This window comes from Hemicordylus capensis, chromosome 1 (assembly GCF_027244095.1).
Source record: "Hemicordylus capensis ecotype Gifberg chromosome 1, rHemCap1.1.pri, whole genome shotgun sequence".
NCBI lineage: Eukaryota > Metazoa > Chordata > Lepidosauria > Squamata > Cordylidae > Hemicordylus > Hemicordylus capensis.
The window spans coordinates 313505567-313793924 of NC_069657.1; the positions used below are offsets into that span (position 1 = coordinate 313505567).

A 288358-nucleotide genomic window follows, 5' to 3' on the forward strand; every position below is an offset into this window, starting at 1 on the left:
CACAAAGTCTCCAAACCCGACCTGCAGTTTGTGGTACAATCCACTTACCTCGTTCTGAATAACGAGCCGAAAGGCTCTCAACGGTCAGCTCAAACGACCTTTGGGAGCGCCACGCCAGAAACCTCCCCTTGACTTCCCTGCAGCGGCGCCAGCATGCCACGAACGAGACCACGGTGTCACGTGACAGAACCAGCCTCTTCTCCCGCACGCGACAGGAGGGAGGCGCTCGAGCTTCTTCTTAATCTTCATTGAGACGGCTGGCGGAGGAGGAGGAGCCTTGCCTGCTACTGCGGCAGCGTCTTATGAATGAAAGCGGCTTGCTCAGCTGCCTGGAGCGGAGACGCCGGTGGGTGCGCGCCTGGCAAGTAGACTGGGAGGCGGGAGACCGGGCAGGTAAGTGCAAAGGCAGGTGAGCGAGCCAGGGTGTCTCTCTCTTTCTTTCTTTCCTCGTCTAAACACCAGGGAGTTTGGGTCATGTGATGCGGTGGCCAGAGCTCTGAGCAGGAGTCGAGATGCGCGTACTTGTTTCTGTTTACTCTTGACCGCGTCCTGGTTGTCGTATAACGCGGGTGTCTCCTTCCTACAGCCCTATTTGTAAACAGCCACGTTTTTGTTCGGTAGTCAGTCCAGTTGATTAATTGACTTCCGAATATGTATGCCTAAGACTGCCGCCTTAGAAGTGACAGGCGTGGGGAGGCTTGGAAACCACCACCTCTTCCAAAAACGCACCGTGTAGATTGACAGATGAAGCGCTCCATAAACACCACGGGGGCGTCGATGAGTGGGGCAGGGGCAAAGACGTTGTCTGGAGAGTGCTCGCTGTCGCGCGCTTCCTTGTCTGCTACTCGAACGGGGGAGTCAGTCTTTGTGATGCAAATAACTCGCGTTGAAAACAGGACGCGGTTGTTGGGACTCAGAATGCGGAGGTGTCAGGAGGGAAGGGGGAAGAGAACATATCCTTCTCCCTTCAGTCTGATTGCATCCTCTTGCTCGCGGGCGCAGAAGAGACCAGTTAGTTGACTTTTGCAGCCTCGGCCCTATGCTGCGACTTGGTGTATAGCACCCGCAGTTATCTCGATAACGTGCCGATTCGGGACAGTTGGAGAGTTTTGAAAATTATTTCCAGATATTTAGTATACCGCTTTTTGATCCCAAAAGTGACTGGCAGAACATTACTGTTCCAAAAAAAGGAAAACAAACAAACAAAATTAAACCATGCAGCAGCTATTTCTGAATTGCACGGGGTTAAAAATCATGGGTTACAGATCTCAGAAGCTGGCAAATAAAAACTTAAAAAGGGCTTCAGCTGGTATTGGAAAGACAACAGAGAGAGCATCTTAAAGGGTGCCACAACAGAAAAGGCCCTGTCACCCTGCCTTACCTCTGAAGGCAGGAGAATTCAGAGAATGGTTGGTCTCTATGGGAGAGCTTAATAGTATGAGGACAGTTTCATGTGAAATAAGATGGTGGTCTTCCAGGTCCCAAGCCATTTAGATTACAACTGGTACAGTGAAGTGTGCTTGGAAATGGATGGTGAGTCAGTGCAGTTTTAAGACTGCCATGATATGTTCCATATGCCTCGTCTCAGTAACCTAGCTACTATATATCACACCAACAGGGAGGCGCTCTTACCCCTTGACTCCTGGGTCAAAGTCCAGGGCCTCCACACTCCCTGGAGGATCCCCGAATCCTCTTTAGTTTGTCCTGGGTGGTGTGGTCACCGCGCCACAATTGTGACCTGTGCTGGGTGACTGAGTATGACCTCTGCTTTAGACAGTTAATGCATATTTTGGCTAATGCATATTTGCATAAATATACTGTTTTATATTCTTACATTCTTGTGAGTTCAGTTGCTGTTTGTGCCCTCAAGAACCCATGTGTTAAAAATACTTCATGCCATGGTATGTGTGTATGTGTAGGGGGATTGTGTTTAACTTGTGGGGGGTGGGAGTGGGGGGAGCTCAGGTTCTTAAGTCCAGGCTCCAAAATGACATAGGTGCACTTCTGCACCAACATAAGTTTTTGAAGAGTAATCAAGGGCAGTGTTGTATTCTGTGTGATAAACTTTCATGTTTTGTTGTTTAGAAATTTGTCCCAGTGGGGATCCTGGGGTGGAGGGTAGAGTCAGAAAGAAAAGGAAGAGAAAGGGGAACGAGAAAATGGAGTTCTGATTAAAATTCTAGTTAAATCTACCTAAGATTACTTTGTGTTTGAGGGAAGCAGGTATAAAACATTTGGGGATGAGATTGACAAGTGACAGCTATGCATGTGAGCCTGCAAAACTTGTGAATGTTCCTGCATCTTCATTTCATCTCCTGACTGAGCCTACATTCCTTCACTGCTGCTTTCTACTATTGCTGCTGCTGATTGTTTTTCCAGCTTCCTGTCCTGCACAACCCCTGGAGATACTTTTTTCTTATGAAAATGCTCTTTACTATGCCAAATTGCTTCCTTTGGTACCCCAGAGCCAACCTCCTGAAATCCTGACATTTCAGTCTAAATCCTTCCAGTCTCAAACTTCTCATATGGCACTACCTGAGACAGTGGCAGCACAATAAAGGAAGAGCTACTAATGCCACAGATGTAGAGACTCTGCCCACAAAGCCAGTTTTGTTCACTGTCCTGCACGGAAGATCACTTGCAACGGGTGCAAAAAAAGTGGACGCTTTGCTAAGGTTTGCAGGTCTGCTGTCACTCCACTACTGATTCACTGTATGATGATGAGGCAGATGAACCACTTCCTGACAGTGTTTTAAGTGTGACGGAGTCAGAGCCTGCTTCTCCACATTGTCAAGTTAAATGTAATGAAGTGCGGATGATGGCTGATTCTGGTTCTCCATACATTATCATTTCCCATCTCTTTTACAAGAAGCTCATTACTACATCAGATCTGCACTTGCAGCCTTCAGTCATCCACCCATGGAGATATAGAGGTTCTCCTGTTGCCATAAATGGATACTTCATGCTGTCTTGGAATACAAAGGATGCACTGCAGAAGGGAAAATGTACATGTCACAAAAAGGAGTCTCAATATTGGGCTAGAAACATCAGAAAGATCTACAGATAGTGTTAGACCCAAAGAGCATGGAACCCATATTACAGATGATGGAGAATTCATAGATTGCTATGGCTGCTGCTTTCTCAGATGTTTTTGCTGATTCTCCTGGCACTGCCATACATTTCAAACATAAAATTTAGATCAAGGCAAATGCAAAAGCTGTACAACACAAGGTAAGGAACACACCCATAGTGTTGCGGCAATTACTTAAAGAGGAACTTTTAAGACTACAACATGCTGACATCAAAACGCCTGTTGGTTCATCAGAATGGGTCTCTCTCATTTTTCTTGTATGGAAATGAAATGGTACACTTTGAATATGTGTAGATTTAAGAGACATGAACTCCAACATGGTAGTGGATCGTCCACCCACTACCCAATATCAAGAAAATGCTGCTTACTCTGAAAGAGACCTCAATGTTCACAACTTTGGACTTGTCTTTATCCTATCATCAAATTCCTCTGCTCGAACGTTCTCAACAATACACAGCCTTCATTACCCCAGAGAGTCAGTATAAAAGACTGCCCTTTGGATTAGCCTTTGCAGCTTTGGTATTTCAAAGGATGATGCATGCAGTTTTTGTGACTACAAATGGCGTCATTTACTTTCAGGTTGACATTTTAGTGTATGGCAAAACCTTTGAGAACATGATGCTAAACTGACAGAAGTCTTAAGAAAATTCCAACTACGCGGATTTACTATCTCTGCAGAGAAATATCAGTTTTGCACACGCTCGGTGATGTACTTGAGACACACAATGAGGCTGTTCACACGAGCAGCCTAGGAAACATAGGAAACTGCCATATACTGAGTCAGACCCTTGGTCTATCTAGCTCAGTATTGTCTTCACAGACTGGCAGCGGCTTCTCCAAGGTTGCAGACAGGAATCTCTCTCAGCCCTATCTTGGAGATGCCAGGGAGGGAACTTGAAACCTTCTGCTCTTCCCAGAGTGGCTTCATCCTCTGAGGGGAATATCTTGCTGTGCTCACACATCAAGTCTCCCATTCATAAGCAACCAGGGCAGACCCTGCTTAGCTATGGGGACAAGTCATGCTTGCCAACACAAGACCATCTCTCCTCTCCTAGCCTTTCCTCCCAGCCTGACCTGGGTAGGGCTACATTTATTTATTTATTGTTTAACACACTTCTATGCCACCCAAAACTCATGTCTCTGGGTGGTTTAAAACAATGTGTGAGGTGCTGGGATCATGCCTGATCCTGGCACTGCCTCTTTGGGTAGCCCAGAGTTTTTACCCCGGCTTTTACCCGATAGAAGGGCACGTGCACCCTTCCCCCACCAGGTCCCTGTTTGTGTTTCTGCTCAGGCTGTCTGCAGCCTGAGTAGACACAGAGCTGGGCGCCTAGAGTGCCCAGCTGATGAAGATGTTTTCTCAGCATCCAGATGGCTGCGTGGCTCCCAGGAGGGCCGCTTGTGTGGGCTCATGAACCACGTGGCCAGAAGATGACTGGAGATCATCTGAGAGGGAGGGAAGTCATCTGGAGGCAGCAGTGGGCTGGATGAAGGTTGAGACTCAGGAAATGGTTTAGCTCTGCCAGTTTTGGATGGGGTTGCACTCCTCCGGAAAGAGCAGGAACATAGTCTGGGAGTACTTCTGGACCCAAACCTCTCCTGGATTTCTCAGTGGCTGGGAGTTCTCTTTATCAGCTTTGGCTTATTCACTAGCTATGTCTATTTCTAGAGATAAACAACCTTAAAACAGTGCTGCATATGCTGGTAACATCCAGACTTGACTGCTGCAATGTGCTCTACTTTGGGATGCCTTTGTACATTGTTAGGACATAATGCAGCAGCCAGGCTGGTCTCAGGGGTTGCCTGAAGAGATCATATTACACCCATTTTAAAAGAACTACACTGGCTGCCAGTAAGTTTCCAGGCGAAATACGAAGTGCTAGTTATTACCTATAAAGCCCTGAACAGCTTGAGTCCAAGGTATTTAAGAGAATGCCTTCTTCATCGACCCCGCTGCCTGTTAAAATAATCTGAGGAGGTCCAGTTCCATTTGCCACTGACTCGGTTGGTGGTGACTCGAAACCGCGGTCCTTTTCTAGAGTTTACCTGGGACTCAGGAACAAGCCTCCTGATGAAATTAGAGTTTCCCCTTCGCAGAATGTTTTTAAGAAGGACCTGAAAACATACCTGTTGTTCACCCAGGCTTCTAGTTTATAGTTTTAAAATTTTGGGTTTTAGGGTTTTCATTTGTATTTTTAAAAATTGTTTTAATTGTGTCTGTGTTTTATGGTTTTTAGATTGTGAACTGCCCAGGGACCTTTTCGTGTGGGGCGGTATAACAATGTAAGAAATGAATAGGTGCTATCCTGCAACCCTCCCTGCCTGGCTAGTTTTCTGTGACTGAGCTGTCCTTTCTCAATGAGCTGGTGATGAGGTCTGATCATTTGGTGGTGCCAACCTCCTTAGAGGCAAAAGTGATCCAAATTGCCCACATAAGTCACCTGTGCATGAGCTTGACTAAAAGGCAAATCAAAGAAAGTTTTGGGGGGCCAGGTATGGACAAACACATTGAAGATGTAATTGGGCACTGTATGGCTTTTGCTGTATGTGACAAATCTCAGAAGACTTTTACCACCCCCTTGACTCCAATAGAATAACCCAATGGTCCCTGGGAAACCTTCTTTGGATATAATGGGGCCTTTTGATAACCAACTCATAAAGATTTCTTATAGTGATGGTGAATTACAGTTGCCCAGAAGTTCATTTGCTGATAACATTACTACAAACAAGGTGATCCAGTTCATGGCTGCAGTTTTTGCGAGAGGTCTTCCTGAAGAACCCATGACTGCCAATAGGACGCAGCTTACCTCATTTGAAATGGAGCAACATTTGCATAACCATGGGATAAAACACAAGACTCTCTTTCTTTGTACCATCCTGAAGGGAATGGCTTAGTGGAAAGAATGAACAGGTTAGTGAAGGAAAGTTTACAATTGGCTACTACGCAACAGTCACCTTAAGTGGTGCAGCAAGGAAATGCTTGACCTAACAAGCAGAAGGTTGCCAGTTCGAATCCCCGGTGGTACTATATCGGGCAACAGCAATATAGGAAGAGGCTGAAAGGCATCATCTCATACTGCACAGGAGCAGGCAATGGTAAACCCCTCCTGTATTCTACCAAAGGAAACCACAGAGCTCTGTGGGCGCCAGGAGTTGAAATTGACTTGATGGCACACTTTACTTTACTGTGCAACATCAACTCTGGAATAGAGATGTGCACAAACCAAGATTAATACACTGGTTTGGCGCCATGGGTAGGATAGCAGCAAACAGGATCTTTAAAAAACCCACGGGTGCCATTTATGTGGTTAGCAACACTATGCTGACCATGCAAATGGTGCATGTGTGGACTCCACATGCATGCTGGTGCTGTGCACGGGTCTTGGGATGAGCACTGTCACAGCAGGAAGCTGCATGGAGTGGCGGAGAGCAGGTAAGGACCTGCTCTCCTCTTTTCTTTTTAAAAAAAGATCCTGTTCGCCACTCACCTCCATGTGGCACCGAACTGGAGCACGAACCTCAGTTCATGCACATCCCTACTTTGGAAAGAGGCAACCCATGAAAAACTATATGCTTATCGAACTATTCCTCATTCCACTACTTGAAAATTACCATTTGAACTGCTGAAAAGACACAAAGCTACCACCAAACTTACCCAATGGCAACAACAGATAGGGCTTTCCATCCTATCTCATCCTGAGGATGCAAAGATTCACGATTGAGTGAGGGAGAAGTAACAAAAATACAAATTGTATGTGGATCTGAAAAATGATGCAAAACAGTGAACATTTCAGTTGGGAGACTGTTAGAGTATGGTTTCCCTATAAAGTGAGAAAGGGATGTTCCCGATACAAATATTCAGAATCCAAGGAGATTATCTCATATTGGATAATGGAAAGAGATGGAACAGTTTGAGACTTTCCAGCATTCATACTGTGAGACAAGAGGAAAGGGAGTCGGATCTCAAGAAAGGAACTGGAGAGGAATTTGATCTTGCCTTCAATTTTGACCTCACAGCAGAGGCTGATGAAAGTGACAGACAATCTCAATACCATTAGAAAAATCACAAACAGCTCCTGTGCCACAGAACCCAAGAACTGGGAGAAGTGTGCGTGACCAGAGACCAGCTAAAAGATTTCAAGACTTTGTCACTGAATTTTAAATCAACTCAACCGCCCTGAGCCATTTTGGAAGGGTGGTATAGAAATTGAATGAATGAATGATAATTCTGCATTTATAAAGAGGAGGGATGTTTTGTATTCTGTCTAATAATCTTTTATGTTTTGTCATTGAGAAGTTTGGCCCTGTGGGGATCCTGAAGAGAGCGTGGGGGTGGGGTGGGAGTCAGAAAGAAAAAGGGAGGGAAAGGAGAAACTGGAGGAGTTCTGAATAAAATCTGAGTCAAGTCATACTAAGATTCCTTTTGTGTTTATGAGGGAAGCAGTAATAAAACAGGCAGCCCCACAAATAATGCACTGCATTAGTCCCAAAGGGATGTTACTGGAGCATGGATAGCTGTTGCCAGGCTATCTCTGTCCAGCAGAAGCTGCAGCCTGTGCACTGGCTTCAGCGGATAGGAACTCTGTGCAGCTGAAGCCACATGAGCCTCCAGTGACAAAGCAGAATTTCTGAATACCCGTAGGCTCAAACCCTGATCACTTAGGGCAGGGGTTCCCAACCTGGGGTACCCAGATGTTGTACTACAACTCCCATCATCCCAAGCTGCAATGGCTGGGAATGAGAGGAGCTGTTCTACAACAACATTTGGGGACCCCTTCTAAGGAGAGAATTGAGAAAAGGCTGAATACTACTTACCAACAGTGCTTCCATCTTATCAGTACTGTCTTTCAGTTTGTTGTTCCAGTCCACTACTGATTCCAGAATCTGATGCAAATATGTATGCAGATCTTTGCTTGTGCATGTGTATTCCATTCTTTGGTTTTTTTGGAGTCTAGCAAAGCACTAAGAACAGTGTTTAGCTTTATTAGTACCGATTGCGCTACGAAAAGGAAAAGCAATCTTCAAATAAATGTCAGAAATATGAAATGTTCTGCAAAAGCAAGAGGAAATTGCCTTAAGCTATTGGAAAAGGCTTGCTGTACATTTAGAGAATGACCCAGTCAGTTAGAGTTTTACAGCTCTTTTTTTCAACTGTATTTTCCTTTTGCAGCTCTCCCAAGAGTGCAGATCCTCTCCCCCGCCCTTTTCTGAGAGAAAGAGTTGTAAAAGGAAAATAGCTTTTAAAACTGCTGAATGCTCAAAATGCTTCCAGCTGGTTTTTTAAAACAATGCAACCAGTCTTCTCTAGCATAATCTTTGAAGATTTTCCTCTGATTTCTGCTGTGGATTGGTGTGGTTCCATTTCAATGGTGTGGTTCCATTTCATGGAAGCTGAAAATATTCTGCAGAGAACAAGATCCCAACAAAAAGTTAAAGTGGATGGTGAGATAGGGAAACGTTGATGGTATTTTCAAGATGTGCTAATTGTTTTCAATGACAATGTGTAGGAGTTCTGTGAAGGAGTTCCAGGTATAAGAGGTTCACGTGGAGAATGAGTGGAGTTGTTTAAGAGAACAAGAGGGTTTTGCAGGGGAGCTGAGAATGGTAAAGTTGGAGGAGTAAAGCTCATTAATAGGGACATAAAGTATTGGGAAATAGAGTTAGAAAGTTAGGGTGAGGTAAGACTGGAAAAGGCATTTGTTAATAAGAATTTCATATTAACAAAGAAACAAGGCATTATTATTTTCTTATCTTACCTTTCCATCCATACAAATCTCCATGACAACAAGTAATGCAAATATAACTTTACCTTTACTTTACCTTTACTTTAGCACAATGCTAAGACAAAAGTCCTATTAAGTTCAGTAAGAGTCATGTGCCATATGTTCACATAGGTCTCTGGAGTGTTTATCCCTTTGATGGATGGAAACACACATTTGTCACATACACATGTTATAGTTTTATAGATACTGTAAAATGTTGCACGTACCTGTAAAAATTCTCTATGTAGCTCTAAGGTTCTAGCTAGTTATCTGTGGAATTCATTTGCTAGCACACTGTCTTACAAATTTGGGCAAGGACAAATCCTTCATTACTGACAGGTTTTCACCAAGAACTCTGCAAATGGATTTTTCATCAGTGAGTGCACGAAAGCTTTCTCTTTTTCTCCCTCTGGCAGTACTAGAGAGAGGATTCAAACATAATATTTTGTAGAATTGCTTTTGTTGAATTGCTTTATGTTTCCGTACTAAACAGTAGTATGGAAACACAAACTGATCTGCTTCTAAGAAGATAGAAGCCTATTCATAAAAATGTGGAAACAATGTATGATGGAGCATAACACTAGAATCTCAATATCTGTAGTTGCCAGCACAGCTGTCGATATGTAGAGATGAAATTTAAGCCTTGTTTGGATGTTGTTCAATCTGGGTGCTGGATATCCAAATCCAGGGTGAACAAGAATGGGCCAGCCAGTCCCTCACCACTGGCATGCTCCTTCGCCATGCCCACTGGATCACGCAAGGACAGCATTTGTATGCAGAAGCAAATGCCAGGGAGAATTTCTCCCATGATCTGGAACCCTGGCTTGAATTTGGAGGGCAGTTTGAATAATAACTGTACAAAGCTAGAGTTTTAGCTAATTCTGATTTGACCCATGGCTAGGTCATTTGTTTAGTAATTTGTTTAATAATTACATCTGTTGCCAGGTTGTGATGAAAATGAACAACATAACAATGAATGATTAATCCATCCCATGTAAGTATTTTACCCCAAAGAGTCTGACATTATTATTTTGGTTATTTGAGGGCATGTTGGGCAGTGTGGTTGAGTATAAACACAAAAAATAAAACCTATCCTTGGACAACAATTTCTGTCTACAGACACAAGTAATTGTTGGGTTTTTCAGCTACATTCTCTTGTTGATTCAGAGGCCACTTGTCTCTATGGGACTGTGAAATCCACATAGTGCATACTAGAGATAATAACCCTGGTATAGGTTGTATTATCCTTATTCCTGCTGAAATGTAGGGATATTAAGAGACTGCAGACTGTGCTTCAACTTACTCATACCTCTGATTCGCCCTTGAACACATAACCTGGAAGCAGAAGTTGGCCAGGAGTCAAAATCCTGCAAATCAACAATATAAGAGGCTTATGCTATTTCTCCAAAAAGAAAACAAGTTCTTTCCCCAAACTGGAGCAACTATGCTTTGGGTTCCTAATGGTATATCCTAACTGGCTGGCAGCAGTTGTTCTGGACTTGACAGCTTCAGTCTTTCTTTCAAATGGACTTTCTTTCAAATTCTTTCATTTCTGTACTGCATCTAGGATTTCATATTTTGCCCTGGCTAGATTTCTCATTCTTTTCACGCGTGCACACACACTCACACTCCCTCTTCCTCCAGATTCTAATCCACATGAATAGACAGAGGTGATAGTGAGGACAAAGATAATTAAAACAGCCATAGATAGCAGAAGCTCACGACTGGATTCCCGAACATTCTGCAGTAAGTTGGGTAAGGAGTTGTTATTACTGATCATCATATTGGTACTTCCTTTATCCAGTGTGTTCGGGGCCGATATCCAAAGGACTATACTAATACATAGGAAGCTGCCATATACTAAGTCAGACCATAGGTCCATCTCGCTCAGTATTGTCTACACAGACTGGCATCGGCTTCTCCAAGTTTGCAGGCAGGAATCTCTCTCAGCCCTATCTTGTAGAAGCCAGGGAAGGAACTTGGAGCCTAGATACTCTTCCCAGAGTGGTTCCATCCCCTAAGGGGAATATCTTACAGTGCTCACACTTCTAGTCTCCCTTTCATATGCAACCAGGGTGGATCCTGCTTAGCTTAAGGGGACAAGTCATGCTTGCTACCACAAGACCAGCTTTCTTCATCTTACTTACAACTCCAAGTGGTAAGTTAGGCTGAGAATCTGATTTAATAAAGGCCCCCCAGTGAGTGAGTTTGGGCTTTAAGTTCAGGTCCCCAGTCTAGCAGTTAAGCTGAAGACATATGATAAACATATTAAGCTGTCTTCTGTCATAGAATTACACCATTGGGATAGTCCATTAGCCCATCATTATCTTCTTTGAATGGCAGTAGCTCTCCATGGTACCAGGGAAATACTTTCCCCAGAACTTGCCATTTGATCTTTAAAGCTGAAGATACCAGGGGTTTGTTGGTTTGCTTGTTTGTTTATCAAATTTGTACACTGCCCCAAACTTTCATCTCTGGGCAGTTAACAATAGTATAAAACCAGTTAAAAACATATACAAAAAACATAAAAGAATTTAACAATTTAAAAATAAACCAAATATTAACACCCCCCTCCCCCCAAAAAAATTAGGAAGCTGAGAAAGCTTGGGCAAAAAAATGGGTTGAACTTGAGGCTTTTTGCATGCAGTGTGTTATATCAATGAACTCATTTGAGGCTACTGCACCCAATTGGCTTTTGTTTCAGAACTGGGGGTGGGGTGGGGAGGCGAGATAGGTACTTGGCAAAATAAATAAGGTTGTAAGGAGGGAAAGAGTTGATAACATCTTCTTCAGTGTTGCCCAAGAGCCCAGTATAAACACCAGGGCCAGAAGCCAATGGCCATGTCTCCCAGCTCTCTGCATCGATTTACACTGCAATATTAGGCACCACTCCATCACTATTCCTGCACATAGTTCCTCAGAAGCTGTTCTGCTGGTTGCATCAGGCAAATATGATTCATTGTTTCCCTCTAGCAGATCATGTTATGCCTCGAAGTATGAGGTTTTTGATTGAGTCATCTCTAGTGAAGTGTTTGATAAAAGGTAGATGGGTATGAGATTCCCTGCAGTAGGTTAAAAAATGCAAGCTTACAGGCAAAGTTTATTACTGTTTGCTGTGTCGCATGTGCCGTGGATGGTGTTTACATGCTTAACCAGCGATGAAGGTTTTCTAGAAAATTTTGAACTGGGAAATTTCCTTGAAACATTTTCCATGCAAAATTCTCCTTCATTTGCATACAACTTGCATTATTTTTTTCTTGGAAAAAACTCACTATACCAATTTTCCTGATACCCTAAACAGATTATGATCTGATTTAGCATGTCATGTGACTTATTTATACAGGTTTAAAACAACAAAAACAAACAAATCCCTCCCTTCACTCTAACACAAAAGTTGTTAGAGTAGCCAAGTAGAAATTTTAGAAAAAGAACATTTTCTGCAGAAAAATGTGTGGGAAACTTGTCCTGAAAATTTTCAAGCACACATTTCTGTGCTTAACAAATAATAAAGATTACTAAATGCTATGTTAAAGATATGTAGCCAAAGGCTCTCATAATTGGCTTCAGGTGATGAAGCAGGTCACTCTGCACTTGCTTATTTTGACCTTGAGAGCCTTTAGAATCAATAACTGAGTGAGAAAGGAAACACTCTCAAGATACACGCCTGCTTTCACAACTAGTGTGATATGGTGCGTTAGTATGGCTGTTAGAAGCACTGTAAAAAAATGCGAGTTGCAGGAGAGGGGAAAAGGGATTTAGAAGCCCGTTGAGCAATTATGTGCTGAAAAATCTGAGGTGTGTTAAACACTCAATATATTGTCTATAGAACCATGTATATTATAGTGAACATAAAATGAGGAATGATTTTACATTTGCTTAAGAAAAAGAAAAGATACGGGGCAAGTGAAGAATTGTGGTAGATGCGTGTTCTACTGAGAAGTTTTATCATTTCTCTCAAAATTACATCACTCATACTTCCAGATAGTTGTGGGAAGAGAAGGAAGCAGAGGTGCACCTAGGTAATTTTGGAGCCTGGACCTAAAGGCCTTTGGAGGACCCTCCACTGCAATTTAAGCATAATGTTTTAACATGTAAGTTCTTGAGGGCACAAACCACATCACCAGGACAGACTACAGATTATTTGGCGGCCCCCCAAGGGGGTGTGGAAATCCTGGACTTTGGCCCCAAAGTCCAGGGGTATGAGCACCTCTGGAAGGAAGGACAGTGTTCTTCTCTTCCTCTGTCATACCCATTGGGAAGTATAAAGATGAGGAAGCCAAATGATCAGGTAGGTCAGGTCCAGTGTTTTCTCTAAGGTATGTGCACATCCCTGTGCTCACAAGTTTTTTGATGTCCACTCAGTTAATTTTAGATCTCGCTCAGGTTGAATCAAGAAAGCCCTATTCTGAATGCACATGTGTGTGCACACTGCCTTGATACTGCTGCCCAGAACAAAACTCATTCTGTGCACAGATGGAAAAAAACTAGAGAGAACACGGGTCAGGTCCGGCACAGACCTGAGATAAAGTTGCCCATCCTCCAAGACTGAACTGGAGTCTCCAGGAATTGGGATCAGTCACCAAGTCGCTGTTGAAAGCAATCCTGGACATTGTAATGGCTTAACAATGTGAAAAAAATTGGGCGGGAAGGAGGGAAGGTCTCCCGCAATAGCTTCAGCCAGAGTTTGTAACCCCAGCTTGAGGGCCCACATCCACCCACCTGGCCAAGCCCTTTGTGGTGGCGATGGTGGTGCAAGTTGGTCAACAGACTTGTGCCACTGAAATGGGTGTTCCCATTGGCCAGTGGGGAGCATGAGAGGAGAAACTGCTCTGCAAGTTTCTTGGAGATGCAGGGGCCAGGGGGAGGGGGAGGAGTTGCCACCCAAGAACTTGGTGGCAGCAGTGGAAGCTCCTCTTCTTCCCACTGTGGGAAGACTGTGGGAGCTGCCACTGCTAAGTTCTTTGGTGGAGAATCCTCTCCCTCTCACCCTTTGAAGGTGAGAGGGGGAGGAACTGCTTCCACCCATCTGCCAGTGTCGCTTGGTAAGCTAGGGTAGGGCTGGAAAGCTAAGTGGTGTGTGTGGGTGTGTCTACATTAATATCCCAGACTTCCTCCAAGGAACCCAGAACAGTATACACAGTAATGGTGATCGTTGCAAAAATCCTTTGAGGTAAGTTAGGGTGAGAGATGAGTGACTGGCCTAGTGTCACCAAGTGACTTTCATGGCTGAAGGAGGATTTGGATTTGGGTCTCCCCAGTCCTAGTTGGACACTCTAAGCACTGCATCACACTGGCTCTCATATGTGCGTGAAGGGCGCCCTATGAGCTAGGAGACTGCAAACTGCATGTGTGTGGGGGCAGCAGGACAGCTCCATGTCCCAGTGCCCAGCACCACCTGATGCTGGCCTGCAAAGGATAGGAACATAGGAAGCTGCCTAATGCTGAGTCAGACCACTGGTCCATCTAGGTCAGTATTGTCTATACAGACTGGCAGCGGCTTCTCCAGGGTTGCAGGCAGGAGTCTCAGCCTTGTCTGGAGATGCCAGGGAGGGAACTTGGAACCTTCAGCATGCCATGCAAGCAGGCAGATGCTCTTCCCAGAAGAGCCCCATCCCCTAAGGGGAATATCTTATAGAGCTCACACATGTTGTCTCCCATTCAGATGCAAACCAGGGCAGCCCTTGCTTAGCAATGGGGACAACTAATGCTTGCTACCACAAGACCAGCCCTCCTCCCTTCTCCTCTGGATGGACCACAGCAAAAGATTATTCCCTATTTAGAGGCAAATTTGCTCCTCTTCTCTTTGGGGAAGCACTTATCAGTCATTGCTACACATGGTTTCTACACATGAGAAAAGTCATATTTCTCTGTTGTTGGGCAATGTGAGTAAATTCTAAGGAAAGTGAACGTTTGAAATAATTACTCACTCAGCTAGAAGGCTTGAGCAATAGAAAGCAAGAGTGGGCAAAAGCCATCAAAGAAGATGAATTAAACACCTTCGTGGATCTGTACATCATATGTTTCTAATAAAATTTGGTGAAAGGTGTCTGTGAGGGAAGGGCAGATCATTGGGATAGGAAGCAAAATCATTGAGGATTGCAACTGCTCTAATAATAGAATTCTGGGGCTCATGTGTGGTTTCTGTCAGCACAAGTCTTTTTGCACTGTAACCTGAAGAGGTATAATTTGACCCGAGTACAGTCTAGGATTTTTTTTTTAAAGCATTTTTTTTAAGAGGGGAAAGAGTTGCAGGTCAAAGCTGAAGCTTAATAGCATGCTGGATGCATGGAATTGTAGCCTAGCATTTCTCTGATATAGAGGAAAGGGCCAAGATAGCTAAATTATAGTTCTTCGTCCACCTATTAGTAGAAAAAAAATGAGAAAAGATGACAGTGACATTGCTGAAATGTTTCTCATGTAATGTATACCTTTTTTAAAAAAATCTGTAGCTGTTTCTTCTCTTTTATTGCATGTCATTTTTCTCACGTATCATTGACCAGCCCTGATTACAGAGCATAACTGTGTAGAGCTTTTTATGGGGGAAGTAAAACATGGCTGCTTTTCTTTGTCATAGTGGTTGTGTATGGATGCCCTATATTTTGAGTACAGACAATAGGCTGCTTCAACACCTGTCTCACCTCCCAATTATGCCATGAAAAAATGACTGTTCAATTTTTGCAGCTGCCTGTGTATTTTGCAAGAGGCTGCTAATGGGAAAGCTGGAAGCAGACAGGCGGGGAGGCATATAATAGGCCCTTCTTTTATCACAGGAGGCTTAAAGTGTCTCTTGCTTCAATTAGGTTTGTAATAAGAATGTAAAACTTGCATTGGCCAAAATGCTCATTTGTATTACAAATGCTCCTCATTTACATTTTCTGCCACACCAAGAGCCCATTTAGATGGTGTGTCAAATATTTACTTGTCTCTTCTGTGTTTTTCCGCTCTTCAGAAATAGTCATTGCATCATTCTGAAGCTTTATGTTGAAGCCATCTCTCCTAGGTATGAAGTTAGTGAGGGACACTAAAGGAAAAATATTAAATGACTGGAGGATATATTTGAATGACTTAGTCTGAGAAGAATCGGACTAATCAGGGGGCAGAGGAGATCTAGAGGTTAAACCACTTTCACAAAGGAAGCAAGTGGGAAGCATTAATCTTATCTTATTTAAGCTTCACTTTTGACAAGATTCTCTGTTTCTGTGTTGTTGGAGAGAGGCACAAAAATTGGGGCCCTGCAGAAAGGCATCTGTGCATTGTGTGTTGGACTTGTAAAGGTACTAGTGCAGCCTATAGACCACTGGGGGCTATACTAGAAGTACACTGGAAATGCCTCTTCAGTAAACAGCCACTTAGGGGCTCTGAAAGGGGAACTTTCAATGGAAAAACAAAATAGCGTGATGAGAGAGGGTTAGCTTCCCTGTACATCTAGTCCCAGTGGGAATCTCACCCTGCCTGCTGCTGCTTTTTGTGTGTGTGTGTGTGGGGGGGCACTTCTTATTAGTGCAAGTTGGCGCACATCCAGTTGCCCCCAATAAGTTCCAGTTGCAATCTTGTCTCTCCCACAAACTCAATAGCTAGCCTGAAGCAAGCCACAGTTGCTCAACCTCAGCTGCCCAGCTGCAGCTATATAGGGGCATAAAACAGGCTGTTGTGAGGATGCCTGAGATAAAGCCCGTGAAGTTTGAGATGTGCCCTATAAATGCTAGCGATTATGATCCAATGCTTCTAATTCCATGATAGGCACTGAAGCAACGACCCAAGGTGGGATTACGCGGGGTTTTCCCCAAACCACCATTCATCAGGTTTGTAGCAGTGTAGGCCTCCCCTTTCTTGGATGCACTTGAATCCTGACAAGGTGCTGCCAACACTGCCGTGCAGCCACCATGACAGTGGTGAGTGGCTTTTTTTGTTCCCTAGGGATAGAGGGGTTGCTGGACTAACTCCCCAGCCAGTTCAGTGGTGATGCTAGCATCTGGGAAGGCCTGAACACACATATGAGCTCTGTGAAAACAAAGCACTTTCCCAGCTTGCTAGAACTATCTTATATCCAGAGGTATAAGCTACCCTGTGTAGACCCTAGCTTTTGATAAATTTACATATCTGTTCATGTGAACACATTCCCCCCCAGCTTTTTGGAGTGGAATTTGGACCAGTGTAAGAGAGCAAAACGCTCGTCAGCCATTTAATGGCTGATAGTTGCCAAGAGAATAATGGTGGTAAGATCTTATTGCAAGATATAGGCTATGGCTTCAGTTCAAATTTTGGGTAATTGATCTGGGAGGTCATTTTTGTTTCTATTTTGACTCTGTTTAGTGTTGCAATAATTGCTGCCCTTGAACAACTTGATTATTTCTCCTTGTAAGAAGAACATGTTAGACACTCATTATGTGTCTGTTTTATGTTTGAAAGCACTAGGGCTTAATCAACCTTGTAAATTTAATCTAGTTGCACAAAGCAAACATAACAGCATATGGAGAAATGGGCAATTTGTTCACCCTGAGGAGAATGTGGCTAAATTGTATACCTTATTGGATCTTAATAAGCCTCACACAATACTGTGTTCAGACGTTATAAAACATAGGGGCTGAATACTCTTACGGTGGTGAAAGGGAGTTAGAAGTTCTGCCCTGGCGTGTCACTCACCCCCATCCCCACCATGCTGATCAGGGTTATGGTGGCATTCGTATGCAAAGGAATTGCCCTAGGCTGCCAATCGCAGAAGCACTCACCATTACAGTTATGGCGTTTCCCTCTTCAGATGAATGCCGCTGCACGGTGGGTGAGGGTGGCATGACCAATCTACTCTTGGCACTGTAAGCATATTCAGCGCCTTTGTCTTATAACCTCTGAATGGTGCAAACTTAATGGTGGAACCAGGCCACCTATGTAGGTCATCGTATTGTACCACTATTCTGAAGAAGTGAAGGAACTTTAATGGTGTTAATTTCAAAGATTCAAACATGTGAAATAGCCTTTTAAAACTGTGGGGTGTTCTTGTACGTTGTAACATCTGTAAAGAATTCCAGTGCCAGAGGAAAGATGGGTAAATCATTTCACCAAAATCTATGCTGCCCCACAAGCACACTTAACCTTTCCATCTCGGCCCAGCATCCCCCCGGAGGAATTGCCTATATGGCCTCCAGTTACCACTGAAGAAGTGGAGAACCTGATTGGACAGCTAAAGAGAGGCAAATCTCCAGGTAAAGATTACATTCCCCCCGATTTCTTAAGGGCCAATGTTAGCTGGTGGTCTCCGCTCTTAGCCTCCATATTCACTCATATAGACCGAACAACAAATATGCCCAATGGCTGGGGACAGGCAATTGTCGTTCCAATTCATAAAAAAGGCCCGTCTGATGATCCGTCGAATTATAGACCCATAAGTCTATTAAGCGTAATTGGTAAGCTATACGCTAAACATCTAAACTCAAAATTGTTGGACTGGATGGAGAAAGAAAACATCCTAGAACAAGAACAAGCGGGGTTCAGAAAAGGAAGATCTGTGATGCTTGGTCCTCCAGAGCTTAATAGAGAAATACGTTGAGGGCAGAAAGGCGCCGTTATATGTCGCCTTTATAGACTTTAAGAGTGCCTTTGACTCAATATCCAGGGATGCTCTGTGGGAGAAATTTGCAAACTCTTCTATCGACAAGAGATTGCTATCTCTAATATATAAACTCTATGAGAACACGAGTCTGAGAGTAAAATGTGACCACAATGGCCAATTATCCAGAGAGATCCCTGTAGAAAGGGGGGTCCGGCAGGGATGCATACTAGCCCCAGCTCTTTTCAATTTCTATGTAAATGGTCTAATCACCCGTCTACGGCAAGTTGAAACTCACGCGCCAAAGATAGGGGACAGGTGTTTACCTATCCTGATGTATGCAGATGACACAGCCTTATTGTCACAGACCAGAGTTGGTCTAAAAAGAGCGTTAGAATGCTTGAGTTTGTTCTGCAATGAGGAATTTCTGGAAATTAACTACACCAAAACTAAAATAGTGAGATTTGCAAAGAAGCAACGGGTTTTTAGATGGTCCATAGCTGGTGCCAGAGTGGAGCAGGTGAAGTCTTACAGATACCTGGGGGTGGTGTTCCAGTTTAATGGTGGTACCTCTACGCACACCAGTGCCGCTAAATTGAATGCCACATGATCTTCCATGGCAATCAGGAAATTTTTCTGGGCACAAGGTGGTGGCTATATTCCGGCAGCTAATAAAGCCTTTCAGGCTAAAGTGATACCTCAGCTGCTATATGGGATTCAGGTTAGACCACCAAAAGACTTACAAGCTTTAGAAAAAGTACAATCGGGCTTTCTGAGATCACTATTGGGGTACCAAAATGTGTCCCGAGCTCCTTAATACGGCTGGAGATTGGGCTATGGAAATTGGAGACCAGGGCCTGGCTGCTCATAATCCTGTATTGGATTAAGACTTATCTTTACCCGGCAGGACTTATACCTCATCTCCTAGCCGCTACCCCACAACCCCGTTGGTGTATGATGGTTGAGGAAAGACTCCGGAAGATGGGCTTCTGCCCAGTACAATTGTTAGAACAGGGCGAGTCAACAGCAAGATCCCTAGTCAAACAAAGGCTTAGGGACATAAATTTCCAGGAGGAAAGGGCCTCCGTAAATAGGCCGCTACAATTCCTAAGCACTAAGAAAGACTGGGTCACAGCCTCTTATTTCTATACAATCTATTCACCAAAGCTGCGCTGGGCGTTTACAAGAGCTCGCTTGAATGCTTTACCCTCAGCGATGCTAGTAGGGAAATTTGAGAGAAAACCCTATGAGGAGAGACTATGCCTTTGCGGAGCTGCTCCTGAAACACTGACACATTTACTGTTACACTGCCCACTTTATACAGATGAAAGAGATTTATTTTTATCTCAGTATCTGAAAGATCTCCAAAGCCACTCAGTGGAGACAATTCTTATATGCTTATTAGAAGACAGGGACCCAACAATATCCCTGGCGGTTGCTAAATTCTGTTACACATTGACCAAACTAAGAGAAGCTAGAGCACAGCAATTGGTTACTGTCAAAGATTCCTGATTTTATATATTTGATGACATTTTAGACTTTGTCTCCATTATTTTCTTTTTACTGTGTATATTCTGTGTATATTGATGTTTGATCTAAGATCGTAAATAAACAACTAACTCTGTAAAGAACACAGTTATTCCATTCCTTGGCCTTATCCTCCACCTCCGACCTTGTTTTGAATGTGGTTGCCCTCAGTTCTCTGTAATCCTTAATTCCATTTGCCATATCATTGGCTTCAGCTGCAAATCCATTGAGGATCATGCCTGACAGACTGCACAACGTCCCATCTACCTTTTAATGGAATGTGTGTGAAGTTGCACAAGAGTGCTCTTTCACACACAACTGCATTTGCGCAATTTCCCTCATTTGTGAAAGAGCGCTCTTGCACAACTGTGCACACATTCTGTTACAAGGCAGACAGAATGTCAGCCATTGATGCTTTCCTGCTGATTTTGGTGAAATTGTTTTGTGCCCACAGGAGAGGGTAGGCTATACTGTACATACAACTAAATTGTATGTTTAAATATTTTTGTACTGTGAATACTATTGCCACTGAGGATAGGAGGAACAGCTCATGTTAATAATTTCTTGCTCCTTGGCATTTAATGCTAATGGTCTGCCTTAACTCTGCATTTAGCAGATTTTTTCACACTGAATTCCTCTTAGGTTTTTGGTCAGATTCTAAAGACGCAAGTGCACACCATACTTAAATAATTTGATGTGATGTTTCCTTCTAAATGAAAAGTATTGTGCTGTAATGGAACACTCCGTCAACTGAAACATCCCTTTTTCTTTTCTATTCTCTTCCCATGAGAATTTTCTCTTCCTCTCCTTCCACATTTCCCTCTCCCTCCACCACCTCTCCAATTTCTTTTTCATTGTCTAATGGAGTCTTCGGCATGTTCCTGTCAGGCAGATGTATGGCTTAACCTTCCATCTGTCTTTGATGCTCTTGGCTTTAAGGAAGGCAAAGGCAAAGATCTGCCTGTGGTCTCCGCATTATGGTGGCATGGCAATTGCTACTGCTCTTTGGGGTCCTGGGGCCAATGCCATTATGGACATCTGGTCCTTGTGCTCAGTTTCTCCCATGCAAGAAGGGAGGAACTGGCACAGGAATTGATAATTGTCACGGTTCCCCTTGGACCGAAGAGCCACCTGGGTCTAAGAGAAGCTGTGGAAGTGACAGATGACTGGGAAGACATAGAAAGAGATGGAGAAATAGAGGACCGGGGACCACCCCTTCTGTAACGAGTTGCATCGCAGTGCTGTATAAAGACCCTGTCCCCCCTTCTCCTCCTCCTCCTCCTCCTCCTCCTTTTTAAAATGTTGACTGCCACTGTATTTGCAGCTCTTATAGCAAGCAACTAGTTTTGAGTGGGTGTGAAAGCTATGTTGCTTTCTGGGATGGGCAGTATTAGCTGCCTTGGTGCCCATTATTGATAATGAGTAATATCAGTGTTTCCCCCGAAAGCTTATTACTTTAGGAACATAGGAAGCTGCCATATACTGAGTCAGACCATAGGTCCATCTCACTCAGTATTGTCTACACAGACTGGCAGTGGCTTCTCCAGGTTGCAGGCGGGAATCTCTCTCAGCACTGTCTGGAGATGCCAGGGAGGGGACTTGAAACCTTCTGATGCTCTTCCCAGAGTGGCTCCATCCCCTGAGGGGAAGATCTTGCAGTGCTCACACATCAAGTCTCCCATTCAGATGCAACCAGGGCAGACCCTGCTTAGCTAAGGGGACAAGTCACGCTTGCTACCAGAAGACCAGCACTCCTCTCTTTGCATCTGGTTATGCTACATTTTATCTGCCTGATAGCTCAGTCATTTAGCAAAACCACACAAGATGGCTTCATGGACACATCTCCCACTCAGCCTGACTAACTTCTTTCTTGCCTCTGGTGGCACAGTGGCCCTATCCACCCTATCTGGCCCTATCCACCCCTAGCACAGCATCCCTCTGGTGACTTTTGCTGGTGTCTGTCTTATGTTTCTTTTTAAACTGTGAGCGCTTTGGGGACAGGGAGCCATCTCTATCTATCTATCTATCTATCTATCTATCTATCTATCTATCTATCTGTCTATCATTTCTCTATGTAAACTGCTTTGGAAACATTTGTTGAAAAGTGATATATAAATATTTCTTGTTGCTACATTTTAAATCATAGGAACACTGCATACGGAGTGTGTGTGTGTGTGTGTGTGTGCGCGCACGCGCATGCACAAGTACAGGCAGAGGCAAGGCCTTAGGGAGTGGATTTTCTTTGCCATCTAACCACCCTAGCCATGGGGCACAGTCCATCAGAAAGTTAGTTTACTTAACAATTTTAGTTTATCAACTTTTTCCCCAAGGGCCAAACTAGATAGTGCACCTCTCATGGTGATTTAGGACCTGCATTTGATTTTTCAGATGTGAATAGCATCAGTGTAAGGATGGATTTTAACCCTTTCCCTTTCCTTTAATGAATTAACCTTGGTGACCAGGGTGAAGTGGAAGCCTCTAAGGCTCTACCAGAGAGTCCACCAGCAGCACTTCCCTTTGTGAGCACAGCCTGGCTGTTCTTCAAGACCTTCTTTGCATCTCTCCTGCCAGAGGGGCCTCCAGCTTTTGCCTTTCTCATTTGGATCAGTCACACACTGACCCTCCTGTTTGCCGTGTGTGTGTGTGTGTGTGTGTTTCTTTTCCCTGTCAAGAGAACTTCCTAATGGATTGTGTCACAGGTTGCTTAATAGACAGTCTAGTAGTATATGCTGTTTGGAGTGTCTGCTTGGGGCCCAAAACCATACATCTTAAGCCCAAGGCTGCCCTCCTCCTTCTGAGTTAGGAGAGTGTGCATTTTGGCATACACTAAGATGTGGAGACACTGCCTGTTATGTGCTTCCATGGATTAGACAGTGCAAATGACTGCCTTATTTAATTTTTGAATACTTGCAGCATGTGATATTTCTAGTAGAACTGGGAAATCACACCACCTACCATTATTCTGGTGATGATGAAGAATGCAGCAAAGGTTGTGTAGGCCCAATAGACATGTAAAGTTACGTTTTTTGCCACACTCTGGAGCAGGGATTCTCAACGTTGGGTTCCCAGATGTTATTGGACTCCAACTCCCATAATCTCCAGCCCCAGTGGCCTTTGGTTGGGGATTCTGGGAGCTGAAGTCCAATAACATCTGGGGACCCAACGTTGAGAATCCCTGCTCTGGAGGAAATCTTTTCAAGCTGAAGATTTTCAGGCTTTACGCTTATATTTTTAAAATGTGAAAATTGTCTTCTAAATATTCCAGACTGAGTTCTAGACAACTCGGTCTGGAATTGTACCTTGAATGTCTTAAGAAGTCCATTTTACTGCTAAATTGACTTAAGGGGTAAGGAATAAGGCTAGGCTTGTATCAATGTACCAAATCCGCAAATCTGTACTTGAAACCTTTTACTACCTGCACTTCACCTGCTAGCGTTATCAACAAATGCCATTTCCCAACAGCTTTCACAGTCTGCTGACTGACTGAACTGTTGCCTGGAGCTTTAATTTAAATTGATGTCTTGCAGAAGCTCACTATGGTGAAAAACAGACATGGTGGTGATATGTTGTTGCCTTGAAACAGCAGGCTGGTGTATTGCCTTTTTTGCTGTTTGTTCAAATATCGTTTGTTGCTGCATTTACAATCTTTTCTTTTTAAATGAAAGATAAAACCATGAATCATATTGTTTTGCCGAAGAGGGCAATAATTAAAAGGGTGGAGTCTGCCCCTACAAATGGAGTAGTTGAATTTTCAAGCCGATTTGGGGGTAGTGTTTTTTTTGACGGGGTAGCAAGTAAAATTTTCCTATGATCAGCTATTGGCCTTTCCCAAAGAGTCTTTTAGTGTGCAGAGAATGTTTATCTCACTACTGTTGAGAAGTCTACACATCTGTACTCCCCAGGTGGTGCATCCATTCTCTTTGTACTGTGCTGTGTGTGTACAAATAGCTTTTTGCTATTTGATTTGACCTCAGATTGAATAGCAAGAATTGTCGGCAGGTTTGACAAACAGAACCAGAAAATCATGATTCGCCCATAGGGAACAGTGAGGAACTCAAATCACCCATTGTATCCCATGGGTAGGTCCTAGGGCAGGGCTGCTCAGCTTTGGCCCTCCTGCAGATGTTGGCCTACAATTCCCATCAACCCTGGCTATTGGCCACTGTGGCTGGGGATTATGGGAGTTGTAGTTCAAAAACAGCTGGGGGGCCTAAGTTGAGCAGGCCTGTCCTAGGGATACCAAAGTGGGTTGGGTGGTGGGGCATGATGGGTGCTACCTACCACCCAGCCCACAATAGAAATGGGCAAGTGGGTGATTAAAAAAACACTTTCCAAACCCCCCATAGGATCCTATGGGGGCACCAGAACAAGAGAAAAGAGGAGTTCTACCAGGTCAGAACATCCTGAGGGATCATGTGTTCAGGCAGGCCCAGCTCAAGCTGCCACTGCCTCGGCATACGCCTATCCTTATCGCTCTGGTGGAAGTAAAGCTGTTATCTTGCGGCACTTCTCCACAAGAGCAGCAGTGGCGGCAGCAGGATGGTGCATAGTGCCTGCAGTGGAGATGTCTCACCTGGCCACGGCCCCCAAAGGGCCAAGCACATCTCACGTGACCAGGTTCAGAGTGTGCAACGCACAACGGATGGAAACAAATGGACTCTGCTTGGCTGCCCTTGTGATGTTGGCAGCATTATTGGTGACCATGAATGAAGGTGTGGCTGCCTGGACAGCCATTCTCCCATCTGGCAATTCATGGCTGCCGACAGCTCACCTGTGGTGTGGTCAGTGTCCAGCACCTCCACATGCAGCACAACCATCTGTGCTTCACTGCATGGGAGAGGCTGGCCACGCCACCAGCAGCAGATATCCCCTCACTCTCCTGCCCCCGCCAGTGCCCCATGAGGGACAAGAAAGCAGCCTGCCTCCCACTGGAACTGCTTCACAGATGTGTAGTGACGTGCACACTGATGTCAGGTGCAGCAACATGGCCGCCCTACATGCCCAGTACAGGGAGGACACCATATTCCTGCTAAAGGTGGAACGTGAGGGGATTTGGTAGTTAAAGGCAAGTAGTTGGAGAACTTGGCAGAAGCCAACATTCTCCACCATCTGGAATGGCGGTTCATCCAAAGTGATTATCTCCCCAAGGGCCCAGGTGATGAGATGAGGCTCTGGGGGACCAGATGGTTTGTCCACCCACTGCACCCACCATGCAGAAAATTTCCTCCTTGGGATCGGGATCAGGAGCCTTGCCACTACCGGAGGACACACCACGCCTTTTGCTGCAAGCAGGAGCAGAGACCCCTGGGTGATGCTGTCACAAGTGTTGCAGCATCGCCGTTGTCCCAGGATGCTTGGGGTCCTTACCCCTGCTGACCTGATGCAGACAGCATGGTGTGGGTCACCATGCTACTTTTGGTTTGTGACCATTTTGGTGGTGGTGGTACTTGCTATTGGTTCCTTCTGGGGCTCACCACCGCCCTCCGTCCAGGGCTGAGAAGTAACCAGAAAGACTTCTGCTCCTCCTCCTCAGTCTCAGATGGGAGGAGGTCGCACTGCCAACAGGGATTGGGGAGGATGGAGAGAGCAATTTGGCTGGCCTAGCAGCTGATGACAGCTCTTCCAGTTCTGCCACTGGAAGAGGAGCTTCCTCTCTGATGTGGGAGGACCTCCCCACTACTTCTACTGCTTTGGGGCCAGGCTCCTCCAGATAGGAGAGCCTGCATACAACCACATCAGCAGTGGGGATGACTTGGGGAGTAGGCTCCTCTCGCTGTCACCTACCATGTGCAGCATCACCCCTCCCTCTGCCTGGCTCTGCTTTGCACCCTCCCAAACACCTTGGGTTTTAAAAAAATGTAATCCCCAATCCCGGGGGTGGGGAGAGAAAAGAAGCGCCTTTCAGGGAGTATTGGCCCGAGGGTGTTCTGTTTATGCTCTGTGTGACACATACAGTGCTATCTATAGCACTGTGGTGCACACAGAGAAGCTAAAAAAAATACCCCAAATAAAGAAGCAGGCTTTGGGGGTGGGGGGCTGCTTTTGCAGGGGACTGAGCAACAATAGGGCAATTCAAAGGGAAGGGAATGCAAAGAAAGGCAGGGGGGATTACTGCCCTTCTCTCTGGCCCACCCTTCCTGCCCTACACTCCTGCCAGCTAATGCCTCCCTTCTCCAAACTAGGCCATATTTAAAGAAGAGTTGAATTTCTGTCGTTCTCACTTCATTGCTTTTGGAACTGAAAAAATGCAAATCCATGGCATCCTACTGAGAAAAGAGATTTTGTTCAATCATCCCTTCATGCTCTTTCCTGGTGTGAATATAACTATTAATTGGACTGGCTACTTTGATACAACACACCCATAACCATTTCTGGTTTTAACTGGTAGTATGGAGGGAGATGGTTTAATTATCCAAAACACTAGTTAATGGGTATAAATACTGTATGATATGGGAACACATTCTTAAAAATCTGTTGTATCTGTAGGCTCAGTCAACAGTTTAACACACACATAAACTGTATGCATACATATATGCATATTGTGTGTGTGTATGTGTGTCTATATATGCAGGAATCTCCAAATTTAGGCTTAGCTTACTAAGCAGCCATTATTTATGCTTGCCACCAATCCCCTTGCTTCTCTCTGATCCTTTTCTGGCACACAAGCAGATATCGTAAGAGAGAAGTGGGTCTTCTGTCATTTTGCACTGAGATATGGAGATGGCTACTACTCAGAAAAGATTCCTACTGTTTCTTACCTTCTCAAAATGGCAGTGGAAAGAAGAGCTCTGGTGAGGAGATCTGTGGTGTCATTTTTCCTGCTTGCCAGAGGGCTGGGGTCACTTGTCAGTGGCAAGTGGATTTGGAGACACCAGTATGTATGTATGCATGCATACATACATACATACCTGCCAACATGTCCCTATTTTATTTCCCCATTCAGGTGAATGGGAAAATAGGAACATATTGGCAGTTGTGTGTGTGTGTTGTCATAATTGCCAAGCAGTCCTTTCTACTGTGTTTTTGTCTAATCATCATCATCAAAATTCCATTAGCACATTGACAGAAAATATTTTGTGTTTCATGAGTCACTCTCCCCAGTTTGCTCTCACATGGGAACATAAACGGAGAGAGGGGGGGAGAGAGAGCTGCTGCAGCCAGTTCTGCCTCTGCCTCTGCTTCTCCAGGCTCACTGTCTGCTTCTGTGTGAAATTTGTGAAGAACTTATTGCAAGCTGTTTATCAAAATAAAAATCCAGTTCTTTTTAGAACAGCACTGAGCCTGCATACTGTTTTTCCCTGTGAGAACTGTGCTTGTGACGAGAATACAAAATTGCCTCTAGGGAATTATTTAGGCACGCTAGTGCCTGTATAGTTAAGATAATGAACAAAAACCGTTCTACCATTATAAGCCGTGAACATTCTATCAAAACAATCTGTCCAATGCACTTGAAATATGACAGAGAGTAATTTACTCTGTGCGAATTTACTAGATTTGGTACAGGTCTGTTGAAAAATAACTGTTATAAAGTAGTTTGAAGAGTGACCCACAAGAAGTTAAACAAATGCTTTTTAAAATTTAAAGTATTTGTGCAATCTTGGTACACTCTATTGTTCTCACACTAATGCAATATAAATGCAAACTGAATGTATTGTTGTTGCACAAATAATTTGTATTTAAAAACAGTAGTTGACATCCCAGGCAGAGTAATGTGAATGCTAATACCTAAAATTGCACCGATGCAGTTGCATGAGGCTACATCCATTAGAAACGAGGCATTTTTAAATGCTGCTTGGGGTTTTCAAACGGTTACATGTCTGTCATTTCTCATTGGTTCTGGACCAAATGTGAGGAAGTGGTGGCACTTGTCCCTCTGTGCCAGATTTCAGGCAGTTGGACAAATGGTTTGGATTTTAGGATCAATAGAAGGCCCTGATCATTCTGTTCTTCCCAGGGGCAGATTAAGCATTTTGCCATCCGTGGGCAGCTAAGGATTTTCAGCCCCTCTCTGGGGATGGTGGTGGCCGCAGTGGCTGTGGGGAGGGTGAGAGGAAAGTCCCCCCCTTTATCTTCTTAAAAATGCCACAGAGTGGCGGGATGGGGGCGGCAGAGGCTGCAGTGGTGGCTGCTGGGAGAGTGGGGAGGGGGCGAGGGGAAAGTTCTCCTATTCACCTTCTAAAACAATGCAGCTGCGTGGTGGGATGGGGAGACGGGGCCAGGGACAGTGGGAGAGCTCCTTCCCAGTTGACTGAATGGCCCCATCTGCAGGCAGTCCGTTTGGGGCCTTTTCCCCACACATGCAGAGAAAGGACCATAACGGGCTGCCTCCAGACGGGGCCATTCAGTCATTTTGGAAGGAGCTGCCTCTCACCCCTTTTCTCCATCCCGCCACACAGCAGTGTTGTTTTAGAAAGAAGGGAGCTGGAAGGAGCCCTCTCTTGCCGCCCCTGTCACCCCATCCTGCTGCACAGGCAGCGGCGTTGTGTTAGAAGGTAAACGGGGGGACCTTCCCCTTGCCCCCCCCCGCACGCTCCCAGCTGCCACTGCTGCGGCCTCTGCCGCCTCTATCCCTCTACTCAGTGGCATTTTTTAAAAGGTGAAAGGGGGGACTTTCCCCTTGCCCCCCACCTTCCCCACAGCCGCAGCTGCCCCCAGAGAAGTGCGGCAAAAGTTGAGGTGTGGCAAAATTTGCTGCTTCTCAAACGTTTCCACTGTAGGCCAATGCCGATTCCGTCTCTCTGTTACTCTTCCACTGGATCTGGATGGCTTTTTCTAACACTTTTGTCATCTTCACTTTTCTACATCTGTGTAGGTTGGAAATGGCAGGACCGAGATTTATTTCCAATAGAACATCTCAACATGCTCTGTCTAATTCTGATTACACTTGGGAGTATGAATATTATGAATATGGACCAGTTTCATTTGAAGGCCTCAAGGCTCATAAATGTAAGTCTTATCTCTATTTCAGTTATTTGAATTGTAAAAGCTTTTCATTTTCAGCAAATGCAAGAAAATGCCTTTGGGAATTACTCTTCTCTTTCTTGCTTACACAGGCATGCATAGTCTTTACTGTATTGTTATCTTACAAAATGTAATATTCTCCAAATTTCCTCATTATTTTTATTCTAACTAGAGATAATAGATTCTGATCTACTAAAATATCTCCAGATTTAGCACGGAAATTCAAGTTGTTCTACTAGTTCTCTAAACCCAGCTGGGAGAAAAACCATCGGGAAGTGGCTGCGGGGTGTGTGTGTGTTGGAGTGGAGGGAGGGAGGGTTTATTGGGGAAAGCAGTGACCGGGAGAAGTGTTAAGCATTGCCCCTCAAATGCCTCTTCATTCCCACATTAAGCTTAGCTGGCAACAGTATAGGGGGTTTGGTGTTTGCTGGGCATTTCCTTCTGCTGTAGAGTTTCTCTTCAACATCATGGTGCTGGACTCTTCCATTGATAAACTGGATGGAGAAATGGGAACACCATATATTCCTGTATGAATGCAGGAAGGGACAGATGGACTTAACTGTGAGATAATGTTTTCCCAAGGTGGCTGGGCAAGATTCCCCAAGCATTAGTAACCAATTGATGAGGATATGAACACGTCAGCAATGTGTCTGTGAGGTAGTAATGATTCTCAGAAAGGACATGGACAGGAATTCTATTCCCTGGCTAATCTTGGTTCAAAATCTTGTGAACCTTTCTGTGGGTAAAGACCAAGAATCAGCAAATTTTGGCTAGTCTTTGTAGCCAACACAAATTGTATGGTCACCAGGACTCTTCCCTCCTTTAAGGGCTGGGATATTGCCCTTGACCTCACGTGGCATTCAGACTCTTCGTGTTGGCAGAGTCTGATATGGCACATGGCATATCAGATTCTTATTCTTAGGTCAGGAATAGCGCCTTTCTCTTCTCCTTTTCTCCAAGCTTGGCACTAGGGAGGTTGATGCAGAATGCACTTGGGGCACCTTGGAAGCATAGCCCTCTTCTCCAAACTGGAATTGGGGGGAACTGAAACACCCCCAAAGTGCTCATCCTTTGGAATTGAAACGCACCCAAAGTGCTCATCCCTTGTACAAGATCACCTTGTAGCAGGGCCAGAAAGATACCAGGAGAGAACTGGGGAAAAATAGGCAACATAGCTTCTATGTTGTTTCTGAGATTCTCCCCACCCCCATCTTGTACCAGCAGTTTAACTTCCCTTATTCTTCCTTTCTCTAACAGATTCCATTGTTATTGGTTTTTGGGTTGGCCTCGCTGTGTTTGTAATCTTTATGTTCTTTGTTCTGACCTTGTTGACAAAGACAGGAGCACCACACCAAGAGTAAGTACTATATATCCACATAGTAGTTCTATATCTATATCTCTATATATGACTTCTGTCCATCCATCCATCCCCCCCACTTCTTCCAAGGAGCCCAGAGCAGTGAACATGGTTGTTTGTCCTCACAACAACCCTGTGAGGTAGGTTAGGCTGAGAGATAGGTGACTGGCCCAGAGTCACCCAGTGAGTTTCATGGCTGAATGGGGATTTGAACTCAGGTCTCCCTTGTCCTAGTCCAACACTCGAACCACTGCATCACACTGGCTCTAGGCACTGAAACATCAGGGCTTCTGCAGTGCATCTTGAAATTCATGTCTTGCCCAAGGGGATATTGCAGGGCTCAGTGTAGCCTACTATAAAATCTAGGCTTCCAATCTTTTCTGAAAGGACACCAACTCCAAATCTTTGATAGAATAGCACAGGGTGCCGATTGGTGGGGGAGACAACTGCCTAGGCTAAGGAGTGGGGAGAGAAATTGACAGGAAGGGGCCCTATAAGCCTTGCTATTATTTTTGCATAGAATAAGCTATATGGAGAGAAGTCTGGCACTACTTCTGTTTCATTGCATGGTTGAGAGCTGCGTTTCCCAACATTTTTGTGTCTGAGGCAGACAAGTGCTTTGTTCTTTGCTTTCCAGGAATACAGATCCTTCTGAGAAAACATTCTGCATGAACAACTTTGTGGCTGACTTTGGAAGGCCACTGGATTCTGAAAGGATCTTTTCTCAACAAACTGCCGAAGAGTCTAGGTTGCTCTTCCACTGCTACATCAATGAGATTGAGAATATGGACAGGGCAAAACAGTGCCACAAACCATCAGTTCTGGACAGTAACCTCCACTTCCAGGAAGTAGTTCGGAGTAGTGAGAGGCTGGAAGAGGAACTGACTTGCCACTCAAAATTCAACATCCCTAACTTTGTGAACACTGATCAGAACTCTTCCCTGGGTGAAGATGACCTGCTGATTTCAGAGCCACCTGTCATTTTGGAGAGCAAGCCAGTTAGTCAAGCCTTTCACCAGATTCTTGACTGAAGATGCCCAGGTAAAATATTTATGTAGTTTAGCAGGGATTGTTCCTGTGATAATGTCGCACCTTTTAGTCCATATTAAAACAGAATACCTGCATCTCATCTGATCTTTCACCTTTCGGTACAGCATTACAGGCAATTGAATGTCCTTTCATACACAACATGGGGCATTTTATGTCAGTGTTCATTTCAAGGCCGAAGAGCCAGTGGCAACTCCCATTGACTATAAGTGCAGCTCCCTGACTATTGGTCTGGAAGGCCTGTGTGAAGCTGAAGCCGAATATGTCATAGTGTCTCCCTGGCACTGCACAGAAGCAACAAAAAGGATCTCTAAGATCAAGCCAACAAGAAACAATAAGATCTCCACTAAACTATACACTAACCATGCAGTAAAAAGAAAGCAACAACTTGATCCAATGTAGTTCTATAATTGAAGATATTTACAATCTAAAATAAGACAAAAAATGAATGATTGGATATTGTATCAATGAAACTAAATATGTAGCATAGGGAGAGTGTGAAATCCATCGTGTGGAGAATTATGTAATCCAAAATAAACAAGTCCACACATCCACAACAGTGACACGGTGACCTCCATTTCAATGTAGGTCTTTCTCAAGTAGAGAATGGTTTTCAAAAAGTAACACTGATCCACATGCTCCAAAGTTCAATCTTCTGAGATATCAAACTCAATTGTTATCTTAGTTTTAATCATATCTTGTTCTTGTAAGGTACAAAGCTTTACGAGTAGCTTTGGATCATGTCATACACAGTTTGCAGTTCTGCTCATGTAACACTGTTTAACCGGGAAGTGATCTACAGGTGAAACTCGGAAAATTAGAATATCGTGCAAAAGTCCATTAATTTCAGTAATGCAAATTAAAAGGTGAAACTGATATATGAGACAGACGCATTACATGCAAAGCGAGATAAGTCAAGCCTTAATTTGTTATAATTGTGATGATAAGAGCCCCTGGTGGTGCAGAGGTAAAACTGCCGCCCTGTAACCAGAAGGTTACAAGTTCGATCCTGACCAGGGGCTCAAGGTTGACTCAGCCTTCCATCCTTCCGAGGCCGGTAAAATGAGTACCCAGAATGTTGGGGGCAATATGCTAAATCATTGTAAACCGCTTAGAGAGCTTCCAGCTATAGAGCGGTATATAAATGTAAGTGCTATTGCTATTGCTATGATCATGGCGTACAGCTCATGAAAACCCCAAATCCACAATCCCAGAAAATTAGAATATTACATGGAACCAAGAAGACAAGGATTGTAGAATAGAACAATATCGGACCTCTGAAAAGTATACAGTGTACTGTGCTTGATTGGCCAGCAAACTCGCCTGACCTGACCCCATAGAGAATCTATGGGGCATTGCCAAGAGAAGGAAGAGAGACATGAGACCAAACAATGCAGAAGAGCTGAAGGCCGCTAATGAAGCATCCTGGTCTTCCATAACACCTCATCAGTGCCACAGGCTGATAGCATCCATGCCACGCCGCATTGAGGCAGTAATTGCTGCAAAAGGGGCCCAAACCAAGTACTGAATACATATGCATGCTTATACTTTTCAGAGGTCCGATATTGTTCTATTCTACAATCCTTGTCTTCTTGGTTCCATGTAATATTCTAATTTTCTGGGATTGTGGATTTGGGGTTTTCATGAGCTGTACACCATGATCATCATAATTATAACAAATTAAGGCTTGACTTCTCTCGCTTTGCATGTAATGTGTCTGTCTCATATATCAGTTTCACCTTTTAATTTGCATTACTGAAATTAATGGACTTTTGCACGATATTCTAATTTTCCGAGTTTCACCTGTAGATTAGAACATGTTGGAGTGGGGTGGATGTGAGTAGTCTTGTATAAGTGAATGTTCCCTGTGAAAGACAAGAGTGTGCTTGAAGTCCACAAATCTTTTAAGCAAGTGCACAGATACTTAAACAGGCTAGCAACATAATCCAAAACATGTTGGCCTAGAAAATCTAGAAGAAGAGGCACTGCTGAAGTAATGCCACAACCACTTTAAGCTGTTGAAAGCAATGGGTCTGAGGTGTGAAAAGCTCTCTCTGCATTGGGCCCATGGCTGTGTAGCGAGACTCAGTTATGTTACTACATCAATCTCAAGCAGTTAGGTGGTCTTGTGATACAGTATCATGGTGATAGTGAATTGCCACTTCTTCTTTTCCAGATTCAGGCCCACTTTCTGAATAAGCAGAACTGCATACTGTGTGACTGACTAGTCATCCCCATGATGTTTGATCATGTGTACGCTGTATGTACGGACTTCAGGGGACTATTTTGGTTCCCCTCAGTATACATGTGTAACATGGCTCTCGCATATTATAGGAAACTCTGTGGGTACACAGTGTATTCAGCAATATATCCACTGTTCCCATAATATGTGAAGTGTCTCTTAATGGTCCTACAGACCAAGAGTCTTTGAACGAGTAAGATGAATTCAGTGTAGACCACATGCTTTTTTTACACTCTTGGTTCCATCTTGTAACTTGAAAAGTAGTGGATTCATGTTGATTTTTTAAAAAATAAAGTCTCTGAATGCTCTTATGAACTATTTGTACTTCAATATTTTATTCAGACAAGTAACACTGAAGCTAAAGTGAGCTTTTGAATTGCACTGCTTTAAGGCTCAGTGTTTAGGGGACTGTTTAGACACTGGTCTACATTAAAAGATATGATATTTTGAAAGGGACATGGTGCCAAGCAGCTTTATTACCAAGGCCCTGAACAAATTTAGATGATGGGACTCAATGAGAGGAGACACCACCAAATATGTCTCTCTCCTTGTTAAAATTTAGTCCCACTGCTGTGGTAAACTGGAGCTCAGAAAGTGAAACAAAGTATCAGGCTCCTGCCACCAACCCCACTCCCCTAATTCCTCAACTTGTAAAAAAATGTTTATTCTCAGGCTGCCAAGGAAAACTTAGTGAGTGTGGATTCCCTACAGTGCATCTGAACTCATCACCCATCTTGGCTGGAAGTCCTTCCATACATTTAACACTGAACCAAGACTGCTTGAGAAACAGGTTGTGAAAACCTGATTACCAGTCTCTAAGGCAGGGATAGGCAACCTTTGGCACTCCAGCTATTGTTGAAATACAAATCCCATCTTCCCAGCCAAGTTTATTGTGGTTGGAGATGATGGGAGTTGTAGTTCAACAAAAGCTGGAGTGCCAAAGGTTGCCTACCACTGCTGCACAATGGAAATGGCTTGATTTCAGTCAGCAGGAAAAGAGAGGGGCAGAAGGACCTGTCCCTTTCTACTCCTACAACGTCTGCCTCTTTTCAAGTTTTAATGAAGAAATTGCAAGTTGTGTGATGGAGAGGGTTGTGCTTTGCTTTTTAAAAAGGGCAGCTTGATGCAATGTTTAATCCTAGCCCTTTAAGGGATTTTAAAACAGGAATTGATAGAGCAAGATGGATGGATTCTTGGAGGCAATGCAAAAGTAGGGGGAAATGAAGTGGAGAGGCTGCAGATGACAGACAATTCAGGTGCTAATTGCTGGTGGACAAAGTTGCATGGGGAGTGGAATAATGAAAAATGAGAAAAGAAAGTAGAATTGAAATACCTGAAGCTTACCCTGGAAGCAAAACAAATGGGTAGCTGGATGTGATCAAAATAGCTCCACGGACAGGCAATTCTGCCACCAGAAGGCAAGGAGACAAAGTAGAAAATAACCGTGGTACAGATCAAGGTCTGAAAGGAATGTAGTTTATTTAGTTCAGACCAGTGTGGTGTAGTGGTTAGAGTGCTGGACTAGGACCGGGGAGACCCAAGTTCAAATCCCCATTCAGCCATGAAACTAGCTGGGTGACTCTGGGCCAGTCACTTCTCTCTCAGCCTAACCTACTTCACAGGGTTGTTGTGAAAGAGAAACTCAAGTATGTAGTACACCGCTCTGGGCTCCTTGGAGGAAGAGCGGGATATAAATGTAATAGTAATAATAATAATAAATAATAATTAGCTAGAAGTAATACTGGCTGACATTCTCCGCAGGGCTACAGAAATGGAAGTAGCCCTGTGGAGAGCTGACAGATGTGCTTCTGTCTATCCCTGTCGTCATGCTCTCCTCCCTCCAGAAAGAGTATTTCCTTCCAGGAGGACTCTTTTCCTTAGGGCTGCACAACCCTCAGGCAAAGAATCCTGGAAGGAAAAACTCTTGCGGACATACAGAGCAAGGATACAAGGATACATAATGAGCCCCTGGTGGCGCAGTGGTAAAACTGCCGCCCTGTAACCAGGTTACAAGTTCAATCCAGACCAAGGGCTCAAGGTTGACTCAGCCTTCCATCCTTCCGAGGTCGGTAAAATGAGTACCCAGAATGTTGGGGGCAATATGCTAAATCATTGTAAACCGCTTAGAGAGCTTCCAGCTATAGAGCGGTATATAAATGTAAGTGCTATTGCTATACACCAGTACAGTGAGAGAGCAGCCTAACAGAACTTTACAAATAATTATACACAGTGGGGAAGTGGCAATTTTTGATGCTCTCCCTTTCCCAGGAAGCCCTCTGTTCCATCTGAAAAGTGAGGATCGCATGGCCCTTGGGGACATGCTTTTGGGTGGGCCACAGGGCTTGCCACTTCCCCATAGAATCGGTGCAGTTGGGAAGCGCTGTTAGGCTGCTCTCTCCCTCTACTGGTGCATCCTTGCTCTGTAGGTCAGCCTCTAACACCAGGGAGGGTGCAGCAAAAAACACGTCCTGCCCACCGCCTGCTGGTGCTGGTGGGCAAGACTGGATTGCAATTCAGCTCCAGTCTGCCTGTGACTTTGTAGGGCTACTTCCATTTCAGTACCCCTGCCAAGAATGTCACCTACTGTGTTTTCATGGAAGTAGTGAGAGATTGTAAATCATGGAGGTATGTAAAACCAGGATTCCAACTTGGTTATGGGCAGTGTTCCCTCTAAGGCATGCTTTTGTACACATGCTCACACGATGTTTATGGCCACTCAGTTTTTGATCCCGCTCAGGTTTAATCAGGAAGGTCCCACTCTGAATGCATGTGTGCTCACACTGTCTTGACTGATACTGCTGCCCAGAACAAAACTCATTCTGCACACAGATGAAAAGAACTAGAGAACACTGGTTATGGGCCCCTTATTTTAGAAGAAGACACAATTTAATCTGCCTTCATTTCCTTCTCCCACTCACTGCCTGGTCGAACAAATAAGACTTCCTTATGTCCTACTTAGAACTATGCTAAACCAACATAGCTTTCATGTCTGGCATTTACTACTACAACAAATATTTATATACTGCCCTTCAACCAAAGTTCTCAAAGCGGTTTACATAGAAAAATAAGATGGTCCCCGACCCCAAAGGGCTCACTTTGCCTCTCACTGCCATGCACGTGGCCTCTGCACATGCTTTGTGGGCAGCTGTGGGAGTGTGCTGCCTTCACCCAATGAGAGCTGGGGGAAGTGCTGCCAATACAGGAAGTGGCGGCGAGCAGCGAAGGAGCAGGTATGCATCTCCTCTCCTCCACTTTAAAAGGTGATGGAGATGTGCTGCAAATTGCACTTTGAATCATGATTTGTGCACAGCCCTAAGTCGATAGTAAGACAGGACCTCACTAGCCCACAGGACTGAGTGGTATTGCTTCACGGAAAGGCTTTGTACTTGAAACAGATGTATGGCTTGCTGCTTTATTTGTGAGGATTCAGGAAAGGAATAATGAGAGTTTTAGCAACCTAAAGAACAAAGAAAACAGAAGTGATTACAGTGCTCTGTTCCTATGGATTACAGCTGCCTGATCATCAATTCCTGAGTAGAGTAGGTCACATCAACAAAGCTTCTCTCAGCAGCTTAGGAGAGAAATCCAGCAATGAATTCACTATGACAAACTAAAGAGCAAGGCATGTTCTTAATTTGGGGAAAAACCTGACACTCTTAATTTGGGTTCAGTATTTAATATAGAAAGACCCATCAATAAAACAACTAGCATAAACAATAAAAGTTATTTGCAAAAGTTTGGATAAATTTACACAGGAGAAATCTGGACACAATACTATGAAATAACTGATAACTTTTGCTAAATACTTTCTGCTTATGTCCACCTTTATTACAACATGGTTTCTCTTGTTAACTGGTATGCCTCAAATCTTCCAATAACTTTCTGGCATGCTTGAACCACTGGCTGGAATAACAACACCCTGTTTTTGCAGCTGCCGTAAAACATCCAACATTGAATCCAGTTCTATGCGAAATTTCTCCATCTCCTGATTCTTCAGCAGTGCAAGCTTCCTCCATTTTTCAGTTTCCTGGAATTGTTCCACCTCTGAAAGATGCTGTGTTTGCTGTATTACCTGTGCAGTAGAAGATTATACTGATTTCTAGACAGAAGTTAACTGATGAGAAGAGAGCACACGATAGTTTATAAGTTGAGCATTAGCAGAATATTTATGAAATATTTTTCATGCTTACTTAAAAAATTAGGGTTTTTTTGGGGGGGGGATGCGTGCGGCGGGATAAAGCCTTTACAGGCGCGCACACACACACACACACACACACACACACACACACACACACAATGAATTAATGACGTGAGAATGGAGTGTCAAAGTTTTCATGGGGTGTAGTACTTGTACTACACATTCCATATTAGGAGAATGCATTAAATCTACATGTAGATTGTGCCATGCAGGAGTCAACCATAGCTGCTGAGTAGTTGTATACAGTACATGTTTTGACAGGCATTTATATGAAGTTATAGACAAAGGATGGTCAACTGACACTGGAAATGTGGAGACCCAATTTTGCTGTAATGAATCAAGTGGCCCAGGGAAACAGCACTGCTATTGTTTCCTTCCCATCTCAGATTATGAGAAGTGCTATGTGAACCTATTTGTCTTAATCTGCTGTCACCCCTGCTAACTGGGTGAAGAGGCAACTTTTTAACGTGGTGATTCTCTTTATTTAGCAGGGGGAGAGTAACTAGCCCTATCCACCTTCCAGTGTCTGTTGCTGGTGTCTGTCTTATGTTTCTTTTAAGATTGTGAGCCCTTTGGGGACAGGGAGCCATCTTATTTATTTATTATTTCTCCACGTCAGGACAGGTAAGGAGACTGAAGTGCAGCGGGGGGGCCGGAACACCAACAGTATCCCTACCTATCTCGGAGGCCCACCCTCAAGGATAAACACTAGAAATCTGGCTATTTCCTAACCAGCCACCTAGAAAGGGGAAAGTCCTCATGACAGATGACTGCAATGCCCCCTGCCCAACTCTGCCTTGTGTTAGGCACAACTGATGCAGTACTTGAGCACAAGTATGTGAGCATTTAATCAGAGTTAGAAGGGATCAGAAAGCCATCCGTGTCCAAACCTCTGCTAGGAAGCTTGCATTATCCAGCCATACGCTCCACTGTACATCTCAATTGGCACAAACTAATTAATACATTAGGAACCACAGGGATGGCAGGCTGCCTGTGAGAGAAACACAGAAGTAACACATACGCCTATTAATGTCATGTTTTAAAATTGTGCCTTCCTTTTTTGGTTCCACAAATTTAGTATTACTACCAGTAATTATGTTGATGCCTTGTCCTCTAGAACTCATTAAGGCTGCTCTCATGAACAGCCTAGCCCAGGCTAGGGCAGCCCAGCCTGGGTTAGGTGGCTCATGTGCAGCACACCCTTAACCCTGGCACTGGGATTGTGCGTGTTCTTGGGCTGCTTGCAGAGACAGGCACTTAGAGTGCCCATCTATACACAAAGATGGGAGCCTAGAGCGCTTCTCACGCTTGTAGCACAGTGCACTGTGGGATAGCTGGAGGCTGGGACACACTGTCCTGGCCTCTGGAGGGGAAGGTTAAGTTGGACTCTGCCTTCCCCTGCACTGCCTGCCTGGTCATATGTATGGGCTTAAATGTATACATAAGCTCAATGATACATGTTATGTTAGGACTACTTTCATAATAGCTTATACGTTCTGAAGACAGAGGGTGCTTAACATAATCGTGCTGAAAAAGATTATGTCAAAATGATAAAAAATTAGTTTCTAAAATGTATAAACTGTTGCTTCTGGAGGAGACAAGAGAGGAAGCGGTTAAAACGACTATGATAAAGTGGGCTCAAGATGTGGGGCGTAATATAGAAATGGCAGCCTGGGAAAAGTTATGGAAAAATGATTTAAAATTCACTGCATGTTATGCTATAAAAGAAAACTATTACAAAATGATGTATAGATGGTATCTGACACCAAAAAAATTGGCATTAATGTATAAAAATGTTTCAAACAAATGTTGGAAGTGTGGACATTCTGAAGGCACCTTTTTTCACATGTGGTGGACCTGTGGGAAGGCTAAAGCCTATTGGGATATGATATATAATGAATTAAAGAAAATATTTAAAATGACATTTCCTAAGAAGCCAGAATCCTTCCTGCTGGGAATAACACAAGGAGTATTTTCTGCAACTGATTTAACATTTTTTATGTACGCTTCTACGGCTGCCAGGATAATATATGCACAGAAATGGAAGAGTAATGAACTGCCTTCAAAAGAAGACTGGCTGATAAAAATTTTGGAATATGTGGAGATGGCAAAACTTACAGCACTAATAAGAGACCAAAACTTGGAATGTTTTAAAGAAGATTGGAAACCATTCTTCTTGTATTTAAAGAATTACTTTCCTACTATGGACTTTACAGCAGGGTTTGAAATTTAGTAAAAAACTGCAGGTTGGGTAGACTAGTTATGTTTGTAAGGGTTTGAATTTATGTTTTGAATTATTATTATAGCAAGGGTAAATTTTATAGTTGATGATTCACGAAGAGATGTGTGCGGGAAGTCCACCTTTTTGTGTGTATTTGCAATGAATGATAATATTACTACTGTTAAAATTAATAAAAATTGAATTTGAAAAAAAAAAGAAGAAGAAAAAGGTTCTAGTTTCTTAAACAGTAAGGTAATTGAAGAGGTTAGCGTGAAAAAACAACAACAAAGGCCCAGAATGTTGACTTTTTCAGACGAGAATTCACACTTACCGTATATACTCGAGTATAAGCCAAATTTTTCAGCACCCAAAATGTGCTGAAAAGATCAGCCTCGGCTTATACTCGAGTCATCTATCTGCCCGTGCTAAAATGTTCCCCTGTAATAAAGTACATACTGGTCACAATGGGCTCCATTCGTCCCGCTGCTCCGGTTCTGTGTCCCCTGCTTTCCCGCAGCCGAAAGAAGCCGCACACGTGGTTTCTACCCTGCACTGTGCAGTGCTGGCTCTGTCCTGCTCAGCCACAGAAGAATCTGTTCTCTCGCAGATGCCGGTTCCTGCCGCTACCCCCAAACAGATGTCGGTTCCCAGGGCAGACTTTCCCACCCTAGGCTTATACTCGAGTCAATCAGTTCTTTGGTTTCTAAGGTAAAATTAGGTACCTTGGCTTATATTCGGATTGGCTTATACTCGAGTATATACGGTATTTACCTGCTGAAGCTCTTGTTCTCTTTGCTCATATCTGGCTTCCAACTGCTTGATCTTTCTTTCTAGGCACACAAAGTGCTTCATCTCAGGGTTCTGGCTCTTTTTAGCCTCTCCAAGTTCTTCTAGCAGCTTTGCCATCTAAAATGTGAGGGTTTAGAATTTACCTAATATGTACTTCATTTTGAAAGGCTCTTCTATGCATGCCCAAATCACATTAGCAACAATGGGTGGAACTGCACCCACTCTAGACACACTTAAAACAAACCCATTTATGAGGAAAAGAAAGCCAGCTCTGTGCAAATTCTACGCCAACCAATATGATCTTGTGTTTGGTGCACTCACTGCTCACTGCTTTCCATTGAAATGTTCACCTGTACAGCACTTTATGCAACAGTTACTTTACTACAATTTAAGAGTCGATCTACGATGCTTATGGGACAGAGCTCCTGGGACTATACGATTTAGACTGTCAGGAGGGGAAGACTGCATGTTTAGAGGTCCATGCCAAAAACTCATCACACACACAAGATCAGCACATTGGGCAAAGGGTTAAGTTGAGCCTTTTCCTCAATGAACTTGTTTGTTTGCACAGAAGCTGTGAGATGGGGAAGCATTCAAACAGGCAATTCCCCACCTGCATCCGAAATACTACCTTCTTAGGAATGAGATCTACACATGTTGGTCAACTTCAGGTCTAATCTCTGTGGATCTCTTAACAAGACAGTGCACTATTTTTTCTTAATACAGAGTTGTTCAGACAAAAATGCAGTTGAGCAAGATCAGCTGCCACAGAAGCAGCAACTTTTCCGGGAAGTTCTTGTCTCACCTCAAGCAATATTGATATTAAAAACTTGATTTTTACATGTTGCTTCATCTTATGTTACACACATAATGTTGTATACAATGCTATTAGTGCTATTAAGTTTTCCCTTGGAATCACATTACTATAATACTTTCAAATACTCTGAATTGCCATTTACCTCTTTTTGAAGAATTTCTTCTCTTATCTGTGAAAATGCAAGGGCTTCTTGATCTCTCTGAAACTCATGAACTTGCTGCTGGAGATGTTTTATAAGGATCTATGGACAAATTTAAACATTCTCAATTATACAAATTATTCAAAATGTTCAATAGAAAACATTTATTCAATTTTACTAAGATATACCGTAGTACGTCACACACAAACAAGTCCTATATTAAGAAGAATATACTTCCATTTGCAAAGCTCTCTGTTTTAACAGCCTGGGCTTTGTTTTCATAAATCAGTGGGAATTTGGGGAAACAGATAGGGTCAGGCTGTCAAAGCCCAATGAACACTAGAATGAACGTACAGGCACAGTGCTTGGTGGTGTAAACCTAAAGAGGTCTACAGTTAAAAGCATACCAGGTTCTACTTGCTGCTATCCAGAACTGGATCTATATCCTGTTCTCAAGTACTGGATACTTCTAAGACACATCTAGTCACAGCCCAAGACAGCCATAAATATTTAGGGCTGAGACCTAAACCAAGGAACTAAATGGTGCTACTTTCGCCATACAGCAGTGTATTTTAAATATATATCTTTCTTGTTACATTTGTATTCCAAGCTTTGTACTCCAAGCATTTCAGAGCAGCACTTCAACATCACCATATATCATAGCTCCTACCAGAGCCAAAAAGAGGAGGGGAGAGTTCACTGGGGTGAATCCTTGACTGCAAGAGATTCACAGTAGGCTGCCACCATCCACTTTATTTTAATGGCAGACAAACCTCTCTCTCCATATAAGATTCCGGGGGGTTAAAGTGGCAAAACCCTCCATAGAAAGGGCAGAGCATTCCTAGGCCTCCAGAGGCGTGTGACTAAGGCAGACCCAAAATGAAGAGTAGCAACTTCACCAACAAGGGTTTATTATTAATTAAAAGAAAAGCAAGAGTATGCAATAAGAACAATTGTCTCTTCATAAGGCAGATTGTAAGAGAGAGAGGTTTTCATTAACCAGGCAACTCAGATTCAAGCAATACAATAAAGGAAAATAACTTCCCTCACACATCTAACTGAACTGGTCCATATCTTATTACTCATAAGCAGAGATCTTCCTGCTGTCTCCAGCCTGTGGCTGCCTCATTTCCCCAGCAGCTTCTAAGCCAGCTGCTTTCTCAGGGAGATCTTAAGAACGAACAAACAAAAGCTTTCTCTTCTTCTGTAGGTGGCTGTGAGTGGCTGATCTGCCCAGTCCTCTGGATCAGTCCTCCTGTTTTGATTTTCCTGGGCTTTCCCCCTCATTAGGAAAGGCCCAGCCTCCCAGCAGTTGCTCTAAGTGAGGCCTAGTCCTCCCTCAAATCCTTCCCACTATACCATTCTGAAGCAGGAGAACTGAAAAACAGTGTCTTGCCCAAAGCTTCTGGTAAGCATTGTAGCAGAAGGAAGGGCTATACATCCTGCCTCAGACTCATGGGTTGCATCCTAAGTAGTGTGAGCATAATGGCTCTTGTGCAATCCCCCCCCCTCCTCTCTATTGCAGCTGCTTGAGCCCCCTAAAAAGCCAGCCCCGAGGTCCAGAGAATGCAGCATTGGGAGAGAGGGAATTAACTACTGTGAGGGCAATTCTGTTCTCCACAGTTTCTAGTATTTCTGCTTTCTGCTACAGCCCCACATGCCACATCCTATGCCATTCCCAATGGTCTCACAAGCTGGGTATTTTTTTTGCTGCGATGGGGTTAGGGAGCTTAGAAAGCTGCAACAGGGAGAAGGAAAGTTCACTCGTACAAGAGTCATCGTGTACACACTACTTAGGATTCAACCCCACATCTTTAAAGCTGGGTCACCATTTCTTCTATGCAAATCAGAGCCTGATGTGACTGGCAGGAAACAGTTGGGTAGGGAGAGGGTGCTCTAACATTAACACTCCACTACCAGGCTTCTCTCCACAACTCCCTCTTACCAGCTACCTTCTTCGTAGCCTAGAACTGGAGTTGAGGGGAAAGCAGCTGGTAAAGCAAATTAGGAACATAGGGATGAGGGAAGAGTTAAGCACCAAGACAGTTGTAACATCTGAACCAACTGATCTTGATTTATGCTAACCAACTTCCTTGAAATAAACCAAGATCCAAGCCCAAGGTTAGTGGGTTTCAGATCTCCATTTATTTCAAGGAAGTTGGTTAGAATAAACCAAGATTGATTGATTCAGACATCTTGGTACGTTTTTAACTTCAATTAGAAATTTTAAAAAAAACGAGTCTTGCCTCACAGGGGACAGGAGAGTGTGTTCTCATTGTGTGGAACCAACATAGCCACAGTTCCATGTAATGTCTGAGCTGGTCCACTACAGCCATTTAATGTTAGAATGGCCCAGCTAGACTATTTGGCCATAACAACATCTTGCAACAACCCACCCCAGAGACCAAACTGGTGTGGTGGAAGAACAGGAAACTGTTATTAACTTAAGTTTATTAACATAATGTATCACAATGTGTCTCCTCAATTGCTTTCTTTCTAAACTGAAGGCAAACACCATCACACACACACCCCGTAGACAAGAGGGGATGGCATTATGCATGGCAGTTTGGGTTCATTTTTAAAAGAGCAAGAGATTATTTCAAGTTTATTACAGAGTGATTACTATGTGGGAAGATATAAGGACTCTGTGCAGTGAAGGTGATTATGCTTTGATGAGAACACCAGAAAACCTGTTTTACAAGCTAGAAGGAACTTGATAAAAATGGAGAAGTTTGTGTCAATAAAAGTAGTTCACCCAGGCAGCAACACAGGAGGGTTTGTGGTGTTCTGAAGGGGCCCTTCAAAATAGATACCAGCGTGGTGTAGTGGTTAGAGTGCTAGACTAGGACCGGGAAGACCCGAGTTCAAATCCACATTCAGCCATGATACTAGCTGGGTGACTCTGGGCCAGTCACTTCTCTCTCAGCCTAACCTACTTCACAGGGTTGTTGTGAAAGAGAAACTCAAGTATGTAGTACACCGCTCTGGGCTCCTTGGAGGAAGAGCGGGATATAAAATGTAAAATAATAATAAATAATACCTGATATTGTCAGTCCACCTTTTTTTAAAAAAAACTGTCTTCTCTGACTTTACTGTTTTCTCTCCACCAGTGAGAGACCTTCAAGGCCAAGTTGAAGACAGATCATCCTGGAGAGAATCTATCTATGTGGCTGCTAAGAGTCAACACCGACTTGATGGCACTTAATCATCTATCTCTGACTTGCAGCAGTTCTCCATTCTCAGGCAAATGTCTTTACCAGCCCTCAGCATTTTTAAACTAGAGATGCATGGGATTGAATATGGGAACTTCACTTACAAAGCATGTGCCCTGTCTCTAAGTAATGGGCTACCACTTTATTTATGACCATAATCCAACACAGAGATGAGCATGTTATGGAGAATGTGCTGAATGTCAGAGAGGGAGGCTGCATTAAAGACAGGATCCCAGCAGGAGATGCAAACTACAATATCAGTTCTTTTTATCAACTTGCCAGTCTCAACATCTTATCTTTTTATTGATTCAAAGAGCTAAAAAATGGTCTTCAAGACCACATTTGAGTCTCCAAAGAAGGGAAAAGGCAAGTTAAGACTGCCAGTGAACAGAGGAAAGTAGCCACTCTAATGGCAAGACAGAGATTATGTATTTACAGTGCTTCAAGTTGCAGGTGGTTTAGTATTTTCACACATTACATCACCCCTTCAAATGTGCAGGGCTCTCTTGGGTCCTTCACAAGTTTTACTCGGTATTAGACTACATTTGAGAGGCAAGACACATATCTGGCAACACACACACCCCTTACAGTATAACATGTTTAAAACTAGAAAAGTTGCCATTCCGTTTTCTGCAGTACTAAAGTAACAACTGGTCTATTTCACCTCCTGTGTTGAAATCTTGCTATTTAACTCAGCTACTTTGGAAGAAGAATGCTCCATTGCATGCTGACAAAGAATCTTCTCTAGCTCTTTCTGATGCGATGCTTTAAGGGCTGCAATGTATTCCTCCGAGTCTTCCTTTGTCCTGTAAATGTCATAAATAAGAAAGGTACTTCACTGTGAAAGTTTCTGAAAGGAGGGTATCCATTTCCTCTCACCCACTCTCAAGAAGGGTCGCCATATTCTGGCTTTCCAAATCCACGTGCCTAATTTGCATATTATGTAAATTGGTCTGAAAATAATTTTTGAGCAGAATAGTAACTGCACATTTTGCTCCATAACTCTGCTTCTTCAAGGGCTAGAACTTAGCTTCTCCCCACTCCTTTTTTTAAAATGAAAGCTGAAATCCAGGCAAATATGGGTGGGCTAAGCAATCTGGGTGAGATGCTTAAAATCTGGGTGAAACCTGAAATTCCGCGGGGCATGGCAACTCTACAAGGCAAGGCTTATGATAATCAGCAAAATTTTAAGAGTCCATTGCCCGCAAGCTGCTGTTTGCCCAACAGGTGGGAAATATCTGTACTTGTGTGAAGTCACAGAATACACACAACCCTTATCATGGTATGGTACACAAAGTATGACAGAGGTTGGCAAGAAAGGGGTTATCTTTGAAATTCTGTGTTTACCTGCCTTTCTAAAAAACATCTTGATGTGAGCCTGGCCTTGCTAAGAACCTGGCCACAGCCCTGTACATGGTGTCACTCCACAAAAACCTATTTAGATCTGGGGTGTAAATCTGATTAAATCAAAATACCCTGGATTAACAGTTTAAAAAAAAAGTTTACAGTGCTCATAGACGTTGTATCCAAAAAACCTGGATCTGAAGGTCAAGGATACTTGCTCTATTCCATGAGGAGCTTTTAACTTTTGTAAACTGCCTTGAGATGCATTATGACAGGCAGTATAAAAATTGGTCAATCAATTAATCAATCAAATAAATGAAGCACACAGAGATCTGGAGCAAGGAAGGACTTCCCCCATTCATACCACCGTGTTAGCTGTTCCTGACTATGTCGTCAATCAGAAAGTGCAGGGAACCCTTGCAAGTGCTTCAGAGTCCTAAGGAGTGGCTCTGGATTATGGCATTTTAAAATAAGCTGCTCAACACTAAACATATTAAGGCTGTTCTCACAAGCAGCCTAGACCATGCGGTCCTGGCACTCCCACCCAGCCAAACCCAACTTCTAAGCCTGGCCTTTAGCTGAGGTTAAGGGCACAAGTGTGCCCTTAATCTTGCTGCTGGGATCATGTGCAAGCTCACTTGCAGTCTGCTTGCAGCCCAAGCACACACAGCTGGGCAGCTAGTGCACCTGTCTCATGGGGGTATCCCCCAATGTACCGCCCTCACAGCGTGGTGCATTGTGGGATACTAAGAGGCCAGGACTCTGTCTGAGTTCCTGTCTCACGAGATCCACACTGCCTGAAGCATGCCCGAACAGGAGGCACACTGTCATCTGGGGAGGGGAAGGTGAGTTGGCCCCTGCCTACCACCCACATGAATATCTTTATTACCTTCTTATAAGACTTTCAGAATTTGCCAGTGCTGCTTGAGACGTTACTCTTTGTTGGCTTAGTCCAAGGGTTAGCTTTTCTAACTCATCTTTCAGCCGGGCATTTTCCTGCAGGATTTCTGAACTATGAGAATCCGCAAAGGCGTTGGGCTGGTATATTTTATTGTCAAGTGTGCCAGGGAAGAACTCTTCATTTCCAGTGTTTCTTTGACTAGAGCGGAAAATGTTCTTTTCTGAGGTTTTTGAAGGCTTTGTTTTGCTTTCCATTTTGCCAGCTGAATCCTTATCAGAGAGCATAACCCTTCTCTCTTTCTGAAGTCTCTCTACAGTTCTGGTGAGGTCTTGTATCTCTCTGTTTTTGGCAACCATTTCCTGATTCAGTCTCACCAGCTTGGCTTTGGTATGCGCCTGCTCCACCTGGTATTCCAGTGACTGGAAGTCTGCATCATCTGCAGCAGTTTTCTGGTGCTCCAGCTGTGCTACCTGGTTTCTAAGGGAATCAATTTCAGTTTGAAGATTCTTGACTGTGACCTGGTGGGCTTCATTTGCACTACTAAGTTCTTGCTCAAGCGCCACAAGGTTGGCTGCCTTGTCTTGAAGCTTCTGCGGCTCATTCAGCAACTTATATGCCAGGAGCTGTTCAAGCTCGCCAACCCTTTTCTCATACTGGAGCTGAAAAGACAGGCCACAGAAAGGGAAGGTTTCATAGGGACATTCCATTCCATTTTCAACACGCCATATACATATCTTACAGTATTAGAAGCAATTCCAAATTGAGCAGTGAACCACATGGTTCAAGAGGCCCCATTTTAGAATATAGCTGCAATGATTATCTCTATTTCTTTGGTCTTTTAATCTTCAATGAAACATTTGCATTCATTCATTTTTTAATTTATATACCGCCTTTCCTTAAAAACAATTCTCAAGGAGGTTTACAAAAGTTAAAACACATACAATAAAATGACAATAAGAATATTAAGCTAAAAATATAAAAACAAACCAAATTTAAAATCTATAAAAATACAAGCATAAAAACTATAAACGGGTAAAAACACATAGAAGCAGCAATAAAAACAATCATGTAAAAGCCTGGATAAAAAGCCAAGATTAACAAGCTTTCTAAAAATGTGATGGAGTCTGAGGAGCGAATGGCCACTGGGAGAGCATTCCAAAGTCTGGGTGCAGCAACAGAGAAGGCCCTGTCCCGAGTGCACGACAGCCGAGCCTCCCTCATTGTCGGCACCCGGAGCAGAGCCCCCTCAGATGATCTCGTCAAGCGGGCAGTAACCCTTGGGAGCAGGCAGTCCCTCAGGTATCCTGGGCCCAAACAAGGGCTTTAAAACACCTTGAAGTGGACCCGGAAACAAACTGGCAGCCAATGCAACTCTTTCAGAATGGGTGTGATGTGCTCCCATCGGGCAGCTCCAGATAAAACTCTAGCTGCCGCGTTTTGCACTAGCTGCAGTTTCCAGATATTCTTCAAAGGCAGCCCCACGTAGGGCGCGTTACAGTAATCAAGCTGTGATGTGACTAAGGCATGGGTAACCATGGGCAGATCTGCCTTCTCGAGCTGCGTCCATTCCTTGAGGAGGATGACCTCAAAACAGTGGTGCACCAGCTGGTAACCTCCCGGCTTGACTATTGCAATGCGCTCTACGTGGGGCTGCCTTTGTACGTTGTTCGGAAACTTCAGTTAGTTCAGAATGCGGCAGCCAGATTGGTCTCTGGGGTAACCCGGAGAGACCATATTACGCCTATTTTGAAACAATTACACTGGCTGCCAATATGTTTCCGGGCAAAATACAAAGTGCTGGTGATTACCTTTAAGGCTCTGAACGGCTTAGGTCCAAGTTACCTTGGAGAGCGCCTTCTTCTGCACGATTCCCACCGCACATTAAGGTCATCTGGGGAGGTTCGTCTCCAGTTGCCACCGGCTCGTCTGGTGGCGACTCGGAGGCGGGCCTTCTCTGTGGCTGCTCCGGAGCTGTGGAATGCGCTCCCTGCGGAAATCCGTAATTCGAATTCTCTGTTGGCCTTCAGGAGGGCCCTTAAAACATATTTGTTTGGCCTGGCCTTTCAGGGCTTTTAAAATGTGTATATGTGTATATGTATATATGTGTGTATGTATGTATATGTATATGTATATGTGTATATATATATATATATATATATATATATATATATATATATATGTGTGTGTGTGTGTGTGTGTGTGTGTGTGTGTGTGTGTGTGTTTGTGTATGTGTATATGTATATATATATATTTTTTTTAATCTTTTAATTTTTTAATTTTTAACTTGATTTAGTGTTTTTAATGACTTAATACCCCCCCCCCCGCCTTGTGCAGATGGGAGGGAGTTTGTCACAGCCTGTCCTGCGCGAAGCCCAGGAAGGGTTCCGTTTGACCTCTTTGGTCAAGGGGCGGGGTTTCTGCCAGGATTGACCGATCCCAGCCCCATCCTCCATTTTCCATTCTCTCTTCAGTTGGGGTCAGGCAATCACAGGAGAAGGGGCTTTCCCCTCCCTCCCTCCCCGGTGCAGAGCGGGTCTAGCGACTGGCCGCCTGAGGGGACCGAGTAGGAATTTTTTGCTCCCAACGCATTGGCCACTGTTGGGGTTTTTTTCGCCTACTCCGTTCTGTGTCCTGGGTGCGTATTTAGAGTTAGGTCAACCACAATGGCAGGAACAGTGCGGGCGGGGTGGCAATTTGAGGGTTAGAACATCGTTGAGCACCCTTGGATATGTAAAAGGGGTGATTGGTTAATCGCTCCTTTGTAGCCTGTGCGGCACGGGGAGAATGATTGCCATGAACCCTGCTTCAGGACTTCTCTAACCTTTGGGCTGTGCGGTCCGGGGTGGACGAATGCCTAGAAGTATCCAGACCCTCTCTTACAGAAGGGGGGGTTGGCTTTGAAGGAATTGGGTGGGATGTACCTGCCCGTTCCCGAGCCAGGGTGTGTCCCCCCAGTAGGGTGCTGGGTAGGATTTCAGAGTTCTGACCTGCTTCTATTGGCCCGCACTGTTCTTTAAGGGTGATTAATCACCTGGTGTTCCAGTCTGCCATGCTGTGTGTAATAGTTAACAAAGTTGTGGCCCTTTTCCTCTATACTGAGTCTACGTTTTCTTGAGCTGGGGTCTGGGGATAATGTTTTATTTTTGTTTTAAAATGTTTTAAATTGTTAGTTGTTGTTTTATTGTTTTAATTTGTTTTAGCTTTTTACTGTTTTATAAGTTGTTTTAATTGTGAACCGCCCTGAGCCATTTTGGAAGGGCGGTATATAAATCAAATAAATAAAAATAAATAAATAAATAAGGGACGCAACTGGAGCACTAGCCGAAGCCGTGCAAAGTCGCCCCTGGCCACTGCCTCCACCTGAGCTTCCAAAAGCAGAGCCGGGTCCAGTAGTACCCCCAAGCTGCGTACTTACTCCTTCAAGGGAGTGCAACCCCATCCAGAACTGGTAAAATCTCCTCATCCTGATTGGCTCTCCTACTGACCAACATTACCTCCGTCTTGTCCGGATTCAATTTCAGTTTATTAGCCCACATCCAACCCATCACGGCCTCCAGCCCCCGATTCAGGACATCCACCGCCTCCCTAGGAACAGATTACAAGGAGAGATAGAGCTGAGTGTCATCTGCATATGGCTGACAACTCAGTCCAAGTCCCCGGATGACCTCTCCCAATGGTTTCATGTAGATGTTAAACAGCATGGGGGACAAGACCGAACCCAGCGGGATCCCACAGGTCAATGGCCACGGAGCCAAGCAGTGGTCCACCAGCACCACCTTCTAGACCCTCCCCTCAAGAATGGACCGGAACCACTGCAACGCAGTACCTCCAACTCCCATACTCGAGATGCGGCCCAGAAGGATACCATGGTCGATGGTATCGAATGCCGCCGAGAGGTCCAGCAGAACCAACAGGGACGCACTCCCCCTGTCTAGTTCCCAGCGTAGGTCATCCACTAGAGCGACCAAGGCAGTCTCAGTCCCATACCAGGGGCGGAAGCTAGATTGAAAATGATCCAGATAATCTTCATTAGGCTGAAGGGTCTGAAGAATCACACTGAACTCGTTTCACATCTTTCTGTCCATCTTGAAAATGGATAGTGGAAGCAGAACTAGAATGCACAAATTACGTCACAAATGTGCACACTGAGATGTGTCCCTGTATCTTAATTTTTTTAGGTCAACCTAAGCAAATAACACCACTCGTATAAGCGGTGTGTAATCAGAGCTGCAAACTCCTACCAAGATTATAGCTCCACTTCTGTGAACACTTTATGTATTTAGAACATGTCCCTCCAGACAGAAGATGGTTCCCTGTCCCCAAAGGGTTCACAATCTAAAAGGAAATATAAAGTACAGAAGTTTGGGGCAGTGTACAAATCTGACAAATAAAAAATAATAATAATAAATAAAGTAAGTAGCTATCCGCAACAACCACTGAAGGGATATTGTGGGTAGGGCCAGTTGCTCTCCCTCTGCTTAATATGAGAGAAGTGCCACTTAAAAAGGTGCCTCTTTGCTCAGTTACCAGGGCTTAGCAATGTAGCAACTTTGCTGAAGCTAAGTAGATCTGAGCCAGTGCCTGGACAGGAGGCATCCTGGGAACCCTGAGGATGCCCCCTTGAGTTCCATCAGAGAAGAAGAAGGTTCATTACAATTATGTTCAGTCTAACTGACATGCAACTGGATGTACCTCTTCACTGTGATGCCCATCCAAGCCTAGTGAACAGGCTGAATGAGTCACTTGGAATGAATAAGGATATGAATTCTTACCTAAGCCAGCAGTTGCTATTTGTGACTGCCTGCTAAATCAGAGCACTAATCTATGATAGAACAGCTTTGAAATTCTGATGCTAGAGCATCTTTAACGTAGATTTTATTTTAATTCAAACAGTGTCTCACTCCTTAATCCTTACTGTAAGATTCAGCCATCATCTGGGAATGCCTAAAAGCATCCTAACAGACTTGTTGGCTGGGGGTCGGGGAGAGAGAATAAACCCTGCTGCTTAAAAGCACAGTGGAACACGTGAAAGAGTCTCAGTCACCTTTATTTTTTGAAATTGCTGTTCCATAGCACGGAGACTTTTTTTAGCTTCATCATCTTTACCCTCAAGTTCTGCTTCCAGCTTCTTAACTCTTTTTTCAAGAAAATCAAGTGTGTTACTTTTTGTGGAAGCATCACCATCTCCTTGGGAAGCTGCTGTAGCAGCAGCATATATCAAAGCTGGCAAAGAATTTGGATATCTTCTTTTCAGAATCCCTTCCATTTCCTTAACCTTTCAAAAGAAAGGGCAACACAAACAAACTTGAGTTATGGCTAGTTAGTATAATTGTACTATTTCGATGACAGAATACATTTATTAGTAATTAAGGCTACACTTTTCAGAAACAGCCTTTTAAATTGGAAAGCATTACTGCCAACTTTAGGTGAGCTCAAGGACGGACATATCCATTTTTATTTTTCATTTCCACCCCACCCACCAAACTTTAGACTCAGTGCATTACAATGCTTTTGGAAGTCCCCCCCCCCCAGTTTCAAAAATTGCTTGTTACAAGGTGGGGAGTTGGGTACTGTACTGGTGATTGTCCAGAGTTCTCTTGGATATGCAGAACTAGTTATTTATTTTATTTGGTGATGTGGTTCTTGGGATTCTGGCCTATACAGATATATTAAAGGAAAAATAGGCTATAGAAAAAATATAATTAAAAAGGCACAGATGAATCACACATATATGATTTACAAAAGCACAGTTTGTTTAGTAAATGTTTTTGCTTTCTGATAGCATTTTTGAAGTTTTAATTATAGCCCCTCTTCCAACACTTAAATGCCTCTCCTAAAGGTTGACATCCCATATTTTGATACTGTGCTCTGCAGTAGACAGAACGTAGACAGGAATCTACCAGTAAGTAACTGGATAATTTGCAGTTTGGCATGATGTACTACTATTATTGTACACCATTGTATTATGATTATTGTACACTATTATTATTGTTTAACAACAGCAAAAAATCCCCCCCCGCCCAATTTGGCTGCTAAAATCCCTAAAGAGTTGAATTTGTATATGCGGAGCATCACAGTGTGGCTAACAGGGTGTAGCAGGCACTTGGTGTCATCCTGTGAAACACCATTTTGCACGGGGCTCCACACATCTCCAGCCACCATTTTCCTCCTGGAGGTCCTGACGAATCTATTAAAAGAAAAAGTCGATGCTGCAAGGCAGAATCTGCCCATGCCTACTCTAGAGAACAGTGACTATTTTTGAAAGATATGAGAATTAGCTTTTCAGTATATTGATGGTTTGGATTTATTCCCCCCACCCCCCAGCACTTCTATTTACCCAACTCCAACACAGCTGTGCAGTTGTCATGAAGCCTACTGGACATGATCATAAACTATACAACAAGGAGGGAATAAATGACTATAGCACATGCCTGTCGCTCAAGGTCCTGAATGCGTTTAGCATCTGCTGCCCTGTCCTTTAGCCGTTTCTTCTGCTGCACAGATTGATTCCCAGCTTCACTTCTAAGCTTGTCAACCTAAGCAACACATGCAGAAAAATGTTGAAGAGGAGCATAAGCAATCCATTAATGTTCTCATTAGCTTGACATAAAAATACTTGCATGCCTTTATCTTACAATGAAAGACATTTCTGAATACAAACAGGAGCAATCAGCACAGAAGCTGCTAAGCACAATGAACATGAAACAATACCTTCCATTCTAGTGATATAACTAGTTATTTAAACAGCAGGGGGGGAAATCAACATCCAGCATGGGAAATAAGGGGTAGTTCATTTCAATTTAGCTAGTGCTGTTTTCTATGCACAGAATGTTGTGAGAACATATGTTGGAGTGGAAATGGTTCTACTGAATTAAGGTCTGGATGCTGATGTTATGGCTGACATTGTCACAAACTATGTGTATGAGGTGTCTCTATATGTCCCCTACAACTGTACCAGATTTGGTCCAAATCGATTCCCTCTTGCACCTGAAACATTCACGTGTCCGCCATCTTGAATCAGAGTGGATGGCATTACAAACTATGCCCATGAGCTGTCCCTATGTGTCCCTACAACTGTAGCAAATTTGGTTCACATCGTTTAGGTGGTTCACAAGTTAGCCCAACTGTGTCTCAAATGTTCATGTGTCTGCCAAGTTGAATTGGAGTGGATGACTGTGATGAGACGTATATAGCAACTGGTGAGTGAGTGGAGTGAGTGAGTGAGTGAGTGTGTGTGTGTGTGTGTGTGTGTGTGTGTGTGTGTGTGTGTGACCCTAGTAACCAGGCACAGAAGGTTCAGAGGGGGAGGGATTTACGAAAGGCAGTGGAGAGAGAGGGAGAGTTGGATTTAGTTGCGTGGGAGTAGAATGTGTTTTTGAGCTGGGGGTTGAGAGTTTGGGGTGTGTGTTCTGAACAGGAGAGAGTGTTCAGGGGGGTTATGTGGAACGAAGGGTGAATGTGTGGAGGCTGGAGAACCAGCAGGGTTCTGGACAGCTCCTAGTAACAGGAAAGACGGTCTGGAGGAATTCACTAAGTTTACAAATCCAAGTTTAATTACCTATATTCCAGTTATCTCACCTCCCTATCTGTTACATTTTATCCAGAACAGCTGATGTACCTAGTAACTTGGCAGAGAATAACAGGTTGCTTATCTGTAACAGATGATCTGGTAGTGGTTCCATACATTCATAACTGATGGGTTCTGCGCCTGCACAGATCAGCTTCGGTTGGAATCATGCCGGCAACCGCCAGATGCATGTGACCATAGTACCCCCTTGTGGCGGTTGGGCATCCTTACAATCAGTTTCTTGATGGCCGACCATGGCACTTGACTGATTAGAATGGCATAACTTCGTGACATAGACGATGATACAGGTGATGCAGTAGCAAGCCACACTCCTTGCGGGGATGGACGGGCGGGTTTTATGAATGTATGGAACCACTACCAGATCATCTGTTACAGGTAAGCAACCTGTTTATCTGGATAGTGGTTCCAGACATTGATAACTGATGGGTGAATCACGAGCTGTTCGTCCAAATTCTGCTGCAGCCGCCGCACGAAGGTCATAGGAACATAGGAAACTACCATATACTGAGTCAGACCATTGGTCTATCTAGCTCAGTATTGTCTTCACAGACTGGCAGCAGCTTCTCCAAGGTTGCAGGCAGGAATCTCTCTCAGCCCTATCTTGGAGAAGCCAGGGAGGGAACTTGAAACCTTCTGCTCTTCCCAGAGCGGCTTCATCCCCTGAGGGGAATATCTTGCAGTGCTCACACATCAAGTCTCCCATTCATATGCAACCAGGGCAGACCCTGCTTAGCTATGGGGACAAGTCATGCTTGCTACCACAAGACCAGCTCTCCTCTCCAAGGCATAATGTTTCACAAAGGTTTGTTGAGACGCCCAGGTGGCTGCAGTACAGATGTCATTAAACCTGATACCCGCCAGATGTGCAGCCGAGGTGGCATAGGCCCTAGTGGAGTGTGTGTGTGTGTATCAAGGCCGGCGGATCGACACCCTGCTGGCTATAGGCCAGCCTAATAAGCTCCACTAACCAAAGTGGGAGCCTCTGACGGGAGGGTGAACAATCTCAGGACACAGGGCCTGTTGGTATACCCGTATTTGGACAACTGGCTCCTGACCACCAAGACACGTCAACACTTGCTGGCCCACATAGACTTTGTGACAACGCTGCTACGGGACCTCGGGGTCCTGATCAATTGGAAGAAATCATTCTTAGAACCAGCAAGGCGGCTGCAGTATATTGGGGCACAGCTGGATATTTATTTATTTTATTGTTAAATTTATATACTGCCTTTCATTAAAACAATCCCAAGGCGGTTTACAGCAAAAATTTAAACACAAGATGGTGAAAAAGACACAATTAAAATATTAAGTGAAAAATATTAAACAAATCTGATTAAAAATTTAAAACAAAAGCATAAAAGCAATACAGAGTATAAAGAGCAGCAGAGAATCAAATAAATGCCTGTGCAAAAAGCCAAGATTTTACACTCTTTCTGAAAGCTGTGATGGAGACCGAGGAGCAAATAGCCACCGGGACAGCATTCCAGAGTCTGGGGGCAGCAACAGAGAAGGCCCTGTCCTACGTACACGACAACCGAGCCTTCCTCATTGTCGGCACTGGAGCAGAGCCCCCTCAGATGACCTCGTCAAGTGGGCAGTAACCATTGGGAGCAGGCGGTTCCCTCAGGTATCCCGGGCCCAAACCATTAAGGGCTTTACAGTTCAAAACCAGCACCTTGAATTGGACCCGGAAACAAACTGGTAGCCAGTGCAGCTCTTTCAAAATGGGTGCGATGGGTGTGAGCTCCTACCAGGCAGCTCCAGATAAAACCCTCGCTGCCGCATTTTGCACTAGCTGCAGTTTCCGGATATTCTTCAAGGGCAGCCCCACGTAGGGCGCATTACAGTAATCCAGCCGTGACGTGACTAAGGCATGGGTAACCATGGCCAGATCTGCCTTCTTGAGAAAGGGATGCAACTGGCGCACTAGCCGAAGCCGTGCAAAGGTACCCCTGGCCACCGCCTCCACCTGAGCTTCCAAAAGCAGAGCTGGATCCAGTAATACCCCCAAGCTGCGTACTTGCTCCTTCAAGGGGAGTGCAACCCCATCCAGAACCGGTAAAATCTCCTCATCCTGATTGGCTCTCCTACTGACCAATAGTACCTCCCTCTTGTCCGGATTCAATTTCAGTTTATTAGCCCACATCCAACCCACCATGGCCTCCGACCCCGATTCAGGACATCCACCACCTCCCTAGGCTCATATTACAAGGAGAGATAGAGCTGAGTGTCATCCGCATATTGTTGACAACTCAGTACAGACGCCTTGTAGTTGCGTCCAAGTCCCCGGATGACCACTCCCAGCGGTTAACTTCCAGCGGATATGACGAAGCAGATGGCCTTTCTACCCAATGACCACTTCGAACGCATAAAACACTCGTCCAGACAATCCAGGCCCGTCCACAGCAGAGAGTAAAGATTATGCAAACTCTGCTGAGCCTGATGCACCACGACTGTACCATTTGCACGATTACACATGCGCAGGCTGCAGATGTGGTTTCTGCGTGCCTTCCATCCGCAAAGCGAATCACAGTCCAAACAGGTTGTAGTTCCGGACAGGGTGTTGCTCACCCTACACTGGTGGACAAAGGAAGCAAACCTGCTCAAAGGCGTGCCCTTCCTTGTTCCGGTACCCACCTTGACAGTAACATCAGATGCCTCAATGATGGGCTGGGGAGCACATCTGGCAAACTACAGAGTCCAAGGCAGCGGACTCCACGAGAGGCGCAGCTGCACATCAACTACCTGGAACTTTTGATGGCATACAAGGCCCTTTTGGCCTTCGAGAACCAGGTGGCCATCCAGGTCGTCCAGCTGCAAATGGACAACACAACGGCTATTGCCTATGTGAACAAGCAGAGCGGGACCGTATCCAGGTCCCTCTGCAACCTCAGTCTACAACTTTGGCACTGGTGTATTCCACATCAAATCTATCCGATAGCCATCCATATCAAGGGCGTTCAAAACTGCCTAGCAGATTCCCTAAGCAGGGACCAGGTTCTCCTACAGCACAAATAGGAGCCGAACCAGGACATCCTGACACAGCTCTTCAGTTGGTGGGGTCAACCGAAGGTGGATCTGTTTGCAACAGAGGGGAACAGGAAATGCTTCCTCTATTGCTCCAGGATGGGTCTGGGTGATCACTCCAAGGGGGATGCTTTTCAGTAACAATGGAGCCAGGGCACATTCTACGCCTATCCACTGACCCCGTTACTGTCCAGGGTGGTGGCCAAGTTACTGCAAGATGGAACAAAGGCAATTTTAATTGCGCCATGGTGGCCAAGGCAACCTTGGTTCACGTAACTACTCAAACTGTCCAAGGCGAGTACAGGAGACTCCCTCACAGGGCAGATCTGATAACTCAAGACCATGGCCAGATACTTCACCCAAACCTAATGGTGATCAATCTGAAGGCGTGGAAGGTAGGCTTCTAAGACGGATCCTTCTTAATACACGCAAGTCATCTACTAGACGCAACTACAGGGCCAAATGGCACAGGTATCGTGCAAATGGTACAGTTGTGGTGCATGAGGCCATGAGGCCCAGCAGTTTGTATAATCTTTACTCAATGCAGTGGATGGGCCTGGATTGTCTGGATGAGTGTTTTTATGTGTTCGAAGCAGTCCTTGGGTAGAAAGGCCATCTGCTTCGTCATATCCAACTGTGCTCCAATATACTGTAGCCGACTTGCTGGTTCTAAGAATGACTTCTTCCAATTGATCCGGACCCTGAGGTCCCGTAGCAGCGTTGTCACACTGTCTATGTGGGCCAGCAACTGTTGACATGTCTTGGGCCAGCAACTATGTGGGCCAGCAACTGTTGACGTGTCTCTGTGAACTCCAGCACATAGCCCGTTATTATGCGGAGGACCCACTGGTCTGATGTTATATGGTGCCATGCTTGGGCATAATTTGCCAGTTTGATGGTCGTTCTGGCTGGCGTCAAGGTGATGGTATTCCTTGTGCTGAGGTTTAGTTGTGGTGAGCTGTTGATGTTGGTGGCAAGCGTGTTGCAGTGCGTTAGTGGGCTCAGACTCAGATCAAAGTTGTTGTTTGGATTGCTGGGCTGGCTTATTACAGCCAGCCTGCTTCTAACCGCTTGGAGGTAGGCGAGGAGGTCTGAATTACCTCCCACAACGATTTCGCAGCACGAGAAATATGTGGTAGCGCAGGAATATAGACAGGTTGCAATACTCATCATATTGTATACAGGGTCATCTAACTGTCGTCTTCTGTTTCAGGTTCAGACCCAATACATGATCCATGTCTGCCACCTGGAGGTGATAACCTTTCATCTCTTCCGTGGTGGAGTTTGAAGGGATGGGTGCCACATCAGGAATGGGATTTGGAAGTACAGGTTACTCTCCATCTGGTTCAGTAGGCACATAGGAACATAGGAAACTGCCATATACTGAGTCAGACCATTGGTCTAGCTCAGTATTGTCTTCACAGACTGGCAGCGGCTTCTCCAAGGTTGCAGGCAGGAATCTCTCTCAGCCCTATATTGGAGAAGCCAGGGAGGGAACTTGAAACCTTCTGCTCTTCCCAGAGCGGCTTCATCCCCCTGAGGGGAATATCTTGCAGTGCTCACACATCAAGTCTAGAATCAGATTCATAACTGTCTTCCCCATCATCAGAAGAGGACGCAACTGGGGAAGCTGGGGACGTCGCCAGTGGCGGCTGAAGGTAAGTAGTGGTTGCAGTTTGAGTGCCAGCCTGACACAATCTGTGTAGTGGTGGCGGCGGTTGAAGGTAAGTTGTAGCTGCAGTCTGAGTACCAGTGTGCAGTGGTGGTACGGGCAATTGAGTCTTAGGTAGGATGTCTGCCTGTAAAGAAACAGATCTTTGACCTGTGTGTATCAGGGTGGTCTGGATGGCGCACTCTATTCTACGTCCTGCCAAAGGAGCCGTGCTTTCCCTTTACCACTGAATGTAAAGAGCGTATTCCTCTGGGGAGATGGTATGGTATTCTTCTGTGGATAGGCTGGCTTCCCAACCTCCATGGGGCAAGATACCCCTTAGGGAAGGTGCCCCTTCCTCAAAGGATAGTGTTCTTGGGATCACTGACATCTGCGTCTCCATCTCTACGAGATGGGTGCGGAATCCAGTGAAGGTACCCATAGAAGGGGTGCTCTCTTCCAAACGCAGCAGCTGGAAAAGCTTTGTAGAGGTTCCTTGTCCACTGACTCCTTCAAGTTGTTCCCCCTCCTCAATGTCATCAGCATAAAGGTCTTGCCCGAGGTCAAGTTCGGTGTCGAGCTCAGCGTCTAGCTCAGTGTCACATATCACTGCCAGTGGAGTCCCATCCTGCCTCGATGCTGAAGTCGACGTCCAAGGGAAGTGTTGTGGGTTTGACATCGGCATCGATGTGGTAGTCGGCTTCGATGTCGTACTGGATTGCTTCGATGTCGAAGAGGTGTGCTTTTGCAATGTTCTCGACGTCGATGGAAAAACTTGCCTAGCCGGAGCCGTAAGTGTGGGCAAAGATTGCCAAGGTGTCGGCACCGGGGACAGAGAAACCGCTCGATGCCGTGGGCTTTGAACGGATTGCAGACCAGAAGAGGAGGGGGTGGCAGCCACCGCACCATCGCGGCCCTGCACATGGTGACACTTCTGTTTCTTCGGCTTAGGCGCTTCCGCCATCCCCCTGCCCTTTCTCTTCGGGCTGCCTGGTTTCTTTGCCAGAGCCTTGCCCTTTGGTGCTGAAGCGGCCGGTGCTGGAACGGCCGATGCCGAGGCTTGAGTTGGCATGTTCAAGACTTTAGACTGCATAGACTGAGCAGGTCTCTGCGCCTCAGTAGAAGATTTCTGCCTCGGAAGTAAAGCGTCCTCCATTAAGGCTACCTTGAGCCTTGCAGCACGGTTTTTTAATGTCTGCTTAGTGAAAGTAGAGCAGCAAGAACATCTGGCTGTATTGTGGGCTTCTCCAAGGCAGAACAAACAGAGTTTGTGCCCATCAGTGGAGGGGAGCTTTCTGCGACAGTCATGGCACCTCTTGAAAGTGGTTTTCTCTCTTACCCTGTCCTTACTCATGAGAGGGTTGTTTGTTTGTTTTTTAAACACAGTTCTGAGTCCGTTCCGTAGTCTTGCTAAGGTCCGAGACAATTTCCTTATCCGTAGGGGCTTTCTGAAGAATGTCCGTTTCCGTCGCCAAAAGTATTTTCCAACTTAAAAAGCTAAAGAAATTATGTTCTCTGAGGAGCAACTGTTCCGAGGACTGATCGCTATGGCGGTCAGCAAGAAACTGATTGTAAGGATGCCCAACTGCCACAAGGGGGTACTACGGTCACGTGCATCTGGTGGTTTCCGGCATCGTGAGGAGCTAACAGATTCCAACCGAAGCTGATCTGCGCTAGTGCAGAACCCATCAGTTATGAATGTCTGGAACCACTATCCAGATGCTTGTGTGCCCCGCTTTGCAGAGGTCTTTATTCTAATCAGTAAATAATAAACTTATTCTTGTTTTCATTTTATACCTCAAGTTTTGTTTCTTTTAATATCCTGAACATATGCGCCTATCCTGCACTCGCGAGGCTACGCAGCCAAAGGTGTTGAGTACTGAGAGCAGGGTAACAAGAATTTATGTGGTGGCAGCGAGGGAAAGTAAAAGCTGAATGAATTTCCAGAACCTGGAGACTAAACTGTCATAGAATAATAAAAACATATCAACTCCCTAGAATTGAGAGGGGCATCAGGGTGGTACCCTGACAATAACATTATTACAAACTACACCTTGGAGGTGTCCCTATGTGTCACTCACTACAACTGTACCAAATTTGGTTCAAATCTGTTAGACAGTCCACAAGTTAGCCCACTTGCGCCTCAAATATATATGTGTACGCCATCTTGGATCAAGGTGGATGACATCATCACAAACTACACCGCTGAGGTGTCTCTATGTGTCCCTACAAATGAATCCAGTTTGGTTCATATTAGTCCAGGCATTACGAAGTTGATGGGGCGGCGGGGGGGGAGACACACACACAAACATGGACATAGACACGGCTGGATGATCTCATAAGCCTACTGGAAAGTAGGCTAAAAATGCAGCCCACAGATTGGGTTGCTCTAGCTGCCTAGGACTGAACACAATGTTTCGGGCTATTTCTTGACAGAAACATCTAAAACCCTAAAATGCGAACACAACAACTGTGCTGACACACTCATGCCCATAGTAGGTATTAAACTGGAGGATGTTAGGCAAGGATTCAACCTGAATGCTGGCACTCAACTCTGACTACAAAGGAGTGGGCTACACCAGCTGAAGAAGGTTCCTCACACCAACAGGCTTCAGGAGATCAGGTAAAACTCCCCAATTCCCAGAAAAGCTCCCAGATCAGTCCTGGCTGAATAACCAAGAAGACCCATAATCCAAATATAGTCCTTATGGCACTTCCAGTACTAAATTGAACTGCAATGCTAATTGCCAATCTCAGGAAGATCGGGCTTTCAACATAAAGCCTGTTTTTGTGATGGGTACACATATTGCAAGGAAATGGACTTGATTATCAAGCCAGAGGTTGCTGGTTCGAATCCCCGCTGGTATGTTCCCCAGACTATGGGAAACACCTATATCAGGCAGTAGCAATATAGGAAGATAATGAAAAGCATCGTCTCATACTGCACGGGGGAAGGCAATGGTAAATTCCTCCTGTATTCTACTAAAGACAACCACAGGGCTCTGTGGTTGCCTGGAGTCGAAAATGACTCAACCGCACACTTTACCTTAACACATATTCTATGGTGCACATTTTCAAATTTAATGTGATTTTAAATTTTTATCTGTGATTTTGTTTTATTAGTTTTGTGAATTTTAACTTGTTTTAAACTGCTTTAATATTTGTTGTATTTTTTAATTTGTACATCACCTAGAGATGTTTGTACCAAGCAGTATAGATAAATAAGAAAGAAAGAAAGAAAGAAAGAAGAGCGACACCCCCTTCTTCCAGAGAATCACAGCCAATGATGACTTAATTTAATACAGGATGCTCAGGTTGTGTGTCACTTCAGTTGTCTCTGTGATCAACGAGGACATCTGTCCTTTCTGGCTGGCTATGGACAGTGTTTGCTTTGCTCCCTGCTCTGCCTTTGACTGGAGTGAAGCTTTGAATTACCTCTAGCTTCAGTTTATCAATTTCTTCCTTTGCTCCTCTAAGACGAGCTGCATCTTTATCCAAGAGCTCCTGATTTTCTGCATACCATTGGAGTCTTTTCTGTAAACGACCAATTTCTTCTTTGTAGGATTCTTCCATAATCTTCATCTCATATAATTTTTCATCTAGGAGGTAAGCGTACCATTACGAAATTTGTGACAATGCATATTTAACTAATGTCTAGACATGTTATGGGCATCCCTCACCCACGCTCCATCCCTACTAAGCATTAATTAGTGCTGTTTTTAAAATCAACCACCAAGTACAAACGCAAAACAAAATCACAGGCAAAGTTCTTTAGATTTTTTTCTTTTTGCCAAGAAAACGCTTGGTTTTTTAAAATCAACATTTTAAAATGATTAGCAAAATTAATTGTGGTGGTGGTCATTAGCTCTTTGGCGCTCTTAGTTTTTCCCATCCCAAGTAAACAGAAGCGCATTTCATATAACTAGGTCTAGCCACTATTACAATACAAAGAACCAGTGGTCTACAACTTGGTTGGCAATTCCAATGTATGATGGGAGGATCGATCCCCCATCTAAGTCCTAGATGCATGCCACCTCTCTCTCCTGCCCCACTTTGTCACCCATCTCTGTCCTGCTGAGTGAAGAGGCACCTTTTAAAAGGTACATTGGTACTCACCGTGAAGGTGTCTTCTGGCTGGTGTAGAAGAGGTCACCCAAGCTTGGGATTACATCCCCCCACATGCTCCAAAAGGCAGGAAGTAGTCATAATTGAAGATCCTTAACCCAGTGCATGTGGGCGGATCTCCTCAGTGCTTAAAACAGCTCAAGCTACAGAATGAAAACCACAGAACATAACAGAGAATATACCACAATATACGAACAATAATGAAGAAAAAGACAGAAAAACTCTCCCCCTACAACCAGATCATCAGCTCCAGCCTAACACAACCCGGGCGGGCCTTGGGTGACCTCTTCTACACCAGCCAGAAGATACCTTCACGGTGAGTACCAATGTACCTTTCTCGGCTGGTGTAGGAGGTCACCCAAGCTTGGGACATACCACAGCACCAACCACGGGAGGGAAAATACCCAAGCTGGAGCTACTGACCCGGAAGGATCCGATGCAGGACCCTCTGACCAAATGCCACTCTGGCAGCTTCATGTTCATCCAACTCGTTATGCCTTGAAAATGTAAAAGGCGACGACCAAGTAGCTGCCTTGCAAATCTCTTCAAGAGACACCAGTGAAGATAACACAGCGGAAGTGGCTGCCGATGTAGTTGAGTGTGCCGTAATCTGGCCAGGCACCGGAAATTTCTGGGCTTCATACTACACCGTAGTGCATGAACGGACCCATCGAGCGATAATGGCTGTAGAGACCTTGTATCCCATCTTAGAAGCCTTAAAGGCCACAAAAAGAGCATCTGACTTACGAAAAACCTGTGCCCTGTCAATATATATCTTCAACGCCTGCCTGACATCCAGATGGTGCCACTCCTTCTCTGCAGGGTGACGAGCATCCAGACAAAAAGAAGGCAATTAAATGTCCGCCTCACGATTAAACTGAGACTTTACCTTAGGGATAAACGAAGGATCCGGGATAAGTCTCACAGAGTCCTTAGAGAAAATACACAAATTACTCTTAACTGACAGAGCCTGCAGTTCAGAAAACCCTCCTGGCCGACGTTACAGCTACTAAAAAGGCCACCTTCCAGGACAAAATCTGCAATGATACAGATCAAAGTGGTTCAAAAGGCAGAAACTGCCGACCCCACAACACAATATGCAAATCCCATGACGGAAAACGATGGCAGACCGGTGGAGACAACAAAGCTGCCCCCCTGAAGAACTTGCGTAGAAGAGGGTGCCATGCCTGAACGAACGCTGATGAGGAAACAACATCTGGATCAAGCACGCCGCCCGGCGTTTAAGCATGTTGGGTTTCAGACCAAGTGCAAGGCCATCCTGAAGAAAACCTAGTAATTCCCTCGACCTGCGCTTGTCTAGCTGCAGGGAGCGCTTTGCTGTCCAACACAGAAAACTACGCCAAGTCGATCGGTAAATCTTGTTGGCTGAACACTTTCTAGACGCAAGGATGGTAAATCGGACCTTGACACAGCAGATCTTTGATGGTCTGGCAATCTGAGTAGATGACCTATGGTCAAGTCGACGATCTCGGAAAATCAAGGCCCTCTGGGCCAAAAAGGCGCAATCAATATCAGGGATGCCCGTGACCCCCGCAGCTTTCTGAGGCAATGGGAGAGCAGCGGCAATGGAGGAAATGCATACAGCAGACACAGAGGCCATGGCACCGATAGCGCATCCTTCTCTTCTGCCCCCGTCAGGAAACGTGAGTAAAACCTCTGAATCTTGGCATTCTGAGAATATGCAAACAAGTCTATCTGGGGCAACTCCAGCCGCTCTGTCAGCCACCAAAATACTTGAGGGTGCAGGCCCCATTCTGCCGGCTGGATCTCCTGCCGTCTTAGCCAATCTGCCCGAACATTGGAAATTCCGTTTACATGATGGCCCAGAATGGATATTAAGTTGTTCTCCACCCAATCCAACAACTCCACAGACTGAAGGAAAGGAGATCTTGACCTTGTCCCCCCTTGCCTGTTTATGTGTGCCTTGGTTGAGATGTTGTCTGTACACACTAAGATGTTCCTTCCCTTCATCAAGGGCGTGAAGGCTCTTAGGGCTAGAAAGAGAGCCCACAGCTCAAGCCAGTTTATGCTATGGAGCGACGCCTCCACCGTCCAAAGCCCCTGGGCAGAACTGTTCCAACAGTGAGCCCCCTAGCCCGATAGGCTGGCATCCGTTGTGACCATCACTCTCTCGGGTTCTATGAACAGCTTGCCCTTGTCTAGGTTCCCCGGGCCGTCCAACGAATCGACTCGCGAAGAGACACCTAGAGAGGAATGTTCTTATCACGCTTGAGAGCAATCCTGTGCTGGTAAGGGAGGAAAGCCCACTGTAACTGGCGTAGATGAAAACCTCGCCAAGGCACCGAGTCCATAGCCGCCACCATGAGACCCAACAAACTTGCTAGATTGAGAAGGCTGGCCCACAGTCTCGAAGCAATCACTTGAGCCGGTGACGATAAGACCTCCATCCGATCCTGTGGTCGAAACAGTTTGCCTACTGAGGTGTCCATTACCATGCCCAGATGATGAAGGCTCTGTGTGGGCGTCAGGTGACTCTTGCCCACATTTATCAAAAACCCATGGGCACATAACGCAGACATTGTTCTGGACAGAGCCAACTGAATTGCCCCTTCTTGAGCAAGTTGTCGAGGAAACAATACAGGTGGACCCCCTCGGTGCATAAAGTGGCCACTAGCGGACTAGAACCTAAGTAAAAACTTGGGGGGCTGATGAGAGACCAAAAGGAAGGGCTCTGTACTGATAATGCCTCCCCATGTAGCAGACGCGGAGTATATGTTGACTGAGTGGATGAATGGGGATGTGTAAATAGGCCTCTAGATCTATTGAAGCCTTGTAGTCCCCCATCTGCAATGCCTCTGAGATGGTACAAAGGGTTTCCATCCTGAACCTCCTTTTTATCACAAAGCGCTTGACTGGGCATAGGTTGAGAACTGCCCTGGCCGATCCGTCCTTTTTTGGCACCGTAAAAATCACAGCAATAGATGCCCTTGCCTCTCTGAAGAGGTGGGACCCCCTCTATGGCCCCTATAGCCACCAGATACTGAATGGCCATGGACAACCCCTTGTGCTTTTCCGGTTTCCCAGATCTAGGGGTAAGGAGGAATCTGTTTCCTGGGGGGGCTGGCCAGCTCCACTTTGAACCCATGTAGGATAATGGAAAGAACCCACCTGTCGTTGATGGATTCTTTCCAAACGGGCCAAATGGCGGGCCCCCACTTTGCCTGAGTGGGAGTCAGGACTGCTGCTTGGGGCCCCGCTGCTGGCTTCCGAAAGACTGACAGTTCTGCTGATTGAACCCTTGCCTGCCTTGGCCTCTGGATCTGTTCCACTGCGACCAAAAAGGCCTAAAAGGCTCCCTCTGACAAAACTGAGGTCTAAACGCCCTGAAGGTTTGCGTCGGCCTACAATTAAAACTCTTGTCCTCCTTCCTAGGGGCTGATGGCAGAGCCCTGCGCTTATCCTTAGTTCCAATGAGGACCTCTTTCAGGGCCTCATCCCCAATTAGCTTCCCCCCAGCATAGGTAACAGCAGCTAAATTAGCCCTAGACGTATTATCAACTTTCCAATATTTCAGCCATATGTTGCGTCTTGCCAGGACACCTGCACTGACCGTGCATGCCGAGAACGGAACACTGTCCAGAGTAGCATCCGCTGAAAAGGCAGCCATCCTCTGCAGATGAAGTAGCTTACGCCGCATTTTAGATTGATCAGCGGGAGGGTCATTGGGTAACTTGTCGATCCACAAGACCGATACTCTAGACACCAATGACGCAGTGGTGTCAGCTCTGATGACCACTGCTGAAGCCTCGTGGGCCCTGCGCAGTGCAGATTCTGCTTTTCTGTCTCCTGGCTCCTTAAAGAGGAGTCCCCATCCTTGGGTACCACTATGCTACTAAGTAGGGTCCCGAAGTGCGCATCCGTAAGTGGCACCTTCAGCAAGTTCAGAGTCTCCTCCTCAAAGTTGTACAATTTGCTAGCCAATGCCAACATACGCTTTGGGAGTCACAATAGCCGCCCATTCCTCCTTGATGGCATAAGTAAAGCCCTCAGGTATCACTGATTTAATCTGCGATACCTTAGCCTTAGGCAGCACCAAGGAGCCCTTGGACACAGGAGAGACCAGTTCCTCTGTAACTGGCTTCAGATCAAGCGCAGCAATAGCCTGGTTAATCAGTGGCTGAAAATCCACCATAAGAGAGAGCCTCTGACTATGTAGGTTTGCTGCAGAGTCCTCAATAATCTCCTCCTCTTCCGAGGAGGAGGGCCCCTTGTCTGGGTTGCCCAGCAATGTCTCTGACCCACTGCCCCTGGGTCACAATAAATCTGGGGAGTCCTCTCCTGACTCGTCTGAAGACTTCCCCCTACCCTTGGGCAAAGAGTCCTGGCGTATAGCCACCCTGGGCTGCTTAGCGGGCACCGTCTCCTCCTGAGAGTCTGAGGACGATACATGGATCACAGCCTGCCTTGCAGGCTTCCGCGCTTTAAGCGCCGCTGCCAGTGAGACCTGAACGGCCTCCTGAATCCAGCCCTTTACAGTGGCAGCATCAGGGGGAACCCCACATTCCCTGTAGGAGTAGGCCGGGGGAGGCACATAGGGGGCATCTGCACCCACCTCCTCCCCCCCTGAGCAAGTCCCGATCTCACTGGAGGGAGATGTTCATGGCGTTCTGGATGCTCCGATGCCCTGTCCACGGGCTCAGCACCACCTGCCTCATCAGCCTGCACATCCTCCCCGTCTGATTCCGACGGGCTCTGGGGCGGCCACTCCTGCTGATGTTCCTTTCGGCGCGGCCCCAGTACTTGCTGAGGCAGTCCTCCTCCTGCACGCCCAACTGCTAGGGAAAGGGGGGGGGGGGCGCGAGGCCAAATCTCGCAGGTTTACCTTGCCTGCGCTGCCGGGCGAAAGCTCTCTCACCAACGGGGCCTCCTTGTAGCCTCCGATTCTGGTGCCGCCACTTGTGTCCTGCTTCGGTGGGTTGCTGGTGGCATGAATTGCGCCCAGTCTGCTCACCGGTATCTGGCGACAGAGAGGACCGCTGTGGCCTACTGGCGCCAGCAAGGTCATCTGATACATCCGCCATTTTCCTTACAGGATCTGCGCAGTCCCGAGTTTTTGGTGGGAACAGGCGCTGATGGGCGGATCTCTCCCTAACGGCCAGGAGTCCGAAGGTCTTCTTAGCGGACATCGGCCAAAAGGTCGGCAAGAGGTAAGAAGAGGTAACGAATAACAGAACGGACAGTAGAAGAACAGATATGAAATAATTTTTATTTATTTTTTAAATTTAAAATTATTATTATTATCATTTTCTTTAGTAACTAGAGAAAAACTAATAGTAGTTGAATACCAGGTGAAGACTAGATTGGAAATAGTCAAAAATAATAGGAATATAAGCAGAAGAAAAGAAGAGGCCTAGTTAACAAGGCCAAAGCCAGCGAGCTGTAATGTGAGCCTTCTGGAGCAAAGGCAGGAAGTAGAACTGAGGAGATCCACCCACATGCACTGGGTTAAGGATCTTCGTATGACTACTTCCTGCCTTTTGGAGCATGTGGGGGGATGTAATCCCAAGCTTGGGTGACCTCCTACACCAGCCAAGAAGTGGTGATTCTCTTATATTTAGTAGCGAGAGAGCAACTGGCCATTTCTAATCCCAGCACAGCATCCCTCCAAGTGGCTGCTGTTGGTGTCTACCTTATGTTTCTTTTTAGACTGTGAGTCCTTTGGGAACAGGGAACCATCTTTTTTTACTTACTATTTATTTTTCTATGTAAACCACTTTGGAAACCTTCGGTGAAAAGCAGTATCTAAATAGTACTAGTAGCACATTGAAAAAGCAGTAGTAGTGTCCTGCTTTATGTTGCAGCCCCCATGCAGAGAGGAGTGAGTGGACACTCCCCACTCCACCACATACCTGAAAGAACATAAGAGCCAGCTGACAATGACAAGCTGGGCAGAGGTCTTACCTGTGGGGAATGGAGGACAGCTGCCAAGGTCTGAAACCCATCCTTCCCATCTCTCGAGATGCCCTCGCTCATCCCCAACATCTACACTGTTCATGAAAGGTCTGCATGGTCATAAGCCCACACAATAGAAGATTAATGGGAACACAGATTCAGTATGTTCTGTTTCTTTCGTGAAATACAGGTTAAGAGCACTCTTCTTTAACTGACCAATGGGATCTTCTCATTCAGTGAGTTACCTGAAGTGGCAGCAATCTGGGCTCTTGCCAAATCTCGCTCCTTCTTTACTTGCCCCAAATCAACTTCAAGGGCTTGTTTATCTTGCTTCAGTCGCTTTCGCTCTTCAAGCAAATTGAATTCTACAGTCTTCATTTTTGCCCAAGAGAACAAAAGGGTACAGAACACAAGCCATGAGAACACAACCTGTTCTAAACCACTGAACAACACAGATGTTTGAGAGCGAGAAAGAGGAAGCATCCAGCTGGTGAAGAAAGCACTTCACCAGCTGAAGGGGTGAGGGGCCACTATGCATTCATTCCCAGCACTGGCTGCATCCCGTGTCAGTGTGCTGACATGGAAGTATGCTCAGCCTTGGCGGGGTGTGTGTGTGGACAGTGGGCACCTTGGCAGCTCCCCCGGGCTCTGGGACATTTGTCCTCTCCCCCCACTGCATTGTTCCTATGTGCCAGTCAGGATGCAAATGTGATGAACTGTACACTAGCACAGAGAGAAGCGGCATGGTGAGGCTGGCGGTGTCTAAGTTGACCACCGCCATGTTTGCCATTCCCCTGCACTCACTCACACGCTGCTGGGTCTGCCTTGGACCCCCTGGCGCTCCCGCTGGCCTCCGTGGCCCTGTCCAAAGTGCAGTACAATGATGTCACGGCACAGCCAGGCTATGACATCATTGTGATGCACCATGGCCAGTTCGTGTCGGACAAGCCCGCAGAGGCCAGTGGGAGGGAGGGCTGGGTGGGGGAGGCCTGAGGCATCAGGTCAGCAAGTGCTGGGGGAGTGGTGAGCATGGTGATGGTCAACTTGGACATGGGCTGCCATGCAAGCCCCTTTACCTGCAGGGCCCCCAGGTGTTCTTGGAACATGGTTCTTGGTGTTCTTCAATAAGTTTCAAGGTGTTCTTGGAACCGTGTTCTTGGAACACGGTTGCTCGGTTATAGATCTACTCCTGACAGAGAGTGAAGCCCATCAGAGTGCTGGCTAGTTGCTGGGGCAGCAGCATCTGTTTTCCCTTGTCTGACATGTGATTGGGGTGCGGGGGGGGGCACATTAAAAAGCCCCTTATAGTGCTCATCTGCAAGTTGTAGGGTGAATGAGAACACAATAACCACATTTGGGGAGGGATCAGGGTTGTGAAAGGTTTCTGCTCTCCATCCTTGACTGATCTAGGAGAATAATGGATGCAGTTCTGGTGTGCAACCTTCTGCTCAACTCAGGACTGGCACAGAGTCTGGTGGTGGTACTGTGCTGTCACCTTCATAAACTAAATCCCATTTGTCAGTGGCTGTATTGCAATGAATGCCATCCACATATCAAATTCGTGGGATTCAATCAATTTCTCTGGATTGTCCCCAAATAGAGCCCAAAGCTATGCACACAAAAGGTCTCACAAACGTACACTGCTTGTGCAACATGAGCATTTCCTATTGTGTCTACACTAGAGATGGTACTGCTTATAAAAGGAGGTATGGGTCAATACAGTGTTCTACATGCATTTCGGATCTTCTGGATCACAATAATATCTTTTACTGCTCCAAGTCTAGTCATTCCTTGAAAGCTTAACTGAAGAGCTTAAATATCACAGTAGTAGCAATTGAATGTACAAACATAGTGAGGTCAGAATCTCACTGGCAATATGTTAGTGTTTAAATGGCAAATACTTTAACAAGGTTTTGTTTTTTTAAAGGAATAGCAAAATTATTTACCTTGGCTGCTCGAAGTTCAGAAATCAAGTCTGTGAAACTCTGATTCCCAGCTGGTTCAGTATTCTGCACTCCACATGATAAAAGGTTATTTTTATCCATTTGTTCTCTAATTTAATTTTGAAAAAACAGGGGATTAGTGATTTTGCATAGCTTTGTGCTTCACTACAGATACATGCAACACAACTGAATCCAAGTAAATATATCTATGCTCCATGATGCACAGTAATTTCTCATCAGCCACTGAAATTAATGGAACTTCATCATGCTCAACTTTTGGCTTCAAATCCAAGTTTCAATAAGTGCAAGGCTGAATGAATTGCTTCCCATTTGTTTTTGATTTTCGCTTTCTTTGTTACACTCTAGTCAAAATCACTATGGTAAGTTTAAACTCACTTTAAGGATGCTAATTCAGTCATCAAACGCTGATTTTCTTTAAACATATTTTCCTCATTTTTCTTGTTATTCATCTGTAGTTCTTTCACTTGCTTATACAATCTTTCATTTTCCTTAATCAAAAGATCAAGAGTTACTTCACTAAATGACTAAAGTTACTTCATGCGGAAAACACATATAAATCTGTTCTTTTCAAATTCCAGAGGGGTAGCTGTGTTAGTCTGTTGGACCAAAAACAAGAGTCTTAGGCATATGATGAAGTGGGCCCTGGCCTCCATGAAAATGCATGCGGCATGTCTGGACATACCAACAGCACTTAGGTTTTCTCCTAAATTGGTCATGCACTTTTGAAATTTCTACCTTGTATAAGTTGACCTTTTTACAACAGCAAAACTTCTCTACCTGCTGATATCCTTGAAGAAGAGTCTCCTGATTTTGCACTTCTTTTTGGATTTCTTTCAACATTTCTCCATCATCAGGAATTCTCTCCCAAATGTTTGTCCACTTTGTCCCTTTGTTCAGTTCCTCTCTGTTATTTAGCTGAGAAAACATGCATAGTATATATGGAGTGCAGCTCAGATATAAAATTGTTAGGCAGGAAGAGGTCTTATGAGAAAGTTCCCTAATATAGATGGGATATTTTATATTTACTAATGAACATTAATATCCTGATCTTCCTCCAAAGAGCTTAGAATGTCACATGTGGATTCCTCCCATTTACAAAAACAGTACATGAGGGGAAAAAGACTACTAGCATTCCTTTTAAGTACTAAGAGTTACTGCAGAGGTTTTATCTCTGGCTAATATTATATTTTCTTACATGCAATGTAAGAAACTGACAGTAGTTGAAAAAACCTGATGTTCTGCTACCAGATGAATGATTCTTCTTCTAAAAGCAAAGGGTAACTACAGCAATTTATATACCATGTACAATACTTTATTATAATTTGATTTTATCAGGATGAAAAAAAAGACAGAACTAATAAGACCAGAGTTCAAATCCCTCTTCAGCCATTGAAACTCACTGAGTGACTCTGGGCCAGTCACTTATCTCTCAGTCTAGCCTACCTCACAGCATAGCTGAGGAATAAACATAACCATGTGCACTGCTCTGGGCTTTTTGGAGGAAGAGTGGGATATAAATGTGAAAGTAAGTAAATAAATAGCAGCTGACTTCCCGACTAAAATACTCGGTGGAAGTCCACTGAAGTTAAGAGGAAAAGTCATGACGAACTTGATCTATTAATTTCAGTGGGACTTCCATTGAGCAATTTAATCAGGATGTACACTGATATTTTTAATAAGCAGTATAAAACAGTGGCCAGCATCCAGACTCTGTGGATATGCTGGTTATTTTCTCTGCGCAAGGAGGGAAAGGATTATTTTTGGCAGTCTCCCCTTCTGCTGCTTGTGCCTCCTGGAACTCTCTGTTCCTGAATATTGGGGGGCACTCAGGTTGATAATTTCAGAAGCCACAGGTGGCTGCAAGGAGAAGGGCAGATGCTAATAGTCTCCCCTCCCCCTCATGCAACAGAAAAACCTAGTGCATCCACAAAAGCTTAGTCTGGATATCAGCCAGTGACTACTTTACTGAATAAGAAAAATATTGTAATTAGATATGGTACCTGTGTTTGAAGAACATAATTTTCTTGGTTCAGCTGAAACAGGTTTTTATCTTGTTGCATTTTCATTTCCAAAAAATGTGTCTCCATTTCTTTCTCCTTTTGCAAACGTGTGGCTTCTAGACGCTGAATCAAATCATTGGCTGCAGCCAATTTTTCCTCTGCTTCCTGAACCCTTCTTAGTAAATAAAGCTCCCTCCCGCTGCTCTGTGGAGGAGAACAGGAGGAAATCTGATTTTTTAAAAAAACACACACAACTAGTCAGATGGCTCATCAAATAACCAAGATTAATTGATCATTTTTCTTTCCATTCAATGGTACCAACTGAACATTTTATCTTTTAAAAATCTTAATTTATAGGTGGAGACTCAGTGGCTGACATCGTGAATCAGCTAGCATCAGTGCACCTGGAGCACGTGCCCACGTTGCAGGTTTCCAGAGTACCACAATGTGATGGTCTATTTTAGTGTCTCTGCTTCCTTTGAAGTATTCTGTGTCATCTGGAGATATGGTGTGACCCCCTCAGGGACATTTTTTGGGTGGCACAAGGCATTTCTGGAGGATGGAGAGATTGATAGCAGTCTCCCCTTCACCCACACACTATGCTGTAGAGCTAAGAAAACTCTCTGCAACACAACCACATCTTTCTAGCATGTTGATGTTTGCTGAGTCAGGATGTCAGTCAGTATTTTAAAATCTAAAACAGAAGCTAAACATTCATAAGATGAATTTTTCCAAGTAAGAGCATATCAAGTTAGTCCATTTCAAATGTGTAGTGGCATCTGCAGCACAGAGAAAATGTCAGGTAGGTGCATTAAAATGCACTAAAAAGGCAGGGGCTCAGCAAATGCTATGGGAGCGCTCAAATGTTGTAGTGTTGTTGAAGCTTAGCTAGACCAGACTACTGCCTGGATGGGAAACCATCAATATAAGTCATTCTAAGTTTTCCAATGGAAGAGAAGGATGTAAATTGCAATGAATAATGCTTCTAAATCATTTTAAACTAAAAGCACTTTTGGTCTCCTACAGAAGATGCCATGCTTTAGACTGAAAGGGCAGGTACCCCGAGCTGTAATCTCTGGAATCCAAACAAGATCTCTAATTCATGCACCATTTTTGCAATGGTCTGAAGTTACATTATGGGAGCTCAATATACCTCTGCCCACTGATTAAACCAGATGAAGGTACATTGACTTGGGTGTATGTTCTCCTTCCTTATCTCTGTGGATAGGCTTGGTGAACACTGGAACAGGAGAGCCTTTTATTTTTCTGCCCGTGCATCTGTTGGCTGCTGTGCTGCTATCCCCTGCCATCCTCTCCTTAAGCAATGCCAGTCTGGAAGCACTGACTCGGTGGCTTACATTGTGCACCTGTAGGCAAGAGTCCTTCTCTTTAGCTTGCTGTTGAAGATTACTTCCAGGTAAGTGCCCAGAGGTAGCAAGGCAATTTCTCTTTGTTGACACTGGATCAGCTGCTGTCTGTATTATCTTGGTTCCAGAAAATATTTCTTTGATAGGGGAAAAACAACAATTAATGGGCATTCTATTTAAAAAGCACTAGTGTATACAGTATGTAAAGCATACAAAAATTAATACAGTGGTCCCTCGACTTACGAACTACTCGACATAAGTATTTTTCGAGTTACAAACGGCAGTTTTAGATCTGGTTTTAGATGCGTTTTTTTCGACTTACAAATTTTTAGATGGGGTTTCCTCGACTTACGAATTTTACATGCGGTTTCCTTGACTTGCCTGCCTGTTTACTGCCTGTTTATTCTTGAAAAGAAATGTTCCTGTGCAGTTTGCAAGCCTTACTGGGGGTCTGGGTCTTTTTTCTAGCCTCCGGAACGCATTAATCCGTTCCCAATGCATTCCTATGGGAAACCGCTTTTCAACTTACAAATGTGCATTCAGAACAGATTAATTTCGTAAGTAGAGGGACCACTGTATAGTGTAAACAAAAAGGAGTCATTGCTGCAAGCAACAACTACTGACCGACAACCCTACTAATGGTACAGGGGTATGATGTGCAAGGCACCTCAGCAGCGTTTAGTAATTGAGATCATGAGATCATCAGGAGAGGTCCGTCTGCATTTGCCACCGGCTTGTCTGGTGGCTACTCAGGGACGGGCCTTCTCCGTTGCTGCCCCGAGGCTTTGGAATGTGCTCCATTCCAAAGAGCCTCCCCATCTCTGACAATTTAAAAAAAGTCTTTAAAGACACATCTGTTCACCCAGGCTTTTAACTGATACTGTTTTGTTTTTAATGTTGTTTTAGAGCATTGTTTTAAAATTTTTAAATTGTTGTTTTTTAAATTTCTTGTTTGTGTTTTTAACTAATTTTTAAATGTTTTATATTGTTGTAAACCACCCAGACACATAAGCTTTGGGCGGTATAAAAATATGTTAAATAAATAAAAATAAATAGTAATCCAGAATCCGGCTGTGCCCATGGGTGGGGTGGGGTGGATTTAGAGGTGTTAAACATATTTAGGGGTGTTATAGTGCTCTTTAACATCCCTAAATATGTCCCTGAGGGTTGTGCAACCCACAGGAACATATTTAGGGTTGTTAAAGAGCGCTTCCAGGGGAAGGGAAGACTGGCAAAAAGGCATTTGTGGAAGCAACGGGACTTAATGTTGCAGAGGTGCTTTGCTAGCAGCGTCTCCACACTTTCAGTGGGGAAGTCAACCACCATCTTTACCATCCTGAAGTCAACTGGATTCAGGCTAATAGAATATTTCTGCTATAAACAATCTTTTCTTCTCATAGCTCACTGTTCTTTTCTCTATATATTGTAACCTCCCTATGTAGTTAAAACGGCAAGTAACTCTGTCTTTAAGTTCTCTAGAGCAGATTCATTTTAAACAAAGATTAGTTTTGTAAGGAGCACGCATGCTAAAATGATGCACTGACATCTGTGTCAGTCCTTGTACAACCTTGCCTCCTGCCCTGTTCAATATACTGTTGCCTGTGATCTTCAGTTCTCCAACTCTACTAATCTTACCAGCCCAAAGATTTCATGTTCTCCTAAATAGTTCCATCATCCCTTGCTACCCTTCCCAGAACACCTCTGAGGTGCCACCTTCTTTCAAATCCTTCCTCAAACCAGCTCTCGAAACCCTGAAACCCCTCTCTTTTGGCTGAACTCCATGCAGCTTAGACTTATGCATGTCTATTCAGACTTACATCCCACTGTTTGCAGCTGCTTTAATCCCAGGTAAGTTTGCACAGGATTGCAATTGTCATATTCATCCCCCATTAGCCTTGCCTCACCTCCTTCCTTTGCTAGTTCCTCCCAAAAGTCTATATTTTAACTGTAAGCCCTCTGGGATAGTGACCTGTCTTTTATTTAAGTTATTCTGTAAAGTACCAGGAACACTGAGGGAAATACTAATAAGCAAGAGGTCTTTCATTCTTAGTTAAATAATATCATCAAACTGCTTTTAAAACTAAGGTCAAGGGCAATGCACAATAACTCTTTACAGGGGAAGTGCTTACAGACAGGCACTGAGGGAATTTCCCCTTTGAGTGTGCTGTAGGATGAAGTCCTTCACACATGTAAATCCAGATCTCTTGGATCCAAGTCCAAATCTCCAGTCACTGCTCTATCCCGTGCCCTGCACCCACATCACAGCTGCTTTACCCTTGGGACTTGAGAGATTGCTCTAGAATCTTGAATAGTTTGCTGAATAAATATGGAAACATGTGGAGTGCTATACAACATTCACAATTACCTAGTTAAGTATCAAGTTTCCTTTTAAACGTTTGAAATTCCTCATATAAATAACAATTCTATGATGGCTGCTATTGAATATTGACTTTTAAGTAATAAACATGCTTCTGCATTGCAGAATTTCGAAGTTACACAGACTTTGCCATTCTTCTATACTGTTATTCTCTTGAAAGAAGCAACATGTCATAATGGAATATTCTTGAGGAATCCTGCCTTTACAGTATTCCTCTGTTATAACAAATGTGAACAAATTACCTCTTTGTCTTGGAGGAGATTTGACTTTTAAAGCTGGCTTTTTGATGCCTTCCTTTGGTGCCTTCTTCTCAGAAACTGTGGAGAAGTGCTTTAGTGGCGAACTGGATTTGCCATATCCAGAACTCCTAACAGAGCTATGAGGTCCACTTAGAGATTTCTTCCTAGTATGCAGAGCAACTGTGCTTTTGGCATTCTTGTAAGTTACTTGTTTATTCATCAGTGAATTTAAACCCTCTTTATTCCAAGTGCTGGGCTGATATACCTGTGGATTAGATAGCATTTTTATCAATCAGCCTGGTTTGGCAATGGAAGGTAAAGGAAAGCCTTTTTATTTATTTATTTATTTTATTTTTACATTTATATTCCGCTCTTCCTCGAAGGAGCCCAGAGCGGTGTACTACATACTTGAATTTCTCCTCACAACAACCCTGTGAAGTAGGTTAGGCTGAGAGAGAAGTGACTGGCCCAGAGTCACCCAGCTAGTATCATGGCTGAATGGGGATTTGAACTCGGGTCTCCCCGGTCCTAGTCCAGCACTCTAACCACTACACCATCCTGACCAACCTAGCTTGTGTGCTTTGAGCCTCTGGGTTCTTGTTTTGTTGAGCTCTTGTACAACTCCCCCAGTCCTCTTATGCTGCTGTGCAAGAGCCCAAATACTTCCGAGTACTGCCTGTGCTCTGAAAGCACTCTGTAAGATCAGAAACATGTGGCTGAGGTTCAGCGATGTGTTTCCACCACTGTTCCCTCTAAGACGGATTCCCAGATGTTGTTGACTACAACTCCTAGAATCCCCAGCTGCAGTGGCTTTTGCTTGGGGATTATGGGAGTTGTAGTCAACAACATCTGGGAATCCCTCTTACAGGGAACACTGGTTTCCACTATTCCAGAGTGCTTCCAGAGTGTGGGCAGCGCTCTTGTGCAACAGTGTGTATGCCAGAGGACATGGAGACTTGCATGAGGGCTCCCGCTGTGTGCCTGCAGAGGTTTGTAGCTTCATTAGAATGTCAGCCAGTGAGTTTAATATAACTGAAGTTTTATTTTTATATGTTTAGAAAATAAACTACTAATAATTCGAGATCTGCCAAATAATTACATACATAAGTAATGACGTGGTTTGGTCTGATTCTATCAAAATGAGATGACTCATCTCACAGGAACTAAATTTGTGGTCGCTTGAAAGCTTGTGGATTAGGTAAGTAGATTAGTGATGTTAAGACTCAGTAATACTGAGGTCATAATGCAAAATATACTAGATTATGTTTCAATGAACTGTACCTATGTAAGTTTCCATTCAGTTCAAACAGAATCCTTTTCACCAATCAAGCCTCAGTAGTTCCTAAAATCTAGAAAAAAGGTGGGGTTGGGGGAGGATGACAATCATCCTATCTATTATATTAATTCTCGTAGACGTGCCTCTGTGGGGATGCGTCCCGGCAACCCAGTGGATTGGCTGGACGGTGGAGATGCTGGATTGGCTGAGCAGCAGTTGGCCGCGTAGGGAAGTGGCCGCTTGGGGAGGGAAAGAAAGGAAGGAAAGCGGGCAAGTGGAGAGGAGAACTGAATGGACTGGGGCAGAAGGGAGTGGGGAAGCTGAGGGGAGAGAAAGCGGTGGAGCCTGGCTGGGCAGAGACAAATGGCTGGCCGCTTTGGAAGATGCTCTCTAGAGGGAGGGCCGTGCAGGAAGGAGCTGGCTGAATGCTTGGCCGCCCCAGGGACTGGAGGAAGGAGGCGGCGACAATGGCCAGCAGGGAAAACACAAGCACGCTAAAAAGTGGAGGCGGGGGGGGGAGCACGAATGAGAGAGAGAAAAAGAGGGGGGGGAAACGGAGGAGGGAGCAAGCTGGGGCAGAAGGCTTGAAGGGGAGGGGACTGGCACAGAGGGCTTGGGGGAGGGGAGTAGGGCAGAAGGTGGGGGGAGTGTACTGCCGCACAGATGATCTGTGCGGGATCAGTTAGTTATTTTTAATACTTGAAGGCACACAAGTTAAGGTGCCCATGAGGGCGCTGGCAAGGACAAAGAGGTCTAATTTTACGGAAGTTTCTCACTGATGTTGATATCGAAATTCTAAGCACTACTAAGACTAAGCACTCAGTCAGAAAGGCCAAGATACTTTTGCCTGCAAGTCCCATTATGGAATCAGAACAGATTATCAAACAGCATCAAGAGAGGTAAAGAAGGCAGAAATTAAGGAGAAAACTGAAAGCGTAACAGAGGATGAGGAAGGGAGAGCAGGATCAGAGGTTCAGCAATCATCACTGCCTGATGTATCGACGAGCCCAGAACGTGTGCATACTGGTCTACTTGCTGTGCAATCCAGTGCCAGCATTTCTGACCCACCGGGGCCAATGTGCACATGAAAGGCAGCTCCAGTAGTGCTGCAGAGGCAGGCAGTTGCACAACAACCTAGAACAGCACATGGGCATTTGTATTGCACTACTTCCATTGTTTTCAATGGACGGAGCACTGCAGAAGTGCCAGCACACTGTTTTAGGTTGTTCAACTACCTGCCTCCGCAGCACCATTAAAGGTGCAGTGTTGCGGGCGGGGGGGGGGATCATATTGCCTTAAGAGAAGATTGCAGATCAGTCCTACTGGTGTACCAAGAATAGCACTTAGGGCTGGGTTCAGATCCCAAATCAAGCTGAACAAAAAATCTTCCATAAACCAGACATATACCCATACATTCTCTAAGAAACCTGGCAGTGATTAAGTTGGAGTTCAAGGAATTTAACACATATTCTTTAGGTGCCATACAATCTGCTGTGTGCAAAAAGAGGTCTTTGCTGCCTTATTCTCACTAAATTAAAAGTTAGCATTAGACTTTGACTGCATGTCCACCTGTTGCAATGGCCATATTAGTAATTTAGAACTAATGAGCCTCCTGTTGCAAAATGTTTACATAGACCCTGCTCAAAAGAAATAGCAGAGTAAAATTCAGTGGGCAGCGTTAGAAACGTATATAACAAAATTAGTAGCTTTGTACCTGACAGTTTACATTTGTCTAACTTCTCGATTCAACTCATCAGTGCTCTCTTCTCAGTAGCAAACGTCACAGTACAATACTGCCTTTAGCCAGTCTAATAAAGCCCCTTAAGTGTTCCTTTGTGACAGTGCGATTCAAGGGAAACTGAATCAACTGGCTATGTTCTACTTCTTTGCACATTTTATAAGAGGGCTAAGGGAACATTTTCCTTCCCCACTTAATGTGAGCTCGAGGACAAATATATTAATATCACTTCCAAGTTAGCAAGATTTATTGCAACTGCAATAAAACCCAAGGATAACCATGATAATTAATTATTGCTAATAGTCACCCTATTAGTTTTTAGTTATGTCTTTTAATGATATGAATATTGTAAATTTTTTTTTCACTAGGAACAGACTGAATTATTATGTTAATATTACAGAGACTGTGAAGGTCTGCCACCATAAAATAATGACTTGATGCACAATTCACTTTGTGTAGTAATACTGGCTGGCAGCCAGACTAAGTCAGCTCTGGTGCTTCATGGTAAGCAGTAGCACTGCAGCCAGGTTTCCAACCTGTGTAGCACCTGTGCTCAAGTGTGTGTCGGTGGATTTTGATGACCTCTCCTTCCCCTGGAAACATTCAGTGCGACAGGAAGATATGGTCAAGGGCTGCATGACGTGTGTGTGTGTGTGTGTGTGTGTGTGTGTGGCATAGAGCTCTTTTAAGGGAAAGGGAGGTTGTCAAAACCCATACCACCTCCCCATGATCACCACTGCCAACTTAGTCCAAGCTACTGGGAGCATCAACACTTCTCATGTAGCACCAGTGCTTCCTTAGTTTGTATGCCAGCCACTGTACTCAGGTGGCTAATGGAACACAGAAAGCTGCCTTCTAGCTCAGACCATTGGTCCATCTAATTCAGCATTGTCTACACTGACTGGCAGCGGCTCTCCAAGGTTTCAGGGCAGGAGTCTCTCTCAGCCCTACCTGGAGAGACCAGAGATAGTATCTGGTACCTTCTATATTGTATTTATTTATTTAATTAATGTATATGCCACCTGACTCCAAAGGCTCTAGGCAGTGTACGTACACACACACACACACACACACACACACACACACACACACACAGAGCTGTTAACATAACTTAAAACATTCAAAGATCACTAAAGGCCTGGCTAAAATTGTGTCTTAATGGTTCTTTTAAAGGTGGGTAAAGATGTTAATCTACGAATGTCTATAGGGAGTGCATTCCACAGCCCAGGAGTGAGAACAGACAAGGCCTGATCCAGAATCACCGCCAGACGAGTCAGAGGCTTATGGAGACAGACTTCTCTCGATTACCTTAATGTGTGGTGGGGATCATGCAGAAGAAGGCACTCTCCCACTTTGTATTTTCCCCAGAAACCAATTGGCAGCCAATGCAATTGTTTTAACACAGGCATAATATAATATATTATCCGAGAAGCGCCAGAGACCAATCTAGCCACTGCATTTTGGACAGACTGAAGCTTCTGGTCTACAGACAAAGGTGGCCCCACATAGAGCGCATTGCAGTAGTCAAGCCCAGAGGTTACCAGAGAGTGCACCACAGTTCTGAGGTCATTAACTTCAAGGAATGGACACAGCTGTCATATCAATCAGTTGATAGAAAGCGCTCCTGGCCATAGCCTCAACCTGAGAAACCAGAGTGAGGCCTGGGTCCAGAAGCACTCCCAAGCCACATACAAGATAGTGGGAGAGCAAACCCATCCAGAACAGGAAGATCTATCACATCCCTCAAAGTATGACCCCTTGCCATGAATAACTCCATCTTACTTGGATTCAGCTTCAATTTATTATTCCTCATACAGTCCATTACTGCCCGTAGGCAGTGTATATACAGTGCCAGTATATGCAAGCATGCAGATGTTCTTCCACTGAGCTATGTCCTCAACCCCTAAGGGGAATATCTTACAGAGCTCACATGTGTCACCCATCCAAATGCAAACCAAGGTAGACCTTGCTTAGCTAAGGGGACAATCATGCTCATTACCACAAGACCAGCTTTCCTTCTAGTGTTGGAGGGCAGGGACAGTACATGCATTCCATCATGCATGGAATTTGCAACAACAAACAAACAAACAGACAAAAGTGGTAAAAGTCGCTTGCATGGTAACAATGCTACATATAAACTAGAGCAGATGGCTGCAAATTATACATAACATGTTAAAACTTTCTTGGAAAGTTATCACCCTACCTAGCCGGTTTTAATCAGTTTTTAGGGTTTTGCTAGTTTTGATTGTATGGTGATAGCCGCTGCTTTCAAAATTCAATGAAGTGTTACTGGATAGCGTTGACCTCATTGCATTGTTTTTATTCCTTAACTGCTCACAACTCTTGAAATGTATGCTTCTTAAGGCCTTAGCCTTCTATTGCAAGGAAGAGCAACTGGATATTAATGATCAGAAAACTAAAATCTTGGCCTTCTCCAATAGGAGGAAAAAATATAAACGGAGGATTGACAATCACAATATAGAGCAGGTTAAATGTTTTAGGTATTTGGGGATCGTATTTCAGGAATCTAAGAAGACCACCGCCCAAATCAGTTATGCTGTTGCTCAGGCACAGAGAAGTGCGTCAGCAATTCTCAACTTCCACAGGCGGCAAGGAGGGATGTTCATTCCGGCTGCCATCAACTTATTCAAGGCAAAGTCGATGGCTCAAATGTTATATGGGGCCCAGCTGGGACCCTATGCTAACTATTCCCTTCTGGAGTGGGTCCAAGCCAGGTTCTTAAGAACACTATTTCTGACTCCCAAATGTATTTCTAACACCACTCTGAGATTGGAATTGGGTATTATCTCGATAGAGGCCAGCGCTTGGTATCTAATACTAATAAACTGGGCAATAATCAACTTGTTGCCCTCTGGTCTCCTTCCCTTATTATTGGATAGGCACTGCTCAAGCTGGTGGGAGAACTTTGTCAGGAAACTCCGTACCTATGCTCTTTCACCTCAATCCTCTCTGTGGGGTTGGTCAGGGCCAAAGAACTTATTAAACAAAGGATCTGGGATACTGAGTTTCAGAAAGACCTTTCGAGGACATCTAGGTCATTCCACCTGCTCAGTGGTGGGATGAGAACTTGCCCAGCAGATTATCTATTCCTCCTTACTTTCCCTAAACATCGATGGGCCTTCTCGAGGGCCAGTGTGAATAGCCTCCCTTTGGACCTTTTGGCTGGTAGATACAGTAGAATTCCAATTGAGCAGAGATATTGCCTCTGTAACGCTGATGAGATTGAGTCAGTTGCACAAGTGCTCCTGTGGTATGTCTTTTATATAGATCTTGGGCAAAGGTTAATTGACCCTCTTTTACAGAATCTGCCAGGTCGATTGGACAAATTCTACATCAAATATTCGTGAATAGTTGTGAATTCATCTATCACACACAGTTGCAAAATTCTGTTCTGCAATACGAGTTTATCGCACTCTGCTCACTAATGGTTAGATCGAATGTACAGTTGTGTTATTAATATGACTATGTTTAAATTTTTATATTGTTTTAGATGTTGTGATAGTGGTCAAAGAACGTAATAAAGACTGACTAACAGAAATTCATGCTGAGGAGCAGCTACAAACATATCAAATAAACAAAGTAATTCAACTTCTACGGCTCATTTCTCATATCCTAGCAATCTGCAGATAATCTCTTGTGTATATGAAGTTAAGCTCTAACATATTGAAATAATTAAAAAAAGGGATCCAGATACTTCTTACCTGATTGGTTTTGTTGTCTTGACGAAATATGGAAGAATTTTGGAGAACATTTTGTTTCAAAGGGTCACGTTTAATTTTATCCACCTGATTGTCTTTGCCAGTCCGATGAAGACAACTATCGTCACCATCTCCCTTCACAGCTGTCTGAACAGAAATACTCTCTTGTTCGCTCTGCTGGCTCAACAGATAGCCAACGTTTTGCTTTTCCAGTGCAATATCATTCTGGGGCTCTCTAAGTGGGAAATGGCTTGCTAAGTCATCCATGCAGTTGTGTGCCACTTCCACAGAACTATAGAAAGAAGGGGGGTGGGGGAAGGCATGTATGAGACCTCTTCTTTCTTTACTTTCTAGCACTGATGATAGCATATCAAAAGACTAGGAGTATCTGTTACTGTTCAGACATGAATGTAACTTAAAAAAAAAAAAATCAGAGTACATTAAACTTACAGCCTGATCCTGCATGACAGGGTTTAAGTAGTCATAGCGGAAACAGCAGTTTGTGCCATGGCAGCTGAAAGCATCATCCTGTACTTGCCAAGTGGGACAGAGAAAGTCTGCTCTTCCCTATTTTCCCTAGAGCCCCTTGACTACAGCCAGCCAGCCAACTATACTGCTTTATAGTAAAAGAGGAACAGCAATGGCTGGTGCTTCACCATCACAGACTAAGGTTGAATCCCACTACTAGGACAAGGAGATGACCTGTCCCCTCATGCTGGAAATTGTGCCCAATCTTAGCTGTTCTCTCGGTACAATTGCCTGGAGGACTGAACTATAGATTCAATTCTGAGTGCATGCAAGGTACAAGCCTATAGCCAATAACTCTATTAAGTGGGTGCAGGCAGGGAGGCCTAATTTTAGGACGAGATGATAAGAAATGATGCCCAGTTGGCAAAAGCACACACTGTAGATTGACTCCCACATCCTTTGGGCGGGGGTGGAGGGAAGTTGATCAGACACAAAATGGCACAAGATTAATCATGGGCTAAAACATGCTTTTTCCAAAATGAATACCTTGCAGGTTCCAGGTAATGACCCCTGGCAAAAGATGACTCTGCCCTGAGAGGTTTCATCAGTTCTTCTATGGTGGGCAAATCTAAGCAGATGAAATTACAACATTCTAGATTAATGCACAATGGTTAAATACTTTCAAATAAGATTCATCCATTGATTTAAATCTTTGTTTTGGTCCAGTACTCCCTACAACTGTTATAAGGAGCCTGGTCTCACTGATCCAATGCATAACAAGTGTAAAGCAGGGCATTCCTTGGTGAGCTAATTCATAACCTTCCAGGACTACTGCCGAACCCATTAATTCTCACTTTTTAAACATTTTTATCTATATATATATATTTATTTCTCCTAGGCATACCTGTCACTAATCTCATGTGTGGCAGCTCTTGTGAGAGTTTGTGAGCAGCTGCCGGATAAGATTAGTGACGGGGATTGGGAGTGGGGAGAAATAGAGATGCTGGCCGGGTTGGCTGGCCGGCACAGAAGGCACTGGCGGGATGGCCCGACCTGCAGGATCAGGAGGCCGGTGGCCCGGCTGCCGGGAGGAGAAGGCGGTGGTGGGCCGGCCTGACCTGCAGGAAGAGAAGGCGGTGGCAGCCCAGCCCAGCGGGAGTTAGTGGCCACTACCGGGAGTGGGCAGGCAGGAGGTGGCGGCGGGCTGGCTTCTTGGCTGGCCTGCCAACCAGAAACTGTGGATTGGGGGCAAGAAGCAGGCGGGGGAGAGGAAGCTGGCCAGCCCGACAGAAAGCGTGTGTGTGTGGGTGGGGGGAGAAGCAGCTAGCTGGCTGGCCAGAAAGCTGGTCGTGCCGGGGCGGGGCGGGGGGAGAGGAAAAAGTGGTGGTGGGTGGACCGGCCGGAGGCGCAGAAGCTCTGTGCCTGGCCCAGTTAGTTTTATTTTAATTATCCTGTACAATACAATTCTCTTTATTTTGCTATCTCACATTCCGAACAATTCTCCAATATATGTCATCTTTCTAGTGAGCACTCACCTTTTGTCAATCTGTTTGTTTTTCAAATTACTAGAAGTAGATACTGAGAAGGATATCAGATTGAGATCATACCAGTCTGCAACCCTAGTTTTTCTAACCTAATCACAGTCTCTTAATAATGAAGTACAACCATGTGCCTATTTTTCTATAATGTTTGTACCGTGGAGAATCACTAGCCCAGTTATCAAGAGACACAGCCCAGTGTCAGAGACACAGTGGAGAAATGGTTTCACCAATCTGATTGGCTTCAGCTGCCACAACAGCTGAACTAGTGAGGGGCAAAGTTGCTAACAGAGGAACTTTACAAGTTACTTATGGAAAGGCGGTGGGTGGGGGGAAGATCAGAACCAACGGTAGACAGATTGACTGAACTGAAGGAGAACCTGTTAGGCATCTCTTCAGAAACTAAAGCAACATTCTCAGAGCTAGGGGGAACCTCATCACCATCAAGTAGAAGAGTCAGGCTGTGTGTTGCAGTGCCCCACACAGCAGGAGAAACTATTACGGTCCAAACAGTAGCTTTAGCAGAAAGGTTGGTATCTTCAACCTGCCCTAGATAGTGGACCACAGGATGCGCAAGGCAATGCCAGTGTTGTCAGTTGGCCAGCGCTGCTGCGCATGTAGAAGCCAGCCCAATGGTGTTGCGCAGAAGTATAATTGCACAATTACTTAAAACAGTGCACCCAAAATTCAGAAGTTCAGATGCACTATTTTAAATAGTTGTGCAACTGTGCTCTTGCACAACACTGCCAACATGGCTCAGCATGCTGATCAGCAATGCCGGAGTTGCCCTGTGCATCATGTGGGCCAATAATTACAAAGTTAATTGTAACTTTGTAAAGAAGAACAATGAAACACTTCTCCCATTCATATGCACCCACAGTGACATAGAGGCTGTTTCCCCATAATTTTATTCCGTATCGCTGCAGTCAGTGCATGAGTAATGAAACGAAAGGAGAAGTGCCAGTGGCATACTTGGATGGTTTTTCCCATCCAATTGTTGATTGCCCATTTCCAGCTGGATGATGATCAGGTGGAAAAGATTCATGTAGCAAAGTTCTCCAAAGCAGAACAGAGATGTATAATTGCTGTACAATATTTTTTTCAAATAGTAATTTAACACCCCCATTTAATAAGATCTTCCCACATTTACAACAACAGAGAGAAAATATTAAATATAGTGTGCAATGTCCAGTTTGCAATAAAGAGATGAGACCTGATGATTACCGATATCTACAGTAGTGATAGACTTTTTTTTTGCCAGTTACTGTGAGAGCCATTGGAGAAGACTGGTAAGGTTGAAATGCATCTGGCCAACCGTCTGCTACTGCAAATAGTCTATCTGTGGTTTGGCAAAGAACTTGGACAAGTTTGCCAGTAGGAGACTGCTGACCAGATGTGTTTCAACCTTACCCAGTCTTCAACAGTGGCCCTCCTAGTATCTGGCATCAAAATCTCAAACAAACCAAAAACCAAAAAACACCATCAGGTTCTCCCCACTAAAACGGCTTCTTTCCTTCAAGTGACAGTTTGTGAAAACCTAAAGCAGAAGAGGTGCATAGATCTGTGCACTTCAATTCAATTTACTGATTGGGCCACTGATAAAGGAGTTATCAGTGAGATTTTAACAACTGTTTAGGGGATTTTTAAATTATTATTTGAATAAATATTATTGTATGGCAATTACAACCTTTGCCCTGGTTTGCAGATCTTTGGTTACTGTGCTGGGCCAGGTTTCTATTGTTTTTGGTTCTGAGGAAGATCCATGAGATTGGCCTCATCCATATAATTCTGTCCATACACATACCACAACAGTATGGGATCACACTACAGGCAAGTGGTGCATGTGAAAGGGGCCATGACTGATATAGTGATAGAAACAACAGCAGTGGAAATTTTAGTATTTATCCATGGATGGGCAAATAATTGTTTTCTAATGTGCTTTTATACAGATGTTAGAATGTATCTTCTGTGTAAATATGTTGTATCAATTAAGTACTGGAAAGTTTCAGTAATTACCAGAATCAGTAGCGGAGGTGTTTTGGGGAAAATCTTCTTTATTCTGTGAAGCATCTTTGACAGAGTTTTCTGCAGTTTCTATTTTATCAGCATTAATCCTTGTCTCATTTGTATCTCCTAAAGACTGCTCAATATGGCAGTAGGCCTGATGCAAGGCTTCAATATCACTGTTAGTTTGTCCACAAGAAATACCTGATGGAGGGAAAGGGAAAAGAAGTCAGTAAAGATGAAAGGAACTGTGGGGGGGGATCTATTTAAGAGGGGCCAGTTGGTAAGTTAATAACAATATTAGTAATGATGTAAGATACTAAAGGTGTAGTTCACAACCATTACAATTGTGTGATGCTCATCAAATACAGACTGCATCCTTAGCTAGTAACTAATATTCAGTAGGGATGTGCACGAACCAGTTCAGAGGCCCTTTTGCAACATGTACAAGCGCACCAGGCACTTCTGGCCACTTCCAGTCCAAGGATGGCAAGGAAGTATGCTGCCGCCCCACCAGACTGGTTTAAAAGACATCACCATTGGGGGAAACATGGTGGGAGGGATAAGAGATCCTCCCCCGTCCTTAAAGATATCCCTCCCCCCCACTTTTGAACCGGCAGGTGCTGGATGCATGCACACCACTAATATTCAGTGTCTGACATCCATACTAATGTCAGCAAATAACTGGTGAGAAAACAAAATTAAAACAGTGAAATCCTAAATTCTTACTTTTCTTTTCCTTCCCCAACTCAGAACTAGAATTTCAGAACTTAGGGCTTCTCTACATAATAACTTGACTTGGGAAAATATTCCCAATCCAACCACAAATAACCACTTACCGTGTATACTTGAGTATAAGCCGATCCAAATATAAGCCGAGGTACCTAATTTTACCTAAGAAACCAAAAAACTGTTTGACTCGAGTATAAGCCTAGGGTGGGAAATGCAGCAGCTACTGGCGAGTTTCAATAATCAAAATAAATGCCAATAAAATTACATTAATTGAGACATCAGTGGGGTATATTGTGACCAGTATGTACGGTACTTTATTACAGGGGGACATTTTAGTACGGGCAGATAGATGACTCGAGTATAAGCCGAGGCTGATTTTTTCAGCACATTTTGGGTGCTGAAAAATTCGGCTTATACTCGAGTATATACGGTAAGTGTTTTCAAATACTTGATTCTGACCTGCTGAAATCAATGGGACCTCAAAGTGTTTAACTTTGGTTGGACCATGCTCTAAATGTTTATATGGTTATTTCTGAAGGGAACAAAGCTAGAACTATTGAGGACCCTTACTTCACATTTTTAGTACAGTTTTTCCCTAAGTATAAAGCAGGTTTACCTGTCTCATTCATTTTATCTGCAATGACTTCTTGAGGTGGGTGATGTTCTATAACAGCTGAATCCTTTTGTTCAATGACATTTTGAGTCTCCATAGTTGAGTCTTGGGAATCAATAAGGACAACTAAAAAGAAAATTAGAGAATACTGTCACTTAGCAGGATTGTACTTTCTCTACAGTAGCCTATGGGAAAACTACACAATTCCAATCCTCTGCTCTTCCACTAGTCACAACATTAATTTTAAAAGTATCCATCCAAGCAATCCCAGCTAAAGTTTAGGATGTGATATATATTTCTTGAAAAAAGTCACAGATAAGTAATTTTAGAGTGACAAACAAGGCTCAGGCTATGGTCTATAAGATGTTTCAAAGGTTAAAAAGGCATTAACACCACACACAGAAGAAAAGGGAAATTGTTAGTAATGCTTTTATAATAAACAATTCATCATAGAATATTTTAAGTTCAAACTACTATATTCCAAGAATATGGTATATATATTCAAACTACTATAGTCCAAGTTCAAACTACTACATTCCAAGCAGTATATATATTCAAACTACTATATTCCAAGTTCAAACTACGACTCTTAATTATTAGCTATTTGCTTCTAGCTCTATATAGATTTGACTAGTTTCCCCAAAAGCATGGTCTAATTTTAAAGGATAAAGACAAGGCCATAGATCCTCATTTTAAGAGTAAACTACGCTAAACATGCCTGGGCTTCACATTTCTCATAGCAAGCCAGGCAGGATGGAGGGCAGTAGAAATTAAATGGCATGTGTGTACAGATTAAGATTAGACTGTAATGCAGTGCCGGTCAAAGTCTCTAGCTAATACATATTCATTATTTTACTAAGGTTACTTGAACTTCTTAATTCTTTTTAACAGCAAATACTTATATAACTTCTTAGATTCTGCTCAGGCTCATTTACAAGTTTGTTCTATAATCTCAAAATGATTTTCTAGGTAGATTCAGCCCAAGAGCAAAAGTACGGTACTGGTCTCTGTTATAGTAAACATGGCTACTAATGACAGATTTAATGCCAAATCTTGCTAAACTCTTTTCATACAAAAATGAGGAACAACAACAACAACAAGACACACTTGGGTCATAAGACAGTGATTTTCACACACACAATTTTTTTGGGGGGGGGGGCGCAGCCACTGAGAGGGCTCCTTCCGCAATTGGCAGGGGGAGCGAAAGAAGGCAGGCAATGGCTGAGGTAGCAGTTTCAGGACAGAGAGAGAGAGACTGGTCCTCAGGGACCAGAGCGGGGCGGGGAGGGGAGGAAGGGAGAAAGCCAATGTGAGTGCCATGGCTGCTAAGGCAGGGCAGGAGATAGAGCATGAATGCAGGCAGGCAAGGGGAGCGAGAATGTTGGGGACGCCCCCACAACATATTAGACCCAGAGGTACCAACTCAGAAGTATATAGAATTCAGGCCTGTGTCTGATTTCATTTTTATATTAAGAAATGAATTAATGCCTGGACTCAGGGTGAATTGACACCCCAGATCTCAACTGGTCTGTGAGGGAAGAGGCGATCCAGCATTGTATTGTGAAATGGGTACTCAAGGAAGCACAAAAGCCAGGCCAGAACAATCCAAATGCTAAAATGTCACTAAATATCTCACTATCAGATAATGTCTGTGGAAGAGGCCAGAGGCTGATCTCCCCTTTCCTGCTGCAAGAAGTCTATGTTAATCTTTGTCAATGATTAACTCAATTGCTCTCTACAGAAATTCAACATAGGTAAATGCACACAAAGAAAACACCTATAGACTTTAATTCTTACTTTACTAACACTTTAACACCTTTTGGGATCAGGCTAGCAAATCTGGGACAAGAGAAGATGCCCATTTGCAGCTCAGAGATGCAGCTTTGCCTTGGGCAATGTCCCCTCCTCAAGAGAGCAGCTAACAGAAGATGAGATTCAGACCTCTCTGGACTGGCCAATATCCTGAATAATTAAAAGACATTATCCAGAAGGTAACAGCATTGTCACCCTTTTGGGGACCCAGGAAAAGATGAGGAGATTTGAATAGACTCTATGAGAGATCAAAGGAAAATACAGCTATAAAGAACAGGCTTACTGGACAGAGAACTAGCAATCTTGTGCCTACAAGCAAGATCTGCTCACGAGCAATCCCAGAGTTTGCTGCTAAGCCGCAGGGCAACAAGCAGGAACTCTGTCCATGGACAGGAACTGTCTGTGACTTCCACTGTGCAGTGAGAAGTTAAGACTTCCCCAGCCATGGTGCTCTGACTCTCAGCCGTGCTCTGAGCAAACTGCACGCTTGATCCAAAAGCTCCTGTCTCCAGCCAAAAGCTTCTCTCCTTCAGCTGAAAGCTACACCGTTCTCAAGCCTCTGATCTGGGTAATATGCCACCCTACAAGCCTTGGATCCCTCCATCCTTTCCCCTTCTTCTCCTTTCCCCTCGTCCCTCTACTAATTCCTGATCTCCTCAAACCATGCCAGCCCTCAGCCTTCCTTACCTCCCCACCGCTTTTCTGTCTGTATGAATTGTATTAGGCTCTAGGAAGATTTAATACACACATATGTGAGATAGGAACACTGGGTGAATATTGGTGCTGGCTAGGGTTGAAATACTGTTAGTAATATTGATAGAGTGTTCTGCTTTCTGCTCAGCTAGATTGATGTTGTTATTCTTTTATACTCAATAAAGCCCATTGAATCATTTAGGATTGGTTTGATCTCCTTTCTTCCTTGAGCCCAGATCCTACATGGTCACTATATAAAAGAACTTGGTCACTTGGTGACACTATGAGACAGGCCTAATTTTGTATGCTAGCTAATGAGCATATTTAGTATACAAATCAGGCCTGGAACACAACAGAGAGTGAGGGAGAGAACACCCATGCAAATGTGGTGGCAGCAGAGCAGAAGCAAAAGAGTGAGAAAGTGTCCATAGAGGTCAGAAGAGCAGGAGGAGGGGAGTGAAAGAGCCTGTGCGAGTGCAGTGGCTGTAGCGATGGGAGTGAAAGAAAGAGGGCAAGCGTGAAGAGGCTGAAGTAGAAAGAAAGCTGGGGTGGGGGGGAGAGAGCAAGAGTGCGGTGGCTGAGGAAGAGGGGGAAGAGTCAAGCCAGGGACCACCATTGGGGTCTGCGTGGGCTGCCACTGGCCCACAGTCTGTGCAATGAAGAACAATGCCATAAAGATATGCCTTATCAGAAGCATGATACATGGAATAAAGAGTTGGGTTCCAAAACATGGATTCTACAGATATCCACAAAGTGTCTGAAAAGCAAAGTTTTTCAGCACGTTCAGAGCTTCAGCAGAGTGGCCCACATGTTGTGCAGCAGTCAACAGAAGGAGGCAGAAGGAGAACTGCACACTTAGGAACATAGGGAGCTGCCATATACTCTAGGGATGTGCAAAAAATTTTGGGCACAGAACGATCTGTGCCCGAAATGAACAATTTCGGGTGATTCGGGGCCGAACCGAATCACCCCCGATGTCCCCCGATATTTTTCGGGCACGAGCCGAATCACCTGAATTTCGGGCACGAAAAATTCGGGTGATTCGGTTCACGGTTGATTTTTGGCGATTTTTTAAAGTTTTAGTGACTTTGGGGCAGTTCGGAGGCATAGCATGGGATCTGGGCAAAAGTAGTGGGGTGGGGTGGTAGTGCCTAATGGGTGGAGGCTACCACCCCAATTTCAGGGGGTTTGGACAAAGGGCTGATTTTTTGAGAATTTTTGAAATTTTAGTGACTTTGGGGCAGTTTGGGGGCAGAAAGTGGATCTGCCCCAAAATAGTGGGGTGGGGTGGTAGTGCCTAATGGGTGGAGGCTACCACCCCAATTTCAGGGGGATTGGGCAGAGGGCTGATTTTTTGAGAATTTTTGAAGTTTGGGTGTCTTTGGGGCAGATTGGGGGCAGAAAGTGGATCTCAGAAGGTGTGAATTCTCATTCTATCATAGCAAATGAGATATTTCTCAATTAAAGAACTCTCATGACCCCACTTTCACTTTTCCACACTTTCCTTTACTATGAATAATATGAGGAAGTAATCAATTTAGCACACTTCACCTTATGAAGACAAACCTCATACAAATAAATTCACCATAATTCACCCCTCTGCCCAGTCACTCTTAAATTGGGGATGGGTGGTAGCCTCCACCCATTAGGCACTATCTACCAGCCCACCCCACTCCTTTGGGGCAGATCCACTTTCTGCCCCCAAACTGCCCCAAAGTCACTAAAACCTCAAAAATTCTCAAAAAATCAGCCCTCTGCCCAATCCCCCTGAAATTGGGGTGGTAGCCTCCACCCATTAGGCACTACCACCCCACCCCACTATTCTGCCCCAGGCCCCACTTTCTGCCCCAATATGCCCCAAAGACATGAAATTTTCAGAAATTTACCAAAAATCAGCCCTTTGCCCAATCCCCCTGAAATTGGGGTGGTAGCCTGCACCCATTAGGTACTACCACGCCACCCCACTCCTTTTGCCCAGATCCCATGCTATGCCCCCGAACTGCCCCAAAGTCACTAAAACTTTAAAAATTCACCAAAAATCAGGATTTTGCCCAATCCCCCTGAAATTGGGGTGGTAGACTCTACCCATTGGGCACTACCACCCCACCCCAAAATTTTGCCCCTGGGCCCCTTTTTACCCCCCGAATCGATTCGGATTCGGATTAAATCCGAATCCGAACCGAATCAAGGGTGATTCGGGTGACCCAGATTCGGGCACAAAACAGAACAGGGGTGATTCGGTTCGGGTCCGAGCCGAATCACCCGAAATTCCAAATTGCACACCCCTAATATACTCAGTCAGACCACAGGTCCATCTAGCTCAGTATTGTCTTCACAGACTGGCAGAGTCTTCTCCAAGGTTTCAGGCAGGAATCTCTCTCAGCCCTATTTTGGAGATGCTGCCAGGGAGGGAACCTGGAACCTAGATGCTCTTCCCAGAGCGGCTCCATCCCCTGAGGAGAATATCTTGCAGTGCTCACACATCAAGTCTCCCATTCATATGCAACCAGGGTGGACCCTGCTTAGCTAAGGGGACAAGTCATGCTTGCTACCACAAGACCAGCTCTCCTGTCCTCTCGCAGGGAGGCCTTAGCACACCTGTTGCGAGGGCTTCTCTCACAGCTGAGCAAGTGTGGAGGGGAGTGGGAAGAGGTTCTCTGCATGACTCTTGGGGATATATTCCTGCAAGTGGGAAAACATTTTTCAGCAAGAGGAGAGAAACATTTTCTGCTCTCCCTCCCCTTCAGTGTGCACTCAGGCTCCCTGCAAGTGTGTAGCCCTTCTTCCACCCACCTACTGCTGTGCAGCATGTGAGCCACTCTGTTGAAAAATTCAAGCCTATAGATTATTTCTATTTTATACCAGCTATTAGCAAAAGCAAGTCAAGGAGCAAAAAATCAAGTCACATGCTATATTTATACAGCGGATTTTAATATATGTTGTATTACGTACCTTTAGCCAGCATGCCAGTCTTTTCCTCCTAAAAAGTGAGAGAAGTATGAATATGCATGGACCTAACACATTTATATCTTAATAGTTAAAAGGGAAATATTTTTGAATAATTTATATTTGTGACAGTATTGCTTTTTAAGCTTGGCATATTACAGAGCTACAATAATTTTAGTTCCTTAAAGTCTGAGAACTACTAGATCAAGAGATTTATGTGACTGAAAATTACTATTGCACTTTTGAGCATCAAAACATGTTAAAAGCCCAAGTATTGCTTACAAATGAAAAGCAAAGGATCTAAATACACAATGCAAAACTTTTAACACATTATCTAATTCTTAAAAGAAAATACAATTTAGAGCAGATATGTTTGTCAGTAGATATGACAGCATTAGACACATACACACATGCGCGCACAAACTGGCCCAGTCCAATGAAAATGATTTGGCAGCCTGTTGTGGACATAGAATCACCAACATACACAGCGTTCCCATTTCTGTTTACTTCAAAAGAAGAGAGCTGATGTGTGTGCACAATGCTTTGAATATGCAAACTGGTTCCCTTCATTGAAAAGAACCAAGTTTTCCATGTTTGCAGGAGGTCCATGTGCACCTCAAAATGCATTTGGAAATCTGGGTCAGAGAAAATGGCTGTGTGAAGAATTCCTAACGTGTCCTAGTATGATTTTTAGAGCAATAAACATTGAGTTATTTGAAGTGCAATAATTTGTACTATGGAACATTTCTCTCTCTCTCTCTCTCTGGTACCACAATAATTGCCATTGCAATTTGCTGCGAAGAATATGGAAACATCACTGCCACCTACTGGACAGTGTTTGTTATACAACAAGCAACCCAAATGCATGCTCCAGCTGGTCACTTTGGAAACTTTAATGAACTATTTTTAATGCTTAAGAGACTGAGTATTTCTGCTACACCATTCCAATTCAGGCACACTCATCTAGCTTTAATTGAAACAGAGGCTAAATCCAGACCGAGAATCTAGAGATCCAGACCAAGAACTGCATGAGGGGAATGCTTCTCCTCGTGAACAGAGGGAAGAGGGGTTCTTTGGCGATCCCCCCCTCTCCTCTGCAGCAATCTGTGCCCCCTGAAACTATGTCTCTGAGAGTTGGGAGACTCCATTTTTGGGGGAGGCACAGGCAGTTACAGAGGTAAGAGAAGACTGCCAAAAATCGTGTGTGTGTGTGTGTGTGTGTGTGTGTGTGTGTGTGTGTGTGAGAGAGAGTGTGTGTGTGTGTGTGTGTGTGTGAGGGAGAGAGCGCACACGCACATGCGCGAGCATTCCCAAGTACTCTGGATGCTAACCTTTATGTGCAGATTATCTTCTCATCTCCCATTTCAAGATGCATGAACCTTTTATATGGAGGGTATAAAAGCAATATACCTAATATACATAAGTCACTATTTGAATCAGGCAAAGGGATGCGTACTGAGCATGCATTATCTAAATTTCCAAGCTGGATTAAAATCACAGAATTTACTTACTAATAATATCTAATATACTTCACTTAAATAGTTGTATGTGTCCGAAATGCTTACATTAGCTTCTGACACAAAAGCTTGCTCAGCTTTAAAATCTTCATTCAATTCCGATTCTTCTTCAAAATCTTCACTATAATCAGCTAGAGTGTTTGAAACAATGCATAAAAAGATTAATCATTTGGAGGGAAAAGACAGGAACAACACTGGCTAACATACTGAGCAAAATTATGCATGCATTGCAACGTAATATTGCACATAATTTCCAGTTACCATACTGATGCACAACTCTGTGTGATTTCTGTGCTTGTGCAAGAGCGCTCCTGCCCGATGGGAACATTATGCTGCAATGCGCATGGTATGTTGCGCAGGATGTCAGCTAGTATTTCCCACAACCAATAGAAAAAAGCTTTTTAAAAACCTAGAGATAGCAAAAACCCGTAAAAATAGACAAGAAAAGTGAGTAATAGAAAATAATTGAGGTAAATAGACTAAGAGGTTTAAGTAGAAGCAGAATCTTTTGCATCAGAGAGAGAGAGAGAGAGAGAGAGAGAGAGAGAGAGAGAGAGAGAGAGAGAGAGATCTGTAGGGTTCTGCCTAAGCATGCAGTAGGACTAAGAGAAATGGGTGGGGTTATCCTGCCCGGGCTCTTAAGGCTTGTAACAATTTTCAATTAGTCCTACCTGGGAGCATGTGAGAAGGATAACCCACTCAGAGATGTCCTCGGCTCCAGGCAGCAGAGAAGTACAGTATTCATCCCTTCCTTTGAGCCGATCAACTGGATATGAAGAGCCTCATTTTAAGTCTCAAACTAGAGACCTATCATCAGCAGATCTTCTCATGAATAAGCACCTCTGCCTACCAGTTCACGTGCATGAACTGAACACTTGCAATGAGAAGCAGAATCATGTTCCAGTAGGAGGAGAGTCACTTGCCCCTGCTTCTCACAGAAAGGAGCTAGATGGTATGAACAAACCCTAACTGCTGCACCTCTGAAATCTTAGCTAACCACTGCAATAAAGACAGATCTAGATACTGAAAAATTATGGAGTAACCAAAATGGATAAGGCTCGCCATAACTATGATGAACAGAATTATCAAAAAGGAAACACGAGCAAGAAGTTATATTAGAATATAAAAAGGTAAGGTGTTGAAGGAGAAATGAGGCAAAAAGACAAGCAAAAGAATATCTCGCAAAATTGAGAAGTTACATGAATGGGGTGTAACGTGTATAGTTAAAGCAAAACTTTAAAAATAAATCCTGCTCTAGCCCTACTAAAAATGATTTAAAAGATCCTCTACAGAAAGTATATCCACTGTGGAAACTGTGTGCAGGCAAAGAGAAGCAGTAGAGCTATCCAAAGGATAAACAGGGCTGCTAAATGGACTCTTGATATGTAATTGCAAGTCAAGTATCAGAAAATGAATTGAAATGGAGTCTTCTTCCGATGCTATGAGCATCACAGGCGCTCACGCTTACAGTGGCAGAAGAGGGGAAGAAGTCCCACGCGGCCACTATCACTCATTCTTCCTGCCTGACCAACATGCTTACAGCACCATTTGTCTCCCCCTAACTCATGAGTAGAGGAAGACGTGAGAAGGGGAAAGGTACATTGGTACTCACCGTGAAGGTGTCTTCTGGCTGGTGTAGAAGAGGTCACCCAACATGGGATTACATCCCTCCACGTGCTCCAGAAGGCAGGAAGTAGTCATACTTAGAAGATCCTTAAACCCTCTGCATGTGGGCGGATCCTCTCAGTACCTAGAACAGCTCAAGCTTCAGAGACACCCATACAGAAAAAACACCAAGAGAAACAACACACACAACAGAACTACGAGCCCGCAAAGGACCCAACAAACAAAACAAAAAACTCAGACTCAGAAGAACTACCCGGGTGGGCCTTGGGTGACCTCTTCTACACCAGCCAGAAGACACCTTCACGGTGAGTACCAATGTACCTTTCTCGGCTGGTGTAGGAGGTCACCCAACATGGGAGATGCCAAAGCACCCACCACGGGCGGGACAGAAAAAAGGCAGAAGAAATCACTGGGTAGGAAGGACCCTCTGGAGAACCCTCCGACCAAAAGCAGCCCTGGAAGCCTCATGGTCATCCAGCTTATAGTGCCTTGAAAACGTGAATGGTGAAGACCACGTTGCCGCCTTGCAAATCTCATCCAGGGAGGCCGCTGACAACAGTGCGGCCGACGTAGCTGCCGATCTGGTAGAGTGAGCCATGACATGGCCTGGCGGCGGTAGATTCTGTGCCTTGTATGACTCCAGGATACATGACCGTACCCATCTAGCAATGATGGAGGAAGACACCTTGGACCCACGTTTCGCCTCCTTAAACGCCACGAATAGCGCATCAGACTTTCGGAAGGCTTGCGTCCTGTCTAGGTAAATCTGTAACGCCCGGCGGACATCCAGGCGGTGCCACTCCTTCTCCGCCCGATGCTTTGGGTCCGGGCAAAAAGATGGAAGATAAATGTCGGCGGACCTGTGAAATGACGAGTTCACCTTAGGAATGAACGACGGGTCCGGGATCAATCTCACAGAGTCCTTGGAGAAAATGCAGAGGTTGCTCTTGACCGACAGAGCTTGAAGTTCCGACACCCTCCTAGCTGACGTGATGGCAATAAGGAAGGCCACCTTCCAGGAGAGCAATTGTAAAGACACCAAACGGAGAGGCTCAAAAGGTGGGAACTGCATACCCCTCAGAACTATGTGGAGATCCCAAGATGGAAAACGATGACACACTGGAGGGAACAGGTGGGTTGCACCCCTCAGAAACTTTCACAGTAGGGGGTGCCTGGCTTGGAAGGAGTTGCGTTGGGGAAATAGCATCTGCACCAGACAAGCCGCCTGTCTCTTCAAAGTGTTAGGCTTTAGACCCAGCGTCAGGCCATCCTGGAGGAAATCCAGAAGATCTCGAAGCTTGCATTCCCTGATCTGCAAGGAGCGCCTGGCAGCCCAGCGCAGGAAAGACCGCCAGGTGGATTGATAGATCTTATTGGTAGAGGGCTTACGAGAGGCTAGGATGGTCTGGATGACACTGTCTGACAGACGTTCTTTCTTTAACAACGACCTTTCAACTTCCAAGCGGTCAGTTGTAACCAATCCGGGTCCGGGTGGAACACTGGACTCTGCTGCAACAGATCTGAGCGCGACGGTAGCCTGAAGGACCCTTCTACCGCTAGGTCTACTATCTCGGAGAACCACGGTCTTCTGGGCCAGTACAGTGCTATGAGGATGAGTGTGGCCCCCGACATTCGCAGCTTCCTCAGGCAATGGGAGAGAAGGGGAAACGGGGGGAAAGCGTACAGTAGAGACCGTGGTCACTGCACCGAAAGTGCGTCTGACGCCTCCGCTCCCCAAGTCGGAAAACGAGAGAAGAATCTGGGCAGCTTGGAATTCTGAGGGGTAGCAAACACGTCTACTAGTGGGGAGCCCAGGATCCGGGTCACCCAGTGAAAGACTGACGGATGAAGACTCCACTCGGCCGGGTGTATCTGCTGCCTGCTCAGCCAGTCGGCTTGAACGTTGGACTTTCCGCTGACATGATGAGCCAGAATGGAAAGGAGATTCATCTCCGCCCAAGAAAGGAGTTCCACCGCCTGAAGGTGAAGGGACCTTGACCTCGTCCCCCCTTGCCTGTTGATGTGTGCCTTTGTAGACACATTGTCCGTGCGGATCAACACATGCTGGCCCGCCACCACTGGGAGAAAAGCCTGTAGGGCTAGGAAGACCGCCCGCAGCTCGAGCCAGTTTATGCTGTGGCGAGCCTCCTCGCTGGACCAGAGACCTTGCGCTGTTTTGTTGAGGAAGTGAGCCCCCCAGCCGGAGAGGCTGGCGTCCGTTGTCACCAGTACCCGGGCTGGCTCTAGGAAAGGTTTCCCTCGCAGAAGGTTCTCTTGCCGGGTCCACCAAACTAGAGACTGCCGCAGACGGAGCTCTGGCTAAATCCACCTGTCCCGCTTGGCAGCAATCCTGTGTTGAAAGGGGAGCAATGCCCATTGGAGTTGGCGTAGGTGGAAACTTGCCCAAGGGACCGAGTCCATTGCCGCCACCATGAGGCCCAGGAGACGCGCCAGTTTCAGGATGCTGGAGGAAGGACGACGAAGGACCTCCCGCACCAGAGAGATGAGGACCTTCCTCCTGTCCTGGGGAAGGAAAAGCCTGCAGGCAGAAGTGTCTATGACCACTCCCAGGTGATGGAGACGCGTGGCTGGGACGAGGTGGCTCTTGCCCTTGTTGATCAGAAAACCGTGGGCCCACAGGAGACACTGTCCTGGTTAGAGCTAACTCCACCTCCGCCGCTGATCTTGCCCTGATCATCAGATCGTCCAAATAGCAATAAAGGTGGACTCCCTCCGTACGTAGGGTGGCCACCAGGGGGCTCAGTACCTTGGTAAAAACGTGAGGCGCCGAGGACAGGCTGAAGGGTAAGGCACGATACTGGTAATGACGCCCCTTGTAACAGAATCTCAGAAGTGGACGGCTGCGGGGGTGGATAGGGACATGCAGATATGCGTCCTGGAGATCTATGAACGCTAGGAAGTCCCCGGCTTGAAGGGCTTCTGCAATGGTGGTTAGGGTCTCCATACGGAAGCGCTTCTTCACCACATACTTGTTGACCGGGCGAAGGTTTAGAACCGCCCTGGCCGAGCCGTCCTTTTTTGGAACGGTGAAAATGATAGAGTAAATCCCCGCTCCCCTCTGGGACCAGGGCACTAGTTCCACCGCCCCTATGTCCAGGATGTGTTGAATGGTCTGCACAAGGCCCCTGTGCTTGACGGGGTTCTTTGATGTAGGAGTGATTAGGAACCTGTCTCTTGGAGTCCTTGTGAGTTCTATTTCATAGCCCCGGGCGATGATGGAGAGGACCCACCGATCTGAGATGGAGTCTTTCCAGGCGGGCAAGAATTCCAAGAGGTGGGCCCCCACCCTGATGCCCTGATTGTCAGGAGTGCTGCTTGGCGCCCCTACCCTGGGGAGGGAAGGGCTGGCGGCCCTGGTAGGAGAAACCCTGTCTACCCTGGGCCCGGGTCCTACCCCACTGGGACCTATAGGGGCGAAAGGAGTCCCTTTGTTTGAACTGAGGTCTGAAACCCCTATTCGCCTGGGGAGACCTACGAGAGGAGCCCTTATCCTCCTTACGGGGCGCCGCGGGGAGCGCCTTCTTTTTGTCTTTGGTCTCAACTAATACCTCTTTTAGGGCTTCATCGCCAAAGAGCTTGCCTCCTGTATAAGGGACCGCTGCGAGGTTGGACTTGGACGTATTGTCCACCTTCCAATATTTCAGCCATATATTACGCCTGGCTGAAATACAGGCACCTATGGCTCTAGCGGAAAAACACACACTGTCGAACGTGGCATCAGCGGCTAAGGCGGCGGCCTTCTGAAGGCGTAGCAGCTTCTTGAGCATCTTAGCCTGATCCGCCGGGGGGTCATTAAGGAGTTCATCCAGCCACAGGACCGAAGCCCTAGACACGAGGGATGCCGTGGTGTTGGCCTGGATGGCCATGGCTGCAGATTCGTGCGCCCTACGAAGGGCAGCCTCCACCTTTTTATCGGCAGGGTCCTTAAATGTAGAATCCCCGTCCTTAGGGACCACCATCCCACTAAGAAGAGCCCCAAAGGGAGCATCAGTGAGGGGGGGCTTTAAGAGCTGATTGGTGTCATCCTCAAAATTATAGAGCCTAGCAGCCGAGGCTGTGGCACGCTTGGAGGATGACAGGGCCTCCCATTCCTCCTTGATGGAGGCAGTAAAACCCTCAGGCATAATAGCCCTGTGTTGGGGGACTTTTGACTGAGGAAGGACAAGCGAACCCTTAGAAAGAGCGTCCAGCTCCTGGGGAGATACAGGCTTAAGGCCCAGGGCCAGAAGGGACTGGTTGATGACGGGTTGTGCCTCTTCCAATAGGGACAGCCTCTGATAGTTGGATCCTTGCTCCCTTCCCTGGGGGAGCTCCCCCTCCTCGCATGAGGACAAGGGAGACACCTCGTCGCCCTCAAGGCCAGAGACTGGAGGATGGTCAGGTCGGTACACATCAGGGGACTCCTCCCCCGAAACAGCGGAGGAATGGCGGTCCCATGGGCCAGAATAGGGCTTGGTTCTCAAGGCGCGCCGAAGGCGCTTACGGGTGGGGGACCCATCACCCGAAGAGGAGGAGGAGGAGGAGGTGGTGGTGGAGGAGGAGGGGAACCTAGCCCTCCGTCTCCTAGAGGACTTAGAAGGGGGCCGCTTCCGAAGAGCAGCAATAACTGTCTTTAACACTGCCTCCTCAATAAGGCCCTTCAACGCTGCAGAGCTAAGTTCCACATTGGCCCCAGTCAGCTGTTCGCCCAGCCGGGGGGAGCCCTGCCGATCCTGGGGAGGGGGGTGACTAAGCTCTTCCCCGCTCCCCCTCGAAGGTCCCGCTCTCACCACCTCCAGTCCGGACTGCAGTTCCTCCTGGCTGCCGGATGTCGGCCCAAGAGTCGCCCCTGCTGCCGCTCGTGCAGCCTGCGTTTCAGCGCTGCTATCGTCCCCGAGTGGAGGAGGGGATCCAAGGCGCTCGAAACTGGGCTCGCCCTCGACTTGCTGAGCCGAACGGGCAGCCGCCGGCGAGAGGTGGGGCGGAGAAGTAGCAGCCGCCTCCTGAACAGGTCTCGCGGCCGCGGGAGGCTGCGAAGCCCGCTGGCGCCTAACGGAGGTTGAGGAACGCTCCCTGTGGGATCGCCGCCTCTTCTTCTTTCTGGCCGAGAGCGGGGTGCGGGGATCGTCGTGCCCAGCCTGAGCTCGAGCATCCAGATCCCGGCCGCCATGATGGTGAGGGGAATGCTGCGGTTCAGATATTGCGGAGCGGCTCCCCCTGGCGGCCGACATGCCAATCTCCTCTGCTACAACGGCCCGTTTGGGCGGGAAAGAACACTGGCGTGCTGCGAACTCCCTCCTCGCAAGGAGACCCACTCCCTTTCTGGAAGCTATTCGATAGAGGCGCTCGCCCAAGAAGCAGGGAGGGGAGAGGTAGGGAGGGAGAGGCAGGGAGAAAAAGATTGAAAGCTCTTTTTTTTTTTGAAGGCGAGAGGAGGAAGAAAACTAGAAGGACAAGAAAGAGCCGAGAGGAACAAGGCTGACGGTAGGAATAAGAAGGAAGCTATAGATCAAGGAGAAGCGAGCTGAGAGCGAGTGCTACCTCTGGAGCGAAGGCAGGAAGTAGAACTGAGAGGATCCGCCCACATGCAGAGGGTTTAAGGATCTTCTAAGTATGACTACTTCCTGCCTTCTGGAGCACGTGGAGGGATGTAATCCCATGTTGGGTGACCTCCTACACCAGCCGAGAATGCTCCATAAGCTGCTTCACCAGCGATTCTGTGAGCACAAACCTGGCTTGATCCAGGTTGCAGCTGACGGAATTACCAGTGGACACACAGCGCATCCCACTTCAGACAAACAATGCCATAAGCACGTCTGTCAGATGGGGGTGGGTGGGTGATAACGGCAGGGCGGGACTTCGTCCCCACTTTTGCCGTTGTCAACATGAGGGCCTGTGGCACTCATAAGGTCTGAAGAGGACTAAGCTGTACTGCAAAAGCTGGTGACTACGGTAAAAACTGCAAGATGTTGTTCAACATTCACCATTTCTGCCACGCTTTCGACATGTTCGCTTAGAACACTGTTCTTCATTGCTTGGTCTGTGGGCCACTGGCAGGCCCCCTTGCCTCTCTCTCACTCCCCTCCCCCCTTGCCGATAGGGTGCGCTTCCTCCTCCGCAGGCCTGTGCTTGGCTCAGCAGCCCTCCCCCCCGCCTGGTGTGTGCCTTCCTCCCGTGCTACCAGAACGCACCTCAACAGGCAACTTCCCATCTTCTTTACCCGGCAGCAGCAGCCACTACTCCTGCAGGCTGCCGCCATTCACAACTGAGATCCGCTGGTACTGAGAAGCAGGGAGGTCGTTTCTCCCTGCTTCTCAACACCCTCAGATATCAGCCTGCAGGAGCAGCGGCTGCCATCACCACTGCCCAGTAAGGAAGACAGGTAGGGGGGTGCACTGGGTCAAGCACAGGCCTGTGGTAGGAGTGGGGGAAGGGCACGTGCCCCTGCAGTGGCGGGGGGGGGGGAAGGGCGCATGCCCTAATGGCTCCGACTACAAAATTAGAGAAGATCACTGACTTAGAACATAAGAACAGTGTTCCTAGGTCAGAAGAAAAGCATATCTGTTCCAGCACTCTGTCTCCAACAGCAGGAAGCAATATACTCCTATTCGTTCCTGGTACATAAGCTCTGAATATTGAGGCTCCACTTGAAGCTTTCATAGACAGTACTCACTGAATATCTTTAGGGAAATGGGCATCCCAGAACATCTCATTGTTCTCATGAGAAACCTATATACAGGAAAGGAAGCCACAGTCCAGATGGAACATGGTGAAACAGACTGGTTCCAGATCGGCAAAAGGAGTAAGACAAGGCTGTATACTTCTTCCTTTATTCAATTTATATGCTGAACATATACTGAGAGAAGCTGGATTGGAAGAAGATGAGTTTGCTTTTAAAGTTGAAGGAAGAAACATCAATAACCTGCGCTACGCTGATGACACCACTCTGATAGCTGAGAATGTGGATGATCTGCAAGTTCTAGTAATGAAAGTCAAGGAGCACAGTGAAAAAATCGGACTATGACTAAATGTAAAGAAGACTAAACTAATGACAACAGGTACAGCAACCAGTCTCAGAACTGACAATGAAAACATTGAAGTGGTGGATAGCTTCTGCCTTTTAGGATCAACTGTCAACAGTAAAGGATCCCGCAGTCAAGAAATACGCCACAGACTAGCACATGGTAGGGTTGCAATGAAGGAAAGGATATTTAGATGCCGTGACGTGTCTACACCTACAAAGATTAGAATAATTCAGACAATGGTTTTCCCTGTGACACTCTATGGATGTGAAAGCTGGACTTTGAAGAAGCAAGATAAAAAAGCATTGACGCTTTTGAACTTTGGTGCTGGAGAAGACTTGAGGATACCATGGACAGCCAGGAAAACAAACAAATGGATCACAGAACAAGTCAATCCAGAATTTTCACTTGAGGCACAAATGACCAGGCTCAAACTATCATACTTTGGACACATTATGCGAAAACCCAGCTCCCTTGAGAAGCCTATAATGCTGGGGAAAGTTGAAGGAAAGAGAAGAAAAGGACGACCAGCAGCAAGGTGGATGGACTCGATTACAACAGCAGTGAATGCACCACTAGGAGATCTTAAAGACCAAGTTAAAGACAGATCATCCTGGAGAGAATCTATCTATGTGGTCACTAAGAGTTGACACTGACTTGATGGCACTTAATCAATCACTCACTCACTGAACACCCATCATGAAGTTATTTATAACAGCTATCTATGCTACTAGCTGTTACAACATCCTACAGTAACAGATTCCATAAATTATGCATTGTTCATAAACAGTTGGCTAAAAAACAAATTAAGCATTGAACAAATTATTTGAGAATCACTGAAGTACTCTTACCAGATTTTTCACAATTCTTGGGTTCTTCTTCATTTGCCTCCTCTACCTGTTTCACATCTGGGTGATTTCTACAAAAAATTACAGCATTATTTATAACAAAATACCTTTCATTAAGCATGAGACTGAAGGGATTCTTTCTAATATTTGTAATTTAGATGGCTCCTTTTTCTGGCAACTACTGTAACAGCCAGAATTAGATTAACTGGGGCTTAATCTAATAGTTAAATCCAGCTGATGCACAGATAAATTTTCTCCCTTGGCTCTTAACAGCACTGTAAGAGTGCCTTACAGGACTTCCACAACAGACTTTAATATTCTAATCAGATGTCATATAAGAGCACCATATTTCTGATCCATAAAACACTTGAAGATGTGGTTCAGGTATTAAAATTTGGAGGATCAACTGAACTTCCATGCCACCAAAACCAATCCAATCCTTTATTAAAGTCACAGACCAGTACAATAATAGTACATACACACAGAAAGCCCAACAGAGTAAACCATAAAAGTTGTAATATTATATATACACGTTAAACCTCAAAACAGAAAAGCTAAGTTAAATTTATAATGAGCTCCTGGTGAATCTTGCTGGCTACCAAACAAAACTTAGCCACATTAGGAGATATTAAATCATTCTGGTCAGCTAGAAGATAATCAAGATTTATGCCACCATAAATCTTCAAAATCTTAACACCAGCCACTGATAACTGCATCTTTCACTTACTGAATCAAGATCAAAAATTCCAACATTTGGAAAAGCTAACACACCCATTATGTATAGCTATGATATATGACTGAACTTGCTCAGTTTGGTTAGATCAAAGTAGAGCTTGTGAATGGTGGATTTTGTTTGGGCATACACAGATCAGGTTCCTGCTGCAATAGTTGCCCAGGATATCTAGCTGTTTTTGCAGTCCAACATGCATTTGAAAAAGATGCACAATAGTATCAGTGTACAGCAGGAGAGATACTTGCACTGTAATATACCCTGGGTAACCTTTCTGTTTTTAAGGCTCATGGCTGAAACAAGTAAAAGCAAAATACATTTTTAAAAAATTCTTCAAGACATGCATTGTACATCGCTTGATGGTTGGTATTCTGTGTATATCCATGCATGTTCTATTATGTCGGCATCTGACAAATCATTCAACAAAGATTATTTTGGAACCCCTAAACTTTTAATGAAAGTTTACAAGCCGCAACTTTGTCGTCTCCATGGCCAGAGACGAAAGCTTAAGATTGCCTGGAGCATCTGTTAATGCATAAGTTATAGAAATGCCTTGCTGAATCAGTCCAAAGTTCTGTCTAGTTCTCACAATAGCCAGCCAGATGTTCCTGGGAAATGCACTCCCAGACAGGCATAAAGGAGACTGCTAAGCCTGTTGCCTATCCACCAGGTATAAGAAGTTATCGACCCTGGAATGAGGGTGAGTTTCTAATAGTCTGGAGGCAACACTTCCCTTCCATACCTCCTACTCATTCTTCTCTCACATCTACTGTGCTTATCCCTCTCCACACCATGTCTCACTCTACAGCCTGTCCTTGGTTTTGAATGCTGCAAAACTTAACACATTTGCAACCACAATAATGCACATCATGCTTTGGCAAAGCATGACTATTTCATTTGCATAACCTCTTCTGAGCACATATTTGGAGTTTTGTTTTTTTCACCCATAGTGTCCTGTTTAAGATACTCATAGAGAAATTACCAGGAGCAGGCCCCAAACCTTTCAAGTTCTGAATATTACAAATTTAAGTTGCACTTATTTATTTTACCGTAGAAATGCTTGTAACACTTCAGAATTGTTAGAGTCCAGCTCCTTATTTAATCTCGAATAGTCAATGGTAGATGATGCCCCTTTCTCAAGGTTAGCAAAGAACCTCTCCTTTTCCTCTTGTTCTTCCAAAGTATCCAGTCCAACTCCCTCCAAATTCTCAAGAGGCCCTGAAGCCACAACTGAATCTAAATTTGAAAAGCATTTTTATATCAGTAACATAAAACATATACATCAAAGCTGTAGATTAACATACACCAATTTTCATACATGGCTTACAGTGGCAGACTACTTAATGTGGCCCATACACTGCTGTAAACAAGAATACAAACTAGTGTTCAGATCTATAATGCCACCATATAAAAACAGGTTGTTTACCTGTAACAGGTGATCTGGTAGTAAGGCCTCGACATTCATAAAAATGTGTTCTGCGCCTGCGCAGGACAACTTCGGGTTATATTGATTAGCTCCTCGCGATGCCTTTTAACTGCCTCTGCACGAGCCGTGCAGTACCTATACTGGCAGTTAGGCGTCAGTTGCTCAATTTCTGAATGGCCGCCTGGCAGTTTAAAGAGTCAATGTCATCCACAGGAACCTTAAGCTGGCGATGATAATTAGCATCACATTCACTTGTATTCCGAAGGAATGCAACGTTTCAATCGCTTGCACTCTGCAGCGGGGCCGGCTGGGAGGGTTTTATGAATGTCGAGGCCTCACTACCAGATCACCTGTTACAGGTAAGCAACCTGTTTATCTGGATAGTGAGGCCTCGACAAACATAAAAATGGGTGAATCACGAGCTGCCCAAATGGTGGTGGGCAATGCAAGCTATTGAAGCACCCTATGCAGAACGGCCCTGCCAAATTGTGCCGCCTCTACAGAGCGAAGGTTCAGTGCATAATACTTCACAAAGGTCTGGTCCGAGGACCAGGTGGCCGCCATACATATATCCTTGAATCTTATTCCTGAAAGATGAGCTGCTGAGGCAACGTGAGCCCTTGTTGAATGGGCTCTAATAGTGGATGGCGGAGTGACTCCCTGTATATCATAGGCCATCTTAATGAGTTCCACTAACCAGAAGGACAGCTTCTGGCGGGAGGGCTGAAGGCCCCGGTTCTTTCCATTCAAGGCAATGAAAAGATTCTTTGTCTTTCTCATCTCTCTTGTTCTTTGCAGGTAGAAAAGGATGGTCCTCCGCATGTCCAGCATGTGCAAAGAAGCTTCCAGCGGTGTGGATGTATTCCTGTAAAAGGTAGGTAAAACCACGTCTGCATTTAAGTGAAAATCAGTTACTATTTTCGGGTGGAATTCCGAGTCCAAACACATAACTACCATGTCTGGAAAGAATTGAGTATATGGTTCATCTATTCGAAGAGCAAGTAATTCGCTCACGCGTTTAGCAGATGTGATTGCCACCAGGAATAAAGCCTTTAATGTTACTAACTTTAAAGAAGCAGTGGCCATAGGTTCAAACGGTCTCTCCATCAAAGCTGAGAGCACCAAGGAGAGGCTCCACTTGTCGGATGGTCTTTTTATTGGGGGGTATAGATTACTCAACCCCTTCAAAAACTCCTTGCAGTTAGGATGAGTAAACAACGTCTTTTGATTCCAGCCACCGTGATGAGCAGAAATGGCTGCTAAATGAACTTTTATAGACGCATTGGCCAATCCATTGGATTCCAAGGAGGTTACGTATAGCAATACCTCCCTCACAGAGGCCTCCTTTGGTTCGAACTGGTGCTCTGTGGCATACAGCGAGAATCTTCCCCATTTGCAGAGATAATTCCTCCTAGTCGACTTCCTCTTGCTGTTCTTTAATATCTTCTTCAGCAACCCACTTTCCATGCTGTCAGATTGAGGACTGACAGGTTGGGGTGGAGTATTTGTCCTTCTTGTTGATATATCTGGTCCCTCTGCTGTGGCAACCTCTTGAACGTATGGTTCGATAGTCGTAAGAGTTGCGGGAACCACGGCTGTCTGGGCCACCAAGGTGCTACAACAATCGCCCTGGTGTTGTCCTGTAAAAGCTTGGCTACAACCCTGTTCAACAGGGGATATGGAGGGTATAAATAAAACATACTTTGCGTCCATCGGTACTGGAAGGCATCTCCCTTCGACAGGAGGCCCTCCCCCATTCTGGAACAGTATTGGCTGCATTTCTTGTTTCCTGCTGTCGCAAACTGGTCGACAGTTGGGGTCCCCCAGGCGAGGAATATCTCCAACAACGGTGGGTTGAGCTCCCACTCATGTTGCTGAAGGACAGGAGATCTGCTCAAGGTGTCCGCTAGGACATTGTCCTGCCCCCTTATGTGTATAGCCACCAGGTGTATGTGATGTGCAATGCACCAGTTCCATATCTGGAGCCCTAGATGGCACAATGGCTTTGACACCGTTCCTCCTTGATTGTTTACGTAGGCGACTGAGGTGGTATTGTCCATCTGAAGTTGCAGTACCCCCTCCTGAATGACATCCTGAAAGGCTTGCAGCGCCTTGTAGGCTGCCAGAAGCTTCAGGAAATTGATGTGATACTCCTTCTCTCGGTGATTCCACCGGCCTTGTGCTCTGTGGACTCCCAAATGAGCTCCCCATCCGAGCATGGAGGCGTCTGTGGTCAGTGTACAAGTGGGTATCGGGGTCCGAAACGGCATCCCTTCCTGCATATTCGCATCCTTTGTCCACCACCGCAATGAGTCTAGGACTGCATGCGGAATTTGAAGGGGCAGATCCTGGGGATCCACATTGGGGCGAAAAACATCCAGGTACCACATCTGTAGTTTCCTCGTGCGAAGCTTTGTATAGCGAACAGTAGTGGTACAAGAGGCCATCAGGCCCAATAGGACCTGGATTGATCTGGCCTGTTGATGTGGAGTGGCACGAAAGTGTAACACCATCTCCTTTATTCGATGGAATCAGTCCTGCGGGAGGAACGCCCTCTGGCAGTCCATGTCTAGCTCTGCACCGATATACCTTAGGCGCTTCGAGGGAGTAAGGTGAGACTTCTCCCAGTTGATTCGTATGCCCAGGTCGCTCAATAGTGCAGTCACTGTTTGTATGTGGCCATCCAATTGAGTATTGGACCTTGCTGTAATAAGCCAGTCGTCGAGATACGAAAATATCAAAATTCCTTGTGTTCGCAGGTAGGCAATGATCACAGCCATGCACTTTGTGAACACTCGTGGGGCAGTCACCAGGCCAAAGGGCAGGACATTGTACTGGAAGATCCGACTGCCCAGCATGAAATGTAAATATCTCCTGTGGGACTCCTGAATTCCGATGTGAAAGTAGGCATCTTTCAAATCCAACGTTGCAATCCATTGCTCTTGGTGAAGAAGAGGCAGGATTGCTTGAAGCGTTATCATTCGAAATTTCCTCAAGTCGACATAAAGGTTCAGCCACCTGAGATCCATGATTGGGCAAATGCCCCCGTCCCTCTTGGGTATTTGGAAGTACTTTGAATAGAAGCCTGTCAGAGCATGAGCCCACGGAACCGGTGAAATCGCTTCCTTGTCCAACAGAACCTTGACTTCCTCCTCTAGTGTTTCCGTTTCTGGGGTATATTTTATCCCATTGAATTGAGGAAGAGTCTTGAATTCGATAGCATAACCTGTCCTGATTATACGCAGGACCCAGCAATCTGATGTTATATGTTGCCATGCTTGGATATGGCTTGCCAGTTTGATGGTGTATCTGGTTTGCAACAAGGTGATGTTGTTCCTTGTGGTTCTGTTGGATAAGCTTCGCTGTTTCGGTTGCTTCAGTCCCAGTAATTGTGGGCTCTGGGAGCAATCAAAGATGTTGTTTCAGCTGCTGTGCCGGCTTATTACGGCCCTGCTGTTCTGGCTTGTTTCTTTGTGTGTAATTTCTCTGATTGTATCGATTAAAGGGTCTCTTATACTCTTTGCGCTCATTCCTTCTGTAAGAGTTCTGTCTCCGTTGATACGGTTGAAACCGATTACTTGTAAAGCGCTGTGCTGCGAATGTCTTTGCTGTAAACTTAGACTTCAAGTGTTCCATAGTATCATCTGTTTGCTCTGCAAACAGGCCTTTCCCATCAAATTGTAACGACTCTATGCGGTCACGCATATCCTGCATCAAAGTGGTCGACCGTAGCCATGCATGGCGTCGCAAAATCACAGTAGTTGTTAGAGAGTGCAATTCTGACTCTGCCAAGTGTTTAGCATTCGCCAATTGTTGGCGTGTAGCTGTCATGGTTTTCACAAAAACAGTATCAAAACACCTTTGAAATTCCTCTGATGTCAAAAAGGATCTCTGTGCATGGAGATTTCCCCACAAAGTGTAAGTATATTTTGCCAGACAAGCTATGTAGACAAGATTTTAATGGATAGGCAGGCTGTAGAGTAAGCCTTTCTAGCAAGCACATAAAACTTCCTGCCCTCCTTGTCTGCTGGTGTGGTATGCCTCCTCCCTGATTTCGCCAAAGAGGCACAGTCAATAACCAGCGAATTAGGTACTGGGTGTGTAATTAGATGTTCATTATCTTTTCCTCTTATTCTGTATATAGATTCCAGATGCCTTGAAGTAGCTGTGGAAGACTGCAAGACCTCCCATGCTGATTTAGCCGCCTTTGTGATCACTGGGAGTATTGGTAGGTAAACTGGTTGCGAGCCAGACAACTTTTAAAAGAAATTATAAACGGGGTCATCCAAATCTGTTGTCTTTTGAGTGAAATCGAGACCCAGAACTTCTGCCATTTCAGCTACTTGCTGATTGTAAGACCTCATCTCCTCCGTAGGTGAATCAGCAGGAAGAGGCACGACATTTGGACTGGGGTCATTTGGAAGCTCATCTTCTGAATCGTCATTGGGGCTATCCTTCGAGGAGTTTGAAGAGAATTCCTCTTCATCCTCAGCAGAGGAGGAAGGCACGGCATCAGGTACGTCAGTCGACTCTGAGGGTACAGTCTCCCTATGACCAGCACGTAACATCTGGTTGCCTTGTGTCAACAGTGGAGGCAATGAGGTCTGAATCGAAACCGTTCTGATAGGGCAAGACAGTGAGATGGCAGCCTGAACTGAAGAATCCTGAACCTGAGGTTTGCATAGACATGGTTCTAAGGTCTGTACTGCATTACTTATGCCCATGGGTCCCTTCTTTAAAGGAGTATTAGTCTGAACAGAAATTGAAGTGCAAGGTGGAACACTAGGTGTTGTCTGAGTCGTGGCAGCCACAGAGCGTTCTGGAAATTGGGGTCTGTTTAGCTTTTCTAACTGCCATTCTCTAAACAACATATACTCTTTAGCAGACAAAGTGATGTTAGCATCACCCCACCCCCTCAATGGACACAAACCAATAGGTGTTCTCAGAGCAGGAGTGAGTGAAAGTGTCTTAGGAGGAGGAAGCCTAATATTATCTTCATCCACATCCAGACCTTGGGAAATAAACCCCTGGAAAGTAGAGGCGGAAGGGGTTGTGTTCCCAGACTGAAGGAGTTGTAGGAGGTCAGGGTCTATCTCTACGCTCCCCTCCCCTGGTGTAACTTCAACATGCATGCCATCATCCAAGCATGCCCGTTCAGCTTGAGAAGGCACTATGTATTCCCCGTTTGCAGGGGATGTATCAACATCAGCGCTCGGAGCGATTCTTGACGTCGAAGGAGAGGCTGCTGCTGATATTGTGGGTGGTTCTGGAGCCCTAGACAGCGGAGTCAGTGTTTTCGATGTCGAAGGAATGCCTCTCCGCTTCAACTTAGTTGCAGCGCGATCTTTGATCTTGGCGGCATTGCCGCAGTGCCGCTTGTGAGTTCGATGTCAAGGCGGTGTTACCGCGCTCGACATCGAGGCTGGAGTTGAAGGCAAATGCCGAGGGGTTGGTGCAGGCGACAGGGACCCTACTCTGTTTCTCAGCAGCTCAGCTTGTAACTTTGAGGGAGATGGAGTGGTATGCCGTGAGGCTGAAGCCGGAGTTGCCTTCCTCCTCTTCGTAGTATGAGGCGGCGGTGAAGAGCACAGGCACTTTAGGCTGCTGCTGCTGGCTACTGAGGGCTCTTTGAATAAGCTCAGTTTTGTAGCCTTAATAGAGGTCCCCATGGCATTGGGAGCTGTGCTCGAGGGTTTAGACTGCGTATGAGCAGCCCTCGGCAGGGAGGAAGAGGCTGTCGGGCGGAGCGTGTCCTCCATTAACAAAACCTTTAGCCGCCCCGCCCTATTCTTCAGAGTTTGCCTCGAGAATGATTTACAAATAGGGCAAGCAGTCGTGGAGTGCTCTTCTCCCAGGCAGAGGAGACAAAGTTGATGACCGTCTGTTGACGGAAGCTTAGCCCTGCAGCAAATGCACCGCTTAAAGGTGGTCTTCTTGCTCACAGATGTACTCATGGGCACAGGAGTTTGCCGCCGTCATGTTTATCTCTTTAATATTTTAATAACCTTTGCCATAGTTGTGACAGGGGGAAGTAGGGACACAGTTCAAGGTTTAGTGACAAATGAAGGACAGAGATCCAAACGTTAAACGTTGCCGTTTGGTGTTGCCAATCCGAGATAAAAAAACAGGACAGAGTTTTAATCGTTAGGTTTTGCCATTCGTCGTTGCCGATCCGAGTCAATCTGTGTGTTTGCTAAAGCTTATAGCTTATGTTTAGGTGGTAAGCAAAAAATGTCGTTTTCTGAGTAAAATTACAAATTCACTATACGAGGAGCAACAAAGTTTCCAAGGTCCGAACGCAGCAGCGGTCAGAAAGAAACTGAGCAACTACGCCTAACTGCCAGTATAGGTGCTGCACGGCTCGTGCAGAGGCAGTTAAAAGGCGTTGCGAGGAGCTAATCAATATAACCCGAAGTTGTCCTGAGCAGGCGCAGAACCCATTTTTATGTCTGTCGAGGCCTCACTATCCAGATCATGACTTTATCCTAAACATTTGCTCCATCCAGATTCATAGGTACTCAGATGTACACACCCCTCTATTGAATTCCATTTCAACAGCCAAAGTCAATCTATGACTACAGAAGAATGTGTGTGCAGACTGGTTCTCTTAACTGAAGCCAACAGGAAGAAATTCATAATAGGAGAGCTCTGTGAGATCCAGAAAAGGGAGTTCTGTGTGCTTTTTAGTTTGTGAGCTCTTTGGGAACAGGGAACCATCTTCTTCATTTTTTATTTATGTACACCACTTTAAGAGCATTTGATGAAAAACAGTATATAAATATTCATAGTAATAGTATGTGCATCAGAGCTCCCATGCTAGGAACAGATGACTGTACTGTGGCAATTTATGCAGTGGGTGCACTTCAAAGAAACCCAAAGCCCTGTTAATTAATGTGGGACTTAAGAGCATCACACTGAGTTGAGCCAGTGCTTAACAGCCTAACAGCTCTCGCACAACTCCCCCAGCCCTAATACTTCTGAGCACTGCCCATACTTCGGAAGTGCTCTGTAAGAGTTGAAACACATTACTGAGGGTCAGCGATGTGTTTCTAACAGAGCAGTTCTAAAGCAGTGCTCACAAGTATTAGCCCTTTTGCACCAAAGTGCATGCGCAAGACTAGAACAGATGTGCAAGGGCTCCTGGCATGTCCCTGCAGGCCCTCCTAACACACATGTTTTGTTTGTCAGGATGTCAGCCACTGTGTTTTAAATCAGAGATTCTCAACGTTGGGTCCCCAGGTGTTATTTGACTTCAATTCCCATAATCCCCAACCAAAGGGGATTTTGGTTGGGGAGTCTGGAAGTTGAAGTCCAATAACATCTGGGGACCCAACGTTGAGAATCCCCGTTTTAAATTATGGTGCCACCATAAAAACAGATATATCACCGCTCTTAACCAATTGATAATATATCTCTGTGTAAAATTCCGTAATACTATATAAGCGATATGTTGCTAACCAGATAAAAGTCTAGTGGAGTGAGGAGAAAAATCCAAGAGTCTCACACATTATTACCATTAGTTTCCAGACTATCTCTGCTTAAGGAGACAGAAACACCACCAGTTTGTTGGAGCTGAGCAACTTCGACATGATCTTCATCCACTTCTTGAATAGAATGGGAAAGCCTCTGTGACTTCAGAAAGCTACCGCCTGATCCATGCACCCCTTAAAACAAAGAAAAATGAAGATCATGGATCTTGATACCAATACCTATACTGGCATACATGAATACTTTGAATGATAAAGTGTACTTTATTATTAAGATCTCATTGCTGTTTACACATCAGCTGGAATCTAAGAAGCCAAACAAAGTGTTTTGCCCTCCTCCAGAAGCCCCTCCTGGAGGGTGGAGTCCCCTCCGCAGCAGCAATGAGGTGTGAGGCTACAGCTGAACGAGAACATCAATATGCTCAACCCTATCCCAATTCATGCACAGAAAAACACTATGCTTGTGTAGGAACTGCTCGGATCCCAGCTAGCACTTTTTATTTCCAACTTTTTCTACCCAGACCCTATTGTACAATAACTTAATAGTCTAGCAACATCACTCTCCAGGTTATTGGTAAAAAGAATTTACATTCAATTCCTAGTAGCTCCCACACTGCCAGCCTCTGGCTCATATCTAATAACTAGGAATCCCTATGGGTTGAATGTTCTGTTCATAAATGGCTGAAATTAGGATAGCAAATGGGGATTAGCAAAAACAAAAAAACCCTTCTTACATATTAAAAACATTCCGAGGATGAAAATAGATAAATTTGTATCAAGATGGATACTGTTTAACCAATATTGAAATGAGAAAGTGCAAGATTTTATACACCCATATGAAGTGTTTTCAATGCTATATGTGAACTGAATGCTTTTGATATTTCAAATTTTAATAAGACACGTTTTTTTAAAAAAAACACACATAGGTTATAAAGTTTTCTTAACTAAGCCCATCAGATGGTATATTGATTCTAAATCTTGGCTGAAAACACAAAAAAACACAACAGCTTCATTCAAATGAGAGAATTTTTATAAACATACCCAGTGACTGATCATTTTTAATTTAAAAAAATGAAAATTAAAATTTACACTGAAAAGCCAAAGTAGGTCTGTTACCCTCAGTATGGTTGTCACTAGCAGAGATTTCTTCTTTGTTTAAATGCATACTTTTCTTTGCCTCAAGGGATTTCTCCAGGGCTTTGTATTTAGCCAGTGCCTTGCTGCGAGATGCGCTTGAAAAAGATTTAGGACTAACTACTTTGACTACACACAAAACATTCACAAGTATTTAGGAATAATGGGTTTGGGACCAAAGAGAAGGATAAATCATGTTATCAAGCTGAAGTAGTTACTCAATAGCCTAGTTCAGACAATTCAACGAACCATCCTTTGTGGATCGTGAAGAAACCAAACAGCTTATGCACCCTTCTTCCTTCCTTAAGTGCCTAGCTGAATCAAACATTTTCACCGTTTCCTGTGGCATTTGATTCAGGGAAGGGCTATTTGAACTATTAAAACAAACCTAGCAATCAGCTCATGGTGGTTTTATATTCTAGCTTATTAGAATTGCTAAAACCACAGTTCCTCTGAGTGAATTTACAGGAAACCATGGTTTAATAAACCAGGAAGTATTCAATCTAGCAGGGTATGTGAGAGGATAAGGAAAGGGGAAGAGGGCATGCACAGGCTTGCCAGCTCGTTCATAATCCAACAAAATTTAGTTTGCTGTCCAAACTAAACCGGCCCAATATCTAATTACTTTCACACCAAAAATTAAACTGTATCACACATCATTGACACCACCTAGAGATGCACATATCAAGCGGTATATAAATATGACATTCAAGGTGCTGGTTTTGACCTTTAAAGCCCTTAACGGTTTGGGCCCGGGGTATTTGAGGGACCGCCTGCTCCCAAGGGTTGCTGCCCGCTTGACTAGGACATCTGTGGGGGCCCTGCTCCGGGTTCCGACAATGAGAGAGGCCCGGCTTTCGTGCACTCGGGACAGGGCCTTCTCTGTTGCTGCTCCTAGACTCTGGAATGCTCTCCCAGTGGCCATTCGTTCCTCGGACTCCATCACGGCTTTTAGAAAGCTTGTAAAGACTTGGCTTTTTACCCAGGCTTTTACATAATCGTTTTTACTGCTGCTTCTGTGTGTTTTTACCTGTTGTATTGTTTTTATGCCTGTTTTTATATGTTTTTATATTTTTTTAGCTTGATGTTTTTACTGCCTTTTTATTGTATGTTTTAACTTTTGTAAACCGCCTTGGGGTTGTCTTTTAACGAAAGGCGGTATATAAATGCAAAAATAAATAAATAAATAATAGATAAAATAACTTGTCTAAAAATAGTACAATTTTGGTTTAAAGTGTGTACACCATGCTACCTATTCAACTTAAAGGTATTATATATGTCCATATGGCTTAGAAAGGGGTCAGACAGACCTGCATATAAATACATCTTGAGCTGTTCAAATACAGTTGCAGCGAAACCTAACTTTAAAAAATGCTGAGTGGTAATCCTCTATAATAAAATGGTTAGGTGTAATCCCGTGTCTGCCCATGTCTTTCTCGGCCGTTCTGGGCATGCACGGAGCCCATGGGGGAAGGAGAAGCGGGAAGTGGGGAGGGCAGAGGCGGGAACGGCCCTGCCGCTGAACTGAGAAGGAGAAGCGGGGACATGGAGCGGGGAGGAGGTGGCTGTTGGCTGGGAAGCTAGCACTGGGATCGAGCTGGATCCTGGCGCTGTACACGAGCAAGCCAACCCAGGCTAGGCTGCTCATGTGAATAGGCTTATAGATTACTTTGATTTTTTTATTGAGTACCTTTCTGGTTTTGGAAGGTATTAAAAGTAGTTTAATTAAGGAAAGGAGGCCATTATGTAATAGTCCCCACAATCACCAATGATTGTAGCAGAGTTTTGTAACTCTAAAAAACCTCATGCTTTCAAAAGAAAAGAAAAAAGCTACAACACCATGGCACTCTGCAGATGTTCAATCTCAGTCACAATGAGGGAATCAGGACTGCACAAACTCCTCGCCCATCTCTATCACACCCTTCCTGCCATATCTGACACACTGGATGTTATATTAACATAGAAGTCTACTTAAGTACAATCAAATCTATACATTCTGATTTTGGGGTGGCCAGGTTGCACAATACAGATACCTACAGAACAGGCCTCTATCCAAACATATCAATATTAGAGGATCCTATGCCCAAGCATAAAGTAAGCTGGCCCAATTTCAATCCTTCATTGAGTACTGAATTGAACATCATTACAGGGGTCATGATATAACAGAGAAAAATGGCAGAATTATTCAATAGCAGGTATAAATATTCAGTGTTCTCTCTAATGTTTTTCATCTGTGAGAGGGATGAGTTTTGTTCTGGGCAGCAGTATCAAGGCAGTGTGTGTGCACATGCATTCAGAATGGGGCCTTCCTGATTCAACCTGAGTGGGATCTAAAATGAACTGAGCAGACATAAAAAAAAGTGTGAGCGCACACACGTGCCTATGCCTTAGAGGGGACACTGTAAGTATTACTTCTAAGTTTACCCAAAGAACCATCAGTCTTTGCCCAACTCACTTCTCCAAGATTGTGTGTAAATCTATATTATTCTCCAGTCATTTTTGGCAATAGCACACATTGTTAAAGCCATCTTTGCTTTATCAGAAAACGTACTATCTAACAAAAGAAAAGCATTATTGGAAGGGATTGATTTTTGTTTTTGAAAGACACAACACCAACTACAAACAGGAAATTTAATCTTGTACCAGACTGGTTATTTGAAAGTGGTATCTTCTTTTCACCATCTTCAACCATTTCATCTTTTCCCCCAATTATTCTCTTCTCATCCCCTTGTTTGATAAACTTTGTCTTAGGATCTTGGGAAACAAGACAAACAACATAGATAGAAAACCAACAAAAACACAAAGTAGACAGAAGTTTGCACTGGTAACTAAAAAAAAAGCCAACGAACCTCTGAAAATGTAAATATTAAAATCAAAACGGAAGAACAAAATACTGTCCAGGTAGATCCAACTTCTTAACATGCCAAGTGTGAATGTCAGTGAGTCACCACTGACCTTGGCAACCTCTACCAGAGAGCAAAGGATTAAAATATAATCACAACAAGCTATATACTTTCCTACTACCAAAGGATACCACCTCTCCTACAATCTGAGAACTCTTTAAGTGATTCAGGGGGAACTAGTACACCCCTCCATTCTTCCAAGAGTGGCTTGTTCCATTTTCAGATGTACATTCCCAGGTATCACTGCAAGTCCACTCTCCCCTAATTTAAAGTGCCTGAAGGGGTAATTCACACATCACTGTATTCAACTCAACACTCTCTACTGGAGTCAGAGACCTGGGTTTTCCAGAAATAAACTGCATTGGAAATTTTTCCAGAAGTCATCCCAGGAAAATAGTCCCCTCATTTGAATAAAAGTTGCATTGGTTTCTCTCTCTCAAAAAAACCCACCTTATACAAATTTTCCTGATGCCATAAAAAGGTTGTGATCCTATTTGACATATTATCTGACCTATTTATACAGCTTAAAAAAACCCAAACCACTCCCCCATATTAATTTCCTACATTATATCTCAAAAGTTTTTCAAGAGTCAAGTAGTTGAAGTAAAATATTTGATGATGGAGTATTAATTAAGGACACTTAATGCACTTTAATTGGTTCGTTCATTCATTCCATTCACCACCCTTCCTAAAGTGACTCAGGGCGGTTTTCATTAAAACAACACACACATAATAAAACATTTAAAATAAAATAAACCACATTTGAACCAGACGGAGGTGCTCATTGTTGAATATTGTAATCTGCAAGATTGGATAGAACCTCCTGTTCTGTACAAGGTTACACTCCCCCAGAAAGAACAGGTTCATTGCTTGCGAGTGCTCTTGGACCTGGGTCTCACCCTGGTGCCTCAGACTGAGGCTGTAGCCAGGAGTGCTTTTTACCAGCTGTGATTGATTCAACAACTCCACCCATTCCTTGAGTAGAGATGTGCACGGAACTGCACCTCTGTGGTCCAGCACTGGGGAGGGAGACTCTTTAAAAGCGGGGGAGGGTGTATTCACCCCTCCCGCTGCTTTTCCCCCACCGGCGCACCTGTTTTGTAAAGCATTTAGGGTGGCTCGGTACCTCCCTGCCAGCCCTTCCCGTTCCTCGCCAAAAAGCTTCAGAAAGCCCGACTGCACGTGCGTACTGTTTATGAAAACAATACTGAACATCCAGAGTAGGATTGCATACACACAGCAGTGAGTTCCAGACTATTGCTGCACGGTTGCTTGGGTGTGTGTGTGTGTATTGGGGCGATTTTTGCCAATCTTCCCTTCTCTCTGTGAATATGTCCTCAATGACATATTTTGGTGACACACAGTGGGTTTCGGAGCAAAGAGAAGATTGGCGAAAATCACCGCCCCCCGCCCCTCTCCGTTCAAGCTAAGCACAGCAATAGCCTGCAACTTCTACATCTGCACATGTGCAATGCTAGTCTGGATGTCAGCTAATTAAGTTTTAGAAATGGACATTCTCCCGCAGTGAAATAAAGCATGGGATCCCCCCCCCCCCCCGGAAACTTACCACCCCACATCTCCGATTGGAATGCTGGCACTGAGATTAGAGTACTTGTATTAGGCCTGCCCGGGAACATGGAGAGAGTGGCGCTCAGCAAACTGAAAAGCACAAAGGGCTGGGGGTGGTAGTGCTGGGGAGGGCAAAACTACCGTCAGCCCTGTACGCAGCCTCTGGCAGCTGCACACACTTCCCAGGCTGCCATGCGCCACTCTCCCCCGAGGACCCATACTTCACTCACTGTGCCACTCAGCCACCCCCATACCAGTGCTGGGTGGCTTTTAAAGAGGCTCCACCACCTCGCTCCTACCCTGGGGCACTTGCCCTGTGAGGCACTGCCTCCTGGTGGTGGGGGTTGGAAATTCCAACATGGAATTCTAAACCGTTCCGACATGCACAGGCCTAACTTCTATCGGGCACTTCAACCTTTACACAGAAAAAAGACTCATCTTTACAAATAATCAAGGTGTCTTGGATCATAAGTGAACCATATTAGCACTTACATTTATATACCGCTCTATAGCCAAAGCTCTCTAAGCGGTTTACAATGATTTAGCATATTGCCCCCAACATTCTGGGTACTCATTTTACCGACCTCGGAAGGATGGAAGGCTGAGTCAACCTTGAGCCCCTGGTCAGGATCGAACTTGTAACCTTCTGGTTACAGGGCGGCAGTTTTACCACTGCGCCTCCAGGGGCTCATGTTTCAACTTAAATATGAGCCATCTTATTTATTTATTATTTCTCTGTGTAAACCGCCGAGCCATTTTTGGAAGGGCGGTATAGAAACTGAAATAAACAACAACAACAACAACAACCACCCATCTGTTGGGGAAGTGCCCCAATAATGCTGATGCCTCCATCAGTCAAACAATCAGTGAAAGGATGATGATGATGAAGCTGATGATGAAGAAGGCCCTTTTGCTCATGAACAAAGTGCAAAGTAGTCAGGTTGCTTACCTGTAACTGAAGTTCTTCTGGTGGTCATCTGTCCATTCACACAATTAGGCGTCACATTCCAGTGAAGACAGGATCAAGCTGTCTTCCAAGCTCTCTTATCCCTCATAATTCCTGCCCCCTCCTGTCTAATGCCACATGCACAACCTTCACCTCCTTAGTTTAGGAGTGTGTCACAGCCAATCGCTCTGCAGCAGGGAGGCTGAGTGGGCATCTGAATGGACAGAGGAAACAGGATTATGATGTTGTTGCCAACATTATTATGTTGTTGCTAGTGAGCCACGACATCAACTAAATGTACTGTACTCTAAATGGCAGCCATGCAAAGCCCTGATTTTTTATAGTCCAGTAAGTAAGACAGTATAAATGGCAGAGGAGCCGTGGCGAGATCCCCTTTGTGAAGTTTCTCAACCTAAGAATGGAAACTCTTCCATTTCGCCCAGTAAAATACGAAAGTGGAGGGTTTCCTCACAGCAGATAAGACTGTCAGGATCTCTGACAGTCAGGTGGGTGAATTTTCCATGCAGCTGTGAGATATCTGGGTGAAGTGACTTGCCCTGTTGTTGCAACTGGAGTGCTGGCTGGTAGGGGAGACAGACAAAAGTCCTGTGTGAGAGATGCAAGACACTTGGGAACCAAGGGCCCTGCAGCCACCAGGGCGCCATTATAATACAGTATGCTCTGCCTTATTCTATTTTCTGCAGGATTTGAGGAAGGAGTGGAATTGGTGGAAACATTTAAGTATACCCACGCTCCAATTCATCATGAAAACATCTCCCAAGGATCCCGGACCCAGTCCCACCTGAGTACAGAACTGTGGGCACTGATAGTTCTCCAGACTTGCAAAAAGAAAGATAAAAATCTATCCTGGGTTGGTGCCACAGGCAGAAGGGTGTGGGGTTTATGAGGGATAAGAAAGCTTGGAAGAGTTCCCGATCCTGCCTTCACTGGAACACAAAACCCAATCGTGTGAAGGACAGAGACCACCCAGAAGAACTTGTACTTTCCACCATTGATATAAAAACTGCATTGTTTAGATTTTTGTGGCCAGTCTATGTGCTCCAGAGTAATTTGATGGCTGTAGTTTAAGCAAAGCTATGCTGAGCACTGCAATCAAAGTAGTCCAAGATCTAGGGCTATTTAAACTGAAGGAAAATAAAACCACACAGACAGGTAACTTACTAGCAGCTTAGTTCTAAACATCTTTACTTGTTCTATTGACTCTGACATTTATTGATTTAAATAGAATATTTAGTATATACCAAATATACCATGTTTCTTTAAGAACCCAACAGTTTGATTTACCTATAATGTAACTCCCTCTGTGTTTAATGGGGCTTACCTCAGGTAAGTGAACATAGGATAGTAGTCTAACAGCTGAAAATATATGAAAGGCCCTGTCTTTATATTGAGAGCACCTAAAACATTACAAATCTTGTGCAGAAGTAATTCTGCAGAAGGCGAACTCCATAGCATTATGTGTCCCCCCTGCCCCACTGAAGAACCACAGACTGAAGCTCGGAGTACACAAAGATTTGCGGGTTTCATGGGAAATCAGTGTTCAGGAACCACATTAAGTTTCATTCCATTGTTGTAGCCTTTTCAGCAATATCATTTTATTTCCAGCAATCTTAAAAGTTACTTTGTTCTTCACGCCTCTTGTGCCTAGTGTAGAACCAGATTTCACCAGCATGCGGGCTAAGAAACTAGGTCATTTGTCATATAACTTATGCCAACAGGAATTTAGAATGGCATTACTACACAGACACAGCATGAAGATGGATTATATAGAGAAAAGGATTATAGCTGCAATATACAGATGGATATGCAAAGTGCAGCATATCTTCACTTTGCACAGGAGGTAAGGAGTTGTTTTTCAAAGGATTACAAAGGATTGCTGGAATCTAACATCTTATGCCAAGTCAGCTCCCAATGAATATTATGAATCGACTCAACGAGTGATCCTGTACCTACTCTGAAATAAGTTTAATTGAATTTAATGAGACTTCTTAGTAAGTGTCCCGAGGATTATAGCTGCAAACTGTAAGTTCTATTAGCCTGTAGTAGCCTAAACATGAAAGGAAGTAGTACTCATGTACTGGCAAATTCATTCAGAAGAAAATGGAGGAATTAACTTCTTTATATGCTCACCAGATCTCCTTACTGCTTTTGTGAACTGCATTTGCAAAACTAAAAAGGAAAAGCTACGGGCTGTAGCCTAACCCTATAATGTGTGAGAGTGCGCACATGAACTCCTCCACCTCCTCCTCCCTATAGCAGAAAATCCATTCCTAAGAGTGAGAGGATCCTTTGGAACAAGATGGGAGGTGGCATGGAATGCTGCCAAGAGGGTGGAGAGTCAATGAACACTGCCTCTCCCTCCCTACAACCCTGTGACTAGAATACAGCTTAGAATAAAAACAGAACTTGGTATCAGGTTAGCTTATACATCAAATATATATTAAGGCTTCCAATTATGCTGCTTGTTCTAAAATATAATCCACCAACAGTAATCCAGAGAACCTCTGAAGAAACAGGCTTCTACATGCAAAGCAACTATTTTCTTCAAGCCAACACCTGATGCAACAAGTCTGCAAAAGTACAATCAAGCTACATTCACAAGCATCCGTTCTGCATGCAGAATTTCATGTCGTTAGATGACACATAATTCCTGAACAAGGCTCAATATTTTGTATTTTAAGGACAAAATTTCCAAAACAAACTTACTTTGTAAGATACAGGAGCCACAGTCATTCTCTTAGTTATGTCGATTACAATAAGAATTAGGAAGCAATTGGGGAACTGATGTTAATGGATGGCTGTTGTAGAGGTACCTTGGGCTACTGATGTTACTGTATACCTGCAATGTTATTGTTTCTAATGTACTTATGGTTCACTGTTCATATTCTGTTTTGGTCTACTGATGGCCAAAAAACTACAAGGACTCAAAATAAATCTACAAGGACTCAAAAGGGCTTGACTGACACCTTGTGGCTACAAATAGCAAAGATGTTATACAGGACAGGACAGAATTCCTTACCATCATCTGAATCATCCTCAGATATCCACCATGGCACAGACTGCTTCTTCAGTTCTTTTTTCTTGGTCTGCCCAGTGGTCTCAAGAATACTGGATTTTTTCTTTGGTTCATTTCCAAATGAATCATCTGAAAGAGACTGAACCAGTAGTAGGCTAGTTACAAATGCCCTATCACTTCTATTATTCAAGTTTATTTTTATTGGCTGCCCATAAAATACAACAAGATGTAGCCAAAGCAAGGTACTTTCAAGTTCCATTGATTTCAAGAAGAATTAAACTCAATGGAATCTAAAAGTACTTTGCTTTGGCTGGATCATGCCCATGATTTGTTTGGAGATCAGAGTAGTAATATTCTGTGATGCTACATATTTCTAAACTTGTTTTTTTTTTTTGTCTTTTAACTACAGATTGGTCTCTGACAATTCTTCTCTCTTCTAGCATGGCTGAATATATCACTTCACAATATTTTTGTATATAAAAAACAAGAACCTAACTGCAGTTTGTCAGTCTTATCCTTTAGGGGCTCTTGTCATTTTAACTTAAGAAAACTTTAAGTTTTACACAGGAAAAGCATCGTAATACATACAATTGTTCTACTACTGATATTTAATTGCATCTCATAGGAGTTGTAAAAAAATTAGAAGCATTTATGTTCCATGAAGTCATGCCATCACAGTTTAATGAGGTTTTTATCTTATTTTTTATATACAAGAAGCTCAGTATAGCAAGTGGTCCAAGTTAAAAAACATGTTTGGATGAAAAATCCCACACTGACCTCTTTCAGCATACAAATGTCAAGGGTTTTCCTACAATGATGCTATGAAGGCCACAAGTGTTCTGCTTTTTAAAGTGATCAGGATAAACAAACGCTTGTCAATACATGTGGTAGTTGTCCCAACTACCATGGTTTGACGTCCCCGTGGTCAGGCAATGGAGACCTGATCTTGGTATATGCAGTAAAAAGGGTTAGAAATTGTGTGTCTGTGGCTCCTAGGTGGCCAGAAATGACCTCTACAGTAATTTCCGGCCACCATTTCGCTTAGCGAGCCATTTTGCGGCTTGGGGGAAAATTTTCTGTTATTTTTCATGGGAAAATCGTGGAATTGGGGCTTTGTGGGGGGCACTGCAGGACAGCTGCAGACCCACAGAGCACAGTATGGTACTTGGTGTCTCTAATTAAATTTTTAGCTATTTTAGCAAAAAAAAAAAAAAGGCCTCCTCCCTGCCGCGGTTCCCATTGCCTCAATGCCTCATTATGCACACTTGTAGCCAAGAATGCAACTCCCATGGATAATGATATCCACCTGTATGTGCAACAATGCCTATATGCAGTCTTGGGCCAACTGACACAATCTGCTCAGAACCCATTAATGTGGCAATAACTTTTTCACATCCAAATCCTGCAAATTCACATTCAATGAAGAGGCCATAACCAGGGAGCAGCATTCCTTTTAAAACAATGGGTCTTTGCATGCCAGTTACCATTATCACCTTAGTAACACAGTAATGTGCTAACCCTTAGGCTGAAAAGCTAAGTGTCTATCAGGGATCGTAAACATCCTCAAAAATATGACTACCTTGCCTAAGAAGGCTAGTCAAACATTCCTTCGGATAGTAGCTTTCTTGGATCCATTTGCAAGGTTGCTCTAATTGCTATAGCATGCAGTACTAAGCGATTTCATACACTTAGGGACAATTCACGTTGCAGTTTTCATACAATGAAACCACTTTCATATTAAAAAGTGCACATAGAATAGATCATCACATGTATTATGTGTGCCTGTGGAAAGTTGCAAGTGGCTAAATACATTGGTGTGCAATTGTCACACAAGGATCTACACACAGGTCATAGATTGTCACTAGACAGAAGAACATTCTGTGTGGTAAATACATATGAAACAGCCTGTGGTGAGTTGTAAAGTCAAAATAGTACCTATTTTTGCTTTCCCAATCTATTGAACAAACCAGAAAAAAACAAATTTACTTTTAAAATCTATATCCTATAAATAACAGTCAAAGTTAAGTTCTGTGTTTTAAAGCCCAGCACAAATATTAATGCAACACCAGTGCCCCAAAACAACTGAGTTGGGAGCTACTGACAGGTGTTTGATGCAAGTTCTGTTATCACTTGCTGTTTCTTTTCTGACTAACTGCATCCTCTGTCCAGCAAGTGGGACTTGGATGCTGCTGATACTCCTCAGAGTATCGTAACTGGAGAAACTGAAACCTCCCCAGATGTTGCGACTGAGATCTGGAAACTTTCTATGTCCAGCCATCTTGTCAACTTCAAACAGAAGAGTAACAGCTGGGAAAGAAAACACCTACAGAAAAACTGCCATTACAGGTCCCTGATATCAATTGCCTGATCACTACCATTTACAGAAATACCAAAAAAGGAAAAAGTCCCTTGGTCTTTAACTATACCTTCCCAATGGCAGTTTGACAAACTACTGTGTGAAGAAAACCTTTTACAGCCATGGGAACACACGATGTACAGTGCAATCATCTGTATGACTTGGATCTAATCAACAAAGATTCTTATTGATTAGTTAATACAGAGCATGACAGTGAGTAACCCCTAAAAGTAAACATATTGCATTAAATAAATCAGACTGCCTCATTCATGAAATGCAGCAATAACCATTTCCCACAAGTTCACAACCTGGAATGTCCAGACACTGTGTTTAGAAGGCGATAGAAAGCCATCATCACCATCCCACATGAACAGCATGCAAGAATAAGATCCAGACTGCCACAGTTGTTCCTCCCCCCCCCCCCAACACATATGCCTCTTTCTCCTCCTTGTTCCTACTAGGCATATGCCAACTGTATTAATATCCCTGATGTACATTAAACTTATTTATTTATTTATTTATTACAAGATTTAAAATACCGCCCAATCCACAGACTCAGGGTGGTGTAAAAAGCAAGAACCGCATCAGAGATTTATTTTTAACTAAAATTAAAGGGCAAGTGCCTGGCAGAAAAGAAATGTCTTCAATAAAGATTGAAAGGCTGAAAGAGAGACACACTAATATCCAAGGGAAAAAACATCAAAAAGAGCTCCCGCTCCCACATCATGGGGGCCGAGAGCGCATGGAAACAAAATGAGCGTTTGGCCCCTGCTTCAGATACATATCTGTTCCATCCTTCATCAAGGAGACATATGAATAGGAGAGTGGGGAAATGGCTTCCTTCTCAATTGCTGGTAATGGTGATATGGGGAAGAAAAACTCTAGGACCTAGTCTCCCACCTGTACTGTGATAAGTACATGCCCAAACACACAGAAAAGGCTATGGTTTCAGTTTACACAGACTGACCTTCCCTTTCCCTAACAGGATCCTTGCTTCAGCTGCAAGGCACTTGCACCAGCCTTCACATCCTCTCACCCAACAAAGAATGATAACTTAAGAAGAAATGGACTCATGGTCTACTGCCATGGATCTCACAGCAACCAGTTCCAGATGCTTTAGTTTAGAGGAAGTACAAAACAGCACACGGCACTAATAAAGAACACCGCCTCCTGTTGTTCATATTAAGCTCCATAAAGATTAGGAACAAAGATGCATATTTTGTCCTCTCTCACAAACAGCTACTGAAAACTCTTCTTTCCATGAATCTGCTTCATTGAAGTGAATTCATATGTTGCAAGTTAGTCTTAGAAGATCCAAATGGGGTCAATTTTGTCATATGTGAAAGAGCTCTTTGATATGGAATATTAAGAACATACCATTTTATTCCAGATTACTACTTCCTAAAAAACGGCAGTACTTAGTTCTATACTAACCAGAGATGTGGGTTTTCTGGAAATGTTTCCAATTCAAAATGTCCCTTATTTGCATAAAATTTACATTAATTTTCCCTCCAGAAATTTTTACTATGCTAATTTTCCTGATGCCCTAAATAGACTGTGATCTGTTTGGTGTGTTATTTGACCCATTTAGGTAGTAAAAAACCCCTAACCATATTAATTTCACATGTCGTATCTCAAATGTTTTTCAAGCAGCCAAGCAGTTGAACTGAAGTATTTTATAGGGGGTAGGAAATCAATTAAGACACTTAATGTGGTTTACATGTTATACTGGAAAAAATTCAAAGCATTATGTGGAAGTAAGTTATTTTTGTTGGAATACTCAATAAAACATATATGCACTTTCACACTCTTCCTAGGGATAACCACCGGAAAAACATTATTTACAACTTTGAAATCTCCAGACTTGCCTAATATTGCATTGGTATCCATTCATTGTTATTAATTGACTTTATGGAACAATGACCAACATCTGGACTAGCATTGCATGCATGTAGAACTGCGAGTTCCAGCGTGAGCAGGGGAAGGGGTGATTTTCACAGATCTCTCTTTCCCACTGCTGCACATGCATCACCAAACTATGCCCCTGAGGGTCACACAATCATAAGGGCATATTCTGCCATGTGCAATGAGTTTCAGAGGGATATGACAAAAATCACCCCTTCCCCCAGCTACAGTGGCATCCAATGCAAGGCAAATTGGACAGAGCAGGACACCTCTCCTTTACTTGCTGCTAAGGTAACAGGAAGTTGCCTTGCAGCACTTCCTGGCTGACAGGAGCTGGCATTAGGAGCTGGGGACATTCTGGAAGCCCTTAGACACAAGAGGCTGGTAGTACAATGAAAGAATACACTTAAGCAGGTGGGGGGGAATAGAACGGTACCTCTTTTAAAAACTGTTCAAACTGTTCATCTAGGTCGTCTTTTGAAAACCGGTGAGCCATAGTCAGTAATTGGGTTTAAACTTCCAAATCATTAAGATGACTAAACAGACACAAAAATGCAAATACAAAATGTGATTAGTGTAGCCAGGTATTTGACTTCATAACAATCTTGCATACAGTGTTTGACTCTTTGAACCTACAGCATGCCTCATTTACCCAAATATATTCAAGTATGGATAGCCATTTTAGTTAAATTGTTTATATTCTAATAAGTTAAATGGCTCAAAAGAAGTTTGAAGATTGAGCTTCTGAGATGACAATAAGTATAATCCATCTAATGTTTCTTACAACCCAACCACGAAGTTATTAACTTCTAAGGACTCATGTATTTGACTGCAGCCTAATTAACATGACAGCCCTTCACAAAAAACATTCTTCTGTTAGCCTACACTGTAAGCTCCATGGGACGCATACCTTTTCACATATATTATTCTGTAAAGCACCGTGCACATTGATGGCGCTCCCTCTCTATTTAAATAAGTAATCATGGTAGTATCCCTTTAAAATAAGTAATCATAGTAGTATCTAGGGATGTGCTTGAAACACGATTCAGCATCCGAGTCACAGGCACATCCCTTTTAAAATGTGGTCTTACACAGCCCCTTTAAGGCAGAGGACAGCAGGCCCATACGTGCTCCTCCTCAGATTGCAGCCACTGCCATAATTCTGGCACTCCCCCCTCCCCACTATGCCCACTGCAGTGAAGGCTATGTGTGTGCCAGCATCACACAGGGGCAGCTAGGAGATGCCCCCTTGGCACAGCTGGGGGGAATGCTGGGATTACAGCAATGGTGGTGATCAGAGCAGCAGGTATGGCCCTATTCTCCTCTGCTTGAAAGGGGCTGTGTAAGCCCTCATTTTTTAAGGGATGCACCTGCTATTTAGACACCAAATTGCACTTCAGCACATCCCTAGTAATATCCAAGAAGCCACTCACTCCAGATCTTCCTCAAGGGCCCTAGTTTTCACATGGGCAAAACATTTTGAATGCTGTAGCGCTTTGATATCTGCCTGGTTACTTTCTACAATCCCCATGCATTGCAGCATAAATTCAAAAATAAGGGAAAGTATCCTGTTTTATAGTATCTAGAATGCAGATACTGTAACAGGGAAAGTATCTACATTCGGTTACACCAAATCTCATTACAGGCATAATAATATTGCCCCATTTACCTGCTAAGGAAAATTCCTTGCTGAGCTAACTCAGGTAGCCAGAAATACGCATCCAAGGTTGTCTTAAAGTAGTTCAGGTTTCCTCAACATGAGATGTACTAAATAAATGAAAAGTAAATGAACATTTTTCAGATTAGCTTCCAACATGACATTTTAAGGCTCTTGACCAATGCCTGCCCAAAATGCTCCCCAAAACAAAACTCAGTTTTGACAGTTTTCCAACCAAGAAACGTCTTACTCATTGCTCATCTGAAAGCTATACAGCATAAAACAACACGAAAGACCGCTAAGTATTGAATGAAGGTAGATATTATGTAAGCTCATGGAAAAAGTCTCAGAAAACATGGTAAGAGGATCGATGCGGGTCCGTGCCTCCTCCCGCCACCTTTCCCTCCCCGCCCCGCGCGGGGGCTCGCTCCCTGCGCCATTTTTGCCCGCCCGTCCCCTCTGCCGGGGCCCGCCGCTGTCGCGCGGCTGGGGGGATGCGGGGGGGGGGGAGCCTTCTACCCACCCCCCAGCGGTAGCAGCAGCAGCAGCGGCAGCGGCTGATACAAGAGTGACGCCGTGGCCTTCCGTCTGGCCCGGCGTCACTTTCCAACTGCAAGGTGCGCTTGCGCAGTTAACTGAGCAGGCGCGCCTCGCAGTTGCTTGGGAAACGACGACGCCGGGCCAGACACCAGGCCGCGGCGTCACGACTCTTTTATGAATCGCCGCCCGCCGCCGCTGCCGGTGGGTGGGTAGAAGGCTCACCCTCCGCCCCCCACAGCTATGTCATCGGCTGCGCGGCAGCGGCGGGCCCTGGCAGACGAGGAGGCGGCGACGAGGAGGGGAGGAAGAAAGCGCTGCCGGTGCACGGGGACCTCCGGAACAACGGACTGAGGCGGGAGGGAGAGAGGGAGAAGGGGGGGGGGGAGCGGCGGGGAGAGAAAGCATTTGATTTAAAGAACAGTCCATTTTATTGTTGTGTATTTTGTACAGATTTTATTGTATTTATTTTATTAGAATTTTTAATTCAATGTATTTTATTTTAATTTAAATTAATCTTGACCTGCCAGAAGTGTAAAAGTTAAATTTTGATTAAATTCATTTTAATTAATTTCACTTTGATTTAATTAATTGATTAAATGTTACTTTAATAATCAGCACTTTAAAAATTGACCTTGGCCCCTATGAGCCAAGTCACGGTCAGTTGTGGCCCGCCAGGTCATTTGAGTTGTGTATGCCAGTAGTATAGTACTAATAAACTTGAAACCCCTTTACTAACTGCCGGTCCGGGAAACTCTGCACAAAGAATGTAGCGGTCCTTGAAACTGCATGCAAAATTTAGCGTTCCTTGACTCCAAAAAGGTTGAGAAACACTGGTCTAAGAAATGATATTATATTGTTTTACAAACAACACACACAGCTAAGTAGAGCCACACACTATTGTTTTGGCCTTTTGGAAAAAATTAACTCCATCTTAATATTTGCTTCATACAGTTTACCTGACCCTCCCTGTGTACTGTGGAAATATTTCTGAATACAAATAAGACAACATTCTACTGAGACTGACTAGTTTTTTTTAACTAAAAACTTGAACATCGTTTTCAAAGTTTTCATTTGAAACCAGCTAGATCAAGTGTTTTTGAAACATCTCAATTTTAATTGTGTGGCCCCAATTCTATAGAAACAAATGTACATCCATGTAGATTTGATCAGTGTTAGCTACGGGTGATAAGAACATAAGAATAGCTTTGCTTGGTCAGATCAAAGGTCAACCTAATCCAGTATTCTGTTTCCAACAGTGGCCAACTAGTTGCCCCTGAAAGCTTACAAGTAGGTTATGACTATGTCCTGTTGTTTGTCTTATCCATCTAGTATGCAAGGTGAGACTGCCTCTGAACACAGAAATCCTATGTAGCTATTCATAGCTAATAGCTGTTGATAGACATTAAAGCTCAATGAATTTGTCCGATTCCTTTAAAAACCACCTATGTTCGCAGCCATCACCCCACTGTGTTATAGCAAATGTGTAACATGCGAAGAATTCCCAAAGTTAAATTGTGTAAAGAAATATTTCCTTCTTCTAACCTGAACCTACTGCTGAGCAACTTCGTTCATTGGGTCACTCTGAATTCCAGTGTATTGTGTGTGTGTGTCTGCTGTTTAAACATTCTCACTATTTGTATTTTTACAAATGTATATTGTGTTCCAAAGTTGTATTTTTTTTTCTGAACTAAAATAACCCAAATGCTTTAGCTTCTCTTTGTTGGAAAGTAGCTCCAGCTATCTTGATCATTTTAGTTACTGTTTTCTAGACTTTTTCCAGTTGTGTTATTTTAGGTTTGATTTGAAGTGATCAAAATGGTACATGGTGTTCTAAATGCAGCCGCATTCTACATTTAGAGTGTGGTTGATGCCTAGACTAACTCCACACATGCCAAAAAATGTTATGTGTGGTGCAGTGGGAGAGGGTTGCTTTTTGCTGATCTCCCCTTTTCTTTGCAGCCCACTATGCCTTAAAAAAAAAAAAGAGGTCCTCAAGGCTTGTGGGACCCTTTGGAATATATTTTCAGGAGGCACAAGCAGCTACAGAGCAGGAGAACAGGTCAGAAAAATCAACCTTTTCCATTGCACATACGGAATGCTTTTCAGCATGCATGTTAGTCTAGATATCAGCCAATGGCTTTACAGTATTTTCTGTTTTAGTTTCAATTCTTTTCCTAATAGTTTCTAACACTGAATTTGTATTTTTCAGTGCTGAGTTGACATTTCAGTGAGCTTCCTACCATGACCCCAAGATTTTTTTCCTGAGCAGTCACAACCAATTTGGACCCCAATATGCTTACTTACGCTGAATTTCATCTGCTATTCTACTATGCACTCACTCAGTTTGGAAACCGTTTCAGAGCTCTTCACAGTCTTCCTGGAGTCTGCACTTGCCTTTCTGTACATAATATATATTCATTAAACTATTAATATTCCTGATTCTATTCCACTGCCTTGTCCTTGCATACCACAACTCTTTCCCCTGGATTCTACAGTGTGGAAGCAAGGTAGGAGGAAAACCTGGGTAGCTACCTTGCTTCCACAGAATCACTGCTACCCAGGTTTTCCTCTTATCTTGCTTCCACACAACCAAGTATTGGGAGCACACACAGCTCCCAAACATGAGTAGAACACATATTTTGATTTGTGTGGATGACCTCAGTAGGCTTCATGTCAGACTACAGTATTGCCATGATTATGCAGTACTATACCAAAAAGAAGAAAATCTCTACACTTATTCTTTGTAAGTTTCATTTCCAGAAGTGTCTGATGTCCAAATGATGATGAAGCCTTAAAATAAGAGTGAGAGATAAGAAAAAAGACTGCTGAGTCTGGCTGAGGCATCTGATTAGATAGTATTTCAGGACTGAACTTAGAAATATGTGAAATAAGATATTATGATAATAAATCTTGAGCTATTTTTCAAAGCCATGCTTTTTTTAAAGGTTAAGTTTCATACTGGATGAAAAGCAAACAAACAGCAGTGAATGGAGAATTTTTCTTAAACTGTGTTCTCTGTTCGTGGCCACTGCTGCTACTTCCTTACATGACTATGCAATAAAAATAACACACAGTATCTGCGTCAGGGGAAAAAGAACTTACCACACATGTACAGTTTTTTTAAAAGGCAGAATTATCATTAGTTTTCTGGATAGCATTTTTTTAAAAAAAAACAATCTAAGTTCAATTCATTCTTACATTTTAATGCTGGTTCTCAGGGTTTAAGAAGGTCGTGGCGATGGTGATTGGTGAAGGGGTTGTTCCAAAGTGGTGACACAAGTGCACTTACCTGGGATGTACTGGTATGAATGGATCCCCCCGACCCATGAGGGTGTGTTATATAAGCAGTAGGCTGCCCCAGTCAGAGTAATTCCTCCTGTGACAAATCAGTGCCAGTGACTGCCTTGTACAAAAGCTACCTTATTGATAGATCTACCTCCGAGTTAGCTTGCATTTTGAAAATGTGTGTAGGGAGAGTGGCCTGAGAATTGATGCCAACATGCATTGTTGCAGCATCAGATCAGTGGGAGGTGATGAAAATATGAGTTTTGTGAACTGTGGAGAACTTGAGCATTGTGTCATACTCTGGGTTCCACACACTCTAAAATTACAAAGGTGTTTGACTATGCCCACTTCTTATTTCCAGAAAACAGGGGCTCTATCAAAACCAGGACAAAATTCTAGACTGTGAGCAGGGACTGCCTGTTTTCTTAGAATTTTTCACAGCACTTAGACGTAAGGCGGCATATATAAATTATACTAATGATTTTCATTGGTATCATTGGTTAAAGCGGAATTTACTTCTGAATAGCTATGCTTGATCAAACTAATGACAGCCAATTATATATGAATCTTATGGGCTGGGATACAAACCCTCTCACATGCAAGCAGAAAGTGCTTTAGTGTACACATGTAAGGGAGGGATAATGTTTCCTCTCAGTAGCAGCCCCTCAAACCTCATGAGTGCTACTCCAGAGGGCCATTGGCCTGGGGTGGATTTAAGGGCTGCCACTGGAAGGGAAAGCTGAGAAATATCCGAGTGGAACACTATACATGGCATTTGCAATCCCAGCCCATGAAATCCATTCTGTCTTTTTCATGACAGTTTGTAGCCAATAGCTTCTGTCCACAGAAATATGAAGGAAACTGTGTGTGCATAGAATGGCATCTTATCTTTCCTCCCCTGCTCCCCATATTACAAATAGCTTTTAATGCTACCCCCAGTTTCAAAAATAAGAACACCCCAACTGGAACAGCCCAAGGCCCAACTAGTCCAGCATTCTGTTTCCCACAGTGGCCCACTAGATGCCCTTAGGAAGCCCACAACCAGGAGATGGAGGCATGCCCCTTCTCCTGCTGTTGCTTCACTGAATATGATATTCAGGGGCATCTTGCCGCTGAGTCTGGGTTGTCTAGAGCCATCAAGACTAGCAGCCATTGATAGATCTATATTCCATGTATGTGTATAAGCCATCCAAGCTGGTAGCCATCACCACATTCCATGGCAAAGAATTCCATAGATGACATGGGTGGTGTTAGCTCTTGGCCCATGGGTATCTGGTGCCTCATCAATCTCGTTTTGAGTGTGGAGGATTATGGAGGAGAGGCAGTGGTTGGGGACATGCAATGGGCTGGAGCAGAAGATGAAATGGGGAGAAGGCACACCATCTGCCTCTCCACCTTTCCGTCACAGAGCACACAGATTGGGAAAGAGAAGGGAGTTTGCTAGGGCTGTGGGCTTTCTTGTTGGGGACAACCCCTGGGCCTAGTGGCCCTATAATTGTGCACAGCAGCCATCCACACTGTTGGGCTAAATGAGGAAGGGGCATTGGCCACAATCCTAGGCACTATTGGAGCCTGTGCACAGGAGTGCATTGTAACTGCAAGCAATGTTTGTTAAGCCTGTGTATTGGTTCTAAAGCAAATCTCAGGGAGCCAGTCTATTGCCATGCATCTGGTTCAGCTTGGTGTGTCACTACAAATGCTTGAAGAGTGGCATTTCTGGCAGGCTATCACATGCCCAGATCATGTGTCTAGGCCAGGGCTACACAATTCAATTGCCCTGGTGGGCCAGAATTAACCACGTGAGGGGGCTGAGGTCAATTGCCATGCATTATTACATTAAACAACAATATTAATGAAAGCAATTATCACTGGCAGAGGAAGCCAGCCGGTGGCCCGTGTTCCTCCCGCCGGTGCCCCCACCACACCCCCTGCATCTGATGTCAGGTGCAGGGGGCGTGGCTTTTCTCCCAAACCGGGCTCTGCGGCCCCGTTTGAGAGCAAATACCAGAAGCCCTGCGTTTGCAGTGTGGCCAGGAGCTGCTATCCCTGCCTGTAGCAAACGCCCCTCTGCATTTTTTTGTTTTGTTTTGTTTTGTTGTTAAAGAAAGGAAATTACAGAAAAGAAAAAAATAGAAAATTACACAAATGCAGTAACTCACATCTCCCATATGTCTTATACACCAACCCAGATTTTAACTCTATATCATATCACCCTATTCTATCTACTCTCATTTTGATTTAGTCTGTTGACCTCCAATTAAAAATGTTTAAGTAACTTAGGGATCAAAGTTAATCAATAATAAAATTATAAACGTTTCACGAATTTATTTGCAAGGAGAATCCAAATCTCGGATGAGGTATCTGACCCTGTCGCAAATTGTATCGTATAAATGGTTCCCAAATAAGTTCAAATTTGTCCGCTGACTTGTTCTTTATATATGAAGTAATCCTTGCCATTGATGCATATCCCCAAAGTCTAAGATACCATCCCTCTAATGTCAGAACAATATTTGTTTTCCAGTTAGAGGCATAAAGAATCCTAGCAGCAGTTATATATAAAGACAGCTCTGTATATTCTACAAGAATATAAGGCTTGGTGATATTTAACATTAAAATGTCTGGTAAAAAAAATGAAGGTCTATGTTTAAAATGTGTTGCATCCTACTGTGTATTGTCTTCCATAATTTCTGAGCTTTGCTGCATGTCCACCACATTTGATAAAAAGTTCCTGGCTAATTTATACATTTCCAGCAATTTATTTACTATCAGTTTTTGCAATCATCATTGGGTTGATATACCACTGAAAAATATGTTTGTACCAAATATCTCTTAATGTGCTTTTCACTGTAAATTTGATGTCCACTTTCCATTGGTACTCCCATTGTTGCATATCGATTGTTCTGTTCAGATTCTGCATCCATATAATCATACAGTCTTTGACCTGCTCTGATTCTGAGTCACACTTCACTAACAACTTGAATATTAGACCCAGTAAGTGCTCAGCATTTTTAGTTATTAATACTTCAAATTCTATCACATCTCTGAGTTTGCTGCCTTGCTTTTGTATTTCCTTCTGTACTATGCTACTTATCTGCAGATATTGAAACCATGACAGTTCACTCTTCCATTCTGAGGAAAAAGTCTGAGTACTTTTTATCTTTGTATTTCCAAAAAATTGACTTTGTAGATTGTATGCACGCTCTCTCCATTGATTGAATTTTTTAGTACTGTATATTCTTCTTCATGGGAAAATTTAATATTGAAGCCAGACGAGATAAAGCTGGACGTATTCTTTTTTAATGTTTATCCCAAACATTTAATAGACTACTTCCAATGGCATGACTTTTTATATCCACATCCGTTCTTTTGATGTCAGTCCATAGATATTCATGTAAACCTTCAGAAAGACCTGTCTCCTACATAGACATAATCCATCTGTATGGTTCTTTAATCCATTCTGCAATCCGTGTAAAACAACTAGCTTGATAATATAATTTCAAATTTGGAACTCCCAGTCCTCCATGCTCTTTCACATCTTGCATAATCCTAAACTTAATTCTGGGCTTCTTAGAAGCCCCAGTAAAAGTGTTTCTATTCCTTTGCCACTCATTCAGTGGAGCTATTCTCACGACCAGCAAAAATCGGGCTAGGAGAGCCTAGCCCGATTTTGGCAGATCACATAAACCACCGGCGAGCCCAGCGGCTTACAAGTGGCTAGTCTGCTTTTTTAGCCCTCCCCTTAGCCCGGTTTTGCAGAGCGAGTGCTCCGCAAACCCGGGCTTTCCGATTGTGAGTAGCCGCGGCACGGTGCGGCTCCGCACCACGGTCACTCACGAGGAGACCCCAGAGGGGAGGCGCAAAGCTGCCTCCCAGCTCCAGAGGTCTCCCCAGTATGCCCTGTGTGCTCGCGCAGGGCATACTGGAGCTTCCAGGGGGCGCGCGGCCCTCGAGCTCCCCAGCCCCCGCTGGCTCTGTCATGGAGCCGGCAAGCGTGTGGGCGGCCGATCCGGCCACCCAGGGCTCCCTCCCCGCTCACCCTGCTAGACCGGGTCTCACTGATTGTAAGCCCCGGCTCATTGTCTTTTCCCCCTATCCTTATTGTAATCATTTGGGGGGGGGGGAGTTTATCCTTAGTAGGATATTCATTTTAATTGTCAATATTCTTCCTAGCAATGAAAGGTTCAACTTTTTCCACCTGTGCAAATCAGCCAATATGTTCTTCAACATCAGCAAGTAATTGTTTTAAAACAAATATTAGAAGCTGTTAGTTTTATCCCCAGGTGTTTAATTGGATTGGTACTTATATGGAATCCGTCCACTCTGCAAATGCAGCACTGGCCAATATTTGCTCTCATACAGGGCTGTGCAGCCCCATTTTTGAGCGAAGCCATGCCCCCTGTGTCTGACATCAGCTGCAAGGGGTGTGGCTGGGGCACCAGGCACGGCCCCTAATTGGCGGGGGCCCGGGTTCTTTGAACCCATCCGCTCAATGTTGGCTTCACCCCTGGCAATTATTAGTTACTTGTGGATCTTTCCCCCCAGTAGGAATAGTGGCCAGAAAACAGGTTATTTCCCTGCTCAGACAGTGGGGCACCTGGAGTGCCTGCCAGCCCCACACAAGCGCCAAGACCTCTTCTCTCCCTAAATTGCTGTTGCTTTCAGGCTGCGATCCTAGGCCTGCAGACCTGGGAGTAAGCCATCCTGGATATATTGTGGGATGTATTTCCAAGTAAACATGCATAGAATGCCATTGTAAGGCAGTTCCTGGAGAGGACAGAGGATGGCCCCTTCAGAGAAGGGGGAACTGAAGGAAAGATGGACCCTCTGCCTTTCTGGGGTGTGCTCTGCCTGATGCTGCCTAAAAGTGGCTCACTTGCTCATCAGTCCAGCGCTGCCACGTGCATCTCATCTGACTCAAACGCCCAACTGCATTGAGCTGCTGCTGCTTGTTACTGGGATGAGCCAAGAACGCTTCAGGGCTCCTGATGCTGCTGCAGGATATTCCTGAGGGTCAGCAAAAAAGTCCCTGAGGGCCGGATCCGGCCCCAGGCCTTATGTTGTGCAGGCCTGGTCTAGGCCCTTAGTTGAAAGCTTGTTCCATTGAAGACAACTTGGTTGTTGTTTTTGTGTGGTTTTTTTAAAATGATTAGCAATTCCTCATGAAGACAGAGTTTCCTAACGAAGTATAGTTGTCTCCCTGTCATGTATCTCCTTTGTCCTGCCCTGACCATATCAATATCCAGATTCTGGGCCTTGTTAGGGGTTGGTAGTCTTCTCTGAATTCTAACTAGGTTGCTTCAGAATGCTGGCAAAAATTGCAGCCTTCCATTGCAGATTCTTGCTTGGTTATTTTTAGTTCTTCTGAAGCCTGGGAAATCAGAAATATAACCACTTTGAACGGTATAAAGAGCCAACTATAGCAGAGCCTCTGAATTTGATTAGATAAAACAACAAAGAGGTTCTGTTAGGGCAGAGGCAGGAAGAACTAAGGTGGGTGGCAATATCTGTCATAACTCAGGGGAAATGTAGCCTCAAAGCATTCAAAAGTGGGTGTAAAAATAACATAAGCAATAGACAACTTTCCCACATCTTGAGGTCACTCTTCAGCCTGAAAAAAGATTTTTGCACTCCACTCTTTTTCTTTTTTTGTACTTTTAAAGTATAATAAACAACACATGAATGAGTGTTTCTTCTGGGACTCTTAGGGAGAGGATCATTGTCAGTCTCTAAGATCTGCGCTTCAGTAATCTAGATCTTTGAAACAAGGGAGCCCATCTCAACTGCCCTTGTTATGGGATCAGAACTGCAGAATCAGAATTACGTACAAATCACATCATGTTACAAATTATACATTTATCTAGTTAAGATTAAATATATAATTAATCTGCCAGTTTGCTATATAGCCACCTTGGAGTCTTCTCTTGGAGCCAAAAGGTAGGATATAAATACCTAGAAACAGGCGCAGCTCGTGAACGCGCCTCCGGGGGCGGGGGGGGGGCTTTTTAAAGGTAAACAGAGCCGGTGCTCCGTGCCGCCCAGCAGCCCCCGTGGCGGGGAATCGCCTCCACCACTCACCTGGCTCCCGCTGAGGTGAGCCCCCGTCAGCGGCCAGGTGAGTGGCGGAGGCGATTCCCCGCCACGGGGGCTGCTGGGCGGCACAGAGCACCGGCTCCGTTTACCTTAAAAAAGCCACATGCTCCCCCCCCCCCCCCGGAGGAGAGTTCACAAGCCACTCCTGCCTAGAAATAATAAATATATTGTGCCTGGACCAATGAAGGCATGGGACATTAAGTGGTAAAACAGGGCCACAATCTTATTCTTAAACAAGCGGAAAGGGGATAGCTCTCCACCCACCTACATTGTGGCAACTATAGGCATGCCACCAGGAGTGCAAGCCTAGCCTAAACATCGCCCTGGGCAAAAACACCTTGGCTCCAGGGAGCCCCAATTCCCTATGGTGGAGGCTGCCCTTCTTCTCCAGCCTAAGATCAGGCTTCTGTTCACAGCCTCACACATACACACCCCAAAGCTGCAGAGCATTTCAGAGAGAGGTGATGCTTGACAGAATAGAGCAAGTTAAGACCAAGCTCCTTGAGCCATTGAGCATCAAGGGGCTGACCTGAGTTCCCCTGTTGCCTCCTCTGTTGCCTAAGGTGCTGTGGCTCCTCCTGAAACCATAGAGAGGGTGGCTCAGAGCAACCCAGAAATGGGTCAGCTCTATGACAGCCATGCTTCTCGCCTGCCCCCTGCCCCGCCCTCCATTGTCTCCATACTCCTCCTGCCATTGCCTGGCAACAAGGACACCATGTCCCTGGCAGTCATCCATCTAAAGGGAGAAGACCACTTTGGAGAAGCCCATTTCTCACTCCAACTTATGGGCACTACTTGTCCATCCGAACAAAAAGGATGGGATGAAAAGATGGGCATGGCAAGAGAGGTCTCCAGCAATTCAGGACTGCAGAGATATGTACACAAACACATGAAGCCCTGGTAACATAAAAGAACGAGCAATTCGGTTGTTTCCCCCCAAAGGATACACATGCCAGGGGAGTGATACCACATCACTTTGGCAGAAATACCAATTTGGCAGAAATACCAAGACACACATGAAGGCCGGAGGGCTGCCGCTGCCCAACCCTATTACTAGTTCCATGAAAGCCCTCGGGAAGAGTACCCCAGCAACACTCCCGATCCCGGTGACTGCTGCAAAGTAAGAGTCCAAGCACCCCTCTGACAGTCTGCTCTCCACGCAACACATTTCTATGGAGATTTTTTTTTTTGGTCCCACATGGCCACTCGGCTTGCCAGGGGTTGCTCAAATCCCCGGGTACCCTGCCCCAGCATGCCCTGCAGTGGCCAATTTACATTTTCTTATGAATTAATTAATTGATTTGATTTATATACCGCCCTTCCAAAAATGGCTCAGGGCAGTTCACATCAAAATAAAACCAATTAAAACCAATTAACAATTAAAAATGAAAGTAAATCAATTAAACAATTAAAATCATTTAAACATTAAAATCATTTAAAACCAACATTAAAATCATTTAAAACCAACATTAAAAAATTTAAAACTATGAATCTAATTAAAAGCCTGGGTGAATAAATGTGTCTTCAGTGCCTTTTTAAAGGTTGCCAGAGATGGGGAGGCTCTTATTTCGACAGGGAGTACATTCCAAAGTCCAGGGGCAGCAATGGAGAAGGCCCATAACCGTCTTATGGAAGGCTGCAATTTTTGCACAATGCCAGTCCCAGCCCAACATTTTACCTCCTAGGAGAGAATATATACATATTCCTATACGTATTCCCATCTAGGAAGTCATCTCGATCCCTTCCCAGAGTAATGGGAAACTAGTGCCCCTCGCCATCCCCCGGTACCAGTAATTGTGCTTGTGCGAGACTGTAGGGCTGCAGCGATCTTGCAATGGCAGTGGTGCAAGTGGTGTGAGGAAAGGGTTAAAATGCCTTTCCCTGACAAGGGTGGTGATCAATGCCAAATAGGCACAATCACACTAGGCATGCCCCCTTGAAGATTGTGGTCAATGGTTGCTGCTATACTGACATCCGACCCCCATGGTCTAGTGATGTGTGTGGTATAGAGCTTGCTGGGATGCAGCCTGGGCAGACTAGGAAGAGGGAGAGCTTCCTCTGCCCAGAAGCTGGAGGTTGACAAACTGCAGTTAGTCAATCATCTGCGGACTGATTCCCAGGCTTGCAGATTAGCCACAGGTTCGTCTACCCGAGGCTTCACACTATGTCTGTATGGACCCTGTGTGGTAAGTGATCACCTGGTGCTATCTTTGCAACACAGAGCAAACTTGGGGAGAGAGCTGAGCTTGCCTCAAGACTATTGGCTACACCATTCTAGACACTATGCCACAACAGACTCAGGCTTGTCACTGAATGCCAACTTGGCAAGCAGCTGTATCCAATCCTGACTTTTTAAAGAATCCGTGTAGCTTTATTTATTTATTTTTAGGATAATGGGAAGAGCAGTAATTTATTTGCCAGGAGAGCACATTATGGGGATAAAGCTAAATCATTCTGCAGTTTTCCTAATTTCATGTCTATTATAAATGGCACCAAATTGCTTTCCTTCAACGTTTCTTTGGCATTTCAAGAAAGATTTAAAAAACAGTCATCACTGCAAATGTGATGGAAAGATGTTGAACACACTGACGATCCATCTCCTCTTTTTCTTTCAACTTATTTTTTTACTGGAATGTTCACTTGACCATCACCCATTTTTTCCTGAGCTGATCTTATTTTTCCTACAAGAAACAATGGGTTATTTAGGGCAGGGGTTCCAAACCTTCCATCCCCAGATGTAGTTGAACTACAAGTCCCATCATTCCCAGGGACCCAAGGTTGAGAGCCTTTGCCCGAGAGGTAAAGTCCAAACCATGGATAATTAACAAGAAATACGTATTAAGCTGAGTCCCAACTGTTGAAGCGGGTCCATGCAAAATGGTTAGGCTCATGCTCTAAGCCCAGAAGCAGGGAGAAAGAGGCCCAGTGGCCTGACTGAACTGGCACATGCATCTTCTACATCTGGGGGTGGGAAATATGTCTTCAAGGGCAGACCAGCACTTGATATTTTAAAGCATACATTTATTTATATTATTGATATATTTAAGATATGTATATCCTGCCTCTCTGGTACACTACTGCTCAGGGTGGCTCACATATAATTATTTATTTATTGGGCATATTTACTTACCACCCCAAACTTGTGGCTCATGGCATCAAGTGTTGGTCTGCCCTGTGAGACATATTTCTCACCCACAGATGTAGGGGTTGAGTGTGCCCAGTGCCATCTTCATTGCACTAATCTTTGCCATCTTCATTGTACCCAGAAGATGAAGGAAAATGTCATTGTCACTGACCTGATAAGGGAAACTACTCAAATCATTGTCATTTAAATCAGGGCATTCAGTGGGATGTGTTTATGAATGTTGTACATCACCAGAAATGAGAGTTGCTTTTCAACAACCATACAAACATGTAATTAAGTAAGTTGTTTTGAGTAATCTCTTGTTTCCTTCCTGCTCTCTGAATTTATAAGTCCCTCTCTGTGATAGCTTTTCAGAGTATGCAGAGCACTGATTGAAACAAATATCAAACATGAAAGATCACATATGAAACAAAGAAATCGGTAAATATCTTTACTTGAGATGTGCACAAATATAAAAACAGTGTTGTACTTTTCACTATATACCACAATGTGTGTGTGTTTTGTCATAGGTCTTTGATTTGGTATAGGTATGGGTCCCACAATCCTTGCCTTTGCAAATTGGAAATTTCTCAAGCTTAAGGAGAACACAACCTTAAAGCTTTGGGGATGTTTCCTTTGGTGCTGTGTTTGTGACCAATGATAAATCCTCTGCAACTTTGTATGAAAATGTGTACAGTAATTATCATGGCAATGACATGATGTCTGACTCATCCTCGGTGGTTTGGATTGCATGTGTGGGATTGTGTTTTGGACAGAGCACTCCAGAATAGCAACACTCCATCAAAAAACACAGCAGTACACCTGTATTCCAAATGGCTGAATAAGGCAAAACATATGTCACCCACACACTGCAAATGAAATTTAACGAAAAAAGCTGCAGGAGAAATAAAGGCAAGGACCGTAACACGGGCGTGTGTGAGGATTTGTTTCTCTCTCCAGCTCCCTGGGATGATTTATTCATCACTAAACCTCTGTTCACAAGCCATGTTTGATTTCACTTGATGCCGACAAAGTCGCTGAAACCGGATCTTGTGGAAAGCGGTGCCAAAGAATGTTTGATCCGGATAGATAAATTACAATAGCAGGCATAATTTACAATGAAAAGCTAATGCTGCTTCTGCCCCCAACGTGTGATGTGGTTTTAAAACACTACAGGCCTGACTCTTATTTATACAAAGGCTTCTTTGCACTGCTCCATCAGGGTAGATGTCAACCTTGGATGTGAGGATTAACTACTTTTATGCTTCGAACCACGTATTTTGCATTGGTCCATGTTTATGGCATATGTTCACTATAAATGTAACACAGTTGAACTGCCATAGGGCATCATAATTCTGTGAAAGGGCTACTGCCACTAATAGGAGTCTTAGCACTCTAATAAAGCTATGGTTCCCAAGGTTCTATGAAGGAATAATCCAGCCTTCCTGCACAGTGGTGAAGTTACATGCCTGTCTTTAGTTGCCCCAGGCAAGGGTGGCAGCTGCCATGGAACACAACAGCAGTGTCGCCAATGACACTGGTGCAGTCAGTGTGGGCACAATCATTGAACCCTTGACATTGCAGCCAGGAGCAGCAACGGGCCAGGGATCTGGAGCCAGAAGGGAAGGTTTGGGAGGAGGGAGTCAGTCCTCTTGCAGGCCAATCCTGGAGGACTCACTAAGTTATCATTCTTATAGTTCAGTGGCACAGCAATGCTTTCCATTCAGTAGGTCCCAGGTTCAATTCCCAACTTCTTCAGTTAAAGGATCTCAAGTAGTCGAGAAAATTGTCCAACACAAGCCCTATTCAAACATTATGTTCAACACCTGTGCATCAAGTATACTGTGCATGCAAGTACAGCTCTGTACACAGGTACAGTTATTCACGCAATTGCTGTCTGTACCAACCATGAATTCAAGGGACCTGTACCGAGGTTCACTTGATAAATGAACGTAAGTGCCATCATTAACACAAAAACATGTACAACATAATATCTGAATAGGGCTAGCATAAATCAGTTATTGGCATTAATTTAATCACCTAGGAAGGGAGTAGCAGAGGCATGTGGAGATTGTTTGAATAGGCATTATAATATTTCTCCATGAGACCTTTAACTCATACCTGACCCCTTCATAGGTACATCCACACAAACTCCCTTCTTCCAGAATATACTGTGGCATTACACATCCTAACTGGTGGTTTCTTCCAGAAGGTTTCTTCCAGGAATATGTCCCACCTGATTCCTAGCAGTGCTTTTGTAGTGTATGCAAGGCTAATATGATTCCGATTCAGACATTATGCTATACAAATGTACAGGTGTCTGTACACTCATACATGTGTTTGTGTGAATGACTGTACCTGTGTTCATTTTAAAAGTGAACCTGGATATATGCATGATACATGCATTGTATATATAGTATATGCATGGTGTCACATGCATGGTACAGATAGGAAGTGGTCTTCTGTACCTGCATTCAGCATAACATGTGAAGGACTGTACCTATGCATAGATGTGCTCGATGCATACCTGCATGCACTGTACACATTGTACAAGTGTTGAACATAATGTGTGATTGGGCCTATGGATGTGCTTCAGATGTTATAGTTTTCAACCATTACAATACAAGTCTGTAACATATATCCATAAAATTTAAAATTTTAGGTGGTTCTTAGATGTTTTTAAATCTAAATTAGACAATCTTGTCTAGTTTCCTTTACACTAAGCTAAATATATAATTTACCCCTCTCATTCTTTTACCCTCTCCGCATGTTGGCCAAAATATTTTTTTTATTTCTGGTGCTTTTGGCTCTTCATTCTTCAAATTGTCTCTGCATATATATTTTTGTAGATTTGTGATTATGAAAACTAGACAAAATATTTTACTTTGGAGTATTCAACTTCTTTGAACAATATTACTAAAATAAAATAGAAGAAAAGAGATATTCAAGTGCTCAGAACATGCCTGTCCTATTAACAGACTGCAGACACGTATGTTGCTTAAAGAGTTACAGTTGTTGAATATATAAATGCATGTTGCCACACAAGTTTTACCAGAGATTAATGCTATCCATTTATGTGCCCTTTATGTTTTCTCTAACAAAAATACCTTGGATATTTCAAATATCACAGTGAATCACATCCACTGGGATGACAAATGTTAATGTAGCCCTTCAGGCATATGTCAGTGTGATGAGTCAAAAGCCAGCAGCGAGCGAACACACATATGGTATTGTTTGTACTCCAAAGTATGAAAGAACGAAACAAGTTAACAAATACAGATGGTTAAAATCAGTAAGGGTGTTTAATGAAAACAAACAAAACGCAGCTGTATATAAACCAGAACCTGTTTGCCTTTTGCTCCTTTTGACCAGTCGAGTAGTACTGTTTTCTGAGGCCACAGCAACAACTTTCTTGTGACAAATGTCCCGTGTGGGTGTTCTGCTGAGGATTCCGGCCTACACAAATGTTGCCTGTTGCTGGTTCTTTCATGCTTTTTTGTCGAAGAAATTAGCATCCTTTTCTCTCTCTCCTAAAATGCTTGTGTGTTCTCTGATTTACAGAATGAATGCAGTAAAAAAAACTGGATTAGGAATGCACCCTGTTTCATCACAGAGTATGGTTCATGATTCATTTTATTTATTTATGGCACTTATATTCCACTCTTTTTATCACAGAGCTCAGTGCAGTTTACTTATGGTTTCTAGATAGGCTCCTCAGGGCATGGTTTGAAGGCCTTTGACAAAGCAGCCTGACTGGAGCGAAGCAAATCTGGGTTGGTCAGTGCCTGGAAGGGCACTGCTCTATGGAGCGCCTTGGTTTCTAAAGATGAAAGGCAGTTTATAAATGTAATTAACAACTTCATGAGCAGAAGTGCATCACAAGCCTTCAGGCCATTTTTTAAAAAAGCATATAATGGATCTGTAAATGAATGCTGAATTTTATATGATTTTATTTATCACATGTCTTTTAGAAAGATCCTCAAGACATACCCGTTTTCTCAAGCTTTTAACTGAAATTAATTTTAAACCATTTAATTGTTTTTATCTCATGAAATTGCTTAAACTTTTTATTCTGTGAAATTGTTTTGTTTTCACATTGTTTTATATTTGTTGTGTCTTTTAAATTGTGTACACCGCCTAGAGATACACATATCAGGCGGTATATATATATGATAAACAAACAAACAAACAAACAAACAAATATATATACTTATCCTTCCTCAAACAAACTCTGAAGTATATGCTGTTTCCAATTTATCTTCCTAAAGTTTGGAAACAACAACTGATGAGACAGGCATAACTATACCATATGGTATCTATCTGATTTGCCCCAAAGGACAAACAGCCACTTCAGCTGGAGGGTGGGATTTGAATTGGGAAAACAGTGCAAGGGGAAGCAGTTAAAACCCGCTACCCCAGTGCCATGACCTCAATCCAAATTGGAATCCCAACTGGTTGCATTTGGCCTTTAAGAAAACCATGGAAAATCTGATCATGGAACACCCACCTTCACATTTGATTTGACCTTAACACTGTGAGGTTAGGCTGTGCTCATGACCTGCCCAAGGCCTCCCAGGTATATTTGGGTCCAATACGCAATCCACTACACCACACAGGCTCGTCATGATCCAAAGTACATTTCATCTCTGAGCTCTACAAGCCACGAATCAGATGCTGAAAGTTACATTAGGGCAAAGCATAAGTATCTCCGTTGCATTCATGAGTTTTAATCAGGTGTGCAAAATTGTTCCGCCCATATTTGGCCCAGTATTATGGCAATACTTGAAATGCAATCAGTATAAACACTTTTCAGTTAAAAGGAAGCAATTAAACAGATAATGCACAGCATGAAGAGCTTAAAAAAAAGAAATTCTGGTTAGGAACAGGAAGGCAAAGTGTGAAGAGTATTCACTGTCAAAACCTCAGTTCAGCAAATGCGGTGCTAGGCCATTTGTAGCATAATCAACTGCACAAAATATCTTTCACTTGTATAAAAACAAAACATGGAGCTTACAATGAGAAGCTAAGTGTGCAACTGTGATGTCTCGTGGGTGCCTTAGCTGGATCAAGCACTATTATTATAATGGCAGGCCAAATGAGTTTCTCAGAAGGGAGAGTGGGCAAGCTTTCTCTCACCGGAAATGAATTGATGAGAGGGTCATGAGTTTTTTAAAAAAGAGTTCTGGAGAATGGTTGCCACTTTTTAATGGCAAAGCTCCTGTGACTTTAACAGCTGCATCATGCTCAGAGGTTTAACAGGGGAAGCATCCCTATTACTATAATCATGCCAAAAAGCTGCACCTGTTGAATTTCTACCTAGTGGGGAGAGAAGGTTGTAGTAAGGATGTACATAATATTCTGTTGTAACAGATTATGAAGTGTATTTAAACACATATAATAAAAGTTACAAGATTACAATTTGATTTTGACTGCTTAGCATTCAGAACTTATTTTACATGGGAGTGGGGGAGAATCTAATTTGAATATATCTGAACCTGAAAATGACTTGTTAGAAATATGGTGATTTCTTGTTAGAAGTCTTGTTAGAAATTATGGTGGAAGAACAGCAGCACTAAAGCAACATCATAACTGAGAAAACCACCAAAGATAGGGTGACCAGATACAAACGAGGACAGGGCTCCTATGCCTTTTAATAATAATTGCATAGAAAAGGGAATAAGAAACCCTTTAAGAAGTTGGTGGGCTTTAATGGACCCAAACCCACTCCGTTGTTGTTAGAGTATGCAGGGCAAGAATGGTGTGGGAATGTGCAGCATTTTGTATCTGCTCTGTGTAGGTCTGGAGCATGCATGGCCCAGTTGTACTTCCAGGAAGTGCATTTCCAGTGTTGCAGGAAGGAAGTGGCCCGCCCTGTCAAGGAAACGACTGCTCTGACTGAAGAACAATCACTTCCTTCATTGTCACAATGGAAGCCTCTCTTCCTGGTGCACATAGCAGCAGCAGCAAGCAGCAGCAGCAGCAGCAGCAGCAGGGGAGTCTGATACAGATCAGAACCACCAAAGGGCAAATAGCTAGATCCTCTGTCCACACACTGCGATTCTGATCTGGATCTGGATTTCCTGCAGCTCATATTTACTCACAAAACCAAATATGAATGTCAAACAACATGTTTGACATTGCCTGGTTTGGCCCTAGAACACTGAGCCCCCCGTCTAGAAGATTAAACACAATATTAGTACAAAAGACAGCAACAACATTGCTTCTTGATTTATCTATTTTATTGAAGATCTCCACATGCACACTGCTTATACTATATTTATTATGGACAGTTCCTTACAGCTGTTTGTCACTATCAGAAGTGAATAAGATTAATACAATACATTTATTATACTGCGCAACTTTGATCTGTGCTGATCTGTGCACTGAATCATACTGATTAGAACGTTATGTCATGGTTCAGGAATAAAGGAGGGCATCATTTAGGTTTTACATTGTTATTTGTTCTATTTATGTGTGACATTTGGGGATGGGGCAATAGTGGTAGAGCACCCACTTTGCATGCAGAAGATTCCGGTTCAATTTCTGGCATCTCCAGGTACGGCCGGAAAAGACTCCTGCCTGAAACCTTGGAGAGCTGCTGCCAGTCAGTGCAGACAATACTGAACTAGGTGGACCAATTGTTTGAATCAGTATGTGGTAGCTTCCTCTGTATAAGAAAAATATGCCTGGTTAGGGCTCAGTGCAACTATAACCTCATTTAAATGGCCCTATCCATCCCCAGCACAGCATCCCTCCAGTGGCTGTCGCTGGTGTCTATCTTACGTTTCTTTTTAGATTGTAAGCCCTTTGGGGACAGGGAGCCATCTTATTTATTTATTATTTCTCTGTGTAAACTGCCCTGAGCCATTTTTGGAAGGGCAGTATAGAAATTGAATGAATGAATGAATGAATGAAAGAATAAGTAAATAAATACATCAAGTTTCATCCTGTCCCCTACGGATTCAGCATCAGCACACCAGCATAGCACCCACAGGGACCATGGATTCCTAGCATGCTAATACTGCTTGTGCACAGAGCAGCAATCTGATTTAAAGGAGACACCGAGGCTCTTCTCACGATTCGTGAGAAGAGCCATGAGGGGGTTAGCGAGGAGAGCGAGCTTAGCCCTCTCTCCCTGCAGACGAGCAGGGCGGCAGCCCTGCGTGGCCAGATTAGCCACCCATATGACTGCCGGCTCCGTTACGGAGCCAGCGGGGGCTGAGGGGATCGGGGGCTGCGCAGCCGGGTCTCTCCCCGACTGGAGAGTCCCCTGAGCCAGGAGGCTGGTTTTCAGCCTCCCGGTCAGGGGTCTCCTCATGAGTAGCCATGGTGCGGAGCCGTGCGTGGCAGCTCACAAGCAAAAAAACTGGGTGTGTGGTGCGCTCGCTCCGCATGCCTGCTTTAAGGGGAGGGGTAGTTTGGTGGGTTAACTGCCTGGAGGCCACCGGGCTTGCCTGCGAGCCTGGTGGTTCTCACAGTCAGGTGAAATCGGGCTAGGCTCCCCTAGCCCGATTTCGCCTGATCGTGGGAATAGCCCCACCAACTATGTTAAGACTCACACTATTAAGATTATTTTTCAAAACTACAACCAGTGTCATGTTTAAGTCAGAATCTTTAAGAAGACAGAGTTCTAAGAAACCCAAGGATAAGAATGGATCTTGTTGAATCTCTACCACAAGACCAGCTTTCAGGAGAGGAGAGCTGGTCTTGTGGTAGCAAGCACGACTTGTCCCATTAGCTAAGCAGGATCCACCCCATTGCATTTGGATGTTTTTGTTTTGGGACCAAATCCAAAATACCCCCAATTTGTTCTTTGTTCGAAAGCAGCCAATCCAAAACACCCCAATTTTGTTCTTTGTTTGAAATTGAAAAATAAGAATCTGAAACGTTTTGGATTTTAAAAAATGGCCCTGGGGAAAAACTAGTGGGTGGGGGTGATAGTGCCCAATGGGTGAAAGCTACCACCCAAATTTCAGAGGAATTGGGCAAAGGGCTGATTTTTGGTGAATTTTTGAAGTTTAAGGTTTCCCCCCTAGGGAATAATGGAGGTTTCAGCAAAAGTATAGCTTCATGTCAGGGGGGAAGGGGTGGCCCAGAGCAGAGTAGGGTGGGTGGTAGTGCCCAGAGGGGGCAAGGAAGCTGCCAGAATTATTTCAAAGGAATTGGGCAGAGGGCTGATTTTTAAAGATTTAATAGAGCATATGAGAGTGGATTCATGGTTTGCCATTGAAAATCTCATATGCTACCAGAGAATCTACACTCAGAACACCCCAGAAACAACAGAATCCAGCACTCCATGGGTTAGCAACCCATGGGAGTGGTTGGCACTCTATGTGCACTACACCACCACTCTCTCCTGGCCACCCCAGTGCCCACCAGGTGGAGTTATGGGTCTGCTGAAACCTCCATTATTCCCTAGGGGGGAAAGCCTTAAAGACGCACAGACTTCAACAATTCCTAAGAAATCAGCCCTTTGCCCTATTCCTTTGGAATCTGGCTTGTGGCAGGCACCCCTTGGGGCACTGCCACCCAACCCACTGTTTTGCCCCTCAGGCCCCCTGTCTGTCTCGAATCTGCCCCAAAGACATGTAAACTTCAGAAATTCTTTAAAAATCAGCCCTTTCCCCAATTCCTTTGGAATCTGGGAGGCAGCATGCACCCATTGGGACACTACCTCCTGACCCACTCTTCTGCCCCCAAAGCCCCCTTTCTGCCCCGGATCCACCCCAAATAACATCAACATCACACATCAACAACAGCAGCAGAACTCTGCAAAGAACCAGGCAGATTTCCAAAGGTCATGCGTATCCAAATCCCCCCCTCCCGAAATGCAATTGATCTACACACAACAGTGTGAAACAACAACAATGAAATGCACACTCTCCCACTGGCCAATGAGGGTAAATTTTACCCTTAAATTTCCTTAAAAGGAATAAGGAGGCAATTGCCAGCTGATCAGCCCATGCTTTCACTGGCCAATCAGCAGGCTGGAAGGGCTGGAAATTCAAACAGATGTCAAAATTCAAAATGGAGACTGAAGGAGAAAGACTTTTTGTGATTGCAAAATGGAGTTCCAAAACAGCTGAAACAACAAAACGTTTTGTATCCAAAACAGGGACATTTTGTTTTAGCTACAAAATTTTCTGTTTTGAGCATTGAGTGTTTTGTTTCAGCTACAAAACAGCCAAAATGGCCTGTTTTGGGCACAAAACATTTTGTATCTGAAACGAAATGCACAGCCCTAGATTCAAGTTCCCTTCCTGGCTTCTCCAAGATAGGGCTGAGAGAGATTCCTGCCTGCAACCTTGGAGAAGCCGCTGTCAGTCTTCTCGGTATTGATAAATACTGAGCTAGATAGACCAATGGTCTGTCTCACTATATGGCAGCTTCCTATGTTCTTATGTTCCTACAAAGGCATATTTTCCTTCATGTCCCTTTCAGCAACAAAATATGTAGAACAACTCTCCAAACTGGCATCTTCCACCTTTCTAAGTGCTAAGTTTCTAGAATATATAAAATCTTCAGTGCATTTAGCTCTAGCTTCTGGGAATGGGGGCGAAAAACATGTAAACCAATATCTGGTAGCAATGTCACACCCTCTAGTAAGACTTAAAGCAAAATCTAGGAATCAGTGTCAAGGGAAACTTTTTAATGAGACATTTATCATATCACTTTGAGGTTAATCTCTTGAGCCAGCTAGGGTGGATGAGGTAATATTTGCACATGTTGAGGATAAGATAGAATGGAAATGGTTGGGTGGGAGAATGGGATAGTGACATTCTATGAAGATTATGAGCCTGTTGGTTGAAATCAGTATGAGCTGTGGCTGAGTAGTAATGTGTGAAAATGCCAGATTAGAATGGCTTTAATAGAGAATGTGATGGCCTCCACAGCTCCAGTTTTGCACAGAGTGTGTTCTAAAGAGGGGTGCTTGCAGGAGGATGAAGATAAGTAATTGGGAGTTTGACATCATACTGAAAAAAGCTCATGGAACCAATGCACAGAGTGGCTAAATGTCAAGTACTGGCCTTCTTGATTTACTTTTGACTGTCAGTAAGTAACTTCCATGGGGTGTTGGAATTTTGAAGACAGATCCATGTTAATGCTGTTCGTATGTACTGGAAGAGAATGTGGCACTGAGTCATAGCCTTACGGCATCACCTGTTATTTATACTAGGAGCATTATTTAAGCATTTGTTTCTGTCCATAGTTTAGCTTTATTAGACACACTCCCCAAAAAGTGCTGATGGAAGGATTCCATTAACTTCCATGCCTCTTGCGAAACTGCAGCTCATCTAGATATTTTGTTATGATTTGCTTTGGGTCAAGGCCAGTGTTTAATGAACATTAGACTAACTGACTGGAGAAAGCATACCTCTAAATACGAAGAAAAATAGTCTCTGTGTCTCTTAATCTCAGATTCTTGTATCTGCAAATTCGAGACTAATCAGTTACAAATGTATTTGTATTATGAAGGGGACTTGCAGATGTCAAATTTACCTCATGATCAAGCTCTCTGATGTTTCAGTACAGTAATCTGACAGAAGGGCTGTGCATGAACTCCCAGGTAATAAATATTTCACATTGGACTCCACATTTCCATGAGGGTATAAGAGGCTACAAAACCTGGCAGTTCTATTTGTGTACATATGAGGAAAATGCACAGATGTGTGTTGTAGCGATATATGCTATGCAAATGATATTTGCATACCATTCTGCAGTTCTGAATTTTCTTTTTAAAAAGCCCTGGAGTGTGGACTTAGGATCAACCTTGCAGCTCAGGTCACTCCTGCAGATCAGGACTAAGGCACAAGCAGGATCAGGAGTAGCACAGCTCTGGCTCAAAACAGAGTGCATGGTCTAGTGCATGTTAAATATTTTTAAGCCTGTGGATTTCAATGGGAGAGATTTAAATATATGCTTCAAGATGCTATACATAGTACATATGTTTACTTGGAAATAAGTCTCAGTCAGTTGAAATCAATGTTACATGAGTAAGTTTGGCTAAATTGTGCCCAGTGACTTCAGCATTATGAAGAAATTGCAGTTAGATTTGGTATAAACCTTGGGAGGGCATAGTAAGGCCCGGGGATTCATAAGGCAGCTGCCCAGATGGACAGAATGGATGCACCAAAGATGGATGTTTGTTTGTAGCTCTTTATTGTCTAGAGCTGCCAATCGGGTAACAAGCCAGAAACTCTCTACTCCTCTCTACTCCAACATCTGGAAGTTGCATCCCAGACAAGCAACAGCCTTAAATAATAAAAAATCAGTTGCCTGTACTGAGCACTGAAGTTATGGGGCTAGACCCAAGATAGTTTTTGCCTCTGGAGTCCATGGGCATATTTAATTATATTGATGTTCCTGTTTATAAACATATAAATTAAAATAGATTAAACAGTCCATGGGCATATTTAATTATATTGATGTTCCTGTTTATAAACATATAGATTAAAATAGACTAAATAGTTTATAAACATATAAATTAAAATAGATTCAAACTATCAGTGAACAAAGGAATTGCTGATTGCTGAGTCTCTAATAGGCATCAGCTAGAATAACATGATGTGACTTGAGTTTTCTCATTATTTTAAAAGCCATGTTAAAAGCTATGATTTTAACATGCTGCTGCTGATCCATCATAAAAGAATCAAAACTTTTCCAGTTCACCCAGCCTGATTCAGCAGTTTTCTATTGTGCTGATTTCATATGAAAAAATATACTTGGTTAATTTCATATTCTTATTTTCAAGGGTGAGTATTGGGGGGAAAAATCAGCCTATGTGTAATCATTCATTGAACAAAATGGTGTCAGTCACGTAAGCCTTTATTCTGTTACTAAACAGGAGATGTAGAGTCACATTGGCCATGGCTGTCTTAAATGCCTGACAGCTGCAAAAAACATCACAGTTTCTGTAAAGTACATTTCTACAGATCAAGTTACTGCCAGGGAAGACTTTAACAATCTTCTACCATACTTTTAACCAACAACAATTAGTATTAGCAAATGGTCCAGGCCATTGCCCGGCCGGAATCACATATGATTTTTATTCAAGGAAGACAAAAATCTTATTCAAACCAGACTTGAAAGCTCAACGCAAGTTACTCTGCTGAAAATAATGACTCTGAAGCAGTTCATATCTTTCATTTTCTATTTTTCAAAAAGCCCCTAAACCTAAACCCTATGCTTAAGTTTATTTGAAATCAAGTTTGCTCTCTTCTTTGTCAGCCATCTGGCAAAGGGAAGTTGGATATCTGGGTATAAACCTTTTTCTAAAAATCATTATTCATTTTTTCTTTATTAATCTATTGTCTCTTTGTTATAACTAATCATCATCTTAGCTTTGAACACAGAGGATTGTCTTGGTTGTGGTGGTGATGGGGGAGTCGGGGTTGGGAAACACACCACACATATTGTATGTCTTCTAGCTGATTTATAATGTATTTCACAAAATCTGTGGGTGTTTTTTTTAAAGATGATGGTTAAAAACATACAGATACATTTTAGGTCATACAAGTTCATTCTCCAAATTAGTACAGGCACAAAGAGTTATTCTTCAAAAATGATGCATATCATGTATTTGTGGAATATAAAAGATCTGTTTTGATTTTCAGTGCCTAGCAAGTCCAGGATGTAGGGTTCCTTTACCACATACTTCAAGGGTGTATGATCTGAAGGAGAGAGAAAAAAAGCACAGGGATTTTGATACAGAAGAAAAAACATTGGCACATCTAAGCTTTTTACCCCTTCTCTCACATGAAAGGACTTGAAAACTTATCCTTTGGCTGGCTGCTGTAAGTAGTTAAAGAGTTTAAGCATAAACCTTATTCTCTGTGGATACAAATCAGGAAGTACAAGTACTTTAGACACTTCATTGTGGCAACTCTCCTAGCTTCAGCACACAATGGAAGATATGTGAAGAGAGTTCGCGGGACACATTTTGCAAATATATTAAGAACATACCTTTATCCAGTGCATGAACACCTGTAAATCGGTGTGAAAATTATAGAAGAAAAGAAGTGCTCTGTTCATTTTGAGAAGGAGTCTGTGGCAAGCCGGGAGTCAAACTGCACAATATCTGTTGAAGAATGTTTGCCTACAGTCAGTGGTGGATTAACAGAGAGGCAGAGGAGGCATTTGCCTACGGCGGCAAAATGTGAGGAGTAGCAAATTTTGTCCCTCCTCAGATTTTGCTGTCTCCCTCTGTGGGCAGCGGCAACTTCATCAAGGGTTTAGTGGGCAAGGAGAAAGTCCCCCTTTTTGTTTTTGCTTTGTTTTTTTAAAGGCAAACCTTTTTTGTTTAAGGTAAAAGGGCGGCAAATGCCTTTTTGCCTATGGGCAGCAAAAAGCTTAATCCACCCCTGCTTACGGTGCCAGGAGGGCCAATTCTCCTACTCAGTTTCCTAGGATGGCAAAATTCTAGGGCTGCCCTTCATGCCTGAATGAAAATCTGGGTTCTTATGCTGCTTCCCAGGAATATGGGGGCAGGAGTTGCAACAAGGCTCCAGAAGCCTAAAGACCCTCAGTATATTGGTTCAAACTGACAGGATTTGGGGGGTGCAGGAGGAGGACTATTTTCTACCTGGGCTGCAGGTTACCTCTCTGCAGCTCTGCAGATTCCTGCATGTCTGGCTTCCCACATGGTTTAAGAGTGCACTCCAGAAACCTGTTCAATTGCATGGAGGGCTCTCTCACACATTCTTTGTCCATGTAGTGATGCCCTTGTCCTGTCCCATCTGGGATGGCAAAAAGAAATAACAAAAATCTCAAGATGAGAACATGAATACACACAGAAAAACCACACTGCTACAATCAATAGGAATTATGCCTTGAGCCTGTTCTAAGGGGATGTCTACATGTGGGTTCCTTTTGGCCCTCTGGATGCTCTCACATGACTGTGGAGACATGCAAAGACTTTGGAGAGAGGGGAAACAATGAGAGTGACAACTCTAGGCTCCATAACAACATAGGCTCCAACTGTGCCTGTTTATCAGGGATAGTCCCTATTTATTTATTTTTAATCTGTCCCTGGAAAATCACGTCCCTGTTTTTGCCTCTTGGGGTGCCTTGTTTTCTCTTCTCCCCCCCCCCATATGAGTTCCCCCTCCCACATGAGTTGCTGGAGTTATCATTGTTGGAGATCCAGCTCCAAATGGCATCAACCTTTTGCACCAGTAACCCTAATGACCACTAGGGGCATTGGGAGTAGAGATAGATAGTCAGGGTCACCTACCTTCTCTTTCCTGTTTATCTCTGCTGAGACATGCAAAGCTACCACCAAACATGCCGCTCTCTGGGCATCTGAGGTTCCAAGTTCCCTTCCCTCCCTGGCATCTCCAGATAGGGCTGAGAGAGTCTCTTGCCTGTAATCTTGGAGAAGCTGCTGTCAGTCTGTGTAGACAGTACTGAGCTAGATGGACCAATGGTCTGACTCGGTAGAAGCCAGCTTCCTATGTTCACTTTATTAAGAAGGGGGACCCACCATGAATGCAGTTGTCCTGATGTCTTTCCCAGGCATCCTAATGACCTCCCAGCCCATTCCTTTATTGCATGTGTGTTTGTGTGGAGGTCTCGATGTCCAAACTGACATTCTACATGGGACCCAAATACTAGTTTAAACAAGTATTTATGTATTTATTTACATTTCTATACCACCCAAAACTTGCGTCTCTAATAGTCTCTAATAGTCATTAAAAGTAGTCCGCCTTAAACTAGTTCCTTTGTCTTGCTTGCAGCCTCAGTTCCACTGAAGCCTGAATCTGGTTCTCCTTCTTCTTGATCAGATGACTTTCCTGTTTTTTCCTGCCATTGCTTCTAACATGGGGCCACTCACAGAGAAAGGGATGGTTTCTATGTAACTGGGGTGGGAGGGGACATCCTGAATATGTAGAAAAATATAGAAAAAATGAAAACCCACCCTAAATTGGGAAAGAGGGTGTGTGTGTGTGTGTGTGTGTGTGTGTTGCCCACATCCTGCCATGCCACTGTGGCACCATGAAGGAAAGAGTACAGGCAGAAGCCCTCAGTATGCCAGGTGGCCATTAAGCTGAAAGGAAAGAAGGGAAAGAAACCGTCTGTGGTATACAAAATAACCATCTAAAAACATCTAATTTAAAATCTATCCCAAACCCACCAATATAAAACAGCAACAAACAAGACAAACAATTAGAAAATCAAGCAGTACCTAAAAGCATGTGTGGTTAGGACTGTGAAAACAGTCCTCACCCTCTCCAAAACAACTAAAGAGAGGGGAAGTCCAAGCTTCATCCAGGAGAGCATCCCTCAATCTGGGGGCTATCATCGAGGAGGCATTGTCCCTGAGTACACACCAGATACACCACCCTTAGTATCAGCTCACAAAGCAGAGCGCTCCTTGTAGATCTTGTCCAGTGGGTAGATTCTGCAAGCAGGTGGTCCTGAAGATATCTGGGGTTCAAAGTGTTTAGTGCTTTAAAGGTAGTAATGAGTACCTTGCAACAAATCAGCAACCTGTATATGTGTGTGTGTGTGTACAATACATACGTTGCCAGATAAATGTAATATATAAATAAAATTGGAGGATGCCAGCTGTCAGGAGTGCACCCCCCACTCCAGTTTTCCTCAGACCCCCCCCCCCCAATAAAGAGCAGGGTAGAATTTAAGCTCTGCCCTTGTGTGCTGTATCAAAGAGTCTAGGGATTACCACCCCACCCCCAAACTGAGTGCTACAGCACTAATGCACAAGTGTGTGTGTGTGTGTGTGTGTGTGTGTGTGTGTGTGTGTGTGTAGGGCAGATATCCAAATAGGTCTCTCCCTTCCATAATTCATCATTTTGCAACTTTCAATGACTTGGCTTTTGTCTATCCCAACTAGCTCTCTTTCCTTGGTACATCGAGGAAGAGTTTCTAGGTTGTTTTCTTACAAGAGCCCTAATCATGCAGAGTTGTTGTTGTGAGATCGTTGGATATGCTCAGGGGTGTATCTAGGGTAGGGCAGGCAGGGCATGTGCCCCGGGTTCCACTTGAAGGGGCGCCATTTTATAATTTTCTTTAAAAAGGCTGCCGAAAACAAAATGGCCACCGTGCATGCTCAGATGGCCTCTGTGAGGCCCTAGGCCATGCCAGGCCTTGCAGAGGTCATTTGAGCATGCACAGTGGCCATTTTGTTTTCAGCGGCCATTTTTAAAAAGAAAGATTATTTTTAAAAATGGCCACTGCACATGCTCAAATGGTCCCTGCAAGGCCCTAGAGGTCAGTGGGGGGAGGGCAGACCCCCCCGACCTTTAGGAAGCCCCCTGAAGGGGCTACAGGTAATTTAAAAAAAACAATTAATATAATATAAGACACTGTACACATATTCAGATTGGCACTATGTACAGAGAATCAGGGCTTGTGACTAATGAGCTGAAGTTTATAAGCTAGGATTATATTCATTTGCTCTTACTTTGCTTCTTGTGATAAGTGAGTTAAATGTGCTGTCTTAATTATATGGTTATTAATGGTGAGTTTGTCTTTGAATCAGTGTGAAATCCTTAGTATTAAGGCCCACTGGGAGTTTCTTGCTCTCTTTCTCTCATTTTAACTGTCTTTCTAAAATACTAGAATGTATTTCAAGTAGTGACACAGTTTACTCTGCATATCCTTTAATTATTTTCAGAGCATCTGGGAAAAGTCAAATTCTCCATTTATTTTTAAAACTTATGTAAAAGTGATGCTACAATGCATAGTAGAGAATTAGACAGGCACTTCTGTTTAGTTTTCCAAGTACACCTCCACATAGTATTAGGGTATTTCATGAGCCCCAGCATACGGAAATGTGTAGTTTTCCAGCATTTTTTGGTCTGGCTACATCCACTGCTAAATAGTTTTTGAAAGATTAAAAGATTAACGAGCTTGACTTGTGCTTTTCAGCTGATATTATGGTAAAGTTATCTGAAAGATGGGTGTCAGATGTTTGGACAGGGGGTGCAATTTCAGTGTTTGCCCTTGGCGCTATTTTCCCTAGATACACCTCTGGACATGCTTCTATAGGGCATCCAGTCGACACTGCACACACACTGGGGAGTGGAGGTGGTCAGTGACTATTGAGTCTCTGCTTGTTCATCAGACTATTATATCTAACTTCCTGAATGCATGATATCATCCCAAAGGGATCCTTTATCTAGAACTAGCAGTTTTTCAGACATGTTCAGACCAACACATCTGCGGCTGCCATAAGCTAACTTGGCAAAGAGGCACCTTTTAACGTGGCAATTTTCTTTATTTAGCAGCGGGGAGAGTAACTGGCCCTATCCACACCCAGCACAGTACCTCCAGTGACTGTTGCTGGTGTCTATCTTGTGTTTCTTTTTAGATTGTGAGCCCCTTGGGGACAGGGAGCATCTTACTTATGTATTATTTCTCTGTGTAAACCATCCTGAGCCATTTTTGGAAGGATGGTATAAAAATCAAAATAATAATAATAATAATAATAATAATAATAATAATAATAATAATAGGAATGCTGCAAGTCCATCAAACAGTAGAGGAGGAGAAAAGAGGCCTTGAAGAATATATAAAGGACAGTGAAGAAGATGCACTTAAAATGGTCAATAATGAGAAACTATTCGTTATTTGTTTTTTATTTCTCTGTGTAAACCACCCTGAGCCATTTTTGGAAGGGTGGTATAGAAATCATACTATTACTATTACTATTACTATTACTATTTCTTGTTTACAAAGTCAGACAGGTGTTATTGACTGGTTTGTTTTATCCAGACATCGAGTCCTTCCCAAGGACCTAGGATGGCTGAATTTTATTGTCAATGTTGTTGTTATAGATATCGTTGCAGAATATAGGCTGTCCCTAGTAAAGCTGCTTTTTGTAATTGGCTGATGGTGATGTCTGTGGCCCCTGTGGTGTTGAGGTGCTCTTCAAGTTGTTTTGGAATTGCACCTAGGGTGCCAATTACCACTGGGATTATTTTGGTCTTTTTCTGCCACAGCCTTTCAATTTCAATTTGTAGATCTTTGTATTTTGTGATTTTTTCTATTTCTTTTTCTTCTATTCTGCTATCCCCTGGTATTGCTATGTCGATTATTTTAACTTGTTTTTCTTTCTTCTCGACTACAGTTATATCTGGTGTATTGTGTGGCAGATGTTTGTCTGTTTGTAGTCGGAAGTCCCATAATATTTTTACATCTTCATTTTCTTCAACTTTTTCAATTTTATGGTTCCACCAATTCTTGGCTACAGGTAGCTTGTATTTTTTGCAGATGTTCCAGTGTATCATCCCTGCTACCTTTATTATTATTATTATTATTATTATTATTATTATTATTATTATTATTATTATTATTCAACACCAATGAAACAAAGCAGGCCTACAAGAAAGAACAAGTCAAGAACCAAGCAGAAAAATTGAAAAATAAGCCACTGCATGGTCAATATTTGCACAATATAAGTGGAAAATCAGACATTCCTAAGACCTGGCAATGGCTTAAGAATGGCAACTTAAAGAAAGAAACAGAGGGTTTAATACTGGCTGCACAAGAACAGGCACTAAGAACAAATGCAATAAGAGCAAAAGCAGAAAAGTCAACAACAAACAGCAAGTGCCGCCTTTGTAAAGAAGCAGATGAAACTGTGGACCACCTAATCAGCTGTTGTAAAAAGATTGCACAGACTGACTACAAACAAAGGCATGACAAGGTAGCAGGGATGATACACTGGAACATCTGCAAAAAATACAAGCTACCTGTAGCCAAAAATTGGTGGGACCATACAATTGAAAAAGTGGTCAAAAATGAAGATGCAAAAATATGATGGGACTTCTGACTACAAACAGACAAACATCTGCCATACAATACACCAGATATAACTGTAGTCAAGAAGAAAGAAAAACAAGTTAAAATAATCGACATAGCAATACCATGGGATAGCAGAATAGAAGAAAAAGAAATAGGAAAAAATAACAAAATACAAAGATCTACAAATTGAAATTGAAAGGCTGTGGCAGAAATAGACAAAAATAATCCCAGTGGTAATTGGCACCCTAGGTGCAATTCCAAAACAACTTGAAGAGCACCTCAACACCACAGGGGCCACAGAAATCACCATCAGCCAATTACAAAAAGCAACTTTACTTGGAACAGACTATATTTTGTGACGATATCTATAATAACCAACAGTATTGATGATAAAATTCAGCCATCCCAGGTCCTTGGGAAGGACTCGATGTCTGGATAAAACAAACCAGTCAATAACACCTGTCTGACTGTGTAAACAAGAAATAATAATACGATGTCAGGCATTGACATTTCCTGATCCTCTTCCAAGCTAAAACCTGAAACATGCCTTTCCTACCTAAAAATTACACCACCGGTAGGAATGTTTGACACAGTTTTAGCCACACAGGACATTGAATCTAGTTCAGATTATGTTAATATATATTTTAAAACTCAGAAATCATCTGCCAGTTTAAAGAAAATGAAATTCAACCAGCTCTTCATGAAAAGTTGTTTTTTAACATTCCAAGCATCTGAAGAATTTTGGATCATTCGGCAATGATAAACTAGACAAGACTATGAGAGCCATGGGTGGAACCCCCCTCTCATCTCCATCTCTTTCCATTTCTTTTAAAAGCAGCCATGGCCATGGACAACCAGTTCCTGACTTGAACTTGATGGGGACCATCAGGGGCGCAGCAAGGTTGGAGTGGGCCCATAGACAAGATTTTAAAATGCACCTCCTCACTGAAGCGCAGCTCATGAAGTAAAGAAATCTTAAATGAGCCTGAAGAGTGGTAACAAAAAAAGCATAGTGAAATATATATATAAAACCTATGTGCCACAATAGAACATCATCCTAAATTATTTTTTTAAAGGTTTTGTAAATTGTGGACGATGCAGGTCATGGTACTAGAGAAAGACATGCTGTTCTGGTAGCTCCAGGTCTTAACACTCACATCAATTTTGGAGGATGAATACAACTGAAGGAAGCCCGGGCAGGTGCATGGCTGGGGGAGTCAGTCATGTGACTTGCCTCCAGGGGGGGCCAAGGCAGTGGGCCCCCAGACAACTGTCTCCCCTTGCCCTATTATAGTTACGCCCCTGGGGACCATGGAACTAGGGGAGAGGAATCTCCCCACTGTGTGTTCCCTATCTAAAGCACCGCTCATTGCCATTTGCATGATTAGGCCGAGCATGTACTCACATGAATACAACAGATAGCAGCTTGAGGAAAGGGTTAAACCTCCCCTCTCCCAGTGCCATGGTCCTGATCCAATTTGCACCCCTTTAAAAACTGTTTTAGGTGAAATTAGAAAAGAAGGGAGACCTGACCATGGATTTCCTCTAATTTGGCCCTCAGACTCTTTACTGAATCAGATCTTCCCTTCCAGGCAACTCACTATGAGTGAGTCTGAGTAGATATTTGTTGCTCAAACAACAAAGAGCTAGGCATGACTTGGAGGAATAGTTTGCAAATATAATTCAGTGATGTTTCTTATGACGCTTTCTTATTTACCCTTTTAAAATGTCCATACCAAAAAAAGGGGGGGAAAACATGTCTGTGAGAACATGTCTGCACTTCTATTTTCTTTTCATTTTCCCAGAAGTATTTATATTTATATCCCTAAATTGCCAGTAGTAAGTATTCTGCTTCTGTTCTGTCCATACTTCAGTATTCCCAGTTTATAGTAGTACAGCTATTTCTGCACCTGTCTCTTTTCTTAACAGCTGTTGTATAATCCTTTACTTGGATGAGAGAGATAAAGACAAAGATAGCAACATAAAAGAATATATTTGTCTCCACATCAAACATAGCTCACCCCATCTCAGATGAGTAAAACAACAACTCCCCTTCCCCTGCAAACTGAGCAAAGAGGCACCTTTTAAAAGTGGCGAATCTCTTTAATGAGCAGGAGGAGAGCAACTGGCCCTATCCATCACAGCATCCCTCCAGGTTGTTCCCGGTGTCTATCTTATGTTTCTTTTTAGATTGTGAGCCCTTTGGAGACAGGGAGCCATATTTATTTATTTTTATTTCTCTATGTAAACCGCTTTGGGATCTTTTGTTGAAAAGCAGTATATAAATATTTGTCGTGGTCACCTGTCGTTCACTGGTAATATCTAAGCTCCTTTCTCATTTCCCCCATCAGGGCATGCTCAATATACCTATTTTGCTAACCCAAGCAGCTGCACTATACAATATGAATGGGATGCATACCCAGAACAATTTGCAGTGTTGCAAAAGATACTGGGGTACCTACCTGTCTGATTATACACAATCTACTAGGGTTAGTTATTCCTTCAGGATGGCCTTGACCACCATGCATACTGCAGGTAAGTGAGGAGCAGGACTAAATATGACTGAATACTAAATTACATGGTGCATAATATAATCCCATCCTTGAACTCTCCATTGAATTGATTAATAGAATAACCACCACCACTTTGCTCTGCACTTATCAGTGTAGATTACAATCCCCATTTCCCAGTTTAAGCATTCACTGAAAGAGTGAGGGAATTCACTTTTTAATCTCCACAATAATGCATTTGGCAGGTTTTATAACTTTGCTTCCCTTGTAAACATGGAGCAATCTTATGCTGATTTAACTAAAAAGTTATTTAGAAGCAACTCTATTTTCTCATCCTTCCCTTCCCTTTTCTTTTTGACTCTACCCAACACACTCTCTACAGGATCCCCACTGGGACAAATCTCCAAACAACAAAACACAAAACATTACTAGATAGAATACAACACATCCCTCCACTTTATAACAACTAGAATTGAATTGATTTAAAATTTAGTGATGAAGTCTTGAATTCTTTCAGGTGGTCTCCTGTCATACACATTTCTTCTAAGTCTTGGGTTCTCTGGCACAGGAGCTGTTTGTTCTGCTGGTACCGAGGATTGTCCATCACTTCCATCAGCTTCATTTGTGAGGTCAAAACTGAAGGCAAGATCAAGTTCCTCTCCAATTCCTCTCTTGAGATCAGACTCCCTTCCCTCTTGTCTCATAGTATGCATGCTGGAAAATCTCGAACTGTTCCATTTCTTTCAATCATCCAATATGAAAGAATCTCTTAGGATTTCAATTATTGGTTTTGATCTAGAATATTGGGGACATGCCTTTCCCACTTTGTAAAGCAAACGAAGTCCTCCACCTGAAATGTTTGCTGTTTTGCACCTCATATCCAATCCACATACAATTTGTATTCTTATTGCTCCTCGCTTATCTGATCATGAATCTCTGCATGCTCAGGGTGAGATGGCATGGAAAGCCCTATCAGTTTTTGCCATTGGGTAGGTTTGGTGGTAGCTTTGCATGTCTCAGCAGTTCAAATGGTGATTTCCCTGTAGTAGAATGAGGAGCAGTTCCATAAGCAATGGATTTCCTCTTTCCAGGGTTGTTGTTTAGAAGCCAGTTCTAAACTTTCCTTCACTAACCTGTTCAGTCTAAGGCATTCCCTCAAGGAATGGCATATCTGTTTTCTTTTGCAGTGCCTATACATACATAATGTAAGGGAGTTCTCTTAGGATCACTAAACAACAACCTAATGCTTCCCATATCCTCAAATGATTAGTCAGTGGATAAGGTACACCAATACTTCTATGAAACAGAAGCACATCCAACTGCATATATACAAATCTGAACTCTAGAACAGGCAGTTTTCTTAGGGATGTCAAATAACAGTACAAACACCTACATTTGGAATTACTAACTGCTGGAAAATACAAGGCTGCAAAGTCTTTAAACGTGCTTTTCAGGGCTCTCTTTGTAGTTTACTAAAGTTCTTTCTCACAATCAGGTTTTTTTGCACAATACATGGATTTTAGATTCATGTTTGTATGAACAAAGATGGCACATATGTTCCATAAGGCTGTGCTGAATATTGCATTTCCCTGGCATCCAGACTGAAATATACGTACCTTGGAACATGTATTACTTTTTTAAAGGTAATCTTTCAGCTGCAGGTGGACAAGTTTCCCTCCTCAGTGTGTCTGGCCATGCAAGCTTCTCTTGTAGCTTCCAGGGAAGGAGAAAGCAAGAGATCAGCAGACAAGTTTCTTAAGAAACAAGCCAGGGGCGTAACTATAATAGGGCAAGGGAAGACATTTGTCTGGGGGCCCACTGCCTTGGGGGGGGGACAGAGGCAAGTCACATGACTTACTCCCCCAGCCACGCACCTGCCCGGGCTTCCTTCAGTTTTACTCATCCTCCAAAATTGATGTAACTGTTAAGACCTGGAACTACCAGAACAGCGTGTCTTTTTCTAGTACTATTAAATGACTTGCATCATCCACAATTTACAAAACCTTTTAAAAAATAATTTAGGGTGATGTTCTGTTGTGGCACATAGGATACACACACACACACACACACACTTTACTATGCTTTTTGTTACCACTGTTCATCTTCATTTAAGATTTCTTTACTTTATGAGCTGGGGGGGCATTTTAAAATCTTGTCTCTGGGCCCACTCCAACCTCGCTACACCCCTGAAACAAGCCTCTCAGCTGCAGATGGACAAGTTCTCCTCCTCCAGAATAGTTAGGCTGTTATGGTATAGTTTTGGATATTGTGATGTTCTTGAATTGCAGTGGTCTGTTGCTAGGCAATATACAAAGTGAATCAGGTAGCAGATTTGTTTGCTCTCTAGGTTGCTCTGTAAAATGTGGATGGCCAGGTGAGTGCCAGTTGGATATTGTATGTGAGATAGTTAATGATTTTGGTGACATAATTGCCTACCATGCTTTCAGATACAATCAGGCATTGTAAAGCTGTGGGGTAAGAACTCTAGTGATATTTTGTACTAAGTAGAAAAAAGCAGAAGTTGAATCCCTTGAAGCAATGCCATTTTGTAAAACTTGAATATAATTGTACTATATTCTGTCCTTGAACATGAGCACACACAGGAATTTTGCCAGTGGACATTGGGGGTGGGTGCTCTCTCTCGCTCCCTCTCTCTCTCTCTCTCTCTCTCTCTCTCTCAGAACAGCCCTGCTGGATCAGGCCCAAGGCCCATCAGTCCAGCATCCTGTTTCACACAATGGCCCACCAGATGCCCCGCCCCCTGAAAAGCCCACAAGCAAGAGGTGAGGGCATGCCCTTTCTCTTGCTGTTGCTCCCCTGCAACTGGTATTTAAAGGCATCTTGCCTCTGAGGCTGGATGTGGCCTATAGCCCTCAGGCTAGTTGCTATTTATAGACCTGTCCTCTGTGAATTTGTCTAAGCCCCTTTTAAAGCCATCCAAGCTAGTGGCAACCACACTCCATGGCAGAGAATTCCATAGATAAAGTATGCGCTGTGTGAAAAATTACTTCCTCTTGTTGGTCCTGCATTTCCCAGTCTTCAGTTTCATGGGATGACCCCCGGGTTCTAGTGTTGTGAGAGAGGAAGAAAATATCTGTCTGTCCACTCTCTCTAGCTAAAGTGTGCCATCAAGTTGATTTTGATTCCTGGTGCCCACAGAGGTGGAATACAGGAGGGGTTTACCATTGCCTCCTCTTGTGTAGTATGAGATGATGCCTTTCAGCATCTTCCTATATCACTGCTGCCCAATATAGTACCAGTGAGGATTTGAACCAGCAACCTTCTGCTTGTTAGTCAAACATTTCCCTGCTGCGCCACTTAAGGTGGTGCCCTCTCTCTACTCTATGCATCATTTTATGCACCACTATCATTTCTCCCCGTAGTTGTCTCTTTTCCAAAAAAGCTTCAGATGCTGTAGCCTTCCCTCATAAGGAAAGTATTCCACTTCTACAGCTTTTCCAGTTCTACAATGTCCTTCTTATGATATGGTGACCAGACCTGTATACAGTACTCCAAATGTGGCCGCACCACAGATTTTTATAAGGGCATTATAATATTAGCATTTTTATTTCCAGTCCCCTTCCTAAAGATTCCTAGCATGGAATTTGCCTTTTTCGCAGCTGCTGCACGTTGAGTCAACACTTCCAGTGAGCTGTCTACCATGACCCCAAGACCTCTCTCTTGGTCAGTCACTGACAGTTCAGAACCCATCAGTGTATATATGAAGTTGGGGGTTTTGCCCTCATATGCATCACTTTACACTTGCTCACATTGAACTTCATTTGCCATTTTGTCACGCACTCCTCCAGATTGAAGAGATCCTTTTGGAGCTCTTTGCAATCTGTTGTGGATTTCACTACCCTAAATAGTTTACTGTCATCTGCAAATTTGGCCACTTTGCCAGTTACCCCAACTTCTAAATCATTTATGAATAAATTAAAAAGCACTGGTCCCAGTACAGATCCCTTTGGAACCCCACTTTTTACTTCCCTCCATTGTGAAAACTGTCAATTTATTCCCACCCTTTCATGGTAACATAGGAAGCTGCCTTGTACTGAGTCAGACCATTGGTCCATCTAGCTCAGTATTGTCTGCACAGACTGGCAGCGGCTTCTCCAAGGTTGCAGGCAGGAGTCTCTCTCAGCCCTATCTGGAGATGCCAGGGAGGGAGCTTGGAACCTTCTGCATGCAGGCATGCAGATGTTCTTCCCAGAGCAGCCCCATCCCCTAAGGGGAATATCTTATAGTGCTCACAAATGTCTCCAAATGCAAACCAGGGCAGATCCTACTTAGCAAAGGGGACAATTCACACATGAATCTGTCCCCTTATCCCATGACTTCTAAGTTTACTCAAGAGCCTTTGGTGGGGATCTTTGTCAAAAGCTTTTTGGAAGTCCAAGTATACTATGTCAACAGGATCACTTTTATCCACATGCCTGTTGACACTCACAAAGAACTCCAAAAGGTTAGTGAGGCAAGATTTGCCCTTGCGGAAGCCATGCTGGTTCTCCCTCAGCAAGGCCTATTCTGTATGCTTAACAAAATTGTCCTTAAGTATGCTTTCCATCAATTTACCTGACACAGAAGTTAAGCTAACTGGTCTGTAATTTCCCAGATCCTCCCGGATTCCTTTTTGAAAATCAGAGTTACGTTAGCTGTTTTCAGTCTCCTTGGGTCAGTATCCTCCTCCATGAAGACAGATATAAATAACTCATTCAGCTTCTCTGCAGTCTCCTTATCCTTCTTAATAATCCTTTTCATGCCCTCATCATCTAAGGGTCCAACTGCCTCCCTGGCAGATTTTCTGCTTCTGATATATTTAAAGAAGTGTGTGTTATTCCCATTGACACTTCTAGCTAAATGCTCCTTGCATTTCTTTTGCCAGAGTTTATGTTCCTTTCTGTTCTCTTCATTTGGGCAGGACTTCCATTTTTCTGAAAGAATTCTTCTTCCCTTTTATAACTTTCCTGACTCTACTTGTTAGCCATGCTGGTGTCCTCCTGACCTTGGTGGTACCTTTCCTCCTTCTTGGTATACATTCCAACTGAGCTTCAATTATTGTGGTTTTGAGTATGTTCCATGCTTTCTGGAGTGATTTGACTCTCTTGGCTTTCTCTTTCAGCTCTCTCTCTTCCTCCCTCACTCCTCCCCCCTCTGTTTAAAATATCATGAATTCTGGGAAGGACATCTTCCCCCTTGCCCCCCCCCCCATACTTCATGTCTTTTAAGGCTGTACTCTCCTCTTCTTCTGCACTGGAGCATGAGAATGAGGAGACATCATCAAAACCTACTTCCCATGGCCAGTCCATCCACTCCATCTATTATGTAAGAAATGAGGGTATGCAACATGGGAAGCAACACTTCTATCATATTGCCTTCCGCTCTTTTAAAAATGATTTACTTTCTGCAGCCTTAGATTGCAACTGGTAGGAAACTCTTTCTTTTCACATCACAAATTTTCTTGTGAGAAAGCCCTCTTTTGTGAGATCAGTCGAAGTTGCTAGCTTGTCCAGTCTGTCTCATCTCCCAGAATGCACTCTGAGAACCTTTCTGGTTCACATGATGCTCGCTGTCCCTCCTCTGAAGCTGAGTTGCTAATTTTCACACCTAGTCATGGCAAGAGATCTCAGCGATCACATTGTGATTAACACTGGTCTTCAGAACAATCAGCAGGGGGTGCTCCTGCAGCAAAATTGCCTGACACACTTTGACACTCCCTGTGTGACACTTTCAAGAAACTGAAGAGGATGGAAGTTTTGGTTTATAAATTATTAACTACAATGCTCCGACAGGCTAGCAGGCTCACATCTGTGGATATTTTATGTAAGAGACAAGTAATGGGAGAAGGTGAGATCTTCAAAGTGTCTTGTAACTCAAGAAGGCCTGTATTATACAAGCACAGAAGGCAGCAAGGGATTATGATAAGTTGTGTTTGGGCTACAGGGTCGAGCCTCTGCTCTTAGGGCTCTTGTTTTGTTCCTGGGGCCAGTGAAGCCTTTTGTGAGCATTCTGTTTCCTGGTCTAAGTATACAAAAGAGCTCCCAAGGGAGTTCTTTCCCTTTCCTCACGTTTGGATGGGAAAGTCAAGCCTCTGAATATCTTGCCAGGCCCCAGGGAGCATGGGGACACACACACAGAGACACAGACACAGACACACACACATACAATGCACACACACTGCAAGTGAGTGACAGTTTTTTGAGAGCTGCTGTGAGAATGAGTATGGAAAATCTGTTGCTAATAGGAGTTACAGAGGAGCGATAAGGGAGAGACAGAAGATATAATGCAAAATAGAAGAACTGCCTTGTGGGATCAGAACAAGGTTGATCTAGTTCAGCATTTTGCCTGGGACATCATACTTTTTTTTAGAAAAAATCCTGTGAGCTAATGATCATCACATCTTCTGGTAACAAATTCCTTAAGCAAATTATGTATTCTGTGAAGAATGGCCTTTTGTCTCTCCTAGATTGACTGCCAATCACTTTCATGGGATGATTTCAAGAATTCATATTGTTATGTGTCTGCTCCAATTTTTCTAAGTGATAAGTTCCAGGGAGGCAACACTGCTCAGATGCTGGCTTCTTTTGGAGGAGAGATCACTGTAGGGTCATAGAATCTTTGCAATACAATACTTGGTTTATTTACTAATATACAAGCTGAGCATTAGATGGAGTCAAAATAGCAGAGCATGCTTACTAGTTAGTAGCAAGTTACACCAGATCCCCAGTGAGTGACTCTGCACCCCAAGCTGTTCAGCTCTCTGGTAGGGTTGCCATGTCCCCGGGAATTTAGTGTGGCCTTCAGATTTTGACTTCTCCACCCTGCTGCTAAATTCCACCCAGATTTACACGGATTTCAAATGCGCTGCCTGAATTGGCTGGATTTTACTCAGGATCCGATCACATGGGAGGGCAGAAAAGGAGGGGAAAGTATAACAATCTGTCAAATAGACAGATAGATAGATAGAGAGATGGAATGCAAATTAGTTGCTGCATGATTTGCATAATATGCAAATTATGCTGCCCGGATTTGGGAAGCTTGAATATGGCAACCCTACTCTCTGGCCACTTCCTCCATTCCAAATTCTCCAAAGCTCACTCTGTGACTCTCCCTGTTTCACACCTAGCCTGAAGCTTGCATTTTACTGGCACGGTTGGGATTGGAGAAGGATGAGACATATCAGCTCCTAATGATACTACTACTGATACTCTTACTCCTACAACCCCTGCTAACTGAGCAAAGAGGCATCTTTTAAAAGTGGTGATTATATTCTATTAAGCAGGGGAAGAGCAGGTGGCCTTATCCAACCCCAGCACAGCATCCTTCCAGTGGCTGTTGCTGGAATCTGCCTTATGTTTCATTTTAGGTTGTGAAACTTTGAGAACTTTTGTTGAATGGCGGTATATAAATATATCAGTAGTAGTAGTAGTAGTAGTAGTAGTAGAATCAGGTGAAGGATACTTGCAGTCTTACAAGACTTTTATGGATTCCCCCATTCAGGACACTTCCGAGCCATTAACACCATATTCAGAGACATCTTCTGGCCTCCTGGACTATCAGCCCGCATTCTGCCAAACAAAAAGATGCCCAGTAGCTATTACCTAATGATTAGGTCCTCATCTCGAACAGTATTTGACAGAGAGATACATACTGTCACTCTCTCTGTTCCAGGGTTAATTTGATAAATGTCTATCATGTCCTCCCACATTGGCAGCCTTTTTCGGAATGAAAAAGCTCTTTCATCTTTTTTCATAGGGAAAGTGCTCCAACTCCTTGATCATTTTATCTCCTCCAGTTATTCTGATTATGCTTAAAAATAAAAATCAGGTCCACAAAACTTTCCATATGTGCCATTATATGTACCAAGTGCACTCTCCACTCTGTCTCCATAATATCAGCTCAAGGTGTTAAGTAACAAGCCACTAATATGATCCACCCATATTACCAGCTCAAAGGAAACTAGATGTACAATCCTGACACTAGAAACTCTGTGCAAAAATGGATGTGGAGATTCCATGCTGCTATTTCACTCAAACGAAATGGTGGGTGGTGTGATTGGTGTTATGTTTTATATAAGGCACCACCAGGGAACAAATTGTGAAAAGCTTGGAGTAGAGTGGTATATAAGTAGGGAGAAAGAACTTTGGAGGAAGGTAGAAGAGGCCATTATAATGGTTTTGTGTTGCTGAGAAAGTATATAGTCCAGAGAGTGGTAGTAATCTCCTTTTAAGCATTCTATGGCTATGCACGATAGTAGAAACTTGTGATTATGATGAAACCATTTGGGTTATACCCCCTGTTTAAGCATCAGATGTGCCTGCTGAAGAAATCATCCACACAGAGCCATTCTTACCCCAGTCCTTGGTGGCCTCCAAGTTCCGGGGGGGGGCTACTGCTGCCACCTCACATCTACTCTGCTCCGCTGCTGCCCCCCTACAGCACCGAATGACAGCTTTTATGTACTTTTAGCCACCACATGCGGGGGAGGGGTGAGTCAAACCTATGGGTTTGGGGGAAAGGTTAATTTTTTTTTTTAAAAAAATTGCCCACTTGTCCATTTCTTTTGTGGGTTAGGTGGTAGGTAGCACCTAGCACACTGTACCACCCAGCCCAGTTTAGTGCCCCTAGGACCTACCCATGGGGAACAATGGGAAGTTTCAAGTTCCCCATTGTCTTGTATGGCCGAAACAATCTGCACTCACAGAGTGCACACAACAAGTTTTGTTTCCAAAACAAAACAAGCCTTTTGTTTCCCTGCCTTGCAAAACACTGCAAATTAGAAGCCCATAGTTAAAGGAACCAGTCCCTCCCAACACAGAACACTACACATTTCTTCAAACACAGTCCAAAAATAGCCAAAAAGAATCACTTACCCAGAATGCACTGCCAGCCACAGTGCCCGCACTGCAGTAACATCGTTGGCACAAGTTGCTCTCTCTCACACAATTATGACTCCTTCCTTCAGCATTGCAACAGCTGCCACAGCAGCAGCCTTAGCAGCAAGCATAGCCATAAGCTCAACCAGAACAATGCCTTCAGCCACATTTTGATTGAGTACACCTTACAATGCAGAATGCAGTGCAGACCAGAGCAATGAGTAAAGCACAAACTTAAATCACAAAGGCCAGAAATGGGACTCATCTCACAGGAATCACCAAGAAAATTATCGGGGGGGGGGGGGGAGATGAGCTGCCACAGTCCATTTCTTCCAACAATACCATCTCACAAACAGACCAAACCACAACTCAAGGAAGGAAGGCAGGCATCCAATTTCTGCCTTTGTCAATCTGAAATCCCCAAAACCAGATAGTTGATAAAATAGCAGCAATATTATTTATTTATTTATTAAGAGATGTAATATTTATTTTTATTTTATTTTATTTTATTTATTCAATTTTTATACCACCCTTCCGAAATGGCTCAGGCGGTTAATATACCGCCCAATCCACAGACTCAGGCAAGAGCAGCATCTGAGATATAAAATTTAAAAAGGAGAGAGAGAGAGAGAGAGAGAGAGAGAGAGAGAGATTTAAAGGGCAAACACCTGGCAGAAAAAGAAACATCTTCAATAAGATCTTAAAGGCTGAAAGGGAGGAGGCAGACTGAATCTGGGAGGGTGGGAGAGAATTCCAAAGTGAAGGGGCAGCAACAGAGAAAGCCTTTCTATGGGTCCTAGTGCTACAGACCTCTCACCAGGGACCGAAAGAAGATCTCATAGGAAGGGACAGAACTGGCCAGGAGACAGGGGCGTAGCTATAATTGAGCAAAAGGGTTCAAAGAACACGCCCCCCAGCTCCTGAGGGCCCTCCAGATCCATCTCTCTCTATATTCTTCATTATCTCCCTCACTCTGGGGGGCTGCCAGAGAGAGGGATGAACACAGGCCCCTTCTCCCCTAGCTACGCCCTTGCCAGGAGAGTAGATCCTGAAGGTAAGCAGGTGCTAAGCCCTGAAGCGTTTTAAAGGTAAGAACCAGCACTTTGAATTGGACCAGGAAGCAAACAGGTAACCAATGCAGCGACTGCAAGAGAGGTGTCACACTATCATAATTCCACACTGAACCACAGCTTTTCTGTAATGCATATTGTACTCAGTGCTGAGAAAAGAAAACCACAAAATCATACCTTCCTTGTTTCCTTCCTTCCTCTTCTCTTGATATATCCTCTTCAAGGGCATACTAAGGGCTCTTTCTGCCTTCCCTCCTCAGTCCCTTTGAATACATTTTGAATGTGAAATTCCCTTCTTTTTTATTGTTGTTCCTCCCTCCTTCTTCCTCCCCCCCCCTCAATCAATGGAGGCACAGTGGCCCATGACAACACTTGATTTGTATGATAACAAGCCAACCAAGAAGCAAGGAAATATCAAGCCAGCTGGAAGCTAGTGCCAGAAAACCAATCAGTAGGGGGAAAGCCTGCAAGAATGGTACTTGAATCACTCACATTGATTCAAGCTCGAATCAGAGTTGTTTTGATTCGAACTTGAATCAGCCCCTTTATTTTAAGGGTGTTTCATTTTGAGTTTGAATCACTCAAAATGGCGGGATTCTAGCTTGAATCAATGCAAACTAATCAATTTGCACATCTCTACAGGTGCAAATTAAATCTCTATGTCTAATGGAACATCTCATAAGGCAAAATCATACCTTCACTGGAACTCGTTGTAAATATCATTCTGGATTAGTCAGGGCAGTCAGTGCAGAATGTATAGGTGTGGCATTTATTTATTTATTTATTTATTATTTATTCATCACATTTATATACCGCCCAAACTTTCATCTCTTATTTAGCATCTTATGGGCACAATTCAGCCAAAGCTGAACACCTTTAAGTACTATTGATTTAATGAGAAGTTTTAGCATATGCTTAAATATTTTCAGTTCAAATCAAAGAGACCTATGTAAATGCTATGTAAATGTTTAATGTTTAAATATTTAAATGCTATGTAACAGGAATGAACCTAGCTCTTTGATTTAGGTGGAAAGGAAATATTTAGTAGAAGACATGCTATTTTTGCAAAAATAGAATGAAAACAAGAGAATGTTGGCTTGCCCACAATATCCATTGCTAATGATAATCCTTGGCAAAAGAGATCCTTCTCTTGCACAACTAAAAATAAGAAGTGTAACATCAGATGGTTCATTCATGCCTAAGGCATAACAGCCATTGTTTACATTCCAAATTCCTTGGATTATCTTTACCAGTGACAGTATTAGCTTGTCCTACCTTCTAACAACTGCAGATCAGAGAACTTTCCCAGACCTAATTCCTTTGGATATTTCATTATCCAAATGAGTCTCTCTCTGTGAAGTTGATTTTTGTTTCCCCGAATACTGGATTAGCTCAGAGGATGTGTGCTGTGGATTTAAGATATATGCAATGCAATCCTATGCAGAGTAAACCTATTTAGTTCAATGAGGCTTATTCCCAGGTAAAGTGTATGTAGGGTTGCAGACACAGATACCTTGTTTGCTTGAATGATTTCACTTTATCACAATTGGTTCCTTAGACAGTTCTATGCAGATGACACCCAACTCTATCTTTTTTGTCAGATTCTGGTATGATTATGAGTCAGATTCAAAGAAGTGTGAGCAGAAGAAAACTAATTTGCTAGTATTCTGCAAGAGTTTGCAGAAGAGTAGTTCATGATGTAGTCCCATGGCAACAGTATTGGTAGGTAATACAGCACTTCTCTTGCTTCTGCTGTACAAGAGGCTGCATTAACCTTTGCACCTACATGAACAAAAATCCGTGAAGTAACTTTACTTGTGCAGGCATTTGTTTTGTGCCGCTTAATAGAGCAAGCCTATTCCGAGTTTAAGATATGATGTACTTCTGACGAAGACTGTTTCGAAACTGGCGATATTACCTAGGACACCTGTTAGGAGTTTGTGAACGATGATGACACAGAGTTTGTGAAGAATGTAGATATGTCAGGCATTTTGGCATCACAGGACTGTGCACGTTTCATACTCCAGCTGTGAAGACTCCACTTTGAACACTTTGCACATTTCCCACCATTTCAGAGTGGGGTTAAGGACCATTACATGTTTGGCATCTTTGGCTTCTTGTGGTTTGTTCTCCAGCTGTGAAGATTCCACCTTGAATATTTTGCATCTTCATGCATTTGTATATTTGGTGCCATTTGCTGATTCTATTCATGTTTTAGATCTGTTACATCATGGTGTATGTTTATTGAGATTGTCTTTTTGTATACTCAATACATTTTGACTTTATTTAAAGCTAATTCATGGATCTTTGTTCATGTATTAGCATTTTGTCCGTGATTCCCTGTGGTTCATTAACCTTAGCACCAGCAGAAAAACATCTTTTGTTTTCACTTTTAATCTTTTTGATCATCTTTTTGGTTTTGATTTTCACCTTTTGGTTTCACTTTTCTGGTTCAGTATTCTTGTGTGAAATATAAAACAGCTCCCTGGCAAGCAAAGCATCTTCCACATGCGGATGGTCACCTTTGAATTTGATCCTTTGCACAAGAAGTACTTTGAACACTCTAAAGCACCTTATAAATGCTAAGTACATATTAAAATAGGTAAGCATGAACATACAAATTGTCAAGGAAAGGACACCACTTTACTTTACTTTACTTTACTTTAGTTTACTTTACTTTACTTTACTTTCAAGATTCTAAACATTGAAGAATAGGTTAACAGTGAGTAAATAACAGTGCTATATATAAAGAATGAGGAGTGTCAGTCAGGTTATAGAATATATCAAGAAAGTATTAAAATATAGTATGGGGTAAAGTGGCATTCTGAAATTCTCTCAATAAGTTCAAACAGATGTATAGAAACAGGAGAGGGCTTTGGGTGGAACCTGGCAGAGTTATGAAAGTATTCCCATTAAATTTAAAGCAAATCTCACAGATAAAATGTCTTGCAGGATTTAACTGACTATGTAAAGTTTCTTGCAAGCCCAAGCTGCTTAATTGTCATATATAAACATTATGAGAAATATTTGTATTAAACAATAATTCTGCTGCACTTGGAAGTTATAGGATAGTGACCATGCAGTAGTAAGGAAAGGTGTCTCTTACCAAAAGACTGTATTTCCATAAAACTACATCCAGATATCACAACTTCGGTAGGGTTGCTGGTTTTTTTGACATTGTTTAACTATTACCAGTAATTAGGTTTTAGGTAATGAGGTGGGGGGCAAAGAAAGCTCTATAATGTCGAGGGTCCCCAGTGTACTAGTTCATACAGACAGCATTTGAGGGAGTGGAGAAAGAGGGCCTCAAAATTATGTTTTGCCCCAGGCTCCATGTTACCTTGCTACAGCCCAAATTTTAGGCTCCCTTCTTGACTAATAAGACTCATAATCAATGAATGGATATGGTAAAATGATCAGTAAGTGGTATTTTAAGGGCTTGATATTGTGAAAAATATTGGGCTCCAGGAATAGCTTCAGAGTGTGCAACCCTAACATCAATGGAACCTATGAACAACAAAAGCATTACTAGCTGACCCCGCACAGAGCAACTGTACAGTTGTGTACTGAGCCTGTGACATTCCCCGCAGCTCGCTCGCTCTCCCCCCGCAGCTTGCTCACTTGCTCTCCCCCGCAGCTCGCTCACTCGCTCTCCCCCCACAGCTCGCTCGCTTGCTCTCCCCCCGCAACGTGCTCATTCGCTCGCCCTCCCCGCAGCTTGCTTGCTCCCCCCGCAACTCTCTCCATTGGGCGGGCCAGGGCCTGGCCATCACACCACCGCCTCCCGCCTTCTCCTCCCGGCTGGTAGGGCTTTGCCCGCCGTCTGCCCGCCTCCTCACCACTGCCATCATTTCACTCCCTGCCACAGCCTCCTCTTCCTGGCCAGTGGGGCTACGCCCACCGTCCACCCACCTCTTCTGGGTGGAGGGACCTCTGCATCCTGACTGCTGCCATTATTTCTCTCCGCTTCAATGCTGGAATTCTTGCAAGCTCTAGAGCATCTGCACGTTAGTACTTGATTGCTCCCCTCACCTCAGAGATCTCCCCACCCTCACCTGGTCTGCACTCCTGTTCCTCGTCCATCCCATTGCTTCCATCTCCCTCACCCTTCTTGGTTGTGGCTGAAGCATTGCTGCTGCCTATTGGCCAAGCTGCAGCCCCCTATCCCCAGAGACTTCTCCACCCTCCCAGCTCCTGCTCCTCCCTTCAGGAGCAGCAGCAGTGGTTGACCGGGCCATTCCTCGCTGCTGCCACCACCATGGCCGCTCGTTCCCCTCAGGCCGCTGACAGGCCCAGGCCCAGGCCCATCCCTTGCCTGCCTGCCTCCCTCCCTCTTACAGAGGCCTCAGTAGCCGCAAACAGCAGCAGTGGTTGCCTGGACCCTTCCTTGCTGCCAGTGCCGCCATGGCCACTCATTCCCCTCAGGCTGCTGACAGGCTCAGGCCCATCCCTTGCCCTTCCTTCTGTCTCTCTTTCCCCTCCCTTCTTTTTCTCTTTCTTTCTCCTCCACTCGCTCTTCTCCACTCTTTCTTTCCCCTCCCTGAGTTAACAGATTTTGTTCATTTACACAACGGCAACCTCCTTCTCCTGAAGGGGCTCTTTCCTCCCTCATGACCTGTCTTTTTGCAGACCTCTGCCTGCTATCCTTTTATATCCAGAACATCTTCCGACCAGTAACAGCTGCATTCCAACTGACCTTAACCATCACAGGCCCCTCCTCCTTATCTGCATATGGAATCCCCACTGCCCAATCAGGTGCTTCTGCTTGCAGACTCTGCATATGGAATCCTCACTGCCCAATCAGGTTCTTCTGCTTGCAAACTCAGCCAATCGCCTCCTTCCTACCACGTCGCTGCGCATGGCCCGTCTACAAGAAATAAGTATATAGATTACTGGATGCTTATGAATTCAGACTACCAAATACTCTTCTATGCCCAACGGAAGGAATTTGAAGAAACATAACTCATAACAGAAAAGCATTATAAACTACAAGAGACTTATTTTGTTATTCAGAGAACATAAGAAACTGTAGAGATGGCATAGCAGCGCCACACACATTGCCTCAAAACACTCTTGTAAAGAGAAAGGAGCTTCTTAAAGGTCATGATGTTTCCTTTCATGGTATTCCAGTAATAGACACTTCTTATATGGATGTTAAATTTATATGGATCAAGTTACTTCTGTTAGTAAAACTAATTTGATTGTAGAGACTCTACAGCTTCAAGGCATCTTTTAATATTTCGGCTAACTGATATATTTATTAGCTGATTTATTAGGCTCCAGGATATTTGAACCAGGATTGTACAGGAAGTACATGTAGTAGGCCTCTACAAAAACATGCCAATGAGTTCATATATCTTTTATGTTATAGGGGAAACTGATTTTAGCTAGGACTAAAATACAAATGTAGAACAGAGGTGTTTGGTTTTTCTTTTTGCTCTTGTTTTGTTTTGCTTCTGCGAGTAGCTCTGCCAGTTACGCTGTGGTTTCCTCCATAGGCTGATTTAATGTGTCCAGTGCTGTCATAGAGCCATTTTGTATCCCCTGAAAACACAGAAGCAATATGGTGAGCAGGATATTCACATATTAGAAAAAGAGTAGCTTCTAAAAGCAAATATATGCAGACATCCATTGTCTTTGAATTAGTAAAACCCTATACTTATTTTTCCTTATCAGGGCATAATACCACTAACAACAACAACATAATAATAATAATATACCAATTTTCGTCAAAAGGTCTCAAAGTAGTTTACATAGAAAAGAAGATGGTTCTTTTTCTCCAAAGGGGGTCACAATCTGTAAAGAAACACAAGCTTGACACCAGCAACAGGCACTTGTAGGGACTCTGCACAGGGGTTGGATGCTACTACTGCTGTACTTACTTGGATACTACTACTGCTTGGATACTGCTTCTACTACTACTGCTGCTGCTACAACAATTATTTATATACTCCTTGTCAGAAAAAGTTCTCATAGTGGTTTAATTAATTAATTAATTAATTAATTTGGATGCTGCTTGGATGCTGTGCAGGGATTCAATAGGGACAGTTTCTCTCCCTTTGCTAAATATAAGACATACTGGTATATTTTCAAGTGGTGATATAGGTGAATTATCCCCTCTTGAAAAGGCATCACTTTGCCTAGTTAGCAGAGGTTCTTGTTTTTATTACGCCTCTATAAACGGGTGAAACAGTTAATTCTGACTGGAAAAACACTGGTCTTCTGGGAAGTGCAAATATCACAGGCAGACTGATCTTGCAGATCAACTTTAGATGCTGCAGTAGCCTGAATCTAAAGGTAGGGATCTGCATCTATAGGTGTCTGCATCTAAAAATGTAGCCTTTTTATAACTATGCAAATAGTTGTACTTGTATTTAATGGGCTAATTACCATAGAATTTTGGCTGAGATTGAACATATACTTGTAGGCCAGCTTCTCTGGTGTCTCCTTGCCACATGGCCATTGCTATTTCCCAAGAGGGAAATTCTAGTCCTCAGCTCAGTTCAAGACTCAGCTGAATCTCAAGCCTTCACTCTGCTATGTCAGATGCTTCCTGGATTTATATTTCAGTTTCATCAAGTTCATTTCCCAGGCTCTGCAAGATGATGCTCGACTTCTATAAAGATGCTTGTGGTCCACTGGGATATTGAGTCTCTCAGTTTATTAATATATTGTTGTCTGGTAGCCAAGAATGTGGCATTTATGTGGCATTTACACAGATGAGTTTAACACAGATTTAACTACAAGCTAATGCAGACTTTACACATATCTCATGATTCTGTCTCTGCAAACTTCTGTTAAGGGTGGTGGGCATTTGGAAGTGTTGGGAGTGACATCAAGGCATGCTCCAAAATATTAGTTTGGTAGCAGGAAAGCCCAGATCTCCCCTTAGAACCAAAAACCACTTCCAAAGAAGAGCACATACGCTTTGCAGCCATGGAATGCTCAAACAAATGTCCTGAAATTAGGGATGTGCGAACCAGTTCTAGATAGAACCACCCCAGCTCAAGAATCAGAGCTGGTTCTAGGTCAAACTGGACCGAGCACAGTTCTAATAGAACCAGTTCTAACTGGCTTGAATGGCTCAAGCCTCCATTTTGAGTGAGAAAGAGACTGTAATCCATTTTGTGACACTTGTGTCACTTGGAGTGATTGGCTGTGCTGCAGATCACCTGATTGGCCAGATGTGTCTGGCCCTTTGAGTGGCTTTGAAAATGTGTCACTCAGGGACACCTGTCACCCCATTGGCCAGGGGTGAGGGACAAGAAGGATGCTCCAAGGAGGGTTATTCAAAGTATATGTAAAGACCACCTTGTGGCTTAGAATCTCTCTTTGTCTCTGCTGCTCATGTTTGCTGCCTGAGAGAGACTGAGGAGATACTACTGCTGCTGCTGCTTTGGTTGCCTTGCCTTACAGTCTGGACTGGTGGTCTCCAGAGAGAGGCTTGACTGACTCCTGCTTTCCCACCTACACCCACCCCTCTTTTTAAAAAATAAAGTATAAAATAAAATAAAATATTTAAGTATTTTCCTGAATGGCTGTAGTGTGCTTAAAATCTTTTTTTGTGTAGTGAGTGCATGTGCTGTGGGGCCCTGATCCTCTCTCCTGCTTGTTGCCCAGCTAGCTAGCCTGACTTCAGGCCCCTGGCCCATTTTTTCTACATAATGAATCCCTATGTAGAATCTATGTGGCATCAGAGAATCCAACACTACTGACATCAGAGAAGCCATATGTGTTAGATTATATGATGTCACATAGATTCTACATAATGAATCCCTATGTAGAATCTATGTGGCATTAGAGAATCCAACGCATGTGGATTCTCTGATGTCAATAGTGTTGGATTCTCTGATGGCACATAGAGTCTACTACATAGGGATTCATTATGTAGAATCTATGTGACATCAAAACATCTAATACCCATGATTCCCCATGGGAGAAATAATAAAACTTTTTTAAAAAATGAAAATGAATAAAAACTGCCCCTTTGACTGATTGCTTTGGGGCTTGGGTGATAGTTGGCACCCATGGGGACCTACCACACATCCCACTTTGTCATCCCTGGGTGCTACCCATAGGGAATAATGGGCCAGTTCAAGCCTCCATTATTCCCTATGGAGATAGTTTTAGAACCAGTTCTAGAGGGTTCTAATTTGAACCGAACCACAGGCCGGTTCTAACAGTTTAGAACCTAAACCAGTTTGGTTCTAATTAGAACTGAACCACAAAACCCGGTTTTGAGCATATCCCTATCTGAAATGAAATTATTCTTCTTCAGTCAGTCAACAGGGCACAGCCAGTAACAACGGAAGTTTGGGAGAAGAGAAAGAAATCCATTCTGACAAGCCCTACTTTTCACCTTCCTGCTGCCCACCACCATCCTATTCTGTCTTACCAATATAGCACATGAGATTTCAGATCAAATGCAATCTTCCACTTGCCTACCTTATTTCTTGGAGGCAGTGATGGTGAGGAGGAGTGTATTACATGAGGCTGCATCTTCCTGTCTTCTGGGTTCTGAAGCTGGAGTCAGGTTTGTGTGTCTTTGGCTCTCTTCCCTTACATTCTCTCCACTGCCTACACCCTTTGTTGCAAATGGCACATCACCCTTTTTAACCCAAGTGTCTTGTCTCATGATGGGGCCCATGGAGTATCACTTCCAGCTCAATTCCTAGTCCGGAAACAAAACACTGGATTCCCCTTGTGGTTTCAGTGGTGCTAGTCATCTCATAGCTCCCTAGTTATGGATTGCTCCAGAAGTTTCACTATAGTTCCTAGAGCAGTCAAAATGTATTCCTGCTTCCAGAAGGTGCTCTTCTGGTATAAAACGCTGGCCTTTCCATGATTATTTCCATTCTTAAAAGTCTATGTGCCATTTTTGCTTTTCATTATCTATACCTCTTCTTACCATATACATTATATGGCACCTTACTCTACAATCACCTGAAAGATCTAGAAAAGATCCAAGACCACTCTTTTATGTAGGAAGGCTTATTTCCCCCTAGAGCTTTTTTCCGCCTCCCAAGAAACTCAATTTTTGCTCTTCCTTAGGCTTAATGAGACCTGTGGGCATACAGCTGATTCAGTGGAATCTAACAGTCAGAATTTAAATATGCTCTGATGACAGCTGACTTTGCTTCATAGTGCAGTTGCAAAAGAAAGAAAGAAAAAGCTTTGCTAATGATTAAAGCAGATGGACAGGAGGAGGAAAACAATGTTTGAACGTGTGAGAGGTGAAAGGTCAGGATGAACTAGCTTAGAGATTTCCTGTGGTCTGGGCGGGTTTGTGCTGCATGCTATATGAGGGATTGTTTTTAATTAAGTAATTAATGTTTGTATATTTTCAGTAGCAAAATTAAAATCTAAAATTTAAACTGTGTTGATTTAGCCAATATGAAAGCTAGCATGAAACTAGCATGCTAGCATTTTCAAAAATTCTGTATGATTGAGCTGATTCCTCGTCCCCATACAACATCTGGAGATGTGCATCAGCAGAATGCTTTAGTGACTGAGCTGTCTTCTTTGATGGGTAAGGGGCAAATATCCCTACAGAAAATACTTCATACTACATTTGGCATCATTTAGAGGAACAGCAACAGAAACAAAGATATTAGTTCTCAATCAAGATGCATTGATGAGAGATACCTAAACTCTTAACTCATGAACTGGTACTCTTAAAAGCAATCTTTACATTGGTGTTGGCGGTCCATGTGTTGTGCAGAGTTATGCTGGTGTTTCTGATTGGCCCATGCTGCTGCAGGCATCTAAGGAGTGCTAGCAGCAGTCTTGCATAAGGGTGCAAGTGTGCAAATACATTGGCCCAGTTCATACATAAGACACAACTGAAGATTGGTGAACCTGCAGTTTCAATTTGAAACTCTGAATTGTGCAGCAGACATTTGCACCACAAATAATGATGTCACCAGGGGACACAATGTATTGTTCTCTTGCAGCCTTACACAATGACGATATTCTATGCAACTATGCCATTAATTTTTTTTTAGAGCAAGTTATTAAGCAAAGGAAGAATTCGAAAATCAGAAATGTAACCATTATAATCACTTCCTGTAATGCTGTATACAGTTCAGCACATGTAAATTCTAGAGAAACCAAAGGGATTTGTCACTGAGCAGAGGACTGTAGCGGATTATATGAGTCACAAAAGGAACAATCCACAAAGTACATCACACTTTGAAAGCCCTTTTTAAACATTCTATTCTACTTGTCACATATCACCCCATTTTACTCAACATGAAATCCCATCTTTGTTGTGACTTTGTTACCCTGCTCTTGATTCATGACATTTACGGATCATCCGAAAATGGCCACAATCTGCGATCCAACACCTCCTCCTCAACCAAATTAAAGTCATCCTGCCATCCTTTGCAAATACATATATTATAAAGTATTTCAGTGAAAATGCCAGTGATATTTCAGAATATGGACACTGGAATCCTCTTGCTAGGAATCCAGCAGCTCTTTACCAATATTATGGCTCATGGTCTGGTGGTCGATCATATTCAGGGGAAATATTGTGATTGACTATTATCAAATTCAACTTAAGGGTAGTTGGGTTTGGGTTTTTTTTTTTTTTTTTTTGGTAGGGGGCATAGAGCTCTGTCTAGTATAATCCTTCTTCCTCACATTTTAAATCTCTTGATACTTCATCTTCTAGTGGCACAAGCTGCTCAGCTCTCAGAGCAGGATTGCCTGACTAGTGTTCCATAGGCTTGTCCAGCCCCTGAAGTGATTTTATCTGACCCTGCTAACCTGACTAGACACATGTGGAAGTTCCATGATTGGAACACCTGTCTTGCTTTTCTATTTTGAAAGGAAAACATGCAGTTGGGTGGTGATTTGATCGGGGCCATGGTGCAGGGAGAGGAGTCTAATCTTTCCTCTCATGCAGCAGCCTAGATCCACATATTTCTCCCAAAGCTGCTGCTTGGTTTGGGGATGGGGCTGTAACTCAGGAGCTGAGCATGCAGGAGGTCCCAGGTTCAATCCCATGGATTTGGAGATGGAAACCTGCAACCTTGGAGAAGCTGCTGCCAGTCTGTGTAGACAATACTGAGCTAGATGGATCAATGGTCTGACTTGGTAAAAGGCAGCTTCCTATGTTCCAAGAAGGGAAAACAGATGGGCACATGTTTTACCTGTATGTTTTCTCTCAGTGGCTAATAGCAGCTTCAGAGGGATGATTTAGTTCTGGGAACTGGTGCTTGAGCAAAGAGTGGGGAGAAAACCTCCCCCTGTACTGTGGTCCATGCCAAATTGCCTTGGCTGCTTGTGAAAAGCACTCCTCCTATATCATGACCCCCCCCACCACCATGACCTTGCCAAGGGTTCTGGTCCAGCTAAATGAGTCATCATGACTATGAGACTGAAGTTAGTCATGATTAATTTGTTCGTGAAGCTGGATTGGTCGCATGTCTCAAAAGTACAGTTACAGTTTAAATTACTGTTTAGCACCTAAAAGCCCAGACATTTCCAACAGCTAAAAAGATAGCAATAGTCCACTCACTAATGTTACATCTCTTTCAGACATGCTTGAGTGCATAACTTGCTGCTAGATGGTGCTGACCTCATTATGAAGTCTGACAGCCTGTGAGAGGATAGGGTTGTGCTGTGAAATATACTTCTGGTCTCTGGATCGCTGTCTAGAGAATAGAGGCCCCCCCCCCCCCCCGAGAATATAAACATTGTCCTTTCCTGCCTTGGAGATTTCTGATCTCAGCTGCAGTAAAATGGGACAGCTTACAGGTGGACATAGATCTGTTAAATCCTGCAGCACCTCCTTGAGATTTGCTTTGAGTTCTCCCAGGAGGCTCATGTGGCCTGTAGTTTTGGGAACTGCAGCTCTGTAGGGAACAGGGAATGCTTTTGCAGAGGTTGCAACATCCTGCCCCATTTTGTAAGCTGAGCACATAACATAGGAACGCCTTTCTTCTTTCAGCTTTATCATATTGCCCAGAAACATCTGCTTTGATCAGAACTGTACCATTTCCTTCACAGTAAAAGGAGACATGAAACATTATGGGTAAGTGGAAAGCTGACAGCGATTTCTGGTGATGAAGCATTAAATGCTTGAAAGTGCTTGGAATCTGTTTCATATTTCATCAGTTTAATGACTTAATTTTATATTGACTGATTTTTTTTAAACTTGAAAAATAATGAATGGCTGTTAGGACTGAGAGAAAAGACATTTGGGGCTCAGACTGCTTTGGAAATTATACTTCTGGTCTGGAAATCCTTCCACCTAATCCCAGATGTGTTTGGTTACTCTCTGGTGAGGGAAAGGCTTTCTGCACATGCTCAAATTAGAACATAAGCAGAGTCATGCTGGATCAGACCAAAAGCCCATCTAGTCTAGCCTTCTGTTTCCCACAGTGGCCAAGATGTAATCCATAATCAAAAACAAGATGTCTCTGAGAAGCCCACAGGTGATGTAGGAATTTTTTTCTGGGTGCTTCCCAGCAACTGGCATTCAAAAGCATACTGCCTTAACCTGGAGGTAGCACATATGTCATAGATTCTAATGTATATTTATAATTGTTTCATTTATTCCAGAGCTGAGCCTGTGCATTAGACAGGGTTTGGGGCCAAGACTGGGTGATCCAGCAGCCAATGAAGCAATGTCAGTAGTAACAATGTCAGCACTGATGTTTTTAATTACGAACAGAGAATGGTTTGAAGGCACATCATGACACATTTCTACTGCTGAAGTTAAACAGATCAGGCCCTTTAAGCTGTCTGGAATGATGGGGGACTGCTGCTGGGAACCATATGTCAGGTGCTATGAAGAGCAGTAAATAGAAACAAGTCTATATGGACAGAAGTTGGGAAAGGGTAAGTGTAACAAAACTCTCTAGATAAGATTAAGGTAGGTAGAGGTTAGGGGTGTGCACGACATACATTTTGCATTCCATTTTGAGCATGGAGCAGAATGCAAAATGTGGAAACGTTCAGATGAACAAGCGGCTGAACCGGTTGTTCTGATGGAACAAACCTCCTTCTGCCAGACTGCTCCGGATGACATTGCGGATTCAAAAATGGCCACAGCACATGCGCGGCTGCTATTTTGGAATCCAAAATGGTGGCTGGACTGGAGTTGTAACATTCTGCTTCAGAACAGGTCTCTTTGTTCTGAGCTCAGAACAAGACCCCCCTTTTTGGAAGGTGTTCTGTTCTGAGCTCGGAACACTCGAAATGGCCCATTCTGAGGTGGAATGTTCTGACCTCAGAACATTCTGGACATCCCTAGTAGAGGTGCATAAATGTGCGGAGGAGCTCTGCTGTCTACTAAGATCAGGTGGGGAAGCTTTATTCTGGCTGCCAACATCTTGCCAGTGTTTTCAGTGGGAAGTAGGGCCTTAGTCCTTCCATTAGATGATGTGCTAACTCATTTCTGTTTAGGAAAACTTTTGATTTCGCATAAGAATCTAATGTTAGCTGGCACTCTTTTTATTGACTGGATTGTCTGGTTTTATTGTATTATGTATTGTTTATTTAGAATTATTTTAAAAAGTCTGTTCTTTTAATCATTAGAAGCTACCCTGATTTCATAAAGACAGGCAGGGTAAACTGCATCTAAATCAGTATCTAAGTATCTAAGTATCTAAGAAATAAATCAGTATCTAAGTCTTTCTAAACAAGGGGGTTTGTTGTGGTAGCATCAGTGGGTTTACGACTTAATTTTACCCAGAGTACCTGTGAGCTGTGTAAACACGCAAGCATTTTCCTAGATGGAGCACCCCCGAAGGCTACTGTGTTGGGAGCTGAAGTGCTTCCGCATTCAACAGACATAATCAAGAAATGATTAGCCGGTGGCTGTGACAAGAGACCTGTGAATGGACTGTGGTTGAACACTGAGGCGCTATGTGAAGCTCAGCATGAGAAGTGGTGAAGCACTCTGCAAAGAAAAGACAGGGGGAAAACAAAAGGCTGGACAGAGCATGTCCAGTCAGACATGGTGACCAGAAGAACTGGCGACCAGAAGAATTGGCGGGAAGAGTGAAAGGTGTGTGTGAAAGTGGGAGGTGGAAATAGCTCCCCCTCCCTCCTCAGAAGGGGTATCAGCCCACCCACGCTTCCTGTAGATTGTCTGCACAGTATAATGTAATGCACACAAATGCAAAAAAACTGGTGGTTTTTTGCTCTAGTTTTAACATGGATTTAGGGGTCATTGATGGCAGAAAAATACAGTGTGCTATGTTTCTCATTTATAACGGCAACATCCTGGCATTTTCTGAACTACAAGATTTGCGGTGGTTAAAGTGTTGCAAAGTGCAGTGGAGTTAGGCAGCGGGTTGAAACTCTAGGTGCAGCAGCTTTGATGCAGTTTTCTATGCAAAGTGACAGGATTTGGGTTGTCCGTTTTGCCTGCCACTGCAGCAGATTTTCTAGGCAGGACGTTTCCATATTCCACCTGGATCGCAATCATTGCCCGCCCTCCATTTCCAGCCAATAGGGTCACAGAAAGGGGTGGGGAACCGCGGATGCAACAAACTTTAAAAAAATAAATTCGCTGTGCTTTTGTGCAAAGGTGCAACAATTTTCTCCTTTGTGCAAGCAGAAGCACCGAATACGTGGGGTGTGAGACCAATGGAATAAAAAGCCAAGTGTGAAAGCGGAAATGACATGGAGTGGAAATACATTAGATATATATTTTTAATGAAAGAAAAAAACCGGCTTTATATATCAAATTCCAGAGACAAATGTGACTGAAATCTAGGGCCAAAAGCAGAAATGAAAAACTGAGAGGCGGCAATATATTAAGAAAAATATATTGTGTGGCTTTACATATCAACAGATCCTCGATCTGCCGAATGAACCAGCAATTCCACAGCATGAATGTGTCCAAAAAGTCCCAAGTCTTAATGAAAAACATGAGCAATCGAAATCATTATAAGAGAAACGAGTTACACCCTTGAACCCTTCTACCACTGTGGGTTGCACCTTTGCACAATAATTTGTACTGGGGAAAAAATTTGTTTACATGAATGGCAACACTATTTCAGGAATGGGAGGAAAGGGGCTGTAAAAACCAGCAAATCCAAGTGAACCGTCCAGACCACACCACACAGCAACACATCAAACACAGGGCAAGCCTCCATACAACGGAAAAACATAGCATTTTCTGGCAACAATTTTACAATGTTATAGGGCCAAAAGACATAAATAAAACCTAAACCAAGGCATCAGAAATATGGACAGCACCCTCATGACAGCACAGCAACAATGATGTTACAACATGAGAAATGTGGAGGGGTGCTTAACGGACACGTTGTGAAACTGTTGCAGCGTGTAATCTGGAAAATGCCCTTCTGTTGAAATCAGCAATGAAGCTGTTTCAAATTGCCAATTAGAAAGGCTCTATATCATCTATGTCTATATCTATATTGATATGGAAATTATAAAATAGTATATCTGTGGGAAATTGCTGTTCAGCCACAAAGTTCACTGGGTGACCTTCCACCAGTCCAGGGGCGTAGCTATAATTGAACGAAAGGGTTCAAAGAAGACGGGCCCCCAGCTCCAGAGGGCCCTCCAGCTGCATCCCTCCCTGTTTTCTTCATTATCTCCCTCAGTCTGGGTGGCCGCCAGAAATAGGGATGAACACGAGCCCCCTCTCCCCTAGCTACGCCCCTGCACCAGTCATTCTCTCAGCCTAACATAGAAATTTAATAGCTGTTTCCCCTTCCGACTGTCCTGCCAGCTCTTTGACCTTGAGGAGCAGTGCGGACGACCCTTGGAACCTCACCTTGCTCCTCTGTAATGCCAGGTCGGTCCAGAACAAATCAGAAACCATCTATGACTTGATTCTGGATGAAGGTGCCGACCTGGTATGTATTACAGAGACCTGGCTGGGAGAGGCTAGGGCCCAGTGTGGTCCCAGCTTCTCCCACCAGGGTACTCTGTTGAGGAGCAGGTGAGGGACCGGGGATGGGGAGGTGGAGTGTCTGTTGCCTATAAGAATAATATCCCCCTTTCCAGGATCCCTGTTGGAGTGTCAGACCATATCGAATGTGTGTACTTATGTTGGCGGACCAGGGATAGACTGGGGCTTCTGTTGGTGTACCAATCGCCCCACTGTTCAATGGAGTCCCTAGCTGAGCTGATGGACTTGGTCTTGGGTTTGGTGTTGGAGTCCCCTAGGCTTGTGGTGCTGGGGGACTTCAATGTTCACTTTGGGACCAATTTGTCCGGGGCGGCTCAGGAGTTCATAGCAGCCATGATAACTATGGGCCTATCCAGGGGCGTATCTATAGGGGGGGCAGGGGGGGCATGTGCCCCGGGCGCCACTTGAAGGGGGGTGCAATTTCTTAAAATTAAATAATTTTTTTAAAAAGGCCACCAAAAACAAAATGGCCACTGGGCATGCTCAAATGGCCTCTGTGAGGCCCTAGGTCATGCCACACCTCGCAGAGGCCATTTGAGCATGCACAGTGGCCATTTTGTTTTCAGCAGCCATTTTAAAAAAATATTTTTAAAAATGACCACCGCACATGCTCAAATGGTGCCTGTGAGGCCCTAGAGGCCAGTGGGAGGAGGGGGGAACTTTGCAGACCCCCCACAGCCTTTAAGATGTCCCCCGGAGGGGCTACAGGTAATTTTTTTTTTAAAATTAATATAATATGTCACTGTACACATATTCAGATTGGCACTATGTACAGAGAATAAGGGCTTGTGAATACTGAGCTGAAGTTTATGAGTTAAGATTGTATCCATTTGCTCTTATTTTGCTTCTTGTGATAAGTGAGTTACATGTGATGTCTTAATAATATGGCTATTAATGGTCAGTTTGTCTTTGAATCAATGTGAAATCCTTAGTATTAAGGCCCACTGGGAGTTTCTTGCTCTTTCTCTCATTTTTACTGTCTTTCTGAAATACTAGAATATATTCCAAGCAGTGACACAGTTTACTCTGCATATCATTTAATTATTTTCAGAGTATCTGGGAAAAGTCAAATTCTCCATTTATTTTTAAAACTTATGTAATCGTGATGCTACAATGCATAGCAGAGAATTAGACAGGCACTTCTTTTAGTTTTTCCAAGTACAACTCCGCATAATATTTGGGGATTTCATGAGCCCCAGCATACTGAAATTTGTCGTTTTCCAGCATTTTAACCTGAGCTATCCAAACAAATTAATGATAGCCCCACAATTTGGATAGTTTTAAAAAATAAATCTGAAGTGGTAGATAGGAGCTTGACCACATGTATGATATTGGTAATTTTTGTAATTTTTTAAATTTTTAAAATAAAAGTTTTCTGAAACATGTGTGTCAGTCAGATGTATGTTGGGGGGGTGGCAGGGGGGGTGCGGCAGGGGGGCACAATTTCAGTGCTTGCCCTGGGCGTCGTTTTCCCTAGTTACGCCACTGGGCCTATCTCAAGTGGTCTTGGGATCGACGCACATTGCAGGTCACATGCTTGATTTGGTCTTTTACTCTGATCAGGATGGTGTTCCGTGGGTGGCAACTCCTGTGATTTCCCCATTGTCATCGACAGACCACCATCTGGTTAAGGTCAGACTCACAATCACATCCCACCTTTGCAGGGGTGAGGGACCTATTAGGATGGTCCGTCCGAGAAGGTTATTGGATCCAAGAGGATTTCAAGAAGCCTTGGAGAGATTTAGTGTTGGCTCTGCTGGCGATCCTGTTGATGCCCTGGTGGAGAACTGGAACAGCAAACCCACTGGGGCAGTAGACAAGATAGTTCCTAAGCGTCCTCTCCGACCTGCTTCAAAATTGGCCCCTTGGTATACAGAAGAACTATGGGGGCTGAAGCGGCGAGGTACACGACTGGAGCGCAGGTGGAGAAAGACTTGGCTTGAATCCAACAGATTGCAACATAGAGCTCATTTGAAGACCTATGCCCAGGCAATACGTGCTGCAAAGAAGCTATTCTTTTCTGCCTGTATTGCATCCACAAGTTCACATCCAGCGGAGTTGTTCAGGGTTGTGAGAGGGCTAGTACGTGCCCCTCCTCCCTTGAATCAGAATCTGGAACCATCGATTACCCGCTGTGATGTGTTTAATGAATTCTTTGTGGAAAAAACCTCTCGTATTCGGGCCGACTTAGATTCCGTCTCCACAATTACTTCACTGTCTGATGTAGAGGTGTCCAGTGACTCCTCTTATGTGGTTAGGTTGGATCAGTTCCAGTTTGTGACTCCTGAGGATGTGGACAAGCTGATTGGAACGGTGTGGCCCACCACCTGTCCTCTTGACCCTTGCCTGACATGGCTTATACTTATCTGGCAGGGCAGTTGTTGTAGAAGGCCTGGTAGAGATTATAAATGCATCTCTGAGGGAAGGTAGGATGCCTCCTAGTCTTAAGGAGGCAATTATTAGACCGCTTCTGAAGAAGCCTACCTTGGATCCCTCAGAGCTGAGTATCTATAGGCCTGTCTCCAACCTTCCATGGCTGGGCAAGGTAATTGAGAGGGTGGTGGCCTCCCAGCTCCAGCCTGTCTTGGAGGAAACTGATTATCTAGACCCATTTCAAACTGGCTTCCGGGCTGGCTATGGGGTGGAGACTGCCTTGGTCGGCCTGATCGATGATCTCCAACAGGGAATTGACAGAGGAAGTGTGACTCTGTTGGTCCTTTTGGACCTCTCGGTGGCTTTCAATAATATCGACCATAGTATCCTTCTGGAGCGTCTGAGGGGGTTGAGGGTGAGAGGTACTGCTCTGCAGTGGTACCGCTTCTACCTCTCGGGCAGGTTCCAGATGGTGTCCCTTTGAGATTGCTGTTCTTCAAAATCTGAACTTTTGTATGGTGTCCCTCAGGGCTCCGTATTGTCTCCTATGTTGTTTATCATCTACATGAAACCACTGTGAGAGATTATCAGGAAATTTGGTGCGGGGTGTTACCAGTATGCTGATGACACCCAAATCTATTTCTCTATGTTAGCATCATCGGGAGTGGGCATAACCTCCCTAAATGCCTGCCTGGAAGCAGTAATGGGCTGGTGAGGGAGAATAAACTGAGACTGAATCCAGATAAGATGGAGGTACTCATTGTGCAGGGTCAAAACTCTGGAGAAAATTTTGATCTGACTGTTCTGGATGGGGTCACACTTCCCCAGAAGGAACAGGTATGCAGTTTGGGGGTGCTTCTGGATCCGAGTCTCTCCCTGGTGTCCCAGGTTGAGGCAGTGGCCAGAGGTTTCTTCTATCAGCTCCGGCTGATACACCAGCTGCATCCGTTTCTTGAGATAGATGACCTCAAAACAGTGGTACATCTGCTGGTAATCTCCAGACTGGATTACTGTAATGCACTCTATGTGGAGCTGCCCTTGTACGTAGTCCAGACACTACAGTTGGTTCAGAATGTGGCAGCCAGGCTGGTCTCTGGGTCATCTCGGAGGGACCATATTACTCCTGTATTGAAGGAGTTACACTGGCTGCCGATACATTTCCAGGCAAAATACAAGGTATTTGTTATAGCTTATAAAGCCCTAAACAGCTTGGGCCCTCGGTATTTAAGAGAACATCTTCATCATCATGAACCCCACCGCCCACTGAGATCATCAGGAGAGGTCTGTCTGCATTTGCCACCGGCTCGTCTGGTGGCCACTCAGGGATGGGCCTTCTCGGTTGCTCCCCCAGGGCTTTAGAATGTGCTCCTTAGTGAAATAAGAGCCTCCCCATCTCTGACAAGTTTTTAAAAGTCTTTAAAGATGCATCTGTTCACCCAGGCTTTTAACTGATACTGTTTTGATTGTTTTAAATGTTGTTTTAGAGCATTGTTTTAAAAACGTTTAAATTGTTGTGTTTTAAATTTCTTGTTTTTGTTTTTAACTAATGTTTTAATGTTGTTTTTATCTGTTGTAAACTGCCCAGAGACATAAGTTTTAGGCGGTATAAAATATGTAAATAAAATAAAATAAAATAAAATAAAATAAAATAAATAAACAAACAAACCTGCCTCACAGAGTTGTGAAAAAAGTGAGGCACTACTGCTGCTACTACGAATATTTATATACTGCTTCTCAACAAAAGTTCTCAAACTGGTTTACATAGAAACACACACACACACACACACACACACACACACACACACACACACGATGGTCCCTTTCCCCCAAAAGGCTCACAATCTAAAAGGAAACACAAGGCGGGCACCAGCAACAGCCACTGGAAGCATGGTGTACTGGGGCTGGATACGGACAGTTGCTCTCCCCCTGCTAGATAAAAGGGAAACCACTTCAATAGGTGCCTCTTTGCTTAGTTAGCAGAGGCACGTATGCTGCCCTGAGCTCTTTTAAAGAAAGATGTGATAAATATCTAAAAATTAAATATAATCCTTTTATTGGCCCATTACCTGCATGTATTAATATGCATTATCTGCATAGAATACTACGTAACATGTGTATAGTGCTTTCAAGAATTCAGAACACTTCACATAAGTTATCTTAATCTTTACAACAATCACGTGTGGTCGATATTACTAACCTCATATTGCAGCAGGGGCTGAGCAGAATGGCTTGCAGACAATCATCTAAGGAGTTCATGGCAGAGGTGAGATTAGATTAGAACCAGGGAAGTCCTGATTTGTAGTTCAGTAAAAGGAGTTTAGAAGAGGCGAAAGAGTTCTAACTACTTTAACTACTTTCTGAGCAGATCTCATTCTTTGGAGTGAATAAACCATTGGCATTACAAACATTGCCTGGAAAACCCAAGCTTGAATTCTATCCCTGCATTTGAGCAACACTGGATCACACGCACCCATATCGTGTGTTGTGACATAAGCAAACAATAAAATAAAACTATTTAGAAACCCTGCCATATGATGGCAATTATGACCTTGGTTTGGGGGCAAGGCAGTGTACACATGTAAATATTTGTACTTCAAACACCACTACCTCCAGTGGCTTTGTTTCTGACATATGATGTCAATGGACCCCATACAGCTCATGGAGTTTATAGCCAGTGATGGAAAAGAATGGCACAGCTGACATTAAGAAAGACTTCTTTTCCATAAACAAATCAAATATTATTTTGTTAGGGATCATTTGTTGGATCCCATATAGTGTGGGTTTGTGTAAATTTAGATTGTTTTGCCATCTTTGGATTTGGCAAATTAAGAACAGTCCAGCTATTTAACCCATTAGTAGAGGAAATGTATAGGACATCAAGTAGATTCTTGCAATTACCTTAAGACAGGGTAGTAAGAATTAGTTGCACTGTAATTATTAAATATGTAGTAGGAAAATAGATGACTAATGCATAATGGTCATTCTAGTCTCTAATTTCCCTACACAGCTATTACTTATTTATTTATTTATTTATTTATTTATTTATTTATTTATTTATTTATTTAAGTGTTTATAGTGAGCATGTGAGCAAAAATAATCACACGGTGCATTATCTTTCTATTAAACAAATCCTTAGAAGCTACTTCTTAAAAGAACTCTTACTGTTGCTGCTTACTGGCCTTTTCTCGAACACATGTTTGAAACTGGAGGCAAAACTGACTAATTTTGTTTGGATACACCAATTTGCTTTCATTTTTAAAAAATGGGCCAACTATTTGATATTGCTGCCCAAACATGAGCAATTAAAAAAATTACATAGTGGTATTGTGCTATTGTTGCAGAGCTGTCTGTTACTATGAAGTCCTATTAAGAGTTAAAATTTGGTTGAAGTATATTTTTAATTGATCATTGGAGCTAAGCAACTACATACATCACTTGCTAATACATTTTAAATTATGCTGCAATCTGAACCTAGTTTGTTAGGATAATGCAGACAAATCCTTCATGAGCCTTCTGGGCACTAGCAAGCAAAAGTTGGGACTCACATCTTATCCCATTCTTTCGCTGGGGTAAGTGATGGATGGTAGAAACTTTCATGAGGTCACTCTTCACTCACCTGCCATTTTACTCTTAAAATCATTCCCCACCAGCCAGATTACAATGGTTTGGTGCCAACCGACACTTGAAAACAGAACGTCATCATTTGTACCTCTGCCCATATGCAGAATTATTTTGTCATTGTCATCTTGTAAGCCATCACAAAAGGGTGAACCTGGATAGCATGACTCAAATATCTCCTGTGTTTCTTAATGATGTATAGTTGCTCAAAACAAACTTTAGTTTCTTAGTCTGACTGAGCTTGTAAAGGTCCATTTTCCTCATACAGTAACCTCAGGAATGTTGGAAGTTAAGGACTTTGCGCTGTCTCTTGTCTCAGACAGTGGAGGACAGACTAGTTAGTCAGAGGGCTAGAGGGTCAAGACATTGGTCATCCCTTCTCCACTGCTCTGACACTATCCCTTTGGAATATAGATTGCTAATCTCAGGGTCTTCCTTCCTTCCAGCAACTCACTTCCTTTCTCTCTTCCCTACCTGTCCTTCTACCTTGCAACATGGCAAGCTCCTCTCCCTGCACCATGTGTGCAGAGAAGATGCAGAATCCATCTGCATCCAGATAGCTAGCTAGATTAGAGATCCTGACTCCTCACTTTCCTATCTAGAATGGAGTTCCTTAATAAATACCTTATATGTTGATTTGAAACTATGAATTGGCTCCAAGTTACTTTACTCTCAGCATATACGCATGCCTAAGCAAATTCCACTGTGTTGTGCCTCTGTGCACTCTGCTATAATGAAAAAGGGAATCTCTTACCACAGAGAATTCCCAACAAGGAATACAGGGCACGGTGTATGTGTGTGTGCTGCTTCCAGGATCCTAGTAAGAGCGCACTTGTGAGGATTATATTTTTAATATACATTGTTACAGGTGTTTCTATGCAGAGAAGCAAACTGATAAATATTATCAATTAATCCATGATGTATATGATGAGAGAACTGGTCCCTCCATGGGAAGAATGATATGTGCAGTGGAATGCAGAGGTTGTTGTTCCATTAAATGACATACAACATGGCACCACATGGCAAACCTATCATTTTATGAGAGAAACATTATAGACTCCTTTATTAAACTAGCCAGCCAGAAATGATGGGCAGGATGTACTTTTTAGACAAGTTCAATCTTCTCCCTGCAGTAAGGGGCCTTGTAGGAAAGTAGTCCTCTCCCTTGTTCCATGCAAATGGCTCTGCCCTGCTTCTCTTCCCTGCTGCACCCTTGTTGCACAGCTCGCTCACTCTCTATTCATGACAGTAACATTCAGTGTGAGGGGAATGTGGGGATTAATATGAGGGGGATGTGTTGAGGTACTGATTAAGTAACCATAAACAGTATAACGGGTTCACAGATGCTGTTGGACTACAATTCGCATCATCCCAGCCTTGTGGCTGGCCATATGTGAGTTGTTGTCCAACAACATCTGGGAACCCAACTTTGAGAACAGCTGCTGTGTACAGTCATATTAGAGGTACTTGAAATTTGCAGAGGTGGGGGGTGGGGTTGGTTTTGTCTGTATTTAATTTGTAATTATTCTTCACAACAGCGCCTGTAGGGTGTGCTGGTAATACTGTGGTAATACTGAGATCCTGCATTGGTGGCTGTTGTTGATTTTAGGCTCTTCCCCCCCCCCTTTTTTTTGCTTGTTGTTTATTTTCCATTGTAGGCTGCTGTATTTTTAATAGTGGTTGGGAGTGTTAGTGATGCAGTTTCTTAGATGGCCAGCAGGTGTCACTGATTGACATGAGCATTGAAAGAAAAGAAAAGAAACGAAAAGAAAAGAAGGTGGGCTTCTAAACCACAGAACAGAAGAATGACTTCTGTTGCTGGATGCTTGTCTTTCCAGAGGTCCAGCCCTCTATTGAAAACAAAGCACTTGTTTTAAAGGTAATTATGCTTCCAAGGTGCTAGTTTTCTGTAGGGGTATAGTGTGCATATCAGGCCTGAATTTACTAAACCCTTAAATGTCCCAGAAGGTGAAGGGAAGCATGGGTTTTGGTGCATGAGCAACCAATCCATGGTGAAACACATGTTATATTGGAAATTTGGTTCAAATTATAAATTAAATGGATAGCTTGCCTTTATTATGTGAATTGCCATGAAAGCCACCTTCCTAAGTGTGGGTTTGTTTCATTTTAGTGGCAAAATTTCCCTACTCTTTTATATCAGTTTTCATAAATATGTTAATATGAGGCACATATTTGACTTGTGTAACAAACAAGACATTCTATTCCTACATGTATGTGATTGCTAATCTTGTCAAGCTGAGTAAGTGGAACTAGAAGCCAGGATCGACTGAGCCATTACTCTCACCCCGGTTGAAGGAAATATCTCTTTCTTGTCCAGTTGAACCACAAACTGGGAGTAATGTTTCTATGCTCTTATGCATAGGGGGTTGTCCCAATGGTCATGATATGATGTTGGGTTGCCCTGAGAGTCATGAGGTTAACTGAGCAAAAAGACACCTTTTAAAAGTGGTGATACTCTTCTGTTTATCAAGAAGAGAGCAACTGGCCCTCTCCAAGCCCAGCACAGCATCCCTCCAGTGGCTGTTGCTGGTGTCTGCCTTATGTTTCTTTGTAGACTGTTAGCCCTCTGGAGACAGGGATCTATCTTATTTCTTGATTAGTGTTTTTTCTGTGTAAACCGCTTTGGGAACTTTTGTTGAAAAGCGGTATATAAATATTTGTTGTTTGTGTAATCACTGTGCATTTCAAGTGAGAAAATAAAATATTAATCTTTGCTGCATGGATTGCCCACCAGTGGTGGCTGCAGGTGTGGTCTAAATCGGCCCTAAGTTCATGGTAGGTCTGTTTTTAGTTACCTAACTACCATTATTCACAGCTTCAACAGTTGTCTAGCTTCATTGTTTCTCTACAACACTATTTTTAAATAGTGAAAGTAGAGTTTTCTTAAAATGTTGCAGAACCAATGCCCAAACATGGTAAATGTTCACCCAAAGCCAGAATACTAGCTAGCTAACTAGTGTCATGTTGCTAGTGGCAGCATAGATCAACAGGTATCAAGTATTGCACAGGGGGACATCCCAGAGAAGAGTTCAGTGAAGCTCTCCTTTCTCCCTCCCTCTCTGTTCCCCATCAGCTCTCTGTGCTCTCCAGTGCTCTGAAATCTTCTCTAGGAGGATTCCTACAAAAGCAAAAATCAACCCAGCTCTATTTAAGCTCTATTTAAGGACACATATACTTCTTTTAGCATTAAAATATTATTTTTGATTAATAATGGTTGTTCAGAACAGCAGAACCTTTGGTAGAACATCCTCAGACTGACATTTGATGTTTTTCTGTAAAGCTGTTAGGGTGGATTCACATGTTCATTTTTTTTTACCAGACTGAAGCTAGCAACAGTTTCTTTTTTCCATGGATTGTACATGTGGTACTGTGAGTGCTTTAACATGTGCTGAGAGAGTGACAAAATCCCACCTGGAAATCATCCAGAAAGGAGGCTGAAGCCAGACCTACCGTGCTGCAATTTGATGTGTGTTGAGTCATTCACAAGGCCCAATTTAATGAGGGCTGTCACCTTGAATCAATAATCACTGCAACTAATTAAAGAATTTCCTAATAATTAAAAGTGAATCTCTACTTTAACTGAGGTTGTGCGAGGAAGCCTCAGGTGAGCATTTCTGCATGGTCCCTTCCTGGGTCCCATAATTGTTCCCCCTATCTATTGAAGCAGACCCCCCAGTTACACTCATGGGGTCATCATTTGGGGGTGATGCTAATATGAGGCAAGGCCCTTCACTTTTCTGTTTGCCAGGAAGAATCTCTCTATCTATCTATCCATACAAAAACCTTCTATAACTAAACTATCAAATGAGAAACACTGACAAGGCAGATGGTGCTCTGGCACATAATGGTGTGATCTGAGGCAATCACCACCGTGGCAAATATATGCATAGATTTCCATGACACATGTGGCTGCATACAGTCCACATTATAATCCCATATGCTGAAAATGCCAAGCTTTTCTTACTTTCCTTGCCTGAAACAGAGACAAATATGAACTCCAGAAGCAAAGTAAATGAATGAAACGAAGTGTACCTCCAAGTGTGTAGTATGCACGAGCACCAACATACGGAGGGAAGGAGGCTACGCAAGGCTTAGTTGCCTAAAAGAGCACACTCATGAACATTCATTATGCTAGGGAGCTGTATATAACTCAATTTCTAGTTGTTACCAGCACCTGTTATGCTACCAATGCCTGTGTGCAGCCTGAATTTTGTAGTCAAGGGGGTTTAGCTGCAGCATGGCTCCTTCTTAAGCCACTCAGTAATGCTGGAAGTCTGATCCATCCCATAACCCTTTCTTACAGAAGTTTAACTAGAGCAATATTACAGCGGGAAGGAGCTGCAATGTGAACTCCTCCTTTTGCCTTTGGATCTGTAATGAGAAGTCACTAAAAACTTAAAGCAAATCAGTTTGTCATTTACCAGTTTGTCCTTGTGGAGATGCTATAAAGGGAGATGGGCAGAGTCAGAAGGACGGAGGCGGAGGGAAGAAGAAAGGAGAGCAGTGAAATTTAGAAGAGCTGGTCTTGAGGCGGTGACCATGAATTGTGGTGGGCCCTTTGCTTAGCAGGGCCCACCTGGTTTGCATTTGGATGGGTGACTACATGTGAGCACTGTAAGATATCCACCTTATGGGATGGGACCATGCCTCATTGGAAGAGCATCTGCATGCAAGCATGCAGGTCCCATGTTCAATCCCTGACATCTCCAGGGAATGGAGGACTGGTAGAGACTCCTGCCTGTCTCCAACTCTCTGTGGCTGGGCAAAGTAAATGAGAGGATGGTGATCTCCAGGCTCCAGGCAGTCTTGGAGGAAACAGATTATCTAGACCCATTTCAATTTGGCCTTCAGGTGAGCTATGGGGTGGAGACCAGTGTTTCCTCTTACAGGGATTCCCCGATATTGTTGACTACAACTCCCAGAATCCTCAAGCAAAAGCCATTGTAGGTGAGGATCCTGGGAGTTGTAGTCAACAACATCAGGGAATCCCTGTAAGAGGGAACTATGGTGGAGACTGCCTTGGTTGGCCTGGTGGATGATCTCCAATTAGGAATTGATGGCAAGAGTGTAACTCTGTTAGTCCTTTTGGATCTCTTTCAATACTATCAACCATAGAATTCTTCTGGCGCATCTGAAGGGGTTGGGAGGCACTTTGCAGTGGTTCTGCTCCTACCTCTCAGAAAGATTCCAGATGGTGTCCCTTGGAGACTGTTGCTCTTCAAAATTTGAACTTTTACATGGTGTCCCCCAGATCTCCATACTGACCCCAATGCTTTTTAACAACTACATGAAACTGCTGGGAGAGATCATCAGAAGATTTGGTGCAGAGTGTTATTAGTATGCTGATGACACCCAAATCTTTTTCTCCATGTCAACATCATCAGGAGAAGGCATAGGTTCCCTAAATGCCTGCTTGGAGGCAGTAATGGGCTGGATGAGGGATAATAAACTGCAGGGGTGTAACTATAATAGGGCAAGGGGAGACAGTAGTCTGGGGTCCCACTGCCTTGCCCCCCCCAGAGGCAAGTCACATGACTGACTCCCCCAGCCATGCACCCACCCGGGCTTCCTTCAGTTGTATTCATCCTCCAAAATTGATGTGAGTGTTAAGACCTGGAGTCTCCAGAACAGCCTGTCTTTCTCTAGTACCATTAAATGACTTGCATCATCCACAATTTATAAAACATTTTTTAAAATAATTTAGGATGATGTTCTATTGTGGCACATAGGTGTGTATATATATATATATATATATATATATATATATATATATATATATATATATATATATATATGTATGTATAAAACCTATGCTTTTTGTTACCACTATTCAGCCTCATTTAAGATTTCTTTACTTCATGAGCAGAGCTTCAGTGGGGGGGGGGGGGTTTTGGCATTTTAAAATCTTGTCTCTGGGCCCACCACAACCTTGCTACGCCCCTGATAAACTGAGATTGAATCCAGATATGATGGAGATATTTATTGTGTGAGGTTGGAACTCAGGAGACGATTTTGATCTGCCAGTTCTGGATGGGGTCACACTTCCCCAGAAGGAACAAGCATGAAGCCTGGGGGGTGCTTCTTGATCCAAAGCTCTCCATGGTGTTCCAGGTTGAGGCAGTGGCCAGAGGTGCCTTTTATCAGCTTCAGTTGATACTCTAGCTGCATCAATTTCTTGAGACAAACTACTTTAGAGCACTGGTACATATGCTGGTAACCTCCAGACTTGACTACTGCAGTACACTCTATGTGGGGCTGCCTTTGTATGTAATGCAGAAACTGCAGTTGGTATAGAATGAAGCAGCCAGGTTTGTTTGTTTGTTTATTCGATTTCTATACCACCCTTCCAAAAATGGCTCAGGGCGGTTTACACTGAGAAATAATAAATAAATAAGATGGATCCCTGTCCCCAAAGGGCTCACAATCTAAAAAGAAATGTAAGAGAGACACGAGCAACAGTCACTGGAGGTACTGTGCTGCAGAGGCGTATCTAGGGAAAATAGCGCCTAGGACAAGCACTGAAATTGCACCCCCTGTCCAAACATCTGACACCCATCTTTCAGATAATTTTATCATAATATCAGCTTAAAAGTCAAGCTCGTTAATCTTTTAATCTGTCAAGCTCATTAATCTTTTAATATTTAAAAAACGATTTAGCAGTGGACATAGCCAGACCAAAAATGCTGGAAAATTACAAATTTCAGTATGCTGGGGCTCATGAAATAGCCAAATACTATGTGGAGGTGTATTTGGAAAACTAAACAGAAGTGCCTGTCTAATTCTCTACTATGCATTGTAGCATCATTATTACATAAGTTTAAAAAATAAACGGAGAATTTGACTTTTCCCAAATACTCTGAAAATAATTAAAGGATATGACGAGTAAACTCTGTCACTGCTTGGAATATATTCTAGTATTTCAGAAAGACAGTTAAAATGAGAGAAAGAGAGCAAGAAACTCCCAGTGGGCCTTAATACTAAGGATTTCACACTGATTCAAAGACAAACTCACCATTAATAGGCATATTATGAAGACATCACATTTAACTCACTTATCACAAGAAGCAAAGTAAGAGCAAATAAATACTATCCTAGCTCATAAGCTTCAGCTCAGTATTCACAAGCCCTGATTCTCTGTACATAGTGCCAAACTAAATATGTGTACAGTGACTTATATTATATTATATAATAATTTATTTATTTTTAAAAATCACCTGTAGCCCCTTCGGGGACCTTCATAAAGGCCGTGTGTGGTGGGGTCTGCAAAGGTTTCCCCTCCCCCGCGCTGGCCTCTAGGGCCTCACAGGGACCATTTGAGCATGTGCGGTGGCCATTAAAATTTTTTTTAAGGCCGCTGAAAACAAAATGGCCACCGCGCATGTTCAAATGGCCTCTGTGAGGCCTGGCATGGCCTAGGGCATCACAGAGGCCATTTTTGCATGTGTGGTGGCCATTTTGTTTTCAGTGGCCATTTAAAAAAAATTTAAATTTAAAAAAATGGCTCCCCCTTCAAGTGGCACCCGGGGCATGTGCCCTGCCTGCCCCACCATAGATATGCCCCTGCTGTGCTGGGGGGTGGATACTCACCCCCTGCTAAATAAAGAGAATCACCACATTAAAAGGTGCCTCTTTGCCCAGTTAGCAGGGGTTGGTCTCTGGGTTATCTCAGAGAGACCATATTACTCCTATACTAAAAGAGCTACACTGGCTACCAATAGGTTCCTGGGCAAAATACAAGGTGCTGGTTATAACCTACAACCAGCTATTTATATAACCTAAGCTATAGGTTATATTAAAGTTTAGGTAAAGCTAAAATCTAAGCTGTTTAACCCTAACATAACATCTTCTTCACCATGAGCCCCATCACCCATTGAGATAATGCGCTGATGGGATCTGAGCTGTTGGTGACTGACCAGGAAAGAGATCTTGAAGTCATGGTGGACAGCTCATTGAAAGTGTCATCTCAGTGCGCGGCAGCTATGAAAAAGGCTAATTCCATGCTAGGAATCATTAGGAAGGGGATTGAAAATAAAACTGCTAATTTTATAATGCCCTTATAAAAATCTATGGTGCGGCCACATCTGGAGTACTGTGTACAGCTTTGGTCACCGTATCTTAAGAAGGATACTGTAGAACTGGAAAAAGTGCAGAAGAGGGAAACCAAGATGATCAGGGGCCTAGAGCACCTTCCTTATGATGCTAGGCTACTACAGCATCTGGGGCTCTTTACCTTAGAAAAGAGGCGAATGAGGGGAGATATGATAGAGAGATATAAAATTATGCATGGTGTGGAGAGGATGGACACAGAGAAATTTTTCTCCCTCTCTCACAACACTAGAACCATGGGATCACCCCATGAAACTGAAGGTTGGGAAATTTAGGACCGACAAGTGGAAGTACTTTTTCATACAGCACATAATTAATCGATGGAATTCTTTGTCATGGGATGTGGTGATGGCCACCAGCTTGGATTGCTTTAAAGGGGGCTCAGACAAATTCATGGAGGGCAGGTCTATCAATGGCTACTAGTCTGGTGGCTGTGGGTGAGCCTCAGAGGCATGATGCCTCTCAATACCAGTTGCAGGGGAGCAACAGCAGGAGAGAGGGCAAGCACATACCTCTTGCCTTTGGGCTCGTGGGCCACTGTGTGAAACAGGATGCTGGACGAGATAGGCCTTAGGCTTGATCCAGCAGGGCTATTCTCAGGGTCAGAGCCACCATCGGGCAAACGGGTTTAAAGAATCCAGGCCGCCACTGATCAGGGGCCGCGAGCGCAGCTCCAGACACACCCCCTGCATCTGACGTCAGGCACAGGGGGCATTATTTCAGTCCCCAAAGGGGCTGTGCGGCCCCATTTGGAGCTGAAATTGGCCCATGCTGTGTTGGCAACACAGCTGGAGTGACTCTCTCTGCCTTAAAGGCAGGGAGAGCCACTCCTGGTCTTGCTGCCAACGCAGTGGGGCTGATCGATCTCCCTCCCAAATGGGGCCATGCAGCCCCATTTAGGAGAGAGATTGGCCTGTGCTGAGATTGGCCTGTACTCCCTTTAAGGCAGGGAGAGTCGCTCCAGCCCACGCTGCCCAACGCAGTGCGGGCTGATCTCCCTTCCGAACGGGGCTGTGTGGCCCAGTTTGGGAAAGAGACCACGTCCCCCATGTCTGACGTCAGATGTGGCGGCATGGCTAGCCTGGCCCCTGTGTCTGACGTCAGACACGGGTGGTGGTGCCAGGGGGCCACGGTGGCCACACACGGGCCGCTGCCAGCCTCCTTACGCTACTGGCTGTTCTTATGTTCTTATGTAAACCTTGGAAAGCTGCTTCCAGCCAGTGATGGACTCGGTGTAAGGCAGTTGTTTGTCAAGAAAGTTCTTCATGAAATCTACAACAGATATATAACAGATATATTTACAAGGGAAGCAGACACTAAACAAAGGTAATGCATAAGGGGCATTTATAACGAACTGTATGCAGATAACTCTTACACTGTAATAATTTAACCATGCCCTGATCCACTGATTGTTTGCAGGGATGCTGGTATGTATATGAAGTTCCCCTATCAGCAAGACCTTCTCCATTCCTTTTAGTAGAAGAAGGTGATTCTTTTGTGTTCTGTTCACAGATTAGTTGCCTTTATTTCGAGGATGGGCGGGCGGGCCCATATGTACACTTCTTCTGGCTTGCATACACTAAATTCTGGATTAAGGCTCAAGTGTTCTTACAGCTTGTGATTTACTAATTTAGAGAGAGGGCCATATTACAGCTATTTCTATGTTGTTGTTTTCATTGGCTCAGCCTCTTGTAAGAGCTGACAAGCAAATGTCTGATCATCCTAAATGGGTTGTTTCCAGAAGTGTTACAGAGGGTCTTTAAAACACAGCTCTTGTAAAAAGTTCACATCGCATTGTATTTGTAATAGGCCCTTTGTGTTTTAAAATGAAAACTGTAAAACCTTTGGTGTTTAAGGCTTTCTGACTCCACATTAATTGTTTTCCTTTAATCCGAACAGAATAAAACATATTAAAAATAGACCGTTGAAACATATAATTCCTCCCCCCATCTATTCATGTTGTAGAAATAAAAGGGAATATTGAAAGAGTTTTTGTTTTACAATACCAGAGGTGGCCGAGCATTTACAGCTCTATATATTCTTTCAGTTGAATTCTTCTAAAACCTCACGCCTGGTGAGCACTTTTCCCCCCCAGATGATTTTCATTTTCAAAACATTCACATCCAATAAACTACACAAAACATAGTATGAGAGAGAAAAGGGGACAGGAAATGGCTCTGTTGCATGGTTATTACATCCTATTGCCTGTGGGTTGCTTTGTTATGAGTTTTAACTATGTAAATATGACGTATCTAGCATCAGAATTTAATCTAAAGCTACTAGGTGGGAGATAGAGTGTGACTTTATTGTTAGGGCTAAAAGCAACTGGGTGTTGACAGGTCTCCAAAGTCACCAAGTTTAAGCTTAAAAAGGAAAAGCCCAGACTGATAAGCTGTTCCTTGATTGACAACTTCAGGCATGACTGCAAGTATTGAAAACAGTTGGGCAAATGGAAAGGGGGAGAAAAAGTTTTATTTCATACGAAACTACATCAGGAAATACAGAAGGATTTATAGACTGATGTAGCTCCCAAACCTAAGAAAAACAGGTGTGAGGTTTTGAAAAATCTGGAGAATGAAAAAGGACACCATCCGTGAATGATTTCCCCAATTATAGTGCAATTAACCTTATAAAAACTCATATGGGGGGAAATGCCATAATAGAGACGGGGTACACTAGCTCTGATGTTCAACAAATCGTATGTCATCAGCATAAAAGCATCATTGCCCCCCCCCACCCCCAAAAGACAGAATGAGAACAGGAAAAGAGAATTAAAATAAACAAAGAGAGAAGACTGCTGTGGAAAATACAACACAGGAGGGAAAATGATGTGCCTTTTCATCTTCCTAGTGAAGTCAGACCAAATTTTGGCACTGTAAAAAAAAATCTGTTATGCAGACAGTAAAAGAAATACAGTTTAAAGTAGCAATTGTGAATTGATTGAAGTGTTATGATAGCTTCACATGCTATATCTTTTCAAATAGCATCCATAAGGAAATATTCAATTCATAGCGTGCCATTATCGGACTATGTGCATCATAAATTTTTACGGCTTGTTATGGAAGACCACTTTTGCCAAAAAAATTTTTCCCATTCACAATATTGCATCATCTTTGTTAAGATGGAAAACATATTCTAATGTGGTAAAGTGTTAAAGAAATTTAATACTCTGGGGCTAAATCAAAATGCTAAGGTTCATCTCCTGGATAAGGGGGGGGGGGAAGCACCACAATTTATGAATGCACTATTCATTTCCTGAAGTGGACATAAGCAAAAACCTTATATGAAATATAAAACCGATAGGTTGGCCTTTTCTAGCTTCCTTAGTGTAACTCATCAACGCCGTGTACTATGGACCATTGCTTAAGCCACATCTGGGTGGAATACTTTCAGATGGAGTCTTTATGGGACTATATCTGCTCAGGCTGTAACTCAAAAGTCTAAACTATCACATTACATTCTTAATATATTTGTGAAAATATCCAAATAGCCTGCTTTATCTCAGTCATGCCAGCTGGTTAGCAATCTGACAAATGAATAAAATCTCTGTGGAACATCTTCATGAATTGGGTTGCCAGATCTCTCTCTCTCTCTCTCTCTCTCTCTCTCTCTCTCTCTCTCTCTCTCTCTCTCTCTCTCTCTCTCACACACACACACACACACCTCTATATCTATATCTATATTTATATATCTTCTTGAAGGGCACATGCCATATTGTGTTTTACCCCTTGATTCCCAAAGCAAGGGAAAACTGTGAACTCTGAAAATGCTCAAATTTCAAATAACTGAATTTGAATCCTAAAGGTCTGCACATTTTAAAATGTGTACAAAATTTTGTTTCACCCTTAGTTCCCATAATGAACTATAAGTGTTTTTTATATTTTAGAATACAGAACATTCCTTTAAAACATGCCTAGAGATGTACATATCAGGCGGTATAGAAATATGATAAATAATAATAAAATAATAAAACATTTGGAATATTCTTAAGGAATGTTCTCAAGGAACATTCCTTAAGAATAGAAGGAAACAACTGGCAACCATTTTCATGCTCTGTGTGTGTGTGTGTGTGATGCCTCTATTTTAATACGGAACAGTACAGTACTATGGTATTTCCCTTACATTAGAAAAAGGATTTAGGAAGACAAATCACTCTTAATACTGTATTGTGCATCAACAGTAGTAATAGTAGTATTAGTAGAAGTAGTAGTATTGATTGATGTTTCACAGTACCCATCTATATAGAATACTTGCTTTTGTGTTAGGACTAGGAGATTCGTAATGGGGGGATTCTTAACATGGCTCAAAATATCTGACATGCACAAATGGGTTTCAATGTAATGGAAAGTAGGCCTGTGACTTTTCAGATATTGGATTTCAGAAATGGTCTGATACCGGCCATTTTGGTCATATCTGATATCGGCCATATCAGATATAATTCCATCTGAAATAAGGAAGTCCATATCAGATTGGAATTGTCCGATATGATTTCAGGGATTTGGGGATTTTCCCATTAAAATTTCAGGATTTCAAAGCACAAAATGGCAGAAATACAAAATGGAGCCTGCATTTCCCTCCGATCACAGTTGGGGGAGGGAGGAAGCCGTCTTCTGCCATCTACCAGCCTACCTGCTTGTCTGCCTGCCTACCCATGCATTTATTTATTTATTTAGGTGAGTATGTACTTAAAAACTTTAAAACTATGTGGTAGATTATTGGATGTTACATCATTTCTCCTGTGATTCTTGGATGTTACATCACTTCTCCTATGATTATTAGATTTTACGTCACTTTTTGCCTCAATTCTCAGTTGTGAGTACAATTTCTGGGTTACATTAAAATTAATTAAAAATAAATGAATCTACTTATTTAATTGAAATTAAATACAAAGAGCTCAGCCATTCTCCACTATGTGTGTGCCAAATTTCAGATCACTCTGCCTAGCCATTTTTTCAATGATTTTTAAAATTTCCTCATAGACACCTATGGGGATTTCCGTCCAAATTATCAGATTTTAGAAATGAAAATGATATTCTGGAGGTCCAAAGAACACAGAAGGAGAATTTGTGGTTTGGGTTTGGTTCAAATTGGATTCAGATCCAGTCCAAAATCTGTGATCGTACACAGACCTAATGAAAAGCATTTTTTTTTAAAAAAAATCCTTTTTATTAGTGCAAATAAATAGATAGATAGATAGATAGATGTTTTACAAAGCAATATTATAAATAATATCAGAAGTCACCAATTTACAATGAATACATAAAATAACAGAAAATAATGTATATGAGTAAATATTATCCTGTATGTTAATATTCCAGTATTGAATAAATAAAATCTGTCTCTTAAGGAACCTATCTGTTTCTTCATCTTCTGCATCTTGTAATAAATTAATTTAACCTGAAAAACTATATTCCATACATGATTACGCTAATCTAATCTGGTTGAAGGAATCGGTTTATTCCATGGTTTGGGTATACAGAGCTTAGTTGCATTCAAAAGGTAGATAATTACACAAAATAATATTTTAATCCATCCTCCTTTATATACCCAAAGAAAACTGTCCTTGGATCAAATGTTAAATTGTAATAATGGAAATCATTTTCAAAGGCTGCTGACTCTCGAGGTATAGCGATTGTTGATCCTCTCTTCTGATTTTGGTTTTATGTTTGTTACTTTTATTGGTTGACATCCTAACAAACAAAATGCTGGTGCTCTGTGAGATGTTGCAGATGAGTTGCAGACTAACACAAGTTTGTCTGCCCTTCCCCCAAGAATCCTCCCTATCCCCCAGGAATCCTCTGTGTCACCTGAAAATATGTCCTTGAGGTCTGTGCAACCGTCAGGGACACATTTTTGAGTGACACAGAGGGCTTCCGGGAGAAGGGGAGGCCATTGAAATTCACCTCACTTCCAGCATGATATTGAGTTAAGTGATCCTGTGTGCACTACCAGCGTATCACATGGAGCTCTGGCACTTCATTAGGAAGGATGTTAGCCACTGTTCTAATCTGTGGTGTTTTAATGATATCATAAGTTACTCTAAATTTCTTTGGGGGGCGGGGGAAGTGGAATATAAAATCTTATATTTATCAATAAACAAACCTTCTATTTACATTGTAGTCCAGTGTCCCCTACTCCTTATGAAGCCCCAAATCAGTGGGGATTGTGCAGCAGCAAGCATTTGGCAAGTTATGCCTCATTTTAGCCTACTTTTTGCACAGAAAGTATCCTTATGAGATCATTGTCTGAACGTGTGTGTCCCCTCGCAACTTCCGAATGCCTGCACCAATTTGCACCAGATTTGGTACAGATGTTGTGCCACATAGAAACACCTGAACAGTGTAGCTTGTGATGATGTCATGCACCCTGATCCAACATGGCAGCTGCGTGGAAAGTAGATGCAATAGTTTGTAGCTGAACTGCTTGTTTAAGAAGTTTAAGGGCCAGTTCAGATGTTACACAGAACCATGGTTAAAACCTGGTGCCACTCAGTGTCCCCAAGCCGCAGGAGTGTGTGCTCCTGCTCTCGCCCACAGAGAAAGGGCTAACCCTTTCTCGCCCAGGAGTTAACCTTCCTTCCCTAGAACTATGGTCCTGATTGGATTCCTACTCAGCTGCTACTATTAAACCAAGATTGGCTGTGACCAAACCAACTAATCAAGGTTTATTCTAAGCTCCTTACTTGAAATCAAATGCAGTCTGTAACTTAGAATCTTGGTTACAGATCACACTTTATTTTATGCGAGTAGGTTAGACTGAACAAAGATCAGGAGGTTCAGACATCACAATTGATCTTGGTTTATTTTAGGTTTATTTTAAACTAAATCAGAAGTAGTTGCTCACATGAGCAGGGGAGCATGGCTTGGGCCATTGTGCAGGATCAGGCTTTAACTGTGGTTCCATGTAATATCTGAACCAGTCCTTAGAGTATATTTCAAGTAGCTGAATATTTCAAGTAGAATATTCAAGAATGCATTTCAGCAGCCCATCATGTACTGTCACAGTCTTAAAACAATATGATACGCGTAAGTATTCCTCTAGGGCAAATAACAGGTGTGGGAGCAGGGGGGTGATTCTCATTAGGCAAACTGCCCAGGAGAAAGGGTTAACCTTCCTTCCCTAGAACGATGGTCCTGGTTAGATTCCTTCCCAGCTGCTACTATTAAAAATAAAGTGAGAGAGCTAGTCATGGATCCCCTAGTGTCATGTAGGTGCACCCTTAGTAGGTTAATGGGTTAATATGGATCACACCTTATTGAATTTGCCATATGTGACAATATATTCTGGACAAATTAGGTTTGAGCTATTATTATTATTATTATTGTTATTATTATTATTATTATTATTATTATTTACCATGGACGTCTATTTGTGAGTGTTTGGCCTTGTGATACTTCACCAAGTTCCTTATTCACAACTTGGAACAAATGTTATAGGTAAGCAGGACACCTTGATGCTTTGAGTGGTTTTAAACTGATGTGGGAAAATAGACGTGTGCATAATGGAGCACCTACTGCTGTGTTTATGCCTCCATCATCTGTATGACACAATATGTGACACAGGGGTATTTGTGAACATTTGCATGGCCAACACCCATAAACTTTCTACTCTTTAAAAGCATAAAAGAATCAGGTGGATATACATATATACACGTCGTATTTCATGCTACCTTGTAAATATAGAGACTGGGACATACATGTTCTTAGCATGGAAGATTGCCCATTGGTGACTGTGTGATCTGGCCTCAAATAATAAAGTTCTAATTATTATTTGGGATCTAACAGGGACATTAAACTGGAGGGGGGCAGCTTACTGAAGTTGCATAATGGTTGACAGACCCTATAAACAGTAGGGGGTGGGGCAGAGACATGGCCACTGACAGAATTTAGTAAACACTTGTGGCCCTTAAATTGCTCCTTGTAGCTGTTCTGCTCGCCACACTTTAGGGAACGGAGTTCCTAAGTATACTTTTCATCAACTCCCTCTAGTGACCAGGTTGTGATACATTCTTTTAGACTTGTTCCTTTACAAGCAAAATGTCATATTGGTATAAGTTAGTTTTACTGTAATGGGCCATGTGTGGGGCCGTTCTTCATGATTGCTCAGAGGCTGAAGTAGAGCAGAGTGCAGCATGTCCCCTCCTCATAACTGGGGACCATTACGAGCACATTATACCAGAATTCAAATCCTCTCTAAATGCCTGCCTGGAAGCAGTAATGGGCTGGATGGGGGAGAACAAACTGAAGCTGAATCCAGATAAGATGGAGGTACTTATTGTGCGGGGTCAGAACTCCAGAGACCATTTCGATCTACCTGTTCTAGATGGGGTCACACTTCCCCAAAAGGAACAGGTTCGCAGTCTGGGAGTATTTCTGGATCCACACCTCTCCTTAATTTCTCAGGTTGAGGCGGTGGCCAGAGGTACTTTCTCTCAGCTTCGGTTGATACGCCAGCTGTGCCCGTTTCTTGAGATCAGTGACCTCAAAACAGTGGTACATTTGTTGGTAACCTCCAGACTTGATTTCTGTAATGCGCTCTACGTGGGGCTGCCTTTGTACGTAGTCTGGAAACTCCAGTTGGTTCAGAATGCGGCAGCCAGGTTGGTCTCTGGGTCATCTCGGAGAGACCACATTACTCCTCTACTGATGGAGCTTCACTGGCTGCCAATAGGTTTCCGTGCAAAATACAAAGTGCTAAAGCCCTAAATGGCTTAGGCCCTGGGTATTTAGGAAACATAGGAAACTGCCATATACTGAGTCAGACCATTGGTCTGTCTAGCTCAGTATTGTCTTCACAGACTGGCAGCAGCTTCTCCAAGGTTGCAGGCAGGAATCTCTCTCAGCCCTATCTTGGAGAAGCCAGGGAGGGAACTTGAAACCTACTGCTCTTCCCAGAGTGGCTTCATCCCCTGAGGGGAATATCTTGCAGTGCTCACACATCAAGTCTCCCATTCATATGCAACCAGGGCAGACCCTTCTTAGCTATGGGGACAAGTCATGCTTGCTACCACAAGACCAGCTCTCCTCTCCTTTAAGAGAGTGTATTCTTCACTATGAGCCCCACCACCCATTGAGGTCATCTGACGAGGTCCATCTCTAGTTACCACCAACTCGACTGGCGGCTACACAGAGACAGGCCTTCTCGGTTGCTGCCCTGAGATTGTGGAATGCGCTCCCTGCTGATATACGATCCTCCCCATCTCTGACAATTTTTAAAAAACACCTGAAAGCCCATATTTTCACCCAAGCTTTCACAGCTTTTAAAAACTGTTTTTAATTTTATGGCGGTTTTTAAATTGTTGCATTGTTTTAATTTTTATATGTGTTTTAATTGTTTTTATGTTAACCGCCCAGAGACGAAAGTCTGGGCGGTACAGAAGTTAAATAAATAAATAAATAAATAAATCCAGGGTCTACGTTTGGCCTTCCTTAGCTTTCCAGCCACAATACTAGTTGGTGGTATGGATGTTAAAAAGCCTTAAATTTGTTGATGGGCTTGACATATAACATGCAGCTCTTCCATTTGTGGCATGACCTCTAAGAACAGCATGATATTATCATTCATGCACCAAATCCATATCATGATCCTAAGGGCAAATCTATCCTAACAGATATATACAGTTCAGTAGGCATTCTCTGAACTCCACAAGTCTGCAAGGAAGTTTGGGAACTGTAGTACTAGGTAGGGAGCAGTGTTCCCTCTAACAGGGGTTCCCAGATGTTGTTGACTACCACTCCCAGAATCCCCAAGAAAAAGCCATTGCAGCTGGGGATTCTGGGAGTTGTAGTCAAAAACATCTGGGAAATTTGTTAGAGGAATCACTGGTAGGGAGCTCTAACTGGGAAGCTTTTAACACCCTCATCAAACTACAATTCTTAAAGAAAACTGTGTCAGTTAAAGTGGTAGAAAACCATTGTCTGGATATAAGCTTATAGTCCAAGTGCCCTAAGAAAAAGATATAAGTGTGATCACACATGTGAAACATGTAGTTCTGTGTTGGGTTTGAAGCTCCAGATCCAGATCTTTGTTCAGCCCTGAATGTGTTTGGGAATCCTGCACTGAATAGTATCTCTCAGCCCAATACCCTTAAGGGTTATTGAGTAACACAATAGTGTTACTTCACTTCAATGAGTAACACAATTTGTGGCATGCAAAGTACAGTACTATACTATCAACAATTAACTACCAATACCTATATTATTCAAACAAATCTATCAGTTTTGTATAATCCTATCAGGAGTCAGAGTTAAAGTGATGATATATCTTGTTTAAGCCCTTTGAATTTTCTGAGTAGAGAACAAAAATATTGAGGGGAAGATCATGAAAAAAAGAGAATGTCAAATTTCACTTCCACTCTCAGTATAATTTAACTATTAGACATATTATAATTGGTCCTGTCAAATGTAATTTCCTTAAATAAATTCTCCAAGAGCCAAAAGATGAGGAAATAATTTCAAAATGTCAATCCTTTAAGCTTTGGAAAAGTTTTAAATAACATAACAGAGATTCCAAAGGTTTGATTTGGAAGCCATAATAATACTTCCAAATATAGGCAGATTTTAAAAACCAAAAGGCTAAAAATAATTTCAAAATGTGATTAAATTGGTTTTCCTGTCAGTGAAATACAGGGATTATTTTATTCCATTCGATAGAGCTGGAGCTTTTCAGCTGAGAGTGTCAAAGAACATTTTCCTTATGTCCTACTTGAAAGTCTCATTTTAAACTTGTCTCATTTTCTCTTCTAATAATAATAAGTCTATCAAATGATCAGAAATATTTCATCACAGTTTTATCATATAAAACATGTTGCATGCGTAACATTCCAAATAGATCCAAGAGAATTACAGTAAGTACTGAGGATTTAACCCTTTGAACAAAATTCTGATTCCATAGTAAGTATATAACACAATTAACATAAAAATGACTTCTGTTGATTGGACAAAACAACAGAGCTCATTCTACAACAGCCTTTTAAAAACTCAGTTTCTCTGTGTGTCTGAGACATCTACTATCAGATAAGGAAAAACACATTAAAATTTTATACATGAACCTAGTTGTTTAAGAATTAAGATTGTTCACCAGATAACCCCTGGTTCTCCACATAACAAGCTCAATAGAGACCACTTCATATCCTCTATTTCTGTTCGCATCATTTGGACTTAATTTCATGTAATCATTCTGAATTAGCCAGAATGCTCTTTATAAGGAACAGAGAGGACCAGAAGCTTATGTTTATTAAGTAACTTGGAAACTGTAACAGGAGCATACCATACTACATAAAAGCATCTTGGACTTCATGCTGATAATCCAAGTTGAAGACTGCCACACATTTTGTATATGTCCAAGTCATTGCTATGAAAGGTTGCTTTTGGTTACCCAGATGTGTTGCAGTTACAGATGTGTAAAAAAGTATGTTTGATATGTGTTTGAAAGGTTAAATGGTTCTTTTAAAACCTTGTTATAACCACCTTCTTTATAATACCACCAGTTCATAAGAACATCTTGAGCTCGAGGCTCGCATGCATTGTGCTATGATGAAAGTAGACTACAATATATTTATAACAAGAGTAGGTCAACGGTCCTAGGGTAGTTTCCTATTATGAAAAGGATAAAATAACTAAAATCAATAAATCTACAGATCATAAATGTAGCTACAGTCTGGTAAGGTTGGGAAAATTATTAGCAGAGCTTCATGATGTCTGGATATTGTAGCTTGTAAATTTCTCTATACATATGTGTGTGGTTATGTACATGCTTGCTATCCATCCCCCCACAGAATTCCTTTAAAACACTCACTGGAATGTGCATTTGATTCTCCTTTCATTTTGTTAAAAAAAAAAGAAAGAAGATAATAGGGTATCCCCAGAATGCCTTCCTTTCTACTATTCTGTTATTACAAAAAATCATTCGCAATTCATGGTTTTGTTTTGTTTCAAGCAATCACAAATGTACTGTGATGAAACAAAATTAAAGTTGAGTCCAAAAAGCTTCACTCAGAATTCTAATATTTGGAATTATTATGGGCTGATCAGTTTAGCCTAAGAACACTAATTTGGAAGTAGATTCCTTTAAATTCAGTGTGACTTAAGGGCTGTTCACATGTTCCTCTGAGCCAGTGACAGCTGTGTTGCTAAGCATCAGTCAGGCATATGATTACTTTCCACACATATTATTATTGCCATTTGACTGCAACCATAACATTCTACTCCTGGAGAATTGGTCCAAATCATCAGTAAACTTTCAGGTAAAGCAATACAGGTGTGTGCCCACCACGAAAGCTGTGACGGGGTCAAAAAGACTATAGGATGCTATGTTGCAGGGTCAAGAGCAACCCACAGCTTCCTTCCTTCCACAGTTCTGTGTCAGTATCTTTGTGTGGTGCCTGGCACACTATTCTGGAGGCACTGCTGCTTAAAGTGATGTGTTGCTCAAATGGCTGCTCAGAATGGTCTCTGGTTAAGCCTCTGAAACAACAACACCAGCCCTTTGGTGCTGACATTGCACACCAGTGGATCAGCACTTATTTTTAGTCTATGAGCTTCTAGGCTTGCACAGTTCTTCATATATGTTGGCGATTCATTAATGAAAACCCTCAGTGTAAAAAGGAAGCAAAACAGGCACTTTACATTAACCTTATATCAGGGCTTCTCAAAGTTGGGTCCCCAGATGTTGCTGAACTACAGCAGCTCCCATCATCTTTCAGCCATTGGGAAGCAGTAGAACGGCAACATTTGGGGATCCAGACATTCTATAATCAGTCATGGGATATTACAACAAATTTTGAAAATAGGAGTATTTTGATGGTTTTTCTCGCTAGTGTTTCCTAATATAATCTATGCTAATATAATCTATGCTAAAACTTTTTGCCAGACAGATAGCCTAATGTTGTAAAGAGTTGGGTTTAACTGTTCTAAAATAAAAAAGGAGAAAATCCCAAATTAGTCTAGAAGAAAGCAAAGAATAGATGCCAAGAAAATTATGAGTAAATGAAAGGGGAAAATCTCAAATATTCAGAAGCCAGCTCAAAAATGTTCAGAAGCCAGCTGTAAAAAGATTTATTAAGCCTTTTAATGGTACTGCACAACAACAGAGGACTATTGTAATTAGATCAGACACTGTGAGGGGACACAGCATTTCTATAGGCTCCTGAAGCTGAATGCTCAATGACTCAATCAATCCCAGAGCAGGAGGGAGAGGGTCCCTTCGGATCAGGGTGCATGAGGCCTCTTAAGGTCAGAGGCTAGTGTTAAACGCAAAGGAAGTCCTTGTAAGAGATTTTATTTTCCTGTCACACAAGTGTTCTGTTGCAAGACATTTAGCATTCACACGTGCAGCTTAAATTACATGTGAGGCTTGATTGTTGTTTGTACCCAAGACAATGTGGAACATTTTTAATACTAATAAGCACTCAAACCAATGCAGGTTTTCGAAGGGTCAGTTCGGATGATACAGGCCGCAGCATACGGGCACACACAATTAGGAAGAGGACATTGTTGCTCTCAATGCATCACCTTTCTAATCACATTACTGGGTATTATCCGAACTCATTCACATTACAGCAAAGTCAGGGGCGTAGGGAGGCCAGCGGCAGCCCTGGTTCAGCCTGTCACCAGCACCCCCACCCCCCAGCCACGATCCCTGCATCTGACGTCAGACACAGGGGATGTGGTTTTGCTCGCCAATGGGGCCGTGTGCCCCGTTTGTGAGGAAATTCCGGCCAACACCCTGTTTGCATCGCGGCCAGGAGCAGCTCCCCTTGCTTTAAAAGTCTGAAAATAGGGAGATGCATTTCTGGCCAGGAAATGGGAAGCCTGTGCTGGCTAAGCTGCTCAAAAATGAAGCCATGCAACCACTGCCCCTGAGCAAAGTGACGGAATCACTAAGCAAAGTTGTTTTGGCTCTGCCACTGAGCAAAGTGATTCAAGGCGTAAAAACACCATTTAACTCCAGCAGTGGGGAAGTGTGATGTGAAAGTTTGGTCAACTTCGGTTGACTCAAGGGGGTTCACATTAATCTATATTACCTTTGCTATAGGCCAAACTCTGTATTGCGAAAGTGGACAAAAAGCCCATTAGTTCTCAGGCTCTGAGAGGCTTTTAATTAATAAAATAATAAAATAAAATAGAGTCAATAATTGTCCTTAATATAGTTAACTTTTGTAATAGCAAATTAGATTCAAGACACAAACATAATTTAGAATTTACATATAAAACACAGTTCTGTTGACCCTGCCTTATCCTCTCCCGTTTCTCCCTCCCCCCACTTAATTATGAATTTCTTCTGCATAAATAAAACAGGTTTAAGATCTGTGCCTTGTATTCTAAGCAAGGAATAAAAATGGCCCATTACAATTGGGAATGAATTAGCACAATTAACTCTGCATGAGTTAATTGTATCTAGAATAAAAACATTTTTTTTCCTGGGCAACAATATGAATATCATTAGGTTCCTGGTGACCATCCCTTTTGAAAGATCTTAACTAGTGTTCCTGGATGTAACTTGCAGAAAGTGTGGTACATCCTGAAATTTTGGGGAGTTGTGTGTGCATGTGAACACAAGGTTAGCTACCAGGGGTGTAACTATAATAGGGCAAGGGGAGACAGTTGTCTGGGGGCCCACTGCCTTGGGGGCCCCCCAGAGGCAAGTCACATAACTGACTCCCCCAGCTGCGCACCAGCCCGGGCTTCCTTCAATTATATTCATCCTCCAAAATTGATGTGAGTGTTAAGACCTGGAGCTACGAGAACAGCATGTCTTTCTCTAGTACCTTTAAATGACTTACATCGTCCACAGTTTACAAAACCTTTAAAAAAATAATTTAGGATGATGTTCTATTGTGGCACATAGGTGTTATATATATAAATTTCACTATGCTTTTTGTTACCACTATTCAGCCTCATTTAAGATTTCTTTGCTTCATGAGCTGAGCTTCAGTGAGGGAGGGGCCCATTTTAAAATCTTGTCTCTGGGCCCACTCCAACCTTGCTACGCCCCTGTTAGCTACCCACAAACCACTCTGCTACCAATATGATCAACAGCAATCCGCAAGCAAAACTCAATCTACTTATTAGGATAACATATGACAAATAATCTAGAGCAAAAAAGGGAATGCAAGAGGAGATAGCAACAAGAAGGAGCCGTAGTAATTTTGCTTTCTCTTCTTTCTGACGTTGGGTATGCCTGTGTTTTTCAAGCAAAGCTGTACTGCTTCCAAAGAAGTTCACAGACAGTGGATGGCTTCCAGTGGAGGCCAGTTGCAAAATAAATGGGAAATCCTGACAAATAAACAATCACAGATCAACAGAAGGAATGCCAGAAGTGTGTGATGGAGATAATGCAGAAGCTTCTGTATCTTCATGGAGATGCTGGTGTTGTTAACTAGAAGTACAACCAATCTGAGAATTGCCATTTGGTCTGTTCCTAATGGAACTGCACACTTGTTTAAGGAGCAGGTTTGCAGAATGGAGGTGATCCTCAATTTGAGGCTTCTCCTGGGCATACAGGTGGACTCAGTGGCAAGGAGTGCCTTTTATCAGATTTGGCTGATCTGACAGCTGTGGCCTTATCTGAAAAGGTCTGATCTAGTTACAGTTATCCATGTTGTGGTCATCTCCAAGTTGGACTACTGTATTGTGTGTCCTGTGAAAAATCTTTGGAAACTTTGATTGCAGCAACCAAGTTGTTAACAGGACTGCCTACATCATCCCAAATTATGGGATCTGCACTGGTTACTAATCCATTTCCAAGCTCAGTTCAAGCTGTTGGTTATTACCTTTAAAGCCCTGAATGCTGTTCTTAAGACCCTGAATACCTTAAGGATAATCTTCATCCATATGTGCCTTCCCATACATTTTGGTCATCATCTGAGGCTTTGTTCTTTGTGCTGGGGCCTTCTGAGATACAGTGAGCATCCACTAGGAGCAGGGCCTTTTCAGTGGTGGCTCTTGCTTTGTGGAATGACCTCCCTACAATGATTCAGCTGGCCTCCTGTACTCTGTACTCTTTCTGTGTGAAAACCTGGCTTTTTCATTCTGGAGGTTGATGCATGGCTGGTGGTTGGGTGGCATTCTGGGGGTTTTAATTATATATTATAGTTTGTTTTAGCTGTTTTTAATTGTTGAATTTTTACTATTGTATTTTTATGATTTATGTTGCACTGCTTATTACCCGCCTTGAGACACTGTGCAAGAAAAGTGAGGTATACATGGTTTTAAATGAATAAATAAGTGAAGTATCCACATATCCTTATGATGGTTTTGTGTCATAGCAAGCACTAAATACCATATGCAGATCATGTTACTCCTTATTACTTTGTGCAGGAGGCAGTACAAAAAGGAAAGGATTTAAACAACCCCAAAAATCTGGTGTGGACTCTGACTGGAAGTAGGTGGACAATCCTTTCATCTTCTGACAACTAATCCCTACAACTTAATCCAGTTTCAGATGTATTCTTGACTGTATTTTTTCTTTGGACCCATCCTGGCTGTGTGACCTCATATGGTTGAATTAGATGCTGAGCAAGTCTGAATTTACATATCACCACCCATGCTTCTTCAGTGGACTGCTGAGAATGCATACTTCACCTTCATTTTCATCCAGAAGAATACTGCAGACTATTGTTGTGTAAAGGTAAAGTCTGCCGTTGAGTCAATGTCGACCCCTGGCGACCACAGAGCCATGTGGTTGTCTTTGGTAGAATAGAGTTTACCATTGCCATCTCCCTCACAGTATGAGATTATGCCTTTCAACATCTCCCTATATTGCTGTACTGCCTCTTTAAACGCTAGCCTCCCAGAAGGCCCCAGGATAAGGAAGGTCATCCTGAACTGAGAAAGAGTTTCATTTGCAGCAGAAGTCTATGTGACTTCTGAGAAGTCCTGGATCTTCTCAGGCAACGGAGCAGTTGTAGGCCCAGATTTACTAGGAACTAGAGACAGTATTCAGATAGAGATGTGCACAAAATGAATTTTTCTATTCATTTTGAATTTGAATTGAATTCCAAAAATTCATTTTGAATAATAATGTGGTCCAAAAATTCAATTAGAATTCAAATCAAATTCAAATCATTTCAACCCTTTTTGACAATTATTTTAACCAATCAGGGGGCTTGAATGGTTTTTTAAAGTGCCAAACGGCTCTCAAATCGCATTTGAATCAAATTTGAAAAATTCAATTCGAATCTGAATTGAATTGCCCTTTTAAGGGGTAATTTGATTTGAATTTTATTCAAATTCAAATCAATTTGCACACCCCTATCTTCAGATAAGTTGACCCCCTCCCCATCTGAGTTTTACCCACTGAGAAAGCTTTTCCTTACACACTGGACTTTTCCAGGAGTTGCAGTAAATAGTTGGGTGGTTAAACTGACTAGAGGTAATGTTGGTAACTGGGAGAATTTTACTTCCGGGCATAACTATTATTCTTCACGTGGCAAAACAATGAAGTTTGCTAGTACTTGCTATATTTTGGTCATGTTGTCAAACAAGTGAATTAACTTGTTTGATAAATAGTAGGTAGACTTGGGATTTACAGCACAGCTGTATCCTAGAGATACTGAGAACGTTGTATGTGCCCTTGCCGATTAAGAGCTGCATGCAGATCATCTGTGGATGTAAAAGGTGAAGTCAATGAGTAGAAAAATCTCAGAGTTCTTCTGAACAGTAAACTAGTTATGACTAAGCAGAGATGGGAAGGAATGTTTACATACTGAACACATATTGAAAAAGCTAGCTTAGCAACACATTACAGGATTTTCTGTACAGGAGGCAGTTTCTTGCTCAACTAAGAATAGCAGCTAATAGAGCAAGATTTTAGCTCAGGAAAGCAGTAAGCAATCTTTTAACTTAGGGAGAGACTACTTCAGTTGTCTTGTATAAATGAAACTGCAGAACCTGTTTTGAAGATTTGAGTTACACTATATTGCAACATTTATATTGCTATTAGATTTAAAACCACACATAAATATGATGTATAGCATGCAGTTTGAAGTTAAAATATCTGATTGCCTAATTTATTTAATTGTTCCAGGGCATGTCTTCTATTTAGATTCTTTTGCAATGTTTTCTTACTTTCCAAGTATAAACGGATATATAAAATTATAAATATAGCCTTCAGTCAAGACCACTAGGAACAATTTGTAAATGGGAGGAAAAATATGAATAATTTCATGTTTAAATGGTTCCAAATGCTTTACACAGTATAATTGGCTTCTCGGTGGCAAAACAGTGTGGAACATTTAACTTTTATTCCTCCTCGTAGTTTCTGAGCTTTCAAACTGGAAGCATTTCCACTGACATTTGAAAGCTGGCAAGGATACCAACTACCTTGAGAAATGTTGCCTTGAAATGCCTTGAGAAATTATCAAGCATAATCTTTCTTATAAATAATAGATTTGATTATTTGTTATAGAATACAAAAGGAAGCAGATGGGGGCATGAAATAAGATTGTTTAAAGAGTCAATTTATCTGTGCAAACATTTTTTCAGATCCGGAGAAGAATGAACATGGGGAATGCAACTGGAGAAGAATGAACATGGGGAATTAGTGTACCTCCCGGCAATTTAAAAATGACAGAATAAAACTGTCCAGGTAATTGCTGAGTAAAAAATATGGCAAGGCCTACACAGTTCTGTAAATTGTGCAGAGACAGCTTTATGATGTCCAAATTATGCTAATGTTTTCATACAGGGTCTTATGAAACTTAACAGTCAACATTAATGGAGATGAAATAGCCCTTTCAAAACAGTTCTGGCACAATTAATTCAACAACTTCAGCTAAATGTTCACAATTCTTCACCTTAAAATACTACTACTATATTCAGCTAGCTAGATCATTAGCATAATAGTATATGGATAGAGAAGTTACAAAAACAGAACTGAAAAATGATCAGGGGTCATTATGAAAGAAGGAACACATGGCATTCTAAGCTACATTGACATCTGCAGCTATTGAAATATAACTGATCAGAATGGCCAGGGTTGCAGCTTTGAGGAGCAGCCCCCTCATTTGATTGAACTCCCTCCACCCTAAGAATTCATACTTCCCCCAAAAGTGTGTGTCCCCCACCCCAAATTCCCAAATTGAGGAATTTTCCCTTAAGCTTTCCTTCTATCTATACCCCTGGTCTACAGAATAGATCAGATTCAAACCTCTCCCTGATTTTGTGAGTGTCAAGGATAACATTCTAATAGATTCATGAACAGAACAGCTGGGACCCATATTCCTCATTCATAGTGTGCTCAATGCATTTTGATAAAGATCTTTATCAAAGTTATGTTGAATCCCTTGATAAACCAGCTCATTGCAACTGCAATAACCTCTGGCAAAGTGAAACTTCCTTCCAAAAATTACAGTAGGCCTTATTTGCACATAACTACTACTACTACTACTACTACTACTACTAATAATAATAATAATAATAATTTTTATATACCGCTCTTCCACCAAAGTTCTCAAAGTGGTCTACCTAGAAAAATAAACAATACATAAATAAGATGGTCCCCTGTCCCCAAAGGGCTCACAATCTAAAAAGAAACATAAGGCTGACACCAGAAACAACAGCCACTGGAGGGATGCTGTGCTGGGGTTGGAACTGAGGGCTCAGTGGACCTGTGGTTCTGCCCTCCCCACACCCATGCTTACGTCTCCGCATTCAGACGAAATGGACAGGAGGTGTACTGCAGTCAGGGAGACTGCAGAGAGGTGGGGGAACTTGCTACACAGGCTTCTTTCTTGCATGAAGGACAGCCCTGAAAGCCAATCACAACTGGAGAGAGGGAGGAGCTTCCTCCTTCAACTCTAGTTTCAGCCAGCCCAGCCTGCAGTTCTGCATTTGGACATACTGCAGGCAGCTGGAAACCTGGGGCATGAGCGGCAAAACTTGCTACAACCCAAGGTTTCAAATTGGAGTTTGGCAAGGAAAACGTTGGATCACTTTTCGTATATTCGGACATTAAGGGTTGGCAACCTCTGGCTCCTTCAACTCCAGTTTCCTGTTATGTGTGAGTGCAGCCAGAATTTCCAGGTAATAAAACATAAAGAGGCCATAGTTTCATTGAGCTGGTTTAGAAAGGATTTAAACATTCCCTTAAAGAATGTATCAAAACGTGTTGGGAGCACCAATAAAAATGAACAGCTATCCTTTCAGTCCTCTTCAAGTATTTGTTGTGAGCTTACAGCTGTCTTTTATCCTCTCTCCTGTTTTTTGTCTACAACATTTTAATGAGTATTTAATGGGTCAAGTAAATAAAAAGTCTGAATTATTGGACAAGGCTTATGAAGAATCTACCGATCCTCAAGTCACTTACATTTATTTTATTTATTTATCATATTTTACCGCCTGATATGTCCATCTCTAGGCAGTGTTCCACTTACATGGAAGAAGATGCCACTGAAATCAACCTATCAAAGTGTATTTATGTCATATATATATCAGTATGCTCATCGACCTGTTATATTCAACACTCGTACAATGAGTGAACAGCTACAATCATTCACATGTTATATTGAACGCTGGTACAGAAGTATACGTCTTCTCTGTACCATGCATTTATAGGGCCTGTATCCAGGTTCACTTTTGAAATGAACACAAGTACAGTCATCCACACAAACACATGTACAAGTGTACAGACATCCATATACACCTACAGCATAATGTCTGAATGGGGCTAATATATTGCATCTATGTAGTTTATGCTATATGTTGTAGGATTGCAATGTTATCATTGAACATATGAAGCTGCCTTATACGGAGTCAGACTGCTGACCCATCTAAGTCAGTATACACTAATTTATCTAGGGGTCTTTCCCAGCCCTCCCAGCCAGAGTTTAAACATGAGGCCTTCTGCATGCAAAACATGTGCTCCACCAATGAGCTATAGCTTCATCTTCATTGATATGGCTTCATCTTTGGTGCTTTCATACCATGCGCTATTATTGATTGGATCACATATTATGCCAAGAAATAAACAGATCATGGCAAGTGAAGAAAAATAAATAAAATCTGATACAGGACTTACATCTGCACTAAGCTGTAATATTGAATGGTGCCAGATCTTCTGTTTGGAAGGAGGGACGGGGCAAACTGAATTCAGCTCTCTGCTCCCCCTCCTTCCTTACAGACAAGTACTTGGCACAATTCAGGGCATGCTGCTCCACCTCCCAGAATGGATTTTTCAGCTTCAGAAAACCTACACATGGCATATGGCTGTTTGTGTGTATATTTTCTCCTGTTGGATTTCTATAAATCATATATTTTGAAACAAGAAATATTTCAACCATCTGTAATGTGTGTTTTCTGAAAGAATGTGTGTGAAGAACACTTTGAACATTTCAAATATGATATATAAACAACAATGATGATTTCAGGCAATTATGAGTAAGTGTGTTTAGTCTGTTATGAAAAACTCCAACAGACAGATGGGTGATTCTGTCATATTTGCACTACAATTCCCTACATAGTAGGGAAGGGGTGCACATGTATATGGGCCTCTAAAGCTTGTGTGAGTTCTTCTTGAAACACAAAAAGGGCAAGCATGAGGCACTCTCACATTAACTATTTCCAGAATCTTTCATGAGAATGAGGCACTGCTTCTAGTACTGTTGCTCTATTAATCCCTGAAAGGCCAGAAGAATACCATCAGGTAAGCTGCAGATCACCAGAGCTGAGGTTGCCCTATGTTGGAAACAGCATGGCTAAAAGTTCCATGCAGGTTATTAAAAATTCTGCTTACTTTACAATGGTCTGTTAACAGCTCTAATGTCTTTAACATGTGCAGCCTATAGACTTTTAAGTAGCATTTTATGGAAGTAACGGACGTGGTTATTAGGCAGTAAGATTTACGCTTCATTTTCAGTCCTGAATCTGGAAATCTAACAAAAAGGGAAAGGAACCTTCAAATACAAAAGTCAGGGAAGGTATCTTGTGAGGTGAGACTGAAGGTGAAACGAGGGGCTGCAACAACACAGGGAAAGGAGAGATCTTCGCTCAACTTGGAAACAGCCTTTCAAGGACCGAAAATAATATCAGAATGCTGCTTTTGGGTCTGTGTAAGTTATGCAACTTTCTTCTGAGGAGGACAGAAGATTGCACACAAATAGTGAACTTTGTATGGCCTGCTTTAAATGGGTGGTCAAAAACTGCTTACCTGCGCAGTGTTCCATGTTGCTGGTTCCACATTTAAATCAGGCTCTCAGCTGTTATTACACATATAGTATTAGCATGCCAGGACTCTGGGACGCCGATGGGGGCTGTGCTGGCATGCTAGTGCTGTGCTTGTAGTGGCTGAGGAGCCTCTTTAAACATGAAGCCAGAGACGGGGAAAGCTGCATGGTCGGGTAAGCAATTTTACTCCGCCCAGCATCACATTGAAATCAGGCCACTAAGGGCCTTTCCAGAGTGGGGTTTAGTCCATCAACCACACTACTACAGGGGATTTTGTCTAGTGTCCATATGACGTTCTCCATGACCTGTATAAGATCTGCCCTGCTCCTTTTAAACAGCTGTTTTTTAAAAAAAATTGTTGAGTTAATCTGGCTTGATAACACTAGCAGAACAACCTTCACGATGAGGAAAGATGCAGAGGGACTTGAGCACAACTTATGTAGTGGTTTCCCACATAAGTAGTGACACATCAAACGGTGGGCTCCCAAGGGCATGTCCCTACTTTGCACCTGAGTGCACCATGGCCACTTTTCTTCCAGTCATTACCCTTTACAGTTCTTGGTTGTTGTTGTTCTTTTTTAAACCAAGGTGATTATTATCACTCTTATGGCTTTCCACTCCTTTATTTTAGTTTTAAAATTAAATCCCACTCCCAGTTGTGTTAAATCCCACTCCCAGTAAGTCATGCGGCTTACATCTGAGTAAACACAAATGGGAGCGGGATTTAATTTTAAAGCTATTTAAATGTATTGCTATTAACGGAACTTCCTCCTAAGAAGGGAGGGAGAGGAGAATCACAAATTTGTGGGGCAGGGCTGTGCATCAATTCAGATTGCTAATCGGAGGGTTTGGGTTTTTTAAAAAACCATTATCATAATGTTAATATAGCACCTGCTCTTTTTTGTAGTTTTAATTTTGCCATTAAAGAAGGAAGCCTTCTTCCCCTCCTCCTCTCTACACAATGAGTAATTGCCAGGTGTAATAGGCATACATCTATGGCAGAGATGCAGGGATGAAATGTTTCTGAGGAAAATTCCCCCATATTTTATTTTTCCATGGGAACTTACAAAGTTTGTGTGCAGCAAAGGAAGCATGTACACACTTGCTGTGTTCCAGAGTAAGGCTGGGTGGGTGGTTGTGTGAGGAGCAGGGTGATTTTTGCTAGTCTCCCATCTGAAGTTCTTGACCCCCCCCGGAAATATGTCCCTAAGGATTGTGTAGTCCTCGGGGACATATTTTTGAGACTCACAGAGCACTTCAGAGGCAAGTGAAGATCAACAAAAATTGTGGAGCCGCCCCCCACCCCACTCATGCAACTGCTTTATGCAAATATGCAGCATGCTTCCTTTGCTGCATGTGCACTTCATAATTCAGGATGTTGGCCTCCATTTCTAAAAATGGATTGTTCCATGAAATTCATTAGTAACAATGCATGCTTGCCAATGGAATATTAGGGAAACTTGGCAATTTCAAAGTTATAATTAATGTTCTTCAGGTGGTTATCCTTACGAAGTGGGTGAGAACATATATGTTTTGTTGGTGCACTAAATATTCCAATAAAATAATTTCTTTCCACATAAAGCTTTCAGTATAACATTTTAACCAAAATAAACAACTTTATTGATATATCTCCTCAAACATTTCACTAATTAAAAGAGCATAAGAGGGACAATTTAACATAAGATATTAAATAAGGAAGAACTGGGTGGTTTCAGCAGCACAAACTAGGCATGTTTGCATGGGCAATGGGACCATTTACTTGGAGAAATGGTGGGCGCTTCTCGTTTGAAGTCTTCAAGCAGAGGCTGGACAACTCTCTGCTGGGGGTGCTGTAGCTTGGAATCTCTTGCGTCGAACAGAGGACTGGACTATGTGGCTTGAAAGGCCCTTCCCAACTCTGTGATTCTACATAAACTACAACTGTTGGTAAAGTACAGCTCTGAGAAAGAGAACCACCATGGCAGTAGGAGTGTTACTTGCAGCGGCAGTGTTAAATGCAGTATTTAATCAGTGTCCAGGGCACCTGTACAACCAGTTTTCATAGAACATTCTCAGTCACAACAGATGTACTATCTGGAGGGAAAACAGATGCCTCATTTGTATGTAACACAGAACTTAGGGTCCAATGGACCCTCATCCCTGTCCTCCCCACCAACTCAGCATGTAGTTATCTGTCTGCATTCAGACGAAAAAGACAGGACCCGAACTGCAGTCAGGGAGACTGCAGATAGAAGGGGGAACTGGCTGTGTGGGCTTCCTTCTGGCATGGACAGCCCTGACAGCCAATCACAGCCAGAGAGAGAGAGAGGTGCTTCCTCCCTCAGCTCCAGTTTCAGCCAGCGCAGCCTGCATTTCTACATTCGGACATACAGCAGGCAGCTGGAAACCTCAGGTATGAGCAGTGAAACTCACTACAACCTGAGCTTTCAAATGGGAGTTTGGTAAGGGGAGCCTTGGGTCACTTTTCGGACAGGACCAGGGTTCAAGGCATTCAGATGTACAGGTCTGGCAACTTCTGGCTCCTTCAACTCCAGTTTCCTGTTACATATGAATGTGGACAGAAAATCTAGGTAACAAAACATTGCCATTTGGGTGCTTGGAATGGTAATAACTATGGAACTAGGAATGTGTGAGACACTGTCGTTTCCCCCCCCCCCTCAAGATTTCTATGTAGGAGGGACAGCTTTTTATCACAAGCCCCAGAGGGTGCAGGTTATTGTGCAGCATCTGACCCTCTGGGGCTGTGAAACTGTAATCCAAGGGATCTTTAGATTGGCCACTCAGTGGGAGATGCCTTCTGGGAAGTGTGGATGAATACTTCCAGGGTGGCACAACCAATACAACAATCTACAAATACCTTAGATGTACCTGCCCTCTTTTCTCTTGATTATCTTGCCAAAGATAGCTTTTACTTGGAAATGTCTACCCCTCTCCAAGTATTTCATCCTCGTCTGCCTCTATAGACCCCCCCAAAACTAACGTTGGCTGACATCCAGATTAAATTACTCATGACTAACTTGTCCGACTCATTTAAATGTGTCTACTCATGAGTAATTTTATTTGGCTGTCAGCTACTGATACCAGTTTAAGACATGTTTACCCACAATGTTGAAAAAGATAGCTAATTTCCTTCCTACAACAAATAAATAACAACAATTTTAAATCATACAAATATATGGTCATCTGGAAAAGCGCTGGGACTCTGGTTGTTTGTACACTAGCTCTTGTTTCTGGGATCCAGTCACTCATACTTTACGAAGCATCCACAATACATTATTGTTAACATCTGTGATTTCTGTGTTGGCCTCCTCAGTTATTCAGATCTGTTTTGTGGTGTTTTAATTGCTATAAAATGCTGTTGCAGCACCAGCCTGTCTAGTATAGGTTGAGTAAATGTTTATTAGGACTTTTAAGGGGAGCTGTTCATTTAAATGGAACACTCTTTGTGTTCAGGCTTTGCCCATTCTATTGCTTCTAAGGTCAGCATAGCTGGGGGATTGTTGCAGAATTTCCCCCAAAGAGTTCCGTATTTAGTTAATTCCCCCCCGCCCCAATGTGTGGATATTAAATTACTGGTTTCTATCTGTTGTTTCCCTTTTTTCCTTCTTTATGGTGAAATGGCACTACTTGCTCATAAATTAAAGAGAAGAGAAAACAATAACATCCAAGCATTTAGCATTTGTTTCCACAGGGCAGACACACTCGCCCGGGTGTGGGGGGGGGGGATGGCTAGCTGGTGTGGCCCTGCTGCCCTTTCCACTTGTTCAATGAAAGAGGGGAGGGTAACTTCTGAAGAGGACTTCTGAGGAAGAGTGATTGGATTTCTAGAGATTTAATTCTGAGTTAAATATGCATATGTTCTCACTGTAAAACAGCAATAAAACATTTCCAAACTAACTGTGCATAATAAAGAATTAGTTCTTCAACTTAAGAGTGCTTAGTAGCCTAATACGTTGCCCACTGTGCATCTTTCAGTCTCTGTCCCAGAGGGATTGCAATCAACAATAAACAGAGGTGATAACGGAGAAAGGAATGGTCAGGGGACACTCACAAGTTGTACGGATGACATAGGAGAGGGTGTATCAAGGCATGTGAGGGTTGGAAGATCTAAGAAGACTTTGAAGAGGGACTTGGAAGAGGCAAGCCAGCAAGCCATAAAGAGAACAGTATTCTGTTTATAAAGAGGACAGTACAAAGATAGGAGTAGAAGAAGAAAACATGGGGGACAAAGGGACATGCAGAACAGAGAAAGCAAGGAGAGCTTAAGAGGAAATGGAGGAGAACATCTAGGGCTGATGACACTACACTCAGCACAAGAAGGCCTCTTAAAACCACCTCTATGTGAAGAGTGCTCCATCCACGTTGCAACACCACATGCATTTTCATTATCATGTTGTGAGTCTTTCTAAACCTCCAAAAAGCCAATTAAAAGGCCTGGATTTTTCTCCAATGGCTTGGAGAACCTGCATACCACATACAGCACTTGTCACAGGGAGGCTCCAAGTGGTAGTGCAACCGGCCCTAGGCAGGGGCAGAAAAGTGCGATGTTTCCTTGTGCAATGACAAAATTATTTCACTTATTTTCATTTTTTTCCAGATTACAGAGAACATCAAAGAACTCTTCAGTAGTTTCTCTGTTAATGTTTTCTATTGAGAAGGCAGCATTTGGATCCAGTTGGTATTCCCAAAGCATGGTGGCTTCTTTCCCATAATGCTTTCAGTGTCGAGATAAGATGACTTTGGACATTTATGGTAAAGCAGAGAGTGATTAGAGCACGCTGGCTGTTCTCAGCCTACGCTCTTTTCCTGCTTGTGATGTAATCTTTTTCTTCTTCATCCATTACTCATGTCTGACCTGATGGAGTACGATTGTCTATCATCCCCCAGGCTCACATTGTTAACACTGCAGCCCTACAGAGGCCTTGAGAATGATACTAATATATTCACAACAGGAGGAAACTGCCAACAGAAACAGATCCTGAATGTGTTCCCAAACAGGATGATTAAAAAAAAAAAATTCCATTCAGACCACACACAAATCTTCTGGCTTGCATGTGGAGCCTCTAGCATACACTTGCTTTGCCCTTGCTATATAAACAGCAGGCACAGAGCTCTTTACATGGGCACACAAGTCGTTTTTGCCTATAGCTTTTTAACACCGCGGTGTAGTTGTGTTGGTTTAAAAAACCACCACCACCACCAACTGAAAAAATTCCTGAACAAAATATATGAACATGAAGGTGGCAGTTGCATAAAAAACAGATCTCTCTTCATGTCCTTAAATTGTATCTCAGTAGGATACCTGTACAGGGGTTTTTTCCCCCTTCCAAAATTTTTGTTCATATGCTTTGCTGTCATTTCATGTATTTGTGTAGATTTTTAAATAAAACCCACTAATAGCACATTTAAACATAAAACTGACCATTAATTGTATACATTGTAGAAATTGTAAAAATATAAAATTAAGCAACATAGGGAATCAGCTCGTTAGATTTTTTCAGATTTGTGTGTCCTCTTTAGTGCAATACATTTATGTTCAGTGAAACCAAATTAACATACTGCAATCCTAAACTCAGTAGCTAATGGGTGAGGCCCATTGAACTCTGACGTATTTACTTCTGAGGAAATATGTTTAGGATCATACTGCACAGCTTTGTAAAATGCCAAGCTTTCAATCTAAAAGGACCCGCAATACCTAGTTAAACACTTAATACTGAAGTACCTTATTTAATTGTGAAAGTGCTGCAAAATGAACCATGGAAAGAAAGTTTGTTGTAGGCTGAAAATCAATGCCTTCCATAAATTCAAAAGACAATGTAAAGACTCTACAGGAGACTTTTCCAAAGCTGGTTAATAGTCTAGTCTAACACCTTTAATAAAATCAAGGTGACGGACCATGAAAATATTTACTTCAGTCCTACAAGCAAATCTGATACTGTTGCTGAAAGATGCCCTCGGGCATCTGTACAAGCCTTCAACAGAAGTAGCCATGGTGCTAGTATATGGGAGGGGGCTCAGATCAGGGGGGCTGAAAACTCCTTATGGACAACCGGAATACCTTTGATATTTTAAACCAGTTGGTAGAAACCCAAAAAAGCCGAACTAAAAAACATTTACAGAGGTCACATGACAGAAGGGGCCATTTTAAAAGAAAATCTATTTTCCCATTTTAAAAAAAAAATCAGAGCATTTTTGCCAGAGATTATGTGAAGAATGTGGTTTCATAAATTAACACTGGAGGCAGCCAGAGGAAGTTAAGAAAGAAGCATGAAATTATTTGACGCTGTGTTCCACAGCTCATACTTCATCAAACATTATTCTGACCACAGTAGATGCAATTTCACATCCAAGACACAAATAGATCATTAGATGCTATGAACATTTGTTACTTTTCAGTGTCGAGTTCCATAAAATAGCTAGAATTAGTTTTGTAACTCCCCAGATAGGAATAAACCTGAAACAATTTCAAAGAAACAGCAGAATTCCATCTATTAAAACCTTAACTTTTTTTTTTTTTTAAAGCCTGGGATTATTTGAAACATTTATTTGCAATAAATTTGAATGATGGTCAAACTTTAAAACTAATTTTATTTTAGAACATTCAATACTATTTCCCTCCAAACCCTTTATATTCTAAATATGGAGCAGGGCCACTATTTCATATTTCAGTTGTGGATGACGAAGATATTTCAGTAATACTCTCCACAAAATTTAAACACCATTGCTTGCAGTTGAAGAGGATCAGGTTTATATTGCCAAAACTGTAGCTATTTTTTCTACTGTAGCTGTAGCAATGTTACCAACACCATGTTTTTAAAGCACAGGCCTTTGCAGTTTGGCATTCCTATTTATGTACACTTAGTGCATTATTACTCCTCATAATTATCATTCCGCGTATAGAAATAGTGGTTTCTATACAATACTTGTATAGTATCGGACAATACTTGTCCAACCAGCCCGTGTACACATGGTAAAGATGTTTGTGCACTCTGAGCGCACACATCCTTCCCGCCCCTGCTGAGACACCTTTCCCTAATTGTGAGGAGTGTTTCCATTTACACCAGTATTTGTAGCACATGTCAGTTTATAGTACATAATAGATAAGTGGTTCACCCCCTACCATGCAATTGGGAAAAGGCACCCCAGCAGGCCTGTAGCCAGGGGGTGTCCAGGGTATTTATTTATTTATTTATTTTTACATTTATATCCCGCTCTTCCTCCAAGGAGCCCAGAGCAGTGTACTACATACTTGAGTTTCTCCTCACAACAACCCTGTAAAGTAGGCCAGGCTGAAAGAGAAGTGACTGGCCCAGAGTCACCCAGCTAGTATCATGGCTGAATGGGGATTTGAACTCGGGTCTCCCCGGATAGGTTTGTCTATCTCACCCCACCCCCCATCCCAGCTGCAGTCCCCCCTCCCAAGTTTCTCTGTCCTTCTAGCTTCAATGCTGTAACTAGAATCAATTTTGCTCCAGTCTCTGTGTAAACTTACAATTTGTCCAAGGCAGGTTGTTTTGCAGAGTAGTTTACAGATATCTGCTTGTCTGTCCCCTTTTGTTTACCATGTTTGTGTAATGGTTGGAAGCTAGAGATTTTGCATTTCTTTTCTGCGAGACAAAGCACAATAAGCATTATCTCTATCTGAAATTTACCTTCAGAGAGCTTTGTGTTCAGATTGCTGGAGAGCATGCAGAGTGCTTATTAGCTGGCTTCCCAGGTTATCTGACTGGTCACTGTGGTAGGATAGAGATCCTCAGCCTGTCCTGATCACAGAAAGCAGCCATGCTTTTAGACTGGGTTAAAAGCTTCTACAAGTTTTGAAACCCATCTTTTCTGCAACTAAGGTTTTTTATTTGTTCTGCTCCGCATTGACGTGTGTAAGTAATTTTTGTGCTTTTGTAAAATTGATTTTAATGATTCTACTGTTTAAACTGCTTTGGGAATGTCTTGCTGAAAAGCATGATATAAATAAGAAATGGTTAGTTACTGTTCTTTCTGCCATGAATTTCTTCTGATTGCCTTGCTGGGTGTGAGATTCAGATCTATGGCTTTTGCTCTATCCTTTACCTTGGCCTCTATATTTCTGATATGTGAAATGAGCACATTTGTTCAAGAATGTTTTCATGTGTAATTCAGAGGCAACATGCCATTCACTGCATGCAATTGCAGGGGAGCAAGGCTGCAGAAGAAGGGAGTCCACAAACCTCTCCTGCTTGTGGGTGTCCCAGCTGCTATCTGGCTGCTCACTGTGGAACACAGGACAGTAGGCTAGATAAGGCCTTGGCCTGCCCTGATCATAGAAAGCAGCCATGCATTTACACTGGGTTAAAAGCTTCTAAAGATTTTTAAACCCATCTTTCTCTGCAAAGGCTAGAAAACTTTTGTTATACATTAGAAGTACTCCTATTGTGGTTGCTTCGGAACCACATGCACGATTCGCATGATTCGGAACACATCCACTGCACCTTTAACACAGAGGAAAGCAGGTGCATACCTGCTCCTCTACCACTTGCTGCCACTTCCTAAATCGGTGGCACTCCTCAGCTATCTTCATGTGCCAGCAGCACTCTCACTAGCTGTCCCCGCATGACATCAGCACACACATGGCCTCTGCATATGCACAATGACCATGTGCATGCAGACGCTGCATGGCACCACCAGGGGGAGAGCGCCACCAGCACATGAAGGTAGCTGGGAGGAGCATTGCTGATTCAGGATGTGGTGGCAAGGGGCGGAGGAATAGGTATGTACCTCTTTTCCTCTTTGTTAAAGGTGCAGGGGATGTGTTCTGAATTGTGTGTCGAATTGTGATTCGTGCACATCTCTAATCTGTGGGTTTTGATTTAGCCCTTATAAATAACAGTACTCTGTTGTAAGTGGTTAATGAGAAAACTTCACAGTTTTAAACTATGTGTAGTTTTATTTGTTATAAATGATAAGCATACCCCTGTGGTAATTGCTTAAGGAAACCTGCTTACTGTTTTAACCATGTGAATTTCTATTTCAATTTTTAATGAATTATTAAATTCAATAAAAGACATTAAATTCATTAAAATACACTGATTTAGAAAATGGCAATTTCTGTTCACTTTTGCACTACTTCAGTATAAGTGCTCCATGCTGCAAATGGTTTTTAAAAGGCCATATGACCTTTATCACCCCCACTTTTGTGATTCCCCCCCAGACCTTTAGGCTGGCTACAGGCCTGCATCCCAGCACACCAGAAGGGAGGGAAGACATGCAAACTCACCACACACATATGTCCTTATAGTGTGAGCTTGGGCCAGCAGATGAAGTGTTGTCCAAACTGGCCCAATAAACTGGCCAGAATGATAGATGTTTCTGAGTAGTAATCATATGTCCTCTGAAACATGTGAAGAAGGGTGGCTCCTCCTTAAATAATACCCATGCTATGGAGAGTTTGCTGTTGGATACTTTGTTAAGAGAAGAGGGCAGGGAAACTGGCAAGGCAATACTTGGATTAGGATGTGGATGCTTACCTATGAACAGCAGACTTAATTGCTGCCACCTAATGGTGCAGTGGGGAAGTAACTGGCCTAGGGAGCAAGAGGTTGCTGGTTCAAATCCCTTCTGGTATGTTTCCCAGACTATGGGCAACACCTATATCGGACAGCAGAGATATAGGAAGATGCTGAAAGGCATCACCTCATACCACACAGAGATGACAATGGTAAAGCTCTCCTGTATTCTTCCAAAGACAACCACAGGGCTCTGTGGTCGCTGGGAGTCGATACTGACCCAATGGCACAACTTTGCGTTTACTTTCAGGCACATATCAGGTTGAATGGGGGCATGTACGGGCACTGCCAACCTTTCTCTAAATCTCTGTCCAAAGTTGCTCAGTGCATGGAAAGTGGCAGAATTTCTTTAGGCTCCACGTAGCACTCCATCATACTTTTTATTTTATTTTAAATTTGCACAATACTGTTGCTGAAGCTATTATTTGAAGGGGGAAGATTGGCATGGCTGAGGAAAGGAACACTTTCTTTTGGGGTAATTTTCCTTTGAATTTTTTTTAAAAAAATAAATAAATAAAAACTGTTCATTTCAAGTAGTTTTAAGTGAGCTTATAATGTATGCATTATTTTAACTGTTTTAACTTGTATTTTAGTATTTTAACCTATGTAAGCACCATGAGATGCTTATTTTGGCAGTATATAAATCCATTCAATAAATAAACAATAACATCACACCAAGCTGCTTATACCATCATTGGAGAAAAGAAATGGGCCCTCATATCTCCTCTTCCACTCTACCTCCAGCATGCCAATGTGTGACTTCAAACATTTCTTCCCCAAATAAATAATTTGTCATGGCAGTTAGTGCATATATCATGTAAGGGTGAATCCTGAATCATCACATATCATGTATGGATGAATCTTATTTTCCCCATCACTATTACTGTGGAAAATTGGAAGAAAAAGCTGTGTGTGAAGATGAGAGATCTAAAGAAAAAGAGGCAATCCATATTTTTATGATGTTAATTCACTATTAGAATTTAGTCAACTTTGTTTTAGAAGCATGTTTATTTTTCCTGTTGCTTCAAGCCTTTTGTTCCATTATAGTATATTGGTTTGTTTAAACAAACAACAAATGAAAAGAATATAAAACAATTTTACCTTTGGATTTTTTTAACCCCCCTGCGGTGCTTAATTTTGGAAACGTGACTTCTGACTGCAAATGCTGGAGGTCAGCTTTGAAAATTCTGTGACATGGGTGCATGTGATTTTGGAATATAGAAGATGGAAGAAATAACATTAAAACCAGCACATTTTATGTATGGCACCATTTCCAATGGCACATGCCATTCCTATTTTTCTTTAGCCTTTTAGTTTCATTTTTTAAAAGAAAGATAAGAAAGTACAATGTAATCAAACCTTCCAGTAGAATATGCTCGTCAAAACAGCAATTAATCTGAACATATATTTAGTCCACATGTACTGTTCCAGTAATGAGATTATTCTCAGTTTACAAGGATTTTAATATGCGGCAGACTCAGCATTCATGGAGAACTAAATGATATGAACAATGAACAGTGAATAGTCAATATTACTTTTTGGCAGCTGTTAGCAAATATGACCCAGCTCATATGCAACAATGTCCACCACAGCACACTGGTGTATTAGTAGTGTGTGAAGCCACTGGATCTAGTGGCATTTGTGTGGGAGTGACCATGAATAAAGCCACAATAATAACAACCAGCTAGAATTCCTTAAATCTGTGATTTCAAAATACAGTTGGCTGTTTTCAAAACAGACTGTTAAAAGACTAAAATATGAAGACTGGGTGCAGGACCCTCAGGGACATAATTCTGGGAGGCACAGAAAAATGCAGAGGGAAGGAGAGATCAGCAAATGTCACACCTCTGCTGTTGCACAAAATGTTTTTTGGTGTACACAGCTTTTATATGGATGTCAGCCAATAACAAAGCTTCAGAGGCAATCAAAATTCAAACCATTATTTGCCAGGGCAAATACAAAAATTCTTGGCATGAAACCTGGCATGGTCTTCCCAGGGCAGGTCAGGTGAGGTGACTAGTACCAGATGACCTGCCCTGGGAAGAACATCCTAAGGGTGCCACTAGAAAAGACCCTTTCTCTGGTAGCTACCCATCTAACTTCTTAGAGTGGAGGCACGGGCACCCAGGAGAAGGACCTTTGATAACTAAAACAATGGATGGGCAGATTCATGTTCATCATTCAGTGACAACAGCATCAGGTGTTGCACATATGAATCAGCAATCACCGATCTGTGACCAGAGGCCAACCTTCACATGACTTGATGCCAGCTTAACCACACTGCTTTTCAACTGAGACATTCACACATTCAGCTGAGAGTCATCATGTGTTAAGTCATCAACTCAAGATATCAATTTATTATTATGCTTGCAGGAATCAATTAAAGTCACCATGGTGACAGCCAACAACGTACAGTGTTCTACTGTTCTATCTTATGCTGGTCTTGGACCATAATAAAGCTGATTGATTGAGCGAACAACCTGGATTGCTTTATGAGGGGTTTGGATAACTTCATGGAGGAGAGGTCTATCAATGGCTACTAGTTTGAGGGCTATAGGCTTCCTCTAGTCTCAGAGGCAGGATGTCTCTGAATACCAGTTGCAGGGGAGCAACAGCAGGAGAGAGGGCATGCCCTCAGCTCCTGCCTGTGGGCTTCCCAGCGGCATCTGGTGGGCCACTGTGTGAAACAGGATGTTGGACTAGATGGGCCTTGGGTCTGATCCAGGAGGGCTGTTCTTATGGCCTACTTAGAAAATGGAATGCATTTTAAAATAAATTCTTGAACTCTCATTTTTATGATGCATTAATAATACCGGGGAGAAGTTTTTTGAAATACCAGAATCTGCATAATAAGATACACATGACCACTAAGAGCAATAGCAGCTTGTGGAATATTTGATAAACAACGTGCAGTAAACTTTAATACTGTTTTTCTAAAAAATAGAATACACTTCATAATAATCTCTCATTATAGAAGTGCATAAACAAAGAAAGTCGGGTCGCCCCTAAATAGCAATGCTAACACAATGTTAAATAGACAAGTTTAGTATCCAAAATGTTTTTTAAAGGCAGAAACATTGATCTTGTTGACCTTTTCTCATTCCCAAAGATGTGTGTGGTTGTGTGGTTGTAAACCAAGAGATGTCAAGACGTTTAGTGTTTGATTCTAATCTCCTTTATACCAGGTTGACTGAGTTCTGTGGCCGTATCCATTATTATACCACTATAAATGGGACTGGTGTCAGGTCACGCAGTGACAGGATAATGTTGGAACTTCAGGCCAAGTCCAAGCTGCACTGAAGTGATCACTTATATAGAAGAAAGAAAGCATCTGGAGCTTCTAAACTTGATGGTCTTAAAAAGAGAGTGCTGTGTTTTTCTTGATCTCAGGGAGACTTGTATCCAGCACACAGGTATGGCTTTGTAGCCATAACTGCTCCCAAAATGCAATTTTCAAAAGCGGAGTCAATCCATGGACAGAACACATTGATGGATAGGGGAGAAAAGTTGTCAGGAGCAATACCCAGGAGCAATACTGGCAGATTTTTCCATTGCTTTTACTGTAAAGCAGGCAAAAATGAAATGATCCCTGGCTTCTAAGCATCAGTAAAAGCATGAAAATATTTGGACAATATTAAGGTAACGTCTTCCAACCATGTGTGTTTATAGCACACCAGTTTCTAACACTCATGCTTTACATAGGACAGAAATGGCCAAGAAATTGTTTTTTAAAACATTTTTAACAGGACGTAAAATAACGGTTTGTGGTGACTGGCAAGAACCTGGATCATTGCAGTGTACACTCAAGAGCCCTGGCAGCTGGTCTAGTGATTGTGTTCCTTAGCCTTTGTACTTTAGAAAAACATCAATCCGTGTTGACTGTATTCTACCTATCTGAATAGAACCCTTGAACACCTTTTATAAAACAACTATTTTGTTAATCTTCTTCATGGTTTATTCATAGTTAAGCAATCTAATGACATGTGCTTTTAGAATATCGAACATTTTGCTTGGTACATTTGTGTTAGGCCTCCAAAGCTATCTGTTCTGACCTTCCAAAAATGCGTCTTATTTACTCCTGCCTTTTGTTGTAATACACTGTGGCTAACCTCCTGACTTTTTCTACTGTCTTTACTGTGCACTGGTGCACTAGGAGAAGCACCAGTATAGCACCAATGCTATTAGTGACTTCCCATTCCCCCAGGAGCCCTCTGTGTCACCTGAAAGTATGTCTCTGGGGTGAATGACCCTCAGGGACTTATTTTCAAGTGTCATAGATTGCTTTCTGTAGGAGGGGAGGTTGTTCACATTTGCCCCCAACACTGAGCCAACAGTGGAGCTGAATTAGTTGAACTTTCCAGGAGCACCAGTGCTTTTCCTGCTCCACGGGAACTTCGCTAGGCAGGATGTCAGCCCATTACTTAATCTGTGAAGAGTTGATGTGCAAATGATCCTGTTCTGAACTGGGGTTTAGTGATCTTCTCATTTTTTTAGCCTATGGTTCTATGTGTCTCTGTTTTTTTAAAAAAGGCACATAAAGTTATGGCACAATCCAGCCAAAGTTGAGAGTACTTTTAAATCCTATTCATCTCAGTGGGAATGTTAATCCTGCTCTCCCACTGAGAACAATGGACGTTAAACATGTGGCTGGGTTGTGGATTTTTTCTCATTAAAGGAGCATTGCTAATTCACTGGAGAGCTTCAAAAATTTCCCTATCAAAATAGCAACAAATAGGCACAGGTGTTCTGTCACACTGGAAAGATGGCGACTCGCGAGCAATTTTAAGATTTTGAAATTTCCTTAAAGCTTGAACGAAAGGACTGATACGTAGTGCAGCCAGTTCCTCTAGTTTTCACAATTGAAGAGACCTTGCTTCTTCAGAGACAAGATTAAGTTTATTTAACACACTCAAGAATTAACACAGACAACATCAGGAGCTTCTGATACCATCAGGCATCTTGTAGTTGACACATACTAACAACAACAAGGAAGTTCTTCTCAGGCACCTCTGCTTCTAAAAACCCTCCCTACAACTATTAACCTTCCAATTTCCACAGTACAGTTAAACATACTTTACTACATTTAGAAAAATAGAAAAGTGCCATGTTAAAATTGATGCCTTTTCCAAGGCCTTTGATAACTGTGATAGACTTTAATAATGAGTAATATTTTGAGTATACCTCCTGTAAAATTTTGCTTTTTTCATTGAAAGTGGATTTTTGATGGGTTTTTTAAATGGGTTTTTTTGGTATGGATTGTTGAGATTATATATAAATTGCCCTCAACATGTACATAAATAGAAGGGTAATGCATAATTTTATCTAAATAAATAGATTAAAATAAATACATAGATTTATTTTATCAAAATAAAAGTGATAGGTAAGTTTAACTTAATATTTAGACTAAAAGTAATAATAATCCATTTCTACATTAAAATAATGTAGCAACATTCTAAAATTAGCAACACAAACTATTGAAAGTAAACCCTCTCTCTCTCTCTCTCTCTCTCTCTCTCTGTATATGTGTGTGTGTGTACATCACTGTACACAACATTTTACTGAATAACATCAATGAAAAAGTTACCTCAAGGAACTTCTCACTTGAGGAGAGAAGATTAGAAAGTGAGAGCCAAGGCTAACAAGGGGTTAATGAGAGTAAATGCAGTTATGCATATTTAGGCAACTTCCAAAGGGGTAGCCCTTTTACATTAGACATGTTGCATACAAACCCACAGAGTCTTGTGGCAGACTGAAGACTAACAGATTTGTTGTGGCATCATCGTCTCTGTGGATCAGTGGCAGTCTGGCCGAGCATCTGCTTTGCATGCAGGAAGTCCCAGGAAGAGACGCTCTTACCTCTGGACTTTGAGGCCCAAGTCCAAGGCCTCCACAGCCCCTGAGGGCCCCCAGATCTTCTTTAGTCTCTCCTGGGTGGTCTGGTTGCCCGGCGGAGCATGATTATGCTTAATTTGCAGGGGGTGGGGTGGCCTCCAAAGGCCTTTAGGTCCAGGCTCCAAAATTACCTAAGTCCAGGTCCAATCTTTGGCCTCTCCAAGTAGGCCTGGAAAGATTCCTCCCTCAAACCATAGATTACCAGTGGTTTGACTCTGTATAACGCAGCTTACTATGTTCCTGTCTTTGAAGACCGGAGCCATTTTCATCAGAACATGAAGTGCTACTGCCAGTGGGCACATATATACCGGCTTTAAAGGGGGGGATGTAAATCGCAACATAGCAGCATGCATAGTCCAGGAGCATTGTGGGTGTTCACCATCTGACATTCAATTTAATAGTGTTAATTCATGTTCTTGATGCAGCTGTTTGCAAGTAGTTGCACCATATAATGTTACAAACCTGCATTTATCATTGATGAGAAATCCAGTTTTACTGTGAACATTAAAAACCTATTCCAGCAGAGAAGCAAGTAGATGTACCTTGGGATGTGCATAAGGCAAGCCGCAGAGTAAATACATACAAGAGGAAAAGAAAAGAAAAGAAAAGAAAAGAACAGCTTGCAAAAGAGATCCTCAAGAAATACTAGTAGAAAGACAGCCACTCCTGGCCCTTTCACTGAAGTCACCAGGGGGTGGCAGACTAAGGCACACATTTGCTGGCGTTCTTGCCTTTCAATGAAAGCAGGAAACAGATGTCCTACTTTTTCATATATTGGTGCTATGGTCCTTGCCCAGTGCTAATCACAATCAATTTACACTGAGCTGTTTTTCAAATAAAAAAACCAAACAAAACACTGAGGAGGCGGCCTTTATAAAGGGAACCAAGATTATAAATGCAGATGGAAATGACAGCAACTTGATTTCTTGGCAAATCGAATATTTCATCTTCCACTGCAGATTTGTTTCATTAATGACTAAAACCAGATATCACTGCAATGCATACTTAGTCCGACCCATCACCCCCCCAGCTTTGTAGTGTGGGAGAACATAAAAGAAAACCTTTAGTTCTTAATCTACAATGATAGGGGGAAAGATGGATCTGATTTCTGTAATGAATTGCTGAGTTTATCAAGAAAATTATGATGGCCCAGCAACATTGCTAACAAATTATGTTCATGCTATAAAAGAACCATGCAGTTATATAAAAGATTCATAAGATAATTTTGGAAGAAAAGCATATAATGGACAATGTGACTCAACACTGTGTGGTTCTAACAGGCTTTATGAAGATCTGTCTGCATCTAAGGGCAGCTCATGGAGATTGTGCAATCACCTACATTAAGGATTACCTTAATTTCCTGCCTCAAGAAAGCTTGATTATATGGCCAGAGAGTTTCCTCTCAACTCGATGGGCGCACTCTAGGGATGTGAAGAAATCATCTGAGAAAATTCTCTGATATTTCTCCTTAGGAGGATCCTGACTCTTTTGAGAAATCTCAGGGGCTAACATACTGTCCAAAGTTAGGCACACATTGGAAGGTAATGTTTGCGCAGTTGTGCAAGAATGCTGTTGTGCAGGGCTGCAGGCACAAAACCTGCACAAATGGAATTTGTTTTTTGTGCTTGTGAAATAGCGCTCTTGCACAAATGTTACTTCCCAGCTCGTGCATAACATTGCATAGTGTGTCCACCAGTTCTGTCCATAGTTCACTCACATGGGTTAAAAAAACAACACCCCCGCCTCAAACCTCAAGGAAAGGAGTTGTAGCTCATTGGCAAAGCACTTTGTTTGCCTGCAGAAGGTCCCAGGTTCAGTTCTTCGAATCTCCAGGTAAAACTGGTAAAGAACCCTGTCTGAAACCCTAGAGAGCCATTTCTAGTCCATGGCTTCCATACTGCACAGCAAGCCAATGATTAAAGGAAGCGGCACGCTTGCTGCTTCCAAGCCACATGAAACCCTGCCATTACTGCTTCCAAAGGCGCGGCTCCTCCATGGCTACTAAGCATTGTGAAAATGCAGTTCCATCATTCCCAGTACACCCCTGGAACTGCATTTTCACACTCCTTAGTAGGCATGGAGCAGCCCTGCTTTGGCAGGCAGCTGGGATTAAAGTTGCTAGCATGCAGTGATTGGCAGCTTTGATCCCTTTGATTGGCAGCTCACACAGCACAGTATATAGGTCAGTGAAGACAGTATTGAGCTATGTGGACCAATGCTGCTCTGAGGCAGTATCATGTGTTCACTGTGTCAGAACAACTCCCAGGTATGTACAGGGAGCTTTTTGCCACCCATAGGCACCACCCTTTTTGCCGCCCATAGGCACCACCCTTTTACCTTTAAAAAAAATCATAGTTTATCTTATTTTAAAAGGTAAAAGGGGGGACTTTCTCCTTGCCCACTGCACCCTTGCTGCAGCCGCCACTGCCCACACAGAGGGGAGGCAAAATTTGAGGAGGGGTGAAATTTGCTGCTCCTCAAATTTTGCCGCTGGGTATGTAATTGTATGAGAACAAAAAGTGTGAGGCAGTACATTCACATTGATCTAACAGTGGAATCTTTGGATTCACATTGATCTAACAGTGGAATCTTTGGATTCACATTGATCTAACAGTGGATCTTTGAGTGGAAATCGTTGTCGTTGTATGAGCATATGAGCCAGTACACACATTGCATCACATCTCATATGTAGTTCTGGTAAGAAAGGCACTGAACTATGGATGATTCCAGCTGAATTTTGTAGAGGCAGTTTTAATCATGTGAACTGGTCATAAGACTATGATTCTATCAATCTAACTGCTCAGGTTTAGTTATAGACTTGTACCAGTGCAGCGTCACTATGTCGCAATCCGAGCCAGGATAATGAATAATAGATGATTTCCACCATTTAAAACCAGTAAGGTTTTAAAAATATGACATTCAGCCATCACAAATATTTAATCACTCTCTTTTAGTAGCTCAGACTCAGTTAAGGACTTGTGCTACTTTAAAACCAAACTAATTAAGCAGACATTTTCCAGTATTGTAGAACTATTTTGCACACTCAGATGTTCTCTATCATTTTATAGAGACATTATAGAATACAAAACATCTATTGTTAATAATTAGCTTCGTTCCTCAGTTTCTCCTGGATTCTCAATTGCTGGCTTTGCATGTTATGTGGCCAAGTAAGGTTGCTGTGAGCCACTGGAGCCCTGTAATGCATGCATGCCTGGCTTCTAGTGTCGGGATGGGCATGCCAACTTTGGGCATGTCATTCAAACGTGCCAGTGTTGGCAGATTCCACCCTACTTTCAGTTCCAAACCTGACATGTGTAACCTAGATTTGAAGTAAGTTTTAGATGTCAAAAGTAAGGTAGAATATGTGGACACGAATGGGTTGGCACAACATGCCCAATGTCAGCATGCTTATCCTAACACCAGAAGTCAGGCACATTCCCAGGACTCGGGCGACTCACGGCAACTTTGCTTCCCACATTATGTGTGAAGCCACTTGATGTTTTCTAGAATGTGAAGCACAGCTGTGTGCGAAGTGGCACCCTGAAGGACTGCATTGGAATTAATGACTCTGAGACTGAGGTCTGTGGCAAACTCATTCTCTTGTCCCATTTATTTGAAGGTCATGTGGAGAGAAACCTGCTTCTCTTCTTCTTTACTAGTTTATGAGAGAGAGAGAGAGAGAGAGAGAGAATGACCAGCACCAATGAAGAGAGGCCAGTGGGATGCTGCATCCAGCCATAAGCTGAAGCTGTAAACCATGGTGTGGGCCACTCCTAGGCCAGAAGGTAAGGCCAGCACAGGTGGAAGAGGGTCAGCATCTGGACGGGTGAAGCAAGGGGTGGGGCTGGTGAAGAGAATAAGGAGATGTCAGTGCCAACTCTGAGTGAGGTCCAGGCCTGGTGAGAAAGAAAACACACAGGGAGGTGAGGAGGCTGGTGAGGAGGCTGGGGCAGCAAGCAGGGGGGTGATGCGCACAGCAGGGGGCCTTCAGTTGCCACCCCATGGCGCACTCACCATCTGAGGCTATCACCATTTCTTGCCTCACAGGAAAGCTGCCCTGATGCTAAGAACAGTCTGTTAAAGATTCTTACTTATTGTCACTCACAGGCTATATTTCCTAGGGATCCCTGGAAAGAGGAAACAAGTATTATACCATTTAAATAGGTAATATATCTGGTTTTTTTTTTTAAAAAAAAAAAACCCTTAAAGCACACCTGTTTTCTTGGGCTTTTAATTAATTTTAATTGATTTTATATGATAATTTTAAAAATCATTTAATCATGTTCTTATATTGTATTTTAACTTATGTACACCGCCTAGGGATGCACATGTCAGGCGGTATAGAGATATGATAAATGAATGAATGAATGAATGAATGAATGAGAAAAACAGTTACACTCCTAGGCTACTGTATTTACCCAAATAGAAGAAGACCTCCTTAAAAATAGAGGTTGAATATAGGTTGATGTAGAGGTCAAATTAACAAATACAGAAGGAACAACACTCTGAATTTAAGACAACCCCAAAATTTCTAATATCAAGGTACTTGGTGGGGGGACGACCCTAATCTTGGATTCAGATAAATACAGTAAATATTCACACATTTCAAGAAATCTGTTCAAGAAACTTATTACCTCTCTTCCCAGATTTATCACACACAGATCAAGGTTATTGCTACAGTTCTACCACGTCAGGTTTCCTTTCCCTGTTCCCAAAAGCTGTTCCCAAGTTGTTAGTTATACAAGGTAAGAGTGGAACTAGCAAAAACAAAAGGGAAACTGCCATTAGGGGTAAAATATAGTCCCTGGTAGCCTGGATCTCTTAAGTGAAATATGATGCAAATAAAACCCCAGACAAAACTATGTGGCTGAAACACTTGGGGTCATTTTAAATTCCGTAAGCATGTGAAATTGCATTATATTGAGTCAGACTATTGGTGGATATAGTCCACTCCTGTTCATTCTAACAGGCAGCCACTCTCCCGCATCTCAGGCAGAGGACTTTCCCAGCTCTGCTGCCTCATCCTTGTAACTGGACACGTCAGGTTTTAAAGCACGGATCTTCTTCATGGAAAAGATGTGCTCTGCCATGAACAACAGCTTCTCTTCAAACGTCAAAAAATACCTACGCAGAAAACACTCCTGGGTCAGAAAATGTGGGCAACTCACGTGTAGATTGTAATGTGTAATGATCACACATGAAGTTATTTTGCTGCATGTGCACACACAGGGAAGCTGCATTTGGTCAGCTTTAAGCCCTATATGGTTTGGGATATGGGGACACAGGAAGCTGCCTTATACCAAGTCAGACCGTAGACCAGTCTAGCTCAGTACTGTCCACACTGGCTGGCAGCAGCTCGCCAAGGTTGGCTGGCAAGCACTGGCTGGCAAGCAGCTCGCCACACAAGCCACAAGTGCTCCTGATGACCCCCCACCAGGACCCCCACCCAGCTGTAGGGTGGGCGCAGGCACTGCTTGTCGGACCCCCTCTTGTCAAGCCCCGCTGCAACGGCTGCCGGAGGCCAGGCCAGGCTGGCCAGAGCTCCCTCTGCCCCATGGAGGAGGAGGTGGTGGGGGCCGCCAGCCTGGCCGGACTCTTCCTCCACCTGTTCCGAAGACTGAAGGACTGTTTCTGGATCTGAAGGACTGTTTCTCCCCACATCATTCTGTTTGCCCATGTTGGTCATATTGGAGGCCCTGCTTCATACTGCCTGGCTTTCAGAAGCCTGGTTGATAGGATCTTCTCAGTAGCAGCACCCAGATTATGGAACTCCAACTCCATGAAAATTGTGTGACCCCCTCATTGATTATTCTTCAGATGAAGCTTTTTCATCCAGAAGAAACTGAGGGACTGGTGGAAGAAGGCCTTCTCCAAAAGAAGGAATTCTTAGAGTACAACGCCATGTTTTGATTCTCTCTGCTGCTTCTGTAGTTTCATGATCTTGAGACTAAATACCAGTATTGCCATGAGATAATGGAGAAATCTCTCAGAACTGGGAAAAGCAACAGCTTCTGTAATAAGGCATCATAGACTTTCCCCAGCATATATTCTAGGATATTTTTGTGGTTCAAATGTTGGCTTCCCTTGTTGTCAATGGCTCCCCAGCTAAAACTGTAGGGAAAGCAGAAGTAAAAGACATCACTAGCAAACAAAAAATTTCTTCCATTAGAAAATAAATCAGTTGGGTGGGAAGACAAGAGTTCTTATTGCCTTCTCCTCTTACTTCTGTTTATAGTACTTTCACATCCAGATCGTTCCCCTTTACGCTTTTGGAGCTTTGTCATCATTATAACAATTCAGTCTATTCATCATTTATCTTCTCTTTCACTTATTTTAATAAAACAACAATAACAAATATTTATATACCACTTTTCAACAGAAGTTTCTAAAGTGGTTTACATAGAGAATGAATGAATGAATGAGCCCTGTCCCCAAAGGGCTCACAATTTAAAAAGAAACATTAAATATACACCAACAACAGTCACAGGAGGTACTGTGCTGGGGTTGAATAGGGCTAGTTACTCTCCCTCTGCTAAATAAAGAGAATCACCACTTTTAAAAGGTGCCTCTTTTCCCAGTTAGCAGGGGTTTAAAAAGTGGACATAAAACTGAATATCACCATTCTATCACTTCTGGGTGATTTTTTTTCATCTATTGATTTATTTTTTAAAAATTAGTTTTTAATTTATAAACATTTTCCTGCACATATTTTATTACTTATGAGTACAATCCGAAAAGGTTTGTATGTAAATCTTTAAACAGATTTTTATGACTGAATATTCTACATCTCTTACCAGTGAATTGAAAATGGAATTAATAGGTACATGAACTCAGAATGGAAGTAAGTCCAAATGTGCTCAATCTGAATGATTCCCAAGCATGAGTGTATAGGATTGCAGCCTTTATCACAGAATCTTGTGACTGTGTTGAGATCTTGTCTTGTTTTAAAATAATGTCCCTGGTGCAGCATGGTCTATTTATTATTACATTTTGTTTTATAACAGTTGTAACTTGCTCCAAGAACCTCAAATATTTCCCCCCATTTTATACTCACAACACCCCTGTGAGGTAGGTTAGGTGGAGAGAAAGAGTGACTGGCGCAAGGTGACTAGTGAGTGTCATGGCTTCAGTCTTAGTCCATCATTCTACCACCACACCATACTGGCTTTCCTAGATACTTTCAAGTTATAAATCTGCCACTCTGCAATATACAAGAGTTGATTTTAAAAAAAACCCAAATGCAGAATCTCTCACTTCTTAAAGAAAGGATAGAGTCTGACTGGAAGAATTAAACCTGCTACAGAGCATCTCCTCGCTGATCTTTCTTCCCGAAGAACAATGGTAGAAAGAGAATAGGATCCAGTGACATAGGATCTAGTGACCATCACCCAGGATTAGGGCAAATCCTTCACTTTTGGAATGGGGGGGGGGACTCGCTCACCCACTGTAACTGGAAGTGATTGATGAAATCTTTCTGAACCACTCATAACATGGTCTGAGTTTGTTTTTATATCAAAACCAGGACAGCTTTGAGCAGCTTCAAGTTTCATGTTGCAAGTTTTGCATAACTAGAGTATAAATCCCTTTGTGACTGGCTATCCATCTGTGTATGCCTGTCACTTTGGTGAAATGAATGACACCATATAGTCCTAACCCAGAATGAACTGGTACATTTAAAGGATTTACTTGGATTATATTATGTTACACCCTTTCACTGCCCACCTGGCCCGAAGAATCTGGATTCTCTAGGCTGGTTCTAATGCTTTCAGCTGTTATCACACTTTACTGATAGTAATCACTTGTTTTATGGCTTCTTTTCCAGGTGCCCTATGAATTAACTATTATACCTTTGGGCTGAGTTTTTAATATCCTGAAATTCTAATGTCCAAGTGAGAAGTGATGTATAGCTATGTATATATTTCCCTTGATCTTTTGGCTGCAGATTCTGAAACATAGTGCATTATATTTTGGATCAAAGTGTGACATTACATCTGTTCTTCAGTCTAGTTTAAGATATCACCCCAAAGAGAAAAGTGAGAGAAAATACAATGCCATTAGAAACTGTGTAGATTAATCTGTGCTGGCATGTAATGCACATTCCTTTGGACTAACCACAAATATTTAAAGATCTCTCATTCGTAGCAGGACACAATGGGACTAGAAATGGGATCAAGAGCACCTGGAAAATCCAAACTCTCAGAATCAAAGGGTTAAAGGAAGAAAACATTTGCTCTTAAGAGATGGTAAATGTACACTCTTCAGGGTTTGAAACAAATGTTCTTTAAGAGGTAGTTTTGACTTTTACCTAAAAAAACATGAAAAGTCAACACTGAGCTGCTCTTTAAAAATAGCATTTTTACCACCAATTCTTTTTTCCTAAGGGAGAGTGGGGGAAACCAAAGAAATGAGTATGGCCCACCACATGTGAATACTAGAAGTGAGAATTATTACCACCCCTCCCCCTTCATTTCCAGTGGCTGCATCTGGCTTCTGAATCAGTGTGGCGTAGTAGTATATCGAGTGTTGGACTTAGAGTGGGGAGATGTAAATCCCCATTCAGCTGTGTAGCAAAATGGGTGGTCTTGGGCAAGCCGTCATCTCTCTGCCTAAGCTACCTCACAAGGTTGTTGTGAAAAATACCACCTTAAGTTCTATGGAAGGAAGTGGAGTATAAATATGATAGAATACTTGTCTGAGTTAGTGGAGGTGTTAATGTTTGCTTTTGGGATTGCTGTATGTGTGTTGCGATGTTATTTCTAAAGTGCTAGCAGGATAAAATCTCAGAATCACAAAACCCACAGGTTAGTTTGACAGCAAATAGAAAAGGCTGGGAGCTTTCTTGTTTCATCAAGTGTCTGCTTTCACCACGGCTGTCAACAGGCTACTTAACGTCTCTAATTGTCACAAGAGTGCACTCCCTAAGAGTGCAGATCTAAACTGTTTAGATCAGTTAATCTGCATTCATCATCTCCAAGACAGACAACTCTCATTCCAAAGTTTATAGCAATCACCTAGAGGCAAATAGTTACAAAAAAGAGACCCCAGTTAGGAGATATCTGTCATATGACAAAAACATTACTTCCGAATGGGCAGGAAATATTGTTTCAGGCACTAATATTATCTGTCTGTCTACAACCGACCGAACCAAACAATTACTAATGCAGGAGCATCATGATTTGTAAGCAGGCTTTATTTTGCAAAAGTAAAATCAGTTAGGAACCCATTGTTCTATGCTTTTATAATTTTTGTTTTAATTATTAACTGATTTTAATGGTGTTTTAATGTAAACTGCCCTGAGCCTTTTGGAAGGGCGGTATAAATGGATCACGTCAAAGCCAGGGCTGAACTTAGAGAGCCCTGGAGGGGGCGGGGCCCAGGGAAAATCAGCCAGTATGGGGGCCCCTTCCAGTTAGTTCTAACTGGGGGTTAAAGAATAGGGCCCGGGGCGGTCGCCCTGCTTGCCATGCCCTAAGGTCAGCCCGGATCAAAGCTTGGATGCAATGTACATCTTACTGGCTGACAGAGACCCAGATTTTCCTAGAATTGGGATGTACACTGGTCAATGACCATAATTAAGATTTGAAGCTGAATGGTGATGTCATGATGGGTGGACTCATTGAATTTGCCACAGCAATGCTGTGGGTCCTGATGTGGTGGAAAGAGGGTAGCCCCTATGCTGGAGAGAGGTGGCAGGGGCACATACTCTCCGTCTAGCTCTAGATCTATAACATGTTTCCATTTATATCAAGGCTGGGATCAGTTTGATTCCTTAACTGAGATCATTCCACACATGATTTGTGTGTGATTTACCTACAACTTGTACGTTTGTTCCTGTTTTTTCTTTTTTCTTTTCCCTTCCCAGTGTAAATATTTTGTCTCTGCATCTTATCTTCCAAATCACATTTCAGAGATTTCATAATTACAGTGGCTAAGACTTGCTAGTTATTTATTTGGAACGTTTGCATTTTGTAGTATCTCAGCCTGTCAGAAAAGCCCATTAAAAACTTTGAGATCTTGAGTGTTTGGCTACCCTGCTCTAAATCAAATAAATTAGGCTAGTTATATTTTGAGCTGAAACAGCCCATTGGGATGAAGTTATTAGAGAGGAAACCCTATATCCTAGAAACAAGGATAAGAGGAAAATGAACCTGGATAAAATACAGGTAAGGGTCAAGAAGTAACCATCAAATGTAGTACAGTTCTATAGCCTTGATCCACAACCCAGTTAAGCTCAAGTATTTGGATTTAAGCCCATGAAGTCTCATTAACTTTAATGATACTAAATTGGTTTAAATGCAAGTACTTCACTTTAACTTAGTCAGAGACTGAGCAGGCATTTCAGTAAGGTGAATTACTAAATAAACAATAACAAAATGTTAGTTCATTTAAAAAAGAAAAGCCGGAAAGCCTAAATAAACAAATAAATATCACCTAGAGTGTCTGGAGAATGTTAGTATTCTCAATGAACATATTATTTTAAGTTTGACCGTCTACTGTGTATGGATCGATCTTAATGAATGGACAACTGATAACTGGCTGACAACTTTAAGAAAATAATTTTTAATGTTCTGTGATAAATGGGGATGTTTTGCTGATGGCCTGGATGAGAAACTCACCTTAGCTTTCAAAAGGTGATAACCTTCAGAGAAAAGGAGGAGTAGAAGCATAAATTGGATCCAGTTTTGTTGTGAGTATGTGTGTGAGAGAGAGAGGTTCTCTGAGAATTTGATTCAGGATCATTGGTCTGCTTAGAGTATGCTTGCTTCTAATAGGCTCTGCTTGTATATTTGTAAATGAAAGAAATATTACAGAGGCACCATATGTGTACCGTGCTCTCTCATCTAAAGGGAAATACAATGCTGCCCCTGGACTTCTACCTTATAGTGGAAGTGGGGAGCACTTAAAACAACTGGGGTGCTTGACAGAATAACAATAATTTGTGAGTCACTGTATAGGTGAATTGCTGTTCTTCAACCTCAGGAAGTGCACTCTTGGGGGACTACACACTCAGTTCAAGCCTGTACATTGTCTTAATCTGCTAGGAACGTCTGCTTTGAACTTCTGCCACCAGGAGGGCCTTGGGCTGTGAAGGAGGACTGCTTTAAGGCCTGAGATATCACCATCTGCTCCAACCTCAGTCCTGGGTTTTCTTGCTGATGTAAGCATAACGCCTTTTCCAGTGTGTGTGAAAGCAAGCAATCTAGGTGGTCTCTTTCATAAAGTGTGCTGTGATCTTAGTCCCATGGTTAAACTCTTGTTGCATTCCATAATTTAAAAGCAATACAGTAAGTGCCATCAAGTTGGTGTCGACTCTTAGCGACCACATAGATAGATTCTCTCCAGGTAATTTATTTATTCTCTGCTTAGCTCAGAGGTCTATGTTTTGCACAGGTTTGTCCAAGGCATCTGAAACCATCCAAGATGGAGATGCCATATGGTTATAAAACCACCCATCTCCTGAGGAAGCTCCAGAAAATCCATGCATGTCTTTTACCTCATCAGGTAAAAGAGTCATCAAAGAAGAGTTTTCTACCCACAAGTCTCACCTCATTTTAAAACCTAAAACTTTCCAGCTGGGCAACCAGATCAGACCTTCATGTCCTCAGTGCTATAAGCGAATCAGAGACATGTGTTCATTGTGACATCAGGCATTGGAGGCGGAGCTGGGCAGCCATTGCTGCCCCAGATAACAAAGACTATTAACGTTTTAATTCAGAATCCAAGTGGAGAGAGGATAGACAGAGAGAATATATGGCTTGCTTACTAAGAGAGCTGAACTAAAGAAAAGGGGTTTCAGTTGTGTTTTTGATTGTTGTTTTATGGCTATTGTTGTATTCTAATCTTGTTGGTTGCCTTGATGAAAGGCAGAATATAAATGTCTTAATAAAATGTTTTTATCAATAAACATAAAACAACAGATACAGTAGGGGAAACTCACTCCTGTTTATGGGACATAGCTTTTGGATCTTCAAATGAATGTCAAAGACACTCTAGAACTTCACTTTTTGTTTCTTTTCTGAGATAAAAGATTGATGAGATAAACTACTGGCTTGATTCAGCATGACAACTGAGCTCAGTTGGTGAGCAGGGGGTAAGATATCCATCTTCTAGAACAGGCCTACTCCACTTAGGCCCTCCAGCTGTTTTTAAACTACAACTCCCGTAATCACCAGCCAGAATGGCGAATAGTCAGGGATTATGGGAGCTGTAGGCCAACATCTGCAGGAGGACTGAAGTTGAGCAGCCCTGTTCTGGAAGGACACAACTCCAGTAGAGCAGACACGTGTAACTGAATGAACCTAAACCTCTAACTTCATTCAGCGCTTGACCCCATGTGGCCAGCTGAAGGCACAGTCACTTCTGCATTCTGTTGGTGGTACAAAATTGTCACTCTTGGAGAATGAAGTTGCACAGTGAAACAATGTAGGTGGTATGTAAGAAATATTTAGCAATACGATGGACAACCCACCTATCTTTTGAAGTGTTAATGGTCCAAAAATGACCGCACACCAGGGTTTTTCTGCCCTGAGTTGCCCACACTGATTATAAACTTAGATCAGTAAAGAATTAACAGGCATGAGTGTCAGCTTTATTGCACTTGTATTGTTATAATTGCCACTACTTCTCCCAGAAATAAGCTACTCATACAACATGACAGGCTTTCAGATCTGTTTCTCTGCTGGGCCCGTTTATTTCTCATTACATTCATGCCTAGATCTGTGCAAATAAGCAAAGCCTCAGTTTCCTGGGAAAAATGATGCTTACTTAGCACTTATAATTCTCAAAGAACCACTGTTCAATGTGCACACAAATGTGGTTTCACAAGAAGACAGAGATTATTTTATTGCCCCAGGATGCCAGGAAATTTTCATTTGACTTCCTCTGATCTTTGGGATAAAAGTGGGACAGTGAGGAAAGAATTCCCTTTGCTGTCTTATATTTCTGTTTTCAGGAAAATATGTTGTGCTTTCTAAGATCTGATACTCTGCAGTTTATTTTTAGCTTAGCATCAGTATAATTTTACATTTTACCTCCTCTGGTCCCCCCGCCCCCATTCCTGCGAAGGAATAATTTGTCCTCTCTTACTTCCTCTTTCTGGCTTTCTAATAGGACTGTCCTTGTGGCTATAAAACTGATTATGCGTTTCACACACCTTAGTGTTATTTAGTCTGTTTCCACACCCTGTAAAAACCAGATCAGTAGTTCAAGACAGCCATAGATGTCTATTAGAATATTATTTGCCAATAATCTCCAGCAATAATCTTGTTTTCTTAAATTGCAGTCCTAAATTAATATACTTGGAAATAAAACCCAATGAAATCAATGGGACTTACTTCTTGGGTTAACATGGGGTCAGTTTGGATGGATGATACTTCTCTGGCCCATGTCATTAAAAGGGGGAAGTGTTGAGTGCATACATGTTGTGATGTCTTCTGTGGACACTCCAACACTTTACTAGCCATGGCAGCACTGGAGGAACAGGGCTAGATGGCCAAAATTTCTCGTGTCTATGTTCTCTCAGCTGCCATGGACTGATTCTGCTGCATAGTGGAGGAGCCAGATCAGGCCTCATTGTTATTCCTGAGCTGGAAATAGGAGGGATAATGTAGAAATCCATTCTCCTTTATCTTGCCACAGCTTTTGATACCATCAACCATGGTAACTTACGTGTGCCACCTCCTTCTGAGGTTCCGTTGTTGGCCAGACAGAAGAGGGACTTCTCAGTGATGGCCCCTTCCCTCTGGAACTCCCTACTATGTGAAATCCAGCTGACACCCCCTTCCTGAGGTTTTGCTGCCTTGCAAAGTTCTGGATTTTTAAAGAAGCCTTTCCACTAGAAGTCTTTGCACGGAACATCAAAGCTCTTACAGGTTCCTTGGCTTTAAAATTAAAGTAAGCGAAGCTCTTCTCTTACCAGCAGTAATGCGCTGGGCCAGCACTGCAGACTGACACTATGCTCTGGCGGGCATGCCGTGTGACGGCACCGCATGGGATGATGGCTGGTGCATCGTGGTGGCAACTTGCAGTGCTGGCCCAGCATGTTACTGCTGGTATGAGAAGAGTTTTGATTACTTTAATGTTAAAGCCAAGGTACCTGTAAGAGCTTTGATTGCTTTAATGTTAAAGACATCTGTAAGCACTTGGATTAATTTAATGCGAAAGGTGCCACTTGCCGCCCCCCCAGCGCCACCCTCACTATCTTACCTTTTTAAAAAGCCGGAACACTCAGAATGTTCAGAATGGAACGGAATTCTTCCATTCCAAGCTCAGAAGAGGGCCCCCCTTTTAGGGATGTTCTGCTCCAAGCTTGGAAAACTCAAAATGGCCCGTTCCGAGTTGGAACATTCCAAGCTCAGAAAGTTCTGCACATCCCTGCTTTCCACTTCCTGTATGACTATCCTTTTGTTGTATCTTCTCCTCTTTCAGTGTTATGATGTTTTTACCTCTATATATTTTTCTTCTGTGTTTCACTTTTAATTGTATTTAATTGTTTTTGAAATGGTTTGTGAACCACCTTGTATTTCATCAAAGGAAGGTGCTCCGTCCTTCCGTCCCTCCATCCCTCTGTCCATCCCTCTCTCTCCTGGATCAACTTGATGAGTTGTGTTTGAGGGCATCATAATGATTTTTCTCCTTTCTAGTAGGTAGATGTCAGAAAATGGTAATGAGAGACTTCTCCACCCTGTGGCTGCTAGTGTATGGGCTGGATGCCACAAATCAAACTCTGTTTTGCCTCCTATGATTTTTAATGTGTACATGAAACTACTGGGTGAGGTCGTCGAAGGACTTGGCATGCTCTGCCATCACTAGGCAAATGATACTTCATATGTGTGGTGACTGAGGTTCTGTGTGGTGACTGAGGTTCTGAATAGGTGTGTGGTGACTGAGGTTCTGTGTGGTGACTGAGGTTCTGAATAGGTGTCTAGGATTAGCGATGGACTGGATGAAGCTTAATCCAGTCACGAAGGAGATGTTGATGGTTGGTGTTTTATATATCCTTAGGGCTGGAGTCTGATTTGGTCCTGATGAAGTCACATTCCTGCTTAAGGATCAGGATAAGAGCTTGGAGTGCTCAGAGTGCTTCTTGACCTGACCTTGCTTCTGAATGCCCAGGCAATGGCGATGACCATTAGTGTTATTTATGAGTCCAGGCTGAAATGCTAGCTGTCCTCTGGGCAGGAAGGATCCAGTCACTTTCACTCATCCCCTGAAAACTTCCAGATTAGACTGCAATGCTTTCTGTGTGGGGATATTTTTGAAATGCTACAAATGGTCCAGAATGCAGAAACAGGGGTTTAATCAGAGTGTGCCAGGCAAAGCATGTTACTTCAGTGTTGCAAAAATGTCACCGGATTTCAGCTGCTTTCTGGCCCCAAACCAACCTTTCCACCCTAAATGGTCTGGGGCCAAGATATCTCAAGGGCCACTCTCTTATGAACCTGCTTGATTGCTTGAGTAATCTTTGGAGGTTCTGTTCTGTGTACCTGCATCATAAGAGATGAGGTAGGTGGCCTTGAGAGACAGGGCCTTCTCTTTATTTGTACCCAGGTTTTTGGTTGAATGAGGAAGCTATTCCTGGAGACATTTTCCCCAATCTGTTTTGCAATATTGTACACAATAGCAAACCACAATAATTCCCAGGATTGCTTTCAACAGTCACCTGGAGACAACAACGACGACGACTACTACTACTACTACCACCACCACTACTAGTACTGCTACCACCACTACTAATACTATCACAATTTATTAGAGGTGTGCACAAATTGATTTTTTCATTCCAATTTGTACCCAAATCAAAATACCCCTGAATTGTTTTGGGTCAGAATCTGATCCCCCCAAATCACCCCTGATTGGATTTGTACCCGAATTGTCAAAATCTGAATTGATTTGGATTTTTAAAAAGGGTCACGGGGCCAAAAGGGTGGGTAGTGCCCAATAGGTGGAAGCTACCACCCAAAGAAATTGGGCAAAGGGGTGATTTTAAAAGATTTTTTTGAAGTTTACGTGTCTTTAAGATTTCCCCCATAAAGAATAATCAGTATTCCAGCAAACTTATAGTTCCATGTGGGGGGCACCAGGGTGGCCCAGAGTGGGTAGTAGTGCCCAATGGATGTAAGGAAGCTACCACCCATATTTCAAAGGGCTGATTTTTAAATGATTTTTGAAGTTGGCATGTCTTTGGGGCAGATTCGGGGCAGGAAGGGGGTTTGGGGAGCAGAAGAGTGGGTTGGGTGGTAGTGCCCCAATGGGTGCCTGCTACCACTCATATTTCAAAAGAACTGGGCAAAGGGCTGATTTTTAAAGAATTTCTGAAGTTTGCATGTCTTTAAGCTTTCCCCCATAGGGAATAATGGGTATTTCAGCAGCCCCATAACTCCACTTGGGGGGCACCAGGGTGGCCCAGAGTGAGTGGTGGTGTAGTGCATATAGAGTGCCAACGACCCCCATACCCACAACCCCATGGGGTAATTGGTTTTGTTGTTTCTGAGGTATTCTGAGTGTAGATTCTCTGGTAGCAAATGAGAGTGGATTCATTTTCAATGACAAACAATGAATCCACTTTCATCACGTCTGGCAGAATTTCCCAACATGGCCCTTTGCCCAGTTCTTTTGAATTACAAGTGGTAGCAGGCACCCATTGAGTAGTGCCCAATGGGTCCCTATCTTTCCCAACATGGCTTATACTATCTGGCAGGAGATTATTGTAGAAGGCCTGCTAGAGATTATAAATGCCTCTCTGAGGGAGGGCAGGCTGCCTCCTTGTCTTAAGGAGGCAATGATTGGACCACTTGTGAAGAAGCCTGCCTTGGTTCCTTCAGAGTTGAGCAATTATAGGCCTGTCTCCAACCTTCTGTGGCTGGGGCTGGCAAGGTAATTGAGAGGTTAGTGGCCTCCCAGCTCCAGACAGTCTTGGAAGAAACTGATTATGAAAGCAACCCAGGCTTGTGGTGCTGGGGGACTTCAATGTTCATTTTGGGACCAATTTGTCCAGAGCAGCTCAGGAGTTCATAGCAGCCATGACAACTATGGGCCTATCTCAAGTTGTCTCGGGACTGGCGCACATTGTTGGTCACACACTTGATTTGGTCTTTCACTCTGATCAGGGTGGTGTTCTGTGGATGGGGAATCCTGTGATTTCCCCATTGTCATGGATGGACCACCATCTAGTTAAGGATGAACTCACAATCGCTTCCCACCTGTGCTGCAGCAAGGGACCTACTAGGATCATCCACCCGAGAAGGTTATTGGATCCAATAGGATTTCAAGAAGACTTGGAGGGATTTAGTGTTGGCTCTGCCGGTGATCCTGTTGATGCCCTGGTGGAGAATTGGAACAGCAAACTCACTGGGGCAGTAGACATGATTGCTCCTAAGCCTCCTCTCCAACCTGCTTTAAAACTGGCCCCTTGATATATGGAAGAACTATGGGGGCTGAAGCGGCGAGGTAGACTACTGGAGCGCAGGTGGAGAAAGACTTGGCTTGAATCTAACAGATTGCAACATAGAGCTCATTTGAAGACCTATGCCCAAGCAATACGTGCTGCAAAGAAGCTATTCTTTTCTGCCTGTATTGCATCCACAAGTTCACGTCTGGTGGAGTTGTTCAGGGTTGTGAGAGGGCAAGTATGTGCCCCTCCTCCCTTGAATCAGCATCTGGAACCCTGAATTACACACTGTGATGTGTTCAACTAATTCTTTGTGGGGAAAATCTCTTGTATTCGGGCCGACTTAGATTCCATCTCCACAATTACTTCAGTGTCTGATGTGGAAGTGTCCAGAAACTCCTCTTGTGTGATTAGGTTGGATCAGTTCCAGTTTGTGACTCTTGAGGATGTGGACAAGCTGATTGGAACAGTGCAGCCTACCACCTGTTCTCTTGACCCTTGCCCGACATGGCTAATACTATCTGGCAGGGGGTTGTTGTAGAAGGCCTGGTAGAAATTATAAATACGTCTCTGAGGGAAAGCAGGATGCCTCCTTGTCTTAAGGAGGCAATGATTAGACTGCTCCTGAAGAAGCCTACCTTGGATCCCTCAGAGTTGAGCAAATACAGGCCTGTCTCCAACCTTTTGTGGCTGGGCAAGGTAATTGAGAGGGTGGTGGCTTCCCAGCTCCAGACAGTCTTGGAGAGAACTGATTATCCTGACTGGCTTTCACACTGGCTTTTGGGAGGGCTATGGGGTGGAGACTGCCTTGGTCGGCCTGATGTTTGATCTCCAATTGGGAATTGACCGAGGAAGTGTGACTCTGTTGGTCCTTTTGGACCTCTTGGCGGCTTTCAATACTATTGACCATAGTATCCTTCTGGAGCATCTGAGTGGGCTGGGAGTTGCTTTGCAGAGGTTCTGCTTCTATCTCTCGGGCAGGTTCCAGCTGGTGTCTCTTGGAGACTGCTCTTCTTCAAAATCTGAACTTTTGTATGGTGTGCCTCAGGGCTCTATATTGTCTTTGATGTTGTTTAACGTCTACATGAAACCGCTGGGAGAGATCATCAGGAGTTGATCCTCCTGGGTGATATCTTTATGCTGATGACACCCAAATCTATTTCTCCATGTCAGCATCATCAGGAGAGGGCATAATCTCCCTAAATGCCTGCCTGGAGTCGGTGATGGGCTGGATGAGGGATAACAAACTGAGACTGAATCCAGATAAGTCAGAGGTACTCATTATGCGAGGTCGGAACTCGAGAGACAATTTTGATCTGACTGTTCTGGATGGGGTCACACTTCTCCAGAAGGGACAGGTACATAGTCTAGGCATGCTTCTGGATCCAAGCCTCTCCCTGGTGTCCGAGGTTGAGGCAGTGGCCAGAAGTGCCTTCTATCAGCTTCAGCTGATAGGCCAGCTGCATCTGTTTCTTGAGATGAACGACCTCAAAACAGTGGTACATCTGCTGGTAACCTCCAGACTGGATTACTGCAATGCACTCTATGTAGGGCTGCCCTTGTATGTAGTCCAGAAACTACAGTTGCTTCAGAATGCGGCAGCCAGGCTGGTCTCTGGGTCATCTAGGAGAGACCATATTACTCCCGTCTTGAAGGAGCTACACTGGCTGCCAATATGTTTCCGGGCAAAATACAAGGTGTTGGTTATAACCTATAAGGCCCTAAACGGCTTGGGCCCTGGGTATTTAAGAGAATGTCTTCTTCATCAGGAACCCCACCTCCCATTGAGATCATCAGGAGACATCTGTCTGCAGTTACCACCGGCTTGTCTGGTGGCCAGTTAGGGATGAGCCTGCCCCGAGGCTTTGGAATGCGCTCCCTACTGAAATAAGAGCCTCCTCATCTCTTACAGCTTTAAAAAAGTCTTTAAAGACACATCTGTTCACCCAGGATTTTAATTAATATTGTTTTAACAGTTTTAATGCTGTTTTAAAATATTATTTTAATTTTTTAAAATTGTTGTAGTGTTTTAACATTTTTGTTTTTGTTTTAACAAATGTTTTACTTTTCCTGTTTTTCCAGAGATGTAAGTTTTGGGCAGTATAAAAACATGTTAAATAAATAAATAAATAAATAAATAAATAATCTAGACCAATTTCAGACTGGCTTTCAGCAGGCTATGGAGTGGAAACTGCCTTGGTCGACTTGATGGATGATCTCCAACTGGGAATTGACAGAGGGAGTGTGACTCTGTTGGTCCTTTTGGACTCTTGGTGGCTTTTGATACTATCAATCATAGTATCCTTCTGGAGCATCTGAGGGGGTTGGGAGTGAGAGCCTTCTTTGCAGTGGTTCCACTCCGACCCCTCTGGCAGGTTCCAGCTGGTGTCCCTTGGAGACTGCACTTCTTCAAAATCTGAACTTTTGTATGGTGTACCTCAGGGCTCCATATTGTATTTGAACTGATGTTGTTTAACATCTACATGAAACCTCTGGGAGAGATCATGAGAAGATTTAGTGCAGGGTGCTATCAGTATGCTGATGACACCCAAATCTGTTCTCCATGTCAACAACATTGGGAGAGGCCATAACCTCCCTAAATGCCTACCTGGAGGCAGTGATGGGCTGGATGAGGGACAACAAACAGAGACTGAATCCAGATAAGATGCAGGTACTCATTGTGTGGGGTCAAAACTCGAGAGGTGAGTTTGATCTGCCTGTTCTTGATGGGTCACACTTCCCTGGAAGGAACAGATACGCAGTCTGGGGGTGCTTCTGGATCCTAGCCTCTCCCTGGTGTCCCAGGTTGAGGCAGTGGCCAGAAGTTCCTTCTATCAGCTTCGGCTGATACGCCAGCTGCATCCGTTTCTTGAGATAAACAACATCAGAACAGTGGTACATCTGCTGGTAACCTCAAGACTGGATTACATGTTCTGTAAACCGCCCAGAGAACTTGCGTTTTGGGCAGTATATAAATGTATTTAATAACAACAACAACAACAGCAATGCACTCTATGTTGGGCTGCCTTTGTATGTAGTCTGGAAACTACAGTTGGTCATGGATGCGGCAGCCAGGTTGGTCATCTCAGAGAAACCATATTACTCCTGTATTGAAAGAGCTACACTGGCTGCCGATACATTTAAATTATTATAATGTTTTAACTTTTTCTGTTATTTATTTCATTTTAACTAATGTTTTAACCTTTTCTGTTGTCATTTATCTTGTTTTGTTGTAAACCTCCCAGAGACGTAAGTTTTGGGTGGTATAAAAATATATTAAATAAATGAAATGAAATAAATTAGAAGCACATAATCTGAGATTACAGAAGGTTCTGGAGATGGCTTGTGATGCTGGTTTAAAACACAACAGGCAAAAATACAGCTTCAAAGTTAAAGAAATAACCTATCTTGTAGAGAAATTAACTGAACAAGGTGTCCATATTGATCCCAGTAGGATTTAAGCCATCACAGACATGCCAGCACCCACAGATAAAGAGGGCTTACAAAAATTTATGGCCATGGTGAACTTTATTGGAAAATTTGTTCCTAATTTAGCTGATCATACAATTAATCTCAGGAATTTATTGTGTACAAATGCTCAGTGGGCTTGGAATATCAATCACAACACTGAGTTTGAGAAATGTAAAGATCTACTCGAGATATCACCACCAGTTCTCCAGTTTTATGGCAGCAAAAGGCACACCAAGTTGTCAACAGATGCTTTTCAGCATGGCCTTTGAGCAGCATTGCTACAGAAATATGGTGATCACTGGAAACTAGTTGCTTATGCGTCCAGAGCCATAACCAAAACAGAGCAACCATATGCACAGATTGAAAAAGAGGCCTTGGCAACAGTGTTCACTTGCAAGAAATTTCATGTGTTTCTATATGGAAGATCAGTTGTGGTGGAAACTAACCACAAACTATTGGTATCAATAGCAAAGAGGGGGTTAGCAGATACACCTCCCAGGTTGCAGAGACTGTTCTTTGAATTACAGTTATCTGATCCGCAATTGCAGCCACTTTGTCCAGAGCTTACAGTGGTTCTGGGACTGAAGCAGACACTGAATCTAATTAAGTTAGCATTAATCTGCTTAAGAAGACATTCCCAATCTCTGACCAGATGTGGTTAGATGTGGACAGGCCACATCTCAGGACACTATTTTGCGACAGATCATCCAAACTATTAATTCAGGTAGGTTAAAAATGCGTCTACCAAGTCCTTATAGCCACTTTGTTGAGGACCTTTATGTGCTAGATGGGATTCTATTTGTAGTTCCTGGTACTCTAAAGGCAGAAACGCTAAAACAGGCACATGAAGGTACATGGGCATGGAAATATGCAAATGATGCACTAGAAGTGTCCTACATTGGCCCAACAGGAACTCCAACATAGAAAAGTTTATTAAAAATTGTGGAACATGTCAAAGAATACAGAGACTATCAACAAAAGCAGACCATGATGGTGATCCAACCAGTCAGTGAACCATGGTCCCAGTTAGGCACTGATCTATTCTTTCACGCAGGACAAAACAATCTGTTGGTTCTGGATTATTATTCTCGTTTTCCTGAAATTGCTCTGCTATCCAACATGACTGTTAACCATGCCATTTCCTGTCTATAGTCTTTCTTTGCAAGGCATGGCATTCCTGCTGTTGTCGTGTGAGATAATGCACCTCAGTTTGCCTGTTGTGACTTTACAGCATTTGCAAAGCTGCATGATTTCAAGCATATTACTTCCAGTCCCAGATATCCACAGTCTAATGTGCTTGTGGAGAATGGTGTCAAGATAATTAAAAAGCTCCTTAAGAAAGCAGAGGATTCAAACACAGATCCTCATCTGGCTCTATTGAATTATAGGGCTACACCTCTGAAAATGGAATTATTTCCTGGGCACTTTCCAGATTAATTAATTAATTAATTAATTATTTCCTGGGCACTTTCCAGATTAATCCCTACAACAGTGTCACAACATATCTGCTAAGTGTGCTTCTGTACTTCCTGTGTTGTGACACCGCAGTCCCTATGCTGTCAGCAGGGCGCTGTTTGCATTTTGGATGCCTTGTTTAAGATTTTATCGCTGCAATTTAGCGCTGTAACATTGTATGTCCGTTGCAAAAAAGTAGCTGTATTTTCCATAGTAGATTCTGGGGATTGTTTTCAATTCGATCCTGCCAAGCTGAAGCATTTTACCACAGTTGTAGCACTTAATCTGAAAAGTGCTCTGCTGAACTGTTGTTTGGAAGAAAGCTAAGAACAAGTTTGCCTTCCTTCCTGGACATGGATTATAAACCCAGATGTTGTAAATACATGGAAAACTCAAGAAAAAGTCAAAAAGAAATTCTCTTATGAGAAAGGCTCATGTGATCTTCCATGAGAACACATGTTGTTTCACCCATGAGACAGTATATGTCTATATAATGACAAAACATGGGCACAGCAGGCAATGGTCACTCAAGAACTAGCCCCTTGGTCTTATGAGGTGGTGACTGATGATAGAAAAACCTATAGGAGAAATAGGAGGGATCTGCAGGTGATTCCGACACAGGGAGAGAAACCAGATAAAGCTGCAGACACAGCAACCAGTAACAATCAGCATCATACAAATGATATGAACCAGTGTGAACAAAGACAAGCCATAGCTGAAAGGCAGCCTACACTTCGTAGATCTACAAGGCTGAGAAAACCAACCCAGAGACCAATAGAAAATTGTGACTAATTGTGCCTTTATTTTTCTTTGAAGAGAGAGATGTGAGGATACTATCTTTACAAGGATTGGACTTGAAAGATTATTGCTAAGTGACTCAGCAACCCCTCAGAGTTGAACTAGCAAACAGTGCAGACCTAGTATTTCTCTCCAAGTATAACATGGACTCTTTAACTATGTAAATCGTTAAATAAAGTTTTATTGTTTATTTCATAACTGAGAAACTGGAAGTTATTCATATTAGAATCTCACAGAAAGTGAATATGTCTCTTCAAAGAACTTGTGCGGAATAATCCAAGCTGTACCTTTCATCCTGATATCTAAACAGTGCAGCCGCTTTGAAATGGAAATAATCTTTGCTAAGTAGTGGTTTGAGTTACTACCAAGACTACAAAAGGCATATCGCTTAAAAAACAACACTCCATTGCAGCAGCAAGCTCTTTCTGCATTGAAAAAGTAATTGAAAAATGCCCTGATCACACTTTGCTGTTAAAGTTTCATTAGGGAAATGTTAGAAAATATTTCATTTCTTTAATACAAATATCAATTAAATAAGAGGTTAGATAAATAAGAGGTTAGATTATTGTATTGGTAAAGCATTCTGTAGTAGAGGAATTGTGGTGTGGGATATGATTACAATAAAAATATATATGAAAAAGTACCAAGCTGAACTTAATTTTTTAACAGTTTATTTCAATTTAGCAGCATCATTGACATGAAAAGAGCTCTCCCCTAACAGACATAGCTAAACCAGGAGAGAATCCTGTTATGATATTACATGTAGAGTTGCATTTGTTCAGGCATTTTGTTCTTTCTCCCTCATCAAAACTTTTTAAGAATTCTTTTTTTCATATATACATACAACCTTGTCTCTGTTTGAATCCACACCACTAACAAGTTACATAATCTAACTGGCACATTGTAAACTTTTACACATGCGCTCATCCAGATAATTACACAATTAATTTTCACTTAGTACAGCTGAAACAAGGATAATGAAATTTCCACTGGTGTACTGTTACATCCGGGGGTCAGGGGTCAGCTTCCTGTTTGGATAAGGCTGAGTTTAAAGAGGATTTCTGACAGTCTCCTTGCTTCAACTGAGTCTAAAAACATTGCAATGGAATTTCAATTTGCAGCTAACTTCAATGAAAGGAGCAGATGTCGAGGAGTGTGCCACTGCCATTCTGGGAACGCATGCAGCACAGGTGTAGCCAGAAAGTCAATGTCTCTTCCTTCCTTTCTCCACCCCGTGCCCGCCCCCACTTCTTTATGAGGAAAGTAATTGGGGCACAATTTGCAATCTCTTTTTCCGTGTCTGTGTTACTATCCCCGGGCTTCTCAACAAAGCAGATCCATTGATATGATTGCCATTAACACGGACTAAGTAGGAGTGCCCCTCTGCCCCCCCAAATACTGTGACCATGACATTCATTGCTAAGCATTTGATGCCATTGGACCCAAATGTACATCCCAAATAGCAAAAACTTCCACCCATTTTTGACAAAGAAAATAAAATAGGAGTATGTGTCTTCTTGTTACATGTAGAAAGAGTTCATAGTTGTAAAAGGTGCCAGAATAGACACACAACAGTGGATAGGATTGCCATCTCTGACTGAAGCCATGCCTAGACATCACCCTGTCCCCCACCCCCAAATTCTCAATATTTTTCATAATATCAAGTCATTAAAATCTCCAGGACTGCTTTTCCATCTTTCCAGGAGACCAATTCCTATTTCTAGTGACTCTAGCCAGAGCTGTTCAGCTTTGGTCCTCCAGCTGTTTTTGGACTACAGTTCCCATAATCCCCAGCCACAGTAGCCAATAGCCAGGGATTTTTTATTTTTATTTTTTTACATTTTATATCCCGCTCTTCCTCCTAGGAGCCCAGAGCGGTGTACTACATACTTGAGTTTCTCTTTCACAACAACCCTGTGAAGTAGGTTAGGCTGAGAGAGAAGTGACTGGCCCAGAGTCACCCAGCTAGTATCATGGCTGAATGGGGATTTGAACTCGGGTCTCCCCGGTCCTAGTCCAGCACTCTAACCACTACACCATGCTGGCTTATAGAAGTTGTAGGCCAACATCTGCAGGAGGGCCTAAGTTGAGCAGCCCTGCACTAGGCGGATCAGCCTGGGGGGATGGCAACCCTATCAGAGGCCGACCTACTGATTTGAACTGAGGTTTTGTAAAATGTGGGGTTTATTTTTAGAGCAAAAGGAGCACAGGGTTGTATGGAGCAGAACCCTCCCATGTCTGCCGCTCACCTCCCTGTATCCTCTCCCCACAAGTGGTTTTCTCGCAGAAGATTTCACTTCCAATAACAGAGCTCAGTTGAAACAGAGCTCAGTGGGGGCAGGGGGATACCATAGGGAGAGAAGCTGTGGGCAGATGGAAGTTTTAACACATGTCCACACCACATACCTTTTGCTCTAGAAACTGAACCAGCTACCCACCTCTTAATATATGATTGGGGCAGACCCACTCTAAGCAAATAGGTCTGTTGCTGTCATGCCTAGTTGGGCCTGATCAAGCTAATGAGGCAAGGCTCTTTCACAGAGTGGGGTAGGTGGCATCTGGCCTTGCCAAAGAACCTGTGAAAATACTGCCATTGAGGGATTGTTAATAAAGAATAGCACACTTTCCAACCTCCTTTTAACCCCTGCCTGCCTTCTACCTGATCACAATTTCTTCTTCCAGAAGGGATACTACCCCTTCACCCCCAGCATACATGTCGATGCATGTAAATGTATTCTCTCTCTCTCTATATATATAATTCTCCTAAACGTACCCATCGCTAATCCCATGAGTGGCAGCTCTCGCGAGGGGGATAGCGACAGAGACGGGGAAGAAAATGGTGGCCAGACAGAGGGAAAGCACCAGGCCTGCCGTACGGCAGGAGGGTGGGAAAGGGAAGTGCCGGCAGTGAGAGAAAGTGCTGCGGGTGGGGAGGGAGGGAGTAATGTACACTAGTTCAGTGTACATTTCAGGGGTTCCATTCATTGACAACTACTTTCTCCTGTTACCAGATAAGTGAAATCTTATTGCTATCCAAGAGTCTTTGCAGTTCATGTGTATGTAAACCCACACATCTGACTGGAGACACCATCTTAGGGATTCTTGCCCACTGAGAACAAGCAATAGTAGCAACCTGTGTGGTCTTCTGCTACAACATTTCTTACTGTGTGTGGCCATGGAGCGGTTGTATGTTTTAGTTTCTCATGGTGGGTGTGTCTGCACAGTAGTTCACTCTGGCAGTCAGTTAAAAGTCCTTCTCATCTGTACGGTCCAGAATGCCAACACAGTGGGAAGTAAACGACTCTGTCCTGTTCACTTCAGTGTGTTCTGCATATATCATAGACAAGGACAGCTGAAGGTACTGCTAGTGCTGCTTGAGAGGGAACATTGGAAGCAGCATGCTGGAGAGCCGAAGAGAGGATGAAACAGAGTGAATCAAAGAAAAGAACTAACTGAAACAGTAGAGGAGGAAGGTGGAAGAGAGCAGACTAGTATGGTTTAATTGCTGCATATACAGTACATATAACGTTTTCCCCCACGCACCCACCCCTGATCTACTACAATATTTGATCAATCAAGTTTTGCAAGTGTTCTCAGAACTGCAAAAATTTGCAAGGCCTGTTTGACCAGAGATCAACAGAGCACTGAAAATGAAGACTGCACTGATGCAGTCAGTCACTGCACTGATCATAAGCACTGATGGCTGTATCACATCACCTTCAAGGCTTTGAAGAATTATCATCTCTATCCAGCCATCATTGGTGCTCTGTTACAAAAGTGCATTTGGAAAACATGAATGCTTGGTTGCATCCACCTTTTTCGCATCAGTCCATTCATGAGCTGACCACTGCAAACATTTCAAAGCAAATAAAAACTTTTCTGATTTAAGAAATGAAGGCCATTGTCTAGCCTTCTGAGTAGCCCACGGTGTGCATGGAATATGTCACTAGAAACATAGGAAGCTGCCATATACTGAGTCAGACCATTGGTCTATCTAGCTCAGTATTGTCTTCATGGACTGGCAGCGGCTTTTCCAAGGTTGCAGGCAGGAATCTCTCTCAGCCTGGGAGATGCCCGGGAGGGAACTTGTAACCTAGATGTTCTTCCCATAGCGGCTCCATCCCCTGAGGGGAATATCTTACAGTGCTCAAACTTCTAGTCTCCCATTCATAGGCAAACAGGGTGGACCCTGCTTAGCTAAGGAGACAAGTCATGCTTGCTACCACAAGATCAGCTCTCTTCTCCTCTAGGATGCATCCTCATCCTCTAGGACGCACCCCTTCCCCACATGTGCTGCAACTTGCTTGCACCTGGCCAGCCCTATAATATTGTCATAGTTTTAATTAACATATCTTATTTTGTTGAGCTTCGGTTGCAGAGGGCAGCAGAAGGTAGATGAGGATCGACCATTAGATTGCTGGATTATTTGCAATAAGTCAGAAAGGGTTTCTGACTCTCAGTTGCTTGACAATAGCAATAACAAGAAGACTTCCCTTCCCCTCTAAAGTAGGCTGTTGGAATCTCTGACTTGTAGTAATTTAGATATATATGCATCCTTGTGTGTGCAGATCATCCCAGTTTATGGCTCTTGTGGTACAATAGGCAATTGTCTCCATTCCCAGAGATTCTATTCTATTCTGTTCTATTCTATTCTATTCTTTCCAAGGGTTCAGGGCATATAACAATGGCTTGGGAAGAACAATCCAGTAACAGAATGCCTTTTCTTTTTTGTAATCTCTATTTTTATCTATGTTTCCATTTTTAAAATATTTTATTTCCTAATCTCCAGTTAAAATATTTAGAACTTAAAATTGCATCATGTATTAATGCCATACCTGTATAATTTAATGTTGCTGGGATTTAATAAGCAAGAACTCTACTTATTTGACTGTTGTGCTTTCTATTACGACATCACAGAATATTAGATACCTCAAAAGCTAAAGATGATGTAACTAATTGGAGAATTTGGGGGCGGGGGGGGGGGGTTGGTAGGTTTTCCGTGTGTGGGTTTTTTGTTTTTTTGCAGTAGACCACACCTGATGTTAGCATTGCCCAGAGACCAATTTCAGACACTCGGGAACTGCAGATGGATGAACCATAAAAACCTGACCATCCCAGATGCTGATACATTCACTGCGAATAAATGGCAACTCTCCAGCAGAGATATTTCAAAGGGAAAATAGTGTAGCCTTTATTAGTCCAAAGAGGAACGGAAAAAGACATATGAATTTAGTTTGCCAGAGGTCCTCAATCTACCTTCAAGATTTCATGGCCGCACCAAAGGCTGTTCTGACAACAAAGCAAATCACATCTCTTACAAAAGAAAGATGGGTAAGATACTAAAGAGATCAGATGACTAAAGTTATCATAGCTTTTTAGAAGTCTATCTTAATGACAATATATCAAGTTAGTTGTCTTTGTAGTACATTAGCTGCTATACACATTCCAGAACTGCCTTTATATAAGTAAAGGGACAACGTCTTAGATGTCATCCCTGTTAAAAATCTATAGGGCTCATGCTTCATTGGACACTGATTTACTATCTGTCCCAAAACACCAGATGGAGTGCTAGGGAATCCACATTTTCTTAATACAATTTTACGCATATGTGGCAACCCTCCAAAGAACTGATACTTCATTCTGAATTTTGCTTTGTTTTGGAGAGAGCCAGGAGAAATGGCATCTGATGCTGGGAGTGATGATGCAGAATGTGGGATCAAGGGCCAAAACATTTGGGGAAGGGCTGTAGTAGAGCCCACAGTTTGCATGCCGAAGTCCCCGATTAATGCCCTAGCATCACCAGGTAGGGCTGAATACTTGTTTGAAATCCTGCTGCCAGTCAGTGTAAACAAACATTGAGCTAGATGGACCAATGGTCTCATTTGGTATAAGGCAGTTTCTTATATATGGCAGGAGGTGGGGCCTCCCTTACATTTTGAAATAGCTTAAGAAAAGCACACATCAGTTTCAAATATGAGAATAGCAAAGCCAAATGCTTCACAGTTTCCCTAGGGTCCAATCATTTGCTAATGCTCGGTATTTCTACAGGTCCATTTCACAGCTGGTGAAATCCAAGATGATATTAATGTCTGTGACACTCATCCTAGGATACTTCCAGATGATAATTTATTCCATTGTGAATGTTGGTAATTGTGGGGGATTTTATAAGGTGTCTATATGAAATATTTCTTTTAAAGGTTCAAGTATTCTGAGTTAAAAGACCTAGTGGAACAATTTGTATGATGAGCAAAGATGTCAATGGACCCTAATGCAATCTGTTTAGGTCTTAGAAAGAGTCATTTTCTGTGTTAGTAGTAATGTATCGAAGGGTTGGCTCCCAAGGGTTGACACCATACTTCCATGCCCTAGCACACCATTGCCGCTTCACTTCTGGACATTGCCCTTTGCAGGGTTGTTGTTGTTTCTCTTTAACCAAGGCTACATTTATTGCTATTACAATCTTTCATCCCTCATCTTGGAACAACAACTATACATTCTGCCCCTCCTTCCTGGTTATCTATTTATTTCTTTTTAATTTTCTCTGTTCTTGTCTTGACTGGTGTGGGTTGACAATGGAGGGCATCTGCTGGGATCAGGAAACTTAACCTGTGCTCTGGACAGAGGGATGGCACATACCCCCACTCCTGAGCAGATTGCACTATCTGGACGTAGTGTCTCTTTAAAAGAAAAGAAAATAAGCATTTTCTCTGCCTGGAAAGAGGACAGAAAGCCAAGCTCACTGAAGAGGAGAGATCTGGGGTGTTGTTTTTTGTCTGTTTGTAGAGCACCATCTACTGCAGAGAGAGGTCTTGTCCTTGCTTGTCTGTGTTGCTGCTGCTGGTTGTTAATGAATCATTTCCTTAAAAGGTTTCCCCTCACCCAATGCCTGTCCTTACTGGTTTCTAACCAGAGGCACTCTTACCCCCTGGACTTTGGGGCCGAAGTCCAGGACCTCTACAGCCCCTGAGTCCCCCCCCTCCCATCCTCTTTAGACTGTCCCAGGTGGTGTGGTGGCCTGGCCGAGCATGATGATGCTTAATTTGCAGGGGAAGGGGAGCCTCCAAAGGCCTTTAGGTCCAGGCTCCAAAATTACCTAGGTGCACCTCTGTTTCAACATGCAGATATGTGCTAGTGCTTCCTCTCACTCCTCTGCTGTGGGTATTAATTACGAAGTAGGGAAAGAGAACGGTCTTATTTATTTTTCCTTAGTGTTTGGCTATCACTGTTTCATAATAGAGTAATAGCATACCTTTAAAATAAAATATGAAATGAACTAAACTGTTGCTCTGTGGGATCACATTTGCAACACAACAGAATCCAATAAACTGGAAGTTTGATAAACTGGAAGTGTGTTCATTTAACAAAACAAACACATACACACACAAATGGAAGGGGAGGGCACAATTTACAAAACTAGTAGAACAGCACAGCCCACCCATTGGAGTCATTCACACAACCGAAAACTGTGTCCTACCCAGGTTTGGGAGCTGTGTGTGCACCCAATATTTGGTTGTGTAGGTGGAAACAACTAGGTAGGAGGAGGGAAAAGTGATTGTGTGGAATCAAGGTGGGTGGGGGGAAGCTACCTTTCCCCTTCTACCTTGATTCCACATGATCACTTCTCCCTCTTCCTACCTAGTTTGCAGCCACACAACCAAAAGGAGGGAGCACACACAGCTCCCAAACCTGGGTAGGACACAGTTCCTGGTTGTGCGAATGACCTTATTATGTAACACCCACTAGTGTGTTTACAACCTACCAAAATACATATTGGGTGGAAAGTATAATAGTCATTCAAGCATGGAAGATCTGTTGCCATGATACATACAACTGCATGCATGAATGCATTGAAGGAAATGGAAACGTAGTTCACAAGTTAGCCCAATTGCACCTCAAACATGTCTGCCATCTTGAATTGGGGTGGATGATATCATCACAAACTACACCATGGAGGCATCACTATGTATCCCTACAACTGTACCCAATTTGGTTCATATTAGTCCAAGCATTGCAAAGTTCGCACACACACACACACACACACACGATCTCATAAGCTTACTTTCCTTAAGGAAAGTGGACTAAAAAGCTTTCTGTCTGAAGGCCTTCCTATAATCACCTGTGCTTGTCATTCTGTATCTCTACTACCTGTTGCTTATAATTTGGTACCTGAAACTTCTGACACTGGTTTTATTTACAATGGCCAACATGTTGAGCTGGTGCTATAGAAAAGCTATTTCTCTGTGCAGTGAGGCTACTTTGAGCTCAGCCAGTCTTCTCAAGCAGCAGAGATTGCGGGAGAGGGGAGAGATCTTTGCTGATTCCTGCTGCCTCTGTTAATGCTTCCAGAGATATCTCCCAAAGGGCTGTGTTCTGAGGGTTCTCAGAGACATATTTCTGAAAGAGCACTATTGGAGGTGGGGGAACCAGCAACAATCGCTCGTCCTGCCCTCTCAACGTGCATGCACTCTGCTGCACCAGAAGACTTTTGCTGAGCTTGAAACAGTTTCACTATGCAGGGACACACCTCCTCTATGGCACTGGATGGCTGTTCAATTTGTCAACAATTAGTTTTAACCCAGCCTTCTTCCAAAGGCATACATGCCTCTCCCCCACATCGAGCCCTTTCTCACGATCAGTGAGGAAGGGCTCCAACCTGCAGGGGAAGAAGACTGGTGGATTGCCCACCCAGACAATTGCCTGCTTCTGCCGGCAATGTGGAGGGTCGGCGGCTGGGATATGTTTTTCCTTGGTACAGAGCTGCACAGTTCCGACACACAAGCACCAAGTCCAGTTTAAGGGCACCCTCATGCCCCAAACCTGGGCTAAGTGGCCGGCTCCCTAAGTGTGTTTGCTGCTGCATCACTGGTGGGAACTATGCAGCTCCTGGTGGTTCACACACACCAGCAAAACGTAGCCCGGTTTTGCCTGTGCGTGTGAATAGCCCTAGTATTTAATCCTCTGAAATAACCTTTGTCTACAACTATGACTACAAATATTTATATACCACTTTTCAACAAAAGTTGTCAAAGTGGTTTACATAGAAGAATAAAAAATTTTAAAAGTTGCTTCCCTGTCCCCAAGGGGCTCACAATCAAACACAAAGTAGGTACCAGCAACAACCATTGACGCTGTGCTGGGGTTGAATTCCCTGCTAAATACAAGAGAATCACCATTTTAAAAGGTGCTTCTTTGCTCAGTTAGCAGGGCCTTTGGTGCACTGTCAACAAAAGCTCCTTCCAGAAGTGGAAGGAGTCTTTGTGGGAGCATAACCACCCAATATGAATATATCATTTTGTCTTTTGTTTTTGTTTATATTTAACTTAAACTTTATTGCCTTTAAAAAATTCTTTATTTTTTAAATATACAGATTAAATTTTTTAAATGAAGAAGTTTAATTGAAGTCTGTCTTCATTATTTCAATAGTATTGTTTTACATTCATGTATATTTTTATTCGCTATTCAAAAAGTATGTGTTATAATTATTTGTAAACCATATAGAATGAATATAGCTGTTGATCTATAAAATATCTAAATGAAACTAGAATAAAATACTTAATTCAGATTCCATAATATGGTTATTTGTATACCTTTTCATGTCTTTTGCTTAATAATTTCATTTCCTTTAGGATTAAAGAGCTGTATTGGCAGCAGCCACTGGCAGGGGCAATAAACACATATTATAATGACATCAAGACATGGGGAAAGCTGAAACAGATATTATGGGAGGGGAGGGGAGAGCTCAACATGGTCTACTGCTTTTGGCAGTAGCAACTCAGACCCACCTTTAGGGACTCCACTGAGGTGGTTACTAAATTTGGTCTGTGCCCCTTGTCACTCCCGGTGTCTGAGATAAGAGGGGAGTTCAGTTTTCTTTTCTTTCAACTGTATGTTGGATTCCTGTCCATTTGCTTTGCCACATAGACATGACTGGGAAACAGTGAATATCATCTGAGGTCCCCTTATTTGGCCAGGTGTGAGTATAATGGAGTTTGAGGAAATGCAAAGTCCCCCCAATCCCATGATACTCTTGTGTGTCCACGTAATGGAACCCCACGTGGAGTAAGGCAGCTAGGAGCAGACGGAATGTACACTGTTTCCCAGTCATGTCTATAGGGCAAAGTAAATGGGCAGGAATCCAATACTGATATACATGTGAACAGATATATAGAAGGGAGGCAGATATATGACTATAATAATATTATTATGATTTTTCTTCACAGCCATTTTCTTTTTGGTTTGTTTGTTCTTTTGCTGTCAATGGGTACTTTCAAATTTGCATACATTTAATATATTTGCATTTTTTAAAAGGAAATGAGCTATAGTCAAGCCTCTCCACCTCTCCAACCCCCTCTCCAACCCCCTCTTAATCTGAAAGAAATGGAAATTATTCCAGCAGTCAACTGCAGTTTTCTTAAGGACAGAAAAAGTAGAGGGTAAGAATCTTAGAGTGACCTTTCAGACTGTATATATGCTGGTTAGTTTATGCATCTTCCACATGTGGGAGATTAATATGCCTTCATAATAAGCAAGAATGCTTTGAATCTAAATTAACACTTTCAGCCTGACTTAGTGAGAAGAACTGCTCATTACCCCAAGTGATTTAATAACAGTTCTGTTCTGTGAACCAAATGTAATATGACATTTATGACTTCCACATAATATCAGCTGGTAACATAAGAAAACAAAAAAGCTGAAGTCAGTTTCTCTTCAGAAAACAACTCCTCCTCCACAAAAAACTAATAAGCATGCTCCTGATATTAAAATCAAGTCAGAGAACCTATTTGCTTTCATTGCACATAATTTATGCCACTTGAATGTAGTTTAATAAGGCCATAAAAATGCCAGTTGTGGTATCTCATAATACTTTTTATAAACTACTTTTACAGTCTGGCCTTTGTTCCAAAGTTCAAAGTGACAACTGAAATGCACAGGTTGCCAGGAGTTCCAACTTTCTCAAATACTGAATGGCAAACACCTTAATTTTTAATATATGTATATATTTTTAAATCTTGGTAATTGGGGGGAACATTCCTTTCCTACAGATGTGCCAAAGCTGATATTTTCCAGCATTTTTTTAAAATCAAGAAATCAGTTCAAAGAACTTATTTTATTTTATTGCTTTGCTTTTTCTATGATTAAATGAAACTGTGCAACATTTATACCAAAGTCAGTTCAAGGCAAAACAATATGGGTGAGTGTTATTACAATCGTGACATTATATTGTCCCTTGTCAGCTTTTGATTACTTGGTTTGCCAATCTGATCACTGACTTATTTCCTGGTTTAGGAAAATAGGGCTTTTGATGCACTTCCCCTTAGTCATTTCAGGGAAGATAAATTAAATAATGTTTGCAATTTAATATTGTGATAGCACTAAAATATTTCTTTCAAGCTTCACATTTGACCACAAGTTTCCAATAATATTGTTATTTTCACATGCTAGTTCAAACTTGAGGTTTTATTAAATTCTACAGCTGCACTCAGTATTTATGTTTTCATTTACTAACCTGGACATGTTAAATAATGCAGGGCCAGAAGCTTATATATATGTATAACAAAAGCTAACACTCACATTTCACTTAAGGTATAGAATTTTGTTTAAAATTATAGTAAAAATGAACAAAAATACAGACTTCAATAGCATAGTTTTAGGCACAGTATAGGAGCACCAGAGGTAATAAATTATTGGCTCCAAGATCCAGAGAGCCATACTCACATGTGTCTTGAGTGCACTGATTTTTTTTCCTTTCCATTTTTGGAATTATGTATTATGTATGGCAAGCTATTGCAGAAGCCCGTGCTGTAAATGCCGAAATTTCCCCAAACAAGAACAACTCCTACAAATGGCAAAAATAAGCTCGTAAGCCAGGTAGAAAAGAGAAACCTCCTAGCTATATCACCCCCTTTTGCCCAAATGCTTTTCTCCAAGCATGATGGGCAAAGGCTGCATGAGTAGATGTTAGGGGAGAGGGACATACATTATCCTTGTGGCTTTCATTGTTGTAACCACAGAGGCCCTGTGTGTTATCTTCAGTGAAGTGATTTCTGAAAAATCTGAATTAATTTCAAATTATCAGATCTTTGTCTCAACTGTTATCAGGAACATTTGTCCCTTTCTAAAGTGGTGTCACTCTAACCATGCAAACTTAATTTCCTCTGGTGTCTACACCAATTCCCAGACGTTTGACACTTGTAAACTTGTGGTGTAGACAAGCCCCAAGAGTTCTGGAAAATTCTTTGTATATATTTGCTACAAGTCTTTGCAATCTGCAAATTATTTACTCTAGAGTATCTCCGTTGAAATAGACTGTGAGGCTGCTCTCATGAGCAGTGAAGACCGGGCTAAGCCAGGGAGCTGTGTGGTTCCCAGCAGTGCCTCAGTGGCAAACCTGCCTAGGGAACCCATCAGTTAGCTGAGGATATGGGCACCAGCGCACCCTTAACCCAAGCGAACTGCTCATGTGTCAGCGCCAGCTCCTGCCAACAGTGCATTGTGGGATTTTGCATCCCAGCCTCCAAATCTCCACACTGTCTGAGGCAGCAGCAGCTCATCTGGGCGCCCAATCCATGATCCCAGCAACTCTTCTGGATCGTCTGCAGGAAAGGTAAGCTGCTGCAGCCTTCCCTACCACCCACCCTCAAGCTCACTCATAGGATTGTGAGAAAGGGCTCTTAGTTTCTGCAAATTATTTAAGTTGTGGATTGCAGCCACAGACAGATGCAGACAACAAAACTAAATTGTTTAGCATCCATTGATCTGAATGTATGTATTTGCAGACAGTTAAGTTCTCCAGTTTTTGGTTTTTTTTGATAACCTTAAAATGTCCATCTTAATTTCTGAGAATAAGCTAGGATGAGCTGAGCTCCTGCATAATGTGAAACTCTGATTTGCATTTTATTGATTTTTATTTTCATTTTGGAAAATTACATTCCAAAAATAGAAATCATTGGATTAAGAAATAGGAATGTCTTTGAAGAAAATATTCCATCTGCTTTTCTTTCAGATCTAGCCCCTGAAAGGAGACCCATATCTTCCACAGCTTCAGTTCTCAAGGCAGGGATTACAGGCACATGATGCATCAGCCTTCCTGAAGCTGAGCAGCTTGGGCTACGATCAATGCCTGGATGGGGGACCACCTGGAAACCCTATGTACACCATCCTCAGTTCCACAATGCTTGGAGTGCTTGTTTGCAAATGAAATCATACATGTAATAGAATCCTGGTGGCACAATGAGAACCAGAGGGATATGATTATTCCTGGATAAACTAGAAAGGACAAGGAGGGGTACATTGCAGGGTGGTACATTGTGGCTATATGTTAAAGAAGGTTTTGAATCAAAAACCCTATAAAACCTAGGAGGACCGGACTCTTCAACAGAAACACTGTAGGTGGTAATACCTGAAAAGAAATGTATTACTGGGACATGCTATTGTCCTCCTGATGGAAATGCTGAGGGCGATTTGGAGTTGGAGAAAGAAATCAGGAAGGCATCTAAGGGAGAAAGTGTGGTAACAGTGGGTGACTTCGATTACCCTCATATAGACTGGATGAATTAACATTCAAGTAGTGGCAAAAAGAGCAGATTTCTTGATACTCTAAACGTCTGTGCTCTAGAACAGTTGGTCATAGAACTGACCAGAGGGAAGGCAACCCTGAACTTAATTCTGAGTGGTGCTCAGGATCTGGTGTAGGATGTCAGTGCTATATAACTCATAGGGAACAGTGACTGATGTGATGCAGAGCACTGTGACACGGTGCCTCTAAGCTACTGCAGACTCAGAAGGCAGCCCTGATGCTGTTAAGAATGGGTGGTTGCCCAAGCAGCACTACCACAGTTCCCCCAATTGTCACAAATGGGGAAAACTGTGGTAATGCTGCTTCCACAACTGCCTGTTCTTAACAGCATTGGGGCTGCCTTCCATCTCCACAGCAGCCTGGGCACAATGTTTTGGCTCTGTAATGCTGTCATCCTGTCATCCTGTCAGGCAGTGATCACAGTGTGATCAAATTCAACAACAACAATTTATATACTGCTTTTCAACAAACATTTCCAAAGCGATTTACAGAGAGAAATAATAAACAAACAAACAAACAAACAAACAAACAAACAAACAAGATGGCTCCCTGTCCCCAAAGGGCTCACAAGATAAAAAAGAAACATAAGATAGACACCGGCAACAGTCATTGGAGACACCAGCAACAGTCACAATTCAATATATATGCAAGTGGAGAACTGCCAAGGATTGAATGTCAGCATGCACTCTTTTGACTTCAGAAGAGGAAACTTCCCAAATATGAGGGAACTGTTGAAAATAAAGTTGAAAGGAAAGGTCAAGATGGTCAAATCACTCCAGAATATATGGAGGTTATTTAAAACCACACTAGTAGAACCTCAGCTACAATTATTGCCAAAAAGGTGCCACCAGAAAAGGTTCCGCTAGGTCCAGCATGTCCAACAAGTAGTCTAGTCTTTATTAGTACAGCCAATGGCCAGAATTACAAGAATAAAATCATTTAGAATTAACAACTTCATTCTGAATAACACCACAAATATAACAAAATTTAGCAACATTGAATAAATTCTCCTCTTTACAATCCTTTGAAGTTAAATTTAAATAGTCCATGTCAGTTAATCCTGGAAACAGGATAAGTTGAGGAGAAATATATTTCTTCCTAATATCACTATAAAATTGGCAATACAAAAGGACATGAGCCATCGTCTCAACTTCTCCCAATCCACACGGACAAACATGACAATGATAAGGAATATTTTGGAATCTCCCCTGCAGCACAGCTGTATTCATGGCGTTACAGCGGGCCAAAATTAAAGTCCTACAAAATTTAGGTACAGTAAGAAGAGATAAATATCTAGCTGGAGAATAGCTTACAGTTTCAACATTCAGGAAAACACCCCTAGGAATTAGACTCCTGTCAATCTGAGATTCCACATCCAGAACCCTTTCCTTAAGTCTGCCCCTAGCCGCCTCATAAGGCAAACTATGAATGGCTGCAGGCGAAAATCCGTAATACTGCAATCTTCGTTCAATAGCTTCCAACCAAGGTGAACGCTAAGTATCTTGAAAAATCAATGAGGTAATACCAATAGGCCTAAACATCAATTTGAGCCAATAACTCAAGATGAAAAACCATGTCCAAGTTTCAACCTTAATCAATCCTGCTTCAAGGTGCAGCACTACTCTGGGCACGCAACCAGGTACTTGGCCAACAAGTAGAGGCACGGAAGCTATAAAAGGCAAGAGGTGTTCATTCAGAAAATGGAAGTCCTACCTAAATGAGGTGAACAAAAAGAACAAAACCTTACAAAAGCAATGTAAGGAAACAATCAATGATTTTGCAAAAACGTTTTTTCAAGACATGCAAAGAAAAATGTTTGGTTTCAAAGAAGGTATAAAATATAACAAATAAAAGCTTGAGACTAAAACAAAAGAATTAATATGCAAACTCAGATTATTTTCTGTTGAATTAAATTAAACATTCATTTAGAGCATTCTTCACTCATCCACCCACAGAGACAGAAGAGAAATTCAGTGGTCTCACTGAGACTCTATCCAATGACATTGGAAGAAAGAGAGAGAGGTAAACAAAGGGGCTTTGGACTCCCCCAACAGATGGTGCCATGGATTCACTTCGCTTTTACTGCTCCCTCAATTTTTGGTGTAAATTAATTCCAGTAATCCTTCACTAAAAGTGAGAGTAAACCTTATTTCCAGTAAGGTTTCCAGCTGTAAGAGAAGTCCACATAAGTTTCATCCAGCCATTATTTTAAAAAGTCACACTCATGTGTACAGTGAGGAAAGCAGGGAGGAAGTCCTGCTCCACTGCGGTCACTCACCCCCTCCAGCGAGGTGCTCGTGGTTTCAGTGCCATTTGTCAGAAGGAGAAAGCATGGTAACCTTGATGACTCGCACTTCTTTGAGCAGCAACCTGGATTGCCTGCGGTTACAGCTCCTGGAAGGCCTGCCCATCACAGTTATAGCATTTCCCCTTTCAGAGAAGCAGAGCCATAATGGCCAGCACTTGCCTGGAGGGAGTGAAGGACAGTGGCAAGGCAGGACCTCCTCCTCTCACTTTCCCTGCTGTAAGTGTGAGCATGGCTTGTTTTTAATAATGTCTGCATGTGGCTATATTAGTGCTTAAATTAGTTTTTCTTTTAGAAGGCCATTTTCTTTTGTCCTACTGCCATTGACTTCACAGCATTTAATCCAGGAAAATTTATTCCATTGCAAATATGTTCCACATATGAATCTTCAAAATAGTTATGATCACGTAGAAATTTCAGATATGGAGGACAGTGATAAAAGCCGGAGGGGGGAGGGGGAGCTCATCCTGGGAAAACACATAATCAGCTTTCAGTTGATCTGATCACCCTCCCTCCCACTGTCATGCAGGAAATTCTGACCTCATGTTTATTTTTCCTTTCTTAAGATGCTAGCTTTTGAAAACAGATTCCCAGCCACAGTCAGCCTCATGTTATACAAAAACAATTCAAGAATGCACAGTGCAAAGGAGTCCAGTGTATGTTCAAGGTTCAACTACCAAGGATATAGCTAGAAATAAATCTAAATAATTATCCATTTGTCTTTCAGTGCATTCTGCCTTGCAATAGGAACATCACACAGAGAAGGCAACTCCTCCATTTTCAAGATACTCTACAGCTATCCTCAGGGATTGTATGATAAATAGGGTGAATATAAAAGACATCCCAGAGAGTTGTATCAATGGAAACATTTCCCATGACATACCATCATTCAGTCCAAATGGGTTGAGTTTCCCATCGTATACATGCAGTGCAATTCTTGTGTGTAGAGAGCCAGTCAAAAAGTCAGTCAAAAAGCCCTTAATTTTTTTTATAAAGACTGGTTTCATTCCTTGTGTGGTAGGGAACTCTTAAATGCTTACTCCTCTTCTGATTTGGCACTCAGTCATTTTTGGTAACTGTAAGGAGTGACGGATTTGTTACATCTCTCAACAACTTGAGAGGATCAGTCTGTGGGACTATCTACTCTTCTCATTCACGTGTTGTCACCTTCGCCTCCAAGCCATTTAACATGAGTAATACTGACTCATGTGATACATCACACCAGGTATCTCAGCTCCAAGTCCACATCTATGTCTGATGGACTCTACTTGTTATTAGTGGCTAACATCCACTTGTGATGCTGAAGAATTCCAGACTAAAACAGCACTGGTGCTCATGTGTGGAGCAGTGAATTTTGCAGATCTCTCCTTCTTCAAGAAGTGCTCTGTACAATGTGATTATGTTCTTGAGGGCTGTGTGATTCTCAAGTACATATTTTAGGGTGGCACAGAACACTTCTGGGGTAAGGAGAAATTGGCGAAATGCCACTGCCCACACAACCACCACTGCTAAGTTAGTCCTTCCATAGCCAGGGTTAGACTGGGGGCACTCCGAGAGCAGTGGAATGTATGTGGGGAGGGCACCGGGTTTTGAGCAGAATGGGTGCTTAAAGGTGGGAGTATTCACTGCTGTCGAGTGCGGCGGGGCACAGGGGCACCCTGAGGGTGGGGTGCACTGGGGAATATGCCCTGTTGCCCTGTGGGCTAGTCCAAACCTGTCCACAGCACGCATGCATCTCACTTAGCGGCAGTGCACTTAAAGACCCAGCTCTAGAAGATACTAAACGATGGTAAGAAGAGAAGTTCAACTTACACATATTACACAATTTACCCTTCTCTCTTCGTTGTGGCAGGCATTCACTGATGGTTAAATGACAAAAAAAAAAAAATGTTTGGAAAGATTAGAAATAGGTTTGACAGTTGCCTATATTCTATGGATCAAGTCTATAAAATGCTAAAATTGTTTTCCATTTCCATCTTTTATTTTTTTTGCATCGTTTTTATTAACCCAGAGGAATGTGTTCAGGATGTGATGGTAAAACATAAAACAGAATAAGCTAACAATGCCTGCTTTGGCCTATCATCTTGGAGGTCTGAATGGTTGCTTTTCATGTTGAATTATTCTCCCCACCTCTCTCTCCTATTATCTCTTGTTCTGTCTGACACATTTCTGTAGTATTATATAAAATCATGGTCCGCGCCTGCAAATTGCATGCATTCATGGAAGTATAAAATGCCATCTTTATCAGAGCTATATAGTATGCTCTTTGTGAATGAGAGTGTGGGAAACTGTCCTTGGAGTTCATTTTCATGACAGAAGCATTGAACCAGATTAACACAGAAGGAAGACGTAGAGAACCTTTTAATGGTGTTGCAAGGCTATGTTTATTCTTAGCCAGAAGGACACGGCTTCCAAATGATCCCACCCTGCAATGTGACTACATAAGGTTAACTGCTGGGTACAATAACCAAAATGCTCTCTCTCAATGCTTGTGTTAGTCATCATTTCTGAACATTTGTCAGACTTAATGTGCTACAGCAGACTGCAGGTCACAATGTGTCATTTCCAAAAGAACTTTGACTTTTCCTTTCTGGGGTCAAGAGCCAGCCGTGTTTACCTGAAATCACCAAAATGTTGCACCTCAGCACTTCTTATTAGATAAGAGTGAACTTGGAGCCAATTCTTTTAGGCAATTAAAATCTGAGATTTTTTTTTTAGCAAAGATAATCAGGAATTCCAGGTCTGCATTTTTCTAGAAACAGGACCATGACCTCTAATGAGAATGTATAATTTATTCAGACTAGCAGTGCATAATGTTACATAAAGCACAGTAGTCTGATCTATAAAACATATATAGTACACAATGTGGTGCATAGTATATACATGCAATAGGTACTACATAAAACATATGCAGTCTAAGTACATATATGTAGTACATGGTACACAAAACATATGCAGTCTGATCCTACTCATGTTTACTCAGAGTAAGCCCCACTTAGCTCAATGGGACATAGGTATGTATAATGTAACCTAAAAGAATTAGGAAAGAAAGCAGGCTAAGAAATGGAAAATTATATATTCAGCTAATAGCGTATTTTTTGTTATTCAAATATTTGTCTCCTACAAGTTAGTGAAGAATAAAACTGAATAACAAAATGAGAGTGGATATTTGACACAATATTGAATACTAGCTGGCCCAGGCGCAGAGCATCTGCGCTTCTAGTTCTCCCTTTTTTCTCCCCCTCCTGCCTTGTTCTTGGCCTTCCCCTCCTTTCAAATATTGGCTCTCTTATATTAAGCAACTGTCCCTATTCAGCAACAGTCCCTATTCAGCCCAGCATAGTGTCCCTTCCAATGCTTGTTGCTGTCACCTCCCTTGTATTTCATTTTAGATTTTTAGCCCTTTTGGGGGCAGAGAACCATCTTCTCACTCCTTTTGCAATGTAAACTGCTTTGAGAATCATTCCTCTCAGGCTACATTTCTAGCCTACTTTCCAGTAGGCTTATGAGATCACAGCATTCTGTGTTTGTGTCCATCCATGTGTCTGTGTGTTTCTGTGTCCTACATCAACTTCGCAACGCCTGGACCAATATGAACCAAACTGGGTACAGTTGTAGGGATATATAGGGACACCTCAATGACTGTTTGTCATGATGTCATCTAACTTGATCCAAGATGGTGGGAGTATAAACTTTTGAGGCGCAAGTGGGCTAACTTGTGAACCGCTTAACTGATTTGAACCAAATTTGCTACAGCTGTAGGGACACATAGGGATGCCCAAATGCTGTAGTTTGTAATGATGTCATCCACCCCGATCTAAGATGGTGGATGCATGAACATTTGAGGTGCAAGAGGAGAGCTGGTCTTGTGGTAGCAAGCATGACTTGTCACCTTAGCTAAGTAGGGTCTGCCCTGGTTGCATATGAAAGGGAGACTAGAAGTGTGAGCACTGTAAGATTCCCCTCAGGGGATGGAGCCGCTCTATGAAGAGCAGAAGGTTTCAGGTCCCCCCCGGCATCTCCAAGATAGGGCTGAGAAAGATTCCTGCCTGCAACCTTGGAGAAGCCGCTGCCAGTCTGCAAAGACAATACTGAGCTAGATAGACCAATGGTCTGACTCAGTATATGGCAGCTTCCTATGTTCCTATCTAGCATATGGACCTCGATTTGAACCAAATTTAGTCCATTTGTAGAGACAGTGAAAGGAAAGTAGGCTGATTAGTTCTTACTAGAATAACTTGTTTTATTACCAGCCAGGCTAGGAAAGTAGGAAGGTGCGACCCAGGCAGCAGCAAGAAAGCGCCATCTTAGGACAGCTCTTAGACAAGTGGTTGTTCTGCCACTGATTCACAGTGAGCCACTCCAATGGTGATGGGTGATGGGCAGAAGAGAGAGGCAAGGTAGTGGGGACATCTTGCCACCTCTGTGGTATCCCCCAAATCCAACACCTGAGATGACCACCTCAGTTCACTTAATGAGAGGACTTTTCCCGATTGAGAGTCAAGTTGGAGGTCATGATGCAAAAGCTTCACCCAGAGTGCTTCTGAAACATTTAAAGGGTATCCTCTTACCTTATAAATTTTGAACACCAAGCTCTGCCACAAAAATGGAAAAATTATTTTGCAAAAGTGTCTAAACAAATGGTCAACATGTCTATACATATTATTCAGAATATAGACAGGCTACAGAATGATAGATTTTTTTAAATATTTCTAAAAGAAACCTTAGGTTTATAGTTGTATAAAAACTGGTCATGTTTACTGTTTGTATGACACCCTGAAACATTTCTGAACTGTGAATTATTTTTTTTTAAAAAAACGCTATTAAATCCAGTTTGTACTCACATGGATTAAATAAAATTTAATTAGCAAATGCTTGTACAATATTTTGAATACCGAAAACGTTGCAAAATACAGATATGATCCAGCTGAAGTTAAGTACTCTCAAATCCCATTACTTGCAGTGGAACTGTCAAGTGATGCTTAATACGCTCCAATTAAAACCAGTAGGAATGGAAAGTGCTTAACTTTGGTTGGATCCTGGCCATATTCCATGGGATAAGGACAAACTGGTGGAGACCTGGGAGCCAAATCCAGCCTCCCCAGGCTCTCCATATGGATCAAAGTATAGATTCTATTCCCAAGACACCCCTCCCACTCTTATACACTTTCTCCATAGCTGAGAGAGACAGTTTAAATACCTCCAATTGTTCCTCAAAAGAGAAGATTCAGCAGAGCCCTCTTATGCATATAACAAGAAATGCACCATTACATTTCCCGTTTTTTAAATTTGATTTTTAAAATCACTGAAGAGGGGAAATCCAATCTAGATTGGGACACTGTCTTGGGAGGGACTTTTTATCTCCCTCATAAAAATTGCCCCCCCCCCAGTTGCTGTTTGTCACAGGAGGGAAGTTGCTGTCATGTTCACATGCTTTTTCTTTTCCTCCTGGAGCAAAAAGTAGCTTGGGGGTTGGGAGTGTGGTGTCTGTTGGCAAAATGGCATGGAAGGAAAAGCCTAACTCCCTAAGTTGTGGTCCCAATTCAGACTGGTTCCCAGATGGCTGCTTTTCTGTAAAAAAAGGAAATATGGTGACATATCCCTTGTCACGTCTTGTTTGATCCTCAGCTGCTCATACCTACACTCAAGGTATAGTCAATACCTTGAAGGGATGGAGCTGGAGCTCAATGGAATAGTATCTGCTTTGGATACAGAAGGCCTTAGGTTGGAGAGTCTGCCAGGCAGTGTAGACAATACTGAGTAGATAGACCAATGACTCGCTGAGGCTGTTCTCATGATAATCGCCCAGCTCAGGTTAGGCTGAGTATAAGAACCGCTGGGATCTGTGCAGATCCCAGTGGTGCCTCGGTGGTGAAGCCCGCCACGTAGTCAAGCTTAAGGGCGTGCCTGCACCCTTCATGTTGTATTTGTTTGTTTGTTTGTTTGATTGATTGATTTCCATACCGCCCTTCCAAAAATGGCCCAGGGCAGTTTACACAGAGATATAATAAATAAATAAGATGGAACCCAAGGTCCCCAAAGGGCTCACATTCTAAAAAGAAACATAGGACACACACCAGCAACAGTCACTGGAAGTACTGTGCTGGGGGTGGATACGGCCAGTTACTCTCCCCCTGCTAAATAAAGAGAATCACCACGTTAAAAGGTGCCTCTTTACCAAGTTAGCGGGGGGGGGGGGGGTGCCAGGTTAGCAGGGTTAGCACCAAGTTAAATGATTTTAATTGTAAACCTCCCAGAGATATAGGTTTTGGGTGGTATAGACATATTTCAGATAAATAAATAAATAAATGATTGTGTCTGTCTGTTCGTGTGTCAGCACTAGCTGTTTGCAGCCAGAGCTG

The 288358-nt window shown here is 43.0% G+C and overlaps 2 protein-coding genes and 2 long non-coding RNA genes across 15 annotated transcripts; 2 read left to right on the plus strand and 2 right to left on the minus strand.

The window, feature by feature from the left end:
- Positions 1-224: 224 nt before the first annotated feature.
- On the plus strand, positions 225-32130 carry MRAP2 (melanocortin 2 receptor accessory protein 2). 5 transcript variants are annotated; one of them, XM_053287143.1, is made up of 5 exons: positions 957-1011; positions 9799-9847; positions 28737-28870; positions 30143-30242; positions 30880-32130. In XM_053287143.1, coding segments are annotated over exons 2-5 (630 nt in total). In that variant the 5' UTR covers positions 957-1011; positions 9799-9845; the 3' UTR covers positions 31274-32130. The 5 variants fall into 5 exon arrangements, with proteins under 5 accessions (XP_053143115.1, XP_053143120.1, XP_053143118.1 ...); XM_053287142.1 differs by lacking the exon at positions 957-1011 and adding an exon at positions 26594-26715 and having other exon boundaries at positions 9831-9847; XM_053287141.1 differs by lacking the exons at positions 957-1011; positions 9799-9847 and adding exons at positions 18036-18053; positions 26594-26715.
- Positions 32131-36929: 4799 nt separating this feature from the next.
- On the minus strand, positions 36930-132003 carry CEP162 (centrosomal protein 162). Of its 8 annotated transcripts, none has more exons than XM_053287149.1 (30): positions 131889-132003; positions 131139-131236; positions 129906-130005; positions 125212-125347; positions 119397-119507; positions 116736-116882; positions 115647-115796; positions 107756-107942; positions 105980-106047; positions 96529-96611; positions 94970-94997; positions 89516-89638; positions 88180-88371; positions 85172-85253; positions 84161-84449; positions 77428-77689; positions 74800-74945; positions 73442-73645; positions 72219-72356; positions 71817-71929; positions 71424-71529; positions 69723-69849; positions 62854-63017; positions 53584-53688; positions 52197-52427; positions 47141-47811; positions 45572-45713; positions 41699-41797; positions 40722-40856; positions 36930-37603 (listed from the first exon to the last, which is right to left on the minus strand). In XM_053287149.1, exons 3-30 carry the CDS (start codon positions 129963-129965, stop codon positions 37394-37396), a joined length of 4509 nt encoding a protein of 1502 aa, XP_053143124.1. In that variant the 5' UTR covers positions 129966-130005; positions 131139-131236; positions 131889-132003; the 3' UTR covers positions 36930-37393. The 8 variants fall into 8 exon arrangements, with proteins under 8 accessions (XP_053143124.1, XP_053143122.1, XP_053143123.1 ...); XM_053287147.1 differs by lacking the exon at positions 131889-132003 and adding an exon at positions 131650-131800; XM_053287148.1 differs by lacking the exon at positions 131889-132003 and adding an exon at positions 131377-131584.
- On the plus strand, positions 131688-134110 carry LOC128341079 (uncharacterized). The gene is made up of 2 exons (XR_008314192.1): positions 131688-131986; positions 133876-134110. It is a non-coding gene; the product is annotated as an uncharacterized LOC128341079 (long non-coding RNA).
- A 21975-nt stretch (positions 134111-156085) lies between these two features.
- Positions 156086-159737, minus strand: LOC128346336 (uncharacterized). The gene is made up of 4 exons (XR_008316909.1): positions 158399-159737; positions 157764-157901; positions 157129-157243; positions 156086-156836 (listed from the first exon to the last, which is right to left on the minus strand). It is a non-coding gene; the product is annotated as an uncharacterized LOC128346336 (long non-coding RNA).
- Positions 159738-288358: the final 128621 nt, after the last annotated feature.

Coding starts and splice junctions, on each gene's coding strand:
- MRAP2 (XM_053287140.1), top strand. CDS start 303: ATGAATGAAAGCGGCTTGCTCAGCTGCCTGGAGCGGAGACGCCGGTGG. Junction 410..28,736: donor GCAGGTAAGTGCAAAGGCAG/GTGAGCGAGCCA, acceptor ACATCTGTGTAG/GTTGGAAATGGCAGGACCGA. Junction 28,871..30,142: donor AGGCCTCAAGGCTCATAAAT/GTAAGTCTTATC, acceptor TTTCTCTAACAG/ATTCCATTGTTATTGGTTTT.
- CEP162 (XM_053287149.1), bottom strand. CDS start 129,965: ATGGCTCACCGGTTTTCAAAAGACGACCTAGATGAACAGTTTGAACAG. Junction 96,612..105,979: donor CAAGAATTGTGAAAAATCTG/GTAAGAGTACTT, acceptor CAAACACTCTAG/CTGATTATAGTGAAGATTTT. Junction 89,639..94,969: donor GACTGGCATGCTGGCTAAAG/GTACGTAATACA, acceptor TTTTCTTTTTAG/TTGTCCTTATTGATTCCCAA.